This window comes from Vanellus vanellus, assembly GCF_965231255.1.
Source record: "Vanellus vanellus genome assembly, chromosome: 2".
Lineage (NCBI taxonomy): Eukaryota > Metazoa > Chordata > Aves > Charadriiformes > Charadriidae > Vanellus > Vanellus vanellus.
This window is the reverse complement of record NC_138906.1, coordinates 55,655,842-55,944,199: the sequence shown is the minus strand read 5'-3', so window position 1 is coordinate 55,944,199 and position 288,358 is coordinate 55,655,842. Positions and strand designations below refer to the sequence as shown.

Genomic DNA, 288,358 nt, shown 5'->3' with positions numbered 1-288,358 from the left:
AGTGCTTGTGGGTTTTGATTCAGTCTTCCCCTTGAGACCCACTGTGCAGAAGTACATTGAGTGGCACTGTATGGGTGGACATGTCTTCAGTAGTACCGTTCATACAGTAGTTCGCTGCCTGAGTAATCTCTGAGAGTGAGGGCCTTTCAATCTAGTTCAAACGTTCCTAAAATCCAGAGGGAGGCTGATTTCATGGGTCTAGTAGAGGTTTCTCACAAAAAATAGAGGCATTTTCAAGATATCCAGAACCACAAATCCAGCCCCCATTGAATTTCAGTTTCCCTTACAGGTCATTACTGTTTTCACCACTTTATGGCAGTACTGGCCAAAATCAATCTTTTACAACTCCACTTCCTACTCATACTAAAAGAAAAAGGTTGGGGCATTTAATTAGAGCTATTTATATTTTTAAAATGAGGAAGACATTCTGAAAAAGAAATTGTTTTTGCAGCCAATTCAGGGACCTTCTGTCTACAAAATCTGCTCTAGACACTTTCCCACCACAACTTTCTTTCCATTATTAGGAACTTACACCACGTTGTATTTAGCTTGGTATTTTGCCAAAAAATGTTCTTTAGGTCTCTATAGTACAAAATCTGACAGAAAGCATAACACAAGGAAAAAAAAAGGTATTTTTAAGTCCCTACTTTTTTCCATTTTCCCATCAGAAAAATTTTAAAAAAATATTAGTAATATAAATCCATCTCTGTTCCAGTTTTTACTCTGGTTATTTATACCCTTTAAATATGATCCATGTAGAGAAGTCCAAAGTTATTAAATCTGTTCAGATAGTCCTTCAATCTATTCAGAAGCTAAGTGTACCTGGCACAGGCATCAAGTATTTCCTTTTGGTTTCTGAGCTAGAAGTAAGACTTGAAGTAAATGATTTTCTGCTGTGATAATGATGATACTACCAGACGTCCTGAGTGGAAAAGGCCAGGGAGGTTCCGATCCTGACTCACGTTCTGATATTGTCTCTTTCTTTTTTACCCTAGGAAAACTCAGCTCAGATTCTGTCTGTGGTTTTCAGTAAGAGTAGTGCTTTTCCCTTCTTCCCGCACAATTTTCCAGCCAGATTGACTGAGCTACAGAAAGGTCAAATGACTGACTTGGAGGGTAAGCCATGAGTCAGTAGCACAGCTAGCATTGAATCAAATCCTTTCCTGTCTTCCAGTCCAACCACTAGACAACACACGATTGCTTTCATTGACCAGAGGGCTTTAATGAAGTCAGCATTAGCTGTGGTATATGCTAGCATGACGTTCTGAACAGTGTTAACATACATTAGTATGAGTCTATCAAAATCAGTCACCTTCTACCAGCAGTTCATTTGGTATGAGGTAGACAGCAGACCTTGGGTCCCTTTCTCTGCATGCCTTGTGTCCTCTCTGTGCATATCGCTATTTGCACGCTTAAGTCATGCAGCTGTGCTCCCATCTGCACTGGGAGATGGTGTGTACATTTCTATTCAGGGGCTGAACTACAGCCTTCATTCTGAGTCTTCGGGTCCTGGAACCTCCAACAGGATTTCAGCTGCCCTTCTTTTACAGTCAAGAGGGAAACGGCGCATTATTCTGTTCTGGAGTAATAGCAGATCATGGTTTGGAAAATGTTCAGAAATGCTGGACACGATAAACTCAACAATCTATTTTGACCTTAGACTCTACCGATGTTTGGATTTAGCTGACCTATATGCATCTGCACACAATTTGGCAGATAGAAGTCTGGAAATTTGCAGAGAGACTGGTGGAAGATACCGTAAAAAGCGGAAAATATGTCTGAAAAAGAGCTTGAGCAGGCACCTAATCTATCCTCATCTAAAGCAGGATGGGCTTTATCTACATAATTTCTAGCAGGCGACTCAATTTCTATCCTCTACCTCCTCAGGCAATCTGTGCTATCGCTTCACAACTCAAATTATTAGGTTAGACATTAAGGGAACCTTTATTGCCCTCCCTTGTTGAAATGAGTGTCGCTCATGTATATGATGTAAAACAATAAAAAATTAGAGCTCATGCAATATGGAATGGTATGTATTACAAAGTCATGGTACAGAAGTAAATGTGTCTTCAGCAAGAATTCCCTTTCTCATATAGTACCTTTTGCAGTACAAAGAGCCTTTCCCCCCCTCCCCCTTTTTACTGAATAATGCCTGGTTCTGGCTTTCTCCTAATAAGGCTGAATTTACAAAGATTTTCCAAATGTTATTCTACACAATTGCCTGTGTATGTGAAGAAAAGGTAATAGGAAAAAGAAATAGTTTTCAAATGACACTGAAGATTTGACTTTTCAACTTTTCAAAGCCAGGAAATTAATATTGAATCATCTGACTGAATTTGCTGTGCTGTGCTGTGATGTTTTAGCTCATACGGCACACAAGATAACCACTGTTCAGAGACCCTGCAGTAACTCAGCAAAATAGGACGCATGGAGGTTGATGTTTCTGCTATAAATCATCAGGTCTATTGTGTATATGAGCAAGAGACAGAACTTGGGGAGCAGGGAAATATGGGACTGTTACGGAATACCAAAAGGAACTTTTTAGCATGTTTCTTTTACTGATGACTGGTTGGCAGCTCAAAAAAAAAAAAACCCTCTAATTTAAAGTCACCGTATAAATTAGAAATGGAAAGAGCTACTATTAGATCATCTTTTCCATCCTCCTGTCACTGTGGAATTGTTCCCTACAGTGTGTTCTTGAGTGTTTTGTCCAGTCTTCTCTGAAATAACTTAAGCAACAGGGTTTCCATTGCTTCTCCTTGGAATCCTACCCCACACTGTAGTACATCTCATTAATAGGAAATGTTACTCTAAAGCATAAATTTTCCTGCTCTCAGTTTCATCTCATTAATTATCTCACTTATACTCCCTTCTCTGGTCCTAATCAATTCCTTTGCCTCTTAAGTGTTTATATCTTCCTAAGACTTATAGGGAATTATCGCAGCCCAATTAGATATCATTCAGCCAAGATATGTGCAAAGCCCATTCCCTTAATTTTCTTTCAGCCCACATCTAAGCCTTGGATCATTTTTTCCCGCTCTCTGAAGTCCCTTCAGTTTGTCATCGAGTCGCCCTCAATTTAAGTTGAAGAGAGTTCTAGTCCCTACACTGCAGCCGGAGACGTAGCGATCGGGTTTCCAGAACACTAGCAATCCCCAACTCACCACAAAGTCAGATGGAGAAGACTGGCCACAGAGACCACTCAGGAAGAAGAAGAAAATAAGGAGAGTGGCAGTTTGCAGGGAAAGAGCAAAGTAAAATGCCAGCAAAGCAGCATAAACAGTGGCCCCGGGGGGAAAAGAGCCACAGGGAAACCTTGCAGGCTTCCTGGGAGCTGTGCTGCCCCATGGCAGTGGAGTATGGCACCAATGTCTTACGCCCTGGCTGGCAGCCCCAAGTAGTGCCAGTAGGGTAGAAATGCCCCCAAATCACTCTGCGCCCACCCCACGCTCGCGCTAGGCGGGGCTGGCATCACTGCTTTGCCGGCATTGCTAACCATTTCGCAGCGTCCCACATCATGACCTCATGAGCAGCAGCAACCTGGGAGATCGTGTGTTTCACAGATGGACAAAGCCCACTCTGTGTACAGGTTTTTTCCTTGTGGCTGTAAAGTTAAGGAGTGGGAGAGAAACCTGGGCTGTATCATAGTCTCCTGGTGGTCCACCCCCTCCACCCAGCCCTGCAGCCTGTCCAAAACGTTGTCATTTTACCCCAGAAGGCAAGCAGGCCTGGGGTAGATCCAGAATGGATTACAACATAATCCAATTCACAGGGAGGGGTATTTTTGAAAGAGGATTATATATATATTTTTTTTTTTTTCTGGCTGGCTGCCAAAAATAAATAAATGCTGTAAGTATAATGTAATGTTTTTAGAGGGCATGGTGATGGAAAGAGAAGGCTTGTTTCCATATCCACGTTAGAGAGCAGGAGGGAGTAATTTGATTTTTGTAGCGGCGTGCAAAGCAGTCTGAGGGTATGTAAGGTATAAATGCTGGTATTTCACACTGAAATTTCAAACACAGTATTAGTCTGAAGAAAGCAGTACTTCGTTTCTAATCAGAGCAATGTACTATGGGTGTTTGGTCTGCATTTCAGCATCAAAAAGCCTCCGCCTGAACCTTTTGTGACCTTCAGAGAGTTTTGCATAATTAGCTTGATTAAAGACACAGCACAATTTTAGCACTAGGGACCAAAAACCACAAATTACTGAGGATCGCATGTTTTGCAAAATAATACCATTCATGTGATTATTTGTTTTGCTCTAATCATTTTTGAAATATTACTCCATTGCTTCGACTTAAATTGCTGGTTGTAACAGATAGCCAGTTCCCAAATAAAATGTAAGTCTCTACAAAAATGTTTCCATTGCATGAGAAACTGTTATTGGATTTCTCTAATGTCATAGGGCTGAGTTTGATGTTTGTGTTCGGGATATGACTGAAAAAGGCCCTCAGTACAAATACTTTTCCGCTACGTATGCTGTCATTTCATGGGCCTTCTTTAGACTTTGCTTTTAGCATTTTGATTTTAGTGTGTTAATCTCAATTTTTCAGTGTGGCAAACCCAGTAAAAACTAGACCCACAACATATGATAATATATAGCTAGGCTTTCACATCCAGGGAGCATCAGGTCTTACAGAGAGCAGTTTGGGGACTGCTTTCATCAAGGAAGCCACAAGATAAATGTGGGGACTTGTAACAGAGGGCAGTACTGCCCTAATGCTCCTTGGACCATGCAGGGTAGAAATTGAGTACACAGCGCATCCCCAAAGCGTTGCCAGAATGGAGATACCTGTCCATTGATACAAATGAAAGGCACCCCTTTGGCAAGGCGACCCACCTACCCCTGCATGGAAACTGCCTAGTTGTTTTCTCTCTGCTCACACAAGAGGTAGTAATTTCCCACTGCCTGAGGGTGGTGGAAAGAAAAATGCTCAGAATGTCCCAAGCGTCCCAGGCCCAGACGGAGAGCTCTTTTATAGGAACCTTATCCTCTGCCAAACACCATTTTTCTGCACTGCTTTGGTACAGAGTGGCTGTGGATCCCTGCCCATCCGCTTGCCTTTTCTAACAGGTTTCCTGACACACTCCCTGTCTCTCAAACAATGAAAAAAAGGAATCAGGCAAGTGCAGTTGGGTTCACACAATCTCAGTTCACGTGCCTACGTAGCTGTGTAAAGGCCAAGCTCACATCCTGCTCCTCTGTCCAATTTCTAGTAGCTTCCAAGCTGAAGAAAATGATCAGCTACATTACAGAGCTTGCAAGCTATTTAAAGTAACCTTGCCCTTGTCCACCCTGTACCTACAGCCCTCACGGTCCGCTGGCCTGCTGCACAGATTTATGCAACCCTCTGCTGTTAGCACACCCTCATTGCTGCAAAAGATCTCAGCTCAAGACCTTCATGTGTTAAAAGAAATTAAGGAAGTTGCAAAATCTGTTGGTACAATAATAACAGTGGGTGTTCTTACAGAAACCAGTATAAGCTGGTTGAGTGGCACATCTGGGATGGTTTTAAGAAGAAACTTGATTAATACCACAGATGACTGCTATTTAAAGCTACTCGTTTTGATGCGTAGTTTGGGGGAGGTTCAGTTTACCCCTAAGGAAAAAGCAGGAGTTAATACAGACAGTGAGTGTCCGTGCTCCACTGGATGGTATTAATTGCTGGCATTTTAGATTTCATATTTTATAAGTGGGGGACTTGATTGGAATAAATATGAGGAGATTCCAGTGGGGCAAAAAATGCAAGGAAAACAGCAGCAAATCTCTCTCCCTGTTAGATCAGAGATTTAACCTGAAGATCAGGTTAGACAATCTAATTTGGAAAGTAAAGTGAAGGAGAAATAGAAGGTCAGTTATGATGTATGGTTAAAGGGGAATCTGCTGCAGCTCACTCTACAAGATTAACAAACAAACAAAGAAACCACTTCACCCAAGGAAGGTGAGGTTTAAATGAGAAATGAACTGGGCCATGACAGTAGATAAAGGTGGGAGATGACATGAGGATAAGTCCACAATGATAAATGCTGCTTGTTGGATGCCATGTATGACAGTTGCAGGCCAGTGAAAGAGGATTTTGGAGCAGATAAATACATTTGTGTGTTGGTCCTTTGTTGTTCAAAGATTTGTGTTTCCACCGCTCCACTTGCAGGGATGTAAGGTATGATCAGAGTTCAGGACTCATGGGTTGGAGGATCTTGGAAGAAACTCATATTCGGTAAAGTAATGGGATAACAGACTGCGCATCCAAAGGAAGTGGTGTGAAATAATAGGTGGGCTACTGGGATTACTTTTCTAAGTGACTATTAGATATAGCTGTTATTAACCAGCAGTAGAAAGTCCACCCTTTGACTATTTGTAATAGAACAGAGGAAGAAGCCGGAAACCTTTTACTTCAAAGCTTCACATGCATCCTTGGGAAAGTGAGGAGTGAGACAGCAATAGAGTGAAGGACCATATTTGCAGTGTACAGTTTACAAAGTGCCAAGGCCACATAGGCTCTACTGAGGAAATTCAGCTCTGCTCTTTGCCAGAGAGCCTGATCTGAGTATCCGTGTTCAAAAGTAGATGAGGATGAGTGGTGAATCCTCCATAATGCACTGGCACTTATAAACAGCCCTGTGACAATGCCTGTGTCTTTGCAGGTCGGGGGGGGAGGTCATTCTCTTGGTGTAAGAGAGGCTAAGATCAATGCAGCTTTTGGAATGAACAGGTTTTAGGCAGCACTCAGTTCAGCATACGGAATAGTTGCAGCACCATATGGAATGTGATGATATTATAGCAATAGATGTAACGGATCTGATTGTGATCTGGCTTGCGCCAGTTCTAGGCAGATGCAACTCCTTCAGTTTTAATAGACTCACCACAGCTTCACACTAAATGAAGTGAAATGAGTTTTGAGTACAATATATCTACATTAAGCTATGAAAGACTTGTGATTTGTGTGATATCTTTTTTAATTTCTCTTTTTTTTTTTCTTTAACTAAAGTGCTAGCATGTTGTGTGGGGAGACATTTTTTATTCTTATTAACAGTTGCCATTCTGTTTGTTGTAAGCTGTGTGTGGGTTCCTGTGCAAGACAAAGGCATGGCACTGCTCTGGCTGGGGAGCTTTGTGCCAGCTCTTCACTGAGGAACTTCACAGCAGTTTTGGACGCGTTTTCCTTCATTGGGAGTGGAGGGAAGAAAACAGAGCATGTGTGCACAGCAAAGGCAAACTTTCCAAACCTGTTTAATCCCACCATACCCTTGCTGTGCAAACCCCGGCTGCTGTAAATGAAATGGAGCTGGGAGAAGCAAAAGCACAAGAAATAAAAGACAGGAAACAAAGGAGAGAAGCAATGGAGAAGATGGGGAGGTAACAAGCTATGGAGAGAGGGGCACCAAGCAGCAGGCAAACTGTGATACCAGCCCTGTTCTTAGAAAAGAAGCCAGAGGAAATATTTCTTTGCAGATAAAAAAGACCTAGAGATTTGGAGCTGTGCTGCCTTTCCTCTGCATGAAAATTTGCTTCCTGACAATCTATTTCTAGTCATCAGGTTTTTCTGAGAAAGGGAGTCAATGGGCAAAGTCTCTTCTAAAAGAAGAGCTCCCAGCTTGGTTTAACATGTATATGCAATTTCCCCACAGCTCCTGATCAGCACTCAGCTCTTCCCATAGCTGCATGAATTGATATTGAGCCGCAGGTCATTTGCCCCCGGTGAACAACCCTGCATATGGAAGGCTAGGGAGGAAAATGGGGAAAGGTGAACATGGTAGGGAAGATGGGAAGCAGCAGAGAAGGCCAGGGCTGAAGAAAACAGCAAGAAACTCATTCCACGGCCCTCCTCCTCTTCTAGCCTCCTGCTTGGCTGTGGCTGGAGCACATCTGATGTGTAGGCAGCACTCGGGGCCCAGGAATTTGCATGGCCTTGACACTCGCAGGAATATGCCATCTACAGCAGTTAGAGACGCTTTTGTCTTGTCAACATGGGAAACAGCCTGGTTAACTCCAGGCCTGGGAATCAGCCACAGATTAGGGAAATTGTCTTTGGAGTTGTCTGTATGGGCCAATGTAAATTTGAAAAGGACAGTATGCTATTGTTTTACTTTTTTTTCGCCACAGCTAAATACAGAAAATATGTTGCAAATATAAGAGATCTTTCAGCTACTTTCTGCTTTGCAGGCTTAAAAAGACCGATGAACTGGATAATAATCAAAGTTTGGGATTTCATTGTCCTATATGCTGCTTTGATGAAACATGAAGAAAAAATGCCTTTTAAATGTTGTCCTTTGTGCAGAAAGACATTGCTGATTTTTTCAGCTGATCTGCTGCCTTTGCAATTGCTAGCTGGCTGTCAAGTAGAAGTCAATAGAAGGCTGCGCTTCAACAGTGTGGTGGAGGGGCTGGAAAGGTAGCCCGCAGGATGACAGCATGTGATACTGGTCGACCTTAGGGACGTGGTGTAGTGGTGGGCTTGTCAGTGTTAGGTTAATGATTGGATTAGATGATCTCAGAGGTCTTCTCCAGTCTAGGAGGTTCTGTGATTCTGTGAACTCCACAACAACTCTCCATGCCACGGTAATGGTACAAAGCAAGTTTAACTCCACTGAACTGCACCAGTGTGAGACCAGGGCTTCAGCTGCACAAGTGAGAAGTTTGAGGAGAGACGTGAAATGACCACAGACAGCAGAGCAAGATGCACTGTGAGTGTGACTGCTCTGCTACTCTGACTCTTCCTCTTTGCACGCTCGGTCATTCTGCCCAAGTTCGCCGAGGCAGACTCAGGCCAACCAAAGGAAATGATCCTGCGTCATTTCTCTTTCATGTGTAGCTGTTGGACCACATGACCTGTGAGAAAAGGCAGAAAAAGAGAAGCTCATTGACAGGGCATAAAAAGGCAAAAATTATTGTTGAACCAGTGAAGTCCCCGTGGGACTTGGGGAACTGATGAGGTGGAATTGCAGTGCAAGGCACATCATGTGAGTGCATTAGCCATACTTGCAGTCATTTGGGTTGCCACAGGAGCTGTGCAATGCCAAGGGCCAGGGCACACACCTCTGCACAGTTGCAGAAGGGAAAATCCAGCATTGGTTCTGCTCTTAACTACAGTTCATGACAGTAGGGTCACAATGGACCCATGTGAAAGGAAAAGCTTTTTTGTTTTGGCTTTTGAATGTTTTAATCTGTTCCATAGTTCTATCACCAATAACCTGTCTTTGAATGTAGCAACAATCCGCATTACACTTACCCCAGAGCAATCCTTAATAACATGATTTTTTTCTAATATGTCAAATGTTGCTAGGAAGCTACTCCTCAGTGAGGACTAGCTGTGTGGAAGGTTTCAGCTCTTGGAGTTCAGCTGTTTTTAATTACCCACACAGATAAGTGTAGCCATTTATTTTCTTTGAACTGGAAAAGGTTGCTTTTCTATTTTTAACCCCTGAAGACGGCTGAGTAATTCAAATGAAAGTACTCAGTCCAGAAATAACCTTTTTTTTCTTTTCGCCCTATGAGGACCAAACCCAGTTTCTCATGAACCAAGCTTTAACCCATACCTACTCACTTCAGCTTGATTATATTCAGGTCAGGTTTTCATAGCTTGGTAATAACCATAGTATTTGAGACTCGTCCAGCGGGGCATTGAGCAACACGGCTTGCATTTTCTTTTAAGAGTGGTTCCTTCTGCAGCAATGCTCACACAGAGAGGCACTACTTAGTAGGATTTTTCACTAAGTAAAATGCTACTCAACATGTATAAGGGTGACAAGATCTGGTCCAAAACAAACATGTATGACCAATTTTCCGAAAGAGCTCAGCATGTTGCCATTAATGTCACAATGGGGAGAGACTGCGTGCTAAGCACTTAAAAAATCTGGCCCTTGTTTGGATGTGAATGGGGGCTTGAGCTATTTAGAAAATCTGGCTGCAATTGTGGGTGCTGAGTACTTAGGAAGCAGTGGTGGTCTTGAACCAGGGCTGCCATTACTCCCTGATTTACACCCTTGTCAGCCATTGATTTTCAGCAGAGTTACACCCTTCTGGAACTGGAGCAGCACAGTTGGGCTGCCATCATTTATAAATCAGAGCACATATAGATAATTTATTTTATTTTATTTTATTTTATTTTATTTTATTTTATTTTATTTTATTTTGTTGTATTTTATTTTGTTGTATTTTATTTTAATTTATTTTATTTTATTTTAATTTGTTTTTAAGAAAATGTTTTTGAAATATTACCCTGTTGCCTGAATCCAGGCTGCTTCTGACCGCCTGCCAGCTCCTAGATTAAATGTAAGTCATTATGGAATGTTTTCCTCACATGGGAAAGACTGGAGTGGCTCGGTGTTAGTTTTGCCCTCCAACATTAATTCTAATTACCTCAAAATGCAAACATGTTTGAGTTTCCAGCAGATGACATTATTTTCTCTTTGACATCAGACATCAAAGAAAGAAAAATAAACATGGGACAGTGACAGCATTAGGCCTCTAGTCATTTTTCAGAAGGTTTTTCATGTTCTGTTCCAGACTGGTTCTTCTTTAAGTCTTGTCTCGGGTATTAGGGAGGGGAAAGGTTTACAGACTCAGAGACTGATGGAGTCTTTTCCCTTCCAGTTCTCTTTAAATAAGAAGGGGGTTGGGGGAAGGAGAGAAACAGTCTGGTTTAGATCAAGGTTGGAGTCTTGGGTTTTAGAGATGCACACACACCCCAATACTTGGGTTATTTTCTTAAATTTATTTTTAGCATTTCTTCTGAATGTTCATGGATGTTGCTGCTGCATTTGAAAATTGCAATAACTCAAAGAGAACAGAAATTTGACAAATGTGGAATATTTTGCCTGTGCCTAGCAAACATAAGAGCAGAACCTCAGAACTTTGCAGATGTTGACATTTGAGACATCATTGTTTGGTCAGGTCTCACTGCTGCTGAAAGCTGATGTTGCCAAATGTTCTCTCTACAGAGCACTGACCTTTCAGTTGTTTTGAGTCCATAGGATTTGAAAATAGACCAACCAAAGGAGCTGCCTCTCCTTCTGCTTTCCAGGGTTTGCGGTGTGCTAGTTTTCACCCCCATGGCTTCTGCGAAGCTGTGGCACTGGCAGCTTCAGGTCAACCTTCATGCATCCTGACAGAGTGCCAGGATCCTCTCACCTGCACCCCTGCCTGCACCCACAGCCCATGTCTTCCTAGCTTTGTCCAGGCTCCTGGGGTGACCCTGGAGGTTGTGCCGGAGCCTCTCTCTGCATCTGAAAAATGGAAACAATACCACTGCTCAATCTGACAGACACCATGGAGAGAAGTAAAGTCTCAATGATTAGAGACCCTGACTTCTTTGGTGAGGCAGGCTACAGAAAAGTCTATACAAGAAATCAAATCATGGGAAAATTACAGAAGTCTCTTCCCAAGGACTGGGATAACAAGGTTATTGCAGGACATGGCTAAGATGCACTATGCTGGCAGAGCTGTGCAGGGAAGTTTGGACAACACATCCGTGCTACTTGGTCCTCATTTTCTTGAGCACTAAAACTGACTCACGAGTTTTAAAAAAGGTCAGCTTGTGATGGACACAGCCTGCAGGAGCGGGTGCAGTTGCTGTGCAGTGCCCCCATTCAGCCTACTCCTTTCTTCCCCTGGTGGAAAAATAGCTCCTTCCACTGCACAGGGCAAGGAGTAGTTTTTTGTAACACCCCCCCCCACACACACCCCATTTAAAAAGTGTAGAAACAGATTCATTTTCAGTTAATAAATAACAATAAATAAATAAATAAGCACTGCGCTCTGCAGTTGTTGCCTGCGGTGTGAGCTCTAGCGTTTTGAAGTGTTCTCATTGGGACGCCACAAATGTTTGTAATAAAGCTGACTGGCAAAATCTTGGGCCAGAGCCTCTGGGCTGCTCAGCCAGCTTCACACCCATCCTCCCAACTCATTTTCCCTTGCTGCACGCCTAGGGCAGGCAGCAGATCCCCAGGGGCCCTGCAAGGGCTGTAGGCTGGGGTGGCTGGGCCAGTGGGCATCAGCCAGCCCACCTCAGGCTCCCTGGAGCACGTTTATACTCATGCTGAGGCAGCTGAGGACGGTGGAAAGGCAACAGAGTGGCAAGATGCACTAAAATCGTTTTTGCATCTCTCCTCTGTTCTTGCAGTAGCCTAGAACCTGATGCTGTCAGACTGAATTTTTGCCAAGAAATTTTATTTAGTGACTCTGCGCAATACCTGGAAACTTCACTGCGACACTCTTTCTGCCAAGGAAGCCTTGTAAGAAGGACCACAGATCCCTTTGCAAGAGGTAGAGAGAAAATACTTGATTGAGGAATATACTGTACCTTTCCAAAATCAACTCCAGTGATGCTGGGAGAGGTCTAGCAGGAGACAACCTGAAGAGCTCTTTTGAAAAAGAGAGTACTGAAAACCTGCCCTACAAAAGTCAGTGTTTCCATTTGGGCACTCAGAAACGAATGTACTTAAAATCGAGCTTTGTACGGAAATTTGAACCAGCCTGAATACTAATATTGGCAACAGCTCTGCATGTTGGTAGAGCATACCAATCCTCTTCAGGCAGAATGTATCGTTCGGGGATATGTTTCCAAAATTAGATAACCAAAATGTTCTTGCAAATGGATTTGATTACTTTCTGTCTGTACAAGACCAGGTTTTTGTAAGGGAATGGACAACTGCCTGAGGAGAAATGGTGGTGGAGTACGTGAGTATCCTTTTTCGCACACATCAGTGCATATTTGGTACATGAGGTGGTGCTTACACAGTTTTCCTTTCACTGTTCAGGCAGCCAGTTTTTAAAATGTGCCCTGTAGTGTTTCTGTTTCTTTGATGTTTTCAAATGAGACCTAGTTATTTTAACATGTCCATTATATCTAATTCTCCGCTAAGGCCATCTCGAGGCATCAGAGGACATCTGGATCAGGTTTTATTTAGCCCAACCTATTTCACCCATCTCTAATTTAAAAGAAAAGGGAGCTGTATCCTCTGGTAAAATGACATTCACAACTTTGTGTTTATGATGTGAGAGATCCTCTTGCTTCAGAAATGCACAGTCTTTCCTTGCCAGTTAGCAGTGAGTTTGTTAGCTGCTAGAAACATCGGGCCGATGAAGAGTGGGTAAGTTGTTCTCATCTCTTCTGGATGCTGAGTGATGGATAATAGTCAGAGTTACATGCATACATTTAGGGTCAGCCTGGTGCTTCACCCAAGCTCATAAAATGAGACCAATGATACTGGAACGGGATTACATCTTCACTGAAGTCTGAATCAGACACTGCTGGGACTCTACCACGGGAACAAGCCTTACCCAAATCAGTTTGTGTTCAAGTCGTTGCTATAAATGAGCTGCGTGCTTTTCAGGCTGTAGGATGACTGTGTACAGCACAGGCTTGCTCATGAGAGGTACTGGGCACCCCCAGGACTTTGCTGGGCTCATTGCACATACAGAGATTTCTCAATCGTTCCTCAGGTCAAGTCCTCACTAAATCGTATCCCTAGCAACAACATAAATGTACAAAGCTGTGTACGTGTGTGATAAGTAGCAAAGTGTCCATTAATATTGCGTGACTTGGTGGAAGAGAGATTTTTCTAGTGCAACTTCAGAAGTGCTTAGGACAACAAGATATTCTCTGTGGGAGCCGTCTACTTTCCACGTGGAAAATGCGTGATGGGGTTTTGGGTAGGATTGGATATATTTTGCTGCTTTGAATTACTGTCTGGATGAGTCAAGCTATTTTTTGTCATGTCTCATCTCTGCGGTGCTGGCGAATGGTTATTTCTGCGTGGATGGTGCATTAAAGTTCCCGTTAACGGTCAGGTTCTCTTCAGCTGCAGATATTAATCTTTTTAAATGAAAATAAGTATTTTAAAACAATTCCTGTGTTATCAATACCTGTTTGGCAGTTTTACTCTTTGTGAAGCATATGTCTGGATAGGAGTCAGAGCTGGTTTTAGAAGAGATGGCCTATTGCCATACCCCCTTGCTGTTTCTTTAAAATCTGGCTGTAGTGCATCTTTAAGCTTTGTGGAGGTTGTTTTTTTTTTCTCTCTCTGTTTCATGCTTAGTAGTGGTGCTCTGTACCTTCACTAAGAATGTCTAGAAATAAGATAAGGAATTTGGGAAACTCTAATGTCCTTATCTCTGTTGCTAGTGTAGGTAGAATGATTACCTGGGAGAAAAATACTGTTTTGCATGAGGTAACAGCTGCCGTTGCTGTAGGTACTGAGTGAGGCTGTGCTGCAGTCATTAATCTTGTGCTCCTCCTGTAGCCTTTCACTAATGAGAAATAAAAGCAAAAACATCACTGTTTGGGGATTAGAAATGGAGACTGTTGCATTCAGGAGGGAAGACCCAAATTCGCTACAAATAGTAGCTGAACATCTTTTCAGATGCAGCTTGGTCTTCTGAGCTAACACAACTTAACTAGTAGTATCTCTTGCAGAGAAATAATGTCTAGGTGCTTTCCGTAGTTGCACAGGACGTGACTTCCACATGCATGTTCAGATTAATTGGGGGTGTGGGGGCATACAAAATAACCATCTCCTGCTGAACCTGCCAACAGCCAGAGCCTGATCACAACTGTATGAATGCCAACAGAGATCTCCCATCACAAGCTGGTTTATTATCCTGTCCGTTATCACTATGCAGTTAGTACACCAAGGAATGATTGCAACGAAAAAATCATTATGATTTAGATATTTATAAACATGATGGTTTATACTTGCTTGAAATTTTAAGATCTACTGGAAAGAAAAACATACCTTCCAAACCCAAAAATATATGAGAAACATGAACAATGTGCTCTGTGCTGCCCTGTAATACCAATGTTTGGATAGCAGTCACTTGATCCTATCTGCCAGAAATTAAGCTGGCAATATATGTACAGGGACACCTACAGAAGTTCTTCATAGCATGTTCAGTTCCAGATTAGCTCTTTGGGAAATACCAAATAAGAAGGACAACAGGCAGTCAGGATATTCTAGTGATTTACCATGTGCTCTGTAGGAGGAAAGTGAGTGCCCTGGATGCCAAGCAAGTCTATTGTGTGTGCGGTGGTGATACACCCTGCAAACTGGGTAGTGCTTTCACCATGAGGTCCTCAGGAGAAACTGGTTAAGGTAGGTTCTGGTTCCTAGCCATTGGACCGTGTAACATGTCATGTAACATGCATAGTTCTCCAGTTGTTCTATGTGGCCTCTTGACAGCCCCACTTCATAAGATAACTTTTGCACATGCCTTTCTCAGCACATCTGTGAACTCCTGAATGTGGAGACCTTCTATGATGGAGTGACTACATCAGTGGACAAGGGAAGTGCTACAGATGACATCTATCTGGACTTCTGTAAGCCCTTTGACATGGTCACCCACATCATGCTTCTTTCTAAATTGGAAAGATATGGATTTGATGGATGGACTCTTCTGTGGATAAGGGATTAGCTGGATGGTTGTATCCAGAAAGTAGTGGTCAATGGTTTAATGCCTGGATGGACATCAGTGTGAGATGAGGGGGTGTCCCTCAGCTGTCCATTTTGGGACCATTACTATTTAATATCTTCATCAATGACATAGACAGTGGGATCAAGTGCACCCTCAGAAAATTTACAAATGACACCAAGCTGAGGGGTGTGGTTGACATACCTGAGGGACAGGATGCCATTCAGAGAAACCTGGACAATCTCCAGAAGTGGGCCCATGTGAACCTCATCAGGTTCAACAAGGCCAAGTGCAAGGTCCTGCACCTGGGTCAGGGCAAGCCTCGGTTTCAATACAGACTGGAGGATGAAGGGATTGAGAGCAGCCCTGACGAGAAGGATTTGGTGGTGTTGGTGGTTGAAAAGGTGGACATGAGCCAGCAATGTAGGCTCGCAGCCCAGAAGGCCAACTGTATCCTGGGCTGCGTAAAAAGAAGAATGGCCAGCAGGTCGAGGGAGGTGATTCTGCTCTTCTACTCTGCTCTGGTGAGACCCCACTTGGAGTACTGCATCCAGCTCGGAAGTCCTCAGTACAGGAAACACGTGGACCTGTTGGAGTGGGTCCAGAGGAGGGCCACAAAAATAATCAAAGGGGTAGAGTACCTGTCCTATGAGGAAGGCTGAGAGAGTTGGGGTTGTTCAGCCTAGAGAAAAGAAGGCTCTGGGGGGACCTTATTGCGGACTTTCAATTCATAAAAGGGGCTTATGAGAAAGATGGGGACAGACTTTTTAGTAGGGCCTGTTGTGATAGGACAAGAGGTAATGGTTTTAAACTGAAAGAAAGTAGATTCAGAGGAGATATAAGGAAGAAATTTTTTACGCTGATGGTGAAACACTGGAACAGGTTACCCAGAGAGGTTGTAGATGCCCCATCCCTGGAAACATTCTAACATCTTGTGGGAAGAAGATCTTTGACAGCCCGTGCCCAACCAATCAAATCCTCCTGGATTGCTTGGCAGATGCTTAACTTATTTTACACCTTTAAATTGGTATTTGGAGTGTAAAGAAGGTGAGGCCAAGGTTTGCTAAATTGGATAAAATAAGGCTTCTAGAGCCATGCTGTTAGGGTTGTCTAATTCCTTTTGATTTGAAATGCTTGTGAAAATCAGAGCCTACTTTCATACTGTGGCACCAGAGAAGTTTGGTTTTCAAATGCGATGAACACTAAATAGCCCAGTCGAGACCTATCCATCCGGCTGTTTATATAAGATATCAACAAAACCTTCCTTGGTACAGGTAAGGTTTCTGTTTGTACGTAGTTTCAGTCCTTCCCGTAGCCTTTTCATGGCACACACATATTCTATGTGCATCTCAGTACAAAGTGTGTGCATGGGCTAATGTTTTTAACGGAGTCCAACACCCACAGCTTGAACCAGTCCTCATCTTTTAACATGTCATTTAGTAAGAAACCAAAAGAAAGACATATCATGCTCTCAATGTTATTGGGTTCAGCCATGAACCATGGGAAGAAACCCTTCTATATGTAAATATAGGGATTGGGGCTGAGCCTGAACAGATGGGATGGAAGAAAAAGAAGGACCTATGTGTATTTCTGGGATAATAAAATGGTACCAATGGGAAGCAGGATGTGCAGACTACCTGGTTGTTGGGAGAAAGGCAGCGTTTTGCGGCGGCAACGTGTTATAATAAGTTCAGGGAATCCACTGTGATTCAACAGCTGGTTCAATCAAACCAGCTGAAACTGCCTTCAATACCATCCTGGACCAGATTTTTCAGAAGAATTCAGCAGCTTGGTAGCTAAGCCCTTTTGCAAAACATCTTGCCACTTATTGTCACAATAGAAGCTGCTGGAAGCTGACCACTTCAGAGAAGCTGGACCAAATGCGAGATGCCAAGCACTTGAAATTCTGGCACTGAGCTCTGTGGAGAATTTGATCCATTATGTGCTGCTCCACTTCAAAGTGAGTAGCAGCTTGTGACAACCATACAGCATCACAGCAAATGTCACTTTTTGTGCAAACATTTAACCAACAGAAAGCGGCTTCTTAGTGTGGTAGTAAATTTCACCCAAATTTCAATTTGCTTTGATTTTTTTTAGAATTTTCACTGAATGGAAAAGAAATACTGGGTTTGGGCCTTTCTGATGAAAATATTTACAAAATTTTTCAGCATAGCTTGGGGTGCAGGAATGACAGAGGAAAGTAGTATTTCCTCACCAACTCTTGTTTACTGTTTTCTGATACAACAAAAAGAAGATTATTAGGTCAAGTTTAAAACAAGAAAGAGAGACGAAACCTGTATTTCAGTCATTTCCTGCACAGATTCATGTTTTAATTTGGGGAGCAGAGAAAGGACACACACCTCAAAGGAAAGAGGAATACAGTTTAGCACAGACTAAGAGCTGCAGTTCAATTCTGCAGTCTGGGTTCAGACCCATCTCCAGCTTTCAGTGTAATCTTTCTTTGGATATTCTTTTTTTTTAATCAAAACCAGGAATTATACAGCTGTTGAGATAAGAATAATTAAGAACAATGCATTTCCTTTTAAAGCTCCTCAAAGGATAACCTCTAACAAGATGAATTGAGCGTCTCATTCAGGCCACACACAAATGATGGCTCATATTTAGTAACAACATTTTTTGGGGCAAAGATAAGCTAATTTTGCTCAAGAGCAGAGGGTGGTCTTTAAGCCTTGCATTTGTCAAAGAAACAAGCACTTTTTTATCTATTGCTTATAATCTTCCACAGCTCAAGAGGAATAATGTAGGGGGAGGGAAATTCAGGCAATGTATTTATGTTGGAGCACAGGCCTGAGCATTTTGAACAGAGCATAAAGTTAAAGAGACAACGAGCTAGACTGTGGAAACCGCACTTACACTCCAAGAATTATATGTGCTGATGCCATTGCTTCTGTAGGTACTCAGCCTTGCAAATAAGTGCTGGATGATCTGTCATCTGGGTGCCACAGAGCTCATCTGGATTTATACAGAAACTGAAAATCAGTTTATTATAGCTATCATCTCTGTTGCTTTTCTTAATGCCCTTTTCTTGCTATGAAAAAGATTCACTGCCGACCTACACGGAGCTTCAACATCACCATCACAGTGGAAATGAGCCTGCAGGATGCCAAGGGGTCCTGTTGGCCCTCTGCCTCCCCAGACCTGCTGGGATCTGTGTCCTGCAGGTGCTTAACACCTGATGGTCCTGCTCTCACAGGATCCAGAAAGGCACAGTCAGGCAAGGAATTAGGACCCATGTCTGGTACATGGTCCCTCTTGTTTTGAACACCTGCTCAGTTTGCTCTCGTGCACATTACTGTGAATCCAGAGGAGCGCAGTGAGGATGCTCCTCAGTGGCCTTTGTGCAGGGTGTTGGAGAGCAGAGCACAATCTAGCGCCAGTTCTCCATGCTCATGGAACTATCCTCATTTGGAAAAGTTCATGGGGGAAAGCCTTAATATGGAGAAAAGGCAAGACATAGTGCAAAACATGCCACTGACAGGTTCTCCTCCTACCCTTGAGACATTTCACCTGAAAAAGAGAAGTACCAGCTGGAGTATAAATGATTCCAGCTCCTAATTGCCAAATGCTTCCCCTCTCCCCTTTGTATCTGTTACAGATGCATCATCCACATATGAATGTTTCCTGGAATTTGGTTCCAGAGATTTGAGCCTGTGAAGTTTTGGGGCCAGACTTACTCAAATGGAACTCCCAGGGAGACGAAATTGCTTCTCTGTTTAAATCAAGAGGCTTATCAGGGAATGTTAAATGATTTTTTTACAGCTAAAAGTCAAAAGATCTGACCAGTCTTCTCCTTGCTATTTGCTGCATAGCTTTCAAGTTAAAAAATTAAAAAAAAAAAACTAAAAAAAAAAAAACAACCAAACCCAAACCAACAAAAAACCCTTCTTTCCAGCCCCTTGGTCCTCCAGACAGCCAAGTCTGTTCCTGTCACCACCCTTCTAATTACTGGAAAGACCCCACTTGGCTGGAGAAATCAACACAGGATTGTTTTACACCAGCTCAGATATTTTGCCTGTTTAAGCAGAATCTAAAAGAGTAATAGAGAGATCCATTAGCCAATCAAAGAGCATTCAATCAAGCAGTGCTCTGCATTTATCCAGCATTTTTCACCAGCAGCGATTAAGCATTCATTGATCACTAGCATTAATTAGGTTTAATCACATGCCTGCAAATGAGGTGTTATGAAAACATGAAAATAAGTGCCGTGTTTTAAAATGGATTTTGGTGGTGAAGAAAGAGATCCCATGGGATTCTCAGGAGGCCCTCATGCACAAAATTCATAAAGACAAGGTATTCATCACCCCCCAAGAATCAGGCCCTGCTGGTCCATCCCAGGCAGGGCTGTCAAACATTAAAACCTCTGATTTTGATTTTTGCTGAACAACAACCACTATTCCATATTACCCCATTATAATGAAAGAGAGCGCAACAGGGGAGAAGAGGCAAGTGAGCCAGAGGCCTGGCAGTGCTGAGATCAGTGGCACAGCCGCCCTGGCCAAGGACCACACACTGAATGGGGAACTGCCAGGGTCAGGAGTAACTCAAACCAGTTGTAGAGTTTGTCAGACTCTGTAGGATTACCTGATGTGATTTTGCTGTCATTTTTAATCCAAGGCTTGGTTTTTTATTATTTTTTTTAAGGCAATTCAATTTACACAGATGCCTATATATATTTAACAGATTTTAGCTAAAGGCGAGCTCAACCAGTTTGTGCCTTAGGCTGAATAGTAGCTTACGAAAGCTCTGTTAGCAACTCTATACCTGTCTGTGCTTTCTGTACCTACTGGGTTGGTATTTGGTGCATACGTAGTGTGGCTATAAGACAACATCTAAATACATAAAAGGGCTTTTCTGTCCCAAGCCTGGTCCTGCTTTTCACAACCTCAACCTTCTTGTTTTTCACACTCCTCCATTCCACTCTAATTTCCATTGTTTTATCTCACCCAGCTCTTCTGTCCCTCCCCTCAGCAGGACACAAAAAAAACAACGGGCAAAGCCTTCATTTTGCAGTGTTGCAAAATTGGGTGGGTTCATCGGAAAATATCAAAAAAAAAAAAAAAAAAAGGAAACCCAATCCTTTCTCCCAGCGCCCATGGCTTGATTCCAGGGCCAAGAGAAGAAAAGGCTGCAAGGCTGCATTCCCAAAGGCTGGCATGGACACCTGGCTGCATGGCTGCAGGGCTGCCAAATTGCTCCCAGGGAACAGCATGAATCATGAGTGAAGCCTGGATCCTCCACACAGCGTTCACACACTTAGCTTTATGCGCTTGGACGGTGCCGTTCACGTCCCTACGCCCACTCTTCTGCTAAAAGCTAATCAAGGGTGAGGAGGTGGGGGGAGACCTGACGTGGTCGCATGAGTAAAATCAGTGGGCATGTAAATCCTGCAGTAGCACGATACAGATCGCATTCTCATCCCAGTCTAGCCTGCTCCACCCTTCCTCCGTGGATGGGGGCGGAAAGTAGATGCTCACACTGACACTTGCTCAAAGGCTGTTCTTGGTGTTCAACATGGTTTTGCACCCAGCACAATTTACGTGCCTAGCTTCTTTTGCGTGACGCAGCAATCCTTTAAGCACACACATGGGAAGGCTCACAGCCCTAATGACACCAGTCCCGGCATATTCCGAAAGGCCTACTTAAAAGAATGTTGCTTTGGCCTTGACTTTTCTCTTGCCAGCGTAAATGAGGAGGAAGGTCAGAAGGTGTATTGCCACTGTAAACCAGAACATACGGCCCAGTATGTGGTGGAAAGCCAATCCCTGAGCGGGGGCGATAATGATTACGATGGGGTATATTGCAATTAGGATACCGGAAATGGAGCCTTTCAGCAGAGAGGGTGCTGCATTAGCTCCAGCATTAAAGTGGTTGCACTATATGGCTGGAATTTAAGAGGGAAGGGAAATCTGGGCACCAAATGGTACGGCAAAGGACCTTTTAAAGCCTGTGAGCTCTGATGATGTGCAAATGGCAGAACGCAGATGCTGACATCCTGGTAACACTGCAGGGAAGCCCAAACCAGAATGGGTCAAGATAAACTGCTGACCTCTTACTCCTGGAGGTGGTTCCCCCTGGACTCATGGGTAAGGTGATGGGCAAAGCAGATCATGGAAGACCTTGCCTGTGCTGCTGCTATTGCTCAATGGATGAAGCGTTTGGGAAATGCATGCTGTTTCTTGGCATGGCAAGCAGGGTGGCAGCATCTGAGTCTCTGCTTTCTTCTGTCAGTGTTTAATGACTACACAGGTCTCAGTGGAGTTGCCTCCATGTAAAACTGGCACATCAGCAACCCAAATCAGGCCTCAACATCTGTAAGGCTGGATAGGTTCACAAGGATTTAATTCCCTCTTAAGTATGTACAAATCACATGGGATGACACTGCCTAATTCCCCACATTTCTACATAGCACGGTACTGTCACTATTCACTGGGAAAGAATTTCATATTTGCATTTTCCCAAATGCAGTAATACTGACATTGCTCATCTTCTCCTAACACTCAATAGCAATAATTTTTCTCTCTGTCTCTGGAGAAAAAAACACAGATTTTCCATATTGTATCGTACTGTCTATGAGGGTCCTCATCCTGGTTCTATCACCTCTGGGTAGTGAAGTGAGGAGTAAGCACATCTAACCGTATGCACTTAAAAATCAGAAATAAAAGCGAACACAGGTTTTTGCGTATGCCACTCATAAAGCTGCAGGACAACATGAAGTTCTGTCCACAGATGCCTATTGGTAAGTGCCACCAAGTAAAACAGGCATTGGAGAGCAGATCAACATCATGCAATGCATGCCGCAGTTACTGACTCCACCAGCTGCAAAGCTAGGAGTACTACAGAGCCATTGGGGACCAGGACTTCTTATTTCAGGCGCAGTACTAACAACCTGGTTTTTCTTTCAAGAGTCACAGCAGTCTCTCCACATGGATCCATGCTGAGCAGACAGACCAACTCAGTGGTCTGCACCGTGTGCCAATAAGGGCAGTAGGTCTTGCTCTGAGGGTGCAAGTAGGGTTTTCCCCTTGAAGAGATATACTAAATTTTTAGGTTTTGACTTAGAAGGGTTTGTGTCCAGGCAGACTCAGGAAAGAAGGGGATGTTCGGAAAGGGTGATAGACCATTCTCTTTACTGAGATGACAGTCTAGCTCAAATGCTAGAATCACATTTTAAATACCCTAGGGCATTCTCCTAAGTGCCAGTAGAGGGCATGTCCCAGCCCCAAGCTGATGTCTGAGGTCCTGCCACGTACCCGAGAAGTGCCACATGCCCACCCTAATGCAGCTAGGTCTACTTACATGGATTTCACACTGCAAAGGTATTGCTTAGGTGTTGAAGAAACAAATGGGTTACGTGCAGTACAGTCAGATCATTTCAGGGCAGGTACATCTGTGATTTAAGTACCTGACCCTGCACTATTGGTTTCTCTGCCAGTGCAAGAAAGAGTCTTAAAGGACAGCATCTGACATTTGACAATGAAGGGGCAACACTGCTACTCAGAAGAGACTTTCTGAAAGGGTTGTCTCACTAGAGGATGACCTGGAGCTGCACAGGTGTTACCCTTCCAGCCACGCTCAAGCTTGCCCCATCACTGAAAGAGGCTTCTCACACCCAGGAGGGACAGGCTCAGCATTTACCCTGAAGGAAATCTTAAAGTTTCTCCTCAGCATGGAGACCCCAACCTGTCAGTGCAGCCAGCGGCAGACTCATCTCCTCCTGTTTGGAAACCTGGTGAGGGGGCGTAGCGCCACGTGGAGGTAGAGGTGCATCACCAGGGGACTGCTATGTGATTCTATCAACCCAGCTTGTGTAAAGACTGTGTCGCACCTATGGCACAAAATTCTGTACAAACATGTTTGTGTAAGAAATCACACTGCCAGGCCTGTGTTTGCCACAGCATGCAGGGGCCGTGTGTCCTTTCACCCAGGAGTAAAAGGCCGTGCTGGTCTGCAGCAGGGTCATTCCCAACTGTCAAGAGCAGTAGGGGAGGGAAAGTTGGCTGTGTTTTTTGCTCTGGGTCCAGCTCCCAGAGGCTGTGCAGATCCTGTACCGTTAAATAAAGCTAAGCTCATAAGCTACACTTGCGTTGCTATTGTCTTTGCTTCTGTTTTTGTTGTTAATACCTTGGCTGCTGCTATTATGTCTGGTGTTTTTAGCGTGGGAGCCAAGAAAACAGCATTAACAGAACAACCTCAAGACAGCAGAGGTTGCCAGGTTGAGAAGCCCTCTGATGCTGGGAAGCAAAGCGAGCGTCTCTCCCCGCTTCAAGGCTGTGACCTGTGTTGGCTTTTGAGCATGGAAACCCACACAGCCCTGTGGCTGAGTGAGGACTGTGCTAAGTACAAGTGTTAATGGCGGGTGCTTGGGTTTGATCTTATTGTTCCACAAACCACACCTGCTGAAGGTGAGAGCACAGGCGTTGGACAGACAGGCTACTTGAAAACACATAACCACTAGAACAAGGGAAAAACAGTTGGTGTATTGGGGATTTTTTTAATTGCTCTGAATTATTCGCAGTATCAGTGGTTTCCTGTAACATCAAGCTTCTGAACGTTGCCTGATTGCCATAAACTGCGGTCCATCCAATTTTCCATTCCCAGCTACGCCCAAGCCACAGCTCATCTGAAAAGCTGCTTCTGCAGAAGACGTGTACCAGCTGGCAGCCAAATAACTGATAGATGGGGGGGTGATACAGAGACACCTGGTATAGGGCACTCAGCACTGTCATGGATGGATCCATGTGATTTCTTCCATTGAATTTTGAGAGAAATGATGGTAAAACAGCTAATGAGTCAAAGGGACGAAGTGAGAGCAGAGGCTAATGAAGAGTGTGTGAAAGAGAGAGCTCTGTGGACTGCTCTGCCTGTGCCAAGAGCTGGGGAGAGTTTCTGTCAGCTGGTTGGGAAAGTCGAGCAGCTGGAGACTAAACTACTGTCTTGCCTGCGTGTCTGTGTGTCTGCAAGCACCACTGCCCTCTTTTGGGTGGAATTAGACCTGTGCATCTGCTGCGTCCACCAGCACACACTCCTGTGTAGCCCAGTGGCAAGGAAGAGGTGCCACTCCTGTGGCGATGCTGACAGTGATCCTCCCATGGGGAGAGCTGAGAAGCAGGTTGCCCACGCGGGGAGGCTCTGCTCAGCAAGGGTGCCTGTTGACAGCACCGTGGCCACAGCACTACAGATGTGGCATATCAGTCTGCCAGCATGCTCTGAGCCAGCTGTGGCAGGTTCCTCAGACAGGCTCCAGCTCCTTGGGTAAGCTGTGCCACCGAAGCCACGGTTCCTTCAGGCAGTGCTTTTCCCCATCTCCGGTGCTGCTCTGTCCCATCAGCTGCCATGTAAGAGGAACAGAAGAATGGCTGAGCAGCTTTTGGCTCCAGCCTCACTGCAGACAGGTAATTATTTCAGGTGTCACACACCAGTGCCAAGTTCTGCTGAAAATGGTACGTCTGAGACCTTCACCATGGAGGTGTCAAAACTCGTTACGTCGAGGCAAGGCACACCTTGAGCAGAGGTCTCCTCCTTCATCCAAGTGCTTTGCTGGAGGCCTCCTCTGCAGCTGCAAGGGCTGTTGTTAGCAGAGGCATAGATTCAGGATACGAGTCGACCTACTGGTTCAACATATTTGGTGGCCTGTGTCCAGCAACAGTCTGGAGGAAATGTGTAGTTGTGCTATTTGTCTCAAACAAAAGAACACATCCCTTTGAGAGCCAGCTCGTGCCCCCAGAAGTATCTTACTACACTTAATTCAGCTTCCACAGCTACAAAATTTTATCATGCCCAGTCACAATCTGACAAAGTCCTTACAATGACCTAGCCATAAAATTTGACTTGATGAGTGACACTTTTTATAAGACCAACTGTTTCATTATGAAACTTTTGAGGTTGGAAAAAAAAAATCCCAAACAAATAAGAACATGCCACTATTAATAAGGCCGTCGTGCATTTTTACGTATCCTCCTTGTAGCAATTGTGGCTGCGTGTAAAAGGCAAGCATGCCTTGTGATCATGAGAGAGTGGCTAAAAAACATGAGTCACACAGTCAAACCTTGTGACTTGGTAGAACTAAGGAGGTCTCCTTAAAGGCAATTTGTGGAAGAATTGGAGAGAAACGCAATTTTTCAAGGTCAGCCAAAGGCTAATGAGCGCTCTTTCATAGTGCGATTGTATTGCCTGAATTTCTGTATTTCAAAGCCAGTCTAACTACTTTATTGCTGAAGCACTGTAACTGAAGAGGCTGTAATAATATTGACAAGTAATCCTGCCAGAATCTGAGATAGTATTCAGCATAATATGAAACATTTTCTCCTTGCCTGGATGAGTACGGAACAAAGAGTTAAACAAATGTGTGGTTCCCCTGAGTACCATTTATCTTTCTTCCCAAAGGGTATGTGTACAGATGCTTTGTAAGTTGGGTTGTCAACAGCTGAGGCTTGTGGCCAGATTCACATGTTCTCCACCTTTTTGCTTGTGAGCTGCAGGAGACTCATCTCCAGAGGGACAGTTTTTCATAACTTAATTAGATTGGCGCCATTTGCTCAGCTACAGTTTCAGGTTGGCTCAGCTTTACTTCTGCTCCAGCTCTCCAGTTCAGGGGATTACAGTAGCACTGAAATTGGTTCTGAACTAAACATTTGGCAACTATCTCGGGTCAAGGAGGCAATTCATGTTACTGCTGTTGCTAAATTAGAAATAAATAAATAATCAATGTGCAGCCCTTAATGAGAGACTAAGAATGAGAGACAAAATGTTTTTGCAGCTCTCCACTTCGAGCGTACACAGGAATACATCACATTTTTTTCCTATGAATGAGCAACTCCATTCTTGTAAACCATTTTAGTTGAAGGAGAGCAATCTCCAGTTGCATCCTCTTAGCGAGGATTTACACCATGCTTATTTCAGTGTAGCTTTAATTGGCTGGGAATCTGGATGGGCTAACCAAAAATAAGCCAAAGAAGAAGTGTTCCCACTGGAGTTTTCAGTGGTTTAACTGAACCAGTTTAGAAATGGATCAGAGTAAAATCACTGAGATTTTTCGCATGGAGACAAAGCCCTTAGCCTTGACTAGCTGGATGCTTCATACTACTAAACTGCAACTCAAGAAAAAGGAGATTTACAAGCAGTGAGTGCAGACTGGAGGAAAAGAAAGAGTGGGGCCACCTTTCCAAGCACTACATGTAAAATGGGCGCCTCCTGACTGTTATGTGCAGATGTTCATTGCAGAGAACAATCTACACGTATCTGGGCTCACTTCCACTCCCTGTGAGCCACAGAGACCCACAGCCCACCTCCCCCCACACACAAGCTCCTCAGCATGGCTCATACTGCACATGGGCCCACTGAGGTTTTCAGGTTTTACGTGGGCACCCGGTAGCTGGAAAGCTGCACACTTGTGAATTCTTCACCAGCTTCAGTGATGGATAGCAACCCATCCCTAGCAAGGAGTTTTGAAGAAGTCAGCTGGTAAATGGCACTTTAACAGAACCCAAATGGAATAAATTAAAAGGCAAACCCTCTGTAAAGGAAGGAATATAGGTGTTTGCAGGGATGGAGAAAAATGACCACTCCTGGAAGAGACCTAAAAAGAGCAAAAATAAAAAAAAAAAGTGTCTTTTCACAACACCTCTGAAAGAAAACCAAAGCACAGACAAATCCACGGTCCAGATTTTCTCACCTGGACATAAATAAATGCAATTAGACCTTGCTCTGTCCATCTCAGTGCTGTTTAACATCTTTGTCGGCAACATGGACGGTGGGATTGAGTGCACCCCCAGCAAGTTTACCAACAACACCAAGCTGTATGGCACAGTTGACACGCTGGAGGGAACATGTCCCATCCAGGGAGATCTGGATAGGCTTGAGAGGTGGGCCCGTGCAAACCTCATGAAGTTCAACAAGGCCAAGTGCAAAGTCCTGCATGTGGTCACAGCCATCCCAAGCACAAATACAGGCTGAGCAGAGAATGGACTGAGAACAGCACTAAGGAGAAGGACTTGGCGGTGTTGGTTGATGAGAACTTCAACATGAGCTGGCAATGTGCACTCACAGCCCAGAAAGCCAACCATATCCTGGGCTGCATCAAAAGAAGCGTGGCCAGCGAGTCAAGGGAGGTGATTCTGCCCCTCTACTCCTCTCTTGTGAGACCCCACCTGGAGTACTGCATTCAGTTCTGGAGCCCCCAGCATAAGAAGGACATGGACCTGTTGGAGAGGGTCCAGAGGAGGGCCATGAAGATAATCAGAGGGGTGGAGCACCTCTCCTGTGAAATTCAGGCTGAGACTGTCGGAGTTGTTCAGCCTGGAGAAGAGAAGGCTCTGGAGAGACCTTATACCGGCCTTCCAGTACTTAAAGGGGGACTACAGGAAAGATGGGGAGGGATTCTTTATCAGGGAGTGTAGTGATAGGACAAGGGCTAACAGTTTTAAACTGAAAGAGAGTAGATTTAGATTAGCTGGTAGGAAGAAATTCTTTACCGTCAGGGTGGTGAGACACTGGAACAGGTTGTCCAAAGAAGCTGTGGATGCCCCATCCCTGGAGGTGTTCAAGGCCAGGTTGGATGAGGCTTTGAGCAACCTGGTCTAGTGGGAGGTGTCCCTGCCCATGGCAGGGTGATTGGAACTAGATGATCTTTAAGGTCCCTTCCAACCCAAATCATTCTGTGATTTGATACTATGATTCTAAAACTCAAGATTTTTGGTGCAAAAGATTTTCCTGCCACAGTGGTTACGAGGCTGGGTTTACTTATTTACTGTGGGTACTGGGTGCTTTATGACTTTTCACTTTCTCTGTGATATGAGCCATTTGTGAGCTGGAAGCAAAATGTGAAAGTCCGTTAGTTGTCTGTCTGTAATACTGAACAAATACTTTCTAAATGGATTCAGGCCCGTCCTTTTTTGTGACCTGTTTGGACCAAGTGCTTTATTCAGGGTCTGAATTTTATAGGTCATTGCTGGATCTGTACATGCATCATTTGTACCTGACGTTAAGAGAGAGAGAGCCTGTTGCACTGATTTGTCCATAGAGGGTAGGTAGGACTTCCGTGCTACCCAATCGCTTACCTGGCACCCACCTGGTATCCCTGGGATCCCTCAGTAATCATGGCGGGGGGGGAGAGAGAGAGCGCGATGGGCCCCTCTGGAGGGCAATTCAAAACACACGCTTAATTTAGGTACACTGAATCATGCCCTGCAGGAGTTTTTATCTTTCTGCTTGGACTGGGGAGAGACTGGCTGAGTGACTCGGCTGACCACAGTTGGTGGTGTGAAATCCCTCCTTGCCGAAGCCAATGAAAACATCACAAAACAGAGCCATCCACGACCTCTCTATGTAATTTATTATAGCACTTGCTGCCAGCTCTCTCATTTGATCTGGTTTGAGTTCTCCTCCTTGAACTGTTGTGATGGCTTTCTCTGCTAGATGGAGAAAGATTTAGTAGGGATCGTTTCCGTCCTTCACACAGAAATTGAGGCGCCTCTGAATCTTCTTTGTGATGACAGGAATAAACTCCTCTCCGAAAGTCTCTCACTCAGATGCAGTTTTGCCATTTATTGTGTGGCTTTTTGGCAGGTTTTTAATGCTCCTTTGGCAGTCGTGGCTTGCAGATGCAGCCAGCGCTCCAGGGCCAGAGAGCGGAGCTGCAGTGCTCTGCTTCTCCTCCACCCCCCCTTCTCCTCCATCCCACCTCCCGCTCCCAGCCCAGGGCACACGGACATTGCCCCGGCAGTTTTCCACTTACCTACAGCCCAACTGTGTATTACAGACTGGTATTTCTGAAGCAGAGCTCTTTGCAGGATGCCTCTTGAGACCCCTTTGGCACAGCTCTCAGAAGAAGATGCTGCTGAATTGAAGAACTTATCCGCTTCCTGATGGACTGGAAGATAATTTGCCTTCTCATAAAATAAATTCCTTGCCACTCCTTTCTAATACAGAAGTAATAGGTAACTATTTCAGCCTTTTCTGTGCCAACATTACCAGTTTTGCAATTTCTGTCTATCATTGTTAGGATTATTTTTTGTTCTTAATGTATTTTTTAAAATCCCTGTTCTTCCTAAATATGGGGAACCTAAATATGTTCCCCATTGAAGGACTGTTTCCATCAAGACCCACAGCTTCCCTTGCTGCATTTCTACATTTCATAATGTCATCAATATTCTTTACTTTTTCCTTCTTCTTTGCTACCTATTTAGTTAGTAATTTCCAGCTGCTGCTGACTTTGGATAAGTTTTTAGCCTAAGCTCCAAGCTTGATAGTGGAGGGAGGGGCTGACTATTTGTCTTTTATTTTTATTATGCCTGCATAATTTTCATTCAGTTTTTATCTGTTTTTATTTTTATATCCTAACTAATTTGGCTTGTAGTTTTCAGAAACTTTGGGAAACCTCTTTGATACAACAGCTGGGTATATTAATCACTACTTGCAAATCTCTTCTCTTTGCCCATACAGAATGTAATCGTGCCACAATACAGAACCACGCTGGTTCCCTATGCAACCAGCCACTTCCAGCTCAGGAATCAATCAGCTATTACCTGCCTTAATGAGGTCCATAGTAAAGTCTTCTCCTTCTGCGTGCAATTGCTGTGTATTGCTAGTTTTAGAAACTCTAGACTGTTTCCCCACTGCATCAATGGGACCTCAAAAATATTTTTCTCAAACTCAAATCACCTGTAACAACCAACACACTTTTTTCTTTCCTGTGTGAAAGACAACTGCTGAAGGAATAAATCAGCCTTTGCTTTTCCTTGGCCAAGTGATCCTGAAAGCTCCCCATATTTCCTCTTGGGTTCTCTCTATGAGAGCAGTCACCCAAATTCAAGATTCTCTGCTCTCAGTGAGTCCCCAGAAGGCGATGGCACCCAGGACATGTTTGTCTTATTGCTTCTTCCATTCCTGATGAGGTTACAACATCCTGGTGTTGAAGGTTTTTCAGCCAGGCTAATGCCATTTTTTATCTCATTTCCCCTTGCCAGTTACCCCAACTCCCAGAATTAGTATGTAAGCATCTGAAAAATATCGTCCGTTCTTTGAGTTTGTTATCAGATCAGCTTGATTCATTTTTGTTATGCCGAATTTGCGATTACTCTCTACTTACCTTGAGTTGCTACTTTAAAATTATCCAGAAAATATAACTGGGAAGATCCAAGCTCCTTGGTCTGAGATGCGAGGCACCCCACGTGGTCATCTTGATGCCACGTGTGTTTGACAACACAAACACCATCAGCTTCACACCAGCCAACGCAACCCCACTATTTTCTGCCATCTTTAGTGTCATGCTCAAAGAATCAGAAATTGCTGTCACTATTGCTTGAGTACTTTTCTTCTTCATCCCCACTCTGGCATTCCTGCACGCTTCTATATGCAGAGGATACCTTTGACACAAGTAGTTACAATGCTTTGATGATACAGAAAAGTAAATATCATGGATGAAACTTTTTGAAGCTTTTCTCCTGTTATATTTTTACCTGCCTAAGGAACCTAAACAGCTTTGGTGTTGGCTGGCAACAGCTAAGTGGTTTAATAAAGTGTATTTCTGAATGAATAGCTTTGTACATCAAGCTTCTAAGCTCTTATGAAAGTCCCAGTGAGCACGATCTTCCAACATTTTAACAAAAAAAAAATAAAATCCAGCCCTACAGACTTGGGGTTTCAGACTAGGCTTCTTCCTGGCATTGGGATGCACACGCTGCTGCAATGCACATGATTAAACTAATCCCATTGAAGAATGAGATTTCGCCTTGCATTTATCTTTTAACAAATATGTCTAGCCAGATAAGACTATAACTTAATTGCATGAGCTTATAAATGAAAGAAAAAACACATACGTATTTTGTTGAAAATAGCATAGCCAAGTATTTTACCGATTTTTAGACCTATGTAGGCATTTCTATTGTTATGTGTTTACAATCACAACTGAAATTGTTGTTGATTTTTTCTTTTACTAGTTAGGAGCTCCCTACAGTTGTTTCCATGCAAACAATGCTCAGTGTGAATAGGAAACCCCAACTTTAAAACTGTCTAGAAAGGGGAACAAAAAACTGTATGTTTCTTGTGGAGTCTGATTCTGTGAAAGTTTCACCCACCATCTCTCAAAATTGTATGTTTTTAGTGTGGGCTGCCTTTTTTTGTGAGTAATGGGTTTTCGCGTCTCCATTTTGTGCACTCAGATTGGTGTGTTATAAAGAACATGACTCTCTAAAGGCATTAACCATCTAACTTCTTGCACTCGGGTTGCTTTAAAGTGTTTCAAGTGGAATCCCATAGAGCTGAAGCAATCAATAACTATTAGTCGTCCCATTGTTTGTTGATTTTTTTTTTGAATCAGGCAGCCATTAGAAGCATGTGAACGTTTTTGTTTTCCATTCTTGTTTGAAATGAAGCCAGATATCAAAATCTGGAAGTCCTTTGCAAGACAGGGCTTTCACTCTTCGTGCAGTTCTCTGATTGCTTTATCATCGCAAGTGCCCAAGATGAAGCCACGAAAAGAAGACAAAAGTACAAACGCTAGAAAATTAATTGTGCTTTTCATGGTTCTTGTGATGTTTTAACCATTGGCAGGTTACGCCTATAGATAGTGGATTTATAGCGATTTACCTTTAGCCTGGCTTTGGCCTCCTTTACCGTAGTACCTGGCGATTGCCTGAGCACCTGGGCTCACGAATGAATCATCCGCACTGGCTTCGGAAGCAAACCTTCTCAGCGAAATAGCAGCAATATCCGGACTGGCCATCGGTTTCTATTCCGTTCAGCCTCAGCTGATATATTTCATATGTTTTTGTAGCTGAAGCTGGGCCAGGACTTCTCTAGCTTTGACAGGAGGGCTAAATGAGAGCAGGGAATTTTATGTGCCTCTTCCCACAGCATTCCAGTAACCGTGCAGGAAGTCATTGATCAATGGGATTTAGGCAACGTGCACAAGAAAGGTACGTGTGTGTGGCCCAGTGGCCTTTGCAGCATGTGCTATGACGACACCACCCTCTGATTCAATAAACGGAGGGAGAAGAGACTAGGTGGTAAGCCACACACACCACGTTTATGATGCTTCTCTGTAACCGAGCAAATGCAGTGTGGTCTGTTTTTAAAGCCCGTTCTATAACGCTGCGTGTTTCTTACTAACCCTATGGTTTAGATGTGGTCATAGCAGAGTGATTTCTCCGGAAAATTGCTTAACGTGCTGTCACAAACAGAGGGTGAGTTCCCTGACCTGGTGGCTCATCTTACCCTGGGAACAGGAATGGGATCTGACCTTTGGCAGATCACTTAGGTTTGTTTTATTGTCCTGATTTGTACAGCTCCTCCGTGCCATAACCCAGGAGAAGACATGAAAAGCCATGTCCTCTCTTCAGCAGGCTGCAATGAATTCAGGCCATGCAGCATGGGGGGGGGGGGGGGGATAAAAGAGCTGCTGTGCCTGCACGCTTGAGCCAGAGTTGTTAGCAGTAATGGCTTTGCAGGGTTGCTCTGCCCCAAATGAAGTCACTCATTCCTAGGATAAGTTTACTGACCTTACTGGATCTGCATGAGAAGAGTATCCTGTTGTCATAGTGGACACAGAAAGCGGGCCAAAAATTAGAAGTATTTACCCAGTAAATGTACGTAATTTGTCTGTAATTGCTTTAGGGCATTAAAATTGCCATGGAGAGGTCTCCCAGGCCTCTACCTGCCTACCCTGTCTGTACCAGGAACTGTTATACTACAAAGGCAACTTCGCAGCAGTTCGTGTGTGCTAGCATGGAAGGTGACAGTTTTTGATTTTTCATCTTTCCTGTGCCTCAGTTTCCCCATTTGGCCACATTACGTGGCTCAGGGTAGGATGCAGCTGTGGCGGGGCGGACAGGGAAGGGGTTGATGTCAGTTCAGCAGCTCTGTCTTTGCATGACTCGGAGCATAAACTAATGAAGTAAATCTGTTTTCCTTCTCTCTCTCTTTTCTTATCTGTGATTTTCCACATACAGAGGAAATGGAGAGGGGGAGGCAGTGAGAGGTTGTTATCATGCAGACTGTGGAGAAAAAGATGCTACTCCTTCAGCGATCCCAAATGTGCTCCCAAATCTCAGAAGAGCTGAATATTTCAGCTGAAAGGGTCATCTATGAAATAATCTTTTCCCCGGACACCGGAATAGTTGTCATTATTGTACAGCATCAACAGTCCATTGAGCTGAATGGGGGCAGCCCGTGCAGAGCTAGTGTTTCAGCCTGTCCACCTGCAGCCCAGTAAATAATGGCGAGGATAGTTTACTGTTACAGAGGGATCGGAATTGCCTGGCTGAACGGTCACAATCCAAGAAAATGTGTTTTAATTTAGCTAAATGAAAAGTAATACATCTGGGAACAAAGAGTTCAGGCAGTACCTACAGGACAGGAGACTCTGCCTTGGAAAACAGGATTATGGGGTCATTGTGGTAACTACCTCCACAATAGCTGCTGGTTCAATGGGGCTAAGGGGGCTCAGCTGACTCTGGGAACCTAGAAGCAAATAATGGGATGTGGGGATGGCAGAAGCATCAGCAGGAGCATCCCTGCAGCACCAGGTGGTGGTCTCACCGGGTGTCCATATCTTAGTGAGATCATGGAAACACCAGGGAAGACCGCTGACATGGTGGCTGGGTAAATAAAAGCCTTTTTGTCATGTAAGGGTTAAAGTGTGCAACCCAGCCAGCTTTTCTGAGGCAAAGTTTGGTGTGTCTTTGTGACACTGGCTCACAGCATTGCAGTGAGGGGACACTGAAGTTACTGTAATTCAGCTGTGACGTGAGACCTTACTTCTCAACGGTGGGTCATGCTGATCAGGCAGGAGATGGTAAAATCACCTCAGGGCATTACCTTAATAGATATGCCCGAGTCCACTGCAGGAGAAAAACTCTCCAGCATGAGTATGTAAAGTTTGACTGGGATGATCATCTCTGAGTTCTCATTCCTTTCCCTTTCTGGCATGGTGGCGGGGAAAAAAAAATAGAAAAAAAGAATAATCTGTATTTCCCTCAATTTGCTCGTTGCTGCAGCTCTGCACTGAGACAGTGACAGTGCCCAGCTTTCAGCTTTAAGGTTTTGGGTCACAACAGGCCAGAGACTTTTCAGAATCACAGAATCACAGAATGGCAGGGGTTGGAAGGGTCGTTTGAAGATCATCTAGTCCAATCCCCCTGGCAGGTTCACCTAGAGCAGGTTGGACAGGAATGCATCCAGGCGGGTTTTGCTTAGCTCCAGAGAAGGAGACTCCACAACCTCTCTGGGCAGTCTGTTCCAGTGCTCTGTCACCCTCGAAGTAAAGAAATTTTTCCTCATGTTAAGATGGAATTTCCTGTGTTCCAGCTTGTGCCTGTTGCCCCTTGCTTGTTGCCAGGCACCACTGAACAGAGTCTGGCCCCGTTCTCTCGACACACCTTCTTCTCCGGTACAAAACAGGCAGTGTGTTGTAGGTTATCACTGGCTTTTCTTCACCTTCTTCTGAAGCACTGGGGATAGATGAGGTAAACGCTTTGGAAGGTGTGAGCTGGTGCGGTACATCTCTCTCCCCTTGGGACCTGCCTGTGGTCCTGCCTGTGATTGCCACCTCCCTGAGGACTTGCTGAGCTGAGGGGAGACCTGCATTGCCCTGCAGCGTGGCCTCTCGAATTACCTGCCAAAATCACTTGGGCACATCGCGTGAGCCACTTCCCTGCTTTGGTCACTTCTGGTCTTTACCTGTGGCATGGAGCAGTTTCACTTGCAGAGGACTGTGCTGCCTTGGTGTAGCTGAAGCCTTCAGGCTCAATACGGCACTGCTGACCGACAGCACAGGAGCTCCTATCAGTTGGTCCTAACAGGCTCGTCTTCAACCCTGGAAGTTAGGAGGTCAAAACATGACTTTGAAGAAAGCGCCTAGTCATATCAAACAACAGATCCCAAATGTGTTTTTCTGTGGAACTAGGACACGAGATCTTAAAATGCGCAGAGAGGGATTGAGGCCACCTAGGTAATATTCCTGGGACAGGAATTGTCCCAGGAATTCCTGGGACATTATTGTCAATAACTTTGATCTCTGTGTTGTCTCATTTACTGCTTCTGGAAGGCAAGGCAGCAGCTGGCTTTCCCAAACTTACTAAATTACTTTCTTTCCCATCAAGGAGTGCAGAAAGGTATTTCATGCTATGGCAGAATTTAAGTCTGCAAATTTCTTTGTCTGACCACAACTGCAGACTGGCCTCACCTACAGAGTTTGCACTGCAACTTATATTTGAACTTTTCCAGCTTTGGACCTTGGGTTTTGGATCCGCGCTTTAGCAAGAGGAAGGCCAGCTGAGATGAAGGGGTCTCCAGACCTTCCCAAACCGTGGGAGTGCTCCTCTTGTGCAGCTCTGATTCAGGCCCATCTCTAAATATAACCATAATGGAATAAAATAAAATAAAATAAATAAAAAAGAGAGAAACCAAGAAATAACTGCAACCTTCCATCCAACAGTGGTTGAGTTATTGCCACAGTTACATCACAGCTGAAACAGGTGCAAGGAAATAAGCCTCCCAAAAGTTTCTATTCAGGAGGGAAATGACTGAAGAAAGCAGAGGGAAAGGAGGAAGGCGGAGGTAAGGGTAGGAGCCATGGGACAGAGCGGAAGTTGTTTCTCTTGGGATGTGGCCAACTTAGTAGCTGTCCGAACCCAGGAGATGTCTTGGATGCTCCTTCTGTTACTGTCTTTGCTTTTTCCATTTGCAGGCTGCCTGCTAGCAGAGAGCATGATAACTCCAGTACTGTGCTGCCCTCTGAATGCCCTATTGCCTGGGACCTCCACAGCCCGCTGAACCACGTTTAGGCCTGATGCAAGCAGACACATCCTTCCAAGCAGATTTTGTGCAATTTTCAAGGAATCCTTCAAGGACTCATCAGCTCGAATAATTCTCTCTGCCCCAAAACTGTGGGGAAGGGAAGCGATTATGAGAAAGCTCATGTTCCTCCAGCAGCTGCAGTCACTTTGGGTGGGATTCATCTGACTAAACATAGATGTCTCCATCTGAGCTAGTCACGCTAGGCTCCCTTTATGGAGAAGAATACGGGGAAATATAGGCACAGCTATGAGTCATCCCCTCCCCAGGTCAGTGTCTAAAGCAGGTCAGGCGAATCTTGCCCATTTCTCTTCTTTGCCTGTAAAAGGAGCTGCAATGAAGAGGCCAAGTGTAGGTCCGTAAAGTTAGATGAAGCCCATCCTTTAGCTGGTGTCCAGACCAAATTATTTGATCTGTGACCGAAGGGCCAAGCTGTGATGAGGGCATTGCCAGCAAATGCCGGGTAACCACAGCAGAGTGGGGTAAATTGGCTCAGACAGAGCTTATTTCACTGTGGGACAGGAGGTGAGGAGTGCGGTGCTGGAGGGGAAATGGCCTAGGAAAAATGCCTGTAAAAGTCACCGTGGGATGTCACCCTAGTGCCAAGACTATGTTTGTTTTGAATCAGAGCAGGTACCTCTGCTTTTCTGTTTGCAGGCTGGAGTTACTGCCTTCCTGACAGCATTGCAACTCGCTGCGTTACCAGTTACTTCCCCACTCCCGGCCTCTCTTTCCTTCCCACCTCTCCTTTCCCTTTCCAGGCTGCAACACAGTGAGCCCATCTTCACATCCCCGCAGAGCACCGGGGTGCTGCCGAGTGCTCTCATGCCCAGGCAGGCCTGGAGCAAAGGACGTTCACCACCGATGGCAGAGCTGCAAGTTTAGGGCACTTCCGAGTGCCACGGACACTTGGGAGCCTTCCAGAGGAATGTTGGCTGTCTGGACCCTGAGCTGGAGCTCCTGATGGCTCAGCTCTGCCCGTGTCCTCTGCCCGGCCGCCTGGCCTAGCGCTGAGCCGTGTGTTGAAACAGAGGAGCATTTCCCATGCTACGTGTGCGTCCGGGACGTGTGGGGAAAGGAAGCACAGCAGTCGCCAGAAGCACCAACAAAGCTACTTTACGTTGTTATCTGATGAGAAAAGTAATGAAGCAAAAATGCTTTGAGCATGCCATGAGCCAGCTCCTCTGTCGAGGGATTATTGCTGAGGACTCTCAAGACCTTATGTGCACCCATGACTGTAACCCATGAGTAAGAGCATGAAGCATGCACACAAGGTAAATAAATGGTTAGAGGGAGCTGCTCCAAGTCAAATTCCTCCCTCCACTTTTTTCTTTTCCTCTCTCACCATTGAGAGACAAACAAAAGCTCAAGTGATGTCATGGGGCAACGCATTTGGCAAGTTTCTTGCCGCTGTCTCCCAGTACAAGACAAGTCCCTTTACTGACACTGTCTTTGCATTCACCAGAGGTGACACATGCCGAAACTACAGCAGAGCCCAGCAGTACAAAGCAGGGTGCACAGGGGAGATGAGGCTTTTCAGATCTACTGCAAGCGGTTCTGCTCAGTGCTAACCCGAAGCTAACACACGGGCCGAGTGCCAAATCTCCAACGCCCTGCTGTAGGTCGTCCACGGACAGAGAGGGGTTGGTGCCGTAGGGGCTTTTAGTTTCCCTCCCAGAAAAATCAGAAAAGTGAGTTAATTTGCTTAAAAACAGACAAAAACCCCAACCCTGCGTGTTTATATGTATGTGTTTGCACATGCACATGATATACTTTGAAAGACCTAATGAGTGGAAGTCCTCAGAAGCTGATGTGGGAATTTAGGACTTCCCCTGAACTCAGGACTTGGGTGCCTCAGCAGCACGCTGATGGACAATTTTGTGCTGGGACTTTTCAGTGATCGCCTTTGTCCAGCTGCTAGGCAGAACGGGGGTTCTGGTACCTTTAAACCTGCCAAAGGATTTGGTATCAAGGCAGCTCCTTGCTCTGTGCTTGGATATTTCTGGGAAAGCCGGCCGGGAGGTAAGGAGAGGTATGTTCATTAAGTGCCCTCACTTGGAGTTAAAGGGCCAAGCACGCTCCTGTTCCTTCACCCTGCTACAAGAAGCTCTCTAGGACGAATAAAATGGTTAAAAGTGCATGATGAGAAAATAACCTGGTAATTGCATTACCCCCAGGGTGGGGTGGCTGCCGGTCACCGGTATTGAGATACAGCCCTGGGTGAACGCGGGTTCTTGTTCCTTCCCTCCCGCCACAGTCCCCCTCCGGAAAATAACATCTTTGCTCCTCATTCATTAACACCCCGGCTGTGGGATTTGCGTGTTGGAGCCAAGCGGCACAATCTGACCTGCCCTGTACGATCGAAACAAGCTGTCCCAGATAATCACCTCCCTAGCTGGAGGTGCAAGCGCATGGGGTGGGATCCCCAGGGACCCCGTGCGCCTGTGCCCCATGACTGGATCGGTACCAATGCCTACTAATAGAAACAGAGGAAGGGATTAGGAGGGGAGAAAAATCACAGCTCTTTCCTGACAGCACCTAGCGCTGCTCGCGCGGAAAGCCTGCCCCGTGCTGCTGGCTCCCTGCAGCGCATCACCCCAGTCGTTGTCCACCTTTCTTTCTATCCATCACCTATACTAGGATATGGGGGTTTTTTTTGGCTGCAGAGAGCTGAGAGTCAACCCCACGCAGCTCAACCCTCTGTGGCACCCGAGCAGTGTGTTTGCCGCCCGCCAAGTTGACCAGCCGGTGCAGATTTGCTCCGAGGCGCAGCCTCTTGCCCCTTGCTCTCAGTAGTTTGGCTAAGAAGCTTGAAGCTTTCTTGAAGACGATGAGGGGCAACAGCTGAAACTGTGCATCTGCTTCCCTCACTGAGAAATATATCCAGACGTGTTTCACCATTTTGGTCCACTGGAAAAGAGAGCTGGACTGGACCCCAAGCAGCTCTGGGCTTGCAGCCCTGCGAGAGCCAAGCAGGCATGTAGGCACTCTCGCTTTAAGAATTGATTTCCTAAGTGAACTGTCAACTCCCGGTGGCTAGAAAAATCTGCAAACAATTTCTAGTCACTGAACAAAGCAAATCTTTGTACTGTGCTGTAATAGTTCATTATTAAATAAAGGCTCCTTTGTTAGGCCATAAGAAATGGTGTGTACTCTGCCGCTCCTCACAATGTGCCTTGGTGTGACTTTGCACTGCATATAAAATCGTATTTCATGTCCCGTGAAAAGATGACATAGTGGGTTATTTTAATTTCGGTAGGAAAAGCGCAGGGTGAAGCAAAGATCAGAGCACAGCTCTGATGATTGAACTTTATTGTTGATGCATTTGATTCACGATGGTATGAGGGGACCCGGAGACTGGACTTTCTCTCGTTTGCAACAGGGTAAATGAGGAACAACATGGGCCAAATTCCTAGTGAGGAGAGCGAAGGAAAACTTTAGCAGCTGCAATTCCAACAAGTTGTGTTACTTACTGGGCTGTCTTTTTGCAGTTCCAGGCTTAAATGAGTCAAAACAGGAATCAAAGGGCGTCGGTGTTTTCCCATCCAGAAAAGCAAATGTGTTTCCAGCTCCCTCCCTCCTTTCTTTTGCTCCGCGCCCAGCGAGCTCCCAGTAATCTGCCAGTTTTGGCCCTGCAGTTGCAGATCCCCATTACCCTGCTCAGCATCCGCTTGTGTCATGCGTTGGTGGCACGGGCACGGCAACCATGTATGAGAGGAGCTTTTGGGGGGTGTGAGGGGGTGGCCAGCTCTCACTTCACACATCCCTCGTCCACGTGGCCCAAAATGCTTCCACTGTCCCCAGCTTTGAGGCATGGGAACCCCCTCTCCCTGCCAGCACATGGGCCCTTAGGCTTCAACTCTGCTAAACTCAGTGTTTTCCTTTGTATTTCATGCAAACTGTGGCCTTTTAACCAAACCCATCAGAGCATCACGTAAGCTTTCATCCCCCATAGCTTTTTTCTCTCACGATGTTTTGCGTCGAGTTGGCAGTGCACGAAGAGGGCTATCGTTTTCCCGTCCCTTCCTTCCCCCTGTCACATCATCAGGGCCGTGTGAGACTCCCCAACGCCGGTGCTTCCCGCTCAGCTGGAAGAGGCGGCAGCCGGGACCACAGCGGGCGTTGGGCGGATGGTTTCTCCGAGCCCTCCTCACTGCCGGCTCTTGGCTGGGCTGTAAACGGGGCATTTCCCATAAGTGTCCAGCCCGGCTCAGGCTGAGGCTGCTAACTGCCGCCGTGTGGGTGATTCATATGCCAGCTAATAATAGCAGCTCCCGGCCATGCCAGGACAATAACTGACCATGGAAAACTACACGCTGCTTTGGGCTGCCGGCCCATCAGCGCTCCCAAGCTGAGCTGGCGGCAGCCGGTGGTTTGCCTTCGAGGGCAGCACTGCGCAGCTCAGCCGGAGGCTACAAACCGGGAATTGCTGGGAGCCGGGACGGTCCACCAGCCAGGAGCCCTCTGTCCCCGTGGCAATGCCACCACCGGGCTGGTGGAAAGTGGATTGTTCCTCCTGCTACTTTACGTACAGCAGTCACTATGAATTACCTCCTCTGCTCAGGTAGCTGCACTCAGCCAAACTACCACCACTAGCCCTTCCAGGGCAAAACCGTGTTTTCCCTTACTTGCCATCCCCAAATGCTGTTTAGAGCATCTGCAAGAAGCTGCTACATGGCTGCCAAATTCCTCTTGGTGGCAGAGCTGCTGCTGCCTCTGCCGCTGCGGGGCAGCGGGAGGTTTGCTGGGGATGCCTCATTCGCTTGTCCAGGTGCTCCCAGGGAGAAGGGGTGATGGCAGGACATAATACCACTCGTGTCCCCTGGCCAGACTCCTGCACCACCACCTCCCATGCTCCTGTGGGGTTTGCCCTGGCCAGTGTTTGACCATCTAAAAAGGAAGGCAGGACGGTGGTGGTGGAGGCTGGAGAGGTCTCACCCCTGGGGAACGTGTGGCTGAAGCCTTGCCAGGCGATGGGTCCGTGTCTTGGGTGTAGACCAGAAGTGGGGCTGGGGAGGGGGGTGAGAAGCACACCAGTACCCTGCATTACAGTTAATTAAGGCTCCACCTCACATGGGGACGGCAGTCCCGAGCCGAGCCCATGGGGCAGGAGCGGGATGTCCCAGCCAGTGGGGAGTCCGGTGGGCAGCCGGGCTGTGCAGCCAGGACGGCACCGCACAGTGAGCCGGGACTCCCACAGCGTGGCAGCACTGAACTGCTGCTGATACAGCCGCGGGACCTCGGTCCCAAACATGGCTCTTTCCCCGCAGCTTCAAACGCCCGAGCATCGCTGTGGCCCAGGGGGCACAACGCACATCTAGGGGAGACAGGGTCACCCCTGAGCCCTCGGAGGTGAGTGTCGAATACTGGAAGAGGTTTAATTAAAAGCCAGAAAGCCAAGGTGTGATGGACCTGAGGAGACGAGTGTGAAACTGAGCAAGATGTGGCAAGCACAAACCAGGCACCCGGCCCAGCTCCTGGGTGGAAAGATGGACAGAAAGCGAACCCCGTCCCTCCTGCCATCGAACCCTGTGGCTGCAAGCAGGGCTGCCCACACAAAACCTCCCACCCAGGTGCCCCAGCCCTTCCCCACTGATTTTAACTCATGGGGACGGTGGCCGGCCAGGCTGGCCGCTTTGTGCAGGATGTGTGCTCCTCGCTGTGCCCGCGGCTCCCCGTCTGCCCGGTGGGGCCCCGGCTTCCCGGCAGTCATGGGGGCATGGCCGTGTTGCCACACCGCCCACGCGATGGCTGGGGGATTTTCCTGGGAGGCAGCCGGCTCATCGTTTTGCTTTGGCCATTTGTTTGCCTTTCAGGAAGTTCTTCCTTTTGTTCCTGCCCTGACCTTAGCTGGAATTCCATCCCTGGGAGCAGGGTGGCATGGGGCAGCTCCCTGCCTCGGCTGTACTCCATGGGGAAGGACCCGAAAGCCAGAAGCTGAGGTCCCACCTCCTGAGGGTCTCAGACGTGCTCTTTGGAGCCCTCCTGTATTGCAAAAAGTATGAAATGGTCCCTGGGTGGAGGAGGAAGATCTGGCCCCGGAGGCCATCTGCCACAGCCCTGAGGATGTCATACATGTTTGCAGACTTCAAGGACGCCCCATTTTTGCTGAGTGCATGTGGTGGCTCTAAAAATGACTAAATGCTCTCTTTTTTGCTTTGTTTTGCTTCCTCTAAATCCGATGTTTTTGTTGCAGTGGACCAGCATTTACCAGCATAAAGACTTTGACCAAACACTCGTGCTCAGCAAACACACCGCAGTGGCACCAGCAAATGTAAGCAATGCCGCTATCTAGGCCACACTGGGAACAGCATTTGGGTTTTTGAGGCTCTCCATTTTTAAGTTTAGCGCAAGGCCGGTCAGACATGGGCTGGCTTTCACGTGGCCATATGTGTCTCTTCTAAAGCCAGGAAATTCGCATCCAAAACCGATGGAAACCCTAAAGTTTTCAGGACAATGTTGATATAAAACTCATCACCTGCTGCAGGAGCAGGGAGAAGAGAGCCCGTCGCTCTGCAGCCCGCTCTCCTGAAGGAAAATCCTTTGGTAGAGAACGTGCACAAAGAAAGGAGCATCAGCAGCGCTCATATTTAACTGGGTAAATCAAAGCCTTCACTATTTTTCTCCGGGACTGTTGATTTTTTTTTTTGGTGACCCACAGCTCCTCCACAATGAAAAGTCCAAGGAATTTTTGTAACTTCCCAAGCTTTCTGGCAAAACGGGGCCCTCTGCACCAGCGCTTCCGGGCGAAGCTGGGCAGAGCGGGCCGGCACACAAGCTGCTGAAGCTACGGGCGCTGCTAAAGGCAGAGCAGAGCCTGCGGCAGGAGCCCGCAGCTGTGCCTCAAACAGAAGGTGCAAAGACTGCGGTCGCAGATCCCAGTCAAAGCGGACATCTCGCATCTCAAAAGCGGCACTGGCTTCGGCGCCAGCAGAGAGATTGCTGGGCCTCCTCTCATGCTGGACTCTGGCATTTTGCTGGCTGATGCTTCAGCCCTCTCTTTCTCTGCTGACGCTCCAGATATAAACTGGAGCCGGGCACTTTCCGGCTGCCCGCGCCAAGCAGAGCTCAGGTGAAAAGCCGATTGAAACCCAAGCTGTTTCGGGGCACGAAGGTGAATAAGAAGTGCTATACCGGTTCAAGACTGCACTCCACAGAGCTAAGAAGGGCATTGCTGCCTCCCCTCCCTGCGCGGCCAGCCTTTGCACAGCCTCAAGCATTTTCTGTAATTGGGAGAAAACAGCAGCAATATCCAAGGGATCAGCCAAGGAGAGGAGGAAAAAATAGCATGCGATATTTTTGTTTTTCCCCTATGCCACAGCCCAGCCTGGAGAAGAGGAGGAAAGGGCAGGGAGAGGCATCCAAGACTGGAGAGGGGGCAGGTGTAGGAGCTGTGCCACCAGGGCTCGCTCACGCCGTGCCAGCCTGCCGTGTGGCCACGTGGTGGGCATGGGTGGGGGACACCGCACTGTGGACTTCAAAGTGACGCGAATTCCTTGAGTTTAGCAATAAAAGAAACCAGCGTGGCATAGTGCGTCCCCAGTAACGGTGCCCAAAGGACAGCGCTTCCCGGCGGGGTCAGCAGCGGGAGCTTGGCTGCTCCAAGGGTGATGTGAAGGGGAGAGAGCAGCCCTGGGGGACTCACCACACTGCTGCTCCCCACGTGGCTGTAAAGGAGAGCCCAACATTTACTGTTGCTGGGAGGTAACGAGCCCCGATCCCCGCACGTGCTGCAGCATGCCCTGCCATGTACTGCAGCCATGCAGAGCTCCGTCTTCTGCTGTCCCATCCCCTGGTCTCACCGTGGGCACTGGGACCTCCTCCCACTGATGCTGTGCCACTGGGTAGAGATGAATGTGAGGAACACAGGGCAGGTGAGAAGGCTTCCAGCTCAGGCAAGCAAGAGCCCGATGTACAGCCACGTCTCTTGGGGAGCTGCTGAGAGGTACCTATTTGCCACTGAGCTCCACAACTCTGATGGTCAATGTCAAATCACTGCTTTCACACAAGGTATGAGCTGTTTTTTTCTAGCGCTCTTTTACCTCTGTAACCCTCTGGTCAAAGCTTAAGTTCAGCTCCTGCAGCAGGATGATGGGGATGGGGTGGGGATGGGGATGGGGATGTGTCTGCCCATTTTTTCTCTTCTTTGAAGCTCCAGCCCAAAAGCAATATTCTGGCAATGCCAGGACTGTGGGTTTCCCACAGCCAAACTCGAAGGAGTTTACTGAAATCAATGGAGACCAGATTGGCTGGGGTCTGAAGTGGTCAGCAATGCCAGGAATTAGACACATCTGCCCTTTCCCAGCAACAGCCTTTTAGGCAGATAAAGATTTTGGCCAGTAAAAACATTGCCGTGACCCTTTGGCACTGTGGGATGTGCTGTGGGTCTTCAAAGCAAAACTGCCCCAAGGCAAGATAGGCAAATTGAGTTATTCCTATGACTTGGGAGGGCTGGACGCGCATGTCGTGGAAATGGGAAGTCTTCCAGCCACAAAGGTGCAGCGGGATCGATGCTCAGGAGGGGGGAGGCACACGTTTCCCACGGTCCTCCCTCAGGAGATGTGCACGGAGCCATGACCCTCTCTCTGCCCAGCCCTGTAGCTGCCTTTGCTTTGGGGTTTTCGCTAAGAGTAGCTATAGGAACTGAAGTGCTTCTGTGCATCCAGGTCTGAGCAGCTCCCTGCTCCAGCTCCCCATCGCAGAGCACCGGGGCTCCGAAGACAGTGGCGGATGCTCAGGTACAGCAGGAGTGGGGTTGTTCAGCTCGGCTAATTAGTGCTACTATTTCTGTCTCTGGCCTTTTCTCAGTTCGTATCCATCTGGGACTCTTTTCAGTCATTATAGAGCTTTCCACCCTCTTGTGTTTTTTTGTTGTTTTTTTTTTTTTCTCTCTCTCCTCCTCTGTCTTCCAGATTTTTGCCACTGTTTCATGTTGCTGTCCAAGTTATTTGTCTCTTCTGTCTTGCTCCGGTCGTGGGAACATTAGTAATGTTTTTCTGTAGAGCAGGGTGGCTTAGAGACCGCCTCGCAGACCTGACAGCCATCCTAGTGCTGCTGGCAAAGGCTGGAGCAGCTCAGCCAGCCCCTGGGAAACGATCCTGTTTACAGTTCATCTCCATCTGATCTACCCACCGCTTCTCGCTCCTGCCTGGGCCCAACTGTGCTGCCACCACGCTCGGCCGCCCCGAGCCGGGCGGGAAAACGCAGTCCAGCCCTCTTGGTCCCTGCTCTCCCGCCGCGGCCGCCCCGTGTGTGGCCACGGAGGGAAGCGTGACTCACACGGGCCTCCCACCCATGAGTAACTGCGTTGGTCTATCACGTCTCAGCCAGCCGGGGCAGCTCGCGGGGAGGGCGGCTGCTTCCCTGGCGAGGCATGAAATAGGGCACTCCGTCCCGGGGACATGGGTGAAACAGGGAACCGAGATCCCAAGACATGGCAGCTATGAGCAGCCTCGCGTCAGATGCAGGGTGGTACCCCACCGGGGGGCCAGGCAAGGACCTACGCGTGCGGGCAGGCACGGGATGCCGGGATTCCCGTTAAATGCCGATGTCGTTTCTTTCTTCTTGCCTGCCCAAACCCACTCCTTTTTGCCTGGGAAATGCACGGGGCCGGTCTGAAGGCAGCGAGGGAAGACGGGCGGAGATGGTGGGAACACGAGGGGTGGAAACACGAAGCGGTTATGTGCTTCTCGGGGTGGAAAGAGGCCCAGGTTATTAAATAGCGGGCAATTTGAGCATGAGTTATTAATATCAGTTGTTTGTACTGGGAAGTGGTGCCTAGGGGCTCCCATTGCTCTAATCATGTAACAAAGCTGTGTTCCTAACACAAATAGCTTGTGTTTCAGCCTGCAGAGAACAAGTCGTCTCCTTCCCATTACCTCCCCTTTGAAAAAACAGTATGAAGATTGCACAGTCGAGCCCACAAAAATTGGGACAGGAAAAAAAAAAATAAAATGACATTGGGCTGTCCTACAGTGCCACCGCTTACATCCAGCCAGCCCAGTAACTCCATCAGCACCTTGGGCCCACACCGCCTGCTTCTCCCCCGGCTCCCTGCTTCATCCCCGTCCCCGACACATCTGGCCTCGGCATTATTGGTGATTTTTGTGTTGCCCTTGTGTTTTGTATTTGGGTGTAGTAACGGCACATGACCTACTGAGGATAGTTTTGGGGGCTGTGGGGTGGGGTTTTTTCCTGCCTCACTGATCGGTGCTGTTTATCTCTGTTGTATTTTTTTCAGGCTTTGCAAACTGCAGTTCTCGCGGGTATGTGCCCTTTTGAAGTAAGAAACCAATTTAACGAATTCAATTAATTCATTTACAGCCTTGGCACTAAAGCACAGACTAAAGGTCAACAGCATCCGCTAATTTTGGATGGTACAAACCACGACTGCCCTGCTATTTTTTGTTTTCCTGAGGACTTGGCAGTATTTTGAGTTTTACCACATGGAAACACAGGTCCTCCTGCCCCCCCGGCTGCAGCTTTGCGCATGCAGCTCTTCATTGCCCCAATCTCAAGTCAGGCTGGAGGACCAGAAATATGCCCTTCAGCCCCAGCCCCTACCAGTGCTCACCTCTGCAAGTGTTGGCCCTGTGTCCAGTTTTGGGCTCCCTGGTTCAAGGACAGGGAACTGCTGGTGAGGGTCCAGCAAAGGGCTACAAAGATGATTAGGGGACCGAAGCATCTTTCTTATGAGGAAAGGCTGAGGGACTTGGGTCTTTGTAGTCTAGAGAAAAGAAGACTTAGAGGGGATCTTATCAATGCTTATAAATACTTAAAGGGAGGGTGCCAGGTGGATGGGAACAGTCTTTTTTCAGTGGTGCCCAGTGACAGGACAAGAGGTAACGGGCACAAACTTGAACATAGGAAGTTCCATCTTAACATGCAGAGGAACTTCTTCACTTTGAGGGTGGCAGGCCACTGGCACAGGCTGCCCAGAGAGGTTGTGGAGTCTCCCACTCTGGAGACATTCAAAACCTGACTGGATGCCGTACTGTGCAACCTGCTGTAGGTGATCCTGCTCTGGGAAGGGAGTTGGACTAGATGATGTCCAGAGGTCCCTTCCAACCCTGACCATTCTGCAATTCTTTGATTCTGTGACCTCAGACCACCTGGCAGCATCTTCATCTGCACCCTCCACACAGCAAACAACCATGGTGACGAACAGGGCAGGGGTCCCCATGGCATCTCCTGTCCTCTTGACGTTCAGCCTGAGGAATGATGCAGCTGTTGGAGGAGATGCAACTTAAAAAAAGAGCATGGACGGGGATGGTTAAAGGTGGTGGCATGACAGCATGGTGCAAGGAGCACGGAGAGGGGCTGGCAGTCCAGGTGTGTGGGCTCACTTACTGCAGCAGGTGTGTAACGCTACTGACACCTTTTTAGCACGATGCTCTGCACACGCACACGTGCACATGTCTGTACTGCCTTCAGCATTTGAGAGGTGGGAGCCCCTCATCTCCCACTACCCGCAGGTGGCTGGTAAGGCTCAGCAGTGCCGCGTTCACCCCCAAGCCCCTGACGGATGTGCTCTGTGGTCAGCACGGATCTTGCTACTGACACCCCCATCCCCACAGGCCTGCTCGTTTCCCCACTGCTCCGTCGTGTCTTATCCAAGGCTTGTCCCATCCCTGCTGCTGATCTCCTGTTGGAGGAAGCTGGGGGAAGCCACTGTCACTCTCCTCTCTCCCCCCCAAAGTGAGCTGCTGCTGGAGCACTGCCAGGCTCTGGGAAGATTTTTGGTTGCAACACATGAGGTAAGGCACCATGGCCACCATCAAGCTCCTGGTTCTGCCGCAGGGTCTCCTTCACCCCTACCAGCCCACTCCCAGGCCTCTCCTCCTGCCTCACTGGCTTCTCAGCCGGGCATGCTGCACCTCTGCCTTCGTCCCTCTCAAACCTTAAGCTCTGTGCTAAATGACAAAAGCTTAATAATGGCTAAAAAGTGAACAACAACAACAAAAAAAAAAAACCAAAACAAACAAACAAAAGAAGTTAAGATGAGCAAATAATGCAAGGTTACCTCCCTTGGCCACCTATTTTGGCCAAAGAAGGACTAAGGCAGAAGCTGAGCACTGAGCTCAGCAGTGCGGTCTGGGTCTTGCCAAGGTATGAGCAATGAAAATAAAAGGTTTTGAAATAAGAACAGTTCAGTCACCTTAAAACTAAGCAGCGCTACAAATTCTTCTATATTGTTTGCCACAGTCAACATGGCCCATGACTGCTATACTCAACAAGAACGCTCCCTAAATCCATCCTGCTTTGAAGAAGACTGCATCTAGTTCTTCTGCAGATCATGCAATAACCCACCAGAGTGGGCACCTACAGACTAACCCAGCCAGAGGAGCTTCTCTTCCTCCTTCCCGTGCGTCTTCACGGGTGGCCGAGCCTTTGCAAGAGCCCCTCGGCGAGCGAGGCAGGAAAACGCAGCCCCATCTATCAGCCCAGAGTCTATCGCAGCTTGGCTTTGACCTCTTGAAACGACTGCTCTCGCAGCAGAGTTAAGCAGGTCCATCCCTCTCCTCCTTTCAAACATTTTATCAGTGTGACACTGCGTTTTCGTTTCTTTCTCCGCCCGGCACCCCTCAGCCAGTTTTCTTTAGAGAGAGGGTAAACGCCCTGTTTTGCTTCCCCGTCAGTTTTTAAAATGTGAATGAAGTGAAGCAACGGGCTGGGAAGGAGAAACAGAAAAGCGGGCGACCACGAGTGGAAGGGATACACGCGCTGATTGCAACCAGGCTCTCCAGCCAGATGAAAAAAATAACTCCCTCCCCCAAGGAGATATTTTAAAAGCTGAAAGCTTAAGAACTTAAGTACAAAGGCTTTTGTGTTTTTATTGACATTGTAAGAAACATTTTTTTTTTCTTTGTTACAAAAGAGCTAAGTGGTTCTGAAAGCAGAAGTACAGTTTATATGTACACAGTGCTACAGACCCTTCAGATCAACCTAAGGCTCGAGAAACATCAGATCATAACTGCAGGTTTATCAAATGAAGACCACTAAGGCCCGTTAGAGCCGAACACTATTCCTACCGTACGTAAATGTATTTACACATTTTCTTTTTTTTAAAAAAAAAAGGATTACAAGCTTTATAAAAAAAAACTAAAAAAAAAAGAACTTGGAAAAAAAAAAAGAACACATTTTTATCTAACACATCTGCAGGACTGACAACAGTAACTGTTCCATAGGAGACATTCCACCAATCCAAGGACAATAACACGTGAATACCAGAGGTTCACAAGACGTTTCGGACACTATTAACAGTGGTATGTGCTATTAGCTGAATGGTGAGTACAGCCTCATCGGGAAAATTTGGCAACACATCTTGGTCCCTCTCTTTTACAGGATCAACACAAAATAAGGCACATACATTGTGAGAATATAAACACGGCCGTTCAGAAGGACGAGCCGTTGCGCAACAGGCGTGGGTGAGCCGGCCGGGGCCGTTTCATCAAGAGGTGGGGGGGGAGGCAATGACTGGAAGCGAGCGAGTCAAGCCAGCGTCTTAAAGCACGTACCATTTGGGGCTGTTCTCCAAGGCGAGAACAGCATCATCCGCCATGTGGATGTACGGGGCCATCGTACTCACCAGCGAAGCCCCTCTGGAAGCCCACTGACTTCTCTGCAAAAACCCCTTTCCTCCACCCGGGTGTACCTGACAGATGAACTCTCGGGGTGACTCTCACTTTGTGGAATGCAGAACTGCCTGGAGAAATACATGTGCTTCACACAGGCTGAGCGAGGCGGATTCCCCCAAGGTCAACAGTAACACATCTGGAAGATCCCACCCCCCCTAGAGCCATTAGAAGAAAAGGTGATTTAGACTCAGGCTGCAATGGTTTAAAAATAGGAAATTCACAATATGTTCTGCATTTTCTAGTACTCTAGGGTGAGCGGTGGGTTTCCAGCTGCTATGGCAATGCCAACTGATGCGCCAGATATTCAAAAGCAAGCTTTGGCTCCATAACTGGAAGAACAGGAGTAGAGGGGTACCAGTAAACCTGTAAGCAATGTTGGTGGGACCTTCCCCAGACTGCCACACATTGAGAAGGAGGTTGACAAGTGAAAGCTGGTGTCCAGCCTAACAGTGCCATGCTCAGAAAGCCCAGTCTACCTTACCAAAACAAAACCAAACCCCAAGGTAGCTGGGCTATGATGTATTGCTACCCTCACGGGTACCAAAACATGCTCTTTAGCATAAACCAGAAAAGCATGAGAAGATAATGAAAGCTGGAAAGTGACACATGAACATAAGCGGCACGTACGCTTCATGGTGAAAACGTTAAACCATTTGCACATGCTCCCTGGGGACACGGTGGAGTCTCTGGCTCTCCAACTTCGCAAAATCAAACTGAGATGTCTTTCTGGAGCATGTGGTTTCGACCAAGACACATTGTTGGCCCAAGACAGGGGTAAGTGAGTGACGAAGGTTTGTCAAATCCAGGAAGGCAAATTAGCTACTCAAACAGTCCCTTTTAGCCTTGAGCAATATGAATGGCTCCTTCTAAGCTCTGATGGATCACATCTGTTAATAGCTGCCCAGCTTCAATTCGACCAGCAAATACAATTATGAACTGGAAAATTGAGTTTAAAAAAATAGGTTTTGGTTGTTTTTTTTTTTAATGTATTGGCTCTATAACAATAAAAGGCTTCTCTCCCAAGCCACCTACTCCCAAGCTGGTCATAAGTCTCCCTGTTGAAATTGTTTATAAACATGTAATTGATGGCTTAATAAACAGCCAGCGATTGGTTACCGAGAACCATCTGAAACCTGTCCAGCACAGCCTTTCCTCCTGCATACGCCGCTGTTTCTCCGCAGGGGTGTGAGCTGTATTGTAGCGCTGCAACGTTCAGCGCGGCCACCAAAGCATCCCTCCTCCCCCGGTGACCTGCCCGGCCGCAGGCGTCCCTCCTCGCCCCAGCAGCAAGGCAGGGGCAAGGGCTGCCTACAGGCAGGGGGTCTCTACAGGGCTGCCTGTGGGCAAGGAGAGGGTGCAAGAGGGAGCAGCTTTGCCACACCGCAACAGCAAACCAACCATCTGCCATGGCGAGCTGCGCTCGATTCCCCGTGCAGCCCAGGGACCACTGCAGGAGGGCTGTGATAGCTGGTCACAGGCAGGGAGGTCGGGAGGGGAACTGGCAAAAGGGCAAAAAGAGCAGGATGGGGGAATATGCGCACATGAGACAGAGGAAGGAACAAATGCTTGCTAAAGATACGGAGAAAGACGGGAACTGGGTGATGATAAAAGCGGTAGGATATTTACAGGACGCCTTCCTGTGCAACCTCATCTAGGTGTTCCTGCTCCGACAGGTGGATTGGACTAGATGATCTTTTGAGGTCCCTTCCAATCCCTAGCATACTGTGATACTGTGATACTGTGATCTGTCTTGATTTCTGACATCCCAGCTCACGCAAATCGCTTGGTACATGCTGTGATAAGCCCAAATACGGCCCCAGCACTGGATTCCTATGATGTTTTCCTACTGATTTACAGCTTCTTCCTCTGATTTGAACAGCTGTTAATAGATCAATGTTACCCAACAGTTTTCACTGAGGTTGTATTTCTACACCTTCCTCAAATGCCATGCCCTGAATCAGCTGATATTTCACCTTTTTTTACAGTCAAAAAAATGTGTGCTATTGGCCTTCTAGCCTATAGAAATCACCTTCTGGTGGTGCTACTCCTAATTTTGACTGGGCTAAAGTTTATCTGTATTTCAAAACTGACCACACTTCCCCTTCTCATTGTATGTCTACTCTAACACCAGCTCCTTACAGACATCAAATCCCTAACTGTAAGTGCCCGCACCATCTACATCCCATAGCATCGTTTTACTACCAGGATTTAACAGAGAAGCCTGCAAGGGCTGGACTTGCATGCAGCTTCTAGGAGTGGGTGAACTTAAACCTTGGTCTTGTAACCGTTGTCCACCCCAACCTGTTCACCCAGGAGCACTGCGTGTTCAGGGGTGCAGCCATGGAGCACAGCGCAGCAAAAAACATGCTAGAAGAGCCAGCGCTTATGGAGCACATGCCATTCACCTCTACTGGTGAGTAGCTGCACGACCACAGTGCATTAGTTCCAATTTTTGCTGGTGTAACTGAGCCTGGGCATCAACCCACTGGTTTGCTTTGAAACGAAAAGCACGTTGGTGTCACCAAGAGAGAGAGGCTGGGTTGGTCCTTTTGAGTTTTGATTAGTTACCAGACATACTTGCTGTTCCGCGTGTTTCTTTGCCATTTTTAATGGCAGTTTAAATTTCTTGATTTTGTAAAGCCTGGATGCAGTGGAAAACCATATAAAATTATCAGATTGCTTGCAATCACTTTGATTTATTTGGCTAGTCTGAGAACTGGGCCATTCGTTTTCTGCTTGTTTTACATGCCGTGACGATGATGCTTTTGTAGCTGTAACTGTTTATTACGTCAATGGGTGTTTTACTTATTTTAAAACACATGATCCATCCACAAAGCTCTATGTGCTAAAAGGGATGTACAAGACAGTTCTCCTGGCAAAGGAATTGTTATTGTGAATAAGAAGCAGTGTCTCAGCAAATTACATCTCAACAATTTGCATTTAAAACAAAAAAAAAGGTCCCCAGTATGGAATACTGCAATTTTGTTATTTCATTGTATGAAATACTCCATAAGACCCTGACGGTCTCTCCACAAATGTAGTATGCAATGAAGGGATTATAGACTACCCAAATCACCAAACTTGCCCATCATTTTAATATGCAGTCATTTAAAAAAGACGGCTGAAAAACAGAACACCAAATACTGCAAAAGATGAGAGTTGGACTAAAAATAGCTTTCCGATCCTCTCCTTCCTCTGAGATGGATTAAACATGACACAATCTCACTCTCATAATGCAAGGCAGTGACAGTGATCTGTGCGTGTGTTTACAAAAACCTTAAATATTTGCTAGGGGTCAAAGGGCTGATGGTTTTACATTTCTTACTTGCTTGACCCTCCTAATTTCTTGTGCTCTATAACTCCGAAACTACAGCGTAGGGGTACCACGGCAGTGCATTTCTAGACTAGTTGTCCTCCTCAGTGCCATGTATCCAAAGCATCCAGAGAGGATTTCATCCCTCTGTGCTCACTTCACATTGTGCCTGGTTATTTTGTGCCTATATGTTTAGGGGGAAAAGCTGCAACAGCTTTACAAGGTCTAGTTTCTTCTGAGTAACAGAAAATTGCAAAGTCATTTCATCAGACCTTTTTTAAAAAAAAAAAAACAAAACAAAAGAAAACAAAAACATGCACTTCACACGTTTACATTGGTTTACAATTAAAAAAAAAAAAAAAAGGAAAGAAGCATACAGACATTCAAAAAGGGGAGAGAGAAAGAAAAGAGAGGGGGGGAATGGGTGTAGCAATACTGATTCAAAACTGAAATGGAAGACAGTTTCTCCCTAGAACACTTTAGGGTTTTCAGAGTCCTTATTCCATAAAAGGAATATACTTGAAACACATCCCATTTAGGTGAGATGAGATTGCTAAAATACATACACAACTAAAAAATATGAGTCTTTTTTTTTTTTCATCTGTTATCTCCTAAGGGTTTTTTGTTGTGGTTTGTTTTTTGTTTTTTTTTTATGTCTATTGCATAACAGCAAGAAACTTGCTTTCTTCTGCAAGTGAGGTCAACAAAGAGCTCATGTCCCCAATAGCCATGTTGGTTGTGCTTACGGGCATAGCTGGGAATGTAAGAGACGCTCGGGGAGTGGTGAGGCGTGAGGAATTGCGGGAGAGATTCTGAATGATACTCGGGCTCAGGGCTCCCGAAATTAAGCTGACGTGGTCCCCGTCATCTATGATAGCATCGAAATCAATCTGCACACCCTCTAGGCTGTTGCTGTCAATGCTGTCAACTGTGCTCGACACTTGGTTAGCCCCCGGGGAAAGAAGCTCAGATGAGTTTGCAGTCGCAGTCCCCTGCAGCAGGCAGTTAGCTTCTGAACCAAAGAAAGAACCTGTTTTCATAGCTTGGTGGCTAAAGCCCGTGGTTTGGTCATATAACTGACCAGAGTAATTCTGCACGTTAGAGCAGAACTGCTGTGATTGACCTTGCATCTCCATCTTAATGGTGTTTACCCTGTACGTCTGGTTGCCATCACTTATGTGTCCTTGCTGTTGTGCCAGGTTGTTTCTCAACATGTTTTGCCGTCTGTTGCCGTTGTAATTAGAGCACGGCTGGTAACTTTTGGCCACCAACAAACCTGAAGGCTGGCTACCAATGGTGTGAGACACTGGTGGACAACTCTGCGGCCCTTGATACAGGCTGCTTTGTGAGGTAGGACTAACTTGCCCTAGCATCATTTGACCAGATTGATTGACTCCCTGGTAATGAATGCCATCCCCGACTGGTTGGTTTTGCAAATATTCCTGTTCCATCACATTCCTGTTCTGCATCCCATTTGCCATAGTGGTGGCTTGATCGCTGGATGCCATGGGATGGCCGAAATTTTGCTGGTTCCCACTTACTGGCACGTTGCTGCTTCTCAGCTTTTGCCCTTGAACTGCCACGCCACAGGAATTGTCCATTGCCCCAGACATCATCGCTTGCCTGCTGATGCTTTCACTGTAAGGCTTATTGGGCTGCATGCTGAAAGAATTACCGGCTCCGCTGCCAAGAACTGTGTTTTGCTGTAAACTGTAGGAACCGTTGTTCTCCACCAGGTTCTGATAGCCGTTCTGCTGGGCCACGTTGCTTCTCTCCAGGTTCTGCTGCTGAACCATCATATTGTTATACAGTCCGAAGGCCCGAGTCTGCTGCACCGCAGAGCGCTGACCGCATTTCAGTTTCGAAGGAGATAAGTCAGAACTTCCTGAGCTTACTTCGTTCCACTGAATGGGCAAGTCGCTCTTGTTTGCCTCAGAACCTGCCTGCTGACTGCCCGGTGGAGGGGCTTGGTCAAAGTTGCTGGGGTTGTTGTTTCCTAACACTGAGCTGTGATGCATTTTGTTGCTGTCTAGGACATTGTTCAACAAGTGGTCGTAAATGCCCTGGTTCTGGGAATTCAGATACTGAACCACGTCATCTGGCAGGAGATCCTCATCATTCAGACTGCTACCCGCTTCCATCGTAGCAGCCTCGAGGGCGACGTTCTCGCTGATGCTCGGAGGACAGGGGGAGCTGAAGCCACGGAAGACACCACCCTCAGAACGGGTATAGTTCTGAAGAACAAGGTTGCGCTTTTCCACGGATGGAGGCAAAGCCGGAGGGTTAAAGCTATTAAGACTGTTGAAACGTTGGACTCTAGGGACAGAGAGGTTGTCAGAGGCTATTCTTACCGGATCACTGGCTCTCCTCGTCCCGTTTCCTAGAGCATCGTGAGACAGAAAATGCCTCCTGCTGTAACCATTTGCCCCACCATCACTACATCTTCGAGGGGCATTCACTGGAGGCAGTGGAGATACTCCGGACTCCCTGCAGTCACCCAAGAGTGCCATCCTTGTTTTGAGGCTCATCCTCTCCATGTTAGGCAGTGGAGTTGGTGGGGGTCCACCAGTAGCTGCTGCATATTTAGCTTTCAGCCTGTATTGCTGGGCTGGGGTGAGGCTGAGAAGGCTTGGCAGGTCATCACACTGGCTCGCTTCACTGGAGCGCCGGGAGGCATCCGTCGAGATGGGGTCATAGGAGTCTGCAACGCTCACGTTCTGCGGTCTCCCCTCCGCCTGGGAGGCGTCGCTGGACCTCCGGCTGGAGAAGCAAGGTGAGATTCCAGAGGACCTGCGGCTGCTCAGGTAGGCTGAACTGATCGTGCTAGTATTGCTGTCCCTCCTGTTCAGCATGTTCAACACAGTGATGTCCGTACTTGAAAGTTCGTTCCTGTTGGGCAGAATAGTCATGGATCCACCTACGCTGCAGCTGCTGTTCGACTGGGTACCTGGAGGTAAAATTCACAGTTAAACAAACGGGCATCACCCATCACACTGGTACAGAAAACACCCAGTAAAGAAGTAAGGGGAGTATGGAGAAAGAGTCTGCATCATCGCAGCAAATCATAGCAGTGCTCTTTCTTGAAAGAAGTATGGATAAAAACTGCGTCCTTAGGTTAAAAGCTAATTCAGACACTCAAGGGTAACATTTCAGTGTGAATCCCAGCACAAAATTTATAGGCCATAGCCACAAACTGTCATCAGCTGCTGTAGTGCTCCAGCCTGCAGTGCAGCTATGCTGACTGATGTGCCAGAAGGACACATTCGTTAAGGGAGCTTTTTAAAGGCAAAATATAATTGAAGAGGCATTTGCATGGAATAGCAAAATATACACGTTGGAGGCTATTCAAGGTCATTTCTAAGACTTCTTGAAATATTCTTGAAATAACTCCTAACAACTGCAAAACATCTTTGCTGGTTTCCTTGTTTTGGTTTGGTTTTGAGTAAACAGAATACATTTCTTAATTTTACATAGTTTCTTTTGATTGAACGGGTTTCAGAAAACCTGGGCTGTCACTGCTGGGTGGAGTACAGAAACCTACGGGCACGTTGTAGGCAGCAGGGACGTACATTTTGGCAATGAGCAGCTCCTTGTAGGAAAACAACTACGGATCTTCAGAGTTCAATCTCACCTTGCTCCCATTCACAGATATCTGCCCTTTGTAGCGGTAGTATCTATACATATGATTACTGATATGTGAGGAAACGGTTTATTTAAAGGGCAGCCCAACACCTCTATGCAAAGGGTGCTTTCCTAAGGCCTCATCTAAAAGGCTTCCATACAATAAACTGGCAGGTGTTTATTTCATCTGCCTTGCCTCAAAACAAGAGATTATGATGATCTTGACTCCAAACCTTTAACTGTAGGGAATATTTAAAACGCAATGCATGGCTCCCTTCCTGGCTCTCCTTCTGTAAAATATGGGACTATCAGACTTCTCTCGGGATGGGCAGTAGGACTTGTAATGAGGGGATAAACAGAAAGCGATCAATTTACGAACCATTCTCACAGCTGCTGAGTTTCATAAGCTGCACTACTCTTTTGCAAGGGTTGCAAGATTGAGCTAGCAAGCAACGAATTTAAGGACAAAAAGTGTTACCACTCCTGTTATGTGTATCTCACCATTTCCTATGAGAGGCGGCAAGGTTGGGGCTTTGGAAGGTGGAACGGGGTTCAGTCTTGGAAGCATTCCATTAACTTGTTTCAACCTTTCTAATTTCACTTGCTCCATCCATTTGGTCCCTGTCATATTCCTCCTGGCCTGTAAGCCAAGTGCTGTGGTGGCTGTGGAAATGGTAGAGTCCATGATTGGGGTTTCATCGATGACACTGAGGTCTCCTACACTACCGCCACCAGTCAGAGTAAGCTCGATCCCATTGTTGGAATAGTTGCTGATGGGGGACTGTTCGCTGCTGCATGTAGACTGACCACCAGGGCTTGGCTGAGATGTCTGTAGAAGTAAGAAACAAAAGAATGTGAGGATTAAGCAAACAATGTTGACAAAGAACTTGCAGCAAATGCGGGTCTAAATGGAGGCAAAGAAAACCAAATGTGAAGAAAAGTTTAGCGTTAAATGATGATGTTCGTTAAGAAGCTTTCTAGAAAATTGATTTTAACTGCAATGAATGCAATTGCAAAACTCATGATTAAAATCCGCTTTAGTATCTTGCTGATTGTATACATCATATCTACATGAGACATTTATTTCAGTTATTCCCGTAATTGCTTCTATCACTTCATCTCACTCATGAGCATATATGTATGGATACTCTATTTTGGGTATGCGCTGTTCCCAACTGAAACTTCAGGTCAATAAAGCAAATCAGAACTCAGCCACGTTACGAGGTCTAATTTATACTGCTAGGCTTGCAGCAAGCAAACAAACAAGACTCCAACACCACTGGAATTTGTTTTTTTTTTAATTAGACTTGTGGCTGAAGAATGTAAGTATTTTCCAAGCTTAAGGCTCATTGTTACGAGCAGCGGTTGGCCTGAAATGTTGGCGTGTAATAAAACAGGGACAAAGCATCAGTGCAAAAATGCTGTATCATATTATCAGCCTCCTGTGACCCTGGCAGCACGCTTTAACTTACAGCACCTCTGCCCTGGATCAAGGAGGCGATGATCTACTGAATGAAATCCTTTGTTTCATTAGAATTTAAGAATTTAAATTTAAGAATTTAAGTACACACTACAGCTTGCTAATCTACAGGGATATAAACCACTGCAATGGCTTCTTCTTTCTTAACAGACAGCATTCCCTGCTGCTCTAGCAGAATTCTTGCTGCGGGGAAACACGGCCTTGATTTATTTTTTATACTCATAAAGTTCTCGTAAAAGAATGGGAAAATTTCTCTGACAAACTGGAGCACTCAGACAGATAGACCGACAGACGAAACAGACAGCAAGACAGGCAGAAGTCTCTGGATGTAGTATCTTATTATAGGTTGTATGAGTGTGATCACAAATCCATGAGGCATGCAGTATCATTTTGCTCCCAAGAACAGTTTCATGTATTTCACTTTGGGGGTTTATGTTGGGGTTTTTTAATTATTTTTTGCCTGCCAGCCTGTGATTTTTTTGCACATTTTACTGACAAACGCTGGCTAGAATTTCTGAGGTAGCAGTGACGGCTCTCGCTCTTAACACGAGTGAATGAAGACACAGATGCGTGGCAATACTGTAGCTTCATACGCCCCCGAGGAGTCCATTAAGATGCAATAACTATTTTATTATTTCTAACTTGAACGATGATACTTAAAATTTACGAGGCCGCACTGAGCATGTTCATTTCCAAATCCTGGCCATGGCAGATTTGGTGACAAGAATAGAAACAAATGTTATTACACAGAAGAGAGTCCGTGCTTCCGGACAATAGCTCCATGCCATATAGAAGAAGAGTACTAATGGTCAGAAGCCTGTTCTTGTAGCCACGTGTCAAGACCACAGTGAGGTAGGTTACAGAAGTAAGAACTGTATTATGGGGAACACACATTTCTAGATGTGCAATACAGAAAAAAATGCACGTCTGATCTAGAGGGGAAGGTACAAAGACATTTCTGAAGACGTTTCACCAATATAAGCCAGATTTTTCACATGTCAAGTGTTGCAAAATGCTCACAGCACATTACACTTGGGAATAAGCTTGATGAATGAGCACATTACTAAATAAAGGAATGACTGGACAACAGGCAGAAGGCTAAAATAAAGACATAAATAATGTTGCAAAAACAAAAACAGCAGAAAAGTTAAAATGCCCTCACCTTATTACCCACTGTCCTTAGGAAGTTAGAACAAGACATTTAAGAGCATTAGACAGAAAAGACATTGGATTAGTTGAAAAACAGAAAATAATTCTTAATTCGTACAAGCAATGAAAAGCAGGAAATACAAAATTGCTTTTAGAAGATATTTTTCAGTGAGAAATATTCAATACTATGTAAGCAGTCAACATTCATACCCCACTCCTGCCTCCTGCAAATTTTATTCATGTTAAAACTGTCTATGCTCAACATGCCTCAATAATGCTACCGATTTACCTAGCTAAGCAGGAGGGGAATGGGTTCTGTTCTTTTGTAATCTAAGGTAGTCATCACCAAAGATAGCACAGGACCTCCTTGAGACTTCACTGGGAGTTAACTCTGCGCCCTTGGAAGCTTCCGAATTCAGGATTAATACTCCACAGATTGGGCATAAGCTTTAGGCACAACATAGCAGTAACTTGTATTTCAATGAGTAATCACTTTGAATTGCAGCATGATTAACAATATGAGTAGAATTTGGAGGACTCATATTTGTAGTCCCCAAGGGTTGGGTCCAGATGAATCGTACGCCCAGATGTGAAGAAGATGCAGTAACTGCCTTTGCTAGTTTTAACCCTTGTGAAGAAGATGGATGGCATATAAAATGCAGGCAAATGAAAGAACAACTTCTTAATTTAAGATAGCATGTCAAAAAATGGAATCGGGTCCTTTCAATATTCAAGGTTAGACTGGTTTAATTAAGGTAAAACAGTGAAAAAACCTGCAGAGACTCTTAATTCAGCTCAATTTAGTTAAATAGGAATTAGGTTAACTTGGTCAAGTTAAATTAAGTACCAGATTAACATAAGAGGTCACATCACAATAGAGATCAAGAAATTTTACACTATGAGGGTGGTGAGGCACTGGAACAGGTTGCCCAAGGAAGTTCTGGAAGCTCCATCCCTGAAGTGTTCAAGACCAGGCTGGGTGGAGCTTTGAGCAACCTGGTCTAGTGGGAGGTGTCCCTGCCCATGGCAGAGGGGGTGGAAGTAAATGATCTTCAAGCTCCCTTCCAACCTAAACCATTCTATGATCTCCTCCTGCTCTTTAAGAAAGTCAATTTAGCTCACTTCAGTTTGATCCATGACCTGGCAATCTCAGGCCTCTAAAATCTGATTGTTTCCCCAGGTTCTCCAAAAATTATCATCATCTATAACGTTGTTTTAGTCTTTTGGACCTGTTTCTTTTTCGCATTCTGGTTTTGAGCCTCCAGGACTCACATTCTCTAACTCTCTTCTGTAAACAGGAGAGTGGAAAAAATTGCCTTTTTAAAAATGAGAACTGTGATTTTCTCATAATATGCTGATTCCAAAAGATGGAGCTTTAACAGAAACAATTACTGTGAGAGTTGCCAACACTGCACTTACTGCATATCGCACAGACGAGATGTAATCTTTCTATTTGCTATTTCTTAGGCTTTAAAAACATTTTACAATGTAAACAAAAAAGAAAACCTCACAAAACCTAACCTTGTGAGCTAGAGTTTACAGGCCTGAGTATTGCATAAAGGCATTATTAACTGGTTGCAAGAAGAAGGACAAAGGGAGCAGCACGGTGTATTGCATACCATTGGTTTTTCTGACTTGACCGCTTTCACTTGGAGGCATTCTTCACGCTTTGAGGTAGTGTTGCTGAGGTCCTTCTGCTCACCAATTGCACCCTGAGTCTGATGGCCTGGTGACCGGGTCTGAGAGTGGCTGCCTGGGTCCCTCGGTGGTGGAGGCCTCGGGTGGATATCTCCCCGCTGCTTCTTGGTGACATGTGCCTCCGGGCCATGCACGGTCTTCACGTGTTTCCGGAGAGAACTGGGGTCTGTGTAGCGCTTTGTGCAGCCCGGTATCTTGCAAACATATGGTTTCTGCCAAGACAGGAAAAACACTTAAATTAGATTTAATTCCACGTGGGACTCCTGAAGAGCTCCTTGGAGCACAGCTGGTGTTACAGTTATACGCTTTCACAGTGAATTTGTTATCTAATTTATGGTCTCTACAGTGACCAGACCTAGTCAAACCTATTAATTCCCCTTGGTTTTGATGGTACCCATTAATGCTGCATAGTTTACAGAGGGCAGTCTCTCATGATATGAACTGGCACAGTTTTGACTTACCATTGCAGAAGAGTCAACAGAGCTATGGCAATTTATGATGACTGGCCTAATTTTCTGTCCTCTCTGTTGCCCTTAGCAGTTTGATACCCCGTTTGTAGTCTGCCCAGTACTTACTCCTTGACATGCAGAGGCAAACAACCCTCTTCAAAACAGGATTTTGTTCAGCCAGGATTAGCTGAGGAAGCATTTTTTCAAAATCAAAAAAACCCCCCTCAGTCAGCTGTTGGCGAGACTTGGTGAACTTCCTTCTACCTTGGTGACAATTCGCAAAATTTCTGCTGGGCTTCAGCGCTGTTGTTAGTTGGGCTGCTGAGGGCACACGCCGCAGGATGGGGCAAACTCAGAGGTGTGCAATGCTCTTTGCTTCCCTTGTGACTCAAGAGATGCTGCAGGGACCAGGGGACTGGAAGAAGATGAATGCTCCCAGGAGATTTTGCCAGCTCTAATGAATGCCTGCGACAGACCTGACACGCAGCTAGAGAAGGATACAAGCCTTGTGGAAATGGATATAGCTGCTATGCTTTCCACACAACACAGTCACCATACTGGTATGTCCTCCCTTTCCAGTACTTCCAGGTTTAGGCTAGAGGTAAAGGAGTATAGGGACAGGTCAAGGAGGAGAGACTGGGCTCCAAGACGTGAGGCTGGGATGATGTGACTCCCTGTGTAACCTGAAATGGGGCAATAGAAGAAGGGCAGGGCATGAAGATGGTGTGATTCCTGAAAGAGGGGGCAGCACTAACAGGAAACACAGAGTAATAAAGAGGTGATACACTGAGAGTCTGGGAGACGGCTGTGACTGCCACAGCCGGTTTGCTTGAGAGAGATCAAATTTCTTCCACGGCATCCCTACTCCGTGAGGTCTGTTCAGGATGGAAAGAGTGAAATAGCCCGGACAAGAAGGAAAAGGCATAACTCGGAACTTAAAGGGCAACCTAGACTTTCCAAACCATGGACACTTCTCTGTAGCTGTCTGCAGTAGCTGAGAAGGACGCTGGGCAGCCACCAGGTGTCCCCACCGGCCCAGGCGAGGGGACACACTCCGGGGGCTGCTCCAGCCCCTCCAGCTCTGGGGGTGGGAGAACAACCCCAGCACTTCAGCTTGGATCTGTCTCCGGTTAACTCATGTGTTTCCATTAGATCACTCCTCCTTTAAACCTCTCTTACACTTAATAAAATGACCCACTGCCTCTTTAGGTCCATATGACACTGGAGTGACTGTGCTCGTAAGACCCATCTAGAACTTATCCCTTTCAGGTTGCTGAGGGTTTCTGTGCCTGTCCTCTGTAATAAATCGCTATGATCACATTGTCAGTCTGTTTGACTCCAGATGTTATTATTTTTTTGAAGCTATGCTTGCTTACCTCATTGGAATGAGTCCTGTTTTGGTGCTTGGCCCTGTCGGATGCGTTGGAGAAAGCTTTGTTGCAGCCTTCGTGTTCACACACATATGGTTTCTCCCCAGTGTGAGATCTCAAGTGCGTTTTCAAGTTTTCTAGTCTGGAGTAGGCCTTTGTACAACCTTCAAACTGCAGACAAGAAGTAATTCTGGATTAATTTTAATCTTTGGATTTGCAGGAAACAGTAAAATCTGACCTATAAAAGTTTAGCAACATCCCAAGCCTTCATAACCTTGCCCACTGTAATTTTGTTTTGATTTTTTGTATTTTAATTTTGCCCAGGCAAACCACGTCACAGCTCCAGTTAAAATGCTTCCAGCACTACGTAAATCTTCTCTTACAGGCGAGCACAGTATTTGTGTACATTGTCTAAGACAGAAATCCATTGCAAAGTCATTAGGAGGCTGGTGGCCAGCAATAATACTCAGACGTCGCCCTGTAAGAGAAAGTGCTTTTAAATAATTAAGCAAACTGAGCCCTGTTTAATAATGCCTTTTGGGGCTTCTTTGCACTTTAAACTTGAGGAAGTGGGCCAAATTATCCAGTGCATCCCCTTTCCTAAAGCTCTTGTCATCTGGGCGAGCTGGATAACGAAGCAGACATAGCAGTCTCTTCTCCAACAAATGTCTGACAGACAAAGGATCAGAGAACGCAGCATCTGCACCACTCTGTTCCCTGCACAGCCCCAGCTCCCCCGTCTGAGCCTGGGGCTCAGCCCCCTTTACTCACAGTGCATTTGTGTGGCTTTTCCCCTGTGTGTCTCCTCATGTGGACCACCAGCATATACTGGGCTTTGAACGGTTTCTGCTCCCGGGAACAGTCCAGCCATCGGCACACAAACTCTTTCTTCTCACCGTGTATATGGTCATTGTTTATATGCTGTTCAGGTAGAAGAGAGATTACGGCTTAACAGAAATGTAACATCGTCATCAGCCCTACTGTAACTTCGCACTGGAGCGGCACCAGAGGCTCAGGTGTGAACCAGGATCCTGCGGTACTAAAAGAGTAAGAAGATTGTCTGTGCTCCAAAGCGATCATGGGGTTCAAATAATAGATCTCATTGGAAGTCCACTAAGGCCCATGAAGTTGTTTCCGCTGACGTCAACAGGCTTTGGATCAGGCCTTGGGGACACAGGCTGTTAAATGGATCCTGGATAATCTCATGCACGGCACCCCTTGCGTGATTCACAGGGAGTAATGCTTTGCCGGATCAGGGAAGCCTTACTTAAGTGCCACTTAACGCAAACAAGGTTTACAACATCAGGCCTTGAAAAACACGTTCTCCAACCTGAAAAATCAACAGAACTGCTAAACCATGTTTCCACACCAAAACTTTTAGCTCACCATATTGCATACACATTGCAGTAAGTAAAAACTCAGAGCACAGAAGCATCCATCAAGCCAGCTTATGCCATTGCTAAGTATGGCACTGCTTGAAAGTCTCTGGGAGTGACACCTGTCCCAGGCCTGTTGACACGCATGCACGTGTCTTGCTGTGGTCAGTGTCATCTGTGTGAGTGTCTCCGGAGACAGGCTGGGGCTGTGTACCGTTTACTTTTCCAGAAAAGTAGCTTTCTCTGCTCCTGTCACTAAGGTCCAGTTCAGCAGAGCATTTAAATACGGATTTAATTCTTACTGATTGTGTTGCTGAACAGAAGAGGGCAGATGAGTCACGGCCAGCCTCACGATTGGTTTATTTTTTCAAGGTTTAACTCTTTGAATTTTTTGCACAGCCTTAGAAAACAACAAAAGCACCCTACACCTGAACTTTCAAACGTGTATGAAGGCTGGAATTTCAGCAGGACCCGACTTATCCTCCCGGACTCTTGGAGAAACCCTGCCTCAGAGACTTCCCCATTGCTGTACTTTCCACCACAGCTTGCTAGCTGGGCCACTAGATGGCCACATTTCTCAGCGAATGCGATTATTTCCATTAACCTACTAGACAAAATCCTTCCAGACTTTATATTTGATAACAGCACAGGGATGAAATCTGTATCTGCTCCGCAAGTAGCTCACAGAAAAAGCCAGCCATACAGAAACTCAGTAGGTCATGCTGGAACACAAAGAAAATAATCCCAATCTTTTCTAAAGTCCTGAAAACAATCAGAAAACCAAATAAAATCACTTATGTTCACAATTATGCAGCATCGCCATGGCAAACAGATGTGCGTTGCCTATAAAAGATGACTGCTCTTTTTCTCTTTCGGAAACTTTATTGCCATTTCTTAAAAGTTGTGATGGGGCACAGAGCGCATGAACAGAGCAGATGTGCTGGACAATGTACAACATGTAATTTGCAGGAGTTTGTTTCAAGTGCAGATCTCTAGTCCAGTCATACTATACATGCCTGTACCAAAAGTGTACAGATGCCCTGCGCTGTGAAATGGCATCGGACGAGTACAACAAGGTTACTGTGCATTCTTCTTTCCTGAAAGAGAAAGAAGTAATGGGACAAAACTCAATGCATTGAAGTAATTCTTGGCCAAATGAAAATTGAGTGTGTGACACAGGCTTTCCATGTGATACAAAAACTTCAAGGCTGGTTCAATCGGTTCACAACAGCACCTCCCTTTATCTCCCACTGTGTGGACACTCAGGCACCATGGATGCTCTTTCAGAGAAATTCTCCATAGGATACTTTTTCTCTTTGTCCCTGCAAACAGGCTTGCTCCTTGCCCTCCAGACCTCTATCCTTTATGAACATCCTCGAAAACTGGCCTTTCTCATGGGTGTAGAACTCCCTTCATCACTCCCTCCCCAGCCCAGGCTCACTGCAGCCGCTGACAAAGCTTGCCCAGGATGGTGACTCGATCATTTGCCTCTCCCCGTCACTCCACTGGCTCACCTGTCAAGTATTGTGATCACCTGCAGGTCACTGCACAACTATGTCCCTCCATACCCATCCGCCCCGCTTTCTTACCATGTCACTCTTTTCCTACTCCCTCTGATCTTCCTACAATCAAACCCCTCATTGCTCTGATGCTCCAAGTGGCCTCTGAGAGCTCACCTGCAAAGTCATCTCATTCTGATTCAACCCCTCTGAGGATCCTCACCTTCAGGTAAAGCCTAGAAGAAATGAGTCCACAACATCATCTGCTAATCTGGGTAATTTCTTTAGCTCTCGGGTGAGCTGTTCGATTGCTTTTTTGCAGAGGGGTGATATTTTAGCAGACCCATAAACGTGCCGAAATACTGGAAGGCTGGCCTGGAAGAAGACACTTCCTAGACATGAAATCAGCACAAGAAGAGGCCAACAGCAGAAACCAACGGTGCCCTCAAGTAATTCACAGCATTTGTAATCCTGACCACGTAGGGCCACACTGAAACGCCCTCACTTGCTCAAGTTATGATTTGAAAACTGATCAGTCATCTACTATGGACACATAGGCAGAACCATATAAACACAAACCAGGAACTAAAGCTACACTGGGCTTTTTTATCATTATCATTTGGCAGAAACAATGTGCAATGTTTACAACATGTTTAAAGGAAGAGGGGGGGTCTCACTGTGCAATTAGAAAAGTTCAGAAGTTTGTGAACTCTGGCATTCAGGTTCTTTAACTCAGATAATTACCTTTGGATTTTGCACAGTGTTTTTGGCTCCCTGGTCTCTATTATGAGAGGGAATGAATAGTTTTGAGCTTGTAAAACAAAGAACAGTCAGGAATAAGAGTATTATGCAAAGCAGAAGCTTTGGTACAGTACAATAAGGATTTATAGGGTTTCAATTTATAATCTGTTTGTAACCTTATTACACCCATGAAATGTCACATTCCAGGGACTAGATCAGAAGGATTTTTTTTTTCTGGTGAAATTGAATTTTGATGCAGTTTCAGAGTGTGAAAAGGCTTTTCTTTTAATTTTGTAGGCCCAAACCTGCAAGTTTTACTTACGTTGGTAATCCTTATTACAGTAAATAGGCGCATGAAAGCCAATGATATTACTCCCTAGTGTCAGGTTTGCTAACATAGGGCTCTGAAGCACCAGCTCTGTATTATTAAGAATTTTTGACCTGAAAAAAAAGCCCCCGTTAAAAGCTGGAATTCTACTATCTCCCATTGCACACAGCTCCAAAAAGCTGCTAAACAGGGGTCATTTGCAGAATACCAGTCACTTTCATGCCACTTCAATGCTCATTACCAAACCTCAGTCTGTCCTGGCTCATTTTCTTTTCTTTAAAAAATGTTGCCTTTATCATCTGGCTCCAAAATACCCTAAAATGAACAGAGGGAGCTGACCTAAATACCAATTTTGGTCTCAGAACGCCCTGGCTTTCAAGGAGGAAGCTCTAAGATGAATTTCAATTCCAGAGCAAAAAGAGCCACCAAATTCACTGAAATCAAGGCTGAAGTTGGCCGATCATCTCTACTGGGAAAGCTCAAAAATCAGCGGTAACAGGAAGCACAATCTGCAGTGTCTGGAAGCATAAACACTTACATGGTAAGAAGTATTATTTAAAAAGGGCACACCTTAAAACAGACATGTTCTCATAGAATCAATGCACACCATACGTGCTAGTCCATATTGCAGCAGATGATGTGACAATGGACGTGGGATCTGCAATAATCTTAAGTGTTCCATTTCCCTCCTGTGTGTTTTTTAGAAGAAAGGAGTATCTAAGCGTATCCTAGCTGACTGCTTGGTACCCATTAGCTATTCAATACATAAACAAAGGCCAAAAGTGCTCTCACAGTAGTCAAACAGCAGGAAGAAAGCCCCTTCATACCAGTGGAACGAGTTAGGAACAACAGAAAAAGGATGATTGTCACCTGCAACTGAGATATCATCTGAAAGCAAAGTGTTATTTGGTAGATAAAGCAGAAAACACTGGGAAAATTGCCTGATTCTGCTTTCTAATCTAGACACACTACCCTAAAGTGTGCTAGGAGAAAACTGGGAAGAGACCATGCTATATTGGTATAATATGGTAAGTTAGTGGCACAGTGGAAGGCACATGACCATTGCCAAAAATTGGTTTAATTTCAATTATGCAATGAAAATTTTAGAGTTTTATCTTCTCACAGTTATTTCCCTGTATTTTAAAAATTAAAAAACAGAGGTGCTAAATAACTCCTTATTAAACCTCACTGCTGACATCAAGCAGAAGCAGCATTTAAGCCATCTTCTAGCACAAATCTCCCCTTGGGCTGTACGGCCACAGAAAGTCCCTCAAACCAGCAGAGCCACTGCATTTGCTGCGTAGAAGACAAAGCGCAAACGGCGAAGAGGCATCACGGTAGAACGGCTGCTAAACACAGCCCATGCCGCAGCTGCACAAGGGAGTCGTGGAGCCCACAGGCTGCAGAGAGGAAATGGGCAGAGATTGTGTCTGGCGGTAACAGATTGGATACCTCTGAGACTGGTTTGGAAAGGGACTAGTTGTCCCCGACCTGCAAGTCCTGCAAGGAGCACTCTTATTTAAGTGTTTTGCATAGGGGATGTAGATTTGTCTTCAAGCCCACATGCAGTTTGAAACAGGAGAAAGGATCCCTGTCCTTTCCCTGAGGAAAGGGTCCTCAGGCCCATCCCTTGCTGTAGCAAGCCCTGCTACACATAATCCTGGTCACAAACGGAGCAAGCTTCATCTTCTAAGTACGTCGGTGAACTGCTCCCTCTGCTCCCAGTGGAAAGCTCTTCTAGGAACTCACTCCTCTGCTGGTTAGCAACTAATTTCTAGCTTCGATTTATGCACAGCCAATTTATATTCATTTGTTCTTGTGCCAACACTATCCTTTAGCTTAAACAGCTCTGCTTCCCTGCACGGTGTTTATTTCTCTCCCTCCCCCATCCCAACTAACTGTCAGACAGCAGTATCCTCCCCAACTTCATTTGCTGGATTAAATAAACTGGTTCCTTATGGTCTTCTCTAGGATGACCAAATCCTTATTCCCCCTCTTACCCTGCTTTGGCTTGAGGTGTGAAGTCTCTGTGTCCTGCCTGTCATTTTGTTCCCAGGTTCCTCATTGCCACTTCCAGGACGGTGTTAGCCCATCCCTCCTCAGTGGTCCTCTCAGCCATCTTCTTCACCTGCTCTAGTACAACTTCAACCTTCCTTACCAGAAGAGCGTAAAGCACGCCCGAGCTCGCCAGACTTGGCATAACAAAATTCAAACTTCCCTGTCCTCACTCAGGTCTAAGTACAGATCTCTCCTTCGCGTTGGACTTGAGACCATTACCAAAGCATGTGAGTACCTCATAGCTGTGGAAGTACCCCACCTAACAAGAAACCTTGGGAAACATCATCTACTACTACAGCCACAATAGAGGCCAAGACTTAAAGTCCAGGAAAGCTAAAGCCCACATGCATAGAAGTTATTTATGTTGTCGCAAAAGTTTCTAAAGTACCTCGTTCAGGTCTCTGATTCCCACTAAAAGTAGTCACTTGTTCATGAGTGGTGCGCATACTTTTGAGGTTCTTGACCCACACAGCTTCCTGAGATATCCGAGTGATTGTAAAAGGAGTATCAGCATTCAGAAAAGTGACAGGGCAGCACTTAAGCATGTACCCACGCTTGCCTGCGCCCCAGGGATGCAATCCACGGCTCATCACTGCTCCTCACTACCATTTTAGGTAGTCAGGCAACTAAGAGATGACATCAGGCAAGCCTCCCTACCATCTCATTAACATCTCGATAAAGATTAACTCCATGATCCACAGCAAGATGGACAGACAAAAGCTTTGTAAAGAAGTCAGGATATAAAGGATGTCCTGGTGAGGCAGGAAATATCCTGCAACAATAGAAATCCCATTGTGACAAGGAAAAAAACCTGCATCTCCATGGAGTGAAATCCCCAGCAGACTTTTCGGACACATTCCAATCACCGCAATCGAGTCTCTCTCTAACCTCTGTGACTCTCTGTTAGAACAATGCATGCATTTTAATTTCCTCTTATCTGCAAGAAAATAGGTATGGATCCCGTCTGTCCTTTCCCTCCTAAAGATCATTTGCAGGCACAACAAGGCTAAACAGCCACAAGAGACGAATGTCTCCTCCCTGCTGCACAAGTCAAGAGTACGCTTTTGACCTCGTGTCCTTAGGGTGGCATAAGTCCTTAAGCCATTTTTAGTTCCTGAGACAGAAGCAGCATTTAAGCTCCTTTAAACCTTTATGGTGGCATAAATGCTTAAGCTGCTTGCAATTCCTAAAGCCAAGTCGGAGGTATAGCTATACATTTCTGCATAGGCACATGCCTGTGGAGAAGCTCAGATAACTATCTCCGCTCCTGCTTCCTTTCCTTTGGTTGCATTTATTGTTATTCTATTAGAGTTCTTGCCGCTGTCTTGCATACTTTATGGAAGATTTAAGAAATGCTGTTGTGACAGATCTCTGCTAACGCTGATTAGCAACATGACAATTTATACAATCCGCTGATCTAGCCCAAAGCAGGTCAGCGCCTCGACAGTCTTGACACCTTTGCTGAAACGGAATACCCACAGTTAAAATCAGCTGGATCTTAAAAGCACTGCACGGCAATTTCCTCTGCGTTAAATGAATGCACTAAATACTCTGTCTGCACCCTGCACTCCTCACCTCACAGTGTTTGATCTTGTCATTCAATCTCAATGCTTCATTTTCAAAGTTTTCCACGATTAACAAATGAAACCCCCCGCTCCCCCTAGATTTGGTCATGATAGTAAACCTAAAAGAGGACTACTGGCATACAACATTTCAGTAATCAGATATTTTGGGGTTACATGTGAGAGAGAGGAGTGTGACTTTTTAAAGAGTATAAAAAAATAGGTACTGCAAATGTTTATAACTCCAGTGTGACTAAAAAAGTTTTACTCATGAAGAAAAAACAAATCACTAAATAAAGTTTCAGTCAAAAAGATGGTTATTTCAAAAAGGACTGAAGTATGTGGAAAATGGGAAATATAACTTACTACACTACTTTGCAAACTTAACATATGAATTCTGTGTCCATGACTGTTAATACTTCATTATACGAAAAAAATTAGACCTCAGTCAGCACTCCAGCTGAATTCATGCTTGAAGCTCATTTATTACTGTGCCGTTCTGGATTCCCATCTGTGTCCCTTGAGAACCGGCAATAGCAGTCAATGAAGAAAGGGAGGGATCAAATTTAGAAGCCTGAGTCAACTGAAAGATAATCATGATTTATAACTTGAGACAGCCCACAGAAGTAAATGGACGAGGATGACAGGCACAGAAGAGCAGCATGGAAACCAACAGCTGGAAGAGAGGATGGAAACAGTAAGAAAGGAGGAAAGTGGGGGGGGGGGGGGGATCACATCATGCTCTGCCCACGTTGAGACACTGCATAGCTCTGCCCCGTAACAGCTCACCACCTTTTCTTAGCAAGATGTTGCTGTACTTCCAATATCACTGCCTCTGTAGCTCCTAAACTGCTTATTCACCTGCCTTGATCCAAAGGGCTTGGGTTAACCTGCCTGTTTTGACTCCGGTATGTGAGGGAGCATTCCCACATGAAGAGCAGACTGAGGGGAACCTCAAAGAAGTTGCAACAAACAGTTGGGGTCAACAGCTGTCTTGGGCCAGCACAGCTGCCACTGGGAGAAGACTGGGTTTATAGTCATATTTAAAAATGTATTAAAGATCTGGGGTCAGTGCAACACATGGAAAATGAGACTGTTCTTGTCTCACGAGGCATACAAGTTCAGAGGAGAGGAATGCACAAAGACCAAGGGCAGTCAAACTAATAACAATTAATGAACATTTACATTTTGTGGAGTTTACTATAAGCCTGAGCAGGAGTCATATTTTTGCCCCAAACGCTGTTTAACCAGACATGGCAAATCAAACAATTTTTATGTATGGGCTTGGAGAAGTCTTGTTCTCTAAATGTGAAACTGTATTACTAATAAACAATACGCTAATTCAAAGGATGCAACCCAGCAGGACTGTTTTCTTCTCACCTCCCCCTTTCAGCTGAAAATATAGGTCTGATTATTTTTTTTTCATCTCTCTGCACTAACAACAGCAATAAAAGTTCTCAATCCCCAAGTTAAAAAAAAAAAAAGATGTTTTCTTTCTGCTTCTCCTTTTGTTCTCTTGCAATAAATTCTGTAGTTGTCTACGTTGCCTATCAATAGGTTAAACATATCCAACTTGTATGTTTAAATGCTAAAGACAGAGAAGTCCCCAAGGATACGTCAATCGTTGGCTCTTGTACAAAGAAAATACTGTATTTTGCTCAGAAGAGCTTTCTGTGGCAATTTAAACACAGCGAGACAGACACAATATCCTGGAGAGAGGAAAACCTGCCTTATTACATTCCTGACCCAAGAGAAAGGATCTGCCCTTAGGACATAAAGAGAATCAGTGGGGGGAAAAAAAGAGAAAAGTTATCTAATCCTAAAAATAAAGACAGCGGTTCATAATACAGCATGACCTTCTTTTAATCTCTGATATAGTAGTTATACAGTATGGATGTGATATAATACCAACAGGGCAAACACAGCTTGCTCGTCCGGCTGGGAACTGACTCCCTCAGCCTGTATCTATGTTTCCAGGTTTTGGACAGCTTTTTGGTAGGCTTTGGGATATTCTGTGGAGGGAGTGGAACTTATGGGATATTGCAGGGATTCTTTCCCAATAAGATCACATCTTGTTCTTGTTTCATTTAATACACATATATTCACGTATACAGTACAGTTAAGTCTGTTAGCAGCAAAATGCAGCTCCATCAAGGGCAATGTTTTACAGCTCTCCCTTGATTTCCTGTGTAAGAGCATGCAGCTATAAAGCAATGGCAGAAACTGCATCTTTATTTGCTAAACCTGAAAATTTAATAAATGAGATTCTGCCAGAACTTCAACATAAATGTTGTGGACATTAATCATTCCACTTTTACAGCGGTAGGAAAGATGCTTTGATGACTCTCAGCTTTGTTTCTTCTCTGATGTCCTCTTCCATAACTCTGTCTAAAATCAAGTGCCATCTCTTTGTTGAAGGTTGCATTCTTGTATTACTAGCTGAAAGGTTAATAGGTGAAGCTGGTACGTTACAGGAATTCCAGCTTTCTTTACTTTTTTTTTTTTTCCAAATGTATGGAAATAATTTTTTAATGCATCCTGCTGTGATAACTGGGCTTTGCCAGTTCCTGCAGCACTGATGCTCTGTATCGCATTCACGTCAGCTCAAGCAAGGTATCACAGCTTCCATATAGAGTTGGTTCCAAAAAAAAACCAACCCCACTCTACCTCTCTCTTCAACTACCTGAATCTGTGACCTGCCTAAGGACAGGGCTAATTGCATTTGTGTGAAGGAGCTGCAGCAGAGAAGTGAAGGAACTGAAAGTGCAAACCGCAAACCAGATGCTGAAGTCAACTGTACTCAAACAGGGATGCTTTGGTCATGTCTCTGCCCTCCAAGGGTATGCCCTGCTCTCCTGAGAACTGCTGAAGCAGGGAAAGATGCAACAGGGTTACCAGAGTAGGAAGACCACGTTCTTGGGGCACTGGGAGCTCGCAGGGAAGAAGTGTTTCCCTCACTGCTCCTGAAAGAGTCCGAGGGGCCAACTGCAAGCTGACCGCTCCTGGCATTTCTCCCAACCACTCTCTCCTACCCATCTGCCGTCTGCATTATTTCCCTGCTCTGGTTGCCCTCCCGGCTGCCTCCGCCGCAGTGCACTCACTCCTGTGCACAGCTCCTGCAGTTTGTATTACGCTCTCCACTGTGTGGACGCTGGTGAACTTTCCTCCAGCTTCCACTCACTCCAGCATCTTTCTTGGTGCAAACTGTGCGTGTTCGGATGCACGGCTTGAGAGCTGCACTGACCATGTAACTGCCTCGCTAAACAGCAAGAAAGCCTTTTGCTGTAGGGTAGAATCATAGAATGGTTTAGGTTGGAAAGGATTTTGAAGATCATCGAGTTCCAACCCCCCTGCCATAGGCAAGGAATCCCTTTTGGAAAAGGCAACCTGATAGGTAAACCCCATTGCAACTTTCTCCTTCACCAAGACTTCAGCAACGTACAGAAATCACTTTAAGAAAAATAATCTTACGTATCTACTTATGGCTCACTTTTACTTTGTGGTTTTTATGCTCTTCGCATTTAGGTCCCCAAATTATACCCATATTTTACCTGTCTTCTGTGTAAAGGTTATATGAGAAAAATTTAGGGTAGTTTGGTGCCTGCCACATAAACCAAGAGACCCAAGACAGACCAGCAAGAAGAAAAGCAGAGAGAGAAAGAAGCCAGGCAAAGTGTGCACCAATGATGGAGAATTCAAACTTGGCTCAAAAGGCCAGGGCTGGAAGAAGAGACTGAACAAAGGCTGCTTGCTGAAGGGTTTAACACCCATTGGCTAAGTGATGAAACTGTGGTGTTGGCCTTTATGACGCAACAGCGACTGAAGGTGGTCTTCTCCCAAATCCTACACCCTAGCCCTGCGCTCATTTGCCCAGAGAGGTTGTGGAGTCCCCACTCTGGAGACATTCAAAACCCGCCTGGACGCCGTCCTGTGCAACTTGCTGTAGGTGACCCTGCTCTGGTGGGGGGGTTGGACTAGATGATCTCCAGAGGTCCCTTCCAACCCTGACCATTCTGTGATTCTGTGATCTTCAGCCTGTACTACCTTGCCTGCCTGCCTTCCTTCTCCATCACACATGCACATAAGCTCACCCCACAGGCTTTCTGAGAGCTGGCTACAGGCAGGAGTGCTACAGCTTGAGATGCAGGAAGGATTTCTGCCTTCAGGAAACAGCTCTACAGCACGACTGCAAGGAGGTGCAACACCTGTTCCTGCCATAAACTCAAAAGAGAGGAGATCCTCATTGCAAAGAGCTCCACAATCCTCGCAAATCTGTTACACGTTCCTCTCTCAATCTAGTCAAAACAGTAGTGCACAAACAAGGGCAGAGTTTTTCCTACAGTTGGACGGGGAAGAGGGTAAAGACTGGCCAGAAACCAAACATCTGCCCTTCACCAGGTCTGAGATTACCAGTGAATGATGCCTAGAAAACATACTGTCTCATACCTTCTAGGAGCGACTGGCTATGGAAGGAGAGAAAACCACCTGCGGCTCAACTTCAAAATTTTCTGCTTCGTGATCTTTGCATTTAGGGATAAAAATTGATTTTACGTGCAACTGCTACAGAATTGCCAGGAAAACCAAGTTAAAACCCATTAAAAATCCCTCACAGGCAGTACCCAACGTGGGCAATGGCTGAGTTCCTTCTTTACAAATCAGAACTCACATACAGCTGTGTACAATCTTTAACAAAAACATACGTGAAAAAAACAGGCCTTACCTTAAAAAAAACAAACAAACAAACAAAAAACCAAAAAACAAACACCTGAACAGCCTGGCACTTAGCACTACTACAGATGTTAGCATAACACACTTAAAAGGATATATTCTATTTCTGAATTTTTCTCACTGGCAAAAAAAGACCACAGGGGACTCCTGCCAGCACACTTAAGAAGGAAGTCATCACAACGAGGCATTACAATAAGCTATTTCATCTTACTTGCAAATAGTATGAAGAATGAAAATACCGTCCTGACTTTGTAAGAAGCACACCAGCACACACAAGGCAGAAGAACTAAATACTTTGGATGTTTTCCCACATTGCTGCAGAAGACAAAAGTCTATAGGCCTCCTTCTTGCCACCATAACTCATCCGACTTCAATGGAAATCAGACTTGCTGTGTATATTAAACCTGAAATTAACTATTCTCCCCCTATATTGTTTGGCTTTGATAAATTCCAGCCATTGCTCCTGGCTGACACGAGCAGATCTTCGTTCGGCGAGCTGCTCTGCTCACACGGGCTCTTATGGCAGCCCTGAGCCCATTAAATTCGATTGGGTCCGAATGCACTGAGCTCTCAGCAGGAGCGGGGCTTTAGCAGCTCTCATAGTTAGTTATTGAGCCGTGGGTTCAAACCACGCTCAAAGTAATAATATTTTCCTTTAAAACAGGGCACGTTCACAAGAAAATAAAATGGGAAAAGATTTCTAATCTTGACATTCCATAACACAGACCAGACTGGTGCAGCCAAGAAATAATTGCTCAACAGTAAAGAAGCCTACAGCAGAAAATAAATGGAAGTAAAAAAGTAGTCAGCAAAATATCCCAACAACTGCAGTGCACCACATGAACATATAAAGCCATTTATATATGTTTTATACAAATTGTATGGTTTTAATGACAAAAATCTGTTACAATTTACACTGTCTTTCAGTGCACGGGTTTGGAAATAGACTGCAAGCAGGTTAGCACCAACAGGCTCTCTCAGTTGAAATGTAACTACCTATTACAGCAGCTTTGTATCATTTTATATTAGCACAGACAAACCACATAATCCCATGAGCCAACTTATAAATCTATGAAAGGCTATAGAGCAAGGTAGAACAAGAAAAGCTAAAAAGTCCTCTTTGAATAAGATTTTGAAGTTTTCCAAACTCCCAGACTGGTACAATGGGTCATCTATCTATGTAGAAGGATTAGCAAACTATTTGATCCCTTACAAAAAAGTTACACCATTGCTGTCTTTTACTGAAAATCCTATGCTCCTAATGGGGCGAAATAGCAAGGTAAACTTCAGATAATTAAACAGGATCTGCTCTTCAGAGTGCATTAAACATATGGACAGTAACACTAAGCATGTAGACAGCACTTGCTGAACAACCTGTGCTTCGTTTAGTTTAGCTTTGGACCAGATTTTGTAAAACCACGCAACTTTCTTCTGCTCTTAGCACTTTTTCAATGATTACAGCACAGCTAACACTGATCCGCTTAAAATAAAAGATATTCCTCAGCAGGATCCTCCCGTGTAAATCAATCAGTAAGTCTTTTTAATTTTTTTAAAGAGAGTCCTATGCTTACCACATGGACACAGCCAAATTGCCTGTATGATAAAAACACCAATGCTTTGTCTGCAGAAAGAGACTGTTGAATAGCAGGATTTTTTCCAATAAATGCACTTAGTGTCTCCTTATACATAAACTACAAAAGCTGCAGTTCAGATTAGGAGATAACGCCTGATCCAGTTTTTGCAATGAAATGCATAAAACCCCCTAAGAAAGTCAGGAATGTAGCGTCACAGAACACTTTTCACAGAAAATACAAAGAAAAATGATGGCAATGATAAGCATTACCAAAATCTTTACTCGATGATGTATGTTTTAATGTTTGTTTCATCACAGAGGAGATCCTGGTAGAATTAACAGAACATTGCTGGGTGACAGAAGCAGCAGTGTGCTAAAGCCATGACATCACGACTGAACTGGAGAAGATATTTCGGGCACTTCCTTCCTAACATCTCTAAGAAACATTGCTTCATGTGCTAAAGCTTGTTAGAAGTTTATTGCTCCTCTGAGACCTCCCTCGGCTTTCTTCCACTGGGCACGCGTTTAGAATTTATCTTTCACATCTGCACTAGGCTTGGTTGTCCCAACCACATCCTAGGAAAGTCGGGGTTAGCAAAGTGTTATGGTTTGAAGAAGCCACAACAATTTATTGCCGTTTAGACAATTATTCTATCACCTGATGACCCCTCCCCACCTGGGAAGCAGAATCGGGGAAAAAACAAGGAAAGATGGGGGTTGAAATATAAACAGATTTATTAGAATACTAGTAAATAATTAACATTAATAATACTGAAGAACCAGTATCGATCCTAATACCAATATAAAATATAGAAGGATTATACTCAGCCTGTTCTATCAGTAGGAAGCTGTGCACTCCCAGCAGTGGATAGCAAATGTCGGACACTGGGAGCACTACGGCTTCAGGAGGAGGAGAAGGCCTCAGGGGTCCAGCACTGGGGCAAGAGGCTCTCAGGATGGCAGCCATCAAGGAAGAGGGATAATTCCTCAGCAAACTTTCTAATCTATATTGAATCTGATGTTCATGGTACGAAATAATCCTGTTGGCCAGCTTGGGTCAAGTGCTCAGGTCTCGCTCCTCCTCATCCCCACGCCTGCCTAGCTTGGAAACACTGAGACCTTGAAACCTACACACCATAGCTGTCTATAAAGTAAATATTTTCACAAATTCAGACACTAGTCTTCTTAAAATGCGGTTTTCCCTAACATCAGAAGAGACCTTACTGAAAAGTAAAATTACTGAAAAAGAAATGAATCCTGTGTGTCTCACACCAGGACACAACGGTCTGTCACATGTTAGAAGTTAGTCACCCTTAATGCCCCAGAGAGCGACAGCAGAGATACCTTCTTTCATCTCTCTCTTGCCAGGGGATAACATTTTCTATTCTCTCATATATGCCACAGAGAGTCTTGTGTTGTAGCTAGACTACAGACATACGTCTGAGCTGTTGGAATGAAAACTGTACAGGATCTCTGAGTAGAACATGGAGGTATCACCTAACGCACTTCAAAAAGAGCCAAGGCCAATTGTGTTTCTGCCCAGCATTCCATGCACAAACTTTAATTGACTTGCAGTGAACTTACAGGTGCTTCTGGTAACTAAAAATCAATCCTAAATAGTCTGGTTTATCTCAAAGATGCATCTCTTCTCCTACATACCATTGTGTCACCATCTGAATGGGACAGACTTGTGCTGGCAGTCAGCCCCAGAAGTCTGCAGGAGTAAACCAAAGGGCAGTCCTGTATCTCTGTAACTCTCCCTCATCCAAAAACTATCAGAGTCGGAGCCTGGCGCCTACAGTACGTGATATAAAACACACTTCTTTGTTCAGGCTTTTTTACTAACCACAAGTGTCGGAATCCCCTTGGCAATTAATTTCCTGGCTGGTAATCCCTTGGCTCTGATCCACGCAGAGAAAGTGGCTGTGCTGGAGGGAGGTGTGCAAGGCACATGCTCTGGCTTTGCAAAATGAAGTAGTCTCTTGATTTAAATGACAGTGGCCAAACCTGAAAACTTAATATTTGCCCTGCATAATGAAGTAAGCTAAGCTCACTGTTAAAGACTCTTTTAAGACGAGTGTAATGTGGTAAACGGTCAAATACTGCAGGTAGAGTTTTCTTGATCATCTGTGATAATGTTGGAAAAGCTTTACGCGCAAGAAAAAGGTGCAAAAACTACCCCAACAGTAGTGAGACACAGAAATATTATAATTAGCACTGATTACAGTTCAAAGGATAAAGCCTTAATTTTACTAAATTTAAGAAAAATCACAGTAACAAAAAACCAATCACATACCCACGGTGTATTAAGCTTCTACATTCTCAGCTTTCATACAGAGGTACAAAACTCTTTTAGTAGTCCTGCCCAGTGCTGGTAAGTGGCAAAACAATTTACAATGCACAGTCCAGAACTACAGGAATGCCTCTCCCTGGCAGCCAGGCCAGGTGGGGTTGATCAGTTTTGAAATATATATTGTTTAAGTCTTCAGAGACAAAGGGACAGAGAAGCTGTGTGGGCACAATTCCTGTAAGTGGCCAAACTCCGGAAAACATTTTGACTAAGTTTCCTTCAGTTTTCCACAAAGGCTCTCACACGAAGAAAAAGTTGGTACCGTGCTCACATGTGCTGTGAAGAGAACAGTGAGATACTATCTTTTTAATTAACTCAGCCTAAAGTGATGCAGTCTTAACTGAAGCACTTCAATCCTGGATTCCTCAAATTAGGAAGCATCAGAGCTAAATAAATACAGGAAAGCCACTTCACACTCCAGAATGCTAAAAATACCCCACAAAAACATACTGGATCTCCCTGGATGCATCCCCTTTCCCCATCGTCCTGACCTGGAGTGGCTAACTGTGGGTGTACCCTAAGCAATGATCATAAATAAAACCAGAGCAAAGGGAATAACGGAAGGAAAAAAGGACAGTAGTAATTTGAGGTACGAATACCCGTGGAGCAAGCTCTTGCTCTCACTGCAAACACTCTGAAAGAGGTCCCTGAATTCAAGGGGTGTTGCCCTCATCTGGCAGAAATCACTGCCGGGCTAAGCTGCTAACTAGAAGCAAAGCTACGTTGTGCTTCTCTCTGAAAATTTAGTGAGTTCCTACCTGCCGCTGTGCTGCTGCTGTTCTTTCTTTTAGTGCTTTCTTGACACATGTAGGAGAGGATAAAAGCCTAATGGGTGCGAGTGTCAGCACAATATAAATTACTGCAAGGAAAAACTTGATGCATGGCTTGGGATCTGAAAGAGGAATGTCCACCATTGTTTGTGATTATGGATCACATCACAATCTAATAGCAATTTTTATTTAATCAATAATTTCCATGCTGAACAGACAGCCCTGTTACAGAGAATCGACAAGCAGGTACTGATAGCGACAAGGCTTGTTATTAATCTTTACCCTGCCAAGATATCAACCAAACTACTGTAAAAAAGCACCACCAAGATGGATTTAGAAGTAGGTCTTGCTTTTTCTTTCCTTTCTGTCTCTCTTTTTTCTTTTTCTTTCTCCTTCCTTTCTTTTTCTCTCTCTCTTCCTTTCTCCCTTTCTTCCTTTGCCTTTCTTTTCTTTTTAGCTACACAGCCCCATTACCCTTTTCCCTTTCCAGGTATGTAATGTTTCTTACACTTTATATTCTAAGTTTATTTGAAAAACCTGGGGCTTGAATTACACAAAAAGGCAATTCATATTAAGCAATTTCACAAAACAGTGGGACCTAGCCCAGTGCTCAGTGTTAGCCATTATAGGCTAATAAATCATACTTTCTCTTTGAGATGTCAATCGCCAAAGTGCTTTGTAAAAATGTTGGCATCTGTAATTCAGCGAAGCCTTTTCATCTTGAAATAAGATGCTCCAGACTGATAACAAGAATAATCCTCTCTTGATCAAAAAAAAAATCTGCATTTTACCAATTAAAGCTGCTGCCAGAAGCCAAACGGAGCAGCACTGAGACTCCACTGTAGTTTATCTCTGCTAAACACAAGGAGGGATACAGTTAGAGCTTTGTTTCATTTTCAGCTTGACTACTTTATCTCACGGAGAACTGCAGCATCTCAGCCCTGCAATACACGTAAGAATGGTATATGCAGACCTCATACCTACACAGTGCAAGCCACAAGAGGACCCACTCCTGACACAACCACCACCCATTCATTTTATAGATTAGGCACCCGACACCTTGAAGAAAAGTCACGCTCACACAAAAGTTTAAGCACTGGAAAACACTAAATTTGTTTCACCACGATAAAAGGCTCATCTGCTTTTTTCTTTTCTTTCTATTAAGAGGTTACACAAACAAAAGAGACTGCAAAAAATGAAGCCATGCAGCCCAGCCCTCTCAAAAGGGAATACAGAAGCTGCACTTACACCTGTATTTAGCTCGCCTGTCCCTGCCTCTGTTCGTGCATGCTGATCTGCCACTTCTGTCTGAGAAAAAGCATTTCCACGTGCAATAGCTACGCCAGCACCTACAGGTTTCTATTCTTCCAGGCATCGTGTTTCTACGGGAAAACCTTTTGGGTAGAATATGGGCAGCTAAGAGGGAGAACATGGCATTTGTGACAAAGATACGAAGATGGGCTGCACTATGGATAAAATCCCGTTCACTGGGAGGCGACAAAAGCAGTGCAGAGACGCACACCACCAAACAGCGGACTCCAGAAGGTTCAAGAGAGATCTTCCACTGGTTCACTGTAATAACGCAGGCTACGTAACAGCAAATCACTCGGTCAGCAGTAGCAAGACAGCAAAAAGCTGCACAGAAACCACAGCTCTGTCCAGGCGAAATCTGCTTTGTCCTGGCCCGTTGGTCAGGACTGAAAGGTGCCTGGAGCCAATGCACAAGCCCGACCTTCCTTGCAGCTCGGAGGCAGCAAAAAAAAGCAGGCAGGGATTTCCCTTTTCTCTCTCTTCCATTATATGCCTACAAGAGTCAGGAGCCGAAGAGCCAACTGACTGTGCAGCTTTACTCTTGCCCATGCGTTTGTCACTCAGTCGGCACGGGCTCCTCTGGGACTTGGCTGGCAGCTTCTTATCCTGCACTTCTCCCCAAAACTGGAAGTCACCTATGAAACCCGGAAGAGTTCACTAGCTGAACTCTCAGGCAAAATAAACACTTCAAATAAATACTTATATCCACAAACCACCTAAATAGTGCTTTGTGATTAAAAGCACAGACAGAGGTCAAACCCTGCTCCCAGCCACGCACAGCCCTTTCCACTCAAGTGCCCACTTGTTCCGATTTCAATCTAAATGACTGGAGTAACTTCTCGCAGCGCAGGAGGAGCAAAGTTCATCCCTACCCACAACAGTGAAAAAGAAGCACTATTTAAATGACATGTCATAGTTTAGCAACCTCTTTCAGGGACACCAATTAAAGACAATGACTTCGGCAACTCATACAGACAGTAGCCATAGCAGCAGCAGTCTAACAACAAGTTTTCCTAATGCTGTGAAAGAAATGCTAATTACAGAGGAATTAAAATTAAAAAATGATTACATTTCTCTCTCTAAATCCCCTCTTAATACTTCACAGATTAGGGTGGATTTATTTTTTTGTAAACCTTTCTCTATCAAAAAAAGAAATCCCCGCTTTATTTTTTTTTTTCCCCCTTCTCCTCTGTGATTCATCAAAAGGCAGACTCCAGGTAGGGGAACTGCCGATGCACTTGTGTAGTGGAGCGCTTAAGAGGACCTGAGCCAAAGCACAGCTGGCCTTTGGGTCAAGCCCGGAGTGAATGAGATCTCTTCACAAGGCAGCAGTGTTGACTTTTAACACTGCTGGAAGGCAGAGGGCATCACGGTGGCTGGCGCTGAGCAGGGATGTGCTGGGAAGGCAAACAGGGGCCGTGTCAGACCCCAAGGGCTACTGAGGCTACAGAACAGCAGTGAGGTCCGTCTGCGGTTACTTAACCTTAAAACCCAACAGCATTTACACAGTTACCTTTGATGGGGGTTAAAGACTTGCTTCATTTAAGCAAGTCTGTGTTAGGCACCCATATGGAAACAAAGAGAAAATGAACATGCGCTTAGGGACACAGGTCTGCTTACTAGCTTTCCTATGCCGTATAATTAATTGCTGCCCTATAAATGATGCTACCATTCCGGCACAGTTTGAAACTGTGCGCCTATAATCCAGCACAATAAGGTGGTGTCATAACTCAGCCTTTAAACAGGCAGTGAGGAAGAGATTTCAAAATCTAAAAACTTCTGGACAGATGTTTCTCACGATTATTTGCTATAATCTCTCCTCCCTCTCTCTCCTCCCCCTTGTTCCGTCACAGCTACAAAGATCAAATAAACTGAGGGGATGCACAAACTGGGAAAAAACCTTTCCATGGCACTTGCTTGCCTCTAAAACAACTCCCTGCCTTCTCCGTGTTGTCCCAAGCCCTGAGCTTGTCTCACTTGAAGATGATTTCTTTTGTCCCCAGTGTTGCTTCTCTGAATATGGGTTAGAGTCCAGACACCACTGAGTAAAAAATAAAATAAGATGAAATAGAATAAAACCACCAACAACCCCCCCTTGCTGTCATACGTAAAACATTCTCCTTTTGTCGGGAAAAAAATGATTACTATAATGGATTTCATGTTCTTATCTATTCCTTACTCTTTTCAATTTAAAGGAAACATTTCTGTACTTTTCAGGGCAGTGGCTGTCACTGCCACGCACAATGAGCCTGCAAACAGGCGCAAGCTTCACCGTGTTACTGCACTACAGCCAAATAAAACTATAATGAAAATGCACTGAAAACTGCCTCTGCAAAGAAGAATTAAAAATTAAATAAATCTCTGCACATATTTGGAGACGCATGCAAACTGGGATGTGTAATTACATGCCTTTGGGATTGTGAAGGGACTTGCTTCACGTATCTGAGACTTCACCTGCATCACAAGCAGTCGCAAGGACACCCCCAGCACCGAGAGAAGAGAAATGGCTAATGTACAGTGGATAATCTGCCTTTTTGGGGGCATCTGTGTGTAATCGCCTCCTTTCAGGCATAGATGCCTACCCACACAGCTGCGAGTAGCATCCTGTCAGCTCAGGGATGGTTGCCCGTGGGGCAGTTTCTCCTCCTGCAAGCGGTGGGCAACGCGTGACTCTCAGGGTCATTTACAGCTCTGCCACCGCAGCTCAGGGGAACTGCTCTCATCTGGCTTATCCTCCTATTGCAGTTGGATCTTTCTTGAGAGAAGAGAGGTGAAGCTCTCTTTAGTCCTTACCTTCCACTCTCCCACAGGAGAGGGGCTGAGGAAGAAGCCACAGGCCAAAGGCAGCAATGGTAGCAGAAGGAGTGAGACTTTCAAGTCTATTCACTTTGAGTGTCCTTATTTCTGGGCATCCAAAATGACTCACTCCAAAGAGGTCTAGTCCTTCAGAGAGTGGTGTGCTCCTCACCTCCCAATCAGACACGTTCTTAAGCGTTTCGAGGTGCACATCATTGATCAAGGCGCCTCATATCACGACAGACGCTGCAAAACCTGAGCTGGGCCAGGGTGTGGCCTGGTGTAAAACCAGCCAGGTTTTACAGAGGTCTCCACGGGTGGCAGGCCAACATCTGCCGGTCAGAGCTGAACCTGCCCTATTCTGTAGGAGCAGAGGGCAAAAACATAAGGAAACTCAAGTCAGGGAACTTTGCATGATGGTTTTTCTGGGTATCCTCAGTGCACTGCGATTACCTGGGGAACATGTGGGTACCTGAGGAACACTAGAAACTTTCCTCTGGTGTGACAAGGGAGACTGGTGGAGCGTTACAGCAGCTGCCCCGGAGATTGCTGGGGGAGCGCTCCAGTCAAATAGGAGCTCCAGGCTTTACAAATAGGCAGGAGGACCTCAGCAACTGAAATCCTGAATGCAAGCCACTGCTGTCAGTTTGGGGCTTCTTGATCTCATCTAATCAAATGGAACAACAATGAGAGAATTTTATTGCTGTACAATTAAGGAGAAAACACTAACAAAAAAATAGCTCTACAGTTCTTCAAGCATGTTTTTGAATAAAAAATAATTATCATCAAGGCTACACAGCAAGGGGGATGAGAAATAGGCAGCACTGCGTTTTTCTGATTGCCATTGTATTAATATTTAACAATAACTTCAGTCATTTCCTTGAAGGATAATTTCCTTAAACAAACTTTTATCTTTAGCGTCTAACCCTTTTGCAGTATTTTATTCTTAAACTGATTTCTGGGGGAAAAAAAAAGACAAACTGCAACAAAAAAGCAGATTTACAAAAATATACAATATCTTATTAGCTTCTGGGCGCCCAAGTGCATTTATCACATATTTAAAACAAACTTGAGCTCAGCTAAGCCCAATTATAATATCTCGCTGGGCAGAGAAATTAATTAAACAGCTGAATGATAAAGACCCCAGCAGCAAACTGAAGCTTTAAAATAAATAAGATCCTTTTTTTTTTTTTAAGAAGAAGAAGAAGGGAAAGAAAAAAACCTATAATACACACGTTCAAACAGTACTGTAAGCAATCTTTTCAGGAGTGCAACACAATGTAAATAAGAATTCCTGGCAGGCGAACGCAGTGGTGGCTCTAACGCTGCTCTCCAACTTTGTGATTTGCTAACGTGCAACACATGCACCCCTTTTGCACCAACTTCAAATAACCCTGGGATGCCAGCACTGCAGCTCAGCGACTGAATCAGAACAAGGGCAGAACTTGTCAGGATTTAAGAGCTTTCAGCAAAACCCTTCAATTGCAGCCGGTACCCTATTCCATAGAAGGATATCAATTATAGATAGTGACTTGCTTTAGCAGGGCAGTCGGTACTGTCAGACGCTAGATAGACAACCATGAAGAATCATGAATCTTTCTATTAACTGTAAGGGGGGGAGGAGACGGGGGGGGAAGGATGGATAGGTGCTATAAATAAGGCAGAGCGTCTGAATGGTTTAACACCTTGCCTTTTGGTGTACGTATCATGAAAATTTAACCATGCTGAATTCTAAGTGGCACATATCGCTTGAAAATAAGAGCTCCTGCACCAAAATCATTGCGGTGTCAAACCCTTCTGGGTGGGTCAATAACGATTCTTTTATGTAGCTTTATAGTTATTTATTCACAGCAGCCCAGGTTCTGTTCATAAATTCAGTCAGAAAACAATGTCTCTTGGGGCCTAAGCACACTTTCACTAGTGCCCACCTTTTACACTAATAACAGAAGGACTTTCCTACAGAACGTAATGCAGAAAAACGTCATCAAATGCTGACTAGTGCGCCCAAAATTGCAATTTCTGCTCTAAAGCTATATCACATATTCAGACACTGCTATGTTTGTATTTACAGTTTTGTATATGCTATATCACCCATCACTTTGAAACGCAGGTATTGCTGGAATCTGATTCACTTACAGTTGATTTCAAAGTAAATCGGGTCCCATCATTCCCAAAAAGACAATAAAGCTATCTTCATGTGTCAGAAAGACCAGAATATACACAAATTCATATTTACCTCTTTCAAAACACATACATAAATGCTTGTGTATACACCCTATACACGATGGGAGTAATGACATCTATAGTGTGAACTGTGTGCATTGTGTATTGTGGGAAAGCTCTCCCAAGCTCTGCTCAACCTGGCACGACAAGAATTCACACCCTTTAGGACAGAAAACAAACAGCTAGAAACATAGTTCTATTTTGTTCCCTTAACACTGCGGTTCCGTAAAAATTCCAGGGCCTTGGGATGCAATGCTTGGATAACAGTCTATTCTGTGCCATCAGACATTTTGGGTATGGTATCTTACTATTAGGTATGGCTACAAACAGTAGCTTTATTCCCCTGAAAAAAAAAATCCCTACATTCATTAATTGACTTATTGCTACCCTGCGTAGATTCTGAAAATTTAGCTTTATCAGGAATGCTTTTTAGGTCCTTTTTTTCTGAAACTCTGCATTTTATAAATTTCCTCTTCCCAGCTGAACCTCCAAAGCCCAGGGAACTGAGAGTTGTACAGGTGACAGAATACTCTAAATACTTCCAAGTCAAATATACAAATGCATTTTCCTTTCTACTGAATACATGTTACGTACAACGTACTCAGTGAAGTGAGCGACAGGGCAGAGGTTTCTTGCAATCCTTTGTGAAGGTCTACGTAGCTCACTCTTAGGTTCACTATACAGTTCACTTGATTAGCCATAGTATGGGCAAGCAGTGGGCGTACACAATATGATGTTGTATCACGTATGTAGGGCTGTATAACACCCACCCAACTTCTGAATACATAACTGTAGCTCTCTGCTCATGCTAATCACCCCTTCTGAGTGCCAGGGAATATAGGGAAGCTGGCAGATGTTATCTGGATGAGTCTTGCTTGGGCAATCTATGCCTTTATTGCCTTTATCTATGCCAGTTGCCCCTGCCTTGATGATTACTACCCCACAGTAGAATCAACCAAACAGGACGGTTATCTATTCTTTTGATGTCCCAGGTGGCACTCCACCATCTTACTTCAAAACCCCCTTCAAGCTCAGCTGGAGCAACTGAGGCTCTGCTGAGTCTGCCAGCGGGTTGGGAATCACCTGCAGAGCGGCAGCGCCTATAGCCAGGAGAGGCAATGTGGCAGAGCTCTGCTGCAAGATTTGAAGGTTAATAGCATGATCCTAGCTCCAGTCCCACCTGCCCACAAGCTAGCTCAGATACCTCCAGACGGCAATGAACAGCCTGATGTACACGGCCCCAGAGCCGCAGGGTGAAGACCTCATGCCTGTATCAGGGCCATTCCTTCTCTTGCGTTTGAGCAGTATCTAGCACTACGGGACTCTGGGCTTGATGAGGCCTCCAGCTCCAGCAATGTAACTATTACTGAGTAAAGGAGGTACTCATGCCACGGAGTCTCATATGCCGTGTCTAGTTCAGCTGCGCACATGCACACGCCAAGTCAGGAACTCGCCCAGTGCAAAGACACTGCGGTAAGCGCAGTTACGGCAACGTGTATCTACTCGGATTTACCCATCAGTATTTGGGTAGGAGGCATACATGAACCACGTCAGTGGGGAGATTTTCAAGGACCGAACTGCTGCTCAGGGACTGAATGCTTTTTGCCAGAGTCACACACCTAAGCCAAACCAGGACTGTGCTCCCGTGAAGCCCTACGGAGACCTGGACTTCATTTCCCTAGTTGCCGCAGCTGTACATCAGATGGCTGTGGCAATCAAGGGCAGACAAAATATGGGAGAGACAGACCGGGGTGAAGGGCCAGCCTTTCAAACAGAGTTAGATGTCTAAAGCCCTTTGCAATTCTGGACAGAAATAACTCGCTCAAGTCCCCACAGCAGGGCTCTTGTCAGAGCAGCAAAAGAAATCACAACCAGGACTCCATCACTGAGTCACGCTGACTCTTACAGCGTGATTTGTGCTACTTGAATATGATGGTTGCGATGATGATGATGATGATGATGATTTTATTGTCTTCAGAGTATCAAGTCAGGACTTGCATCTTGTAATCTTAAATGCCATCATAACATAGCTGAATCCTGAGCCCGGCCAAAAAGAACTCCCTGTGTCATAGAAATATTTTTTATCTGCCTTCTTTATGTCTAGAGAAACCCATTTCAACTGTTGCCATCATGCAGAAACATAAGACATACACTTTTTTCAGAGGAGTCTTGCTATTGACCCTTACAGTACAGTCAGATTCACTACAAAAATCACACCAGAAACAAAAAATGCATTAAAAAAAAAAAAAAGAAACAAAACAAAACAAAACCAACGAAACTATCACACTGTCAATTTAATTCACCTGAAACTACAAAACATTAGCTATTAGCTAGCAGGCACAGTGGAATTCAATTAAATTTTATGTCTGAAACTTCAAAAAAAACGCTTCCTTTTTTTCATTACCAAGGCACTTTTCTTCTGAATTTCTCTTTTATTTCGTATATTTTGGTGTAAATTATTTATTATCATCACTAGGATCATTTCTGAATATTGAGAAAGGTTTGCCAGGCATCATAAAGCTTCAGCCTTACAATTATTAGCAAATATAAAGACTGTGCCTGTGCAGAGCCCCAGATGATGTCAATCGGTCTGTTTGCATGGAATCAATTGCAAGACCGACACTTGATCTTTTAAATACGTCCAACCTTTTGCAGCAGCCATTCATATGGCATTTTTTCCCAAAAAGATATTATGACACTGAAAGAGTCTCTCCTCACATTTCATCTTGGCCTATTAAAATGTTAAGGTATTTTTTGTGCAAAATGTGTCCAAAGGATTCTTTAAAAATGTCAAATTTTTGCCAGTATTTTTAGTTTGTGATCGTCTTTCATTTATTATTATTGCTATTGTTACTGTTACTACTACTAGTACCAACGAGATACTGAAAATACATCTTGACAAATAACTGCAATACCAAAAGGCTGTCACAATCCAGGAAGAAAAAGCTGGCATTGCTTTACTGAAGTCAGCTTTGCGGCATCAGTTTACCATCTTGCATAGTGCTTGGAAATATACGGTGGGGATTTTTTATTTATTTTGGGTGGAAATATATATTTTTAACAAGTTATTTCAGTAGTATTGGCCACATTATGCAATAGTTTTTTGCATGAACTCCAGGAAAGTATAAAGCAGTTTTCTACAATTAATATGATGTTGACACACTGATCGTTTGCTGAAGATGTTCCTCTCTAATCCATACGAGGAATGCCTTTTTTTTTCAGAGTATTTAGATATGTCCTATGATGCCAGCAATAAAGAGAGGTGCTGTTAGCTAAGGAGGTTGGAAATGCTGGTATGTGTGTGGGGGAATTGTACTTGCTGGGTTATATTCTAGATTTTGATCATTCATTTTCTAGCTTACAATACTAAAAAATAGTAAGAATCATTTATTTTGGAGAAATAGTAGAGGGGAAGAAAAAACAAGGCAGATATGACTAATATTTGGTGTAGCATAAATAAGACCATACAGTTTGCTTTCGCTAAAAAGACTGAAATAACTCGGTCTCTGTGTATTTAGCCAAATAATCCACTTCAGTTTACGAACAACAGTAAACTGATACCAAATTCCCCCTTAGGGAAGGGGAAGAATTCCCCCTACCCATTTCTACTGTTACAGTCCCTTTTGGGAGAAAAAAATCAAACTTGGCTAAAGGTTAATAATAATTCATGTCCAGCTTACTATTACTCAATAACTATCAAAGTTTCTAACTCAAAATAGCGTTTGCTGGCTTACAGGATCAGAGCCATTACAATCTCTATTGAAGACTTTATTGAATTTTACACTAAGCTTTAGCTGACTGAACAGGTCAAGCACTGTGGCTCCGAGTTTTCTTTATTCTCAGAAACTCATAAACCCCTCTCCAGTTTGCAGCGCTGTTAGCTAAGAAACTTGACTCAGCACAGGGTCAGAGAACCCGACCCCCATGAAAAAGGTCACGTAGTTTTAAAACCCAGTTCCTGAATACCATTAACTTACATGCACGAGCTGTTCCTGCGTGTCAAACTCCCGGGAACAGCCTTCCCAGTGGCAGTTTGTCTCGTAGACCACTTCAGGCTCCTGTTTGCTTTCATCTTTGTCCCCTTCCTCTTTTACCAGGGTCATTCCTTCTGGCTGTTCCTGGAGAGAGGAAAAAAACAGGGGTGAGGAGAGGAGAGAGGAAATTCTGAAACTGAGGAGGAAGAAAAGTGAATTATTTCAGCATTAAAAGAAATACAGAAGCCCAAAACGGGCCTGGTAAGCCAAAAGCCATGTGCAGACTACGTGTGTAAAAGGAATTTTTCCTCCCCAGAAGTACTCACTAGAGTGGATTTCTAAAAAAATTCCCTTTACATTTCAATTCAAAGCAAATAATAAAGGCTTGGCTTCCCTCTCCCCATAATTAACCAGGTCTATTTGTACACTTGCCCCTTATTATTCAGTGGCACCACTAGTAAAAAAAGGCACTATTCAATATAGTTGAATTAACTGGAATTTGACTTTAGTACTACGGTTAGACACAGACCAGATCACCGGTAATCCCAGCTGAGTTTTCATCGTTAATCCAGTGGCAGTTTTGCACACAAAACCTTTCCAAGAGCAGACTGGTAATTTTCAGGCTATTTATTAGTCTGTTCTTGCCTGTAATCTGTGCATGAATGAGGTGAGCAGGGGGGAGAGTATTTAATTTTGCATTTTGACTTTCCACAAGGTGCCTCATCCTCCCCAGCTTGTTATGTGCTCAGAGTAAGGGTCAGATGTTAACATAAACATTTGGTTCAGAGTATGCACTCATGCTATTTTTCCATCTCAAACGCACTGAAGGATTTAGACAGACCTCTGCTTTGGTTTCATGGATTCACTCACAAGATCGAGGCTCTGATTCTCAACTCCCCCAAATCACTGTAAATCAGGAGTCACTCTACTAAAACCAATGGCATTAACTGGCATAGAAAGCATAGTAAACAAAACTGGAGCCTGACGCCGAGGCCTCAATGCAGTACAGCGCTAAATCCGGCTAAAAGCCAACGTGGTGTAAATATTCCAGCTGAAGAGAAAACATGTCCTCAATAAAGACTTGAATGTCTCTGGTTCACTTTTCCACGGCGAGCAGAGGGTTGAGCGCTCTCTGTCTGACCAGAGGCACCTCTCCATCTCCATCAGCCTCTCTGCCCTCATCCTGCAACGCAGCCCCTCACTGCCCATGTTCGACCCTTGCTACCCTGAGCTGACGCCGCCCACGGGTGCACGAGATGAAGGGCCGTACAAGGGCAGGAAGCCTGAAAACACGTGCTACAGGCAAGGTGCATTTTCCCTCCGGCAGCGAGATGAGAAAGGCTTATGGCTGCAACTTGACCGCCATACCTGCACGCTTCCTGCTCCAGGGCTGGGAAGGTCCTCGTCGGGCTTTATCTTGGAGCGCTTGTTGTGCATTGGATCTCCAGTGCTGCTCACTGCAGATTCACTTGTGGGTTTATTCTGCTGCAGGCAGGGTTGTTTTGTTGTTTGTTTTTTTTTTTCCCCAAAAAAGAAGACAAAATTAGACTGTGATAAATATGTAGCTCCGAACGAAAATATGTGGCATCTGCTCAGCAACTTTATTTGGAGAAGCTACACTGTTAATTATATTGGATATGCAATTACATTGTGCTTCAATTATATAGCATTAACTTGTGGAAGAGCTGCATCACTCAACCTTGTAATGGAGCTGGGAGGGAACAGGAAGAAAGGCACTTGAAGTAATTCCTTGCTACAAACCAGTGCTGGTTTTGTCAGGCAAAGGATGGGTAGGAAGAACTTGATTTTCCACAAAATGACAACTTCAGAAAGGCAATTTGGAAAAGCAAAATCACTGTGCACTCATTCAAATAAACACAAGAGAAAGATTGCTTCTTTCACACTTAGAGGAAAGGTTTTGCACTTAACATCCACACACAAGATCTCGGCTCTTTTACTGTGTTTCACATTGTAATGGTGGATAGGAAGGAAAATTGAACACTAGCGTGAGACTCAGCCAAAAATTTCTAGACATAGTCCTGGACTCTCCCAAGTCAATAGCAAAACTACCGCTGACATAAACAGGCCAGAAACTTGTTTTTCTCCTGCTGTGCTAGACTGAACACCATTATCTACACCTGCAAATGGATCTTGTAGGAATCCAGAGATCTTTTAGAGATAACTGAACTTGCATGGACCCCACAAAAAATCAATATGCTTCCTACAACAGTATGTTCTGCTTCTACATTTCTAAAAGCTAGCCAGGAGATAAACAGCTCCCAGACTGATAAATAACCTATCCCAGGTCATCTGGAAACAAACAGCACTAGTTAATAACAGGCAAACCACGAACTGTGATAAACTCCACATTATGGTCCTGATTCACTGCTGCACGTCTCCAGCTTTTGAGAATACACTTTGGCTTATTGAAATGATTAATTCAAACTCAGCAAGTCCAATTTTGCACAAATCTGAGGAGAAAAACCTTCAAACCTCTGCACTATCTTCGAGTTCCTCTGTTGCTCACAGACTGAGTTACTCACACCCGTGTGAGGAGGCCAGAATACGACCCTGTGTATATTACAGTCAGCCTGATTTGGAGGTGTTTGCGTCTTGATGCGGTTTTCCCCCTTTTCTTACTCCCCACCTCTACTAAGTTCCTGTGTAAGATCCAGGAGAGTCAGTTTGGAATGAGAAGCCGCTGCAGCACACTGAAATATTTATAAGGACTAAAAAGCATGGTACCAATCAGGAACCATGCATGCACTCCTGTGATTTATAACAAAGGGACCGCAAATGCTATAGCTGCAAGAAAACTGTTATGGAAGGGTCTCGGTGACAGCGGTGATTAATTGCCATTGAGACTATATAATTTGTTTCATTTATTTCATTTTTAATTTAACAGGGTGCAAAGATTTCTTTTGTTGTCTCTCACCTGTGTGGACTCAGAAGGTCCAGAGCTGACCTGGACAGGGTTCAGGACACTGGGGATGCCGGGGATAGGTCTCTGGGTAGGAAAAGTTGGAGCAGGATGGATGAGTGGAGGACTGTGTCCAAAGGCTGAACCTAGGGTTTGCTGACGACTTATAATTTGCTGATGCATTTGCTGGAGGGATACCGGTGTAGGAGGATATGTGAAACTCAGAGCAGGGCTGAATTTGGGAGAAAAAAGAGGGAAGAGGGAGGAGAAAGATGAGGGTCATTACAGTATGGAACCGTACAGATTAAACCTTTAAAATATATTTGATATATTTACATTAACTGAAGTCAGGTCCCTCCCCCCTCCTCGTATCTTTCGTCATGCCCCAAAGGATGATAAATCCTGGTTTTAAAACCAGAGTTGGCCTGGATTTACTAGTGAGTGCAAAAATGATACCATAACAAAACATAACATTTTTTCCTAACGTTTACCAGGAAACCACAGAAAGCCAACCGAAATAAAATTCAGAAAAACTGAAATAAAAGGCGAGCAGTTCAATAACAGCTATTTATTGCAATAACAAACTTTATATAAAGAAAAAGAATGGGTGCCCACATGCTTTATAGAACTTTTATTGATAATACAGTTCCCTTATGTTCGCGTGTATGAAGCAGTTCCTTTAATCTTGGCTCATGCTACGCTCTTTCATATGTCTCTAGATCTTATTACAAGAGGAGAGAAAATCAATTGGTTAAATGTGTTCTGAACACCATGCTTGTCATATCACTCATTTGTTTGCAAAGATGGAAAGCTCAGTTCATCCAGAATGTCACCTAAAGAATTTCCATCAGTGCCGTTTGGTTACAGAAACTGATGGATTAACCTTTCCCCTTTGAAATTGGTGATCAATGAGTTTCAATGTAGAAATATTCCAATGGGAAAGCACTTCTCCTTCTTCCAGTTAAACAACATTAAATGTCTATTAAAGCCCATTATGCATGTTAATACCTGTCATCACTTCATTACTTCACCGTATTTCCCAGACTACAGTGACTTTGGAGGAAATTACATTGCCATCTAAGGACCTATTCTGTGGGTAGTGCCAAAGCATTCTTTCTGTCACACTTGAGAAATAAATGGTGTGGAACTAAATCTTCACACACAGGAATATGAGATTCTCCTGTAAACATTTGCCAATAATTTACAATCGGGGGGGAAGAAAAAGTGTATTCATTGATTTTTATTTTTTCTTTCTTAAAAAAGCCACCAAATAATCACAGTTCAAAAGAGCCATACAAATTTAAAACAGTAGGTCTTAAAAGAGAGGGGTGCAAGCATAATACCTTTTAAGAATAAAGGCTTCTTCTAATGTCAAAAGGGTAGATTTAATCCAGATTTACAGTCTGGAGACTTAATTGCTGTTGCTGTTAAGTGCATTAACTGAAAATACTGTGATACAAAAAAGAGCTAAAATAATTTCAACCATTTTAAGTAATAATTCCACAGAAATTCTGTGTTCATTAATCTGACTATACATTTTGTCTGTTTGACTACAATCCACGAAGAGACAGCTTCAATGTGATTACATTACTATTATTCCTGGTGAGAACTCTGCATTACAATAGTTTGCCCATTTAGGACACAATATCATTAAGAATACCCTGGGAGAATTTTACTGGTCTTTGAGGAACTCTCTTTTCATTTTGCATTGTATTCTTTTTAATAAAGGGAAGCAGAAACATAGTGAAAACAGTAATTGTTCACAGCAAGAGTTAGGGAGAAATCAGTAATAATATTCAGTTATTGCAGCTCTATAGTCCCTGCTAGTGTTCCTGTAAGCAACCATGAATGATTACAGCACGACTTAGCTAAGGTAGCCACTATGGATGATTGATAGGACATTAATCAAAAGATGCATATCAGGCTCAGAATTTGTTCACAAGCTTTCTTCTAATAGCTGATTTCATGTTCACTGAGCTCTATGCCAGTTTGTTCAATTTATTCTTCAGTGTACAAGCCATTCATCAAAGAACACAATGATTTAACACTCCTTTTCCTTTTTAGTGAACAAACATTACTAAGTGTAACTACTCTGGTCTGTTCATTAAAAAACATACAATTACAATGTCATACATGAGGCTGAAACAATGCCTCCTTACTATACAGCGGCATTTTTTGCTTCCATTTATGCACTGTGAGTTCATCTCATATACTTCCAACACTAGACAACACCAGCCTGAAGACGCTATCAAATTCACCAAGATCAACGAACATAACGCAGAACCAATATCTGAATGAAGTATTTTATTTCTCTGTGAGTGGTTAATGCCTAGGACATCTTCACTCCTCAGCTAAATCAGTTTAAAAGAAAAAAATAAGTGGACAAATTTCATTGGGAGCTCCAAGCAGATAGCACCCTTGGAAATACAGGTTGTGGTTTTTTCCTTTCTAGGTGTTTAAGCATGCACAACAATACCCATCTTTGCAAGTCCAGGTTCAAAACTTTGGAAACATTCTTCAGATCCTACGTGGTAAAAAGACAAACTCACAATTCAGCCACAAGACGTGACTGACTTAAGACCTCAGCTCAGAGGTGCAGATCCTGCCCAGTGCTGCTCTGTGACTACAGTTACATCAGCACCTGCATCTAACATTAATTTTTTAACCTATCCAAAGCAAGGGCACAGGAGATCCCTCCCAAACAGTTCAGGAGGGGCAGGAAAGAACTGCTGTGATCTAAATATATTTTTATCTCAGTAGGAGGCTGTGCAGGTGCTGCTGACTAGAGACCCGGGAACTTGGATACTGAAGAGGAACCTCTGGCCCCAAGTAGGAAACAGACTGTATGAGCCCCAAGATGTATACGCACAACTTGCACTTAATGCATCTCACTTATATTTACTGAGTATGGCAATATTCTCCACTCTAAAGATGGGAAAAGACTGCTGCGTCAATAGGGTATTTTTGATCAAGCATCGCTCCTTCGCATTCTCTACCCCACGCAGAGCAACGCAAAAAGTGATGATGCCTCCCCAGTGGAAAAATACCCTCCTACCTAAAGGACAAAAGCAGCCCTGCTTTAACAAATACAGATGCCAGTTTCACTGGCCCGCAGTGACACGCCTTACACCAAGTGCTTAAATGTTAAATAAGTGTATTTGCTATTCCCATCCCTATATAAATAAAAATGGCTGCCATCAAAAGGACGTATTTTACCTCCGAGAGATGTCCTCTTTATCTACATCTACTTCAACGGCATATGAGCCTCCAGAAGGAAGATGCTAAGCCAGGCATTGTCCAACTTGCAAGCAGGCAAATTTGTAGGGTACAGTAGAGGAGACAGACACCATCTGAGCAAGTGGATCTTATTGGAAAACAATGACACCAGCAGCAGATGCATTAAGACACAGCTGGACAGATGTGCTACAGAAAGGGGGAATCCGTATTTCTTTAGTATCTTTCTTTTGCCCTGCGCTCAGCAGCAAGGGTTGAGTCTGAGGTACTAGGATTTTCCTATGGAGCCTGGCAACCTGCACTTCGTACCCTCTACCTCCAAACTTCAAACATCTCAGACTGAAATGAAAAGAAGATCATGAGGGAGCAAAGGAATAGCCAGCACACCTAAGGGGAGCACTCAGAAATGGCGACAATGGTTCAGCCACCAGGGTGATTTCTTAAATAGCTAAGATAGCTGCCTTCAAATAATTCTCTCCAGCTGTTCCTGAAGAGCTCTTCATAAGGCAAGATGACCTGGCTGGGTTTAACGTCACTCGCATGCAAGATGCTGTCACAGGGTAGCCTGGATGATTTTTCTGATCTGAAAAGATCAGAAGGATCTGAAGGGAACAGAAGGTGGCAGGTCTTTCTCTGCCTCTTAGAAACCATTCAGGCTGCTCCACAATGAAGTTGATGTTGTGGGCCAAAAAGAAGAAAAAGAAATCAAAGCTCACAATGTTGCCGGCACAGAGCACTCTGTGGGGAAGGGGAGGCCTGGATTCCTGCCCTCCTTCATGAAGTTTTTAAGGCATTTTGTTAAATAACTTTTGAATACAGGATGTGTGAAGAATCCCCGAAGCCCAGAGCCCCCTCAGCTCCCACGGCATCCCTCTGCCTTGACCAGGAGCCGTATGCCCTCCTGCTGGCCCCACCAAGCTCCCGTTGCTTTCTAGCCAGGAGGCCAGCATCAGCAGGAAGGGTGGGCAGTGGCAACACCTGGCCTTGCCCAACCGATCCAAACATGTCTGCTCAGAAATGTGCACCAAGATGGCACCGGTGTCGTTCAGCAACTGTCTAAAATTCATGCCCAGAGGCAGTAAACGATACCTGAAAGTAATCATTTTAAGAGTCCAGAACTACTAAAACTAACAACCAGGAAAGCGATGAGTGGTTTCAAAGGCCTCCATTTGCGTCATGTTTATTTTAAGATACCTTAAAGGGGCTGCATTTCAGACATGGGGTGCTCAACACTTCCAAAATCCAGATGCCAGAAGAACGCAAGATGCCTGCCCCAATCATTCACATTTTCCAAAACACCAGTCACTTCCAAAAAATCTTGGATTCATAGAAGTGTAAGTGAATTATGTATCTTTTTCTTCCATCTACCTACTGAGAAATGAAAATCTACACCACTGGAGGGAATCTGATTTGTATTTCTGTTACAGACTTTTTTTAAAAAACAAAATAGAAATGGAAAAAAGAAAAAGATGACTGCACGTAAGACCACTAATAAACTACATGCAGGTTATCTTTGTAGTTGTTGAGTTTTATAGGGGATAAGGGTTAGAAAAAAATGTGTAATACTTCTGCTTAAGCATTCAATAACTCATATACACTGACAGAAAAGCCCATCAGTGATATCATTTATTTTTCCATACTGTGGGCTTCTGTGTCTGTCTGTCAGTCTGTCTCTCTCTTTCTCTTCTACTCCTCTGCGAAGTCTCAAACTCCCTTCACCGGAGGTAAAGCAGGGCAGTGAACTACATTGCAATTACATGAGCACATCAAATTTTAAGGAACAGACTTCAAGAAGAAGAAAAACAGACGTTATAATCAAAACCAAACTTTGTGGCTACTTTGTGGCTGTCCTACTAACAAGGTCATCCAGTTTCTGGTCACAGCTGCGGAATTTACCGCAAAACAGCTGTGAATTCAAGTCAGGAAAAATTCCTTCTTTCCTATACATTGCATAGGTGTGCCTAAGGAGACAGGCTGCCACAAAAATGCTGAGGAGATCCCAATTTTGTGAATAATGTGAGGATAACTTTGTCATATCACAACAGTTTTCTTTTCATCACAAAAACTGTGAAGATACCTTCCTCGTATCACATGCAGTTCTGTAAGATCTGATGCAAAAGTCTTGCAAAAGTAACCAAGTACTTTCCCCTTTCTGGTTCTGCTTCGCGAGGTTTTAGGAAAAGAGCTTTTCAAGTGTGTAAACTAGGGGGCATTCAAGGAAAGCCATAAGCGAACAACTTAAAAGATATGTCCAGATGGACTTCTGGAACAGCTGCCTGAGGAGGCAGACATAGTCAGCGGGTTCATATGGGACTAGACAAGTCCAAAGACAACAGGTCCATAAAGAAATACTAAAAGGAACAAACAAGAGCGTATGTTTTGGGATTGCTAATCTAATAATTATTGATGTTGCGAGAGCACAGAGAAAACAAAAGTCAGAAAGCAGGTGCGTTTGCGTGCTTCTTAAATAGCATCTGCTGTTTGCACCATCAGAGACAGACTGTGTGACTAGATAGTATCCAACACCTGTAGTTTGCCCCAGTGGGACATTTTATGTTTTAAAATCTCTTTTACTCTTTTTTAAATTTCAAAAGGATAGATTTGTTTCTTTGGGATATCTTTCTTTATTCATATAGAACCATGTTATGTTTACCGTATTGAAGTTTTCTTTCCTATCCTCTCTCGGTCTTTCCTGCAGCAATTCAAGACCAGCACTTTGTTATTCTACCCAGCATTCACCATGCACCCTGCCCTTCACAGTCTCTTCCTTTCTTTTCACTTTTACATACTTGAAATAATTACTATACTCTCTTCCTGTGCAGTCTTCTCATCTTTAATCTGGACAAAACAGGTCAAGTCTATTTTAACCCATTGGCATCGTTTTTCAGATCTCTGATCATTTTCCTTGCTCTTTTTTGTAGTCCCCCCAACTGTCTAACATCTTTCTTGAAATAAAGTGTACAGATTTGGTTGCAGTACAGGAACACGTGTTGTAGTGCAACACAGTGGCTCCATCTACACCATCATGCAGGAGAAGGCTTCAGGCCCTTTGGCCTGAAGGGTCTTTGATGTCCAGGTGGTGCACTCACAGCCCAAGCACTTACTCCATGAGGGAGGGTGCACCCTGCACTGCAAGGGGGGACATGGGCCCTTCCCGGCTTTTAGAAAAGCCATGGCATTCCCAGATCATCCTGCAGCCTCCATCGTTTGTTCTTGCCACCAGTGACTGACACTGGGCAGACCAAGTGATTCAAGTCCCTCCAAAAAGGACCTCAGCTCATGAAGGGAGAGATAATTTGTAGGTAGACTGGCTTCATGCTCAATAAAGCTGATCATGAGATATCAGGATAACGCCATGGCTTCTTCTAGCTCATGCTCAAGTAGGTGCAGATGTCACTACTTTGTCTTACTCTCCCTTAAAAGTTGCATGAAGCCCGTGGGCAAGTGAAATTGAGAAAGCAGGGTGCAGAAACCCACTAGTAAACATTGGACGAATATCTGGACTCACTGAATTCAACGGAGTTGTTATCCTTTCCTTATGCCAGGCCAGGATTTCACCTTCAGTTTTTGATTTGGATTTTCAAAGTCCTTATTTATTGTTTAGGAATGTTGTTAAGGGGCAAACAAGGACATTTCCTGTTTTACAAACGTACCCAGCTACTCTTCAGGAAAGCACCCCTAATAACTCTTAAATATTTCTGAAGAGGAACTGACTTCAGCATATTCTTAAGTGCTGTCCTAAAACCCGGGCCCTACAGACATTGCAATCTTTACTGAATTAAGTCATGATACAAGTCATAATTAAGTTAACAGTGATCAAATACTGCTTTTCACATGCTCAGATGCTCTTTTTTCATAAGGAGTTATGTGAGAAACAGCTTCATTCAACCCACAGTAAACTGACATGTGGGAGCCCCTGTCATGCATACAAATGCAGGACATTTGTAAGGGCGGCTGGGAGTTGAGCCATGGGTGCTGAGGGGGTTTGCAGAAGCTGACTTCATACACAGAAGTTTATGTACATATTTTGATGGAACTGTGTATAGATGTAATATGCCGGCAGGAACACTGCATAGTCAGATGTGGAAAGCTGTGGACACAGTCAGCAGGACAGACTCATAGTCTGACCCCAGCAAAGATGTAGAAGAGAGAAAGCCAACGGGTTCTCCCTGGACAGGACCTGAAAGAGAAGCAGCAGCCAGGAACATCACATAAGAAAACTGTCTCCTGTTGTTTGAGTTGGCAGAAATGGGAATTTGCATGTTCTTTGTAAACAAACAGAAGTGAATAAAAAGAAGGTTCCAACCGTGTCGTCTACTTCTCCTCCTGATGGAAACAACCTGCAAGAGTGACTGTTGACAAATTGGTCAGGTCACAACAGTGACAATGCACTCAGCAACCTCCCAGCCCTGAACAGATTTGTGAAATTCTTACTGCTTCAAGTATCTTAGATGCAAAATGAAAATCAAATGGCATTACAGAAAGGGAGACTTTAAAAATGCACTTCTGTTTGGAGCATTTTACCCACAATATATGTAACATTTTTAGTAATATGAAAGAAGAGTTTTGCTTTAAATCCTGTTCTTTTCCCTCTACTTTCTAACTGACAATGCTGAGCTTCGAGTAGACAATGCAGACAAGTCATCAGCTGCTTTGATGGCTTGTCATTTAAGTATAGGGGAAAACAGTATCAAACTGTGACTGTGAAACCAGACATGTAACGTGATCTTAAAGGCAGGTATGAGACTTGAAATCCTTTGAAATAATTTTTCAAAACTGACTAGGTTTCACGAATATCCCTCTGCATTTGTAATGTTGACACGTTTCATTAAAAATCACTAACTTAGAGACATGTCATCTAACAATTTGTAAAGAGACGGATCTGCATCTAATAAAGTATAGCATACATTATACTATTTTTTTTTTCAGTTTTCGTCAGATAATAGTCATGATTTTACAATTGTATTTAACCCACATGCATGACTGCCTCTTTTTTCACTTTTCCATTAGCAGTTTAAAATTAACAGAGCCTGTGGTTTGTACTTTCTCTTCAGCTTCCCGTATTATCTATTCCGTTTTATCTGCTAGGCTAGGTGAAATTTTTCTTCATGAATACATTGCCATATGCTGGAGTAAAACGGAATAGTTTCACTGAGAGCAACAGAGCCACACTGATTAACCTTACGTGCTCAGACAGCAGTGACAGCTTTGTCCTTCTCACTGGGATATTCCTGTTCAGGAACCCTTAGTATCCTAACTGGACTTGGTATTAATAGTACCTGGCGTAATTCATCTGTGCTCCCTCCATGCAAGCTCATGACACTTCTGGCAAACATAATTTTGAATTAAATTCAAGGCTAAGCATTTTTGGGTTTCTAAAACTGGTATCATTAACTACATGGAAAGTGCTAATTAAATACTTGCTTTTAGGGTCTGAAGATGAAGTAATGAAGTGTTAAACTCCAGCACACTTCTCTTAGCTCCAGAACTTTCCTGGAATTAATAATGCACTGGGTCCCATGACTTTAAACTCTTTGAGTAACACTGAACCACTCTGGAGCAAGTTGCTTCAAACTGACTTTTAATTACGAGATCTGTGACATACAGATTTACAGGCATACATACATAATCATACTTGTATATATGCATATATGTACATGTAAACGTGCATGCAACATGCGCCTGCATAGTCTATATTCTTTATGTTGCTTGACTTCTTAAGTTATACACCTTCCGAGGGCAGAAATCTTGCCATTCGTGTGCATTTGTGGTGAAAAACATCCACCACTTTCTATCGCAAGATGCAGGTGATCTCCAAAACAATCTCCAAATGTCACCACCCTATAATCTATATGAGCTTTCTATAGGAGGCTAGCCGCAGAATTACATTTCAACAGAGCCTGAATTATATGCAACTTTCTGTAATACTGACGATTTCATTTTTATTCACTTCGTAGCACTTCTCTACCATTCACACTTCCTGAAAGAGGGTATAAAATGAAGCTATTATGGCATGATGGAGCATTATATTCCCTTCTTTAGACTAACCATACACAGTACAAGACCACAGAGAATAAAGCCCTGTGCTGCACATACGTGACGCATCTAGTTGTAATAGGACCTGTGTCATTGGGGTTACACCTGGTCTGAATTTGACACAGTCTGAACTGCAATTAAGCCTTTGTTTACAACATATTACATACAATTAACAAGAGCCCTTTTAATGCAAGAAAAGCTTTCACTCAAAGTCAGCTTTGCATCTCACTAAGATCCCAATAAGAGCGATAATAAAACAGCAATACACCTGTAATGCTCACATAATTAACACACCTTTTATCCTGTACATCCTATCATAAGGAGCTTCTTGCAAAACATTGCTGAATATATTGTTCCACCTGTTCTAGTCTAAACATGTCCGGTTTAAGATTCATTTAATTAAACACCATTTTGTTGTGTCCTTTTACACAGATTTAACTACATAAATATACAAACTTAAAACTTACAGTCTAAAACAGAAATCAAAGGTAAGAATTAAGCAGTTGGTTTATAGTAAAATTTAGATACAATTTCTCAGATGGGGTCTTCTGTTTTTTTAGTGCAATTGTCAGCAATCTGGCCCTGGAGTCGAGCAACGAAAAAATGAAATCTGCATAAATAACAAAAGTATTTTGAGCAGCACGGTGAAGAGCTAAGAGGTTATCTTTAGAGCTAAATATGCCAGATGAATGAGTGATACTGATAGCAAGATGTGCATTGATACTGAAGGGGAGTTTGAAGCATTTGCCTGTCTCAATGCAGAATTTAATGGAGGACTGAAAATTTGATCAACGTGAAGCTATAACTAAAAAAAAGCATGTTAAGACACATGGAATGGGAAACAGAATGCAGAAAATCGTGGTGCATTTGAATTCCTGGTCCTCTTCTGAAATACCTCTGCATGTAGTGGAGAGAGACTATTTCAGACAGTATCAGCAGAAATGACAATGCAAGAACTCTCCTAAAGAGCGGACTGAAAACAACCGCTTGCCTCAGAAAGAAGACGGATAAGAGGAGACATAATAAGAATATATAAAATATTGAATAAAGAAGGAAGACCGAGAACATGAGGGCTCCTGTCTTATAACTATGAAACATTCTGTTAAATTCAAAAACTGGATAATTTAAACCTGATAAAAGGATACTCTTTGCTTTTTTTATACAGTGCGTAATTAGACTGTTGGGCTCTGCTGGAGATACTTTCACTTTTCTCTGTGATAACCTTAAACTTTCATTTGTACATCTTAACTCTATTTTTATTTTTCTCTTTTCTTTTCTCTGTTTGCCCAGGGAAACTGGAAAGATTAACACGTGCTTAGATGTCTCTAGATATAAAGCAATTCAGAGAGGAGGGCACTGACTAATTATACAAAAAACACTCTATACAAGGAGCTTATATGAGATGAGGAAATAATGGAGAATCCAATACCTGCTTGCAGAAACAGACTCTTGTCTTCCTCGCTGATATTAATCTACTGCTGCCTAAGCTCACCCTACAAACCTGGCTATCTTTTTCTAGCACTCTTTGTTAAAGTATCCTCACCACCATTCCCTGATGCTCAGCTTTAGATCAGCCCAGAGCAAACTGATGTGAGCCAGAACAACCAGGATCTGACTGTAATTAACCACACTATGTTAATTGCTCCTTCCTGTTCTGATGACATCAGGGAAGCAGGGGCAGAGCCTGGGGTAAAAAAAGTGCTGCTGTGCTTTCTCAGTTTCTTTCAAACCTTGGAGGAGATCCCAAAGGGCTGCCATGCTCCCATGAAACTGAATTTTAACACATTATGAGAGGGCTAAGGCATACTCGCAGTTACATCTGCCTAGATGCAAAGAAAGTCTCTTGTAGCAGGTGGAACTACTCCCCATTTAAACACCTTGTAGCTGACAGGGAATTTGGCTCATTTTCTGAAAAATGACTTTGTAAATTTGGTACTGTAGGGCTGGTAAGGGACAAGAAAAATGCAGAGGTTCTGAATTTCAGATCATATAGAACATGATGTCCCAACGTCCTGTGTTTATCAAAGACCAGCTAATCTTTTGCAAAGCTTTTGAATCGGTACTCTTAATATCATGGGAAGTGATTACACCTTCTACACTCACTCTAGGCTATGCCACCTCTCAAAAAGAAGTGCTAGTGAAGTGCAAAGTCTAATAATTGTCACAGGTAGCAGATATAACATTAAGTACATCCTGACAAAAGATTAATAGCAGGGGTGCTGCACTGCAGGACTGAGGCAGGTAACCAAATGAGTAAATGTCAAATGAAGGATTATCCTCATTTGATGCTATTTCATACGCCTCCTTTCTGCATAATCTCTCCCAGCTGAGACCTAAACCAGGTGTTTTCAAATGCACAAAGTAGCAGCTCTACCTGGTGTGCTAAAGATCCACTATTAGCTGTCAGCAGGAGCGACATCTTCTTTTCAAGTACTCAGCCAGTAGTCAGGATACAGCATTACGCTGCCAGCTGACAATGACAAAGCGCCAGCCAAGTCAAGCTCTATCTGGATTGTGCTAAACTATTATTATTTATTATTCAAAGTGCAGTAGTACCCATGTCAAGGACCAGAGCCCTTCTGTGCTCAGCTCTGTAAAAACACAGCCCAAAATGTGGCTCCTTTCATTTGATTTCGTCCTCGACATCCTACAGTGCCCCTATACAGAGTCCTATGCTGAAAAGCTGTGTGAAGCCCAGGATGTAATCTTTCAGCCAGAGGAGGTACTTTTTTTAGCCAATGTAAAGACAGTCAGGTCCTGGAGACACTTCCTCAACACAAGTAGCACCTCTGCAAAAATAGGTTAAGACAGCATTGAGCCTGCAAAATCAAACACGCTAGCATTAAACCTCCCATACCCTCGTGTGCTCCCTCGTCAGTCTTTAATTATATGATCACACACCTCTTTTCCCCCTGCAGGATTCATACCTCATTCAGTGCACAAGATGCACAATAGTCTTCAGTGAGAAACTCTGATATTTTTCTTCTCCTTGCCCATGGGCCTACCTTCCATTGTATTTAAACCTTCGACGAATACATAATTACTGATACCCTCCTGACACCCTCCTGAGCTTCTCTACTGTGCTCATCATTGTACACTCTAAGTGCTTCACAAAACATTAATGCTTTCAACCTCCCTCTGAGGTGAAGGGGAAGGACTCTTGTTTTGCACAGGCATGTGAATCAAAGAAAGACTAAGGTAAAAAGTGCCACTCGTTGTGGTTGCCCAATTTCAGACATAGAATCATAGAACGGGTAGAGTTGGAAGGGACCTCAAAGATCTTTCAGTTCCAGCCCCCCTGACCTGGGCAGGGACACCTCCCACTAGACCAGGTTGCTCAAAGCCCCATCCAACCTGGCCTTGAACACCTCCAGGGATGGGGCACCCACAACTTCCCTGGGAAACCTGTGCCAGTGTCTCACCACCCTGACAGTAAAGAATTTCTTCCTAATACCTAATCTAAATCTGCCCTCTTTCAGTTTAAAACCGTTACCCCTCGTCCTATCACTACACCCCTGATAAACAGTCCCTCCCCATCTTTCCTGTAGACCCCCTTCAGGCACAGGAAGGGGCTATAAGGTCCCTCCGGAGCCTTCTCTTCTGCAGTCTGCACAGCCCCAACTCCCTCTGATCTCCTCTGCTAGTTAACACAGCGCATGAAATGTTCAAAACAGCTGTTGGAAGCTTCAAGCCATGGCTGTGAGCAATTCCGCTCCTCTGCAGAATTAAGAGTGTTAGGCTGGGCCTCCAAAAGAGAAACTGTACGAGCCTGGTGGTCACTTCTGACTAGTTCTGTTTTCCCAGCATCAGGCTGGGATTTTGTTGCAAGAGCAGGGTCTGCCCTCCAGGCAGCAAACAACCAGGTAAGAAGCTCCTTCCTCTCTTACAGCTGCCTGGGAGACATGAGGTGGGGTCCTGTGGCTCTGACTGATCAAAGGGATGTTCAGCCTGTGCACTGAAGCAGGCAGGGGCCCTGTGAAACAACACTGAGCAACCCTGAAATTAAAGATGGTATCAAAGCGCAATCACAAGGGGGCAGTACCTTCATTCTCCTTAATGACCGGTTTCTGCATGCTTTATTTTGCAGCTTTTTCTCTCTTCTAGAGAAATCCTACAGAATCATAGATTCATTTAGGTTGGAAAAGACCTTTAAGATCATCAAGTCAAACCATAAGCCTAAGACTGACAAGTGCACCACTAAACCATGTCCCTAAGCACCACATCTACAGATCTTTTAAATACCTGCAGGGGTGGTGATTCAACCATTTCCCTGGGCAGTCTGATCCAATGCTTGGTAACACTTTCAGTGCAGAAGTTTTTCCTAATAACCAATTTAAACCTTCCCTGGTGCAACTTGAGGCCATTTCCTCTTGTCCTATCACTTGTTACTTGGGAAAAAGAGACTGACCCCCACCTCGCTACAACCTCCTTTCAGGTAGTTGTAGAAAGCGGTAAGGTCTCCTCTGAGCCTCCTTCTCTCCAGACTAAACAAGCCCGGTTCCCTCAGCCACTCCTCATAAGACTTCCTCTCTAGACACCTCACCAGCCACGTTGTGTTACATAAAAGCACGTTGACCCAGCTTGCTTAACCTGGACAGTTCCTGGTCTGACTCCTGTCTCCTCTGAAGACCGCTTTCTTTTTCATGTTCAGGGGTGGCTGTTACGGCTGGGCAGAGAGCTTAGTCTCCACAAGCTTCCTAAGGATGTAGCAGAATAACCAGAGCTGCAGCTTCAGGGGAAGGTCCTCCTTCCTTTCTATGGGGCCTGGACTGGAGCATGCTGAATTACTTAGTCTATTTAACACATGCTAATAGAAACCTCTTAAGGGCTTACCACTTGGTTGAATGGGACAATTTCTCCAGAATAGCAAAAATCTTGTCTATAGCATCTAGGCAACATCCCTGTCAAATTTTAAGTTCTCAGTGAAAAGGTAGGAAGAGGTCTTTTAGTTTGTACAGAAAAGTCTCTTCTTCCCTAACTTCATTCTCATAAATTAATAACTTTGCTAACGCTTTATGGAAATAGGCAGCACTAGATAGGTATCTGCCATGAAAAATCCTGCCAAGTGTGAACTATTTGGGCTAAGTTAAAAGTGATTGGAAACAAGATCTAGAAGTAGAAGGATTGTATAATGTTAAGTATAGTTAATGCTACTGATGCTGCCTAAAATACAAATCCTTCCTGTCTCACAATTCCATCTAGTGGCCTGCTGAACTGTACCATTTTTCTTGCAGCAACTCCTACGATATTTACCTGCAAATTTCCGGAACCTGGGATTTTACACTAGGCAAAGTGTTTTCTTCACTTTGATCACTGTTGCAGTCAGGATATTAAATGGGATGAACCTACGGTTTGATTCAGTACAGCAGTTCTGGTGCTGGATACATTATTTACAAGACAGCGAATTGCAATAAATTAAGTTTCACAGATAGTCTTATTGCTATTCCATCTTGGAATTTTTTAAAGCGATGAAGTGTGGCTTGGGTTTAATACCTTACGTCACTGTTTATTTTGGTGTAACCTTTATAGACAGGTGCACATGGGAGAAGTTAAAAAGCATCAACAGAGGTAAGCTGCAAAGCTGAAAAAAGAGCTAGCTCTCTTCCTTTCCACCAGAAAGAATGGTGACGTAAGTTTCCAACTTTTCATGTTGAGCTGGCATACTCTTACAAAAAATAAAATTATTTCAAAATGGTATGAAATTTTGGTTTATGCATTCCTGGAAAGTATAACCAGGAAGCGCTGACAGCTTCGGTCAACCATAGGCTCAGTCCCACAAGCCTATGATTGGGTCTTCAGTGACACCAGTTCACAAGATTCACTGTTCTACTCCTTAGCATCCTTACTCAGTGTCTGCCCATAACTCACTCCAGTTCCATAACTGTCTCCAACTAAACTATTCACCTGTCTCCGGCTTTGCAGGGATGGCCCTTACATTTGTGATTCTATGTGTCAAAAACATATACCAACCATTTCCAGCTGTGGAGGAAAAGTAAAAGGAGGCAAGACTTAATCCACTGCAGAGACTATGCCAGCTTTCATGCGCTATTTGCTCTACCAAAGTTACAAGCAATGGAAAAGGAGGTTAGTAATTGAAGTGCCATCCCATCTTAGCAACAGTGGGGACAGTACGCCTCCACATAGTGTATGTATTTAACAGATGTGGTCCAAAACTGCTGCCCACCTATTGACACAAATCATATTCCACGTTATGGAGCTTCATAATTGGGACCGTGGTTACATAGATTGCAAAGTTCTGTTGCAGAACTCTGATACCATACCTGTGAAATACTGTACAGCTATTGAAGTACATCAGAGCTACGAAGCACGACTATTTAAAAGAAGTGCTTAAAAAAACCCAACAGCACTCAAACTAATACCAAATATTTACAGTCCTTTCACTTTCAAAGTTTGGCAGCTTCACGGTTTCCAACACACCAGTTGCATGCCCCATTTTCTCCAAAAGTACAAATCCCCACAGCCAGTTTTTGGAGTTGTGTGACATTTTTGCTGGAGAGGGATGTTTGAACCTTGCCAAGAATGGGTCTTTTAGATCTCAAGAAATTGCTGTGGGGACTTGCTCCTTTGCCTCATTGCAAATCGAAGGTGCAGGCTGCTTTTAAGCCAGGGACCAGCAGCACTCCTTGTTTGAGTGCCATAAACGCAAACCCAATATTTTCTGAGACTTTGCAGAGGTGGGGGATTTTTTTTTGGAATACCAAAGGAGCTTTTCTCAGTTAACATATAGCAATGTCACAAATATAATGTTCTGCAGTTGCATCTCCATTTTTTTTTTTCTGCTTTTCTTCATGTTCTTCCACTCCCTTTTTTTGACATTCTTGGTTTCGTTCCCTCTCCCTGTGCCCTGTTTGCTTTACTTTCCTGTACAACTTTTGCCCACCCTCTGCTCTTCTGTCTCCAGAACAACTGTTTTGGGCTGTTTTCTTGTGCACGCAAGTGAAGCAGCCAAGTGAAAATCACAGCATTTCTGATGATACTGGATGATAACAGTACTTCCTTGGTACAAAAAAAAAAGATAGTTTAGTCACAGAAAGTCTAACCTTTCCATATACGAGCTAAAATATGGAGATGAATACCAAGAAGTTCTAGCCAAACATTTTAATTTAACAGTACCACATGTCTGTGCTTTACTCTCTGATGATTATAATGTAGGAACATTTCACTGTCCATTATATCTACGGCCAAAAGAACCTAAGTGACTTAAGTCACAAACCTATCCTAGAGTTTCGTCTCTGAAAATAGATTCCTGAGCACAGATACACACACCGTAACTGCAGGTCAGATAGAGTATTACCTGCACAGGACAATAATATGCCAAAAAGTCCCTTGCGGTTACTTTTCTGGGAATGATAAAGAAGTATTTTGTACTTTAAATTAAGCTCCAGTGAACATAAATTATAGAAACTGCAAAATACACATATTCACAAAACAAAACAGTTACTTAAAGATGTGAGTATAGATTCACATTTGTGTGTGTGTATGACACATAAATGAGAATATACAATATAGGTAGAAAATGCTATGCTTACCTTATTGCACTTGCAGATAAGTGGCCATAAGAACCACTGGCTGAGGAACTGCTACGAGAATTATTGAGAATTGTGACCAAGGAATTTGGAGATGTCCGTATCATGGTCTGAAGGTCAAAGCTGTGATCAGATAGGGGGGATATGGACAACGTACGCTTTCGGCTTGGTCGAGCTGACAATCTCGGACTCGGAAACCTGGCGCCTGTTATGTAAACACAAATAATTATCCACCAGGGTACTTAATCACATTTATTTGTTATCAGTGATGGGTAGAGGGAGTTGCAAGACACCAACACGCTGTGACAAGCCCACTCTCTCCACTTGTGATCTACTGGCTATGATTGAGGAAAATTAGGAAGAAAAATCTATCTTTCTGTGGCTTACCTCAGGGGAGCTCTGTTTATTAATGTGCAAGCAAAATGATAAATTGCTAAACAAAAGGAAAAGACTTTTATGAGTTATCCCTCTCATTTCTGGTGATTTATGAATCTGATGGCTTCTTAGACATTCGCATCATTAATTCAACCATGAGCAATGAGACAGTGGTTCAGATCTGGGCTACCAGCAAACCCAAACCCACATCACTTTAACACATACAGCCATAGCTAAACTTGTAAAATACAGTGTAGAAATGAAAAGGCAGCTTTTCCTTTGTTAAGCATAATTCTGCCTGGTTGATACTTGATGCAAAACTGAAAATCAGGACTGAAAAAACACTATAAAGACCAGCTCTATTAGCAGTAGTCAAATTGAAATTCACAGTATTAGACTGAGAAACAGCCAGCTTTATTTGAATTTGTCCAGGATCCCATGATATTCTTGTGTTGGGGTGTACAGGGGTCTACGATTGCCAAATTTCTTTAAAACTAGAGATTAAGCTTTTCAAAGCAGGAAAGAGAAGGCAACCATATGGATACCATTTAAATAAATGCACGTTACATTTCTGAATTTTCTGTGTTACTCTGAAAACCTCTACCTCTTCTGGTCTATTTTACCACGTCATCCCAACTCTCTGCAGTCCTGACGGAAGACGTATCACCTTAAATTTCTTCCCTTTATTTAATTATTTTCGATCTTGGTTGAGACCAAGAAGGAAAGAATTAGCTTCCCCACTGCGTACTGAACTATTTCCTTTAATACTACTGCTGCTTCTACCTTTTTAATCCCTTTAACCTGTAGTAAAGGACTGAGTCCTAACGATCTTGACAGCCAGGGTCATGCAGGTCTTGGGTTTGATGCCTACTTTACAGCTACTTCTCCCAGAGTCCCTGACATTGTCTGTAACTTGCCAGTAATTCACAGTTGGCCACAAGCCTCCGTTATACGTCTGCCTTTCCTAATTCTTCTTCATGTCTTGGTGCCCAGGACCTTTTTTTCAGCAAGGTATTTAAGCCTACATGCCTAACGTTAACCAGGAGAAGAACCCATCAGACTCCAATTAGACTCACCTCAAGGACAGTGCTGGATGAGAATCTACCATTACATTTTCCTTACACACCTGAGTGGGTTTGCCCTTCTTTCTGTGTGTGCTATCCAAGATTTTAATCTGGTATTAAAAGCTGCTATGACTGCGTGATCAGACCCTCGTCTGTAGTCCTACTAATCTGTGCTTAGATTCACCTTAACTAGCCAACACGGGTGTCAATCCTCTTTGGCATCTGGCTAATACAGAGTTTTTTCCTCTGTCTCCACAATAGGCCTTAGCCCGTACTGCTTCAGTCTTTCAATGAATATTCATGCTCTTGATTCATCATTTAAAACTTAGACATAGCCATTTACTCCTAAAAGCTACTATGTGTTATTTTATGTAATCTGTTTTATCTCCTTTTTATGAACTTGCTATTGTACTGTGTCTGCTTGATATTTTATTAGTGCTGTGCTTCGTGTCTTTCAAAGGCAGAGATTTTTTTTTCTTTTTCGATAAAATAGAACCCAACAATGATCAGCAGCTATAAGAAGCTGCAACATATTTAATACGGAAATACAAGAGACATGTAATGGTAAAACAAAAATAGTAATATTTTGCACTTTCATCCACAACTCTCCTCTGCTGACTGTTCATCCAGCATGACTGAGAACAATGTCTCTGAAGTCAGTAGTGGTGACGTTAATTTGCCCCAGCTGACAATTCAATTCAAGTGCTTTATAGGTGAATAAACTCTGTTATCGTGGTTTTACAAGGGGATAGCTAAGTACAGGTGTTCCTGGTTAAACAGCAAGTGAAGAGGACAAGGAAGACCTGCTAGACATTGGCTGACCAGCAAAATGAGATGCTACTCAAGCACTGCTACCACAGTATCGTATATTCCTACCAGCCATCCTAATGGTGTGCTGTATATGACAGCAACATTTTGCAATCACGTGAACATAATTATGAACCCTCTGTTTTCCTCAAACTAATGGGCACAGACCTCATTGTGCCAGCAAGAAGGCATCACAGATGCGCAGAGTGGTCAAGCACAGCTCCCTCTCTTTTGATAAGCATGACTTAGTTAAATTTCTGTATTTACAACTAAGATTCGCCATGTGCTACTGATGGCCATGTATGAACAGTTTCAAATGTGATTTCCAGGAGAAAAGATTTCAAAAAATTACTTCTTATGCATCTGAAGTCCAGTTTTGAATCCATACAACTACAAAGGGATTGCCACTTTTTTGAGAAATTCATTACAAGCCTGCAAAATATGGACTGATGGCTACTGAGGAGGCTACTAGAGAGGGGGTGCATAGGTTTGATCAAAACCATGGAGCAGTTGTTAAGAATACTAACACCTGAGCATCTCTCCTCTGAAGCTAGACTGGGCAATAAAAGCAGGAGACCACAGTTGTGTTTTGCTGTTTCTGCGATCAGACACCATTTATTTTCCATGCCACAACTGCTGAAGCAGACTCGTTGATATTCCAGCCCACACCTCAGAGAGGACTGAACAAGCATTACTGACAACTGTTCAAAGCTCTTATGATCTTGGAGAGAAGCACGGTCACCCTCGACAGATCACACAGGAGGGCAATTTATACTCCCTGGGGTGCTGTCCAAATTCTCAAAAACTGCAACGAATTCCCGCCTCCTCTTTGCCCTTTCTGGACTGAGCTCGTCTCCTTTACCCCTTGCCTAAGTCATGCTACGGACCTTGTAAGAGGTCCCTCTCCACTCATCGGTCATTAAAGCTTCCCCTTGCCTGCCAGCTGCTGCCAGGGCATCCCTGTCCCCGGTCTGTGGGGGATGCACCAGATCTGTGGCAAGCGATAGAGAAAGACTCTCCTTCCAGCTGCAAGGGGCAGAGCCCAGGCTTCAACCACACCATGCAGCTGTCTCGGGCTTCCTCTTCTCCTCCACCTTGATCTGTGAATTCAGCAGTCCCCTCCACCTGCCTGGGACGGGAAGAACCTCCTAAGGGCCAACAGTCTTCTGCAAAAAGGGAGTATTTCTGCTTCACAGCAGGAGGCAACAGCTGAGGCCAGGCAAGAGCTCTACAGAGTCTGACCACGGGAGAGGGGGATTCGTGGGCCTTCAAGGGAGGCCACGACTTTCAAAATTGAAAATACAATTAAATGGAATTACTGTTTTTTCAGATCTTCATGGTTTAATTAGGTTTCACATGCCTAAAAAGTCTTAAGCATGAGCTGACCACTCGTTACACTGCAGGACTTTTGCTATACCATTCATTTAGCATAACATCAGTCTTAGTACATTACTATAAAAAGGAATAGGTCACAATTCATCAGTGCCTCTGAATACTAAGCCAAACTTTTCAGCCTTGCCCAGGCATTGATTTTAAAAACAAACACTTCAATATTTACTTAGTAATTTGAGATGTTCATCTGTTCACAGTATTCTCCCACCAAAGCATTACATTCCCTACTTAATAATACTTTAAAACCAAAAAATGCAGGAGCACTGAGTCATTAAAAATCCATTTACCTCTGTGCAAGTGCTGGAAAAAAAAAAAAAAATCAGCTTTGGCAAAGCATGTAAACGGAAGATGACAGTGAAGATTTGGAGTAGACATTACAGTAATAAAAAGTCAGCAGTTGATAGTAAAGACTTGAGTGTGCCGACAAAAAATCCAGCAAGTGTCAGAAGAAAGGATCTTATTCCTGGGATGGAGATCAATTCTAAAATAACAGATATCTATCTCCATCATAAATTTCAAAAATGGAATATGCCATCCAGCAAATTTGCCCATGAATTTGATTTCTGAGTTGAAGTTTTTAGCATTGCTTAATCATTTATAAGGCAATCTTCAGACATGTATCATTTATTCCATCCCTTTAAATCAAACTTCATCAAACCCTTTTTATTCCATTCCTTTAAATCAAACTTCTTTGAATCTGTCTCAGGCACTAGTTTTTGTTGGAGGCTGAGAACACGGGAAGTTTATTATTTCTTTTTTACATTGAAGCTTTTTTGTTTCTTTCTTTTCCTTCTGATTTCTGCTCACAGATGTGTATACTCTGTTTTAACTTCATGAACGTTTGTCATAAATTTCGTCTTAGTTCTCAAAATGGTAAATCTGTCATCAGTACGAGAGGAAAAGGAATGGCTTTGCTACTCCACCCTCATTCTCCAAATGTGCCTGAAAATCAGCGATCAAACCCAGTCCAAAGCTTCTCTCATTGGCTTAACTCTTCAGGCTGGCTGAATTCTTCACATCAATTGGGTTGCTTTCAGTGTCTCTAATGCCAAAAGAGGTAGGTCAATGCTGAACACCTTTGAAAAAGAAAAACCTCCCATTCTGAGTAAGAATAGGCAAAAGTTAATCAGAGTGAGGATATTAATACTCTCAGGGTGGATCTAGAAACCTCAAGGAACATGCTTGCCTTCCACTGGACACCATTTAAAAGCAGTGTAAAAGATATTCCGCAGGTGAAAAATGCAGGTATCAAACCCAAAAGGCTGTGATTTTTGAAACTATTTAAGTACATAAAAGATAGTTTTGGCATACAGTATCCTTACAGCCACAACAAGGAGTTTCAGTTGTTGCTACCGTGGTACTGTAAATAGCTTCCCCATCTCTACTCCCTTCCTCATTACTTTCATGTTATACTTAAAGTTAGCACATCTGACCTTTTGAGATCAAGCAAGAAGACAGGAACATTTGGCCAGGGATCTGGCCAAAATTGTAGAAAAGCTTTAAAGCAGCAAAGAAAATTCTGGTCCACTTTTCATGCCACACAGGACAGGATGAGAACAGATAACAACCAAGCATACACAATCTTGGTCTTATTCTTTCACGGTATATTAGATATAGTTCATGGACAGTGAAGTTCAGAGCTTCAAGAGGTGTACTGCTCTTTAGACAAGATTTAACTTTCTGATTAATGCTTCTCCCACTTGTATCATCCCCATTTTGAAATCAGTTTTCCAGGACCACAGAGAAAAACAAAAGGCCCAAAACTGCAAAAAAACATATGTAACATGCTTTTGTGCCCAGCGCATGCTGGTGTTGGAATTATTATTTGTACTACAGGAGAGGGTAGAGATGCCAAGTTACTGTGCTAGATGCTGTACACACACACAACTGGGAGACAGACTTGCCTCACAACAGAAGAACAATGTCTTGCTTGTATCTATTTGGTTGTTGCGTGGAATAAATGAGCAGCAGCCTTTGAGTGAGTTGAGTCAACTTGCTCAGAATTTGATAGCAGATAATGAGGGAAACTACCAATCTCTCTTCTGTTTCCTTTGACAAGACTGGGCAAAGGCGAAAGAGTACTTTTAAGATCACCATACAAATCCTTAAGAAGAAGGATCCAAACAAATGGCATTGCTTTGCATTGATCATTGTACTTGGTTATTAAATGCAAACATGGGCATTCTTATTGTTTTTTTAAAAAAAGTCTTAATATCAGCTTCCTGCTAATTGTTTTGTTCTCGTTTCTAATCTAAAATTCTGACAAAGAAGAAAGGGGTTTTCTTTAGCATGATGAATGATAGGACATTCAGATTCCTACTTAATGACAATTAATTTACTGTATACCCATGCAAGTTAAGATAGTTTTAATTAGTTTTTACAAAGTAAAAGGGTAACTTCATACTCTATTTAGATAAAAGCAGCTATTGCCTGACTAAACACATTCTCATCAAATACAGAAGGTGAGCTGAGTGACCTCACTACGATTCACTCTTATTTTAATTCTCTATTTACTGTTTAAAAATAACCCATTTGCATAATAGCACTACACAATTTTTGTCTTTAACTCTGAAATAATCCCTAATTGAAAAGTTGCTGCTATAATGAATCTCAAATGTGTGATCTTAATTTTTAAAAACAAACACAAAACAAATTAAAGAGCGCATTTCAAATATACCGTAGCTAAAGCTGGTGACAGCAAATATCCTTATTAGAGATAGTGTTTAGGCATCTTTTGTGAATGGGCTGAAATTATGGCCAAAGGTCAAAACATTTTCACTTAAGTAAGGAGTCATAACATTCTTGGGATGCAAAAGCTGTAATTCTGTGCAGATTACAGCACACACAATCTCTACCAACACATGAAAGTCCTTTGTGCAAATGCCATTACTTTTAGGAGTGCTGCAATGTCTTCTGTTTTTCTTAAGTATTCTGGCATACCTATGGGTATCTATCTTCCCATAGACTGAACAGATGCATTCAATCAACTCTGCAGCCAAATATGTGGTTTGGTACTGCTACCTACGTGCATTCAGAAACTCTCTCTCAATAGGAACCAACAACATTGAAAGCATAAAATATCCCTGCTCATGGCAGGGGGGTTGGACCAGGTGACTTTTAAAGGTCTCTTCCAATCCAAACTACTCCATGGTTCTATGATCCCTTTAACTTCAACGAAGTCACGTCCATTCATACAAGCTGGGAATTTGTCCTCGCAACTGGAACATAGCAGTGGATTTACATTACCTGAACCACACGTAACAGAGTTTCCATTCTGCAAGATATTATTAATATGCAGTATATGCATTAGCAGTATACCTCATCTCTCCCTATTCCTCCCAAAATCAAAATCAGGAAGTATCATATTCTTAAGCTTTCAAGCACTGAAGCCTGCACGTTAATTTCTGGTTTAAGTCCAGGCTACTTGTGTGGGTTTATTATGTTTCTGAAGTGGGTTCAAGGTATGTTACATTACTGTGAAATCACTACGCAGGCTACCAATGCAGTGAGACTGATAACAGGAATTGAATTAAAAAATCCTTCACTATCAAGGCAACAGAATGAAAACAGCTTCCCTGCCCAGTTCCACAACTGTCTTGCGACAGTTGTGTTCCACAACTGATTCTTTTAAAAACTGTTGGTCAGTCAACTAATTCACGCTCTCAGGCATGTGTTCTGCAGGAGTAGCTATCTATATTCCCAAGCGTTCCAAAAGTGAACCTCCCAACCCCCACACTCCTTGCGATCAGCAGCTATGGCATGCAGCCAATGGCAGGGAAGAAGAAACTGCATGCTAACAAAGACTTTAAAAAGCTGCAAGACAACAAGGTGGTCTAATGCTATTGTATTGCTTTGTACTACCAAGCAAGAGTCAACAGTCACTGCCTTTTCTTGTCACCACCTTTTATTTCCCTTGTTGGAAGGAACCGAGTACATCCCAAATAACATGTACGCATCTTATGACTAGAGGGGAGTACTCTGCATAATCCCTTCTGGCTGATCAAAAGCGGCAGTAGCAAGCAGTTTGGAACGGGGTGCTCTCTTTTCCTCCTTCACCAGAGAAAGGGAGACAGAATACAGGTCAGAAAGATGATGAAGTAGGTAAAGAAAGCTCTTAATATTAAGGAAAACTAAGTCAGGATCCTTGAGAATTCAGCAAACTGCTTCACCTTGGAAGTGGTCTCAAAGTATATCAATCTATGATACACAACTCATAAGCATGGCGACCACTCTCTAAAAACGAGGGGCGCATGCTCTCCTAGTGGAAAAACAGATGTAAACCTTTTATTAAGAGAGCTCATCAGGGAAATACTCACCCAAACGATGAAAGTGAGTTACTGATTGTGAATAGAAAAGAACGTTTTCAAAAGCACTCAAGCCCTGCTGGAAATAAAATTTATAACCTGCTTTCAGGAGCAGTCCTGTTCCTCTCCCTACTTACTTTCAAAGTTTACTTTCGGACTTGACGTAACCCTTGTACATTTGGCAATCAATACTTTGGCCCTCCAGCCTCATGAGGAGGCTTACATTGACTCCCACTTCTCTACCTGTGTGAAGGCCTTCTGGGTCAGACCAGGAACAACCCACGTGGTTCCCTTTAGAGGACTCTCTATATGTCTAGAAAACATTACTTACTATCCATGGCGTGAAGATACTCCATATGAAGAGCACCGGCTCCTGCAGTGGCAGCTGAAGGAATGATGTCTGCGTACGGGCTGCGCTGGCCTGCCAACAGAGCCATCTGATGATAATATTCAGCTGGACTGACGCCAGCATGTGGGGCTAAAAAACACAACATAAAAAGCACCGTTAATGACGTAAGATAAATGAGAAGGAAAGTTTTATCACATTGCTGGTTTCTCTGGCTATTAAAACAGCTTGTTTATTTTTTAATGTAATGCAATGTCTGCAGTATGCCACCGCCAGTCAATATATTTCAACCAATGATACTGCAAAGACACCATTCAAAAAACAGCAAGGCATAAAATATTAATGAGCTCGGTGATCTCATATTTTTATATTTATTATTAAGTGACTCAAAAAGTGACAGGCTGACAGCAATGGAAACTAGTATGATTTATTCAGTGACATAAAAAAGCAGGAAAACCTTCCTAGAGTTTTATTCCCATTTACCTCATTCCTGGCCCAAAGGACTGTGTCTCTAAGGTAACAACGTGGCTGAACTTCCATAAGCATTCAAGTTTCTGGAGTGTCTGCTTAGAGGACCAGAGGATTTTCATTCACGGTGGCAGTTTGTGTATAAGTTTAGGAGTAAACAAGGACAAAGCGTATTTTTTTTTAGGACAAATACTAGCTGTCCATGAACAACATAGGGGCAGTTTTGGGGGAAGACAGACTGAAGTCAATGAATGTGGCCATCCCATCCTTCGAAGTTCATCTATAAGTGTGCTTCACACGAGACTGTTTGCAGAGTCAAAACCACAGACCGAGTAGGCTCTATGTTCTACAGTGAGATTATAAGTGATGCAGTCCTCTGATAATGACTTTCTCTCCTGTAAAAATAATATACAAGCTTTCTGTTCCCCTACAGTTTTCAAGCATGCCACCAACTAATGGGCAACTCTGGCCAAACACAAAAATACACATAATTTGAATATCATCTCACCTCAGCAGGCTTCAGATGCCACAATAAATTGAGGGTCATTTCATGGGCTTGTGGGAGAATTACTCAAAAGTAAGGTGGGCTCCATCTCCTTGATCCTGACTCTGACTTGCTATGTGATCTGAGCAGCCTTCCTCTCCGCTCTCTACTTGTCCCCCTCGTAAAACAGTTAAAATTTCCTTACACTCTGCTCACCAGAAGATGGTACGTAAATTTGCCTAAAACACTTTAAGTTCCTTAATGGGTTACACCCCAACAGATTATTTTTATATTCTTTCATATTATTTAATGAGATTTTTCTTTGATCCCAGCAACTCAATCTTGAATGGAGACAAAATTTTAAGGTGAAATTCTTTGAATTACCAACTTAACCTGAATATTGTTACTTACACAGTATTACGAAAAGGATAATTTACGTTTACATTACAGAATCGGATCCTAAATGCAAACCTTAGAAGCAAAGAATCAACATTTACACTAAAAGGAGGTAAACATGGCAATTGGAGTCTGGAGAAAAGTTTATTCAGCAACAGATTTCTAAAGTGTATTTTTTCTAAAGTTTATTTTTACCAAATAAAATGGAAGAATGTGCTTTTGATGTTATAATGTTAAACATAACCAATTTCAAGAAAGGTTCAGAAAAATAAAAGTACATCAAACAAGAACAGGAATTGCATAAAAACTGAGCGGAGATGAATTAAAGGTTGTTGGTATTTTTTCCAAATTACAAATTGGTTTCTCAATTCACTATAAACTCCTTCAGCCACCACCACTTTCTGTGAAATGGCAAGAAAAATATTCAGACCAAATTTTAAGAGGAGTAACTCACACTGAATCACCGATTTTAGAAGTTTTACAGTAGTAGGCAACCATCATATCTTTCCAGACACACTTAAAATACTTCCTGAGCTTTCTGACATAAGTGTCTGGGTTAACTAACAATAACATTGGCTGCAAACTTTAAAATGAACTGCTGCAGAAAACATAGTGAGCACATAATTGCATTACTAAATGTTCCATATGCTGAGAAATGCTCTGGTGCTCTTTAAAGATCATTCCTTACTACCTTCTTCAAACATAAAAAATTAGCCTACTACATGATGTATTGCATGAAGGGTAGATGAAGGGTAAGTGGGAAGGCCCGTGGCCCTGAATTTTCTCCTGTTTATTCCCGAGTAGCTTCAGCTTTGCCCCTACTTTTTTTTTTTTTTTTTACAAGGCTTCTGCATTGTGGGCACTGCTGAGCTCCGCTCAAGTGCTCTGCTCTACACATACCGACAACTCAGTCCTTACCCCTGTCCCGAACCCTCTGTGTTACTCAGGGGAGTCCTCAGCCACCCCTGGCCCACCCATTCTGCCGGGTAAGGTGAAGTGATAAGACAGAAGACGCTCTACCATTACTGCCGCTGTGGCTGTCATTAATTACAGCTGGCAAGACTTGTAGCAAACATGAAACTGCTCTTCGTTATGTTCCAGATTGTTTTGGCTCCCGGCCATCCCCAGATCTGTGAGTCGACAGAGTGAGCCCAATAGTACACTGACCTAATTATCTAACTGGCCTAAAGCAATTAGGGTAGCAAGAGAAATCTCGCTATGACTTTCAGAAGAACAATAACAACTTCCAAGTTTTCATAGTTCAAATGCTATACCACTTAAGCCATGGTGTCCATTATGTTATTAGTCCATTGTGTGCATGTATCCCTTTAATGTTTTTTTTTTGGTTTGTTTTTTTTTTTTTTTTTTTTTTTTTTTTTAATTTGCATCCTACTAGTGCCCAAGTCATGACTTGGACTATCTGATTCGGGAACCTAAACCTGAAAAAAGCATTTCATTGTATACCTGACTGATCACACAAGCAGCTATGGATTCCAGAGAACAAATTTAACAGCTTTTCAATAAGCACGTTGTTTTACTAAAATATTGCCAATGCCTCAATCAAGTTACTGTATTTTCATGAGGTGCTGCACAACACCTGGGCTGTGGTAACGGATCAAAGATGAGCTGTGAGCCTGGAAGAAATGTGAAGCAGCATGCATTTGTTTAAAACCCAAAGAAAGAAGCTTCAGCTAGTAAGTTTAGCTTGTATTTATGAAAGGCTAAGGTTGGGTATACAGTCAGCAATCAAAGCTCAGGGGATGAGCGGTAAGACAGAACGTATCCAACTGTATTGTCCATACCTGAGTGTCCCGTGCCAACTGAAAGCCCGTAGGTATCCAAGGCACCTACATGAGGCTACATGTTTTTCTCCATAGAGGAGAAAACTGCCTTTCTGAGGTGGGAGCTGGAGTTGAGGGGCAAAGTATTTCACAGACCTGAATTGACACCAAACACCTACATCGTAGACAGATAAATCTTAGCACTTTCATAGTTATGATGGAGCTCCAGACTCAGCTGGTAACATGCAAGTGTCTGTATTCGGGTGAACTGAATAGTTCTCTGAGGCTCCACTGACTGCACTACCTAGAACTCCCTGGACTATAATGGCAAAAGAGCACACCAAGATCACAGACAGATTTCTATACTGTACAGATCTACATTTAGGTGCCAGAATCTAGAACCAAATTATACCCTGAGTCGTCCTAGATTTTCAGAGAGATCACCACTGAACTGGTGAACGTGGCAAAGCACCTCCAGGAGATCCCTGCCTTTCTGCAGTGTCAGTTGTGTGCCGGGTCAGATACCCCAGTGTATCCCACATAGCACTACATACCTACATCTATGCAAATGTATTCAGCGTTGTGTACCTGAGACCAAGAGACCTGAGACCATACGGTTGTGTGATAGATGCTTTCCTTCCCTCCTTTCTTTGTATGTGCAACAGGAGCACAACTTAAGCATAAAAGAAATTCTGCAAGAACGTGATCTGAAGATTATTGAAGGAAAGAGAGTAGTGTTCTGCATATAAGCTTTTGTGAAAGCCCAAATATACATTGCAAGAGTCTTCCCAATTTATGCCATCACATTACAGCTCTATCATGTTTATGCTATATCAAAAGCTCCAAAGCTCCCTGCGTCAAAACATGTATTTCTGAGCATTCAAATTGTTCCTTCAAAATATTTTTTTTTAATACTTTGGCTAACGTAAAAAGGGTAGAATTAGCAAGGATTCATACAACATCCAAAGTGCTGCTAAGAAAGCCCTATGTGCATGCCATATACCTTGACTGACAGTAGGTCATTAAAATTTATTCTCATAAGAATATGTGCCCATAACTAATGGATTAACTGTAAAGGTATATGTTCTTATAAGCGAGGATTAATTAGTTATCCGTTTGGATAGGGTGCACCGCTCATTTTTCAAATTCAGCTAAAGGCAGCTTAACTCTGTTTGGTAAGTTTCTGCATACACTAAGACCTTTCCCATAGTTAATATAATAGTTTAATTATCTTCACTACATATTTGTTTCCAAATATGTTATATTTTAGCTCTCTTCAGCAAATGCTACGATTTTGAAACATTAAACTACTTACTCTATTATTGAAAAACCTACTGCTAGCAAGACTGAGCCTTTTTGCAACTCTATTCATTGCTCACTTCAGCAAAATTCCCATTGAAATGAATAGGAAATGTACCAGACTAATGACATGAGTGATCATAGGAGTTCACTTCAACCCAAATAACCTGGGAAGTAATAGCCATGGTCACACCAGGACCTAAAGCATTGATTCTTCAAGTATACTGCCCACCATTTAAACTAAAGAGGCTAGTCCTGATCATCAGCTACTCCTTCTTCATCAGCCTGGTTGCATTTGGCCGTATCCTTGGCTAGGGTAAACTGAAATAATTCTACGTAACTTTAACAGAACTACTGACTAAATATAACAAGTCAGTGCATACTATACATGATTGAAAACTACTATTTTAATCAACAAGCCTTTTGCACCTGAAGAACTCCATGGTTATAAACTGATCTACACTCACAAAGAATCTGGTTCTATTCAGTGCAGATACAATGGATTTCTTGGGAGATCAGAATCACACCCCAGGTCAGTTCCACAAACAAAAGATGTCACAAGACATACACCACCCTTCCAGCTTAAATTTTGAATGAGGCAGGGCTTTTTTTTTTATTCTCCCCGAAGTTTCAACATTTGTGAGATGTACAAATGAGCCATGATCGGCTGATGAAGTATTGAAACATTTATGACATAATGAATATGTCTGACAAACCTGCTGAAGCTGCTTTGAACAAGGGGGAAAAAATGTTGACAAGATTAATATAACTTAAGTTGCTACAATGACAGAAAACAGGAAGCCTGTTTTAACCCACCGTCTGTTGGGCTGAGTCCGCGGGCTGCCGAGATCATGGAGAGGGACGGGCTGCTGTGCAAGGACCTGATGTAGTCCATGTAGGGGTTAATGTACGGGTGAGGGGTGCTGAAGGGAGACTCCGATGTTGCAGCAGGATTTCGGTGTGGGGAAATTCTAAGGAACGGAAGCTCTGAGTATGTTGGGCTACTAGATAAGGCAGAAGGCCTGGAAGAAAAAAGAAAGAAAAACAAACAAAAACCAGCCAGGTTATCCATACAATAAGGAAAAATACTGTAAAGGTAACACATTTCATTTCTTGAAGAATAACAACTGGGTTGCAGATGTAATGACTTCCACTAAAGTCAACTGCCTGGAAAGAAAAAGGATAGGAAATGAGTTCTTCTCTGTACTCATTAGCAACATTTCTCTGACCAATTTTAACCTGAGTTTACATTTGGTTTAGTCTTTACATCCCTCAATACCCTCTCCCCATGGAGTTCAGCAGAAAATCACTTTAATTAGTGTGAAATATGCACCCTGTATATCACATATTAATTCTTGCTGCAATATGGAAGATATACTGAGATACTGAGATGCTGAATCATTTAAATCTTCAAAACCAATGTGGCTATTGGAAAAAGAGTTTTGAGAGCTACACTGCACCCACTCCCTTCATCTGTTAGCTTACTTTTCCAAGACTGCAAGATTACACAGAAGTCATTTCAGAAGACCCAAACTTTGTAAGCCATTAAGACAGCTGGGTCCTTTAGAGCATTTTTTTTTTTTTTTGTTGATGTCCCTTCCCATGAAAGATGCAGAAAACTTGGTGGCAAAGGAAGAAAGATTGCTGAATATGTTTGCTTTTAGCATGGCACCAGAGACCGATGCCTTTAACAAGATCACATTAATTAACAACCTCATTCTTGCTGTGGTGCCTTCTCAGGCTATGTGTATAAAGCTGTGATGAACCATGGCTGAAAGCTGAGTTCACAGCTGAAAAAAAGATAAATAACCTGCCGTAACCCAACCCATCATCCCACCCTGTCAATATGACAGCGTCCGGGTTCTGTGTGGAGACCCTTCTCTCACAGCATCCCGCCTCCAAAGGCACTGGAAAAAGTCCAAATTTCATCAGAAGGGGTTGGAGTGCCTGCCCTTGCCAACCTCCTCTTTGGCAAAAGACAATGATTAAGCCTGTCATGCATTTGCTGTAGTCCAACTGGTTGACCCGAACTAAATGCCTTTTTGTCCCTGTTTTTCCAATTAATTTAGCATATATACAGCACAGACACAGGCAGCAGCTGTGAGAGCAGTGAGGGCAGCCTGTTCCTTTGATGCTGCTGGCTTACAAAGAATAATAAAACAAGAAATGTATTTTTTTTCCTTTAACATACGCATACCGTGATCAATGGAGATAGTTGTCATCACCTAAAAGGCCAACAGAACGTAATTTTACATAGGAACCAATCCTGCCCTGCCATCAGCTTGGAAATGCTAGCGTATGAGTGGGACAAGGATCAAAGTTATGCATTCCTAACACGACGCCGGCTTCCCTGCCACGAAATCCGTGAGGGTTCATAAAATCTGAGGAATAAAGATTTTTCCTGTTGTGCTTTTCTCCCTTTCCCTTTCTTTCCCTTTCCCTTTCCCTTCCCTGTTTGGCTTTTATGTGTTTTTTGCCCTCCTATGGCTTTTTGCAAGCTAAGCCTGTTTAGCCTTCCCATATGAAATTACCTCCTTGCCCCAAAGTTTGTTAGAGAGCTGCATTTGTTGTGTGCTAGCAGCAGGTACTGGCAGCACAATCGCTCCTTTGGCACCCAAGCAAGTGACCCCCACAAAGCTCAGCCACTCACTGTTATACCTTCACTCTATTTAAAACGCACTGAGAACGTGAAACCAGAAGCCCTTTTCCACCACAGTGCAAACCAGGCATCTCCTTTCCTCGGAGTGCTTTTTCTCTGCATGGTTTTGAAGCACCTTTGTTTTACGGTGGAAACGCCGCTTTACTCTTGCTGGTACTGTGAAACCCGACCAGCCGTGAAGCATTTGCTGTCTCGTGGTTCCCTGTCAGGCTGAGCGTGGAAGGCAGGAGCCTTAAAACCCATGGTGATGTAGGAAGCAAAAATACCACAGCTGAATATCACATTACAGAGTGAATTCCCCATCCTGGCAGTGAGGAAAATATAGTAGTACAGCATATTTTACACAAGAGTAACAAAGAAACTAAGTTTGGATGTCATTTTCTCTAATGTGATCTCAACTCAGAAAGAGTTAGAAATCCGAAGAGTATGCAGGCAAGCAGCAGCCCTGGCCTTATCTGGTGCATATCGAACAGAAAACTGTTTAAAAGCTTTTGCAAAAAGGCTGAAAGTCTGTATCAGCCTCAGTGATTCATTCTCCAGCTGGCCAACAGCCAGACGCTGCCGCAGGAGCAAGATTAAGAGCCAGGCTGTCAGCTTCTCCCTCCAGATCCAATGGGAGCCATTCAAGGACACTGGGACTCAACCGCTTCTCCTCCTCCTCGGCCCTGCCTCTTCCTCTCTCCACTCCTCAGAGCTCCTTAGTTTTCCAAGGATGCTAGGGAAAGGACACCAACCTGGGTAACATCAATCGACAGCAGGCACATAAGCTGTATTAGCAGAGGCAAAAATAAGTCATCAGATTCCACACAAAATTCCCAGCTCTGGACTTGAACGTTTACTCATCTCTCTCCAATATCTAATTTTAACGTGTTGCTAACTTCTCCACTCACTTCCAGCTCGTACTTTTCTCACTCCTCTGTGCTTCCAGACCCTCCTTTCCCTACAGTCCCATTTTCCCTCCTGCCTCCATCTGCTCTCAGCTCCCACTAAGTCCTCCTGATTTATTCCAATAAACATCACCTATTCTTCCCTTCCTTTCCCTCTGTGATTAAACTTCATTATTAACATCTTTCCAAAGTATTGTTTAACTGCCTTCTTCAAACTAAAATGTGACTTTTACAAAGGGTGCAACCAGACACACTTACAATTAGCTGTTGCTTGCAACCTCTCTTTGCATACCAATAAAGAATGACTTTTGTCCTGTAAACAACAAACAGTACAGCCCAGGAGTGGCTCTGCAGACACTTATTCAGTGACAAACACATCAAATCTCCAGATGCGGGTGGTAGTCCACCCCTATCATTTTTATTTCACATATACTTTGTCCCCAGCCGGGGCAAATGGCGTTCTGCCTCGGGTCTGAGGCTACTTCGTGGGATGCAATGAGGCTTCAACATGAGAAAAGGTGGGGACATTCTCAGTGATACCACTTGAAACTTTATGCCTCACCTGTAAACCGTGGGAAGGCAGAAATTGCTCTGCATCCTCTCCTGCATAGGGGTTTTCCTGTTCAATGACATACTCGGAGCACTAAGGCTTCCTTCAGAGAGACGGAGCGAAGCAGATGCACACTCTTTTCTGAATCAGGCCCTTTGTGTCTACTCACAGAGATCCTGCAGACTCAACTCAAATTTAATACAAAGCCTATCACACTTTCAATACTAATTTGAAGTTGGAGGTCTTCAGGTTTGGGAGTAAAAGAGATCCCATAGCTGTGTTTTATCACTGCAATTTTTATCCTGGCACATTAGGCTGATTTTATTATTTTCTCTGTGACTTTTACTACATCTACACCCCTGACGTAAAAGAGAAGCAGCAGAGAATGGGGCTGGCTCTGAAGGGTGACTCCTCCTTTCTGTCCAGACTGCTTTCCTGTTCACCGTCAAGGTGCCAAAATACCATGTCTGCCACACAGCTTCCATACCCAACACAGGTCTTCCCACTCATCTCCAGCCTGCCAACTTCTCCCTGTCCTGATTCCAATGCTCTGGAAAGTCTCAACTACTCAGCAGGAGAATGGCGCGCGCGTGCTGAGGCAGTGAGATCAGTGTAAGGGCAAACAGGTGTATTTTTTCCTATTCGTCACAACACTTTTTTCGACAAATGTTGCAGAGGTGTCTGCACAGTTCTTAAAAACTTACGTGGTCACACCAGTTCAGCAGCTGCGAGCAGCATCAGATGTATGGCAAATCACAGAACGCGCGAAGCCACTTTTTTTTCTTAATGCTTTTTTCTGACCACTGCTGAACCACAGGTGAGCTGCATGTGAGATTTCAGTTATTACTCATGAAAACGGTGTGTCATTTTGTTTTGTTGCTTACAGCTGCAACAGATGAACTCCGCACAAGACAACTGACCAGCAGCAGGTTTGGATTTTAGCCGCCACAAAAACCGAACAAAGTGCAATTACCTTTTCAGCCCTTTTTTTAACTGGGGAAGGAAGATTATGGGAATCTGAGAGTTGATGCAGTAAGCATGAGTGAGTTATATGTATTTCAAAATGATCTGCACGCATTGATCATTACCTAGTATTATCCTGAAAGGAACACACATTTTTTCCATCAGCAGAGAGAATAGGGGTAGGGGCGCTCGTACCACATACTTTAGGTTGGTTTTCATACCTATGCATTAATCAGTTTTTCAATGAAGAAGATTAGATGCTCCAAATCCAAGTGGAAATCCTATACCTTTCTTTGGTAGCAACAGAGTGGCTAACTACTGCAGGTGAAATACTGCTGTCTGGCTATGACTAGAGGTAAAAATCCCCAGGTAGGTAAGCAAGCCCAGAGCTTGTTGAATACATGGCCCATCAGCCACCCTCTCTTCTCGCTGCCATACTGACAGGATTTAAGAGCATAATTTCCAGTCTCTGCCCATGTCCCTGGAGCGGTAGGGTGAGGTCGGACAGATGCCGGATTAGCTCCAGCTATTAGGCTAGAGAAGGCACAGAGTTATTTCCCAGCTTACCTCATTCTTCCCTTCTAACTTGCACCTTTCCTCCCACCTACCTTCCTGAACCTCTCCTGTGGCACGAGGCAGAAGGAAACAACAGCTGGGAAGACACAACTTCCTTGATTTCTGTACATTCAAACAACTAAAATATTTGGTGATTTTGAGCTTCTAAATAATGAAGACTGACAAAAGTATTATGGTGTTTTATCTTCCAAGCTAATAGACTTGTAACTGTTCAGAAATTTTGTGACAAAACAGGAACACCGAACTCCAATTTCCCATTCTCCTTTTTTCCACACCATTCCCAACTAAGTCACAGTTTTATCATTCACGTAGACCTAGTGAAGAGCCAGGGAGAGGACCAGCCCAAAGTACTGTGAAACCATCTTATGTGGATTTACACTTGTAACTGGGTAAGGGTGGCTAACCCAGGAATTGAAGGAGGGGAGGGGATGGGAAGAAACAAGATCCAGTTCAGGCTGGTGGGGAACACCAAAGGCCAGCTGCTCTCTAAGGGAAGGCAAGTCAGGAGCCAAGGTCAACCCCAGCACAGACAACACACTCCATGCCACCACATCCAAGCTGAGTGACCAGAGCCAGGTGCTGGTAACAGAGTCCACCAGTCTCAGAAAAGGCAAAGCAAGAAACCGGGTCTAGAGTGGGGGGGAAGGCAGCCAAGTGCAGAAGGAGATAGGGCAAAAAGCAGCACAGGAGATAAGCTACACCATATCCCTGAGGGCTCCATCCAGAGGAACAACTACCTACAGAGCAGGTCCAGCGCTCAGCCAGGAGCAGCACCACCAGAGATGAACACCACCGACATAGCTCAGGCAGGGACTGAAAGCCCCAGGTTGAGCTTAAAAGGGGCTCCTGGGTTGCATGGGGTGTGGGTCTGGGACCCAGCTGAGGCTGCTCAAGGCAATTATGGCCTATTAGTGGCCTCAGTGTCCTCACACTGGGTTTCTTTGCTTTGGAGTCCTTGAACTGCTCTAAGACATGCTAGAATATCAAATACAACACACATTGTCCCTGTTCTTGCGTCTCTTGCAACTGCGAGAAGTACAGTGGGCCCTGGAGCATGCTGTGACCCCCACGCTTCTCAGAGAGCACTCTTCAATAGCAATGTTTTCTGGAAGCAGACATAAAGCCACTCAGGACACAAAGGTCTGTGTCACTGGAGAATCTGGATAAAAATTTTGAGGTTTGTTTGGTGTTAGACATGTCATCTATCATAAATGGTTTCCAAATAGCTTTAAGCTGTGCTTGGGCAAAAGACTCTTCTGAGCACAACCTATCTTAAAAAAAAAAATCATGGTGATTTAAGCATTTCCTGATTTTAAAGGAAACTATAACTCCAGGACTGGAAATTTCAATGCCAAGTTTTGTCCTGATAAATTTTTAAATGGCTCTTTTATGAATCTGTTGAAAAATACATTTATATTGAAAACAGCAAGTGATCCTTAACTATAACATTGTAAATATGACACTGAGCTGAGGTTACAGATGGAACAATAATCTATCTCACAGAACAAAGCTTGTCAACGAAGTGTGATGAAATATTGTAACATAACCTAATTTATTATTGCCTTTTCATCCATCTTGTTATATTATGGAAGTGTCAAAGTTCAAACCTCGATATTTAATCATTTAACAGTACGTTATTCAATGCTGGAGCAAGCATTGATGGCATAACTCTCATACCAATGATATCCACGCTGTTTTTCTGATACCTGTTCAATTCAGCCCTGCCTGAAGAATTGAAAAATGTTAAACTCCTTAAACTGCCTATGATCCTTTTTTCTTTTTTTTTTTTTCTGCAATAATCTTCTGATGGCTGCCCCCAAAACATTAACACTTTTATTTCTAGTAGATCCTGGAAGATAAACCAATAAGGACTTTCTTGTTATGCAGTTACTCCTACTTTAAAGCATATGGCTTAATTCCTTTGGTAATATCTCCCATGTTAAATAAGTACTGTTTGCTTAATGCCATAATTGCTTGTACAGACTGACCATTTGGCACCAGCAGTCAACGACCGGCTAATAAAAGGTTATTATATTAAGCAAGCTGAGCTCTAAGAAAGTAAGGCCTGATCCTGAAAATACAAATGAGAACAATTCTAACAACTGTGAATAGCCCAAATGATCAAGTTACTCCTCATTTTTAAAGGCACGTACAGAGGTGTAGATGGTCGATAAATCAGGCTCAGGCAGCTAACTATACACCTAAATGATACAGAAAAATTAAGAGTCAAATAATCATCTTGATACTCCAAATCTTTAGTTGCTATTTTAGTGTTCAACCCTATGTAAACTGCAATCGATGGGAAACTGTCTGCTGATTTAATTGATAAAATCCTTAAGTGATCATGGATATGATCTTTGTAAGTACAAAGTGCTGACCCAATTCTACTCTCCCCAAGAGCCACCAGTAAAGTTTCTACTGATTTCAATGCAAGGAGAGTGAGGCCAGTACTGAGTATTTTTAAAATGCAATTCCGCGGTCCCTTTTCTCTTTGCACTTCTAATAGAATTTGTAAAAAAACCCCATAAATATATAGTATGGGAAATCAATAATATAATCTTTTAATACTTCACTCCCACCTCCCCCGAATTTGTGTCTTAAAATAGGCAGTCCCTTCCCCTAAAATCACTCACTACCTCAAAGCTGCTGTATTACAATCTTGGACTCAGGAAAAATAAGCAAACTATTTTAAACATTTAAAGAATTAGAGTTAATTAAATACATGGAAATGTCAGAGCTCACTTCATGTAAAAGAGCTCAAGTGCTACAAAAAGGTAAGCACTGTTAACTGTATTTTCTTAGTGGTGCAAATGAAGAAGAGAGAAAACAAGAACATGCTGAAGTCCTAACATGAGAAAGAACCTTGATCTCCTATACTCCTTTCCATGCTCCAACACCTAGTCAATATTTTGCTCACCTTTCCTCCAAAATTCACATTAGAACTGTAGTCAGTACAGGGAAGTAAGTCACAGAATCGGATTTGGTAGCAACCTTCCATTCAGTAGATATACGTACAAATAAATCATGAATGGGTCAGTGCCTATGTAGTTTACACATAAGAGGAGCTAGATCAGGGTTTAAGGTACACAGGCTCTGATTTAGTTTCTATCACTTATCTGCTGTGCCACCTTGGACAAGCTTGTTGACTTCCTCATCTGTTGCTTTCCCATCTGTAAAACTGTGGTAAAGCCCTCAGAAAGTGTTCGGCATCTACAGTGGAAAGGTCAGACCAAGAGATACTATGTTATTAATATTTTCTCATTGAGGCAAGGACAGTGCCTTACAAAATGTGCGCAGTTCTGGAATGTAAGTTCCTAAAATATACAAATAACCTCACTTTGGGTTAGAACAAAAGGTTTCTCCCTCATAAAGTTAAAAGGTACCATTGAAGAAGAAAAAAGACACAAGTGACTGGGCAAGAGATGTTCATGGTGCTGGAAATGACACACGACAATTAGCCAATGGCCCAGAGCAAAAGAATATTACTCTGGTTCCCTTTTCCTTCTTTGAGAAGTGTTAACATTATGTAGTTACAGTTAAAAATTGGCCACATTAATCAAGGCACTAAATCCTTAGTCAGTGACTGTATTCCTATTTTTCAACTGACGGGCTGCCTGAATGCAGATCCAGGTTTTTTTTACGTACACCCTCTGCTACTTGTAGTACTTCATAAATAACCCAACCATCAGCTTGTGGATTCCCTCAAGGAGAGTCGCTGCTCTAAAAAGCAATGAATATTCATTCCATTATTTAACATTTTGTTTACCTAAGATCAGCTGTGACACTGGTGACCTTCAGCCCACAGTAACATCTGTATTGACCATAGCGAGCAACTGCTGTTTCAGATGCTGCTGAGTCAAAGTATATTCATTTCATTACACAAGTCTTGACTCAGAGTCTTGACATGCATTCCTTAAATGGGTATGAAGATACAGTTTTGACTGATTTCTTTTTTTTTTTTTCAAAATGCAAATAAACCCATCTACTGTCTCCCAGTATCTCTCCAAGTCAAGCCCAGGCTTCTTGTTCTCCTCCTCACACACTGGTAGTCTCCCCACAACAACGTGGCTCTCCTTTTCCTCTTCCTTCCATCCTGCCACCAACCGCTGCCACTGCCTCCCGACACTCCTCTGAAACGCTGTCCACTTGGCCTTTACATACTGAGCGTCCCGGCTTGCCTCTCCTTCCTCCAAATCCTTCTCAGGACTGCTGCAAAGAAATCGGTGACTAGGGGGAGGATTACATGGATTTACTTGGCAATTTCTTCGCTTGTAGAAACAAAGGGTGCAAACACATAAAAACGTGACCGACTATAACTACTCCCTCCAAACGCCACTTGCCTTTTTTTAGGCTTCTAGCGGATGTCCTCTGGCAAATTTTGAGGCAGCTGTGTAAGCTTTTGCTGTCCCCACCTACCAGCTGGTTCCCCCTCCCAGCAATTACTGCTGCCCGCCCCCCCCCAGCACAGGCAGCACATCTCTGCCTCTGACCGCTTCAGTGCCCCGTTTCAGTGAGCCAGAGCAAAAATTGCCAGACTGTAAATGGGGCGGAGGGACACCGTCTGACCCTGCTGAGGGACAAGGGATAATCTTCAGGGCGAGGAAAACAGGTGGGGCTGGTAACCCCTGAGGCCACCAGAGCCAACTCACCAGAGTTCGTTTGCCAAAGCGGTCTGGCCGGGAGCTCTTCCTGGCAGAGCTCCTCGTATTTGCACAACGCCCAGCACAGCTCTGATCCTGCAGGGAGCTGTTGGATGTTGCAGCAATGTAAACAGTAAATAAAAGTAATGCTAACAAGATACTCTGTGATTTCCATCGCTTGCTTCTCATAGGGCTTTACCAAGGCACAGCCTTACTTGCTCAGTTCACACTGACTTCTAGGAACTGTAGGCAAGGTAAGACCTTGTAGCTGTGTAGCACAGCCCAATCTCAGCACTAGTAAATTTTTCATCCTCTGTCTTCAGCCGGTTCCAAGTCTATTGACTCGTGGTCATTAATATATCAAGGATAATGTATCAATGCTGCATTTGATGCAGAACTCATCATCACGAACATAAAACAGATGCACACGACGAGCAAATGTTATTCAAATAAGCCTTGGAAAAGTGTTGCTACACATCAGAGGAGAGACTGCCATGGACCTCCACATACCATTCCCTCTCCAAACTACGTTGTAGCACAAAGTGCAGCAGGAAAATCTAAAAGGTCGACAGCGTACTGATTATCTGTTGTTATTAATAACAGACTGGACGGTGAAATTACCAACTGCATTCCTACAGCAAACTTCCTCGCTCTGCAATTCTCTTTTGATGCTCTAGAGGTGGTCTCATTTGCTATTCAAATTTTAGCCTCCTCTCAGTTACAGGCAGGGCCTGCCATCCCTTGAAGTGTTTAACCGCAGCGGCACCATCATATGAATATGTGGGCATATATAAACCCTGATGGCATTCATGCACCCCTTTCTTCCTTCCCCTTCCTCTTCCTCTCCTCCCGCAAAAGAGTGGGTCAAAGGAGTGTCAGAAGCTTTCTCACACTTAATGCTGTTAAGTCAGCTAATTGAATAAACATTTGTTTAACATTTGCTCCTATTTCGCTAATGCACTGTGAGAATGAGAAGAATTTTATTCCCCTTCTCCCCTGTCCTCCCCCTTCCTCAGGAGTGCCACTAGCTGTTATCGCAGTGACTAATGTGCTGTATGTGGCCATTATAGTCTTCAACTCTGAAATTACACCCAGGATGAACGATAGGCTCTGCCTGTATGCTGATTGGAGTTGGATGATGATTGATTAGAAGAAAGTCAGACTACGTAGCCATGCAAAAAGAACTGCACTAAGCCACAAGCTTAAACACTAAAGAGCATTTCACCAGTGGCTTCAGAGCTATTAGATGTTTTCATATGAACAACATTTCTCACATCCGGGATTGCACGTTTTATCTTTATTCTTTCAAATCCTGAAATTGCTTGGATAAGAGGGTTTTATATATATATATTTATACACATTTCTAAGAGGAGCCTGAACTTTTAGGGGAAATTGAAGAGGCTTTGTGTCAAGTACAGCTAAATCCAGCCTTTCTATATCAAACTCCTGCTAGAAAATTACTGTGCAGATGATAAGGCTGAAAGATATAATAAAAAGTGACTCTACTCAATTTACACTGCAATATTGGTATGACTGAATATTTTTCATTCAGGTGACTGATAAAATCACTAAACTGTATTGCAGATAAATAAAGGAGGCTTCTGTCAAGAATAAACACCATTAATCATGAAGTCTCACCCTCTGAGTGGCTGTGCTATGCAACTGCACAAATGCACCATCTCAAGTGGCATGTGACCCAGTGCCTCCTTTCTTCCCCCGGGCTCCCTGGTGACACCGTCTTCTTAGGAAACTTTTATATTTTTTTACTGCCTTTACAACATTTGGAAGTCCTTTAATATCTTTTCCATTCGAGTTTACGCGCGATTGCAACTGAAATCTAACTTTCAGTGACGCTACGTTCAGCTAAAAATTGATCCCATGAGACAAATGAACCAGTGCAGACTGTGGCCGCGTTGCTGTAAATCCAGCGTTACAGCGAGAAGTCTGTATTTAAACTGGTGAGGATGAGATCTTTGTAATTGTAAAGCTGAAACAAGAAGGAACATTTTGTCAGCTCCCCCAAGCCCTCTTCCCCTTTCCCCCCAAAACCGCTTTTTCTTACTGGTTTCATTACTTAGACTCGTTATTTCCAAATAGGTACCAAGTCCCTTTTTGAACATACAAATACGAAATTTCTCAGCATCGCAAACCTACCTGAGCTGAATTGATGGGTTTCCTTTCAAAAAGCAACTTTCATGCTAAAACTGGACATGTGCTGAAAGAAACTGTTATCCAGCAAAAGCACAGTCATACAAAAAGAAACCCAGACAACTTAGGTAACCTTTTTGTAACCTGTTTTAGAGCAAGTGATGATTCAATAGTGGCCATGTTATTAAGCTGGAATGAAGCAGTGCCCTACACACTAATGAGGTTAAAAAATGTAGTTAGGTCTTCATGTTAAAGGCACTTAGCAAGCAGTTTGCTTGGCAAAGACCAACTGTGTGTTGGAGCAGAGGACTAATCACACAGGCAGGAATCAAATCGACTGGAAGAATTAGGAGACTTGCGGCCCCGAGGAATGTAATTCATGCAGAAAAGCAGTTGTCAGAGCGAGGCCAGGGAACTGTGTGGGAAGAAAGCAAAATAAACAGCTCAACAAAGAAAACAAAGACGCTCAAATAGTGGCTTTTCTAATGCTTGAGTACACTGAAACTTCAGTGGGTGCATATGACAAAAACCTCATCAAAGATGACCTCTATACAAGCAATACACAGGTGAATCGTGCACTGGGTCAAAAAAAGCTCAGAAGATGCAGAAAGTCTTTAAAAAAGAACCGTGAAGTTGTTAACGTACAACAGAGAAAGTGCACATACATATGTGTGCACACACGTATGCGTTGACTGAGAGAAGAAGAAAAACATCCAAATGGTCCAAAGCTAAGAAGAGAGTTGAAATGGTTTCTACTATTACTCCTGATTTCTCTCGCTATCATTCACAGATCAGAAGAGGATGCAGCCGGCATGCAAAGAGCACTCCCGCCTATGTGCAGCAATACTCTCAGTGGAAAAACAGCATTGCTAATTGGGATCCACTCCCGCAGTGTGAGGACCAGATTACTGCATCCACCAGGGGGATTACCTGACCAAAGAGAAGGGCTTGAGGCTGGTCCTCAATCTCCACAAAACTCATGCGGTATTCACGGAAAGTTTTTCTTGTGATGGGTTTGACCCACGACAGTAAAATCAAACTTTTAAACCAACTGATAAACGAATTTCACAAATAGCCAGTTCTCTCAAAAAGCAGTATTTTCAACTAATGGGTTATTACTCCCATAAATTAATGTTTTGAAATTTTTAGAGAATGAAGCTTTTATGGTACTTAAGTACCTCTCTCCTCGTTTCACTCTGTCACTGATGATTTTTCTAAGCCCTCCCTACCCCACACTGGAGAATGCCATGCTCCCTTTTGTCTCAGCAAATTTCAGCCTCTCTTCTTCCCTTAACTCCTTCCTCCCTCTGAGGCAGTGGTAAGGCAGGCATTCCTTCTCCAGGCAAAGTACCTGAAAAGCCTCACATATTACCTGAAATGAACACCCTCCTCAATGTCTGTTCTGTTCAAAACCAAAGCAAAACAAACCCCTCAGCTTTCTGTAAGTCACATCCACAATATTACAAAACTGCAAATTGGGAAAAGGGAGAAAGCTTTTCTTCAATTCTAATTTTATATGCTAAAAATAACTCTTTAAAACAAAAGCAAGTTGGCAATAACAAAAGACAAATTCAGTGACTGAACGTCTCTCCTACTGCACTTGCTACCAAAATTTGGTAGTGAAGGGAACATTTCACTAAAATTCTAACTTTAAAGGACTACAGTCCTGACAGAAACAGTGATGTGAAGGTTCAGTATTAATCATTTCTGTTGAGGTATGGCTGGATTTGCTTCACATCTCTGTACTAACATTAGCAGACAGCCCAAAATTGATATTCACAAGGATTAGTGACTACTACTGAACAGAGAGTCTCAGCTAGAATTTTTCACCCAGCACTACCACTTGCAGCAGGAAAAAAAAATTATGAAGATGAACAGAAATTCCTGTATAAATTTTTCTGTATATACATTTCTGTATAAAATACACAGATTATTTTCTGAAATGCCTCCTTCCCCCCACCCCAAGGCAAATCCATGATTTGGGGAAGAAAAGCCATTTTGAGAGTGCACCTCAGTGACAGGTCCAGGTGTACAGTATATGTGTATGCTGTACCCAGCACTGCAAGTCAAGGAGTGACTCTATGAAAACACAACTGCTTCCGAACTTCTCCCATCCTCCAAGCACCACCACAAATAGCAGGTAAGCCACGGATACACACCAATATCCATGCAGGCAGCAGGATTCACAGGTATATGAAGTATGACATATCAAAAGCGAATGCTGCTAAGTTAGGAGGGGGGAAGAAAGATATTCTGCTAACAGTCACTTCTCTTATTTTTTCTGCCAGTATTGAAGGTCCAGGTGTGGGATCTGGCTGGGGTGGAATCAAATCAGAGTGGGAAAACACTCAGTTCTCAAATTGGGCTAGGAAGTTTTGTCTCAGCCAGGCCAGCTTCTTTATTTGATCCTGCAGGCACTGAAAGCCACTGTGGTGCTACGTAATCTGCACTACAAGTCAGTTCTCATAAATGGTAACTATATAATGGCTGGAACACCACAGCCATCAGAAGAAACAAGAGATGAAGGCTTCACACTGCTGTTCTTGCTCTATTTGTGGGCAAAACTGGAGTTAAAAAAGCATTTCTTGGGCAAACCTGTAACTTCGAACAACCTCAAGAACCAGAAATGGGTTAGGAAACCACTTCTAATCTAACTGTAGGGGGAAATACGTGAAAAACAAGCACTAAGTGTAAAGCAAATGAATGTTCTGGCTGGAGATTTCTTAGAGAAGTAGTAAATTCGATTTTGAAGCTCTTGAAGTAAATGCACTATCTAAATGCTGAAAGCATTATTAGTTCCCTAAACAGAATAGGTAGCTAGGTGTGAAGATGAAAACCACAAAAGGGAACAAACCAGCTAACTTGGGACACACCTGCACCACCAGGACAACCTGCGCATTTGCTACCTCAGCACCTTTGCAATTCAATCTAATCACAGCATTAGAAACACAGTTCCCACAAAAGATGTCAGGATGGAAGCCTGACGTCCGAGGAACGAATACAGCAAACTAAGACAGAGGCAGCTACACAAGCTTTCTTGGTACTGTCTTGATGATGTACGCTGATAGTGATCTTCCAGGGTGAAGCAGGGAACACCTGATTGCCTCTGGTCATTCCGCTCCTGCCCTCCCCACCAAATCTGTCTACAATGTTGTTAAATGGGGCTATTTGCGTTGGTGGCCTCTATAAACTGGTCTAGACTATCAATCTTTCCTTCCACAGGCCAGCAGAAAAGGCATGATAAATCTAGGCTGAATTTCAACAGGAGATACAGGACTGAAAGATGTGTATCTTTAAAGAGATAGCCCCTTAAATCTGATATGTTTAGAAATTCTCCCTCATGCGAAATACTCCCTAATTTTCTGTTGATCCTTAACACCAATGGTCACAGCACCTCATAAATAATGCTTTCAGGAAGAAGAGAGGCCCTTTGGAAGCTTTGTATTCCCAGCTCATGGCCTTCAGGATGTTTTCCCCCTGTGTCTAACCTCTGTGGGGTCTCCAGAAAATTACCAACACCCCTATACAGGTAACTATAAATGCAAACATAATCTACTGTAGGATCAGACCTGTGCAGATTCAGTGCTGGAAGGGACCAAGCAATACATTCCTGCCTGGTCTTTAATAGCAACTTCATAGAGCCCAACCACAATATAAAGCTGCTTCTAAAATAATGTCCAAAGTCCTTCGTTGGTCACATACAGCACCCTAAAAGCAAAAATCAAACGGCATACCATTTTTCTTTAAATCATTTCCTCTATTAATCAATAACATCAGTCACAAATGCTGGCCTAGCCTACCCTGAGGCACACAGATAAAACACCCATTGAGCACATTCCTTTGGGCGGTATTAGGGTCTTGTCTTTTTTTTTTTTTTTTTCTGTCATGTAATAGAGAATATGCAAGGTGCAGCTCCTTAGTCTCCTGCATCTCAGAAGCACAGCTGACACCAGCTCAAGAGCCTGCTTTCTGGTACAAATATGGAAACAAATACAGACATATACATACACACGCACACACATACATATATAAATACATATAGCGGGTTGAGTAAGGGGTGACAAAAAGGGAAACAAGGTGTTATTTAACTCCTGCTTTTCCTTCCTTTGGGAAAAAAAAGTCTGTACTAAGTTCAATCCATGCTCCAAGATTATAGGATATGATGCCTTTGTTGGGGGAGGAGAAAGGTTGTGTGAGAGTATGATGAAGATGCTCTGTGCTCCTACACTGCAGAAGTACCCATTGCTCTCATTTCATCCAGTTTATACCTACTCTCACTTTAGGGACTTCCAATTCACAACACAGAAATCTCACCAGTACGCTTTAAAAAAAAAAAGAAAGCAAAAAAAGAGAAAGAAAGAAAGAAAGAAGGCTAAGACTGTAACATTTCAGTTCTCTTTGAAGCAAGATTTAACATGAGTGGAAGAATTGTACTGAAAAAAAAGGAGTCTGTCACAGTCCAGTACCTCACAGGCCACTGCAACAAGTTTGACAGCAGCCTCTATAGAGTTGGCTTGCTTCTGGTTCACTGCACGTGAATACCACAGTCAATATCTGCTCACTCGACTAATACTGCTGACTACAGCACAAAGAACACAGGAATTTTGTCCAAGAAACCACAGGCTCAGAGCCTCTGAATGTGCACTATATTTAGAGCTTGCATTCTTTGCAGCTGATAACAGAATGAGATAATAGAAATCTCAAGAAGCAGAACTCTAGCATTCCATGTATTTTTTGTTAAATGTTAAATTAAGGTAACGATCCACATGCTCTCAATGTTTTTGCTCATGAATATTTTTCCTACTTGTTTTGTTCATGTTTTGCCTCTAATTTTCCATCTTTCTCAGACTCTGTGTAGCTCCTTCTATTAGTTTTAACTGTAAAGATCTAGAATTACTCAGTCAATGATAAATGCAAGCAAAGATATTCACCATGTTATATAAAGAGGATGCATGCACGCGCACACACACACACAAATATGCACACTTGTACACACACCCACACACAGGGAGCGCCCCAAAAGCTTGAAGTCATGCCTAGTTATTCCTCAGTCTACAGAACAATGTTACATACAACACGGTGTCCCGAGGCATGACTTTGCTGGCCATTCATTTCGCTCCCATCATCTCTTAATTCATGCTGGTTTGAAAGCCCGCCTTTGGGAATCACTTCTCACTGGCAGCGGAGAATTTGTCTAAGCACCGTTAACTGCCCAGATGGGGTAAATCAGCTAAGTGGCAGCGCCGTCCAGCGCCGACACCTTACTGCTGATAAACCTAGAAACTGTTTCTCTGCAACAACATAAGCCAAACCTCTTTGAGAATCCCTTGAAGGGGCCTGGCCCCACCAGATGGACTTGTGCCACCCTGCCTCTCAGGTAGGGCTCAGGCAACCAATTCCCTTTAGACCAGCAGAGGAGTGTTCCTGAGGACCACCGAGGGCTTTCCCCTCTTTTTCCTCCCTCTGTGTCACCCTGGGATGTTGCGCTACGGGTTGTTGCTGCTACTGAGTGACCGTATCACGAGAGGTGGTCAGCCAGCAGCCCACCGGTGAAAGCGTGCCTTTCTCCTTAAGGCTGGGGGCTGCTGCCTTTCCAGCGCTTTTCTCAACATAAAAAAAAAAAATGAATGGAAAATTTGGGGGAAGTTCCTACCAAAGGATTTTTAACAAAACAAACCATTGCTTTTTCCTAGCTTTTCCTTCTACATTAAAAACCTCACCAAAATTTTCCTCTCATTTCAATTGCTGTAACTCCTCCAACCATCCCAAAATCAAGCTGGCTGTACGAGAAGAACAAAGAGCCTCTGTTAACGCAATATTTATCTGCTGCTATTGTTTCTCCTTTATAAATCTGTAGTTCCTTGGCATTACAATTAGCTACTCCAGAGAAAATGATTATGTCACAAAGTATTATCCGCCACAGAAACAGATGAATGATGTGAACCAAATGTAATCTGGTGCGCTTAGAGGCAATTCTGTTGACTTTCATGTAAATGTGCTGGCTAAAAACGGGAATGATTTTTAGCAGTGAATCCTTATTTGATCTAGAATTTATTTGCCAGCAGAAATGAACTTTTAAATAAGATACACTTCCTAGTAGGAAGAGAAAAAATCTGTAAGAAATATGAGTTGAATTGAGTGTGCAGAAACTTTTGGCTACAGCTTACCTAAACAAATCCACGTAACTAAACTTAAATAAAAAAGCTACATTCAAAATATTTACCTATTTTTGACCTACATTTTTACCTACTTTTTTTTTCCTTTCGAGTGTTTCAGAATCAAAAATGTAAGAGGATCAAATATCCCCTTTTTCTGCAATTTGATATATGCCACCAATAATATGCTTTCTAAACTCTTCTCAGTTTCAGACAGTTTTTAAAAACATGGTCTATTTCTGAAGCTATTCTGCAAGCACGTTTGCAAAGGAGAATTTACGATCTGCAAGTCTTAAGGTAAATATTACTAAACAAGTACCAACAGCTAAACAAAACACTGATTCACTATTTCAAATGATGCAAGACTATATACTGAGTGAGAAATCGCAGTTCTGGTCTAGACTCAGGCTTCCTCTTCCCCACTTTGTAAAAGGCCTGGCACTGAACGAAAACTATCTGCTGAAGCTTAGGTGCCCGCATCTGGCCCTGCTATTTCACTTCTGTGAATTACCATCGCTGTGCTGCTCTGTCACTAAGAAAAGAGGCACACGTGTTCCTTGCAGAACCTGCAACACACACATCCATGGCATATAACAAACTTTGAATAACCTTAACCAGTCACCAGACCATGCTGCTTCCTTCTCAGAGACTTGCTGTAAAAATCCTCCAGGCTATTAGCAGCTGCATATTCTCGATGCTTCGCTTCCCTTCCAAGGACAGGTTTCTTGGGCTGTTTCCCATTTAATGCAAGATTTCTCCCTGCTAACAGAAAATACTTTCATGGATGATTTTGGAAAGCTGTAACTACAGTCATCTCTTCACGTCCCAAGAGCTTCCCAGTCTTTCTTCTTCGATGGCTCCTGGCTAAACCCTAAAACCCGTTCCAAGTCTTAAAGTAATTAAAACCAATTCGAGGAGTGATGTTTTTCACACTGGGTGGGGCTCTCCTTCCCACTGTGAAAGGATCAACGAATGCTCTGACAAGCTGACAGACTCCTTGCCAAGTCTCCAGCTTAGAGGTACACTGAGGTAAAGCAGCAGGTAAAAGATGTAAGAGGTTTAAACACTAGGATTTTTAGACGAAATAGGAATGAAAATGCAAAGGAAAAATCAAAATGTCAGTGATGGGGCTGGGAAAACCTGAACATCCTATCAAACGTATGGCAAGCAGTTTCTCTCATATAATCAAGAATATTTTGCAGAGCCAGCACTTTAATCTTCTCGCACTTGGACATCCTCCATTGTACTGCGTGGTCCAAAATCAGAGGCTGATGAAAGCTGAGCATCTGGGCCTGACTTTCCTTTCCTTTTCACCCTTGTGTAACTGATGTCTGTATAAATTAGATATGAAATAACATATCTAAGAATCGGACTCTCTTTTTATCAACGTAAAGCTGACTGCAAGCAAAACACATGCTTTGCTTTAGTACTGATGCATTCACACAGTTCAAAATATCTGTTCAAGGCATTCGTGTTAGGCACATGCTCAATTATCTGCACGTGCATCATTTCAGGGCGTAAGAGTGCCAAACTCGGATGCCGCTAGCCTCAATCAGCAGTTAGAAAAAAAAAGGAGCTCAGAGGACCATTGATCCTAGGAAGCTACACGACAGCATCTTTACCTTGCAGCTTCCTCCTTGCGAGGGCAGCCTCCCCTGGCAGTAAGCGTATGGGTGACATCAGTGCACCTTGCCTCAGATTTAGCCGCTCACGCTCCCTTACTCACAGCTCCAGGGCTAAGATAAAATGGGATGGCAACAGAAAGAGAGAAGGAGACTACGTGGATGAATGTTTTGAAACATGCATGGTGTATCTTGCAGTACAACCAGCCCTGAAATTTTAACTTCCTACTAGCCTCCTACGACGTGTCCATTAACTGCTCTGAGACATACACAGGTCAGCACCCTGGAGCCTTCCTGATATTGCCACTTGGCAGTTGTCCCCTGTCCCACTTCTGCAGATGCATGCTACCTTGACAACCATGATAACGCTGCCTAGAAATACCAGGTGAGGTCACCTTCAAAGGCCGTCCAACCCAATTTTGAAATGAACCATATTGGGAGCAACTTATTAACGCAACTTGGTAAAGGTGTGGGAATGAATGAATGAATGACCAAGAATGGTAACTTCCTAAATCGCTGCGATTAAATCTGTCAGTAGAAGTTTGCCTCTGCCTTAGGAGCTATATTTTTTAATAAGTAAATAAAAACTCTCATCTCATAAATACAAAATCTCATCCTGGCTAGGTCAGATTTCAAAAGTAGTGGGACTATATTTACACTTGCACCATCGTAAAAATAGCCAAGACGCCCTTATTCTTTCTCTGCACAATGCTAACAACTCTGGTTCCAACAAAGCCAACATCAACAAAGACATCAGGTGACTGGAAGAGTTAGCTGACAGTAAACATTTATGATTTGATTCTTGAGGAATAAAAAAAAATAGCATGCTCAAAGTATTAATTTATGTCCAAATAAATACCCTCAGCAGCAGCATGATTTTGAACGACCGCACACAAACCAGAGAAGGCATCACACTATTGAATGGCCTAGAAAATGTCAAGGACCAAAACATTGTTTAGCTTCAGTTTCTCCTTTAGTACCTTACTTTAGAAATCAATTTTGAAAATTAAGAGCTAGACAAATACAGCAACAAAATAAAACAAAGCAAGAAGAGGGATTACTAAAGCCATGCTTCTTTTGATATGTTTTAATCATATGTTTAAAAGTAATTTAACTTGCTACTTCAATGGAAAGTAGCGAAACCAAATTACAGTTTACTGGAATACTTTTTAAAACTAAGATTCATGCCTTGAATTTGAAAAAAAAAAAAAAAGGAAAACAAAAGCTCCAGTTCCAATTACGCTGTTCATATATTGCTGCTAATGAACAACTTAAGTTTCATACATCTTCCCTGAAGTATAAACCGAAGACGTACTGTAGAAATTCCAGGATAACTACATAGTCCTAACAAACAGGTTTTGGTAACACAAAGTGACACATTTCAGTACATATTCATAAGGGTTGGGGGTTATTATTGGGCTGTAATTGCAGTTGTTCTAACACCTAATAAGCCATGGCTGGAAAAACAAAGGCAGGTTAATTTGTGATTTCCTCTACTCATTCAGAGGCAAATTAAGTGTCAAACAGCTAATACAGAACATATTTCATTTTATGAGATTTTAATTTAATTCTGCCCCATATCGTTGATGCCTTAATGTAGGGTGGTTTATCTAAGAAGAAGAGCAATTTATAAACCTCTTTCAATTGAAATCTTTAATGATAGGATACGATAGCATAATTACAGCAATGCCTGCTAGTCCTACTATACATAAGCATCTGTCAGCAATTCCGTCATAAACATAAACCATTATTTTAAGGGTTTATAACTCAGTTAAAAAAATTGACTACAGGCTGAAATTTGGGATACAACAGTTCTGCCCATCAGCAATTAAGCTACAAGAATTATACATATAAATACGTATACATCTTCAATGCTGCAAGTATGTAAGACCCCGGTGACACCTTAAAAAGTCCTCCTTTTTTCTTTTTCACTTGGGAATTGTTCAAATTTATGTGCACACACTGTAGGTATCACGCGCACAAGGCTCTCTCCACATTTCTTCACTTGCATTATACCTACACTAATTCCACTAAGGCTTGACAGGTTCTGGAATGCATTTCTATGAACTTGAATAACTGAAATGATGCCAATTTTCTGCCTTATAATTTATATTACACACACACACACACATCTGAGAGTATTACGAAGCTGAGGAGAAAACCACTCATACAATCAAGTCACTGATGAAGCTGTGGGTAAACATTTGTATCCTGACCGGTGTTCTTGCCATTTTCTCTCAGAATTCTCAAATAACTTCTCAGACCCAGTTCTTTTTTCTTCTTTTTTTTTTTTTTAAATGGATGTCAGGAAAGCTGTTCAAGTGATGTGTCCAAACAATCTCAAATCTAACATTCCTAAGTGAAACTCACACCAGGCTTTGTGAAACTTGCAAGAAAACTGCTGCATGTCTATCTCATACATACATTAAAACGTATTCCTGAAAACTGCAAAACCTTAACATCTAAAAAGAAGCTGTTGGGAGTCCGACAGATTATTATTTTTTAAGTTGCTTAATTGCGTATTTACATTTAATTTCACCAACCACAACGACTAAAAGGGTCCACTATAGCTCATCATTCCAATGGCGACACAAACCATATGAGCAGAAGAATCAATAGGAGCCAATGGAAAAAATAAATGGCTGGTATCAAGGAAATTTTGAGTTTAAAGCTTGGGCTGGTATCAGAGTGTATTTCCAAAGCAGCTGCCTGCAGTCATATCGCACCACGCGAAGATGTCCTCATGTCTAACAAGGCTCTGCAAGGGCCCAGCCGAATCACCGCTGCAGCGCGGGGTACGGCGGGGAGCAGGGGGGCAAAGCACATTTCCATAGAAGGGGTATTGATTTCAGCATCAGAGGGGACTACCGGCTGAACGGCAAATGAGGCACGAAGCAGGCATTTTCAACGTCTTTTGAGGCTCTTACAGAACTCCTGGCACTTTTAGCAGTGTAGTCTGCCAGTCCTGATTTCCCACTGTCAACCGAAGCTGGAAATGGCGGTCTGCCCACCCAAAAGCCCTGCCCGCGGGCATAGGGTGCCATGGTATAGGCTGGGTTCATGGAGCTCAGGCTCTGGAGAGGGCTCAGCGCAGCCAGGCAGGGTCCCACGTGGCAGGGGATCCAAAAGTCACCGCAAAGGCTCACAGGCGGTACCCAAGTTTTGGATGACTGCCCTCTGCTGATGCAGTTTAAAACACTTCCTGGGGCTCCCTAACTCATTTGCCTCGCACCGAAGACAAAGGCAAATTCCCCACTAGCTCCAGAAGGAGCAGGATCGTCAGTCCAGCTACCAAAAACATCCAGGCAGAGTATTCACTGCACTGCAAAGTCTAGGATGACCGTGTAATGACTCTGTCTGAGCCTGCCACCTTCAGCTTACAACAGTTTTTAGCAGCAAATTTAGGCGTGTATTTGAGTATATTTTATGATGTGGTTGCCTGTGGTGTAAATAGTGATGCATCGGAGGAACTCTGAAGAATAAATCATAAGTTTCTGTACTCTCTCCATCTATAAATACCCACTTTTCCTCTAATGCCCAAGAAGACTGCAACACAGATTTATTACTTACCTCCAGGCAAATTTGCTCTGAAATTACAATTCAGTAATAGAAGACTGACCCAAAAAAACTGTTAGTAAAATATTGTGTGTGTACTTGGGCATGTAGTTAGGATTGTTAATATCAATTAATTCTGCTCACAGAGGAGGACTTGTTTTAAAACAACTTCATTTTTCTTCTGCATATATGTAATTACACAGCTGTAACTAATAGCCATCGCAAAGCAATCTGCCATCTAAACAACCAGCATTATTCTTCAAAGTATTGCTTGTGCTTTTCTGCTTTTATTTTCTCAGTATGAGAGGGGATTAGTAGATATGATTAAATGTATATATCAAGCCTTTTAGTGAAGTACCAAGCCCTGCTTTTTGGCTTCATCTTTAATGGTATATAGCAGTTTGCTGGACACAACAACCGTTTTATTCTGCAATGCTGATATCCGTCTCCCCATATAGAATAAGATAATATTTATTTCTACAGGATTTCACCACTACCACCCTTTTCTAATGCATGTTATCAGTGGTATTCATTTCTTTTATCTTTGTGTAAACCATGTGCTCTATCACATTTGCCATTTTGTTTGGGTGACATTCCCATCAATCAACCGATTGCCTGTGCGTGCACACAACAGAAACTATGAAAATTTACCAAAAATTTCATTATGCTTCATAGCACTCACTGGGGGAAAAAAAAAAAAGCTTTGGCAGGAGAGGAAATTTTAGCTATGAAGAATCCCAAGCCTAATACAGACAAAATACTTGTTTTGTCTGGCTGTATTTCACAGGGTTCAGCACTTTTTAATTTAGTATTTATAGAACGACAGCACGCAGAATAAATGTCAGCAAAACACATAGGTAACACCTGCCAGCCACCTATTATAGCAGGAATTCCTCAGGCACCAGCCTGGGTTTTGCTTCACAAACAGATAACCTCGACGCTTTCCAAAAGCAAATCTCGCTCTCCGGCAAGACTGGCAAAGCGCTCCAGGTGCTCGGCTTTAAGCACTGCAAAGGTTCGTATACTTGCCCCTTCTTCCAGGCAGCTGAAGCGACGGGAAACACTGAATACTCACACATGCAGAGGAGGAATGGGAGATGGTTCGTAATGGTAGCGTCCCTCATGATGTCTCGCATCAATTGGTACAGGAGGGTGGAATGCTGGGAAGAGGTGAGGCGGATCTGAAAAAACAAGCGAGGTTCCTGGATCTGAGTATCTGCAACGACTCTTTAAAAACAACATTCATAAAGATGGAACAGATATTGAAAAGCACGTGTAACCAGTGCTATGACTTACAGGACGCATTCTCCTTCCCTGCTGTAGTCAGTCAGGTCTGCCTGAGAGGAGAGTTTGGCCCACAGTGTTTGCATGAATATGTATTTACTAATTTTAATATTCTCTTTTTATAGCTTAAATGGAAAGGGACGTAAAGAAGTCTTTAATAAATAATTATGTGCCCATATGTGAAGTGTCAGATCAAAAGGACCATCAAGCCTTTCATAAGCATTCCTGATTTATTTATTTTTTATTAAAACAAGAAAAAAAAAATCATCCCAGGACGAAAAGCCTAAGTAGAGAATACAATACAATAAAAAAAGTATATCCTCAGAGATGTACATATGATCCTGCAACGGAAAGCTAAGCAGCATGCTGAGAAATTACTATCTGGAGTAAATCAGACAACGGAGTTGAAAGAGAAATGCAATAGGGAAAGGCCATACTGGAGATGCTTAACTGCATCATACCGATGGCCAAATCCAGAGGAATACCGATGGCCAAATCCAGAGGAATGTGCCTGAGGACAGCGGGACTCATTTCACATACTGCTCTTAAAAAGGAAGGGTGCTTTCTTTGTCCCCACGGCTGGAGACCCAGGGATGCATGGCTGCAGTACGCTCCCCTGCCCCGTCTCCTCCAAGGCTTTTGCAGGACAGGGGGGTTTGCAGCTGCCAGGGCTCCTGTTCCCCGCTGTTTCCAGAGAGCCTCGGCGACGAGGCTGACAAAAGGGGGAATGCGCCCCCGCCGCCCCCACGGGCTCTGCACCGAGGGGCCAAGCGCAAGTGCCCCCCACAGCTCCTCACCGCTTCTGCAGCAGGATTGCCTCCCAGCTTTGGAGGACACAATGCACACAGACCACAGCTCTCCGCACCAGCACGCCGGTGCGATTTGTGTGCCTAAAGGAGGTTACTGCCGACCATGCTGCTCACTGTGCCTCCCAAACGCTCAAAATTCAGACGAGATGCTGAGCAACTCCAGCAGCCTGAAACAAACCGATCCTGCCCAATTAGTACCCGATTGCCACTTTAGATTAAGTCATGTGTTTATCCGACACCAAAAGCTGAGAAGTACAGACATTAGGTTATGTCACGGATTTACCAAAATGCTTCTAGAAAGAAAGAAAACTGTACATTATGCACTAGCAGTAAAACTAAGCCTATTTCGGTTTTGCCTGATGACTCTTGAAGGTATCTTCTCTTTGTATTTCCTGCCTTTCCTATTCAGCAAAATGTAATCCTCCTCTTATGTTATCTGTGAACAGTTCCCTCATGCCAACTAGAGATGGTTTATAAAAAAAAAGGATTTTTCCACTTGGTGTTTGTCAAAAGTTGGGTTGGTTAATTATTATGTTTTGAAGTGGAAGAAAGAACTAGAGGAACAAACCTCATGGCCCTGAGGGAGTAAACAGAGGGGACGAAGGGGAATTAGCGTAAATTCTGAGGAAATATTCCCAGTACTTCAGGAAAATTTGGAAACATCTGACATGGCCTGTCCAGTTTCATGGCTTGTTTTTGTGAAACATCACCAGCATGTGATCAGCCACAGCACATTTCTGCCATTTACTCACTCAGGCTTAGCCACTACTCGTGGTAGCTTTAATTGCAGTTCCGCTGCATCAACTGGATCTTGGCATGCAATCTGTTACAAGCTTCACTCCCCACGCTGAGCACTCCTGGGCTTCAGCAGGAGTAAAGGTGGGTCACAGATCACCAGGTACCCCCGTGAGCACACTGTCATCCTCTGAGTGGAGGATGCTTGCTGCCACCTCCTGAAACACATTCCTCACGAGCCACCAAGATGGAGAAGGGGAAAAGGGGCATCAGAATTGTGTTTTAGTGCATCTGCCTGCCTGCCCTGTTCCCTGCTTCACCAGTATTCACTACAGCAGCGTAAGCCGACGGGAGGAGTATGTCTGGCAGATGTCTGGCATTTTACCATAAAAACTCCGCCACCATTTTTTCAATGAAGAAGGAAGTCACTCATGCCCTCGCAGATGCGCAGGCAAGTTCTTCTCTGCCCTAAGCGTCTCTGAAAAGTGAGTCCGGAGAGCACCGGTGAGACCACAGAGATTTTGTCACCCTTACTTATGTCTGACAGGATGGGCTCCACCTGGCCAAGGCAAGTAATGCAACTCAGGACACTGACCCTCCCCACTGTCCCACCCTCACCCAGCCTGAGCACCTACCCATTAAAAGCAGTCCCCATATTTATGCAGAGGAACACCATTTAACCCTCCTAAATGCAATCATCTATCTTCCCCTATCCGGGAAATGGAAGATGAGTATTAAACGACACAAAAAGGGTATTCCCCTTTGTGGGGCCTATGTAGCGCAGAGCACCAACAAGTTGTATTTAACACATGCGATATAAATCTCCAAGAACACCTTTTATGAGTCCTCTCGCATTAAGCTCCTTTGTATATCCTGGTTGCATCTTGTTTGCAGTTTCCATCTGGGAAACAGCCGCACTCCATCACGGCACAGGGAGCTGTCTCCATCAGCCCTGCGCCGACCGGAGCAAAGCTGCATATCAAAACCCAACATAATTATCCATCTCACAGTTTATTATTTACACATGAGCAATACAGCTGGTGAACATCATAACTCAAATGTATGTGTAATAAGTTACTACACTGTAGCCATCTCCTGTTGCAACCCTTAAGAAAAACCACATGATGACTTTTCCAAAGTCAGGCTAAAACTGCTGAAGCAGAATAAAGTGCCACTAAACCTGGCTACCTACTATTTATCATATAATTTCCTGACTGATGGTTCCACAAACCAGCTGCTAAGTGCTGTGTACTCTACTGTCAGCAGACTAACATGCTAAATGGGAGACAGGGAGAATAATGTGCAGAACTAGTGGAGTCGATTTTACAGAGGGAATTCAAATTCTGCCTTGTTCGGGTCAGCCCTCAGTGTAGAGGTAGGCATTAAATTCTACGTGCTTGGGGGTCCAAAACCACTCCACTTTGAAGAGCACTGCATATTTGTATGGAAAGACTCCTAGATCAAGCAGAGACCTGCCAAAGCACCCATCATCCAGGGCTTCACTTGGAATTCACTTGAAACTCCATAAAAATGTGATCGGTTGACATGTATTTATATGGAAATACGTAGTAAGAAGTTTGCAAAGCAGTAACTCGGGCTCTAGCCAGTTTCACATTGCTTTTTTCACACGCCACACGGTAACTATTTCATTAAAGGCACCATCAGAATATTACAGGCACATTCTGCCACTGTTATTTATGCTGTAGCTGAGTAAAGAACGAGTGAGACTACTCACAGGCTAGACTTGAATCTGGACCTACCTGACTCATGGCTATTTGTTAGAGATGCTCTACCTATCTAGAAAACCAGGGGACAACTTATTGCAAAAGACAGGATACCTGCTCTGACTGTAATGACATTTTCACGTTTCCTGTTTCACATTTAAAGTGTGAGGAACAAAATTCTTACCCTTAGCAAAGAGGAGCTCCTCTCACCAAAACAAATCAACAAAATCTAACTTCCTATTCTGCTAGGGAAGTTATTTATTACCATTTGCTACTTCTTAAAAATTCTGGCTGAGATGCAAACTCTTACAGCGTATGCCAGGCAGTTTTCTTATCGACATCCAAAGGCAACCGTGAAATCCTGGACCGATCCTTCAATTACATCCTTGCAGAGACTCCCCGGCATAAGTGTACAGTACAGACAAGATGTGTCAAGACAGACAGATGCTGCCTGTGTATTTGGAGCCCTCAGCTCCAATTCAGCAGAAGTATCCGATTCTGTGCTTTAATGTCACTATTTTCAAGAACTTGTAAGGACATGCCAAGGCACTGGAAAGACACTTACATTCCTCACGCATTGCTGAATCTGGTAGCTGTTGCTTTTTCCTCAGTTCTCTGCTGCCTACTACTGTAAGCCTCCTTCTGACGCTCTCCTGTCTCCTGCATAGCTAACAGGGTCTCCTCAAAACAAAATGGGAGATACAACTGCCTGAAATGCTACAAACTTGTCAATTTTAGCACTGCGAGATTTTCTGGTAAATATGTCAATTTATGCTGACTTTTTCTTGTGTAAAACATGCATTTTTATTTCTTCTTCAAGAATCTTTCTTGCCTTCTTCAAGAAAGTGAATAGGATCATCTCTCTCAAATTACAATCACTCCCATACGGGAAAAAAGAAGAGACCTACACTTGTTCTCTGAAAGTCGGCAACCTAGGGCTCCGCTGGAGCATCAAGGCAAAGAAACGGGGAGAAAGGACAGCTATGGTCCTTGCTGCTGAACACCAAACCTGAACTGAAGGCTGATGAGACGTAGCAGGCAGCAGCAATTCACTGCAAGACTTGGTGGAAAGGTAGATGGTGCCAGCTGGCTCAAAGGTGCCACGCAACACCTTGAGACAACGGCAAAGAGGTCACGCTGCTCCAAAGCTCACTGAAGTGAAGGATAACTTTTCTGTAGACTCTGTAGTCTCTCAAATAAGCCTTACGCAGTTTGGGGATCACTGCGCTTGGAAAATTGGGCTGCGGTGGTAAGGCTAGTGAAACACTCTGCCCTCAGCTAACCGTTTTACTCAAGTACCTTGTGATTCCTGCCAAACCCTTGAGGAAGACGGCTGCTGAAATGACAGGCTGCATTTTTCAGCACGTCAAGAAAACATTTGCTACTGCAGAAAATGCCTGCATCGGCCTGAATGCACGCAGTGTGGCCCCGATGCCTGCACCTGTGTCGTGAGATCAGGGCCAAGTGAACACAGGACTCAAGCCCAACACAGGAAACCCTCATGATGTTTTAGCAGATTTGTCCACAAGGACGATCAACTCACCAAATTAAATGGCAGAACGGAGCCATTTGAAAAACTCTGTCTCAGATATAACCTCATCTGAGGTGAAATCTCCTTCCCGCTTAAATTCATTATGGTCTTGATGCTGAACTCAGTGGTACCAAGCTTTCACACCAGATGTAACAGAAACAGTTTCAGGCAAAATATAGCCTCCTCGCTAATGCCTTTTCAATACGCGGAACAGTTTTGAAGAGTTTGCCAGCAAATTTCTACACTTCCTTTGGTTCATAAGCTGATCACCAGATGGGAATTTTCTAATATTCAGGTTTGCAGAGTCCCTAAGGGCACCACTGTTTCTTCATATACATTTGCTTCAACTGATCTGAACTTAATGGTATTGGCAGGTTTTATGGCAAGAATTAGGTTCTTTTTTTGCCAAGCAAAGATCTTAAGTTGGATTTCTGTTTAATTACAGCTTGCGTTAGGGCTCAATAAGAGCACATGTTGTCTTTGGGGGTTTTTATAGTTCTGTTTCAAAAAGGGGTGAGTTACGTTCTCTACGTATGCTTATACAGAGGCTTTAATCAGGAAGAAAAATGACTGAGCCACAGCCACACGTTAATGCATGCACTTAACTTTGTGCACTTTGAAGAGTCTCCCCACAGTGACTGGGGTTGCTGCTTCAGCGTGGCTGGTTGCCATCTGAAGCACTCCTTATTTGCAGGCTGATCCACAGATGTGCTACAGCCAGTTATGTCAGGAGGCTTTTTTGTGTGTGAGTGTGTGTGTGTGTGTGTGTCGGTGTGTCACTGTCTTTGTGCATGCAAGTGCACGCTTCCAGTGTGGCAACCATCGTGTTGACATGGACACAACTACTCCCTGTCCAACTTCACAGCAAAGGAGACAAATAAATGGATAAAGCCAAGTAATGGACAGAGGGAGAGTGAGAAAAAGAATTTTTAATTGGTAAGTCCTCTCCATTGCAGTAACACGAAATGTTAATTGCGATAACATACAGTAGATACAACACTTTCAGAGAAAAACACAATTTTCAATCAGATCACATCCCTTCCATGTCTCTGTGTGTATTAATGATGACCACACTTCCCCTCCCCACCCTCTGCTTGTGCTTGCACAGCCTATATACTGATCTTAAAAATAAACCACAGCTCCAGCTCTGTGTCTCTTGTTATGGCTTAAAAATAATTTCTACCTTTGCAAAACTGAAAATGAAGACTTCTGGGCATCTTAGATCTCCACCATCCATTTTACCACTTTTTAGTTTGTAAACTTAAATACCTTGTGGGAACACGTTTTATTGTTTTTAGCAGTTCCACAACAACCATCATGCCAAACACATGAAGGAGGAGCAGTTATCGGTGTGCTGGAAGAAAAGTGGCTGGAAATGATTTCATCAGCTGGCACTGAGAGGTCTTTAATATGCCAAATTTGCTGCAGGTATTGGCTAAATAACTGCTGGATTGATTTCAGTTTGAACGCTTTATTATTCCTCCCTGTCACTGCAACTCTGCTGTCTGAGGAGCAGGACTGCCTTCTGGAATACTAACTAAACTTCCTCAAGTCCATTCAACTGACTCCAGAACTCTCTGCCGTTTGCCCATCCAAAAAAAAGGAAAAGAAAAAAGAAAAGTAGTAAGAGATAGACTTGCAGGGTAGTAAAGATATTGCATGTACAAAACACCTTGGACTGAAGACTCTCAAATTCTTTAAGAACAGAATTTGTGATTCATCACAGCCCAGTGACTTAGAAATTACTGTTTCCACTGGGATGGACTCACCGGTAAGCGAAGGAAGGAATCCTTGTGCTGCCCTGATCATGCAGTCGTGAACTTGCCTAGTGAGTGGGGTGGGCACAGCACTGCTGCCTGGGACACACATTTTCTGAGGAGGAAAGCCGAAGCACTCCACCAGCACAGTTTGCCCAAGAACAAACAGCAAATTGGTGAAAATGCAGCAGGAATATCCCACCTCAGTAGCTTCTTCCACCCAAAAAACACTGGCTGCTTCATCTTATAAGCAACCTTAGAAAACCTTCAGGAACATGAGCAACAGTTGCATACAGCCAGCATCTGTACATTGGCCCATGATTTCAGGAAAAGACGATGACGACGAGACATCTCAGCCTCATCACCATGTTACCTGGAGGGAAATTGTTTCATCTAACACAGCTGCCTCTTGGTACACCACAGCTCATGTTTTTCATAACCTCTGGATCCCACGCAGCATTTCTTAACAAACTCAATAATGTGGTCTCTGCAAGAAAATGACAAATTGTCCTCTGCCAGGAAGCTGACAAAAGAAATCCCTCCCTCCGCTACTTCCAATGGACTCTGCAGCAAAAAAATAATTCAGCTTCTGCCTTGCTGTTTTGCTGTTGCTCCCCCTGTCTTCTTGTGCCACCATGCATCACTGCATCCTCCACCACTTAAAAATTCCACACACACCCCCAGGAATTATGGAAGGCAAAAGAAGAATCCATGTTTAACTCTCAACAACCCCAGAGAAGTGGCTTCACCCAGCTGCTCTGGAATGCTTCTCACCTTTGACTACAGATGGGTATGAATGATCACATCCTAGGTGTTTCCTCCTCTACAAGCAGCAAATACCTGGATGCATAACCACAATATATACACAAATAATTTATACCTAAGTATGTGTGCGTACCCATTTCTGTAACACACAGCAAATTCCAGTGGTTGAAGGTGAGATAAGAAGTGGAAACTAAGGAAATGAAAAGGTTATAAAAGACAGAAATCCTGATCCACACTGGAGAGAACTAAAGGAGAAATTTCACAGCAAGACTCTCAGCTCCAAACTACTCCCAAGCAGAGGTTTAACATGGGCTCCCTGACCAGTGGGAACAAGGAGCTGCCACACAACAGCTTGGTTATTCCCTGTGGCTCAACACAGCTCAAGGAAAGCATTTGAATGCCCTGCTATCAGCTGCAGGCATTAACTCATCAATGACAAATATCTGTAAGATGCAAAGGTGAATGTGGCTAAGGAGAGGTAACAGGAAACTAAAAACTAGGAAAAAAAAAATCTGGAAACGTCCTTGTATTGCTGCTGATTTACGTGGGAACAAATAAAGACAAGTTGGGTAATTCAGCAAGCTTTGGTGACATTCTTAGAAGTTTATAAAGCAGCAGCATGAGTCAGTCTGCAAACGTTATTTGTTTAAATGACACCTTGAAGACTTGTGTGCTCTTCTGTGTACCAGAATCAAGTTTAAAAGCTTTTTGAAAGGCCAAACCTCGAACAGTTGGGTATCAATATAGCACGATGAAAATCACTGTAGCTAAACAGATTTCCAGCTGCTGAAGGTCTGGACCACAGGGTGAAAGACTTGGAAACAGGTTATACTTAGCAGCTTTGATGAGTAATTTATGGCATGATAGGAATTAGAGAGGGAAAAGTATAATTAGATCAATTATGTCTATTTTTAGATATTAAAACAGTTCACATTCTATGGGATGCACAATCAGATGAACACTCGGAGAGATTTCTTTTTCCCTGCTGTTCAACCTGATTTTTTTAAAATTTCATCCAAATATTCATAATTATTCAGTTTCTCTCTGTACCATCCTTAGCAATTACTCTCCTTCTGTGGTGTTTACACTCTTCAAGCTCTTGCAGATGAGCAGATAGTTATCACATGTGCTGTCAGGCTACTCGATAATATACATTTATTGCATCCTTTAATCTCTATGTCCATATTCGAAATTAATCACAGTCACTTGGTTTTGCTCCCTGGTTCCTTCCAGCTTGGGAGAGATATATAGCTATCACCCTTGCACTCTTGGGTATCGGGTCTTCATGTGGGCTGACAGGACACTGCTTAGGGGGAGACAGCCTTAGAAATTTATAATACAAAAATAACCTTTTTCTGCAATTTTCTCTTTCCAGTAAGGGTATGTGTTTCTTATACACAGTCTCAAATACCATTGCCTTTCATTTTCTGACTACGAGACAGTGCCTTTATCATGTGGCAGTGGCCTACCCTACCACTTCTACGGGACTTCGGGTGAAATGGGCATTGCTCAAGTCAGCTAGAGGCCACACAAACTTGACTCTAAGCTGTTTTCTTTCTCCTTGTTCCCTCATCCTCTCTCAGCTTCTTAGAGAGTTTCTGCCCTATATTTCATTTTTTTGCTGGGTACTTTTTGTTTCAGATCATTACTGAAGATGGAAAGCACAGCAAGTTCCCTTAATTTGCCATATTGACATTTACCCTAAGTGCTCATTCAGCCTATTTTTGAGAATGTCATATTGTCGATATTCCAGTCAATCTGAGCTAATTTTTTCAAGCCAAGCTTTGAGACAAACATTTTTAATGAAAAGGGCCACAACCAAATTGCATCACTTCACTTCCCTCTGCCTCGGTCTGGTCACTGTTAACACAAAGATATCCTTTCTGAGACACTCTGACACTCTGCAGTGAGAAGTCCCAATGAAGAGCTAGAATAACAGTATTTTATCTGCTACCCATTATTTCTTTAATTCCTTAGAAAGAGTGGTTCAATTGCCCAAAACTGCTTGTTCTTCACAAATCTCTCAAGTTTTGCTCATGATCTTTTCTTAAGTTGTTTTTTTTTTTTCCTATTATTCAGACAGAGGGTGAGACTATCGGCTTTAGATATAACCACACTTTTTGTTGGGTTTTTAGGATTGCCCCATTTTCCCTTCACCACCAAAGGACTTCTACTCTCTGCAGCGTATGGAAAGTTCCTCACAAAGTCATATCAACACCTCACCTTCATCCCCTCTCTTGTTCTCTGCAGACACAGTGGCAGGATCTGGCCTACGCTTCTCTTGCTTTGGAAACTAAGTGCTGCTTACCAAAAGAACCCAAGCCACTTACAGCTCACACCACCGCTGAGAAATGGGATGACAGGCATGTATGTCTGAGCGTACTTGTTTAAAAACACAAATAAAAAAAATCAGAATCAACAACCTCAGCTCAGTTAATGCTCATGGTCCTGAGACCCCGTGAGGACAGCCCCGAGTTAGCAGCATGATGTGTCAAAAACAGACACTGCCCCTGGTTGCATGAGAGCTGTGGAGCAGGGGCACACGACTGCAGAGGGCACGGGGCTGCAGAACCAGCTCCAGCATCTCCTGAGCTCTCCTGCCCATGCCGTGTCCTACTCGCACAAGCCTCACTGCTAGAACTTGAGTGTCACGGACTGTGTGGGTAGGTCCAGCCTCACCAGGGAGGAAGAACACTCCCGTTAATGACAGGAAAGGAAAAATGGAAGAACAGAGACATGAGCAGGCAGAAGCATACAAACGCAGTAGCAGGCAAAGCAGCCCGTGGCATTAGCGAAGACTTTTCTGCATGGCCACAGCATAAAAGCAAACTCTTCAGGGCAGCTTCCATCTTTACATCACCTGTCTACAGTGCTTACCACAATAGGGCCCCAGTCTCTGACTGAGTTTTTTGGCACTACCATAAATGATGACAACAGCATCACTTTCTCCAGCCTCCAGCCCAGGCGGACCAGAGAAAAAGTTACATTACCTGCCTATGCACAGCCATGTTCTTCAGCTTGGTGATTAAGGGACAAGGTGGGAGAAAACGTAGAATTAAGTGGAACACAAACCCACAAATATGAGAGAAGTGGGAAAGGACTGTTATTCTACACCCCCGTGTGGGTAAGGGGGCACTAAAAAGGAGGTCTCTGGTTTTCATTCCTCTCTTTACATCCTAAAAGACAAGCCAAGGGTGTTATGAGGAGACAACAGGAGCCAGAAGAGGGGAAAGATGGCCAAATGAGGATGAGGCGTACAGACCACCATTCCCTGCCACAGGAGGTTATGGACACTGAAAGTTCAAATGGCCTCAAGGAGAAAGTCACGGAAGAGAAATGCAGTAAGTGTCCAAATGTGTAGAAACCACTTACGGACTAGGAAATTCCCAAACTGCAAATTTTGGGAAGTTGGGAGAGTAATGTGCTCTAGGCAATCCTGCTTTAGCAGGGGAGTTGGACTAGATGATCTCTAGAGGTCCCTTCCAACTCTGAAAATTCCACGATTCGTGATTCCGTGATACTTGGGGGGGGGGGGGGGGGGGGGAGAAGAGGAGAATCACCTGCTGTGTTCTTGCATTAACTCAAGGGCATATGCCTTTGGTCATTGCTTGGAAAGGATACGAGGCTAGATGGACCTGTGGTGTGGGCCAGTACGGCCCCTCATGCTGTCCGCACTCCCTGGATGTTCCCCAAGGCCAAGATGGCTGCAAACCCCTTTCCCTGCCTCTCAGCGAGCACATCACCAAGGGCAGTGCCTGAGCTCTGGGACTTCAGCCCATACAGCTCTGCGGCACGAGCATGAAGACTTCCTGAGCCTGTAAAAGCCCAGTTGTATGTTTGCACAACACGCTGCACAAAAGAGGGCTTTGGTCTACGGCTAACGTCAAGCACATGGTGGTAATAAAAATAACTTAAGATGTCGGTCCCCTGCCCACCAAGACGCATTCCTCCCTTCTGTGTTTCTGTGCAGAGTTCAGACGCAATCAGGCTCTAGGGAAACAGGGAACTTCGTGGGGGACTTCATTTACCATCCGGCAGAAGAAGAGGGGACAGCTCTCCTCAGTCCCACCCTCTGGCAATCTTCGAGCTTTTCCAATGCATTAAGCAACAGTTTCCCGCCAGTTAAGTGTTTGATGCTCTACTAAATGCAGCAGCACTCGGAGAGGTATAGTAACTCTCCATATGGAAAAGCCATTTGACACAAAGGTTGAAGGTCAAAAGTTTAAATGTTCATGACAGAGACGACAGCAGTCCGTTTCTGGTCAATAACATCAAAGGATTTGCCAGCTCCTAATGCTACTATTGTCGCTTGTTTGGATCCTATTGAAATTCTAGCATATTTATTGCACTCCAGGAGCATAAGGACTTTTTGTTTGTTTTAATCTCTATGCTGAACCGAAGGAGTCTGAAAGTGTTGTGACTCCCCTTGCTCCCGAGGAGAATGCACAGGGAACAATGCCAGAGGATGCGGCATTGTAGTCCCAACTAACTTGGCGCTTTCTTCCCCACCAAAAAAATATAAATGATGGATGGAAACATATGGTCTCTATTGGACAGGGCTGGAAATCTCTGCTCCTGAACTCCCCACATGACCGTTTTTAATTGTTTTGTGCTATGGCAGGGGGTGAAAAGCGCTCCCCACCATCAAGATCTCCGTTTTGCCAGTCATTGTTGAGAAAAGTTGCGGCGCAGCCGACTAACACTCCCATTAGGCACAACTGTGGTGGAGCCGGGAACAGCAGTGAGGTTCTCCAAGACAAATTGTAATGCCATAACCACAAAGAGTATCACTTCTCCCAGCCCTCCTTTGCTCTCTGAACTTCTGCTTGTGGTTAGGCAGAAACTTATTACCAGAGCTCTGCAGTGCATGTTCCAAGCATTGTATCAGCCATCGATACCTCGTGCCTTGCCAGGAGCAGGATCCAAGTTCATTTGTTACTACCTTCCTCAGATTCCTGTTCCCCTCTCCACAATGAGGATTAGCAGTTTAAGTTATGTTGCTGACCTCCATCTGGCTAGGCAGAAACAGATGTCTGCGCACTCGGGCACGATCTTATTTCAAAGTGGGGACTCTGGGTTACTAATGACGTTATAAAGGCAATAGCATATGTTGGCTCTCAACAGTCCATTGTCTAATTGGGATGGTTTTAATCAAATATGAATGTACCCAAGTTTTCGCAGCTAATGAATAAATCCCCTTTTTAAATAACGACAGTAATTTTGAGCTCTCCATCGATGCAGCATCCCGAGGAATGCCTACATGAGCAGCAGGCATCACCGAAAGCCCGTAAGAGGCTGCAGCAACATCCGCCGCAGCCCAGTTCATTATTTAAACAGCTCCTAACAGCCCTTCCCAGAGGTAAGCTGCAGCCAAATTGTTTTCCTTCACTTCACAAACCAGATATGCGTGGCTTATTTGAACAGCCCGAAAGTTTACTTTAGTCTCTGTTTAAATACCTTCTACCACATATTTCAAACAAACAGTTCACTTCATTAGAAAGGCAAACAGCATAGCCGCAGAATACGAACACTTGAGGAGAACCACGCCGGGCAGAGAAATCCTCTGCCCCTGTGTAAACACAGCCTGCTCTGCAGCTCCGGCCAGCATCCGCCTGCCACGCCACTTCAAAAGCCTTTTCACAAATACTTCACACGTCTGTTTGTAAGTAAATGATAACCCCGAAGAGATTATCTGCAGGGCTGAGAGCCCCGATGACTATCACTACTGCTGCACAGGCAAAGAAAGAAAAACCAAAATGTTCGGTGCCAGCCCTGGGTGAGTTATGAAACCATACTAAACTCGGTGGCAATCCAGTAACATCAGCTAAACCTGTTAAACTGGAAAAGCAGAGCTGCTCTGGTAGCCTGCTTTGGCACAGTTGGCTCCACAAAGGGAAGCAAGTTTTACCCTTAGCAATGGAAAGGTTACTGCAGCTCCATCGTTATTTAACTGAGTCGTTAAATTGGCACACAGCAGAGTGTTGTACAAAAGAGTGAGAAAGCTGCATAGCCAACAAATCACCAGATAAAGCACTAAGCTATTTCTTTCTGGACAAAACACACATGGCAATTCGAATGCCTCAGGAGCGCACGACATACTCGTTGCTGGGATTTGAGAGTACGAAAGGAGGAGGAAGAAAAAGAAAACTGGACAGGGAGAGGAGAGGCGGTGGAAGGCAGCCGGTGCTAGGAGGCTCCCATCCCCTGCCTCCCCCCCGGCATGCCCATGTGGCTCCTGGGGACACTGCTGAGCGGGGAATACACCCTCAAGAGGCCAAAGAAGCTCAGAAACAGAGTTTCTCCTGTTTTAAAAACTCTCTGCTGTTTTCACTGCTTTGTGCCAACTGAAAAGTTTTAATCAAAATACTGGATTTGCATGTTTGAAGGAAAGGACATGGGGCAGCTCGTTACAAGTAAGGGTACTCTCACCATGTCCATCACTACTATCATCATCACAGCAATCACAGAAAACTACCAGGACAGCATCTCTTTGCATCAGTCATAAAGCACAGGCCCATGGTATGCCCAGAACTTTAGCATAACCTTAAAAAATAAATTATCAACTACCCATATGCTCCTAAATCCATTCTCAGGCAAAAAGAAACAACCAAAAATCAGAAAGTTTATAAGTGGGAAGTGACTGCTCCTGGCTGTAGGATGAGGGTTCACAAGCTTTGAGAGTGCTGAAGTTATTCCAACTATCATATAAAGAGGAGAGGAACTGATAACATTTTTATTAGGAGGAATCAAGTATTGTCAAGTATGGACATGAAGGTTAGGACACCTCAGCAGCCATAACTTTAACCATTCAGTGACTCAAAACATAATTTTCAGTTATTTTCATTCTCAGGGTGAAACTAAGTCCCAGTAAGTCAGACTATTTTATCATTAATTTCAGTGGAGTTAGTGTAGTCAGCTCTTGTGATTTTGTCATTAGTCTTATTTTTCTTTTCAGTTGTTTTTATTTTTTTTTAAAGCTCCAGTCTTTTCAGTCATGTCACTAAGTAAGAATCTCAGCTTTCATTAAAAAAAAAAACACAAACACCAAACCAAAACCCCCCACACGTATGTTTCCAGCTGTTACAGTTGCAGAGAAAAGCTGGAAAATGAGAAACCCCCAGGTTATATATAACCTGTGAGCAAATAAAAAAAAATCCAACAAACCCACACATGAGCAAGTATACAGGTACAGGATCTTTCAACACGTGCTCACATACACAGTTATGATTTTGAACACCTGGGGATGGCAAGACAGTACATATGTGTGACAAATGGTACCTGTTGGCATTAAAGTCTATGTGGTTTAACTGTGCCATCTTTAAAGTTGTTTACATAGGTTTTGGGCCATACGAGCATTGCACATTACATATCAATGATTTTTTATTTGACTACATAGATGCTTCCTGTACAAAGGGTATTTTTTGTCCTCTCTATTAAGAGTTGAGAATTCTTCTACGTTCTGCTTTAAGACTATAATCTGTGTTTATGAGGATTGTTTACTAAAAGACATGAGTTAGAAAGATCCTTTCTGAGTATTTTAGTGGAAAGCTTAATTTAGGTTTAAAGTGGAAATAAAACCCCCTAAGTTTCGGCATGAACTAGAGAAAATAACAGTCTTATCCAGCTCTTTGAGGGGCTATGATAATACAAGCAATAAATTTACTATTATTATTACAACTGATAACACAAGCTGAGCTAATGGAACTAAAATATCTTCCAAACCAGTTCTTGGAGAGCTGATAATATTAACCTTTAGGTGCCAGGAGTTGGGGATTTCCCAGAGTACCAAGCTAGTTGACTTACTGACACTAAAAATAGGATTCTAAACCCTGCTGCTCTTGTGGGTTATGTACAAACAATATGATTTTTTTCAAGCCAGTCTGATCCATTCAGAAGAGTAAAAAAAAAAACCAATCCATTTCTTTCAAGATGTTTATGGCCTGAAGCTTTTCTAATACAAAAAAGGGGAAAAGAATTAATTTTTTTATTATGCCATTCCCCAATCTTCAACTTGAAACAGACCACTTCTGTAGAAGTTTTTTACAACATTCCAGTGAGTCCTCTGTTGCAGTTTTTTGTTCCCTAGCATATTCAGCTACTAGCTGGAATTTGCCTGGCCATTCTCCTTAAAACATCTTTGGTAGGAATAACTGTAAGAAGTACAAGACTTAGCAGACAACAACATTGTCTGTTCCTTTATTGCATGCATTTATTTCATATATTATTAATAGCAAAATAAGAACACTTTGCGTGTACAAGTCCTAGTTCTAATTTCCGTTTGATCACCCAAATCAAGGAGGAGATGCACGAGCCTGCCCTGTTATTTAAAAGACACCTAAATTTTATTTCTCGGAGTGATCTCGCTCAGCTTCTATAAGAAGTTATGCCTACCCAAACAGCCCATGGTTTTGTGGGGTTGGTGGTTCAAGGTGCCAGAGCTAAGCCAAGGTCCGTCTCAGGCACTAGCCAACAGACTACAGCCTTCCTTCCAAATCCAGTACACCCTCTTGCCACAAACGTACAAGCTCCGTGGAAGAGTCACTTCAGAGATAAGGCAATTACCCATCCTCTGACCCACAAACACAGAGAAGAGTCCTAGGAACACAGGAAAAGCATCATCCCATCTTTCTCTGGAAGTGTTATTTCTGCTCCTTTCTTTACTTGAGCAGTCTGCAATTAGTTTCATTTCATCTACCCATAGTGCAGCAATAAAAACCTCAAACCAAGAGAACAATTCATGTAAGCATCTTATGAATGTACTTTAAAGAGTGAAATACATAACAAGCATTCACTGAAGAAATCCAGGTCTCTGTTTTAGCTCCACAAGAGATCACCATGGCTTGTCTTTTCCAAGTATTTAACTTGGGGTGACATCTCTTTGGAAAAAGTGACCTCTCACTTGATGCCCAAGCCCAGGGTCATCCTCAAGAGACTCTCAATCACGCTTGAGTTCAGCAGCCTTCTTGATAGAGGAATGTGAACAAGGGGCATCAACAATAGCCTGTGCTCCTAGATTCCTCTCGGTGACATATTCTCATTAGTCAAAACGGGATGGCAACACTTCACTGATGTTTACAATAATGGTGGCACAAGCTGCCTTTCAGTGCAGATGAAGAGCAAATAAGAGGGGCTTGTTTCTTTCTCGTGTGCAAACACAATCAAGGCTATAAAGCAGCAACCAGTATATTTAAGATATTCTTCATTTCACCAAAATGGATCTCCAGAACTTGCTGAACAGTCCCAAATGGTTAAAGCCAGATAGGAGCTGGAAAGGTATTTTTCAGAGGCCTGCAGGTTCATTAGTACATCATGGGTAGAACTTGGGGGGAACCAATGACAGATACAATTGCCAACAACAAACCTTAAACTGGGACACAGTGAACAATCCTATGATGAGGTACAGTAGAAGCTGAGACCAATAGAAAATGTTTCAAAAGGACTAGCAAGTACCACCTTCTCCTTCACACACAAGGCTGGTCTGTTCCAGCAGAAATCTAAGGAGCTACTTCCTAAAGCACTCAGGCTGTAAGCTCCATTCCAGGCAGAGGTGGCATGTAAATCCTCAGGACAAGAGGTACATGCCTTTCCTCCCCTCTCACCTGAAACATTTGACCAAAAGGTCAAAGTGAGGCAGCAACAACCAGGACTCAATGAAGTTGAGAGTCAACACTTGAGCACCAGGCAGGCCCTCATGGGGGACTCGGGGAAGGCTGACCCATCATGCCAGGCACATGCGGGGACTTCTTGGCCAGGTGGGAAAGTGGCTTTCAAGATGAAAAGCTCCCTTTGGCTGCCTTTGCTTCTGGAATTCATTCCTATTTGTATCTGATTACAGATTTGGCGTAGAATTTGCTTTTTGGAAAAAAAATAAAAAAAAAAAAAATCAAGGGAGAGTCTCCTTTTCAGACACAGGCTTAGAGAGAAAACAAGAGCCCCACACTCCCTCCTCTCCCCCCTCCTGAGCGGCACATACATAACGGGGTGAGGGTCAGGGGGGCAACAAACCCTCTGTAAGTAATCCCCAATTACATTCGTTCTTGACTGAAGCACTTGGCTGATGGGCGGATGGTGTTTCTCCTGCGCATGTGAGCTCAGCAGAGAGAAATCCCTGGCTCGAAGCTGTGTGCATGGAGCAGAGGGAAACTCCTTGTTCCCTGGTGCTGAGCTGGCAGGCGAGGCAGAGCATGAAGACCACGCTGAAGTGAGAGCGACATTAAGGGGATGCGCGTAACTCCTGTTTTGCACCGATGGCCAGCTGTATGCATGGTAAGATTGAAATAAGTCTGATTAAAAACCTGGTTCACCCACCTCGCTGACACAAACAAATCCAGCAAAACACACAGCAGACTCCAAACATAACGACATTTTAGGAGCCTGATGGAGGCCTGGCAGAAGAAGGAACTTAACCAACCCAAAGCAGCCTTGTCAAGTGCTGCACTGTGTATTCAGTTCAAGGAAAACATTTCTACCAGGACCAGGGACATTTGGTACACACACAGAGCAGCTCTCCTGAGGACTGGGAGCTGTGTCTCCCATGCATGAGCTACACCATGATCTGGTACGCTCCCACAGCCCAGAAATGGCAAGGACAGCTAAGCTGTCTCAGGGGCTACTCCCTGCAGCCACAGAAAGAGGCCACAGCCTCTCTCCTCTGTCCTGGCAACCTTCCTCTCCCACTCCCTCACCACAGCCCCTTGGTAGTACAGCAGGGACAGTGGAGCGGGACGAGAAGCCTGGAGGACCCCCGTGAGCGAAGCCATGCTTGCACCATACCCACCCAGTCTGCTTCACAAGGTCCCAGCAAGAGTGGAGCTGCGGCAATATAAACCCTGTCCTGTCCTGTTTATTCAGGCAGTCAGCCCGGAGCCAGGGTAGCCTGCACGGCGCCCACCACACTCAGGGTCAGCACCTGAGCTGGTGGGACACCAGTGGGCACCACCACCAGCCACACCTCTGACCGCGATGGACTCGCAAGGTCCGTGCTAAGCCCCTGGTCTAAGGGTAAGTGGGAACAAGCCCTGCTGCGGCCAGCAGGATGCTGAACTAATGCTCTAATTATGCTCCCAGGGCAGCGGTGAGTGGAGCCAGCACCTCGAGCAGGGCACGGCTGTACTAGGCACTCTTCGACATATACGGACACATTCACCCTCCTATAGAAGCTCATACCTCACCAGCCCTTAGCAGACTGAAGGCTAAAGCAGGCGAGGGAGTTTCCAGACCATCAAATAAAATATAGAGGTGTCTGCTGGGAAGAGCTTTTCCAGCCAACGTTCTCTATTTAATGTCCCAGCACCTCTTCATCTGGTGTTAACCCCACTATGGAAAAGAGAGAAAAAAAGAAAGAAAACAAAACAAAACAAAACAAAAAAAAAATCAGTCTTTGGACAGGATCCAAAACCCACATTCCCAAAGCAGCTGAGAATCACTATGGGGACAATTCAGTACACATTGTTTTTCATTTGACAGTTTCAGACTCAAACCCCCGGGCACTGCCATGTTGTGCTCTGCGTTTAAATCCTGCCACACTGCTCCAGCCACGGCATCTGGAGCGGTCGCAGCAGCCGCTGCCACCATAACAGGTATTACTTTTGCTGCCAAAACAGCTGGGGAAGAGGTATTGGCAAAGATCTGGCGTACGGATGTGCACAAGGGCTTTTGAACTTCCCTCCCCCCACCCCTACTTGCTGGCAGCAGCCTATACCAGTACAGACGCTTTGAAAGGACAGACAAGAACACAGAGAAAGTTGAAGGAGAATCAGGAAATAAAGTAACAGCTAAATAGAAAAAAAAAAAATCCCCCAACAAGCCAGAGTCCAGCATAAATGCACGTTTTAGGAAGCCCGGGGAGAGGGATCTGTGTGGATAATGAGCAATACTAGGGGAACCTCTGTGAGAAGGCCTCATAGAGCTCATTTATTGCTGAAATAGGTACAAATCTGGCAGGCAGCAACCACAAAGAGGAGTAAGAAAGAAGAAGGGGAAAAGAGACCGGAGCTTGGCTCAGGGATGAAGAGAGAGAGGGAAGCTGGCCTCCCGCCAGGATTTTTGTGAATGGGTGGGTGTGTAGTATCCATTTCCTCCCAGTTCCAGGGGGGAAAAAACAACAAGAGGGTAGGGAAATGCTTCAAGTGATATGTTATTTGGTCATGCTTCAAAAATGTGCAACTACTGTCACATAATTTGATATTTTCCTAGTATTATGGGTATTTTCTAGCAGCCTGACCTCTTTCTTAACAAAGGGTTTTTTTTCATCGTGTGCTGAATGTATTCGACTTTTACACACTAAGTGTCTATTCATAAAATTGCAAGCCCTTTAAGTGAAAAATTCTGAATTTATGAGTATAAAAGACTTTAATGTACCTTAGCTGTCTTAAATCCTCATGGTGATTTCTGCCGAGCTAACATTTTCTTCTTCCAGCATAAAGGGACAGCAAGGGGTGTTGCAAGAGGTCTAAGAGGCAAGTTCACAGGTGTTGCAAAAATTACAGTTTCTCCAAAGTATGTTTGAAGCCTAAATATTGCACTGCATTGCTGGCAAGACGAAGATGGAAAGAAGAACATCTGATGACAAAAAAAAAAAAAAGAACTAAACACATTAAAAAAAATTAGAGCTCTCATATGGTGAGGTTTGGGGTCTTGCTGTTTTTTCCCTAGCTGTATGATCAAGTCTTGTCCTTGTCTTTCATTGCTTGGATCTAGTTTTTCCATGACAAAAGTTTCTTAATTATAAAGCATGTGAATTGCGTGGTGGAGATATTCTAAGCTGAAATAATCGTGTAACACTGAACAGATTACAGCAATTTGAAAGTTAGCTGCTAAACAAAGCAAGCAAAACTGTTCAGAATACGTCACAAACTCAAAGGAGGGACTGAATTGAAGAGAAAGGAGTATACAGTAATTAGAGCCAAGACTGAAAGAGAAGGGCCTAAAATTAGGCTCCTCAGCAGTGATTAAAGTACAGAAGTTACAGATTTCTTAAAGTTATAAATTCTATAAAGTCAACATGCTTAAAGGGGGGGGGGGTCTGACTTCAAGACAGGTGAATTTCCACCTCTGACTTTCAGATACATTTATTACTCAGACACGAATAAAACCCAAACTTCACTATTATTGACAGTTAATTTTCCAAACTTTCTAATACAGGTTTTTAGAAAGCATGCTCTTTTCAGTGCTCGGTAAGAACTACAAAGCTCCCAATAAGAGATCAGAATAAGAGAATGGCATTTATGCAGCGTGAACACCAATAATGAAATATAACTTAGCGCTTGCCCCCAGAAATAAAGGAATTTTAGGTTTCCCCTAACCAGCAGGAAAGTTGCAGCATTGCCCTGTGGGGACCCCACGAGCCGTTTATTTAATTTGTACGCCAACAGCTTCATAAAAGAGCTTATAAACGAACAGCCCTCAGTAACCACAGATAAACGGGGACTTCTGCCCACCAGCCACGAGCCCCACAGTAAGCCAACCTATTTGAGACCGTTTCTGTGCCATGAAGAGCAAGCAGGGACCGGGGAAAGCAGAAACTCCATTTGCAACTTCTCCCCAGCCCAGCTCCACTGCAGGATTTAGGTAAGACCCCGAGGCCCGCCTGTAAAAAAGAGCAGCCTCCAGCCTTGCAAACTAGTGCATGCTTCAAAACTGTTTTGAGGATGTAAAGGAGAGGCTGTCACTGAATAGAACATAAGCATTAAATAACGGTAACCATTTAACATTCCTGCAGAGCCTTTTGAGTCAGCAACTTGTCACCTTGGCCTTGGCTGACAAAAGCGTAGAAGAGCCACGCTGAGCATGTTTGCATCTCTTCAATCTCTCTCTCAGGATTTGAATTTCTTACAAACAATTTATTTTTCTTCCAGTATCTTACCTTCAGAACAGCTTATGTATTTTGGTGCTGCCCTGCCACCTCACTTGAATTCAATTTTTATTCAAGTCCAGACAGAGAAAGGAAAAGAGAAGAAATTCCTTTTAGCAAGATTATTTAAAAAGAAATATATATTCATCCCCTGGTGGCTACTGATGTTTCCGGCACAGCTTGTTTGGTTTGGGGGTTTTTGTTTGTTTGTTTGCTTTTTTAATATATACATTATCATTATTACAGATGGATCTGGTAAGCTATGTACACTTAACTAGGGTATAGCGTAGATGTTGTCCATCATTCACCAATAAAAAGATTCTTATTTTCAGTTCAGCACAAGTTCGTTCAACCAGCTGGATGTGATTTTCCATGCTGGACAGATGTATCACAGTATATTCTAAAAGGTGACATCAGTTAGTCTGAGATGACTCCATGCTGCTAAAGTTAAATGGATATTTTATTGAGAAAAACATCTCTAAGGTAGCTGGGACTACAGATACACCTATCACTTCAGACATGTCCCTATAGACTGATATCTCAGTGTGTCCACCAAGCTGTTCCTTACCAAACCAAAACCTCTGCCCCCATCTTCAAGCTTAGTGATGGTTTAACAGCTTTTTGGTTTTTTTTTTTTAGTAAATCAATTCCTTATTCCTGTATCTTTTCCACAAAATTCGTTGACCTATTGGGACTGGCACGCAATACGCCTTTTACCACATTCCTATCACATCCTCTTAGTCATTCCACCTCTTTGTCTGTGTTAATACCTTTTAGTTGATGTTACCACTCTGTGGCTATTTTCACTACTTCAGGAGAATTCACATTATTCATGTGTGTTGCTGATATATCTAATTTCTTCTAATCTTCCTACAACAGCAGGGCCAATTGCTGAGCCTTCTGCTTAGACCTCTTTCTCCTTTGCATCACAATGTGGCCCAGCCTTCTACAAAACCAATTTCCTCCTTGCTCATTCATTATTTTGAACCTATAGCTTCTTTATACGAATTGTGTCTTGCTACTGCTTACGTCAGGCCATTCCTTTTCATATTGCCTTTTGTTGATTATTTGTCTGCTGGACATAGACAAACATCTAGTGACATCAAGAAGTCCTCGGGATCCTCAATGTAGGGAACTGGTTTTAACCTTTTTTTTTTTTTTTCACACCCACTTCTTCATTCTGTCTATCACTTCTCCCAACACTGTAGTACTGCAATCCTTGCTGGAAACAAAGGCCAGATTCTCCAGACTAACCATGGACCAACGATCCTCTCTGCTGTCTAGAGTTTACTGGGCAGGCATCACTTCTGTGATGCCAGGTGGGCTTTTTTTTTTTTTTTCCCAAACACCCTTCCTGACAATTCCTGTTGCTTCAAAGGCATCCTGGAGAATATGCATTGTGTTCAAATTCCCAAATGGAAACACATTTTACCTGTATTTTGCAACATGACAATGGCTCATTTCCTAAGCAATGACTAGCAGGCATACTACAGGCACCAAGACATATCTTTATGACTGAAGTTCACTATTGCTGGTCAGAAGAATTGGGTTTGTTTCACAGTTGAAAGTTGCATGAAGACGTGCAAGTACACAACTGCCCCACAGAAACATAAAGACCATTGAAACAGACTTCTGAGAGATACCATTTGTTATAAAAGCCTCCTAAGGGGAAAAGCTTTACATTAATTTCTTACTCTTTTGAGACAGATGAGTTAAACATGCAGGTTTGGAGGGCCTGTGGAATGTTTAATTTGAGATCAGATTACAGCAGGGATCAGAAGCTCCAAAAACACCCTATGATTAATACTTACAAAAACCAGTGAGAATTTACCATTCTCTCTGCAGACTAGACCAGGCCAGATTTGAATTCAAGTTCTAGAGGGAAAACAAAACAACCACAAAGTACCAAAGGTAACAAGCCTCAGATCTGTTGGGGCGAGCAGAAGCAATCCTCCAAGGAGGAGCCTGCAAAATGCCAACAGCGTGACCTTGCAAGAGGCAGCAGGAATCACGGTTGCGTGTACAGGGGACACAAATGCAGCCATATGAAGTGTCTGGCCTGTGGACAGAAATAACGAGGTTTTTTTAAAATTTTTAGTAAAAGCTACAGAAAAAGGACTAAAAAGAGGATGTTTCCAAAATAATGCAAATTGCTTTGTAAGAAGAGTTTAAAGGATACTTAGTGAAATAAAGCCCTTAACACAGATGGATCCCTTTTTACTTATTGGTAAACTGGAAACAAAGAATTACACAAGAAAACTTTGTCACGTAAAACGTGAACCACAGAGCAGAAGAACAGCTTATATATACATATAGTGGACATCAGAGAGTTTGGTGACAAGATTGCCATCTGGAGTGTTGACACGTTTTCATCCCTAGGATGGGTATTCTGTTTCTTGAATGCTGTTTACATCCACTTTACACGTCTTAGATTAGCCATCTGAATGAGTGCGTAGACTGACAGCTAAGTTGACCTGTCCAAAAGTTCAGTGCTCAGTCTAAGCTGTTTTTTCTACACTGAAAGAAAAGTCAAAGACCCAAGTGCCTGCAGGACTAATTCACTCCATCTTAACAAAGGTGTCTACATGCCACAGGCTGCTCTGAACGTTTCCAACTCTCACCACTGACTAATGGAAAACCCAAACCTTACGCCAGTCACCAACCTTTATCTCCCCTCATTACATTCATCTTAATTCTTAGCCTTCATCTTTCAACCACTCCTTTCTCAATAAGGACAAACCAAAGGAAAAAAAGGAAGAACCAGAGCACAGGCTATATAATGAAAGTTCTGCAATACAAGACATACATACATGTACAGAGCAACAGAAACACAGGCAGCAGAGGTATTCCCACACCAGGAAGCTGGTTCTGACTTCCATGTGGAAATCACTAACCACAGGCAGAGCCACTGAAAACGTATGGGGCAGCTTCAGCTTCTTTCACAAAAAAGAGGAGGGAGATACATATGGATTCTGGAGCACGGACAGTAAAGATGAAACAAAGCAACACATTAAATAGGACCTGTGGAGCACTACAGAGACCGAAGCTGAAAGCATCTGACAACAAATGCACATATATAGCTGGAACACAAGAGGTTCCACTTAAATTTGAGAAGAAACTTCTTCTCAGTGAGGGTGACAGAGCACTGGAACAGGCTGCCCAGGGAGGTTGTGGAGTCTCCTTCTCTGGAGACATTCAAAACTCGCCTGGACGCCTTCCTGTGCAACCTCATCTAGGTGTTCCTGCTCCGACAGGGGGATTGGACTAGATGATCTTTTGAGGTCCCTTCCAATCCCTAGCATACTGTGATACTGTGATATTAAGTTTTCCCCTATATGGTGTGGTCTGAATATAAGAGATTGCTGTTTAAACTTGATCACCAGAATGAGGTTCGCGAGCTCTTTACCCTAACGTTTGCTGGTTTATCCACTGTTAAACGAAAGACTCACTGTAGCCAGGTGTTCTGAGTCAGGGTTCCCATTAATCACTCTCTAAGCATGCTGCAGAGACACTATGAAAAGAGAAGGAAAAAGGTCTAACAGAAATAAAGTCCAAAGTGAGCAGAAGCCAAGAAAAAACAAATAAGGACAGAAGCAATCCAGGTCGGGAATAGTTGGAAACTGGAATGAACATTCCTGACTTCTGCTATCAGAAAAACCTTTTCAGTTCTGCTGAGAGGCTTTGTATCCTCTTCCCCTGCTTCTAGTTGGTCTGTAACGCAACTCAATTAGGCAACATGGCGTAACTGGTGGGAATCCCCAGCTTGCTATAAATCCCAGGTCACATCAGCATGGTATATTTTCTGGGTTTTTTCTTGATTACTTAAGAATTTATACACATACACAGGTATTTAATGAATTACTATTATTAAGACAAATTCTTTCCTCTGACTTCTTGGGCACCTGATCCTGCTTCCAAAAACACGGATCTGGAAAGCTCATCAAAATAGCCCCAGAAGACACAGTGAGGTCAATCCATAGAGATACACTGAAGGCCACTGACAGAACTACTGATGGCTTGCAGACCAACCAACACTGACTTCTGTGAAAGACTTCAGTGAGTCATCAGCCCATACGTTGAATCAGGCCATATTTTTTAAGGGGAAGACATTTATACTAGAACAGATTTTCTATCCCTAGAATTCCTTCAGTTTGCTAATACTTAACGCTTTCTTCAGCAGTAGAAAAAACAACAGAACTCATGAAGGATCTACATTTGCATATATTAACAGATATTAAAATAAATATATACATATATATCTAGGAGAAAAAAAAAAAAAAGAGATGGGTAAGGATGTAGCAAAGACTTCCTGGTTATTTTTAGCTGACATAATAGGTTAATTCAGTGCAATAAAACCTATCAACTAGTGAATGACTACAAAAATAACTTGCTTACTGAAGGTGAAAGATCTGTACTGAATGCATTCCAGTAATTTTTTTCTATGCAGACACGACTGCTACAATGACTTTTTTTATCTTGAAGTTGAATGACATTAGATTTATTAGATTTAACTATAAGAACTGTAAGAAAAGAAACTTGCTTGAAAATATGCAAGTACAGAGCTTTTTAATCTCTCTTACTTACTAGTGGTGCCTACACAATTAAGCAGAGCAGTTAGGCACAGGATAAACTTAAAATTTATCCGCCCTCTTTAGCAGAAACCTTAAGACTGTATGAATTAAGTGACCCAAGCTGCAGTGAAGCCACCCGTTCTCCCTCCATCTTACCCGACTGAGCTGTGGTCTCAAGTCAGGGATCTGAGCTGAGACAGATCAGACATCACAGCTCACACAAGCGGCAAACCACATGGAAATGCTGCTTTACTTTCCCCTAGATACACAGGCTCCATAAATGGGTTTCTCCTATAGCTTTCTTTTTTCCCTCTCACTGCTATAGGTTAAGATGGCCACAACTGGGTTACACTGGTTTCCCCTTACAAAGAAACACAGCATGTCAAGTTTCATCCTCCCCATTCCACCCCAAAACTGACCAACAGTCACCTCATTTCCTGTTGACAACATATGGTTGTAGCCAAGTCGTTCACCAGCCCAGCCTCAGTGGTGCTTCTGTGATAAATAACATGTACTTTTCCATGAGGTCAACAGAATGCTTAATTCAAGCAGAACTTTAATGTTTATGAGCTTACTTTGGCACCTGGTTTTCATGTCAGCATTAGATGAGTATCAATAGGGATGCAAAAGACTACAACAGCATCATCCAGGCGACAGGCAACTGTACATGTAACAGCATTCATGAACATCAAGCAGCTAATGTACCAGTTTTGAGAAGAAAGCTTCCTTACTGACAACAAGTCACTCATGCTAATTGAAGTCCCACACTTGGTTACGGTAAATGACAAACATCTCAGGATCTTACACAAGAAAGCTTTCCTTTGATACATCTGCAGGCTTGTCGTGCTTTTTTGACTTACTGTAAAATAAAGACACGGGACTGGAGGCTTTTGAGACTCCAAAAACATGAAGAAAAATAATGGAACTCATTACTGAGCACAGTTTTGACTTGTTTGAGGTCTGCTTTTGCTAGTGAATGGAACAAATGATGTTACAGGGCGAAAGCTGCCAAGTTTCATTAGAGTACTTCTGTGAAAGTGTATGATCTCAGAGGCTATACACGTTAATTTACAGTAGAGTTTAGATTAAAGTGATGAATGTGTATCTAGTGTACATTTAAATGCAATTTTAAAAGAAAACCAAGCTGGGGCCTTCCTGTTCAACATGCCACTGCAGATTCTCTAGTATAAAAGCAGAGTACCTCAAGCAGTTGTTACAATCTCTATTGGCCGAACGACACTGTATTTAATTAAATGTCCACTACAACTGTAAAGTTCATTTCCTAACCCTGGGTTCAGCTATCAGAATATAAGTAGTTTGAACAGTGTTTCATATCTGCTTCATGGGTAAAAGCTGTCAGAAGGTCCTGTCAAACATGAAACAGAGTAAAAGATAAGATGAATTTCCCAGTAAATTCAGTTGCGTCTTTTTTCTCTTTAGCTCAAGATGCCATTACTATTTCGCTGTTTCCCGTCGCACTGAGCAGCCTCAGCGCTCGTCCCTCCTGAAACCATTCCAGTATTTTTCTACTCTTTCTACGCACTGACCCAAGTTCATGAAGTAAACTAGAAGAACATGGGTGCTAGACACTTACATAGAAGTGTGGCAAATCCATTCTTCAGTGAGGATGTACTTACATATTTTTGTTTCTCCCCCCATTTATGACATGCACCCAAACCACAGCTAAACTTACACAACTAGAAATTCCAATTCTGTCATGAATTTAATGGCGTACAGGAGCAGGCTTTATGCTTACGTCTCATGTATTTCCTGTGAAAGGGATAGGTGGTGTCAGGCCAGGTGATCCTGCATGAGGAACGATGTGTTACCCTCAAAGCACAAAACGCTGCAGAGAGCCTCCAAGTAAAACGTCCCCCGATTGATAACTCACCATCAGTGCAGAGCAGCGGACAGATGATGTTCTGGGGGAGAACACCAAGCACGGAGCAGGTCCCCAGGCTGCACTGACAGAGCTCAGAGCTGGTCCAGGCAGCAGCTGGCTGTGCACTACGCGAGCTGGGCTGGTTTAGAAAGCCATGCAACATCACAGCAAGTAGCTACATGCATTTTAAGGAAGGTTCACTTTTTTTTTTTAAAATCGAGTCTGTTTAAACTGAAATGGAACATTGTGCTTGTAGAAACAGGACCTACCAGCATCTGCCGACAGCTGTGCTGATACAAGCACAGCTCCTCTTCAGTGCGTGACATAGGAAACTGAGGAACGGATTCTGCTTTCTGTTACGTGACCGCAGGTCTGCTGACTTCAGCTCTGGTATCTGGACGTAGCAGACCGAGAACCAGAGCCAGAGATGCAGGCAGGAACCAACCAGCCTAACGAGCAGGAACACTGCTTCACGGAAAGGATGGTCTGAAAAATCTCTACCGTTCTCCACAAACTGTAGTAATAACCTTGCACATTTAGGTGAGAGCAGGACTTCGAACCATCTAATTAGCTGAAGAATGAGGTAATCGGCAGCGAGTTAATGTATAGAAAATAGGTACGTATTTTGAAGCGTCGGGGGAGATCTCTGAGGATAAGAGCATGGGTTGTAGATAAGCAGTAAGGCATCAGAATGATACTCAAGTGGTCTTTTCTTTTACACTGAAGCCCTCAAGTTAAAAACAAAGGCCAGTAAAATAAGAAGTTGTGTTTACTGGGTCCCTAGACTTGCCATCTAATACAGCTATTCATCAAAATACTGCATGCTTTTTGCATGACACACGTGTCTTGTTCAATCAATGGAAAGCTGCTAAAAATCTCCTAAATATCCTATTCTAAACAACGCTTAGCAGCTACAACCAGAGCCTGATTTTGATTTATTGAATAATTTGACCGGAGAACACCTTAAGTCACAACAACATTAAGTGCAATAACTTTTCATTCCTTTGCTGAACACCATATGAAATTAAGCAAAATAAAAATTGACAGCACCAAGTTATCCTGAATCTATTCCAGATGGATTAAGTTCACTGTATGTATTAAATGGAGATTTTAGCTTGGGTTTGACATTGCATTTCACTGACTCCCCAAAACAAATCAAAAATAACCCAGGATGTGTTACCAATTCCATTTGAAATCTAAATATTTCTGATACTAATTATGGAGCAAAGGGAAAATGTTGAAGACATTTCAACTTTAACAGCCCTGCCATTCTGATTAAAAAATATCAGCTTTACATCTGCAAGAAATTTATAAAGTGGACTCTTTACAAATTGTTATGGAGCAATTTGTGCACAGTTAGTTCTTTGTTTAATCGAGAAATCTGCCCAAACCCTGATTGTGTGCTTATTTCCCTAAGGCTGGGAGTGAAGGTTATTTCATTATGCCTTTTGGGAGCAGCAATCTATCTAATACGTTTCTGAATTATTCCAGACTGAGCTGAAGCTGAACATGAGAACAAAGCCCTGCTTCCACAGCAGAAAGACCAGCCTAACTCCCAGCTGGGAAGATTTAGGCAGAGATTTATAAGTACAAACACTGAAGAAATTTGCAAGTAATTGCATGTATTTGCTCTCTGTTGTGGTATGCAGTAAACTAATATTTATTAAAATGTATCAGCACAGTACTGCTCATTATACCCTTCCCAGTCTCTTCTTGCAAGGTTGTAATGAAGGTTTTTTTTGTTTTGTTTTTTTTTTCCTTTATTCTTTCAGAGCAAGAGTGCTAATGAAAGAAGGCAAGAAAATCGGGATCATTGATTGATGCCTGCTGTTTGTGGAGGTTATAATGTACACAAACCCCATCTATGTAATTAAATATAATATTGTAACCGCTTCCAATGAGCAGACAGGAAATACAGTACTCCCACCTGCTCTATTTATCAAGAGCAAAAATCTCCTGCAGGGTATGCATCTTCACTGACCATCACCTTTGGAAAGTGAGATACTCAACCCTACCATTACCTACCTTTTGTGTTTCTTGCTACATACAGAACTACCCATGTGTTTCATTAGTGCCTGCACACTCTGCAGGTACACGTTTTGCAACACCATGCAGTTTAATTACTGCTGTGGTTTGAAGCGTTGGTTTAGCCAGCACCAGTAAAACCTTAGTGGCCTGCAGCACCAGTTACTTTGGAGATCACTTCATTCCGTGTGCAGGAATGTGGCACTGAAGATCAACACATTTAATGGTCATGGTGAGACTCCCATTTAACTGCAACACCAGTGGGTTTTCTGGAAGAGCGGGATCTTGCTTCACAGTATTTACTTTTCCAAAAGTTTTGTCAAGCTCAAGTTTGAGCTGAACTTATGTCACCTTGGAAGCCATTCACTTTCCAAAGGTTTCCTAACAAAGGAGACACCTGGAGAAGTCATAGCAATATCTGATTTTAGAGAATACCAGGGACACACAGTTTTATTCCATCCAATGATGGTCCAAAACTGCCTATTCCAAATACAATTTGTTTCAAAAGCCTTTTTAATATTGCTAGGTGACAGAAGCATACCTAGCTAACACATCACTTCCAAAGCCCCAGCAATTAAAAAGCAATGACAGGAGTGGCTGTGGACATAAATTTGACTCTGTCCTTGTATCCTCATCAGGTAAGGGTACATTCCTTAACCTACAACATTACGGCCTAAACAGATGAGATTTTACAGTTGTATTATATCCCATTATCAAACTGTTTTTTTGTACAAGTTCTCTGTTCCATAAGTTTATTTGAAAGCAAATATTCCTGTTTAGGACTTACGATGTCCAAAAAAGATTTTCCTGTACAATCCTGCACAGAGAGTTCAAAAGGAAAGGTTTATAACACAGACTTTTGGTAAACATTTAATGTATAGCTAGTGACCTGTACTTGGGGTTTTAAGGAATATAACATCAATAAATACTTAGCAGAGTACACTGGTTTTATTTCTCTTTCATAGAGTATTTTTTGTGTAGTCCTTAGTATTTTGACATTACAGCTACAGGAGCAGCGATTGGGGTTTTCAAACCAATAGTCAGAACTTAGCCTGTCTCCTTTGACTCCAAAATGAAAATTTCAGCTAGTAATTACTTGAGGTTGAGTTAATGTAGTCTAAAGTTGATAAGAATAATGTGCTTATTTACTATGTGGGTAGCATAAGATTTATGACAGCCTTAACTAGTAATTTTCACATTTATAAGTGCTGGGATTGTATAAACTATGAGACAGGTTAACTCCACTGTTGTCACTTAGCAACTGTAACTGGCTATTAAAATGAGCTTTTTCTTTTGGGAGTTTCCCCATGAGGTCCCTGCGCTACCTTCTCCGTCCAAGTTGCTTTTTTCTTCTGTGGGGGTACCCAAAGTTTCAGCCTCGTTGCATGAAAGCACTTTAAGGACAGCAGTCAAGCAGATGCTCAACTTCAAGAGGCTTTTTGTAACAATCTGCAGTTTGTGGAATACATGGAAATGAGTAAACACTGTGATATGACAATACGCTTAGAGTATTTGGGGTTTTGTGGTGTTTTTTTTTTTTTTTAAATAAAAAACAAACAAAAAAAAAAACCCCAAAAAACCTCTTTCAGTAAGTGGGGAAAAAAATCATGTAAAAGTCTAGGTGTGAGTTGAGCTGGCCAGGCTGATGACTGCTCCTCTGAGACGTGCCACATTCACTGCACACCTGACAACACCTGCATTTTCATTATGAGACAAAATTAACCACATGCATTACAGCACAGCCTATTTTCACCTTGGTTACTTGCAAAACACACAAAAAGAAAACATCCAAATTCCAAACTAGAAGTTAGGGCCAGGATTTCAGAAATCAGAACTCTAAGTTAGGTTTTAAGAGTGGGATCTTCAGAAATATTCAGAGTGCAAATCCTATTACTCTGATTAAGTTAGAGAAAACACTCTTCATTTTCAAATTACCAAGTACCCAAGAGCTTCCAAAAAAAACTTCAATGCTCAGCACTTCTGAAAATCCAGATATTTATTTACATTGCTGCATCAAGCTGTAGTTTGACTCGGCTTGGTTCTTGAAGCAATGTTTACATCCTAAACAGTAATTAACTATCAAATTACTGACCCAACCTCAGTTCTTAAGCAGCTTCATGAGAAACACTTGTGGCCAATTTTAAAAGAGCATCTACAAAATGAAGGGTTAAAAAAATTACCCAAATTGAAAACCAGGCTAGAAACAGAGATTTGAATCCACTTTGAAAGTCTTTCTAGTTAATTAGCAAGGCATGGGCTTAGCATATTAGACAAAGATTTTTATTTGTGGCTTTGCCACAAACTTCCTTGGAGATCTCCAACAAATCTCAATCTCTGTGCTTGTCAGTTCCTACAAATGGGAAATGGGTCTGTGCATACTGCTTTGAGAGAAAAATAGCACTCCATACAGAACACATGACATGGGGCCTCTCTTAATCAACCCCTGGAGTTTTGTTTCATTTTTTGAAAAAATAACGTGGGTCAATGATGAAAACAGTCTCCACTACTAGCTGCTCTATATTGACTTTATTTATGAGGAATCATGTTTAACAAGTCCTGTAGTATCTTAGAAAACTGCTTTCTTGAGCAGATGGAAAGATTTACTTTCATTTTTCCCCCAAAATATTACACCTTGTAAAAAATAGGGCATGTTCCAAGAAACAACAAAACAGACAACAGACCAAAATCTCAAAAAGGAATCACTTCGATCTATTTTAGAAGTACTTTATCCGTGTTCTTGTTGTTAGAATATTCTAAGATCTAATCCTGAACATGCTTGCAAGCTTTCAGCTGTTTTGGGTTGCGTGGGGAAGGGTTTCATCCCTAAAAAGTCCAAAATCAGTTTTGTGTACTTTACAGGATGAGATCCCTCAACTCTGCTGCATGAGCTTTAACTACCTGTAGAGCCAAGGCCAGACCCCACCGTTTCACACTGTACCACCCAAACTGAAGAAAACCCCTCTTTGCCACCTTATATCCAAGACCCGTATGTTCTCCTAAAGCTGCAGCCAGTGCTCACGCAGATACTGGGGAATTGAGCTGACACCTATTGAGTGCCCGAACCCTGTCAGAGCTGCCTGAATAACATTTTGATTCTGCTCTGCCACCCAATATTCAGCTCTTTGCTATATCTTACAGGCTACACTCACCTTACTTTCCCATGATGGAAAGCTTTGCAGCATATGCAAGCTCCCAGGACAGGATCTAACAGGACAGAGACCGCAGAAATAACCTAAGTTTTGAAGATTTCCTCTTCTTACAGCATGAATGGAAGACAGACAAGTAAATCCCATGTGGTTCTAGCTTTGGGAGACAGGGGCCAGGAAGAAAGTATACAGAGAGGTTAGGAAAATGGATGGTCCTGTGGATATTCAAGCATAGATGAAACTAAGTCTGGAAGGTAAAGGGAGCGTGTGCAAGATTTCACAGAAAATATGGAGAAAAATTTGGATAACCTTGATGGAAGGAGAAGACTAGAGAAAGTCGTGCACAAGGAGACCCTAAAAGGCTCTGAAATAAGACGATTTGGAAACCCATCCGGCTTGGTTTTTTTCCTAATCAAACTCTTTGTTAATTTGATTTGAATCTATACTAAGTGTTTAACACAACAGTTGGCAACTAAAATTCACTGAAACAATTTAACTAAGGTAAGTTCCTACAGTTCTCACAGATCGCGTTGCATTTAATAGACTTTTTGAGTATACATTTCTTCTTGCAGGGCTGGCACTTACAATTGCTCTGGCCACTTCTAAAAGAAATTTATATGTGCTAACAACAGCATTCAGCAGCTGTATGGCATGCATATATGTAAATACTTAACACACACACACACACACACACACACACTCTCTTCTGTTGTATTGTTGGTTTTAGATTGGCAAGTATTTTCTAAATGCAAATAAAGACAATCTGGTGTAACCATCAGATTTTGAACAAAGTCCATTCCACCCTTGTTAGTCTGAGATGAGTTTCAATTACAATTTTGTTCCTTCCTAATAACAAAAGGTAAGATTCTACTGCTTCTAATACAAAATACTGAGCTTATGACCATTGAAAAAATTTAGACTAATGAGAGGTATAAAGCCCCAAAGCTGCAAATAAATTTTTAATATCTGTAATACAAATATACATACACGCAAATCTGTATATTTATGCACATATACACCTGCTCTAGTAGATTTATACAAGGACTTACAAGACCCTATTTTTAGCCAATTTTAATTTTCTGGAAACTTCTTTTTCAGGAGTTATGTTTTCCATGCTTGTTCTCCTATTGAGCAAAATCAAGTACCGTATTTTTGGTTTATGTCACAGAAAAAAAAAAAACAAACAACAAACCAACCAAACACAAACTGAAAAAACCCACAGCACTCAGGTTTTCATTTTCATACATTGTTTTCCTCTCACAATGAAAGAATAGCTGAACTTTACGGTTTGAACTCCCAGGATGGCTGACCCCCGCTGATTATTAGGTACTTTTGTTATTCAGAAAACATGAATATTAGTTACCATGGTATATGTACAAACAATGCAAAGAGCTGGCCATTTTACTTCCCTGTCTCCAAGAGACATTATTTCTTAGAGCCCGGGTGAAGACAAGCGCAGGAGTCAGCCCCAGGGCCGAGAAGGCAACTCTACCCGTTTCTTGCCTCACTGCAGACTGCACAGCTGAATCCTTGGACCGCAGCATCACACCCCCATCAAGCTGTCTGAAACCAGCACCTCCCCTTTGTCCCATCCAGCCCACTTGTTTTAGGATGAAAAAGAAAAGGAGCCAGGGCTGTTTACAGAATAGGTCACAGTTCCGCTTGGTGCGCCGAGCACATTTTTCCACCTGAAACACACTTAACGATGTGCTGTATTATGAACCATTCTTAAAGTCTGGTGTTGACTTTTGGTTTGGAAAGATGCTTTAGAATGGCACCTCACATTGAATTTACACAAACAGCCATTAAATTCAATTAAATACTTAGCACTGGCAATTTTCATGCATTTGTCATCACATAAAAAAAAAAAAATCTCACATTACCTATATTTTATGAAGTCAGAAACATAACAGCAACCTTCAGAATAGTTCTGTAGAGGTCTCTGAATTGCTGACAACTAGCTCTAATGTGAAATTAAAGGGGACATAAATTTAACATCATGTATTCAATGTATTTGTATCTTAAAAACAGTAACTACAGATTATTCTATTTATATACATATTCAATATATGCATCAAGACTATGGGTAGAACACTTGATTGCATGTGTATATATAAATCAGACAGGTGTGTCTGTTTGTATAAAGTTAAGCTGCCAAGAACTTGCCTGTATTTCTTTAGAAGACAGGTCTTCTTGAAGGGATCTACAGCACCTCACATCATGACATATTTTATTACCTTTATTTTAGTTAATCGTTTTTTCCTTAGTTTCTGCTTCTCCCATCCTCCCACCCTCTCAGAATTAGCTGTTTGGGAAAAATTCACATGGGCAGAATTTAACGTTCTTCGCAAATACAGTAAAAATTAAATATGTGCATTACTCTTAAATTATGTGCAGTTTGGAAACGTAAGAATGTATGAAGGTCACAGGCATATTTATGGCAACAATGGCTCCACACAGTTTTATATAACCAGCATTAGCTACAGGGTTTCCTATAATACTTTTATATGTAAAGAAAACTAATCTGCTATACATACATTACGAGCACTTTTAAACGTATCACATAACTTCCAAACAGAACACTTGAAAAACAACCCAGAAGGCTTGTGAAGGCGCTCTTTCGCTTGCTTTTTCTTTATGAAGTGAAATCACTACGTAACTAATGACCGGGTATTCTGTAGGCAACAATGAACAACTCATTATTTTACCCCGAAAGAATTCAACTCATTGCTGAGTTTTCTAGGTAGAAATACCATTTAAAAAAAAAAAAAACAAATCCAAAAAACAACAACACACTATCACCTTTCATAGTAGTTTGAATTAGGGTCATCAAGCTTCTTAATATGGGTACAGAAGAGCTAAACTTAAGGACGTCTGCTGCTAGACAGATATGAGTCCCTTAAGCTGTTTGTTACCCTCAGAGCAATAAGTTTACTTTTGCCTGTCAGGGTCACTGATACTCTTTTTCCACTTATCCAGCATAAACTTTTGTCTTGCTTTTACCTCAACCACCATCTTAAAGTTATAGTATCAAAATGACTTTGTAACGCTTTGTTTGATTAGGGAAATAATGACACTGAAGAAAAAAAAACAGTTCAGAGTAATGTTCCTTTCTTTGGAATCAAAGCTGAATGTCTTTTTTTCCATCTCCAAGATGTAGTTCTATAATAGAGTTACACAGAAACAGTACCAATAACAGCATATATCAAGAAGCTGGAAGGTACTTGTTTCCCATTGCACCACCAAACTCAGGGTATGATTCCCACATGTGTCGTTGCTGGGCTTTGCCTGCTGCTATTTCACTGAGAGGAGGCTTTGCTCCTTGAAGGAAATGGTAAGTGTTTTCATTATCAAACCCTTATAAGTGCAGATGCACCTTTTTCATAAATTCATGCTAATAATTTACAACATTCCCATATCCTGAACCCTCCTCCCCGAGCAGAATGGAGCGTATGCAAAATCCACTAGCACAGGCACAGGAATAAACGGGCAATGGGGTGATTTCTGATTCTGAAGCCAAACGTCATCACTCCCCTGCTTTAAAAAGGAGAAAGGGGGGTAGGCACAAGAGAAGAAAAGAAAAAGAAGGACTGCCAAAACCAGCAGGCTAAGGAGAGTAACCGGAAGCGTACAATTTACTGCTAATGGTTCAGTGTCTGCAAAGGACTGCTCAAGCTGTGCTCAACAAAAACTCAGTAATAGCCAAAGAGGGGAGCAAAAAAAGGCGAGATGTTTGGTTTTACTTTCTGTCAAATACTGTTAAATATGAGCCACTTAAAAAAATAGAATGAAAGAATGCAATAATGCTTTGTACAGGTGGTACCGAGGTCCCTGGCTGGGCCTTCAGACAAAACCATTCCCATGTAAACCTTAAAGAGGATTAATCCTCAAGGACCACTGTAATGAGACCTTAAAAGGCTGAACAACAGCAGCCTATCACGGAGGGAAGCAGTAGCCTGCTCCCAGAAGTCTTCTCTAGCAGAGTTACATCAAAGCAAACTGGGACCAGATAGCAGGATTCTGCAAGAATCCCTTATCTCGGTGCTAGCGGATGCTTCTCCTCTGATTGTCTTGAACTGCCACCTGTCCCAGGCATCTTTGAAGGCAACGCTAAGCCTGTGATGGATCTGACCTCCTTGAGCTGAGATTCTTTTATGTCTTTCTTCATTTTCTGCTCTGTTACGTTCTTTCCCTGCAACGCACACTACATGAAACAAAGGGAGTTCTCACTCCTTGACTTACTGTCCCCAGCTATTTGAAAGCAAAAAAACAATGTTAAGGATTACACTCCACCCGCAATATGGAGCTGTTCTCAGGAGACAAGCCTCTTATTTTTGAGAGTTATAACTAGATGGCTTTTACACGAAGGGACTTTACAATGAGGTTCAACATTGCTGGGAGCCAAGATATGAAAGCTGCATATCAGAGATAGCTTAAAAAACAAAAAGGTTCATAATACAGAAGTATATGAAAAATCACATTACAAAAATAAGCAGGAAAATAACCAGGAAACAACAAGCCTCAGAGAAAACACCAAATTACTGTAGTGTATGCACGCATCCCATACTGCACATAAATATCCTATAATACCAGTGTCCAGCATACTGTAACAGTGCCGAATTCATCCTAGATTAAAAGGAAGAGTTGCCCAGTTCAAATAAAATAGCCGCTCTGCTACCTGAGACACGTGCATACGCTGACATAAAGTACCCACCCAGGTCACACACAGGGATATGGCTTTTCCATGAATGTCACGTGTCAGGGTTGCCGTATGTAAGCAGCTATACACTGGCAACCATGCTCCCACCACCTTGGTGACATGTACTTCCAGTAGGTATCAGCCAGAGTTACAGAGAGCTGAAGATGGGTTCAAGGGGTTGTCATCAGATTTTATTCTGATAGCCACAGCCACAATATTCAAGACATTACTGTCCTAATCAAGCGATTACTGTCCTAAAAAGGCTGGGCTGAGGAGGAATGCTGCTGTAGCTCCCACCTCTGGTTTCCCACTCATGCACTCAATCAATTCTGGACCAGTTTTTAAGTCCTTTTCTTATAAGTGCGTGGCACTGTCAGAAGAACAAGCAGCAAAGTATAGCTCAGCACCTCTCAAGTTCCCTGCACTGACAAAATAAAAGGGTGTCATTAGTTGCAGTTAGGTAGGTCTCGTGGAAGTATTACGCAGCAGGATGGAAGCAGGAAAGAGAAAGCACCTTCTGCTTTTGAAGCTTCCTGGGAAATCATGGCTCAGAGAATTCAACCGACCATGTAAATAGCGAGATTCTGCATAAAACAGCTGAGCTGGACACTCGATCTCCCATCATTACACACAGATAAGCAAAGACTACAGCAAACAAGGAGCAGATATATAGGGTCTGAATGTTAATTTTAAAAGGCATTGCATGGAAAACACTGAGCAGACCACAGCATTTTCTGGAGCCAAGACCTATTGGCATGTGTTGTCAAATTAACCTGGCCCAGAGGCATGCCCAGAAGGAATTTAAAGTTGAAGATGACTCCTTCCCATCCATGACAATTCCCACAACAGGGTATTGCGCTTCAGGACCACAGAGCAATGTCAGACTAGCACCAGCCTCCCATAAGAAAATACAACAGTCACTTCTCAACAGCCAGCAGAGCACACCATTTCAGATGACTGTCTTCCTTGGAGAGCTGCATCAATACTTTGTGTAGCCTTAGCAAGCAGTATCCATGTCTACATCATTTGTTAAAGGCATCCCAGAGGCCACCCCCTTAAGCTGAGGCATGTCAGCCTTGTGCTTTACCAGTCTTCAAGAATGGCCTCAGCAACCACTGGCCTACAGCCCTCTGGTCCAGCAGGCCCCTGCATGTCCAGGCAAGCCTCACCTGTCAGCACAACACAGGCAACACTCCTACAGGGCTCTCTACCAAAAAATCCCAGAGGGGAGGCTGGCCAGGATGCAGAGGCACAGCATGCTTTATCCTCCCTCTACAGACCACCTTTTCAGAGCGATATACACACAAAACTAACAGCTATTGGCAGAACCACTACCGCAGCCCACGTCCCTAAACCTTGCTGGTTTACAATGCACAGAGGATGGAAGGCATTACTAACCGTAGGATGTGTGTTACAATCTGTGATGCACACAGAAAATAACTACCGTCTTTGAAGAGATGCGCCATTTCCCCACAAGGGCCTAGAAACACTTCACAGGCCAGCATTTTGGTTTTTCATTCAGGTTTTGTAACTTTTCCACAGGAGCAGACAAAGCCAGATCGGGCCTTTGGTCTTTATTTATAAGGGGTTTCTTCCAGTTGGCTTTATGTGCCTATAAGCTTGTTAAAATTTTCTGTACTCAAGTTGACGAATCAAGAAAAACTGAAAACCTGTAAGAGTGAAAATAAGCATAAACCATGGTCACTGCCAGTGTCAGGCAAAGTAGGGACGTATACGAGCAGGCCATACATCAGACTTTCCAAATAAAACATCCCAAGTACTGGGTAGCCCAATGATTAGCCAGTGATATATGACTAGTGCTCCTCTTCTCCCTTCTAGTTAAAAGTAGAAAAAAAAATTCCACTCCTATCATAGCAGCAATTAATGTTTTTGGTGTCTGGCACCAAATTTTATTGTCAAAAGCACTGTAGATCACTGGTGTTGATGCCAACTCAAATATCGTCCAGCATGAAACACAGCTTTGGTGCCAACAGCTTCCTATCACCGTACCATGCTGGTCCATCCCGGTAAAGTGAGCAACCACTGTTTATACATAACACAGGCCTTGATCCAACAAACCTTATTCACCCAAGTAACCCAATCTCATTTCAACAACATCTAACAGAAGTCAAGGCCAAAGCTGGAGGCTTTCAACAGTTGTATCTGTAGGCAGGTTGGTGAAAAAACATACAAATCAAACGCAGTACCTTTTTACGCGAAGGAGTGTGACATGCTGGAATGAAATTTATTTCAACACATTCTACCTCATTAGTTATTTGCTTCAACACTTGGTATGGTATTACACTCAGCTGTTACCATAATCAGCCATTTATTTCAAAGTATGTCATATGCCATTACTTTTGGCTTGTTACCATAAGCTACCTCAACAGGGGACTGTAGATAGAGGAATAACAATGTTCAGCTCTTCATTTGTGAAATGGTAACATGGATCCTTGGGAATTATGATTTCAAATTACAACTAGCACAAGGAGCAGGTAAGATGAAAGGGTAGAATATAAGGCAACTGGGGATTATTACAAAGTTCATTGAAGCCAGCAGCTGTTGATTCATTGAATTCATTGGGTTCTGGATCAGTGCCGTTCCGCTGTTTGGGAAAAATGATGGCTCGGGGCAGCAGTGAAATGTAAAAGGGAAACCAGAATGAACAATGGGAGACCCTCTCTGCTACCTTATTCAGTGTGAAGCAGGAAACAAGCATAATTTAGATTAGAAAGCAATTCCGTTATCTGGGGAGCTATCTGTGCTGAACTCCAAAAACTCAGCAAGACAAATCCCGAAAGACAATACAAATCGTTCTTTTGCTCCTTTTTTGAAGTGATTATTCTTACTTTTAAAGAGGAGTAGGAACATGGTGCACAAACCTTTACATACAAACACTCCCATGCCCAGACTGCCTTTTCTGCTGCTGTCTAGACACCACCACCACACATGCCAGTGACCACACAGCAATACAGCAGCCACACTCTTTAAAACACAGCTACCAATACCGAATACAGTACTGGTTCCCTGCACTGGTGGTTGCTGCACACTGTAAGTTATAGGTAAGTTATATGTTCACAAATGAAAAAAGATAGCCAGTGTAACTGTGACTGAAAGGGGAAGCGTTCCTGAAATGATCTCCAGACTAAGATGGGAACCACTGAACAGGCTCAAGAGCCCCAGTTGTAAGTAGTGTTTTAACAAAAGGTTAAGAGAGTACTGCCTAAACTACCCAAGAGCCAGGCTAAGAGGAAGCTAATTGGGTTGCTAGGTGTGAATAAAAGGCAGCAGAGGCTGCGGCTAAGAGGCTCTCCTCCTAAGTACTGAGCTCAATCAATAGGAATAAAGCTGTATCCACTAGTGATCATGAAAATGGTTCAGCAACCAAAGCATTTAAACTGTCTTAAAAGTAAAAGCCTGTTCAACTCTGGACTCCAACAGGAGGCCAAAGCTGGTGCTGAGAGACTTCCATGGGACAATCTTGAAATCGCACCTTGTCGACAGGAACCATGCTGCCTTTCAGAACCTCCCTGAATGAGAGCGGGTTTATGGTGCCCCCACACTGCCATTAGCCCCACTGCCTGGTGTGAGGCATCCTCTGGGACATAACAGCCTCCTTCAGTGCCCACACATTTGGGCCTCCCCCTGGCCCCAAGGGCAGCAGTAAGGAACTATACTACAGGTCCAGACCTCAGTGACAAGCACCCAGGACACAAAATTCACACAAGGGAACCATGAAAGAGGAGCATCCTATAGACATCAGCTTCCCCGCAATCCAATTACTGCTACAGATTTCTTCACAAGAGGTGGATGATGGGAGTGGATACGGGGATAAAAAAGAACTAAACTTAAATGTTTATTTTCTACATTTGGACACACTGATTTAAACACCCTGTTACAACACTGATGAGGGTTCAGCAGCCTAAACACAGATATATAGTGCCATCTTAGACCCCTGAGGCATCCGAGACATTCATACAGAATTACCAGGTATGACACAAGATGTACTGAAGACCAGTCTTTCCAGGGTGGCAGACACAGACCAACTAGGATCCTCCCAGGCATGAAACCTCCCCTCAGGCAAGTGAATTCTCTCTATCACACTGACCAGATGGTAGACCACCAATTCAAGAGAACCATCTCCCTGGCAGTGTAAAGCACTGCGCAGTGGTTAAGTACATGGCTTGTACTCACCAGATCAGGAGAATCTGCTTCAGTTCTTGATGAAAATCATGATCACTGAACCAGCACCTGGTTCACATCTTCTCCATGCTTTGCCACAAAGACTCAAGTTGTTGCAGCCACAAAGCTCCGTACAGATACAGCTAACGCATCTGACACCAAAAGCTGCATGAGGCTGAGTTCTGGCTAACCTTTTTTAAAGCTGTAAGCAGCTCAGTCAAAGAAGCTGCTTTTGAAATCAGGTCCCCTTGGTTAAGAAATGCTTGCAGGGCAAAGCACTCAAAAAGCTGACTGACAGCAACCTCAGGCATTACAGGATGCATCAAAATTTGCAACAAACGATGCTTATCTTCCTTTGGCCACTAGTTCTCTACATACCTATCATACTTGGCAAACCCCTTGAACCACACAGCCTTAACAACTGCACAAAGATCACTCTGGTAACTGATAAAAGAAGGAAAAATACTGATCTTGCCTGTTGAAATGGCAGTAATGAGCAGAACAGCTATGTGTCAGGCTGTGGGTTTTTTTGGGGGGTTTTAGTAGTTGGTTGTTTTCAGAGAACACAGCAATGGGAAGTACCGTATCTCCTGCATGCTAGCGGATCTCTAGGAGTGAAGAGGAAACTTTACCAAGACTTTTCAACTCAGATTTTTATGGCTTCTAAATTTTTTTCCCCACCTTCCAGCTGCTGATGCTATAAAAGTTACCACGTAGGGACACAAGACCAGTCTAAACCCACTACGGATCTTGTCACAAAGCTCTTAAGACAGAAATGTCCAGGTATCAAGGGACACAGCAACTTTGAAGAAGCTTTTTATTCTCTCCTGATTTAGGGACAGCTGATCTGCCTTGAGGCTAAAGAGATGGATTACATTATTTCTTGACATTTTTTCCCTGAGTTCTTAACTATGATTCTATGGCTCTGAGCAATGTATTCTGTCTCCTTCCATGAAGGCAGTATACAACAAGTACATACTGTAAAGAATCTAAAAAAGCTTTAGCTGACAAACCAAATCAAATCTGTGAGAGAGGCAAGTATTTTTGCATTTGTCTTCTGTCTTTATCTTCCCTATTCCTTCGAAAAAAAACAAAAACAACCACTTCACATCTTCCATGCACTTGAACAACCCAAAAAAGGAGAGATTAATAGAACCCATCTGCTTCTCAGAAGGCTCCATACCTGGTAGTGCCTGGCAGGTAAATTCTCTTAGGTGCCAGAGGGATTTTTTTTTTTTTTTTAAATGTGATCCTCAGGACATTTTTAAAATTTTGAAGTCCAACAGAATTACAGGGCCATAAGAGATCTCATAAATATCCCATTCTACCCTCCACACAAACAGGATCACTTGTTTCCATATCATTGCCTACAGTTTCCAGCTGAAATTAATACTACTGATGACAAGTCAATATTTGAAGACTTAAAAACAAAACACCCCTGTGAGATCACTTTTCTGCTTCTCAAGGGCTTGCAGGTATTAGAAAGTTCTACAGTCCGTCTCATGCTGAGGAGAGAGAAAATCTGGTAGAAGGACATCTCCTATGTGCTACTTCTAGCTGTAAATCTATGGGTGCAATTGTTACTTCCAAATGAGAGGACCACACAGGGCCAGCAACCCCAGGGCTCTCGAGACCCTGCTTATTCTGCATAAGGACTCCAGAGAAATGGGCAGGACTTTCTGTAGAGAGCAGAACTTGCCAAACACAACCAGGAATGTCTGGGAGGCATCCTGGAGAAGGTATTTTCATTTATAAGCTGCTGTTAAACTTACAAAGTCTGCAGCACCTTCCAAAATTTCTAACTGAAGCTGCCTCTGACCCTAAGTTTGATTTCAAGAGCACTAACCTGTTTTGTTGGAGGATATTGAAAGATACTATTACATTTTGGATTTTTATTCCCCCCCAAAAAACCAAATGTTTTTGCAAACGTGCTAATTTTCTTAAAGACCAACATTTCAGTTGCTCAGCTACCACCAGTAATCTGACGTTCACTTTTATACTAGGGGCCTTTTTTCCTGTGGGTTTTATTAAAAGCTTTAGATTTTACTTTTTTCAGCTACCCCTCCTTGACAACACTGGGAGACCACCCCATAAATCACTGTCAGTGGAGAGATTTTCAGAGGTATTTAAGCGGCTAAACTCACTTTGAAATTGAAAAGCCCCTAAATGTCTTTAAAGACCCCAGCCCTAAATGTCTGGGCTCCTGCCACACAGTGACTCTGGAAAGCTAGAGGTGAGCTAAAAGTGGCTGCTTTGAGACTATCAAAAAGCATCTTGGTTGTCCTTCCAGAGTCCCAAAATGTGCCAGGGAGAAGACAAGGGAGGCCACCGGCTCCCCCTCTCTATAAAGCAAATGGAGACCCCCTTCCATGAGCTCATCTGCTAGTGGTGACCTGGACTGCTCTCACTGCCCAATGCACCGCACGTAGCTGGCCATCATGGTTCAACCCATGTTACCAAGAAAAGTCATCACTTTCTAATTATTGCATTTTAAGGCAGTGTTTCCAGTTACCAGTTTGCATTTGCAGAAACAAAATCTAATTTCCTGGGTTGGTTTGTTGGTTTTTTTTTTCCTCTTGTTTTTCCCTTTCTATGGGGAGATGAAGGAAGGGGAATTTTTGTCAATAGAAATTAAAACACAGTAAACGAACAAGTGCACCTAGTGAACCAGCACAGTATTTTCCTTGCTGTGGTCTTTTGTTCACATTGCAAATTGATTTCGAGATGACACTAACACTGGGTAATCTAACCGGGGCAGTTATGAGGGGTCCGATCCTTACAAAGCACAAGTCCAGGCACAGTTAGTGGGAACTGAGGGCAATCAATATCTTCGGAGGGTTAATCCTATGAAATGTGCAATAAGCAGTTCCCACTTCCCCAGATAGATACAGAAGCTTCAAACGCAGCGGAATAAATCCCAACTAAGAAAAAAAAAAAAAAAAGAGCGAGTTCCTGCTTTCAGCTACATTCAGTGCACTTCTTTGAGATGAAGGGATGTACCAGAAAGAGAATCCTTCCAGGGCCATTCCTGTATATACAAACTTTTAGATCGGAGCCAACTGAACTGTCACTGCTTTTTACTTAAAAATTCTTCAGGCTTTACTAATTAGGAACTAACAATTCTTTCAGATGAGCTGTGAAACCCAGGGAAGAATACCAGCAGTATGTTTTAAATCAAAGTGTTTACATCAGGAATGATTCATTTTTTCCATGAGGAATGACTTGTGAGACAAGCAGTCTTAGCACTGCCATAAATCTGCGTGGGAATTAAAATTGGGGAAGAGAATAACAAAGGGAAGTTGCTATCCCCACCTCCCCTGCCTCAGCCCCACCTCTAGAGACAGAATTTACATTAACAGGGGGCTCCAGCTACAAATGCAATCAGCGTTTTAGAAACACGGGGGTTTAAATCCATTTAAGAAACGCTGCGACTAAGCTCAGTAACCCTCCTCTCCTCAATAAAGAAAAGGTGCAACACATGATAGGAAGCTCCAACAGTTTTGTCCTCTGCCCTAAAGCTTTCAAAAATAAAAGTTTTTTAAAAGTTAAAAAACAAAACAAAACCCCTAGACTTTGTGACCATTGTTTAAGTGGTGCTTAAGAGATCTGTATCAAAAAAAAAAAAAAGACAGAAAACAAAAATTTCTGGTTTAGGCCTGTGTGTTTTCCCTTTTATCTCTTGGAGGACAGAGGGCTGTGGGCTGAACACGAGGCCACTCTCTCATTTTCAGTTGCTAAATGGTTGAGGGGCTCTGGCAGTGCAGAAGGGCCGCTAGCTCCAGAGCATGTTTCATCCCAGCTGTTTGAAAAGCTGGTCCACTTGAAACACAACCATTATCCCCACCCACACTCTGCAGGAGAGCAAACTTCCCCTCAATGAGGTATTTATTCCACATACATGGTAACTATTATTCCCAACATTTACGACATCAGTCATTTTAATTAGGAAAAAAAATAGAACAAAAAAAAAATCTGCAGTGCACATAGAGAGACACGCATATTTATATGTAGAAATGCAAAGCATTCAAGTTGTTTCTAATAACTGCAGCTCCTGGAGGGGACATGCGCTCCCCAAACAATTGACTTAAATGCTCTTTTTCTTTTCTTGCCACAAAGATACACAGATGTCCTCCTTCAAAAAAATTATTTTCCCTTTTCCTGTGTTACAGGAAGCCTGCCCACACTTTTAAATACAAAGTGGGTATAAATAGAAGCACAAATTAGGCATCTTGAAAAGTCTATATTTTCCAACCACAGGGAAACTAAGGAATTACTGTGAGTGTTTACATACCCAACTTTGTTGAATTAAAACAGTATTTTCTATCCATATGCCCAGCAAAAATGGCAAGAAACTAAGGAAGGGAACGATAGCCTTGCTGGTTCTTCACCTGTTGCTACAGTGGGACTGGGGTATGTTTACATTATTCAGCATTCTTCATATGGACCACTATAAGTGTCAGCCTGAATACAGTCACCACTTTGATGAAAGCATGTCTTTTATATATGCGATACAACTACTATGAAAATTTCAGTAAGCCTGTCTGCTTTCCTATAAATCTAACTAGACATTTGTGTCTTTAGTTGTCCTTCTGTATCACATCTATTAAAGGTAAATAAAAGCGTGATGGCTCTTTATATGACATTAATAGCTTGAGGGATTTTATAAATCAGTGAGTACAAATGTACAACTCGCTACAGCAGCAGTGAAGCAGGTCTGCCCATCTGATGTCTTCCGACTTAGTCTTCTGCTTTACGATGATGTTGCTCATTTAAAATTAACTCATCTCCTGTTTCTCTACTGTTACATGCTGGATAACTTCTGCTGTTCTCTCAACTTCTGACATCAATGTTTTTCTAGTAGCCCACACATACAAACTAGCTAGCGTTATTGGTCACAATACACAGAGTACCTTCATTAAATCTTGAGAACTCTCATCAAAAGGCAAATTCAATACAATAAAACTAAATAAACTAAGTGCAAACCACTCAGACTCATTCTGACCGGGCGGCCCTTTTTCTTCAGTCTGAATCTTCAGTTGTATCAATAACACTTTGAACTAGATTTAAGGGGTAAGCTGGCAGCTGGTCAGATGGTCAAAATGGTAATCATCACCACTAAATTCAGCATAAAGCTTGTTGCTTGTTTGGGGGGTTCTTTTGTCACACATTTTATCTCTCCCCAGCTGTACTGCCTACAGAGAAGCTATTTTGCTTCCCCAATAAGGTTTTTTTTTAAATGAGATTTGGGGGTTGCATTAATGAACCGTAAGCTACAAATGTTGCCTCTAACCCGCAAGCTAGTATTTCTACACACAGCTTCTTGTGAGCGGTCGTCTGCTCTGCACATTCCCGCTTCTCTGGCAGGGAAGTCTGCTGCTGGTGTGCCACAGCACATCCTCCTCAGCAGAAAGATGAATAACTCCCCCAGAGGGTTTGCGCAGGGCTGTGCGAAAGAGGAGGAGGAGGGTGTACAGAAACCCGACTGCCTACACTGGATGAGAGCTCGAAAGCTTAACTGCAAACTTTTCCCCTGAAGAGTGATCTAAACTATAAAGACAACAAGTGTTCATTTTCTGATAATACCTCCATCCTTATTAACAATCAGGCTTTTTTTTTTTTTTTAAAAAAAGGAGGTTGGTGAGACTTAAGGTTGTGCAAGACATACTTTGATCTGCACCCTGATGAGTGAACATTCCCCTTTGCTGCTAGCCCAACTAATGAAGGGATAAAATTAGCTTTTATCCCTGGCACTTTCTTTAGCAAAAAAACATGCACTAATCAGCTGTCCTCACTAATCAGTCGTCTGGCTAATGACCTTTTGCCTTAAAACACTAAAATTTCTGAATGATGTGGAAAAAAAACCAACCCCAATGCAGACTGGCCCCTCTTTGTGGGTCTTAAGCCTATCATCTGGAACTGGAGACTGGAAGGTTAAATGGCAAATCTGTATCCTGACTGGGTGATAAATCTCTAATCAAAAGGCACAAGCCTTGACACCTCAAGATGTACTTCATTACTACACAACTAAATGATCTTTTTTCCTCTTTCTTTTTTTGTAAACTAGAAGCAGATGAAAAAAATTGCTTAACTCCCTCATATTTTGCCTGTGGAGAAATCCATTCCACATCTGTGTTCAAGTGTCAGTTAATTTCTTACTTTTTTATTAATGCCTGAGCAGGAATTCAGAAGTTGAAACCATTTGCCTCCTTCCCTTCCCCCCCCCCCCCCCCCCCCCCCCGACTTCAGGGAACTGTAGCTGGGGAAGAAAATTGCAAAACCACTCCATCAGCCCGAATACTCAAACACGCACATGAATCCCTAAAAAAATATTCAAAACCAAAACAAAACCCACCACAGCAATAATAAACCTTCTGATCCCCCTCCTCCAAATTCTCATTGTACAAGGCATGGTCCTTCCTCCTCTTAGTACCATACTTTTAACGTTGTTTTAAAAGAGGGATTTTAAGGCCTGTTTCATTTTCCCTCTGTGCTTTCTTTAATGAGGCTTTTTTTCTTCGTGTATTAAGGAGATGGAGCAAATGCAACCCTGGATGGCTGAGGAGGATTAGCAACAGATGAGATGTCCTGTGGAAGTTGCTTTGCAGAGGCCTGGGATAATTTCAAGCTGCAATGCAACTGCACTCTGGTTTTTAACTTCAGAAAAAAGACTGTATTTACCTCAAACCCCCTTGGATCCCCCCCAGACAAAGCAGTTCTCCCTGGGGATGATGAAAGGCAACAAATAAAATGACATTAAATTTGACAGCCTTGACAGCCTTCCAACTTTGCGCCCCCAAACGAACCAGCAATCAATACTCACGGTAATGAGGGTCCATGTAACCGTTTCGGGGGTCCATGGTAAAGAGCGTCCCACGGTAAGGTACAGAAGGTTCGGGAAGGTGCGATATAGATCCATGGATCTCCTTCTTGATTAATGAGGCCCTTTCCTCGCTCGACGTGGAAGGCTCTTCACTGATCTTGCCGAGGCCTTGCCCACCCTGCGGCTGCATTGTGATCGCGTTCCTTCTCTCTCTGTGATAGGTCTGCCCAGGACTTTCATCCTCTGCAAAAAAAACGAGGGAGAAGAAAGAGAGAAGGGAAGGAGAAAGAGAGAGAGACACACTTTTAGCCCATTTATAGCAAACACAATAAAGAAAAAGTTCCCCCCCCCCCGCCTTCCTCCTCCTCACTGCCCCCTCCTCATGCTGTAAGTTTGTGACAGGAGGTGCACGTGTGGCGATGAGAGATGGTCCGGGGAAGCCCGCCCGAGCAGAGCGGGCAGCCGCCGAGCGGTAGATCATCGTCACCCGTGCGCCGATTCTCCTCTACCGGCGGGTCTATCAATCCTGCGAGAAGAGACGCAGGCTTGCTGTTTTCTTGCCTCTGGGACAAGGAGACTGGGAGTTTGGGCTGCCTGACAGGGAGGCAAAAAAACAACCTGTCACCGAGAGGAGAAGATGAACCCCGCTGGCTGGGCCTAAATCAAACCTAGCCACCCACCGCTGCTCCGCAGCCCGGCCCCCGGCCCTGGAGGTTCGCTTGTGGGAGAGGCTGGAGCCTTGCAGGAAAGGTGCTTAGCAATCAGAAGTAAGGTGGGCAACAATAAAAAGGGTAAAATTGCTCAGGATACAGCACCAGCAGCAACAGGCAGGCACAAATGAAGCCACCCACTCTAACAGTGTCCCTACATGGATGCAGGGTGGTGGAGCATGCTCCCCCTCCCTCTTTTTCCCATACCCACACAGACAAATTCTTAATGAACACTGAGAAAAGAAAAGGGTTGTGGGTGTGGGTGTGTAAAAATCAGGAGGATTAAACCCAAGCCCTAGTCCGGAGTAAGCCTCCAGGCCTGTGGTACCACTCATACCACTTGAAAAGGGCCTCCTGACGATGGCTCCACCACCAGCCTCCCTTGCAGGCAGCCCCAGGACCAGGTGCTGAACCAACCTTCTGCTCCCACGTGAATTTTAACCCCTGGGGTCCACGTGCACCCTTCAAAAGCCAGACCAAATGGTTCTGTTCCTCAAAAGCCAGACGCACGCTCCCAGGTACATTTCATACGTGCCATGTGGTGGAGGGGTTTTGTTAGCTACACAACTGTAAATGCTCTCCTTAAGTTGCATTATTGCTTTTAAAATACAGAGACATTCCTCTGAACAAGAACGATTGCTGGCTGTAATCCTTGGCCAATACTCATTCTCCAGGTACAGCCTTGTTCAAATCAGCCACACCGCACATGTGGGTGTACATCATTATATCTTGAAGAAGTACTGATAAATACGCTTAGCTTCAGAAGTTGCTCAGCAGTTCCAGAAGTATGTGAGGAACCTCAGATTATTAAACAGCGGGCACAAAAAAGGTAACTCGAAAGGAAATGAAAGCACCCTTAGGAAATAAAACTAAGATATGCTTACTCTACAACCCACATGCAAGGAAGGATCATTGACAACAGTGCCAAGATTGCACTTCAGTTGTCATAGATCTGATGTCAGGGCTAAATTTTTACTTATACCTTGCCCTGGTGTACTCGTTCACACAGCAAAAGCGTCAGCCAGCACTTCACCAGGAGACTACTTTCACCAAGCCTGACGCCAGCGTAACTCAACCTATTTGCCTTCATATGAATTAGATTAGAAACAGGCTCTGTACGTATAGATACCTGCAGCTGAATTTTGGCCATTACATGCATAAACCAGCCAGACCACTGCTTTGAACGTGGTGCTCGCTAGGCTTCTCCCTGCCCCCTCTCCTCCCAAGTAGCAACAACAGGAAAACCCAGCAGCGTAGCCTATTGAGCACTTAATTATTTTTCTATCTCCACGTATTACAGCAACTGGGGTCTGCTGACTTATCAGCATCTTCCAGGGACTGAATTCTTTTTACAGCCAGCAGTAATTCTCCATACAGAGCATTTCCAGGGTTGGGTCTGAGGAGAAAGAGTTAATGGAAACAGACAACAACACTGCAGAGTTTAAACCCTTTGCCCTTTTCTACTTTTTATTAATATGCACAGGCACCGGTCGCTGCTCTGGATTAGCAGGGTTTAAGGTTTCAACTTTTTACACCAAAGCTGGTTTTAGTTAGAGAACTGCAAAAGGGAGCCTAAAACTTTAAAACTTATATGAGGTTTTTAGAAAACTGCTTGTATAACTAAAAAATAAAAAATAAATCACCCCAAAGTCATATTTTCCATCACGTTTCTCTCTAGCCGGAGTCTTTTATGTTAAATTTCAACCTACAGTGAACTTTCACTGATGAGATGTAAACTCTTGTAAAAATAGGGGATTACACTCCATTTGAAATCCTGACAGACCCTTAAGCAGAGCAAGCTAACCTGTGCTACCACGGTACAGAAAGAAGCAAGCTGGAGTGATTTGTGGGGCTGTATAATCAATCTGAGGATCAGATAGGATTTCAGTTCTTTTACTCTTCCATATAAAGATAATATTTGTTAAAACTGCCATCCTGGGATACAACAAGAAGCTGACGTCTGTCTGCAGGCTCCACTTTTATTCTTTCCTTCTCAAAACATGCATGTGTCATGAATCAAGGTACTAGTGACTGCTATGGAACAAGCTGACTTTCCAAACTGCTGAATGAAATTCAAAACCTACTTTCAGTAACTTTGAAACTAAAGGAAAAATGTGTTTTAATAAGCTTGCCTTTTTTTTTGGTTCCTCAATAAAAAAAACGAAAACAAAAAAAGCAGTACTTTTCCTTCTGTATCAACCATCTCTCTCATTATGAAATTACTGCCATGTGCTATTAGAAGTCAAACATTTCTGTACACTGCCACGCAAAAACTCCCCTGAAGGATTTTATTTTTATTTTTTTTAGGTAAACATAATGGCATTTTTACAATAATAAGGCACATTCAACAGCCAACCATCACGCTAAGCGTTTACTTCACGCTCCGCACCACTGAGCGGCTTTTGATAGGGGGCAGATGAGAAACTTGACAGCACCCGTGCTCCAGGACACAAACAGGCGAGCAGTTTTGCAGGAGCTCCCTGGGCGCCGAGCTGGAAACTCCTCTTGCAGTCATGCTTCCGACTCTCACAACGGCAGGCGAGCCACTCCAGTGCGCCAAAAGGCAAAAGCCACCTAATCTTGTTCTGTTGGAGCTGAATCATTCAATAAAGTTTTAAGAGTAAGTGGGGGCAAGTCACACCAGGCCAAATTATTGACAGAAACATACTGTCCACCATGGCAACAAGTGGGAGTCTATAGCAAAATGTAAGTAAACAGCCCACTTCTCTGGCAGCATCTGCCAAAGGGGTTTACAGCCAAATACACGACAACTGTTACTGCTCTGCTCACGTTTTAGAAGTCGCCAGCTTTAGGATCAAAAGAAACATCCGATTTACTAAAAATCTTGCAGAGAGATGAATGCCAAAGATAAAGGGACTGATCCTCCCTCATCTCCACCTGCTTCCTGCTGGTGGGACCCCACTGACTCCAGCATAGTTCAGCCCATCTTTTGTGGGTGTAAGCGAGGGGTTAAATAAGAAAAGAAAAAAAAGTAATCGGGCCCCAAGAGCAATCTGCATAAGCTTCTCTTTCTGCGTGTATACTCTACTCTGTCTTAACAAGCCAGTAGCCAAAGACACGTGTTACAAGTGCCCAGCCTGGAACGATCACAGTAATCCAAGATTCTCCCATACACTGAGAAATACCCGATTTAGTCCTGCTACTCTGATCAGAAGCACTTTTTATTAGAAGTGCTAAGCGCCAAGAAGCACCTCATTTAATCAACAAGCTTTTTCAAAAAACTCACACTGGACAGCATGCCTGAATAAACACACTTTTAATTGCTCAGCTAATTTACCCAGAAAATTAAAAATCAGGACAAACAAAAACCTAACGCAAAAGCCCATTAAACTTTCTTTTCCTGTTGAACTTTTTTGCTTTTTTTTTTTATTGTAGACCATGAAAATGTAGAAGCTTTTTTATTTTAAACCTCTTAAAGTCAGCTACTAAAAACAAAAGTTGAAATCTATTGATACACCACACTAAAAATCAGTCTCAACGCACTTCAGAGAGACCCCTGCTTAAACAAAACAACTCCAGCCCAGTTAAATATGTTTATGTATTAAGTTTCATTGCCGCATTTCTGCATGCAACTTGCAGAGAGCATTACTGTCTCACGAATGATATGCCGACACACTTCGGCTGGGTAAGAGAAGAGACAAGGTACTTACAACTCAGTCCAAGAGACCCTGGCTGATGCTCCCTCCCAGCTCTTCTCTTGACCAAAATTCTGTGGCTACCGGGACGTGGGCATTCCTCCCTCTCTTTTCCTCTCACTCCCTCTTCCCCCCTTCTCCCCGTCTCCCTCCCTCTCTCTCAGAGGCAGTGCTTCTCCCATTAGAGGAATTAAAAGTGGTTGGTGCCATGCTAAATTTAACAAGCTCATTAGTATTCTTCCTGTGTGCTTCCTAGTGAACTCTCCCTATTCAAGCAGCTCTCTCTAGCTGAGGGGTCAGGCGGCTAATCATTAAATCAAACTAATGTCACCCTATCACAATCGGCCTAAGAGAAGGAGGGTTTATTATTTCAGTTTATGCTAAATAAATGGTTTTACAAATGGTCTCCAAGCAAGGTCAACAGCAGCTTCAATTACAAGACAAACTTAACAAGAGTCGCTATAAACCAAGTGCTCCATATTGACCTAAGCACAAGCTTGGCTCCGCATATTGCCACTAGCAGGATTGTACAGGAATGCATATTGTAAAATAAAGGAAAGGGTAATCTTTTCTTTGCCAGAATTTGTGACTGCACAGAGACTGCTCATTCACCTCTCCCCAACCAGCTTGCTGCTCAGCTCAATTCACCCCACACAAAGGCTGAAGACCAGACCTCAATGGACCGAGTGAAACATGTTCAAAACTAGGCTCTCTATTGTGACTGAATTTCTTAACATCTTTTCAAAAAGCGGAGAATGCCTTGAGGCTAAAGGAAGAAACAGGCTAATGGTGAATTGGGAATACTGAGCAAATTTCAGAGCCCTTTCCTCCTAGCTTTTGAGGTTGAAAGCAAGCTCTTTCCTTTCAAGTTTCAAAGTCCTTTTTCCTCCCGCAGTGTCACAGAAGGATTTGAAAAGAAGGTAATTGTGCTCACAGTCCCCCTGATCAGAGCTTACGTCCTATTTCTGGTATTTCGGAATACTTCTTGCAATAATGGTGCATATAGCTCAATCCCTTAACCGTCCTGCACTCTGCAATTGCTCATTAAATGAACAATTGCTGGTATAAAATGCCTTTTATGTTCAAGGTCTGGATATAAGATAAGCATTCTAGTACTCTAAATTTGGTTTACTAAGGAAACTCTCCATCATTAAATTACAAAACTGAAGTCAGAATATCAGTCTTTCCCAGAAAAGTAGCATTTCAGGTTCCTGTGAGGCAGAAAGAAGGGGGTAGAGGGATGGAATGTAAAAAAGATTGACCACGTAGATTCTTAATGCAATAGATACCTAAGTAAGCAAGCCGTTTCCCTCATGTTTAAGAAGGTCTTGTTTTTTGAGACTTAGTATTTTCTTCATTGAAATGATGCAATAGAGCAATTGCCAGGCTCATTAGGACATGCATATCTGCGCTTTCCTGCACGCACACACTGATCACTACTCTCTGGCCACCTTAAGAGCAAAGCAGGAGGAAATACATCTGTAGGACTGTGCCTGCCTTTAAAAGCAGTGCGGTGTTGTAACCAAAGTTTTGTTTTGGGCGGGTACAGTGTTTAAACTGGGCACTCTTGGTCGCAAGTTTGTTGTTTTCCTGCATTTGGAGCAACTGCTCATGAAGTACACGCGCTGGAAACACTAACACAGATAGGAAGCACAATGCTCATAATTGGTTTTAAAAATAGACTACAACCATAAGAGAGGCTACAAAAATCTGCTAGATAACAAGTACAGTACTCACTTTATTTGCAATGCTTAAGCATACCTTATACAAGACTTCTGTGCTTATAAATAGCATACACTATCTGAACTCACCACTGAAAACGTATAGATTTATATTCTCCATTTGTAATGGATTTTCAGCTTAGTTATTTTCCCATTACCATATGTATAGTATTTCCCAGGAACTGATTTGTGACCTTTGGAATATGAATACACAGCTCTTTCCTCTGTGTTTTTTTGTTTGTTTTGAGAAACCTGTTATATTCTTTCGTTTGTCATCTTTAACTTTCACTGGAAGAAAGGAGGCAAAAAGCGGACCCAATCCCGATAATACCTACAAAATACTACACCCCTCATTATTTTCCACAAATGAGACATGCGCTTATTTTTGCTGCACCTACAGCACAACTCAATTCAGTCCTTTTTGTTCCCCTCAGAGAGGAAGCCAGAACACAGTGCACCAATACAGTTTCTATGACTTTCAAAACAGAGCCTGATCCTGCGCCCCTACTGATCCTGCACAGAGCTCCCACCGATGTGGAGGAGACAAGACTGGGCCTGTGCAGAGCTCATACTGCTCTAACACGAAGTCTGCAATGCATTGCTATCAGCAGAACACAGCTCGCAGCCTTTTTCAGCTGCACACATAACTCTTCCCTAAGTGTTGGGGAAAATGCTAATGGTATGAGCAGCTTAAAATCCAGGTAAACTTTTTCAGACACGTAGATCGAAGAGTGCCTTGTTAGTAGCGATGTCTTTACCACCATTTGTTGATTATCCAGATTAAGTTACACTGCTTGGTGCCTCCGCAACTGCTCCCAACTAAAACCAAGCGGCTGAAGTTAAAAACAGAAATATATGAAATCATGTAAAATAAAACCACCTTTAGAGTTTCGTACAAGCAAACGTTTATCAGATTTAACGGGGAGCCTGCCTCTACAAATCCCAGCATCAGACCTATACAGAAATGCTAAAAATCTCATTTAAGTTAAAATAATCCTGCTTAGAGAACACAAGAGGTAGCTGCAGACGCAGCTGCCTACACACAAAGGCACAGGGTGCTGTGGAAACCTCCTCGTCAGTCCCGGGACTCTCACCTTCAGAGGGCAGACAAGGAGGGTAGGAGGTAGGGTTGAGCTGCCTTGCACCCGATCCTACGGGACATGGGGAAGAAAAAAAAAAAAAAAAAAAAAAAAAAGAGTAACATTTGGGTATATGCCTGAAGTTACTGACCTGACACTCGAGCCGTCCCACTGACTTCAATAACTTTCAATCAAGTGGTGGAAGTTGCTTGCTGCAAAGCAGGTTCCCGCCGTGTCCTGTTGGCCAAGTTTGCCTAGAGCTGCCCAGCTGAAGGGCCAACACACTGATACGTGGAACCTGAGCTCCCGCAATGCCCAGCCCCAGCCCGCGGCGGGGCTGTGAATCTCAGGGAAGCTAATGGAGGCACTAATTCTTAGCAACTCGCAAGGTCAGACTCCAAAGAAGTGGGAGCCTCACTTTTGAACAAGCCCTCTCCCAGCCCGTTTCCAGACAGGCTTTAAAATAACAAAAACAAACAATTTAAATCAAAACAGCTGAAAACCATTTTCTCCCTTCCAAAGTTCAGGGCTACGTGTTTCTCCCATGGCAGTGGACTATTGCAGCGATACTTAACACCGCTCGCGAGCACAGCCCCCACCATTATGGTTTAGGTGTTAGTGACGACATTGACTGCTGCAGGAATAACACTAAACCCTGCACCCAGGTACCGAGCAGTTTTTAAGTTTACCTTCATGGTAAACTACAAGACCTACAAGGCCCAAGTCCTGCTTGCTTTACTCACACCGTAATTCCAGGGACTTGGTAAAACTACTCATGCAAGTAGAACAAGCGGGATTCATATCCAGCATCAGAAACGCTCCAACTGTTGGGCGTGAATGGTCTGTGCCTGGAAAATGTACTGGAAATGTTTGTTAGCATGTGGAAATGCTGTATCATTAGCTTGATGAGAAAGGGACTCTTAGTAGTAAAAGTGCTTTGTAGTTCCAGTGGACAAGAAAAAAAAAGCAAGCCTTAATGCAACAGTAGAAGACATTTGAAGGTAGAATTAATTGGGAAAATTAACATGTACTGTGTGATTTCTCCTTTTAAATTTGCAGAACGAAAAGGCAGGCAAAAACATTTCCCTTTCTCAGTATAGTAAATTTTATGTTTTGATTTTGCTATTTGAGGACTGGGAAACTCGCACAAGAAAAAAAAAAAAAACTCTTGCAAAAACCATCTTACTTGTTCGTTTCCCCTTTTCTAAGGTGGAACACTTTTTAAAATTTAACAAAGACTGCAAGTTACTGCGTGACAGCCCCAGCAAACTAGAACATCTGCGCTAAGTCTGCTGATGGGGGCTAAAACTCAAGCTTTGCATTTTGAGAGTATCTCCAGGATTATTGCTCTTCTCCAACGTCTACCCTCTTCAAAGAGCCGGGAGACTCAAATAAAACTTAGAGAAAGACAGCTACAGACATCAGGATCTGGCTATTGGCAACCGTTTCTCAGAAGGGAAAAGCTCCTCAGCCTCTTGCAAAACACTCGAAAGGATCCTGATTTGAAAACATTATGAAGTTCCTTCCATTAGCCAGTTATTAGACTGTTAGTCACTGCTTACTTTGAGCGGGCTAATTAGTTACATCAAAGGCGCTACAATAAATTCCCAGGAGGGTTTTAGGGGGGAAAAATGTATTTCTCAACCATCTAATAGCGCATTTATGCCTATCTGAGGGTAACTGCCTCATTTCACTCAGACACTGGGGGACATATTCTGTGGTGCTGTCACTTTGTACCAAGCCAGCAGCAACACCGGGCCTTAAAGCTGTTTTACAAAGCTGTTTGTAGCCTGATATAAATTTGATTAGCCATGCTTAGAAGCCACAAAAGAGTGAAAGAGGAGTTACAAAGAGAGATGGCGCACCAAAGGGTTTATAACATCTACAGCCCAGACACCTTGGCCTTGACAGAATTAAAAAAAAAAAAGTTACTTTAATTAGTGTTGCATACAGAGTTGATATTTCTTCCCTTTTTCCTTCGGTGGGTCCAAACTGCTAAATACAATCGTTAGCCAATCATTACGTGGTTTGCGACAACCCAGAGCCATGGCAACCCTTCAGTTTAGATGGCAGATATCACCAATTTCATTGCAAAATTTATTCATTGCTGCATCCTTTAGCACAGTTGCAGTAAGAGTCAGCGTTTCCATTACATCCTTGTACTTCTGGCCTCTGAAGCATACCAGTTATTTAAAAATATGTTATGGGTTACTCCGCCCTGATTCACAGTGGCTGCAATCTCAGTTGCGAACAACGATTTCACTAAGGTCTCTGGGCAAAATTTGAATGCCATATAAATTTTTGTGCGTGTGTGCAGATGCATATGTATTTCTACTTACACATATCTTTACACACATGTGGTCACATGCACTCACAAATTCAGCTCCACCTTACATTCCATAAGCAATTGCAAATGAGGCTCTGCACGACACATGGATGTCCATGCATAAGTGTCCACACAGGCACACTGGATACCTGAACACAGAAATGAGACTTTTCACATTCTTCATTGGAAGTCTAATTAATTCAGAAGAATGCTGCCAAACAAATGCAAAACTTACAGCAAAGGATGTTTTCAAGCAAAGAAAAAGCCTCTCCAGAAAATTCGAGTCCTGTACACCAAATGATTTGATTTTTTGAATGATCTTCTGGACATAAGTGCATTATTTAAAAACTGCAGAGCTACTAATCCAGATATCATCAAATATTCCTTTTATCAACACTGCTTCTCCACCAAGAATTAGGTATTCTGAGAACCCCAAACCTGACACTGCATCAACTTGATAAGTATGGTAAGTATTAAAAGTTCAGAGGCTGGCAACAGCATCCTGGCCTTTATCAGGAATAGTGTGGCCAGCAGGACTAGAGAAGTGATTGTCCGCCTGTACTCAGCACTGGTGAGGCCGCACCTCAAATACTGTGTTCAGTTTTGGGCACCTCATTACAAGAAGGACATTGAGGTGCTGGAGCATGTCCAGAGAAGAGCAGCAAAGCTGATAAGGGGTCTGGAGAACAAGTCTGATGAGGGAACTGGGGTTGTTTAGCCTGCAGAAAAGGAGGCTGAGGGGAGACCTTATCACTCTCTACAACTACCTGAAAGGAGGTTGCAGCAAGGTGGGGGTCAGTCTCTTCTCCCAAATAAGAAGTGATGGGACAAGAGGAAATGGCCTCAAGTTGCGCCAGAGGCGGTTTAAATTGGATATTAGGAAAAACTTCTTCACTGAAAGGCTTATCAAGCATTGGAACAGGCTGCCCAGGGAAGCAGTTGAATCACCATCCATGGAGGTGTTTAACAGATGCACAGCTGTGGTGCTAAGGTACATGGTTTAGTGGTGGTTTTGGCAGTGTTAGATTAATGGTTGGACTCAATGATCTTAAAGGTCCCCTTCCAACCTATGATTCTATCATTCCCTTCCTGGAGACACCTCTTTACAAAGGAGAAAAAAAAAAAAAAATCTCTCCTTCGGCCTTAAAAGGCACTTGACCTTCCTAAAGGCCAACCAGTTTCCTCCCCACCCCCTGCTCACTCTCTTAGTTTTCTCCAGTAAGGACCATGCACTAGCTCTGGCAGAGATGTACGCTGCCATACTACCTCACACAGTTACTATCTTCACATTCAAGTCATCAAGAATAGTGCTGCCAGCCACAAGCAAGCATCAGACTGGGTCTAAGGACATGAGTGCGTGTGAGTAGGCAAAGAGGGATGGAGCGTGGAGAGTCTGGAAGAAAAGGAAGGAGCAAATTCTTCATACCGTGATCTCCACTCCCCTCACCTACGGGAAGGAATACTCTTAAAAACTTTGGAGACAAGGCTTGTGACACATGGAGTTGCGGAATTCAGATAACTGAATACAGCTCACTAGCCTCTGGTGTCCCCTTCCCAGGACAGTGGGTTCCTCCTTGCCAGTGGCTCTCTCCTCCCTTCTTAATTTCCACTGCACATTTGTGGCCAGACTTTCCAGCCTCTGACTGGGTCCTCCAGCTTTGCCTAGTACATTTGCGAAGAAGGAAGAAAGCCTGACACACACCAGCTTTTTCCAGCTTCAACACAACCCCACAGCAGGAGGAACTGCACACCAACCAGATCATTTTATGGATTAAAACAAGTAATGGTTTATGTTTCCTGTAGAGTTCTAGAGATGAGCAAAATCAGTTGAGACTTCACTTTGGCGACTTCTGCATTTGTCTTTCTAACCTTAATGCTGTATAACAGGTTTTGAAAGACACTGGAACACTGCCGCAAGCTTTAAAAATCCAACCACATGCAGGTACTTAAATGCTTATAACTGTCTTAAGCAATAGTATATATTTCCATTTATCATTATGCAATGGACACCTGAGATCAGCAAGATAGCCAAGTTAGAAAAACACTCATATGTTCAGAAAGAAAGTGTCGGACAATTTTATTAAAACAGCACCCTCTCTTCCTACTACACTAGCCATGGAAGCTGGAAAAAAGCATTCTTAACTTGTTAATCATGTTTTGGTGGCTTCATCCATGCACAAGCTGGCAAAAGAAGATTTCAATGTTTCCTTATTATTTTTTCCTTATTATTTTTGGCTACCTAGATTTTCAGGCAACATTCATTTCAGAGAAAAATAAACTAAGTTTTATCCCTCCAAAAAGTTAAATAAGCATGATTTGTATGGGAAAGAGGTTGGGGAAGGAAAAGGGAACCACCTGAAAAGTTCACTTGGCTATAGACAAACAAGTAAAATAAAAAATAAATCCATGCACACTGCCCAGGAGTATAATCACTTCTGTGTGCTGAGAAAGAATGCAAAACTGCAGCCAGTAAAGAAGGATCCATTCCAATCCAGAAAATATTCCAACAACAAAAGAAAATTACCAAATTTTACTGAAAGGAGCCTATTTTTAAAAAACAAAGTAGGAGTGCCTCTTAAATACACCACTAAGAATTCTAACTATTTCTAAGCATGCCACAGACTTTCTTATCATGGCAGAATCAAAACTAAAAAACATTTTCTTCCATTTCTGTTAATAAGTTTTTGTGATAAAAAGGTGCAGCACTATTGTACTGAATAAAAGTGAGCCAAAAAGAAACAAATCTAATGTCAAAAAGGGTGCTTCCTCTTGAAAAACTGAAAAAAAGAGCCAGAACACTTTTTTAAGGGAAAACACAACCTCCACAAACATTTCACACGCAACTGTCACAAGGGACTGAACTTAGAAGTTCTTGCACAAGTAAAATTGTTATGGGAGAATTCATAGCGGACTCTGGACTTGATGATCCTTCTGCTCCTCAAATCTCACCCTGGTCTTCCATAAGCCACTTCTCACAACTTTGTCTTCTTCACGCACCAAACTGGTAAAATACTGATAACTGATGTCATAAGAGAAAGTGTATTTTCGTATAGCAAATAAGCACAGTAATGATGAAAGGATTCAGGGTCCACTTGATTTATATATAGATACATCTGGTTAGATCTGAAGGCAGAACATGTCGAATAGTCAGCCCAAAGCTGCCCTACAAATCACCCTGTATGTTAAGTGTTCCAATTCTGCAAAACACAGTGTGCCTCCCATTTCTATTACAGAAAATGGTTTTCCACAATTTGTCCACAAATACACAAATATTGACTAATAACTGTTTACCATGTCCCTCTGCGGGGAAGGAAAAAAAGAAAAAAAGTACAATCAGAATAAAACAAGCAAATCAACCTTTACAATGTTACTGCCCTGAATTCATACTGCCTACCCCATCTAATCCGCCTGCCTATTATATCATTAGCAGAGAAATCTCACCTAAAACACACTGCTTCCCCCTCTTTGTATCTAAACTACCTCAAGTTCTAAACAATGGCTTTTAATAAGCTTCCTGAAAAAAAGATGAGTAATAGCAGTGGACTTGATTTACCAGTGTCCTCTACAGAATGTTAAATATTTGCAGAAGCTTTTTCCCAAAGAGCGACCATGTTCTTTCTTCCCCAGTACAGGACAGGAGGTCCACATTGGCAGCACCAATGAGAATTTGGGTTTTTTCCTTTATAGAGAAACCATAGTCTTTTGGAACTACAATACAGGTATCTCTCACATCATACCGCCAGATCTTTCAGATCAAGAATAATAATTTTATGCTAATCTCATTGTTTGGACCAGCTTTACCAAAAGTCTTCTAAACATGAAAAATAGCAGATGATAACCTGTAGCCTAAACACCTTAAGGTACCTCTAGTTATTCACGACAATGTTATCAACTGTGCCACAACTATTTGTTGTATTAACATATCCACCTTGCAGAGGATATGAGATTTAACACATTTGTCCCATAAAATTCAATTAGCCTTTTTAGATGCACCAAAATCATAACATCAAAACTGGCTAGCTGTAAAGAAGAAATTCCCATTAGAAAATGCTGTTTTTTCATGGTAAAAAGACTGACAACCCCCAGCCTTCTCACAGCAGAATACATATTGGGCTTGCTTGTTGCAACTCCCTTCTGAAGACTAGAAAAAAAATCTTTTCCAGAGCACTAAGGTTACCACTGTCAGCAGCACTGAACTACATACTTCCCTCTCTTTCGGGTCTTATCTTCAAAAATCACGGAAACAAAGATGTAAACTTGGACATTAAAGAGTGTTAACATCAAAGAACATGCACTACTTTTGATATTAACCAAAGCCTTGAACGAGCAATCTAACTGGCACAAATCAGGGGTGTCTATGTAATTTCAGAAACAGCTGAACTGAGCTCTCTGCTGTGGCCTGCATTCGCTCACCAACTTTTCAAAGCACAGTATCACTGTGTGTTTTTACAACTAGCTGTCAATCAAGCAAGCAGCAGGAATCCAAATTCACTTCTTGGAATCTTCACAATTCATCTGTCCACACACTCAAGCTAGCACGACTCCTGCAGAAAAGGCAATGCAAAACATGCAGGTAGATGGCTGGACACTTCAATTTTTAAGCTTCCCTTATGCTTTAACTTACCAGCTTAGTTCATACTGAAGTCTACACAAGAAGATGTTACCTCATAAAATGACATACAGCTTTAGCCAGGACAACACATTAGGGCTTCAACTAGTGTAGTTTATGCACCTCAAGTTACAAGTATAAACTTCAGGGTAAATGGGAAGAAGAAAAAAAGACACTCAAGTCTGAATTCCTAGCATTTTTGGTACCCTATTACTGTTTTATATTAATAGGACAAAACCCAGGATGCATACGGTGATGCAGTAGTAAAACTCTGAACACCACACTGTAGTACATACCTGTACTCAGAGGAACTGCTCTCCTCCCATACCACATCCTTCTTTTGCCTCATTTTGAAAGGGAACGAGGCTAAACAGTAACTATCAAGCAGTCTGGTATCTACTTTCCACAGCTTTCAAACCCACTGATCAGATTAAGCCACTTTTGTCTGAGGCAGGAGTTTCTTTACTAGATCTCCATCAAAAAAAAGAGCAGGCACATGGAGGAAGTGCTCTATTGCCAGCCCCTCTAACACCAAGGTTGCACAATGATTTCTCTTTATCATACAAAAAAGTATTTAAGAAGCTAGGTGCAATAAGCATCCCACCAGAAGAAAAATCTTTGTCAAAACCAGCATCTTTATTAGACACCAGAGAATCAAGACCGAAAGCCATGCCCTGGAGAAAAATCCCAGAAGGTCCATTCCTACTCCAAGCAGCTTTGTGTTTCAGAGCTGCTGATTAGGGATGTGACTCGGAGCAAGTTTCCAGGATAAATCTTACAACTTACAGCACCAGAATGCAACAGATTCACATGTGGTTCTGTGCACTACAGCAGTATCTGGATGATTAAGATGTCCACAGTGTCTGCAAGTTATTGAGTGTTCTTCTGAGGATCAGACTGTTGTCTTCCACAGTCCCCCTCAACCACTGAGGAAGAGAATACACAGGACTGCTTTCATATACCCAATGGGCTTGGGCTTGTAAACCACACAAAACCATATGCAAACATGAAGATGGAGACTGACTATAGAGTCTATTTTGCCAGGCTGACCATAAAATCTGTCACAAACTGGAAATTAGGAAAACTATACATGCACAATGTTAATGAAGGTTAGCAATCAAAAGCGTGGCCCAGGAGTGATCATAGTCATCCTCACAGAATAAGAGCATGGTTGCAGAAATGTCAGACTTGTATATCAGAAGCTGGGTTTACCGGCCTTCTCCTCAAGTCCTCCACAAGACAAGACCGCTATTCACTTCAGTGGAAGTTACAAGCAGGAAACAATGGCAGGAGCGGGCCCAAAGGAAGCTGGGAACAAATCACACCTTAAACCAATAAAATACCCACAGCCCAGCAAGTTGTCTCATTACTGAGAACGAGTCAGTAACTAAAATTTTAACAGAATGCAAACAGGTTTCTACATCATTAGGAAATAGAACACAGAGTGCCAACAATATGGCTGAAGAGGGGGATAGAGAAAAATCAACCAGCACCGCTTAATCACTTAGGACTCTGTCCTGCAGCTACTCATCTGAGGACCAGCAGCCAAGAAAGTCCACTGCATGATTGCAACTACCTGCTCTGTAGCAGTAGGTCATTAATTTATCCTCCCTTTTCCCAAATTATAATGTTTTACTTGTAAGGACTTAAGAATAGGTATACATTTTTGCCACAAGTTTGTAGAACGAAACTATTGTATGCTGTTTATGAAGCATTACACATTTATGCACACACAGAGCTATTAGAACATAAACAATACAACAAGAAAGAGGATAATTTTAATGTAACATCAAGCCAGCAAAAGAAAGACATGGCAAAATTAAGGTTGCCTGCGCACCATCAGTTATGACCTCACATGTGTAACTGCCACCTGCTTCAAGCTGCACACGTGCCATTTTTGTTCTGCAGGACCCCAGCTTCTTCCAGTGCACAGGGAGGACAGTGTGTGTTTAATGAGCAGCTTGTCATTACCTGGTTCTCCTCTCGGAGTTCAGTGTGTGGCCCCTCTGCTCCATGTGCTGAGATTCATAGAAGCCCAGCTCTCCAGACAGAATTATTAATTTCCTCCTGGGCTTTCTCTGGCACTCATCACAATAATATCCAAGTGCTTCATGAATATTAACAAAATGTATTTTGCAACAGTTCTGTGAGGTGAAGAGATGGTATTATCCACTACCTGCAGCGACTACCCATTTAGTGCCCCTAGTTGTAGGTGCGCAGCCCAAAGACCTTAGAACCCAAGTTTTCAGAGTATTGAGCATCTTATCGACTTTATACAGTTCGCATTTTCAAGAATTATCTATGAATGCATTTGTTAGCATGCACAAGTGCTCACCTTTTTGAAAATCAGCTGCAATTCACATACCAAGAAAACAAGAAACACACCATATATTGGTGGTCTTGACTTGCCCCAACTAATCAGTTCTATGTGTGCTGTAACTAATGACAACACAAAAGTTTCTACACTTTTGTGATTAATGTGTTAAAAAAATTCCTACACTTTTGCAGTTCATGTGTTTAAAAAGGCAAGAGTTGTAACTGAAGATTTCCTTGCTTCTGGGGCATTTATAAGAAGTCTTTTTCCTTAGCAGATATTTTATTATCTAAAAGCTGATTTCAGTCTGTAACGTCTCCTTCTATGGTAGCAGATAGATACTCTGTCTTCTACTAAATAATATATTTTAATGAAAATACAGGAATTTATATCATTGAGACCTCCACCTCACTGTCAATGCAGCAAAAGTTGGCCAAGGGAATGACAGAGGAGAAAGGGTGAGAGAAAGAAATATTACAGTCACATGTCGTGTTTCTTCAGGCCACCACACTAGGAAGGGATGTATGCATGTCACTGTATAATTAAAGACTGCATTATAATGCAGAGGCACAGAGAAAGCCACATTGGCACTCCTGATTTTGTGATATAAATAATATTCCTTGAATTTAATGACTTGCATGTAGCTTCATGTAGTATAAAAAAAAAAAAAAAAAAACAACAAAAAAAGCAGAATGGAAAGCTGAATATGGCAGCCATAAGAAATAGGTGCTTTTGATTTAACCCAATGATCCCCTTGAAACCTCAAGCAAACAAAACACCTTGGAACCTTAGTAAGTTATCATCCCCCAAGACATCCACGGCAGAAGACAATGGGCAGCTTGTCAAGGATTCAGACACTTGCTGATAACAGCACATTTTGCATATTGGATCCCACCCTAGGCCTTGAAGAGGGAGGTTCCTCTAGTGAGAGCAAACTTGCTGCTTCTTCCACTGAAATGTATTTCTGCTGTTCCATTTTTCACCTTGTTATTGTTTAAATACTGCATCTTTCCCACTACTATCTCCTCCTCCCACTCCTATTTGCTATACCAACCCTGCTCTCCACCAAACACCTCATCTAACACCCATTCTCTTCAGTCAATATACATTAGCCATGAAATCTAAGTTCTTCATGCTATTCTTTCTGGGAAGAATCTCCTTGCTCAGCTGTTCCCATCTTCCCTCTCAATCTGTCTTTTTCTTAATCTTCAGTCATGCATGACAGTCAGTGTACCCCATTCCTGATGATTCCCCACCTCTCCCTCCATGTTCCCCATCCGATCTCAGCACACTGAGCTTGGGCTCCTTTCTTCAGCTTCTTTTTATAGGATCTTTTCTCTCTTGCCCGTTTCTCCCTTCTGACAGGACTCCCACTCTCCAACCCACATTCAATTAAACAGAAACTTTCCCCCATCGTTCTCAGCATCCTGAACTAGCATAGGAAAACAGATGTGGGGGTGTCTTTCACATGATATGCAGAACAGTGGGGATCCTGTAGAATCTTCTTCAGCTTCCTCCCGATTTTTCTTTTCATTGTTAACATTACTTTTTCTTTGATGCAGCTGGCTCATAAAAGTGACCGATAAAAACACAGACCTAAGGTCCACTTAAACACTTTGCAGGAGGAAGGAAGATAATACCTGAGGAGTAATTATGCCTGCAACTTTCACAGTTGCAGTTAAATCTATGGAAGCTGAGAAATACCAGTTCATACAAACAGAGCAATAAAGCGGGATCTATCTCACCTAACTCTAATGGGATCCAGTTGTCTAGGCTCCTTCTATCATTAGTTGATAAAAGACAACTCCAGATGGTGATTCACCCCTTCTTAAAATGGAAGGACTCATCCTTTGGATGTACATTGTTGACTATAGATCACCTGGATAATTAACGCCAGTTAGACATCTACCTTTCAGAAAGATAAAGGTAGGTACGGTGAACCCACTTCCAAACTTTTAGAAATACGGGGAACACAAAGTGTTTTTTCATAGTTTTCTGTAGAAGGTACTGTTTTGCCATCCCATAATAACAATACATGCATCCAATCTTCAATTTACTTCTGCAACTGTTTGGCCTGATTTTGTCATTCAATAACATAAGCAGCCAAAGTGAAACTAAATTCCATTCTCTATTGTCATTACAGCAACCAAATACTACAGGAGAATTTGAAGAGCAGGGAATAATTATCACTTTTAGATGAATCATTTGATCTTTACTGGGAAAACTTAAGTCCTGGCGACACACACAGTTGCTTGGGACAGACCAGATCACCTTCTCACTGGTTAGGTAAGGAAGCCCAGCCAAAGAGTACCAAAACTGGAACAGCAACACTGAAACAGCAACCAAATAATATCACTTTAAGTGAATAATATGGCTCCTCACCTTGATTGTAGTAAGTTACTATCTGCTACAATCACGAAGGTAAGATAACACAGCCAAATCAATACAGCCATATTTTTCTAAAGTCTAAGGAGAACACCTAACACTTTCAGCCTTATAGCCAGTAAGACTATGATAGGCATTTTATAAGATTGGTATACGGCCTGTTCCCAAAAACATTCTCTGGGTCAGATGTGTCACTTCAGAGACACCTCACTATAGACACCTGGGTGCCTGAGATGCAAAACTACTGAATGCTGACAAGACCATTTATATCAGGAACTTTCAGTCTCCTCAAGTTGGGTATCTGAAAGTCAAGGCCTAAACCAATATAGACTGTAGCACCACTAAGTAGCTGCAGTTGTGATTTACTGATCTACACTGTCTTTGGCAACTGAATTTCCAAACCCTGTGTGTCCTGATAAAAAACTGGTATTAGTCGGTGCCTGCACAGAAAACTGGAGATGCAAGAGACCAAGATCTCCATGAGCATTGTACAGCCAGTTACTTCTCTCTTTCTCCATCTGTCTGCCTGTATCCGTTTTGACCATTTGGACTATAAACTCTCCACAGCAGGAGCTGTCTGTTATCAAGATATATATCCACAACTGAGCAAAGTTAGGCCTCTCAGAATGGGTCTTTCAAGGGCACCACAAAAACATTTTTCAGGCTGTACAATTTGAGTCTCAGAGGTCTACTGGAGAGCCTATATTTAAGCATCAGATACCCAATGTGCATACAGTTACCTTTGCAAAAAATGGCATGCTGCCCATTAAGTGTAAACATGGTGAGGCCTCAGTCACGGTTGAATCTCACAAACGAAGTGCAAGAAATTTTCCCTTTTTTGTCACATTTAACTGGCATCATTAATGTTTTAACAAAGTAATCTCCTGAATGCGATACTCTGAATATTCACCCTTCCCTTCTGATTTGCATGTGCCTTCCCTCAGTGCTGCAGAGGTAGTCTGCCTGGACAGCAAATTGTTGTAAACTTTTAAGTATTTTCTTCTACCTCTATCACTGTTACCTCCAATAATGATTGCTCCAATAATGACTGGGCAACATCACTTGAGTTCAGGGCTGTCTGGCACCACTGGTCTACTGATCACATGGAGAAGGAAAAGCACATGTACCCTATCTCGCTGAGAACACCTTTTTTTTTTTTTTTTTAAAATCCAGGATCCAGTGAAGATTGATGAACTGTACAGTACAATTAATTGTCACTGTTCCCAGATGAGTTATTAAAGCTGTGGAGTAATTAAATCACATCTCGTCTTCCCTCTTACATAGTCAGGACAATCTCCATGTTAGAGAAACACGGGTAGAAACAAGCACCAGGAAAAATCCTCTAGATTTCTTTACTTGCAGAGCTTGAGTTTAAGACAGCTTTGAAACAGCCCATTGCTGGGAGACAAAATCGTGGAAGAAGTGTTGTGAGTGAGTAAGTGTGGGCGTTTGTAAATAAGGCAAAGGGCAACCTTAGTAATTCATGAAAAATTCTCAAGCATTTGTATGTAGCTGGTATACATTTAGATTTCATCTTTTGAATTTTAACTCACATTGCCAAAATGTTTCATTTCAAACTTGGAGGAGGCTGTATTTACCATTGAGGGATAATAAGTTTTAAAACACTGTTACCATCTCTTAACAGCTAACAAATCTGGAGAGAAAATCAACCACAGAACAAAATTGGGACACAGGAATTGTTAACAAAAAAAATACTTCTCTCCTAGCTCTACAAAGAGATCACAGAACAGTTCTTTACTCAAACCAGATTTTAGATGCTTCCTTCCGTGCGCAGTACATATGGCTTGCATCTATTTTTTCTTTAAAACAGAGTTATTTCTGCCTGTTAGTAAACATACCAAGGCTTCTATGAGAACTAAACAACAACAAAACTTTCCTGCTTCTAATGTAGATTAAACATGGGTATTTTAAATAGGAAATAATTTCTCTGACCATATGCATAAACAGAATGGCTTCATAAGAGCTAACAGGTAAAAATACAGCCTTACATAAACTTGCGAAAATGTGGTCGTTTTTACATAACCAGCACTTGAGAAACTCGCTGTCTAGCAGAAAAGTACTTTGACAAAGACTGAATTTAACTTGACAAGAATACCTGTGTTACCTTTTCCCCTCCAAGCTTACTTTCCCACCTTTCTCCCTATTCCACTTTTTTCTTTTATTCACCATCCCTTTCTTACTTGCCTTTTTTCCTTATCACAAAGTCACTGCTGAGTGAAATATAAAACGCTAGCATGCGAGCAAATAATTCCTTCCCACTGCCCTATCATCCCCTTCCCCTGCCATCCTGAAGGTAATACAGTCACTCAGAAAGAAAAGTTGGTAGTGATTTTAAGCTAAGCTAACAAATCAAATATTGCAGGTTTTCATGCTTCGCGCTTCCGAAGTAACACGGCATTGTCAACCCACTCCGACAACTGGCTCTGAAGGATTTCATTTCCTTCCCAACCTCCTCAGCTCGGTTTCAAATACAATAGCCAATTTGGCTGCACAGGTAAGCGGCTATGCAAAAGTCCAGATTACTAATAATGCTTTTTGTCCATTTTGCACACAGGGGGGGAAGGCAAGAACTCGGTATAGAAAAGTGTGTAAAAACTGATTCAGCAGTTACATCTTGCTAATATTAAGGATAAACCCAGCTGGCAGAAACCCAACAGTGAATGAGAGCATAACAGAGAGATAGAGAGATAACAGGGGGCATCTTATGCAAATACAGGCAAAAAAATGCTCTCTGCCGTATGAAAACAGCATGCTGGGGGTGGGGTGACACACAGCAAAGAGGAAATCCTAGCTAATCACATGGGCTACCCAGGTCTGTAAGTGACACTGGCCTTCACCAGCAGCGCAAGCCTGAAATGGAAGACAAGAAGGGTGCTGGGGAAGACAAGTCTATAAAGGACCGGGTGTTGAAATGCTCTACAAATAAAATCCAAAAACTATGCACGCAAGAGAAAAATATGCCACAGTGATGGCATGCAGCATTATCTCGGTGGCAACTGCATACAGCTCAACAAGCTTGGAAACAACCAAAACAACAAGCCAGCAATTTTGAACAAAAAGGTCTGATGTGTCCACCCAACTCTGACAGACTAGTTATTTGATACTAATTGGGCTCTGCTAACAGCATGGCAAGAAGAGGCTGTACTGTGGGGCAACGGACAGCAGTCATTCATCTAATCTTAACGTAGACCTTCGTTATTGCAGCTTGGCATCAATATTGTACTGTCCTCTGAAAGCCTCCCGCTCTTGTATTTCCACAGTTGCTGCTATACCAATGACAATGACTTTCTCTGAAGCATCCAATTTTCCCAGCAAAAGGCACGTACTAAATAATGACAAGCCTGAAGCTCTCTCATTAACAACCTTTTTCATCTGTCCATCCATCCATCCATCCATCCAAAATAAGCGCATGCGGCACATTGTTCCAACCTTTGCCCATACCTCCTCTTCCCATGGCCAAGCTGCCCAGACATCACTGCACATGAAAGCATCACAACAGCATCCTTGTTTTCATGGGTACCATACACCTCTTGGCAGAACTACAAACCAGACGATGTTTCTTCCCTCTCAGAGTAGATACAAATAAACAGGGTCGCTGCCTTTCCAGGTTTGCACACAACTGTATACCACAGATGTTATCATCATTGATATTTTACTTCCAGTCTTTAAGTCAGAGGTCTTGTCCATATACTAAGTATATTTCTTTCAAAACAGATGACCACCAACATACCCGTGATGGTAACAAAAGCAACTGAGCTGTGTCCTCACACCATTTGGAAGGGCCCAGGCTAAACCACTTGTGCTTTTCTTGAACTCATTTCTGGAAATATCTGGCCAGCTACCCCTGAGGTCTTTAGCAGAAGGCAGAGTGCAAGCAGACCACTGACAACATGCACTGGAATGTCTCACTGCAAGCAACTGGGTGAGAGAACTGCCCAAACCAGACACAGAAGGATGGTTACAGCAGCCCATCAAAATAAAGGCACGACCATCCAGTAACAGAAAACAGATCTGTGCAGTTCCTAGGCTGCTGGCCTTCATTAGCTCTCAGGATCCAAACCACATCATTGCTTATAAACTCTTCTTAGAAGTTGTAACTTAGATGGCAAGAGAGGAGGGAGGCAGGGTTCAATAGAGGACTTCTTTAAAGCCCCTGAAAGCTATCCCTCATTAGCAGAGATGAACATTTCTCAGAATCAAAAAGACAAAATCTGAGGCTAAAGGAAGAGCAAGTTTGGTGTCACAGTATCCATAAGGACATCGCTTTGAAGTGTTGCTTCTTTGAAGTATGAGTAGTAACTGCAGAAATGTGAGATTCTTGTGAATGAAATTGAGCAAACAAGGAAAAAAGTCAAAATACTCCTAGCATTCCTGAAACATGCCAATAAGCAAGAAACCACAGCTAGGCTAGAATAAGTATACTCCCACTCATGATACTCCAGTACCTGGACCAACATGAAAACAAGACTTAGAGAAGAAGAGTTTTAACTGGTACTACCCCATAGACTCCCCCATTTTACCTCCCCTTCTTTCTCCTTTATGTCTATTCAGTTCCCAGCATGAAAAGAAGGAAAGCAAAATAGCAACTAGAGAATATGATTTTCATTCATCTGCCAGGACCAGCTTTCCAGGACAATAAGTCACGTGGTTATGGATACAGGAAGTTCACATATTATTAAAACTCACTTTAATGGTGAGGGATAAAGATCCATCTTTTCTACAGCAAAGTCTCAGCGCTGAGGACTCAATGAACAGCACCACATTCTGCAAGACCTCTAGGTTTTCCCAGTAAGACAGTGACAGTCAGCTCCAGCAGTGCCTCTGAAGGACATTAGCAGCATCAGCCAGTCCCCAGAGCCCAGGGTTTGGGGTAGCACACACCAAGGCAGAGAGGTTACGCTATCAGTGGCAGAGCTGGAATCACACCCCAGCAGCTGCAGTTTGTCAGAACTCCACTCAAAACCATGTTCAAACTACTGGAGCCCATGCGGTCAAAAAAGTCTTCCTCTCTGTTTCAGTAGTAAAAATTGTATCAAACTAAGTCCCACACCTTTTGGCAAGCTAAAAAGCAAAATAAACCATGGTCCAAATGCAATGCTTTTAAGATCAGTGTTTACTCTGTGTGACCTTGTGTGTTTCTGACACACTAACTTGATATACTGGGTCAATATTAGTTCAGAGCAGTCTACATTTTACGCCAACTGCTCTTGCATCAATTTTTATCAAGTCAGATGGAGGAGCTGTATCCAAAATCCAAATGTTTTGTTTTATACCTTTCCTGTACAAATTCTTAAAGGCTTTTCACTGTTAAGCATCTGGCAAAAGTTGATTATGCACCATTAAATCTCTTCTTGCACAGGAGCATAAGTGGGTTCAGGGCAGCTATTAACATATGCCAAGGTAAAACAGCATCATCCAGTGATATCTCCATTTGAAAGAACATCTTAAACATTGAAAAACAAAAAGAAAACACATATCTTTATTCGTTCAATATTATACCTCTTCATTTAACATCTGTGCTGTTATTCTTCCACTTACAGAACTTTCCCACCTTCTTGGGTGAAGACAAAATGTGCAGCCTGATCCTTTAAAAGAGGAAGTTTTCAGCGAGTCTTGTGCTTGACACAGTAAACATCATCTAGGCGACATCCAAAAAACGTATATTTGATTTATACAGGCCAAAGAGTTGCCTCAAAAGAGAAACCACAAAAGTACTCACATCCCCAGAAATCATTCATGTCAAAAGGAAAATACAGCAGAGTGCCTCAAACAACTCATGAGGTTGCTCGGAACTTAGTCATTAGATTGGCTTAGAATCTAACATTCTTAATATTTACATAAACTATCATGACAGCAACTACAAAAATTAGCTGTCCAGAAAGAATAACTACATGCATCTTCTAGCTGTGCCTGATGCATTTCAGCAGCCTCAAGCAAGCAAGGAGCCATCATTATGTGACCAGTCAGCAGAGCAGCAGCGAGGACACAGCTGGTCAGCAGTGGTACACCCATTTTTCCTGGAAATAATCTGGTATGGGTTAACAAAATATTTATATACAAATATATACAAAATATTTAAATACAGATGACTAGCCACACTCAAGTTGCCACATACACACAGGTCACCGCTTTCTCCATACATTTAGAGGTTCGTAGAGGACAGTGTATAGTCCCACATCTTCTACAGACTTCAGCACGGAGAAACCACTAGCATCTGTGTTATAATGTTATAAGTACAGATAAGCAGCACATGCAATGCAAGCTATAAATATGATTCTGTCTACGCAAGTTAATGAAATGTTATGAAATACTAAGTTAAAGGATTTCGGCGGATTCCACAGAAGTCGTGTCTTCAGCTTCCTTGCCTCCCAAAGGCATGCTAACCAGCACAAGTAGCCAAACACCAAATCTTCACTAGTAACTCATGGTGTTACACACATGTCGTTACTCCCCTTTTTGCAATGAAAACCAAATACTGTTCTTCCCCACACTCACCTCATCCAGGCTGCAGCAGGTAGCTGTGGGAAGAACTTGAAATTTAAAAATAAAGGGAACCGGTTTCTCCTCTGTTTCTTGAATTTATGATCAGTCTCAGCAAGCTGAAAGAGGAAGAACTGTTTTGTCTCTGAAACTACTCCAAACACTGCAGCATGACCTCTCCAAAAACACTCCAATTTCAGGTTGGAGACACTGTCTCCATGTTTTGTTTTGTATGACAGAGTAAGAGCTGACCTTTTACTGCAGAGTTGTATCATTCCTAGAAATGTGAGAACACAGAAAGCATGAAGGACTTTCTCTTGCAGCTTTATACCACAGAATAAAGCCCATTTAGACTCATGTACATTTTAGTTAATTATATTGTGTTCATCATCATGTTCAAGGAATCTGGTGGTAGCAGTTTATGATCCATGACACATTTGTTCTATATCATTTCTGTTTATAAACCACATGGACCCCATAATTGCTACCGGTCCTACACAGAAGGCGCTCAGCACCACCAGCCCTGTCCAGTAGTGTACAGTTCAATCATTTTGGCCTTCACGTAGCTCTTTGCTGTGCCCCTCACCATTGCGGTACCTGCAGCCAATGTCTGCCGTACAGACATGTCAGTAAGAACTGTTCAACAGGTCATATTGCTATCTGATATCCTCAGAGCTAACAGCTTCCCTGCTGACTTAGCCCAAATCAGCCTCCAGGATGGCAGCAGAACAAGAGAGAAAAGCTGTTCCACACCTGGATGTGATCTTAAAGGAAACACTTATTTCAATTTGGGAATATTTCTGCTTGCTTTTCCCAACTCTTACGGGCTGGACACTCTGGGGAAAGGAATTAACAGCCTCCCTGTCAGCTTCTCCTGGAAAATAGCAACCAATTAGCACATCAGAATAAATGACAATGAGAACAGAGCTGCAAGCAGAGTATAGGAGAGGGAAATGACAATCACAAAATCATCTTTCATTGCACCTTTAAACATATTCTGCGCATATCCCAAACTTTGCAGCATCTTTACCACACCTCAGAGCGCAGCCCCTTCAGCCATGAGAGCAATACCTCAGTATTGCTAACCAGTATTCACAGGAGTAATCAAAGTCTAACAAGCCTTGGCAGAACTTCATTTAAGAAATCCACTTATCTTAATATCAACATTTGGCATTGAAGTAAATGTTTATAAAATGAGACACAGTTTTATTTGGGCACACACACTATCACCAAATGAACATAAAACACCAACACATACTGTTTGCTTACTGCAAACCTTGCAACAATAAAATCTATATCACATTCAATTCTAAACCAAGTTTGAAGTCGCACAATGCCTACAGCTTGTAAACATCACCATCGTGTGTCTATGAAGAACTGCAGTGCCAGTATCTGCAACCATTTACGCGATGTGATTCACAGATTTTTCTGTGTTTTGTGTACGTTGGCATATCTTGAGGGCATGCTGAGTCTAGTGTAGGGCCTGTTTTTCATTAAATGGGAAGACTTTTAAAAAAAATAAATATAGCTTTTCATCAGAGCCCTGAGGCATCCATTCATCACCTTATCTTGTCCCAACCAATTTTTGAACAGAGACGTATAATAAAGGAGTTCTCATTTTGCCAATTGCATAAAGGATTGAGGGATGGTGAATGAAGAGAAGGAAAATCTGATATGCATACTTCCACTTTTTTTTTTTTTTAATGTATTAGCAATGTCGCCCATTTCATTTGCTCCACCCTGCACAGTGACTGGAGTCCCTTCATTAATTCAGTGCTCAAGATTCTTACTGGCAACTAAAATATCATTATATAGGTAGGAGAAAAAGGGAAGCTTTGATAGATCTCTAACCCACCTGAAGAAAACTAGAATTGCCATTTCCATAAATAAGACAGGCCAGAAGAACAGCTCTAGAAAGCTCTAGGAACATAGAAGGTAGTAAATTCTGCTCCAATTATATCAAGCAGTAAATAAAGCATCAGAGACGGGTACTGCTGAAACAAAGTCGTGCTGCCAAAGCAGCGACCCAAGATAACCAACCAGGCTGAGATGTAAGGAAAATTGTGCAGAACGACTCCTCAAGAAAGAACAGTGGGGAGGACTGTAGTGAAGATGGGAAGGAGGCAAAGCAGACGCTGGCCTCAGAAGTGCAGGGTAGTCTTAAACAGGGTAAACTGAAGAAATGGAAAGGGAAATGAAAGGGAATGGAAAAATTGCAATGAGCATCTGAGAACACAAAAAAAAAAAAAAAAAAAAAAGAGAGAGCAAACGAGGTGGAAACAATAGGAACCTGGCAAAGAGAAGTACTTAGCTCAGAGATCAGAAAAAGGGTAACTTGAGAAAACTGAGCAAGGAAGGGAAGAAAACTAAAGAGGAGGTAAAGGCAGGAGAAGAAATAGAAAAGGCCAGTCTTGCCACAGCATACACAAACAGAAATGGCTAGTGAGAAGAACCAGAAGTACCAGACTTGAAGTGCAAGGTGAAAAAGAAATCTAAAGAACTACACTCATAAAAGCAGGAAGAGCAGCACATTGTCTTCAGCACCATGTCCACATGATGCTCCTTGGTAAGTCAGGTTTCCAAATTCTGGCAAATTCAGCAACTGCTCGTGTTGTTTTTTCCCCTTCTCTCCCACTTATGCAGCCTTATCTCCTCTCCCTGCAGCAGGGCATCGTCCTGCTCTAGTAACAGCTCCTGTCATCCTCTGCTAGGCAACTCCACTGGGAACTCTGCCACCAAAAAGCCAATGCCAGTTGATTTATGCTGTTTTTGTAAATCCTGCTGTACTTCCATGTTTACCACTACACACTACACCACTCACCACTTGTAGACTTAGGATAATGAGAACCCTAGTGACTCTCAAAATACTTGCAAACTGAGGTTTCCTGTCGTGAGAGTCATCGGTTGGGGCCTGCCTGAAGACTGCCATAAAAAAAAAAAATGTGGGAGAAGTTATTTTTGTTTCAGGTTTGTTTGGCTTCTTTAAGGGAAGAAAAAAAAATTCTACAGGCCACTTCTTATGCATGAGGTTGCTTCAGCAGAATGTCTGTGTTTCAGCTCAAGCTGTGATCTCACCATCTCCTCCAACTTAAAAACACTCTTACAGACTATTTTTGTAACTCTCACCATCCTAACCAAAACACGTGACATCACTCCTTCTATAGGTGTAAAAATGCCGCCTATTTTCCACACACAGTATTGAATTACTTCATTAATCAGACAGAAAGAAACCGAGTTTGAGAAGCAGCAGAAGTAGGGCTAAAAACTGTATTTTAGTATGTTAAACCAACAGTATGTTGGTTTGTCATTAAATTGTCTTCTTTTTTCTTCAGACACAGAGCTCTCTCCTGTATGTTTTACCTACTTGAGGATTTTCAGTTTGTTTATCTCTAACCTCAGTTCTGTTACTCTATTCTCTTTTCTGTTTTGCTTGTGATTCACCACAGATGTTCTTTCCCAAAAAAATGCTCACATGCTCATCTTTCTTTCCCTTGTAAGTTTATGACTCTTTTCCTCCCATTTGCTCTCTTTCTCCTAGAGATCTCATCTATCACTTACTTTTAGCTTTCTTTTGGCTGTTTTACCTTCTACCTATCACAATTTTAAAAAGATATTTCTCCTCTTTTCTTTTTTTTTATCCAAATGTCATTTCCCCCCTACAGGGAAGTCTCCTTCTTTCTTCATCTGCCATCTTCCACCACTCCCCATTTCATTTTCCAATAACCCACAGCCGAGACCCCCCAGCCATGCCTCCAGCAGGGACTGCAAAGCACAGGCGGGGGAAGATGAACCAAAGTTGGCAGCAAACACAGCCTCGATGCAAACCCCCCAGGTCAGAACTGGACTGGTGCCACCACCAGCTGGTGGGAGTCCATTCCCTTTTCTGAAATAGGGGAGCAGCTGCCTGGTTGCAAAGGCACTCAAGCTTGGGAGCCCTCACTACCTTTGGTGTCCTAGGAGAGCACAGGATTTACCTCCTGCACCACTCTTACCACACAGCAGATCCCGCCTCATTTCTCTTCCCTTGCCCTAGCAGAAGGAATCTCTACAGCCTTAGCGCTGCTCTGAGCAAGGCCAGTTTGATCTACACGGCCGCCTCTGCCAACACCTCCAGCTGTAATACCTGCTGCCTGTTACCGCAGAGACAACACACCATGGAGGCCAAAGGCCTGGGAGGGGAGAGCAGCAGGAGCTCAGAGTGGTCTTTCATGGGGACGCAGCCTGAGCACCACCCTGTGCTTCCCACTCCTCCGCTTCCAGGCAGGGGGGAGCGAGAGCCAAAGAGATCCTCCCTCCTGTAGGGAGCTACTGGAAACAGCTGCAAATTGTTTTATTGTCCCGGCTCCTCTCCTCGTCCTTTGGCAAGGGTGGGTAAGGAAAGGAAAAAAATCTCTTTTTTTGTCGGAGAAGTGAAGCAGTGTGATACCTGGCTTCAGAGTAAAAGCAAAGTCCTCCAGGAAGCAGGACAACGGGCCACAGACCCATCGAGGTACCACCTTAAACATGCATGTCAAACAACCCTCTGTACGGCAAACTCTTCCTAAACAGAAGATTAAGCGCTAGAAATATAATCCTCCCTTTACAGAGGAAAATAACATGCCCTGAAAGAATAAAGACCCGAGTCACACAGCAACTTGATCAGACTCAGATCGCAACTGGTTTGGTCCCCAGCTCTTGCTCCCTACAAAATAAGGCTGTCTCATTTAGACCATAAGAGACAGCTTAATATTTAACAGTGATTTTTTAAGAAGATCTGGCTAGTGTAAGAGTTCCTTTTATTGCTCAGAAGCAATTAAGGAACAGCATTTACAGGCTTTGTAAAGCTGTGCTCAGTGACTGAAAGGCCGGGTGGAGCCGATTACAACCAGAGCAAACCACAACTGCTTTTAAAAAACGTTAAGGATCCCTCCTCGTGCTCCAGGAGTCTGGGGGAAGGTCTCAGAAAGCACTTCCAAAGGGCACAACACGCAAAGCGCTATCAGCTGAACGTTGAAAACTTGTTTCCACTCTCACTCAAAGCCAGCGTAAACCAAGAGGAGCCACTCACTAGAAGCAACACCGAGATAAAACTGATCCAAGCGTCTGAAGGAGCGCAGTCCTGGGAGGGGAGTTTGCCCCCTCGCCTGGGCTGGCTCACGATCAATGAGTGTCATTGTTCTGGCTGCTGACTTGTGACTTCAGTGACTCTTATCTCATGAAGTTTCATGAACAAAAATTACTCGCTGTATAATAAAGCCTTCCTAGGGCACGCTGTCACTTATTTAGATGCTAAGCCAATCTTAGCTAGTCTGCTAATACCAGTAGCTCCCTGTTGGGATCCAAGCTGACCTTTCCTGTGTTCCAGCACAATGGCTCCTACCGTACCTTGCTACAGCACTGCCTGCTTAATTTTGACTCTCACAGGTTACTGCTCACTGTTTCGTTTTGAGGTCTGGAGACCGAGACTCCTTGTTATAAAACTAAGAAAATAGCATTAAAAATGCTTTGTCACTGACAAATGGAGCTGTAGCTGCACTGTAATAAACCAGATGGAAGAAGCTCAGTCTACGCTTCCGAGTAAAATTCTGAGTGAAACAGAGCAAGAAATACCGCCTGCTTCTCAGAGAGCTGTGGAGCGTGGATTCTTCCCAAATCTAAGGACTCATCAGGACAAAATAAAATCTGAAGCCTACAGCCATGCTGTTCAGCCCGTTCATTCCATACAAAAGTGATTCTTCTGGGGGACAAATAGTCCACATATACAACAGCCAGGGACTTGTTTTTCCTGGTGTTCTGGTGATTCCTGGAGAACCAGGAGAGACTGGCAAAAAAAAAAAAATAAATAAAAAATCAGAAAATATTTATACTAGCTTCCTGCTAAATACAAAAATGAAACACCTGGCATTATTTTGTTTTTAACTTGCCAGTGAGATCTTACCATGAGATAGACTGAACATGGCTGGGACGGTTTTCCAAAATGGAACACTTTAATACCACCATCCCCACAGGAGGCATCCTTGAGCATTTTGGGGTGTGTTACACAAAGTACAATGATGCAATCTGCCTTTTCATTTCAGACATTCAGCTTGATTTGCATTTGCACAGTACCATTCACCTGCAGCCAGTAGTTTGGGGCAGTGGAAGACAGCATTGTGTTCAGGATAAGAGCCTAAGTTTGAGAAGGCTAAGTTTGAGCCTAAGAGTTTCAGAAGGTGTCAAGTGTTCATTATTGAGTTCCCTTGGGTTCTGGTGGGTTTTTTCCTGGGTTAAAACGGAGATTAAAAATAAACACATGATGAGTGCAGTGGCTATTGCCAAGTTTGAAGAGAAGGATCATCAAGCTGCGTGCACTGACGTAGCTCTGTTTGTGCTGCAGAAAACTCTCACTGATTTCTGTGGAAGCAGAGTTTAGACAGTGCAATGTATAATCCCACACTAAATGCTTGTCAATGCATGAATACTGGACAATCTCCCTTGCTTCTCTCATCCTCACAGTCCAAATCTGTGCTCTGGACTTCACTGAAAGCAGACGCTACGCCCTTAATCCCACATTGCCATTCTGTGACAGACTGCCTCCTGACCTCTTTTATTACCATGTTGCTTTAAAAAATGAAAATGATACACAAGAGACACAGCCGAAGTAAAGCCTTATGTCGAGGAAGATCATTCCTGTATTGTGAAGTCTAAGTTTTTGTGGAAATCTCAGTTTAGCTGAGTCTATCATCATGGCTTTTATCAAGCCATGCAAAATCAAAGTAGTAAAAAAAATAATCCAGAAAGATCAAGAAAGCAACAAGAAAAATCTGACAAAAATTAACAATCATACTTTAAATGAAACATGACTTCTGTGAAACAAGTATTAATCTTGGACCAACCTTTGACCCATTAGACCAGAGGAAATCAGCTTAGGCTCATTGTTAGGGGACATTAGTAAGAACAAAATTTACTTTCTATGCTTCTTTTTGTTCAAAAGATACAAACTTTGAAAAAAGAGATTTAGTAAGTAACTAAACTGTTTAAGCCCTCAACCTGTAAACGGTCTGTGCATACACGGAGATTTACACACTTAAACAACCCAACTCCTAGTAGCAGGTGTGTGTGTTTCAGGACACACACGTTACCTTGAATGTTACGGTATTTTGGTTATAGAATAGCATTACAAACCAAAACCCAAGGAATCTATGTGACTATGATGCAGCTGTACCTACTGGTTGATAATTACTGTAATCAATGGAAACAGAAGCCCAGATCTCAAACAACATCTCAAAGTTGCTCAGCAAGGAAGCTTACATAGAGATAGCTAAAATTGCTCGTTTCTGCTCAGAAGCACAGGACAAATGGGGAAGGGATCAATTCTGGATATTAACTATATACAGTCACCCAAGTACACCACTTCTCTACTAGGAGTCTGCTAGAAACGTAACCAAGTCAGGTTATCAGTAATGGAAAGCACAGATTGGCTCTTCAAATATTAACTAAAATGTGTCCTTACAACTTGGGGGGGGAGGGGGGGGCTGAGTGTGTATGTAAAGAATGTGGGCTCAATATACAACAGCACTAAATATTTTATCTTCCAACCAAGTTGCTACAAAAGAATCCTGATTAACATTTCATTGCAAAAGATGCACCACTATACTAAAGGCCTTAAAAATCTACATTTAAATGGAATATAAAAAAAAAAAAAAGTTATACAAAAGCATCCTCTAGGCATTCCTTTTCAAAAGCAGTAGGTTAAAGGTTTGATTTATATAGACTTTAAAGAGGTTATACATTGCCTTTGTCACATCACAGTTTAACTGTATAGTTTCACCTCAGCTTCACATTTATGAACTGGATGAAGACAGTATTTCTGAAGTGCAAATCCAGACTTTTGTTATTTTTTATTTTTTGTCTGTTAAAAATTCTCTTTGGTACATATAAATGCACCTAGCCTTTGAGGTGGGTTTGGTTTTGTTTTTTTTTTTTTTACATACTTCCCTGAAAAACTAACATATGCTACAGGTTTTAACTTTATTTTACAGTAAACAGCACAGGAAAGTGCTTGCCGGAATATTTATTAGATTCATATGTTAGCTTTTTGTTACATGATCTGCAAAGAAGAAAAAAATATACTCATGGTTATGCAAAAGAGCATGGTTGGTACACCATGGCTGCAATATGGACTGGTTGATCTTTACTGGACCTGATGCTACAAACGAAAAATCCTTGGCTTTACTACATCTCAGGGTGTTAAGCATTTGCACAAGCAATGTCGGTTGAATTATCTAAATTCTCTGTTGTGCATCACCTATAGACTAATAATTCTCACTCCATGCAAAATCCAACTAAGCTAAATGCAAGCACTAAAGATAAAAAGATAAAACTTTCAAATCAGTTGTTCCATAGCAAAACACAGCACAGAAGGGGCTTGCACGGCAGCCAGCCTCCATGGGATGCCAAAGCATTCAAACTGGGGGACCACCTTCTCATCTAACCCCCAGTGTTTACACAAGAAACTGGTGAGAGATACTAAGCAAAGACAGGAAGCCACAGGAGAGCATCCAACACTTAATAAATGCAAAACACACCACAACCTAAATATGTTAGCCTAAATGTTGAATGACTCCTAATTATTTATAATCAGCAGTCATTAAGAGTCATGCTTTTCCCCACTGAGTCCTTCAGCGGAGAGGAGGCAAGCGTGAAAAATGGGTTAGCATCCTTTCTGTGGGCCAATTGCTCCTGTTCTCACAGGGACTCAGCCAAAGCCCATTAGGAAGGTACTGACCTCAATACATTGTGGATCAGGCCCTAAACGCCACAAAAGTCTCCCGCTTCCAAGTAGGTTATGCTCCACCTGGCTTTATGGGCAGAGGGAGAAGACAAGAGCATACTCAAACTACGGCCTCTTTCCCAGAAGATTTTTAAGCTTCCCACGAAACACAGTCGGAGGTTAAATACTGCATAACCCCCAGCTTACCTCCCACAGACTTGCAAAGCGGTGGCTGCCTTCTGTAGAAAGCAAGTGAGGGAGGAGTAATGCGTTTATGCATAAACTCAAACGCATGGCAGTTGTGCCTAGCAGTGATATGCCACTGCAGCACACCTTAGCACCTGCAGGTTGCCTGCTCCCACCCTTGACAGAGAACCTGTCTGCGTAAATGCTGCACAGGTGAGTCCCCAGGGAAGGTAATGGTGATACGATACCAAAATAAAAAAAAAAGAACATTTTAAAAGCATTCTTCAGCATTCAGACAAAACCGTATTGCAGCCACCTTACACACCCTACCTCCTCTCAGACCTTTGTTATCTTCAGTGAAGCCCACTGCTTTTCTGCTGGGAGGGAGCCCTACCCAGATCGAACGTAGTCTGTATGTAAAGGCTACTCATTAAAATGGCTCCAGAAGTCATCAGCTGAATTCTCTCCCCCATCATCCTCCCCCAACAAAATAAAACTTCTAACCAAAAGTTCGGTGATGCCAACTGGCATATACCTTCCTTGATGACGTCCAAGATCCTAAAGGAGAAACACTTAGCAATCTGTTTGTGAAACATGAGAGAGCCACTGTGCAACATTTTGTAAACACATGATCTGGAAGGTTGTACAGCGTTGCTGAAAAACACCTTTTGTGTTTCCAGCTACTTACCACAAGCTCATAATCACAATACCTCTAAAACTCCGGGAATCTACACTGTAGGATGCTTGATGACATAGCGAATAACTCTTTCACTGACGCAGCAGTAGTACCTCTCAGACACAACTCTGGCATTTACTCCCTGAGAAGTAAATATTGACTTAACAGCAACTCCCAGAGCATATGCAAAAGCCATACGAATGATCGCTCCCGCCAGTGCAGATTCACACGTTCAGAATGACACCTGCCACTTTATTCTAACTCATTCAACCATGTAAATCATGAGAGAGAAATCTCGCTTAAATCTGCGATGAAAAGAAGCCAAGAGATTCTTCTCTAATTTCATCCACTCTGTTCTTAAAGGGGCATTTTACATACAACATCCCTGTCCCACCAACACACATACACATAAATGATTCCAGGCAGCAGCCTGTGTAAGTAACACCCATCAGCATCCAAAGACCATTTCACATTGTGTGGATCTGAGATTTTTAGGTCAGGTCCTTACCTTCAAGCAATCACCATTTCAAGTTAATTTTACAGTAACAGGTTGGCTTAGTGACAGTTTGGAAAGCCCTACAGAATGAAATATATTCCATTGAGCTCAGTGGGTTTCAGGCCAAGGAACAAAAGGGACTTCTCAAGGAAAAGGAATAGACCCCACCAGTTAGGGAGACAGCAAGGAATTAAGCTAACATAAGTGATTGCAATACAACCCCACGAGGTGACCTGTGTCACCTCAGCTCAGCAACCACTGTCGTTATCCAAACCGCTTCCCAGCCTCCTCTTCACACTGCCCTCAACAGATCTGCTCCACTGTAGGTCTCACTCATTCTATCAGGAGAGCATTTCTCTGCTCTGCCTGAGAGGACCTTCATGCTAACTGCCTCTATGGATCATAAATACCCTAACAGGGTTTTTTTTTTGCACTCTAAAATGTACCATAGGATGCATTGTCCTTGTCACTCCAAGCCTCAGAGGAGTCCTCAGGGCATTCCAACCCTCAACAAGCGCTGTAAAATGCAAACAACTAGCCTCATCAGACTTAGTACCCAATTGCAAGGGTTTATTTCCAAGTTAGGGCAATTCTTGACATAAAATTAGGCCAGTAGTTAATGAAGTTAGATTGCTACCTACTGGTAAAGACTTTTGAGAGCATGACTTCATGGTTCTCCATTAAGTAACCCAAGCAGAAGGATGCAGTGGTAAATTGGAGCATGTGGAGGTGCACCCAACATGTGCTTGTTTACAGGTTCCAGTAAGGAGTTTGGACGTGCGTTCATAAGAGAAAGGGTCTGCCTCCACAGACAGATGTCTCCCAGTGCTACCACCGTGACAAAGACAAGAAGGTCCAATGTGCAGTGCTTACAGATTCCCAGCCATCTCATCTGCCCCAGTGGTGAATTTACAGTACTGGTCGCAAAAGTGTGAAACTCTCAGGAATTTCCTTTTGACATGAGCAAGTACCCAACGGAGTTAAGGACAAGACCTCAAATCCCATCTTAACTGTAGCACAGCCAAGAGGTGAACATACATCTGCAGAAATAAAATACCAGCATATAAACAACTGTGATGGCTTGTTTCTTGAAACCAACAAGAAGGCAGTCTAATAAGGGACTCACATACACATCCTCAATTATGCTGGCTCCAGAACAAGTTGAACTATCATTTAGACAATTCCAAAAACATGGCAATTGCAAAATAATTTATAACTCAACCATAACTGCTTATTGTCAGTAAAGTGCATTGCATGTTATTTTCACACGATAGTAAAGCAGTGAGGGGTAGCACCCTCATTTGGCAAAGGTCCCTAATGACTGTCTTTCATTAACCCCAGAAAGGAGAGAGAGAGAGAGAGAGAGAGAGAGAGAGAGAGAGAGACAGCCGTCATCATCACCACCACCACCACCACTCCTCTACTTCTGGCAACCCCACAGCTAAAGGGAACATAGGGATACTCATCCTGATATAACATGTTACAAAATAGTATTCCCCAGAGGATACAGGCACGCTTATATAAGCGTCAGTGAAACTGGGCAACTTTCCAGCGAATTTATCCAACTGCCTGCAGTCTCCCATTTCAAGGTAGCTGAAATGCTGAGCGCTGAATAAAGTCATTTGATCCACATCCCATGCATTTTAATAAAGAATGGGAAAGAACAGACACCTATTAGTGTTTGCTAATTTTTATTTCCTACAACCCTGAAATGTAAAACATCCTCCTCCTTTCCCCTGCCTACACGGTCCCTTTTAGTTTTAAGTCACTCACAGGCATCCCCAGAACTGAAACAAAAAGAAATCACGTGTTTATGAATAGAAGTCTTCTGAGTGGTTTTAAGAAACAAAAATGTTGTACCAGATACCAATTGAAAAAAAAAAAAAGTCCAACGAAAGCACTGTAAACTCTAAGTGGAATCTCCTTTTCCCTTTCCAGCTCCTTCCATCTGTCCCTTTCAATTCCACTCCTTGAAATAAACCAGGATCGCTGCGATCCCATGGTAGTAGTCACATGAGCCTACTTCACACTCTTTGCTGAGCCCTTAAGAGAAAGTTTAGACTGGATGGACCTGTCTAGGAGAAGGGAACAGATGAAGCAGCAATGTTACCGTGTTGTTTGCAACATCTGCACATTTTTATTTTTACATCTCACTTTTCAGGTTGGAAACTGATTCTGCCTGATTACCAGAATGAGCAAAAGAAAAGTCTACAACCTGAAAGTACAGAAAGCTGGGAAACAGCTTTTCAGTGAGATCATTTCATGCCTCTTCATGGCTTGTGTTTACTTTAGTTAACATCCACCTAACTTCAAGGACTCTTTACATTTCGAAGAAGAATTAACTGTTGCTAAGTCCTGAACACTCTCCCTTTCAATTACAGCTTGATAGCCTGAGATATACACACTGCTGTCCTCCGCAACTCCTCCAGCAGAACCAAGGAAAAGCAATTTCACTGCTCTCTTTACTGCTAAAACAAAATATAAACCCAACAAAATAAAGGATTTTCCTTAGATTCCTCTAAATTTCTCATTATTTAGGTACGTTCCACGTTAAAAGAAGTTTAATCCTGCAAGACAGGGAATCCTCACAACCAGACCGCCAAGGATTTCGTTTCCACGGCAGCCAAGACTCCTGGAAATCCAGAAGCATCTGTGCAAGGCAATACTGCATACAGCCAGACCACGCCTGAGACCTGCAGCTCCGAGGGATGCTCGTCACATCCCTGCTGAGCACGTGCTCAGCGCAACCCCGCTTACACAGAGGCCTGGCCAGTAATTCTGACTTATCTGGGACTGGAAAAAATCCAGCACTCAACATTGTGCCCGCATCCTGCTCTTTTCTTGCGTTGGGCTGAGGTTCTGCCTTCACTTCCCAAAAAGCCTACTCATCTCAGAGGATAAGTGATGTAAACGCAACACAGTACGCCTGGCCAAATGCAAACACAAAAGCACCAGCCTAAATTATGTTCAGACATTCAAGCAAAAAAAACTCCTGTTGCTCTCCCTTGGTCTCTAACCTTTATGTCTAAAGGTAACATTTCACCCCAATATTAAGGAGCCTGAAATACAATGTTTTCCTGTTATTCACCCATTATGAAAATTCACGCCAAGTTATTCTGTATTCTGCAGTACTCTGCACCTACATACAAGCTCTTACACCTCTACAGTTAAAGTACTTGTACCATGAACAACAATTTCTGTCTAACAATGCTAAAATACTAATTTTTGACAGGGTCTCAGTCCAGCTATGACAACCAAAACATTCACCTGAAATCTGTTTAAATGAGAGCACCATAGAGGAGCACAGAGCTTGCTCCTTCCTTCCTTCCTTTTCCTTTAGGTCCTGCCTTTATTCGTTTCTTTCAATCTTTCTCAATACCTGGTGGAATTTTTGATATCTTTGCTCAAGGTCCTTACTAATTTATAGATATAATTATTACTTTTTTAAGAGTAGGCTTATTTTTAGCATCTGTTTTGAGCCTTGAAGATAAGTGTAGCAATAAATCACAGTCCCTTGAAATATTTTTATTATTTGAGATGTTTTGGTATCCTTCACAGTGAGGTTATTTCTCAGAGAAAAATATAAATGATTTTGTGGTGCCAAACGAAATGTACACAAGGCTTTAATTCTGATTTAAGTTAGATGGCTGAAGAAAGAAGTCTTTGGAAATTTCAACAACAGCAAAACCAACCTACCTCCCCCTTTCCTCTGAACAACCAAAGGAAAGTGTTCAAAGCCGAGAACAGGACTTTTAAATTGTTTCCACTCTTACACACGCAACATTAACCTCTATCATGTCAGCAAACAAAATGGTGTCTCGGAGCAAGTATTTTAAGCTTAGGGAGACTGTCAGAAGAAGATGCTGATGCACATCACACTGAAAATATTAAATAAGACCTACCAAAAATATTTTTCTTTGACCAATACTTAAAAAACATGGCACTGACTTAGATTGGGATGAATGTTGGGAACGAAGTTGGGAGAAACCCCCTGAGGGATTCCGGATCCATGCTTTTTTGGCAGAGGCATTGTGATCCTGTAGCCATCCTGGTGTTTGAAAGATGTCAATGTCCATTCACTCTAACTCTTCAGCCAAAAGTCTCTGAAGGTAAGAAATAATTCATCATACACACATTCAGAAAAGGAGGTTTAAAATAATGTTCAGATAACAGCTCAGAAGTCTGGCATTTCTCTCAGCAAAATGGTGCTGTTTCCAGTTTTGCTTTCCAGTGAGAGGTGTGATCTGTCATGAAGGCACTGAAAACACCCGTGAAAACAGAAGAGTTTCATAACAGTTTGTGAATGAATATTTAAATATCAATTAAAATAAAAAGATTCACATGCTGTTCCCATCGAAGTCAATGGCAGTTGTGCAACTGGCTTCACGATAGAAGCAAAGTTCGTATCTTACCAAATCCCCGAAACCTGGAGTAGTTCAAACTACAAGGAGTCACTCTAATTATGACAACTGCATGGGAACTAAGTCATAATTATTTTTTTCTTTTTTTCTGATCATACAGAATAGGGCATTTGCAAAAGAAAGCACATTTCTAGGATGAGGTCCTGAGATAGCTTCGTGAGACGTTATCTCAAGTTTCACAGGTGAAAGTTATAAATCAGTGATCAAGGGTGTCGGGAGCCCAGGTGTCCCACTGAAGGGAACCAACTAAAAGACAATGGCTCGAGTAAGGAGACTGGAAAGCAACAACTAAGATTAAATACTTAAAGCCTGGAGTAGTTAAAGTTGCTAAAAATCCTTTCAGTATTTCAGTGAGCTGTGGACCGGGGCCTTAAATGAAATAAAGCTCAGTCTTACCACTGAAGAACAATATGAAATTATGACTACGAACGCATACCACGCACCTTTTACGGAGTTAATTTTGTCTCATCCCTGTCTCACAGTGGATCCTGCGCATCATGCTCCCTGTTTTGTGCCCTAACCCCAGGAAGGGGTGGCTGTCCCCCTGACCCGCAGGGAGCGGGCAGCTCTGCCTCCTCGGGGCAGCCCCACAAAGGCTGAGGGGTAGGGAACGCTCGCGCTTATTGCGTGGGGACGCTGCCCGTAACCCGCAGCAGCAGCAGGCTGAACCACAGTTGCCACGGGCAAGCCAAGCCTCCCCTCTCCCGTCTGGCAGCCACCATCCCCGCCGAGGTCTCCTCCTGGCTGTCAGAAGCTGTGGCTTCCCGGGCACTTCCAGTGGGAAAATCCGTGGAGCTGAGAGGGATGCGTGCCAGGCAGCGCAGCCGCCTCCTGAGCCCGCTCCGCACGGCTACATCTTGCGGTCAGCACCGCAATCAGCCCAGGGTTAAGGGCTTAATCACCACAGGTGCTGAGCACCCCCGGGAGACTCGAACGACTCACGGGGTCCGGCCTCCGCCCTCCTCCTCTCCAGCAGAAATACAAATTCGAAAATAAAACCAGGAAGACAGCTTACGAGGAGCGTTTTATCTGAGGTGAAGTTGGAGCGGGCTGGAAACTCCCACAGGACATCTAGGTTTACACACTTCAGATGAAACTGTAAATTGAATATTAAACACACATTTTTATCAAATCATATTTCTCCCAGAGAAGGCTGAGGGCTGCCTGTTTATTTTTTTAATCTGATTCCCTATGTTTACAAGTAGTAGGAAAGCTGGTTATATCAGCCGCTCCATCTTTTTAGTTCTATTCGAGTGACTTTGATTTTGTTTTTCTAACACCGCTAAGAAAACTATAATGCAAAAAAAAAAATCTATAATCTGTGAATAGGCACTCTGAAATCCATCAACCAAGTTGTATCCATAATTGCTTCCCTGGCTTATCAAAAAAAGGCTCATTTGCATTATCTGTTATCTTTAGATACCCATCCTGGTCTATAAACAGAGTTATCAATCCCGTTCAGAGGCCAGTCCACAAATTGAAGTTTTCTATAGAGGGAATTAGCTATAAACAAGCCCGAGGCAATTTTCTTTGACAGCCAATGGTAAACCATAGGAAGTAACTTTAATAGTGATTTACAGTTCTTCTCTGGTTTCCATCCAACTTTTCCTTCTTGTGCTTCTGTTCCATCCAAAAAGGAATTTTTCAGATGTTCTAATTTCCCATTCAAGATGCAATCAATCCCAACTCTAGGTGTGTCTAATCCAATTTTTACGGTATGTTCATGGGCCAGCACCAGAGAAAAAGAACTCTCTTTTTATTTTCTTTCAATTGCCTCTGCTGCAATCACAAGACTTGTCATCTCCTGGTGTGAAATGCACAACAGTAGAAGAGAGAGCGAAGGAGATTTGAGAGAGAGAGAGAGAGAGAGAAATGAGCCAACCTACCAAAAAGAAAGGGGAAAACAGATACATGAAAATAACATTAACATTTTTGAATTATCCTACATACTTAAAGCTTCCATTTACCAGAATAATTAATTAACTCAAGATTTTTAAAGCCTCTGCAGAGTTTTTAAGTTCCTCATTTAAATCACAATACACCGTTTAGAAGTGGGATATTTAGGAATGGACTCCAGCTTCACACCACCCATCTTCCTCATCTATACCACAATGAAGTCAGATTCAAGTCCTGTACCGCTTGCTCACACACACCACCCTTACGTACATGAGTAAACCCCACTGCCCGACCTCCCACACCACCGAGAGTCAGAGGACTGCTCCTGCTTTACGAATGAAAGATCTTTTATCTTAACAGCTTAACATACATTCTGGCTAACTCTGAACTTCCAAGAGACATACATTTAAAATATTTATTTTTCGTTCTCTAATTAAAAAATATCTCTAAGCCACTGACACACACAGTGGATCTGAACGTGCATCACAGGCACAGCAAAAAAATACGAAACGGGCATGGTTCCTCTCTGGCTAAACTACAGCAAATGAAGGTAAAGTAGCCCAAAACCCACTGCTAACAGAGCCCTACGTGGATTTTAATCTGTGAGAGCAGCTGCAGAAGAACAGAGGAGAATTACACCCAAGAGTTTTGCAATTAATAAATATCCCCTGTATCAACACAGACCAATAAAAAATGTTTCCTTTTACATTAAAGCAAAATACATTTGTAACTGAGACCACGGAGCCTGTACACTCTCCTATTCCTTTTCTCTCTATACGCATACACATGGGGGGCATATATATATGTGTGTGTGTGTGGATTATTTTCCCCCTGATTGAAAGCTACCCTAATGGGTAGGCACTAATGGATTTGAAGTGATAAGGAAAAGGCGGACATGCAAAACGCTCCAGAACTTCTGTTCCTAATCAATCACCAGAGATCAGTGACATCATCCAAGCCTTTGATCAGAGCTCCCCTTTCAAGCTGAAAAAGGGGGAGAGATTGACCCACACCAGCGGAGGGACTGAAGAAACACCTAGGATACAATTCACAGTGAAATATGAGAAGTCACCGGCATCCCTCTTCAGAAAAACTATCCCTCCCCACCTTCCTCAAGGAATACAGCGCGCATTCCAGAGCAACCAAGCACAAACAACAGATTTATCTCTTTCCCCAATAATTAGAAAACAGCCAGGGAAACAACACATCACAAAATCCTTTCAGGTCTTATTTTCGAAGGCTGCACACGCATTTTATCCCGAGCAGGTTTATTACGTTTGCTTGCGTTTAAAAATCTTCTCAAGTCCATTAGTACAAAAAAAAAAAAAAAAAAAAGAAGGAACTTCTTTTTCCAAAATCCCTGAGCAGCTTTAACAACTAAAGGCTGAAGCCTGTTTTTAAAGAAGAAATAATTTTCAGGAGAACCCGCATCACGGCAAGTGTTCGCTACACTTAGCACCGGCCTTTGTCCACGTCCGGGCATTCAGAGAGTTCGGATCACTAATCCCACTTCAGCTAAAATTGAGCTCCATTGTTTCTCAGTTCATCTGAGTTTCCATGGCACTTACTAGGACTTAAGTGTTATTTACTTAGTGTGGTTTGTTAAAAACAAAAAACAATAGCTAAGTCTTAACATGAGCATCGGGTTTGCTTTTTTTTTTCCTTTTTACTTTCAATAAGCTCAACATGCAGTCAGCATTTTACAGTCTCAGAGACTTCTTCTGTCTAAAAATCTTCGAGAAAAGCGAAGTTGAAAATAGACCTGAAAACGTTCGCTTCATTGTTTTGGCTCGGTTTTCCCCCCCATCTGTATTTTTAAAAAATCTAATTGAGCCTCCCGAACAGCAGCAAAAATGTAGTTTATTATCTCCCTCATCAGGTGATCAATGATTTCATTAATAAGACAGATAACAAAACTGTCATATCATCGACACAGTTATGAAAGATGATCCTGGCTTCTTGCTCCATTTTCCAAGGTCTGGGATTCTCTGTGGCAGCTCTGAGTCCATTCAATATTTTCCACAGACAGAGAAAAGTGAAAATCCATTTTGAAACCAATTTCAATTAGGATCCAGAAGCTGTTATCACAGGTGTCGCAGAATGGGCCCGTAAGTGGAAATGTCGCCTATCCATTCTGAAATGAAACCTTATCAGGGGCTACGAAGATGGCTGAGGACAGCCTATCTGTAAATTACTTTTCGTCCTGTGTTAACTCAACCCTAGTTCTGTCATATGGAATTCTTTCCAGCCCCTCGTAATAATCTAATGACTAACTAGGCGCTGCACCAAAACGGCTTTTATTCTGCTCGGGCTTCCCCCGCCGAACGGGGCTGCAAATGCAAATAACCGGAGGCGGCCAGGCAAGCCGGCGTATTTAGTAATATCATTTAAAGCTCTCATAGTTTATTACGGGGAAGTAACGGGCTTGCATTCTGAAGCCTGTCTCCACCCATTGCATTCCTGGTGATTTTTCAATTGCAAACTCCAAGGCCCAGTTATTTCATTAATTCAGCACCCAAGTAGTGAGGCTTTTCTCTCACATCTTTCAGTCTCCTTTTAGCAAATTATCCCATGACGGAGGATTTATTCAGTCAAAGACCTCGGACTTTGAGAGGCAACAAAAGAATCAAGAGACTTTCTGGTCCACCTGCCTGGCGAATGATGAGGCAGGGTAAAGCCTCCCCTAGAGAAACCAATCAAACCATTGTGTGGCACAGTCAGACCTTTTCAACTGTCAAGCCAGGAGAGCAGGAAAAGAGATGAAAGAACTCAGGATGAAGCTACCATTTACAGAACCATGTGGGAATGGTCTCCGAAGATTTAATAATTGGGATGGAACCCAACTTTCTGAAAACTAAAAGAAAGAACAAAAAAAAAAAAGGGGGAAGAAAAGCAAAGAAAGGAAAAGGAAAAGAAAAAGAGAGAAGAGAAAGGAGAGAAAGAAGGACAGAAAAGGAGAGACCAGGAGGAGGGGAAAACACTACCACTCAGGCCCACAAGGAACTTTCCTACAAAATCCTGTTGTTATGTATGAACCCCTGCGCTGGAAAAGAAGAGAAAAGCAAGCACACGACAGGGACAGAAAGGGAGCAAGAGAGAGAGCGCACAGCTTGTAATACTAACTTAAGTTTCAGAGATTTATCATCCCATCTTACGAAAAACTCCATCAGTGCAAATCTGCTCTGTTAAGCAGAACAGAAAAATCCACTCAGTTTGGGATATCTGAGTGCATTTTCAAGCTATTGCACGGGTGGGACTTAAGTTTTCGTATTTCCACTTGGCTGCGTGTGGAACATGCATGCAAAGTTGTACTAAATGAATGGAAACCAGCGTATTTCAAGCGGTTGGCATGTGCAAAGAATGTGCACACACAGCCTGTGTGTAGCAAGACTCCAGCGGATTGCAGGCACACAATTAGGAACTGCTTTTTGATAATCTGAGCCATAAAGCCTTACAAGCCGTATTTTAAAATCATCTGAACAAAGCCCAGTACTTCCTATGTACTTCTCTTTCCCAAAGCGCCTCTGCTCACTTGAAATACACATTCATCAGTAGGTCCGGATCGCATTTACAAGTAAATCAACATTTTTCTGAATTGCCAGCCTTACAACCAAAAATAGAATCTGCAAATTAAATTGTGACCGCTTGCAGTATACATCAAAGGCAAAGACTTTTAATGGGAAATAAGATAATAACACAGCAATAAAAACCATCTCATTCCCTCTTAGTTGGGATGGCAAAAGAATGCATCTCCCTCTCCTCCCACCCTCATCCCAAAATAATGAGATATGGCTTGGAAAGAATACAGAGAATGTCGTTTTAATACAGTACCTTCTTTACATAATCACATACCATACCCTAAGCACACTTCACCCACTTATTGGCATATGTATTTAGTAATAATTTCTATGTAAGCAGAAGCTGAGGTTTTATATCTTCCAGAAAAGAAAAAGAAAAAAAAAAAAGGGGGGGGGGGGGGGGGGGTGTAAATAGAAACATACAGAGCAGGGATATAATCAAATGCAACACTGATGCCTGATTATTTCCTTTTAACTGGAGACAAATATGAAACAGAAAACATCTAGAAAAGAAAAGAGGAATGCCATTTGAAAACCTGTTAAGTAATTTAATTACTTCAACTGCCTTAATTTACACGGCTCAGATCGTAAAGCCAAATACTGTGCCTGCCAGAGGGGTTGCCTGGTTTTAAGTCAATTAGAAGCATTTTTAAAAATTCTCTTTATTTACTTTATGAAGAAGATCCACTCCATGTAGCTCCTTCACTTGCAGGTTCCCAAGTCTGGTCTCTTTTCAGGACGCAGGAAAACTCGCAGGATGTGAGACTTTTCTGCCTTCATTTTTTAAGTGCCCTTCCAAACCTCCACAGCCGCCTGGCACCCATGTGTTTGTTGACACCCGTTTCCAGCGGCTGGGAGGAAGGTGCCATCCCTTGGAGCAGCAGTGCTGCTGCGGAGCCTTGCCACGCTGCCCAGGCAGCCTCCCCACTTTGGTGGCACGGGCTAGCACAGCAGTGCAAGGTCATTAGGAGGCACTTTCTCTTTTAGGGTATCTTCCCCAGAGACCGGCATATAATGGCAGCGAGCAAGCCCCTTTCCGGAAGGCTAACAATAATATTACTGAAGCTTCAGCTGCCAGCAGCCTTTTTCCTACTAAATATCAAACCTCTTGGTTGCATCCCCCTCCCCAGTACTGTGGGTTGTAATGGCTGAATTTTTTGAGGTCTGATTGATACTGGACTCCTGCGAAGTGCAAGCTCCAGAGCATGGTACCGTTGCCATACTCAGAGACCCGTTTTAAACCTTTTTATTATTATCACTTCTTATGCTATTTCAAAACCCAGGTGTAATTGTAATAGGGTTGCTTGGGTGACTGAGGGTTTTTTTTTGTTGTTTTTCAGGAAAAAAAAAAATCCCCGGTGTATAATTCCCTAAATTTAACCTCCACCTTGTCCAGGTGGCAAGCTTCTGCTGCTAACTAATGTTTTCTCCGGATTCCACCTCGTGTTATCCAGCAGGATGTTAAGTCATTACTTACTGATTACAGTGATTGCAGGGATAAGCCACTCAATCATCTCTTTCTGGAACTTGCAAAGGGATACAGGAGGATTGACATTTAATATCCCTTATGCTATTAACCACTGCAGGGAGGGGAAAAAAAGGAGGGAAATCTCGGCAGAATTAATGAAGCAATACTGTATTGCACTTGCAGATCATTGGCTTTAGAGCAGGGTAAGGGTAGGGCTGGCTCACTGAGGAACAACACTAGAAAATAGTATCAGGCAGAATGAGTTATTACAGTCTTCGATAAACTCTAACTTGATGACTGAAATTTTATTAGTAAGCATAAAGGACCACGGGTGCATTACTCTGAATGAGCATGTATTTAATCAGCTACTCACATCAGATTACAATATACCAAGACATGCAGTCCCCACTTAATTACAACCTCCAATACTTTTCTTCCAACACTTCCAAGCATCGGGAGAGCTCATCCTCCCCAAGGATAGGTACCTTTGTTCGGTTTATTCTCTTAGGACCTGGCCACAATTATTAGAACAGAAGGGTACAAAAAATCTTGCGAGTTCAGGTCTTTGCCCTTACTTTTCCACACCACCACATGTGACCATTCTACCCTTACTTTTCATGCTGCTGTATGCCACCACTACAGATAGGAATTACTTGTAATATTTGTCTTGCTGAAAAACAAAACCTTCTGAAAAACCTACACATTGCAGATCATCACTTCCAATATCTAATACTACAGGACATTGTTTCCTCCTTGACCTGAAAATGAGAAGTGAAGAGGGCCCTTCCATCCCCTCTGATTTCAGGAGAGGAGGGCATCTCCTGATCACTTTGCAGAATCAGGTCCCATATAATCAATTTGGGACTCAATTTGCAAGCCACTAAAATGGTACAGGCATAGTTTCTTAGTACCTAACAACCTCTTTTGAACCCTGACCTCTCAATGGGACCCTGAGCACATCAGTCCAACGAGGGGGCCAAGAATGGGTATTATGATTAACACCTATTTCATGGTGAGCTTGAAAGCAAGCAGCAGGAAAGTAACCAAATGAAAGTTTAAACAGGAAATGTGATTCCTATGGGCTTGCAGACTGCTGAATACTTCCCTCGTTCAATCCTGAAAGAACTACTAGGAAGACAAAAAAAAAATAGACAGGAGACGTAGATGAAGCTGGCTGTTCTTCTGAAAGAATCAAAGAGGGCGAATGAACTTCCTCTCATTTATTCATCTATCAAGCTTGGTTTTAAGTTACATCATCATTAAGATAATAATTTCTGCTTTCTATCACTTTAAAGTATGTTCTCAATAACTATCTGATTCTGATAAAGGTAGTCAAGTCCACAACCTACATACGTTTATAATTAGCTTTTTTTTTAAGGCAGAGTAATAGGTTAATAAGAAATATCAAATTACACTGGAACCAGCTCATGGGTCAAAAACTAGACAAAACACATCAAACTGAAAATCAGTGCTTGCCTGTCAGACACTGAAGGACTCTCTATACAATAACGGCATTGTTTTAATACAACATTAAAAACATCAGTTTAGAGCCAAAATGTGCAAAAGAGGAAAGCATTTTAGTCCCCAACAAAACTCACAAGCCAAACAGTAAATAAATCAGGGTTGAACAAAGTATTATAATCTCATAATGTTGTCCAAGCAATGCTGCAAAGTGCAGGTTTAGCCTTGTAAAAGTATTAATTCATCCTACACTGAAATTCCCTGTACTTTTTAGAAAATAAAGAGATAAAATAATTACATCCATGCTACAGACTTAGTGAAAAAAAAACTGCATATAGCTGAGAGCTGTGCTAGGTTAGCATGGGGGGTTTGGTCAATGCTTCTTAGGAAGTACTCTAACAATAAATCTGATTCACCCGTAAAGCAGAGCGTAGAGTCAAAGCGGCCAGCCTGGCAAAGAATTAAAGCCACTGCCTAATTGTAAGCATGCAAATACCCGTATTTGAGCCAACTGAGCTATTCCTCTGCCTAAAGCAAGGCGTTTGCTTGAGTACTTGCTGGACTGGAGCTCAAGGCTTTACTGCGACGCTGGGACTCAGGAGGGCTGCTGACGATGCCCCGTGCCGGGGTGCAGGAGGGTGCTGCACCAGCGCGGGCGGCACAGCTGCGCAGGCAGGAGAGCAAGCCCCGTGTTTTCTGCTCCGGCACTGCAGTGCTCAGCCTGACATATTGACTTAGCGTGCTGCTGATCTCAGCTCGTGTTCCAGGCTGCGAAGAACTGGCATACCGCTCGCCCTGCCAGCCCTGGTGCTCGCCGGCAGAGCAGCATGGAGGAGCAGCCGAGAACAAGCCTCGGTGTTGGTGTTCATCACGCTTCAGCAAGGCGGGTCCACCATGCAAAATCCTGCCAAGTTTACAGCATTCACCTGAAGATTTCTTTTTAACCCTGGGATTACATGAAATTACAGGAGGTAGCATATTATCCAGCGGAGGTCAAGGAGGGCAGGTTCCATGACCTGCAATACCAGGCAAAGGCTCTTCAGGGGGAATACAGGACTAATTTTAATGAGTTTATCAAGGACACCTCTCTTCAGAAAGCCATTCCTTGCACAACTTGATAGAAACATATGCGCGCATGCAGCAGCTTTCAGGTTGATGACCTAAATACATGCACAGATGTGGCAGGGAACAGGGTCTTACTGCTTTGCATCCAGAAAAGTAGCAGGGATGCCCATCTGAGAAGACAAGGCTTGACAACATAGCACTGTGGTAGCAAGGTGGTCCGGGACACCGGGCTCATTACTCCAATGTAATACCAGTGATATGGTCACTGCATTTATTTGTTGTTGTTATTACTTTGCCAAAGCAGATCAGTTTGAGGCTATCAAATCACACGATACACACAAGTAAGCTTACTTTATACCCTAGCACAAACTTTTTATTCATACAGCCTTTTGTGAATGAGCATCTTTGTCAGCAGTTTTCTTTAGCAGTTTTCCCCCCCTTGAATATTAGCCTAGCAGTAAATATAGCAGTCAAACAAAGAAGGAGTTAAAGGAACAATTTGCAAAGAAATGTATCCTAGTAAACTGCGTGTAGTTTGGTTGAGATACACAAAACGAAACACAAAGGAGAAAAGATCAAAAGCTTGCAAAAATGAATTCAAAACAAAGCAAGAGTGGTCCCAAATTACAATGTCCCACTGGGGATCAAAGTGCACCAAAGATTTTTGTTAGTTATTACAAATTATGATTTTTTTTTTTTACTTTTTCGATCACATGTATTTTGAAAGAAGTTTTAATTTGCTCCAGCACTAAGACCTTCCCCACATGTTTCAGCCTGGAGCACGTTTTAATGGCTTAGTTATAAATCCCTGAAATTAGGGGTTTATAATGGAAACATTGGCAAGCCCTTACCTAACACAGCGCAAGCACCTTAGCAATATAGTTAGAGTTTGTAGTTAGGTGAGTGCAGCAGAAAACTTTTTTGTATCAAGTAATGACAGGACCTCAGCCGAAGTGGCTAACGTAAACTACAGCCCATGCTTGCTTATTGTTTGAGTCTACAGTGCAGCTGGTATCTTCCAAGGGGCACCCACAAGTCTGGGCCTCTTAACTTGCATTCCGTAGTTAGGGCTAACACAGGAGCTACCCTGCCACACCACCTTCCCCATTTTCTTTCCCTTGCACTTAGGTTTACACCAGGCTCTTGAATAAACAGTTTGCACAACATATGATTTAAAATTTTCCACACTCAGTATTCATTTTAACATAGATTCTGCTACTGGGTAAAACTGGTAACTAACAGCTTTCAATCTATTTATGATCCCAGTTCTGACTGACTCCTTCAGAAGACAACAGAGCTACTGAGAAAATACTAGTTTCTTCATCACACCTCAGACAGCTGTCACTCAAATACATGTTAACCTGCAAACTTTGCTAATTAATGTACTGTCCAGAAGGAGAGAAGCACTGACATTAGACATGCTTATGAGATGACATGGGTATGATAGGCAGATGTTGCTCTGCAACGACAGCAGAGTCTTGTGACAAAACCAGCAAGGATCGTTCTGTCTTTTTGTTATTTTTAAGGGTACCTTACCTTGTTTAACAGAGCATTCAAATGCAAATCACAACCATTTAACATTACCACAGCCCCTTGCAAAAAGAAGGCACTGAATCAACAAAAGCTGCATGCTTTGTAGGAGTGGTGTCTTATATCAACTGATGATGTTCCTGTAATAATACTCATTCCAGCATTAAAGAACAAAAGATGCAAATGCAATGCAAGCTCCAGCTTTCATGCAAATTGGTCCTTGTAACCAAAATTCATTATCATGACAATCACATCTGCAAGAAGCAAAGCTATAAAACACTGCAACAGAAAACTCATGTTTAAGTTCCTCAAGTTTTGGTGTTAGTATTTGTTTTGGTACATGCTCCATGGAGTTGCTACACTAAGAGGAAATTTTTCATATCCAGGAAGGAATGGAATTTTTTATCCCTTTGAAGCCCAACCCTGTATCTCTGGAAAGTCGTTTGTTTGGTTATATATGAAAGTAGATTAGAAAGCCAAACCTTGGAGATCCCGGTGACTTCCCTAAATAAAAAGACTAACAAGACCAATCCTTACCCACTGAAAACAAAGGTAACTGTCATTACCTTAACTAAACGAAGCCTCAGGCCCCAGGATGTGTACTACATTAGCATCTTGTTCCATTAATAGGAGACAATCCCAGTGACAAAAATTTCTAGTCATTCATTAGACTTAGAATCATTCCAGCCCTTGGGATTTGACGTCCCTGATATGCAGTAATACACCACTTAAATGAAGCAGGTAGTAAAGAACTAATATTACCCTTAAAGCTGATAGGTAGAATAGAGAGAGGAAATCATTTGACCACAGGGTAAACCAGCATCAGAATTAGGCGAAAACATCTTGAAGGCTTTATTTTTAGCCCTCTAAATCTAAATGTTTAACGATAACGTGAAAGCTAGCCCAAACAGTCAGAGGTATGTGCCAATACCAAGATTGAGTACAAACCCCTGACACATCAAACAATATGCATATGTGTTTAAGTGAGAGAGAGAGAGAAAATTATTTGACCACAGGATAAATCAGTGTCAGAATTAGGCAAAAACATCTTGAAGGCTTTATTTTTAGCCCTCTCAATCTAAATGTTTAACGGTAACGTTAAAGCTAGCCCAAACAGTCAGAGGTATGTGCCAATATCAAGACTAAACCCTTGACACATCAAACAATACGCATATGTGTTTAAGTGTGCATCTGTTTGAAAAGTTGGGCCAATGTGGAAAATCCTATTATCGAAAAAAAAATACAATGGGGAGCTCTTCAGCTAATGTGAACCACTGTAATTCTATTGACAGCAACGGATCTGTGCTGACTTACACCAGCTGAGGATCTAATTTCATATGCCTTAGAAAACTGAGGCAACTTTTTCCATAGCTGCTCAAGAGTTTCTATACTCTCGTGGGGATCAACTCCAACTAGTAGGTCAGCAGGTGCTGAGTTTGCTTTGAATCTGAAGTCCCGTCACACAGAAGGATACTGGGACGTGTGCCATCTAATTTTTACTGACCCACAGAGATTCCCCTCTAGTATGGCTGCAGGATTCACGTATTTTCTGCTTTAGTCTAGTGGGACATGCTTCTTTGAGAAAGCAGAAACCTCTCTTCAAGATATCAAAGTGAGAACCTGACCTGGACCACAAGCCCAGATGAGCGAGCATGATGGAAGCAGAGAGGATGAGCAGGAAACGTTTTGCCAGGAAAACACCAGACCTCCAAAATATGCAGAAAGACGTCTTCCGTTTTTACCCATTATTAGACTGATTTGTAAAAACCAACGGTTAACCTGCAGCTATCCAAAATCCACAGGTCTAAAATCTGCCCACACCTTTTCAAGCAGTTTTCTTTCTTAATGCAAAGAGAGTTTTGCATTAGTAGGGACCAATACACCCCACCCCCTTACACTGAACAATCCCAGGGCTGGGATTACACACACTCTGGAGAAACAGAGAATATGTAAAATTGTCAAGTGAGGTAGTTTCTGGGGAGAATTAAGCAAACTACTCCAGTTTTGCAAATCTACAAGCCATACATTCACAACTTTGAAATGCATTCACAGGAGGATACGCTCTTAGCTTGATGTTTTGTCCCTGGTCATTAAAGAACTTTGGGGAGGGTGGGGGCAGCCCTTTGTGAGAAGCAAGTTTATTTGTAAAAGAAGAGAAGAAAAAAACCTTTGCCATTAATTTTGACAGAGCTACTTCTGTCTCTTTTGTAATAACTAATTATCTAACTAGTCTAAGAGATTTCTATGGCCAAATGCAAAGCACTCACAAGCCCTGCCAGGCTAATCAAGACAATTTCCAAAACGCCAAAAACAGGAACTTCCTATAATAAATAACTTAGCACATTTACATCTCAAATTAGAACATCTGGAAGAAAAAGACTACGCCTGATGCCAAAACAGGCCTTATTGTATCCTACCACTTTCCACCACCATCACCCACCCCCCCTTGTTCGTTTTCTTTAGCGTTTCCTTAGAACAAACACTGATCCAGGTGCAAATGCTCAATTCACAAGGAATGCAGTGAACATAAAATTACTGTAGGTTTGGCTGCTAGTAAATCCCTGCTGTTACTCACCATTGGAAGTTGTGCTGGAGGCAACAGCTTTCTCACTGACATCTGTTCGACTGGAGCACTTCACGATGGAATTCTCCACTTTTTTCTTCTCCGTCGTGGTAGAGCTATGGGACTGCGCCTCCATGATGACTTCTCATTACTTCAGCTCTCCTTGTACTAATACCTGAATGAAACAAGAGAGCCAGAAACTTTAAATAATTACACGAAAGCTTAGCCCAAAACCTCACACACCTCTCACCTGACGAAGAGCCTGCAGCACAACTGAACTAGCAGCCCACAGGCCATTTCTGGATGCCCATCAAATCATGTTCGCATGCATGAATTCCTAAGGAATTTAAGGAAACACTAACACCAAAATAAGTACGTCTGCCATTAAAGAGAATCAGCATCACAAACCAGTATGCTGCTTGATGGCTAGGTCCATTTTTTTGAAGTCTGTAGGCTTTTAATGGACCTGGGGAAAAAAGCCAGTATTTTTCTCCTGTGTCCAGAGTACTTTGGAACAACACAAAAGAAATCAAGACAGACCTTTGTGTTGACTGTAGAAGCCAAATATTTAAATTTCAACATTCACACTATCTGAACACACTGCAGCAAGAATTATCCTCTCTATCTCTACACCTTGTCCTACTCGTGTAAACATCTCTCACTTTGTTTGTTCAGAAATCTAACTCAAACAAAAGTGCATTGGAGCAACACCCTGAAAACCACAGGGAAAGGCAAATATTATTGCTAGTGGAAGATAATGAGATCTCTTTCTTTTGCATGAAAATGCTGAAAATGAAAAACTCTGCAGAGGTGTGTGTCTGGTTATTCTGCCTTTTCTGGCTGTTCTCAGTGTCATCTCCAGTGATACATTCATTTTATGCCCTGCATAACGCTTCCCCTTATTCTCAGAGCTTTGACGTTCCTGACATAAACCCAAGAAGCCCACAAGCTTCCAAAAGGGTAACACTGCTTGTGCAGCAGTGTATCCATATCGGGCCCTAAAACTGCAGGGCTGTGATGAACACAAGCATTTCCAAGTGCGTGTCTGCAGCTTGATTTGACGCATGTCAGTCTGTCCAAGTAAGCTTTACACAAACCATGCTTAGAACCGAAGTACCCGGGTACTTTGGTAGTTTCAACATGATCCTATGCAACAACACAAAAAAAAAAAAAAAAAAAAAAAATTAAGAGAGTGTTTTCAGCTCTGAGCAGCACTGCAGTCATTAGCTAAAGGGGTCTGAAACGGAAGGAAGTCGCACTGTTCTAGAACAACATTTAAATGAATTAAAAAACCAAAGGCTTCAAAACAAGCCACAAAGTAAACTATAATGAAGTGTAATTACATTAGCAATCTGTTTCCCCAATTCTGACAGTCCAAAACAAAAACAACAAAAAAAAACAACCAAAAAAACAACCCCCAAAAAGGCTACAAAGCCAATTCATCACAAACACAGCTGTCTAGTAAACCTTCCCCTTCCCACCTCCCTAGTAGGAGTTCTTTTTAATAGCACAATAAACCACTCCAAAGCCTCATTGTTATAGAGTAGGGATCAAAGAAGAGCCCAATCACTAAATGAATCATTATTTAGCTAGGCAGCACAGCCAAGGAATTGGACTAGATAGCAGAGACTCTCTGCCACTGACTTACTGGTCTAACCTTCGGCAAGGCATTTTTCTTCCCTTGAGATCCTTTCTTGCTAAAATCTGGAATAACAAAACTCTGTCTGCCTAAGAGTACTTTCAAGATCTACCTGTGAAAGTGCCATAAATAGTATTGTGATCTGTGAAATAACTTCCAACCAGAACATGAAGGGAAATGTCAAGCGTCTTCAAATAGGAAGCAGGAGAGATCTAACGATACTCAACTTGGAACAGCACTCACCTGTACCCAGCAATGCACAAGTCTCCCGGTGGAGAGATCTCATATGAGCTTGGTAAGCAGTGCTTTTCCAAATTCCTCACATGCTTCCCCCCCTTTACCCCTGCAGACCTCATGCAAGAGCATCCACGGCTTTGCTAGGTTTTATATATATATATATATATATATATATATATATGTCAGGCTTTTCAGTCCCTTGCATTGGCAGAAATTGGGGGATGCTGGCACTGCTGCCAAGCTGTTCACCCCACACTGATCAGAACATGCTTCTTTTCTCTGTACAGCCCTGGCCACATAAATACCAAAATCTGACTCTACCCAGCCTCCAGCCACTGCGTGAGCAAGTCCTTCAATGTACCCTCTTGTGTTCGGACTACCCTCTGCCAAGTTATTTAATATTCTCTAAAAAGAATAACTTTCTATGCTGTCTTTGAAGGGATTTAAAAAGCTATACATTTTCAGTTGTGGTTATTTTTTCTTCTGTTTTGCCTTTTAAGAGCCAAGTCTGCTATTCAGGCGGCATCTTCATTTACATCAAAGAGTCTGACTGAGCTTGGAGGGGGAAGCTCCAGAATCTGTCCCCCATTTTCTTCTGTCCTCAGTTTGCAAGCCTGTTTCTTTTGGCTAAAAGTCATGAAAGGAAACAATTATGCTCCCTACTCAACTAGAAAGGTAGAAGCCACATACTATGCCCCCATTTCACAAGGCCAGCAGAGTGGCATGAAACATTTGGGCAAAAGTCACGAAAATGATGACAGGGATCTACAAGTGGTTCCACTGCCTCCTGCCATGCAGATGTCTGTGCAGATATGAGCAAGGAGCCCTCACTTATCTCCACCTCCTTCCCCCCTCCACCATGGCAGGACAGTACTTTCATTACAATCTGATCCTGCTCAGAAAAGGAAAGAGACAAAGGTACTGTAAGGAGTTAACAGAGCTTTAATCTCCTAAAAAAAAAAAAAAAAAAAAAAAAAAAAGCATCTTTGGATCATCTGCAATTCAAGAGCAACACGTGGCTGCTCAAACTGGCATCCATCCATTCCTTGGCTGTTTTTTTCTTTCCCCAACAGCCTACCAATGAGATTTTTCTGGTGTTTTGGGGTGGTTTCTTTTTAATGGAGGGAAGACTAGGAGACAATTCCACATTTCCCACCACTTTCCATCACTTCCCTGTTTTATGCTACCTAGTGTGGACAATGGTACAGAACAGAGGCCTGAAGCAGCAGCTTAAAGTGAATTTTTGGTCAGAAAATTGCAGAATTGGCCATGAGCTAATATAAACATCTGCTCTTGGTACCTGTTCTGGTTCATGTCTGCTTAGTTTACACACAGAAGGCTGCTTTTATTCATGTCAGCATGGAAGAGGGAACACCGCAAGAGTAAACTTTCTTACTTGGCTCTATACCCTGAGCCACGAGCCGATGGCCCCGGCACTGCAGACGTTTCCTCCCGTGCTTTCCTTCCTCCGCTCCCAACCCACGTATGTGTGGCAAGGGCGTCTGCAAGAATTCCAGCAGCTCCAGTTACACTCCAGTGCCCTATCAGCTACATAGTGATACACATGGCTGGGAGAGTAAGGAAAGTCAGGAGAGATGGCAAGACTAATAATTAGAGGTATGTCTTTTTGGTGTGTTTTCCAAGCATGCCCGATAGGGAAGCAGTCATCTGGAAATCAGTATGGTGCCCCAAAAATCTTTTTTTTTTTTTTTTTCACGAAGACCAACTTAAGCCCAAGTTGAAAATGCAAACCAGACACACATTTTTTCTAGAATCATTCTCCTTAATTTTGGCTGCGATTTGTATTTTCTCTCAGAAATTGTACTGCAACATGAGAATTGCAGTCTACCAAAAAAAAAAAAAAAAAATGCCCAGGACGATGTGAAGATTTCTTTCCACTGGCTGCTAATCCCTATCAAAAAGCATTCTGAAAACCAGCCAGCCTGGCGTTGTCTTCGCATTAAAACATGAAGTGGTTTATACGATGGTGTACATGGCTCTCCCGAACGTGCGGGTCAGTGACTTCTCTGTTCCTGCCCCCAGGCCTGAGACAATATATATCTATTCTGCAGCAAGGAGCTCTGCTTTCAAAAAACCAGAAAGCTAGTTTTGATCAGCTATCCAGCATCTCCCATGCATATGAATGGCAAGAAAATGCTATAACAGTATATGGGCAAAAGCCTGAACTTTCATAGGTAAATAGAGGGATAAACATTCCTTCCTGAAAGCAAACATTCATGGCTTTTTCCCATTCAACCATGCTTGAACCCTTTGTAATTTCCCTAAAGCCTGAACCCGCTGCACAATTAATTCCAGATCCCTATTTTAAACCTAATCCCTCTCAAAACAGCAACCTGCCTGCAGGTGTGTCTCTTCTTTCTACATCGTAAATGGAAACTTTCACCAATTGCATATTAAATTGGAGGAATTTTAAGAACAAGCTACTGGAATGAACTAGTTAAATTAGTAAAACTGTGTCTTTTAAATGGAGTGTCAACAAATGGCAGTATGTTGGAAATGTATTCCAAACAAAAAATTCTTTCAAGCAATTTGAAATGATATAATTTCCGGTCCCTATGTATGCTGGTCATAAAACTGCACCACACAGTAGTAAAAATAATCGTATTAATATACCGGGGAGGAAAAAAAAAATCTTTTTGTTCATTTACTCACAGTACCAACTAAATGAAACCACTGGAGCAGCCCTCTGCATGGAAGAGCAGGAAGCATGACCCTTTCTGAAAAGACACTTTGATTTTCCAAGAAATCTTCAGCTCTGTGCTCCTTTTCCTCTCTGAGTTACTTTTTAAATCATTGCGTTTATATTGAGCAAGTTCGTTTTAAAGACCAGATCATGCAAATCTTTATACATGCAAATACAATTTACTGACTTCAACAATACTACTTGCTTCAATATAAGTGCTTGAGCAGGAATCAGAATCTAAAACTCTCAATTTGCTTGTTAGACTGGTTTATGTTTCTTGCAAACTTAAACCTTCTTCTGCCTTTGTCTGTTACATTTTTTGATGGGGTATCTTTTAATGTGTTGGGTTTTTAAAAAAAAAAATAATCCTTTCCCTGCTTTATTCGCTGCTGCTGTAGTTGTATTCAATTCATTAACAAGTGGTTTGCATCCGCTGAGAAGAGCTGTCTGAAATAGCAGTGTCACAGCATTCATCATCATTACATCAGCAGTAGGGAAGTTCATACTGATTGCTATCAGCAACCAGAGTGCCCCAATCAGCGTGCAAGCAAACATAGCATGTTTAATTTTTCAGAAATGACTCTGGGTAGTTAGGGTGTTCATAGGTACTACTTTGATCCACGCTACTGGAAGCAGTCTTTGGGGATACAATACATCTTGAACAGCACAACTGTATGAAAGTGAAAAACACAAGGGGAGGCACGAAGAACAATCAGGAAATTACAGTCTCTCTCAACCATAAAGTACCCTTTATCAATTTTATCAAAACCGGTTACACCGTTCCTTGGGATTATTTAAGGATAAAAAAAAATAAAAAAATCTGTCTTGTTCAGATACATTCAAATGCAAAATTTATATGAGACAATCTTATGCTATTATATGGGAGCTATTTCACACTGATTTATACAGGCTTGATTCAGGTACATTTAACTTCCAAAACCCACCTAGATTTCAGCATTGCTTTCCATCAAACCTGCTGGCAAAGCTGCACTGACAAAGTTACCTCTGGCAGTACTTGCTGAAAAATACACAAGTGCTCAGATATTTTATGGAATATCTTCCAGTTGCAACATTAACTTCCTGGTACACCTCACTGTTTTTTATAATAGCTATAGGAACTAATCTAAATACTATACATTTTTTAAATAGTTTTATCTTTTCTCAGTTCTTTGTAAGCTAAAGCAGAATTCTGCAACCCCCATTAACTACTCTTGGGCAAATTTTGTTCAGAATCTTCCCTGTTGAGCCAACTGGTCACAATAAGACTGATATAAACAGAGGAAAAAAATAGTCTTATATCCACTATGTATGTATATAAATACACAACAAAACACTAGTAAGTTGGGAAAAAATGGTATCTTATACTTTGCAATACTTATCTCCATTTAAATGACATGCATAATCTGTCATTGTGCTAGTTCCAAACTGCATACTTCTAAACCTGTTTTGAAATGCGAAGTAAAATTAGAAAGAAAGAGAACTGATAGAATCAGATAGGCGGATTTGTTGCTTGAAATTAAAGAATACCCCAAGTTATAGGGCACCACATGTATTAATACAATCTCTCCAAATTCATTATTATCTGCTGTCTTTTCCTGTCTTACATTCCTTTGATTTCTTCCCCCCATAAAGACTGAAAAACAACTAGACCTAAAGCCTGGTTAATGATGATCTGATCTGTTCCTGATAGGTTAAATAGCTTGTGGCAACAATAATGCAGGATCACAAACACAAAGGCAATCAGCTAGGCAAAGCAGTGCTATTAGCATTCTCGTGATTAAGATCCTAAGTGAGAAACTATTCTATGGCATATACTGAACTACTGATCAAGTGTAGTAATTGCTCGACTCCAGAGGAATTACATTTGCTTACATCTTTCTGCTACAGATAAAAGTGGATTACCAAAAGTTCTGAAAATATTTAAAACACACACAAACAGTAGGATCTGTAAGAAGCACTTTCTACTAAGGCAGCACCTCAGTTGCTTTTAGTACACAGCACCCACATACTCGTACAAGTAGATTATCTCTACTTTTGTTACAGGATTTAGAAAGCTGTTAAGTATAACCCCAATTAGATGTTTTTACTATCACTTCAACAGATTAAACTCTGTATCTAAATAAAACAGCTTTCCACCAGGAAAGAAGTGATTCCTAGTTTCTTACCCAGTAAACAGAATTTAATGGATAAAAACACTGAAGCATTCGGGTCAAACTGTCCATATCCAACCAGTCCATCCCTCACAGTTGTTTGGGGACATACAACACAAAGCTGAGGGATACAGAGACAGAACTTACAACACATCTTAGTGGCTTTAAATTTCAGATATGCTGTATCCTCTGAGGATAATCCATTCATTATCCAAGAGTCTTTAGAGTAAGTAACTGAACTTTAAAATGAAAAAAAAAAAACAAAAAACACCAACACAAAACCAAAAGAAAACCCAACCCCACAACCAAAACTAACCAAACAAACCAGGTCATTAACTCTGCATCTAAGCATTTGTTATTTTAATCACATGGTCTTGGGTTTCTTTATTCCTCGTTTTGACTCTCATACAAACTATCTAAATACAGACAATGGAAAGAGCAAATGTTATTTCTTAAAAAACAGAAAGTGCCACATATTTTTTAAGCCTCCAAATCTGTAAATATATTTGGGGAAGGAGATGGGTTTAAAAATGTAATGCACTTACCCTTAAGAAATCAGAACTCCTGCCAATTAAACTTCCTAGTATTGCTAGGAAATTCAGAGTAAGCTGTGTTACTGCTTGTTCTGCAATCCTACATGTCCTTGTGCTTCAAACTCTGCAGCAGGAAAAACTCTAATAATTATGTCAAAGTAAGATTAGCTGTAAAAGAATTAGCACGGGGGGGGGAAGAAATCTCCTGTGGACTTTACTGTTTGTAGCAATAGGTTAAAGTGAACGGTAACACTTCAAGCTTTCCTACCAAGCCTACATTCAGAGTTTGCCCCTATCTTTCTTCAGGAATTCAGCAGCACTAAATCCAAAACAAGCTTAAATAAGAGCACAGTGACTTCCTTCTGTAAAACACTTGTTTTATGAAACCTGAATTAGAGCATTCATATGCTTAAGATTTGAAAGGACAGGAATATGCAGAGGGGAAGACAACCAGCAAGACTGATAACATACCCTATGACTTCCTCTGCCGATACTGTTATTGGCACTAGGAACACTTCTGGTGATGATACACGATGTTTTCTTCTTTCCCTTCTTGCCACTTTGTCAACAAACAGCTTGGTAAAGCAAATTACAAACATCTGTAATGGGTGTGCTTTGCATCATGATTTATTTAGTTCATCAAATAAGAAGTCACTACAACTGCCACAGAAAAATACAGAAATATTCTATTTTAGAGCACCAGAGCTATAAACATGAATTCCAATGGCATGACCGCTTTCTTCACACTTTTTGCTTTATCTCATCAATCCCAACAGATGAAAGTTTCCTTAGAATCAAAACTAGATCTATATATCAATGTCAATCTATACAGGAACTGAGCTCAAGGAAGAATATATTTAATATACATCTACGTTGAAGATGTGCCTTCTGTTTCCAACTTATGATATGCAAATGAAAGAAGAAAATACTGTATTCCCCATTTTACAATTAGCATTTTAAAATAAGATTAAAGGAATCCAGTAGAAAGTTTTTGTAAGTGCCATGTTTTGATCACCAGTCCCGTTCCTGGAAGCCTGTTTATCTCCTCAGAGTTAAGGTTAAAGGATGCCTTCATCCAGAATTTCATGTTCTAACCCAACACAGATGTTTTAACACATAAAAGAGCTACGAAAGCTCCATATATCCAGGAAAAACTTCAAGTATGAAAGGTACTTTATAAAACTTTATCTTCAGCTTTTACAGTTTACTTTAGGTTTTACACCTGTCTCATAGTAGCAGTAAAACTGCATCGTGATTCCTTCACATTTTTGTAACTTGACAAAATACAACAGGACAACTCTGAACTGCTGCAGTATAAATTACTTCACAATCCACTATCCCTGTTCAAATCGTTTAATCATAGAATTATACAGCTGTCTTATCTTCCCAGAGAAAACATCCATAGTGAACCCAAGAGCCAAGCAAAACCACACCAAACCACATGTCCCGTTAGTTAAGAATTGGTAGTGCTAGGATTTCCTTTTAATATACGCTGTTCAGAACAGCAGACACTGTACTGAAGTGACACTAACTTGATCTGTGTTTCTGACTATTCAGTTTCAGGTATTCATACATCTTATTTAATGAAGGCTTCATTCTCTTGGCAGCTGGATGAAGTATTCTTTACATGTAGTTGATTTTCTTGACATTAACAGATTTGTATGTAAAGAAAACAAGAGCATCATATGAAGCAGCAGACACATTTGGGGGAGGTTCAGCTCTAAACCACCAAAAGATTAGTTGGATCATTTAGCCCTTACCTCAATATCAGATACGAAAAAAATAAGACAGTAATTTGAGCATTATTTTAAAAAATGATTAATTGTCTTGGCAATCAGTGCAAAAAAAAAAAAAAAAAACCTGACATCAGAGTGGAAACTTCAGCTAAGAAAATTATTCAATCAGATCTCTTGGTAGTGGATTCTGATATTATCAGTTCTGACACCCAGCAACTATTTAGAGACTAACAGGTTCTATCCCAATTACTTCACCCCTTGTTGTAATCTAAATAATCTTACAGGCATTTTTAAGATCAGTGTATTGTCTTGTTTCTTGTTTTGTTCTTAAAAAGAGAGAGAAACCAACTCTTCAGATCAGAAGCCAATTTAATACACTTTCAAGGTAATGCAGGTAGCATTTATATGTACAGCGCATACCACAACAAAACCACAGTATGATGCCAGCACAATCTTTAAGAAAGTTTTCCCCTAAATCTCTGCAGAAAGCGGCCTTAAAAGAAAGCAGGGATTAGAGTGAGCTGGAAGGTAGGGAGGGGACTTACCTCAAACCCAGCCAAGCGGAAATCAGAGCAGTAATTCTACAAGTCGGCAGAGTACACTTTTAGAGCTATAATGGTGTGAAGAAGTGCTGGGCAGCATTGCCTGAAGGCAGCACTAATACACTGATGACTAATGACTGGGCCATGCAGACAATGAATTTGGGGGTTGAAAACCAACAGAAACCGTGCAGTACCTTGACAAATGGGCTTTCAAAATTTCATTCATTGAATAACCTTTAAGCACAAAATTGGCTCAAGTTCTCTGGGGAATAACATGACACATGTTGTTGGACAATAAGTATTTTCCTTTTTAATTAAAACTATTACATCAAATACATAAACACGATTACAGTGAATAAAACATAAGAGTTAACTATTTAGGAGCTAGAAAAGAAGACCGGACCCGGAATTTGAGGTGCGACACCATTCGTTCAGAAGGGTCAACAAATCCCAGGGTTAACTACCTGATTCACTGAAATTCACCCTTGGCAGAATACATTTTCCCTTCTTTGACACTTAAAGGAGAATGAGAACTTCAAAGGTATGTTTAATGAGCTGCTACAAATACAATTGGTTAAAAGAGGCTCAGAAATTATGTACTAAAAGCTGCATTGTGCCTAGAATTACAACTGAAAAAGTCTGGTTTTAAAGAGCCCAGTCAAAGTCAAGCCCCCATAAAACAAATCAAGCCTCGTGTAAACTTTGTAACCTTGTGTACTCACAAACACATTAAAACAACAGAATCCCTCTTTTAAAGGGGCTCTTTTTTCAGTGCAACTCGACTTCCAATTTGAAAATAGCAATTTTGGCTATTTTTACAGACAGAATGAAATATCTAAAGTGTCTCTAAATTAACAAGTACCACTTGCCACAGACAGCATCGCCTTTAGCAGCTCCTAAAAACTTCAGAAAAGGATCTTAAAACAGGAAGCTTAGTGAGCTCATAAAACTGTTGTTGGAGCCAGGAACACATAGCATATTTAATCTGCAAACTGTGAGAGTCTACAATGATTTCAGCAAGATCTGAGGCATGCCCTCAAGGTTTGCTGGGATCTGGGATTAGGGAGTTGATAAGAACCCTCTACTGCCCATGGACATGTTTTTCTTCTGCAGTTAAACACAAATGCATAGAGACGTTTGACTGCTGCTTGGCGTTACTGCTCAAGTTATATAAAAGCTTTGCAGCTCCTTTTGCTGTCAATATATCAAAGTTAAAAAAAAATCATCAAAGTGTGAAATTTCATTTAAAGTCTTTGCCAGTCTACAGCTCTATTTCACAGACCTATCAAATAAAAGTAAAGATGAAAAATGCACTGAAAGAACTTGAAAAGTTTGCAGCAGCACCCATGCCCTATTTTTGTTTATTCTGTCTCATTTTATTTGATTTTAAAGTATAACAAATCAATTCCCTTATAAAAATGACAAAGTCTAAAGGGAGGACGTCTATAAAACCTACGGTTAAAAGACAACTTGAAATCATTATTACAGTTGAACCTTTTGCTGAATAAAAAGATTCCTCTGTAGCCATTTTAGCATTTTAATTGCCTAACTGCAAGTTGGCAGAAAATTTCTTGAATCTTCCAAAACAATCAGAATGACTACAGAATATGAGTGCCAGAAAAACTAAAGCCTTCTTCAAAGTATTCCTTAGCTAGGGATTTACAACTATTGCATAAAGAAGAAAAGTCTGACTTTTACGATAATCTACTATAGTCTAAAAGCATTAACATTCCATTACTAAGGTTTTCCTGAGGATTTCATGACTCATTGATTCACTTTTCCTTCAAGTCTGCTTTTTCTTTGTACATTACTGTCTCCATATAGTTGAGTGCATGCAACACTGATCATTAAACTGCTTCCTTCCATAACTCCAAATAAATCCTGCTTTAATAACCATCAGATTCCTTATTTATCAGGCAAAGATGACTAACTTTTCACTAACACTCTGCAACACAAAAATACACCATTCCTTCCCTGAATGCACAGGATGAAATTCAAACACACTGCAAGAGTGCAGGTAATGGAATAGTTTTCCCAAAAAAGAGGCAGGAAGTGTAACTGAAACTTTTAAGAACTAGTAGTAAATGTACACATTTATCTCGTTAAAAAAAAAAAAAGAAGTAATCTGCAAAATGAACAAATTATAATCATATCTCAAAACCTGAGTATTTCGATTTCTCTAACACCGATTCCAAAATAAAGAGAAATGATTAATAACCATTGATACTTTAATTTCTTAGCTACGAAATGTTTTTGTGTTTGAAAATGCACAACGCATCTTTCGCAACTGAAGATTACTTATAGCAGTAAATGCTGGCTTGGCCACAGCACGCCTTCTCAAGGCAAAAACATTACTCCACTTCAGCAGGAAAACACAGGTGATGTCTTTGTTTTGTAGTACTTCTGCAGAAATGCTTTGGAAAACAGCACGTCCTATTGAAAACCATGTGCAATTATCGGAATGCAAGAGTGTGTTTATTTAGACACCTTAGACCATAGTTTTACTTCCACTTCTGCTTAAAAGAACATATATACACACTGAGGGAGTCCTTTTCTTACTCATTCTTCTTACTCATTCACAATCACATAATCCTGCTTTTAAAGAAATAATCCTCCTCCTTAAAATAGCCTTCTCTCATAGTTACTACTATTTATGTTTTTAGAATTGGGCTATACACCAAACTGTAAGTATTTACATACTAGCTAAACCCAAACCTTCATCATATAAACAAACTCTCAGGAGGCTGCCTACAGTTTACATTGTTAAACTCATTCACCATTACTTTTAATATATATTTCCTCAACTGTAATACATGGTGTGGACATGGCAATTTTTACATTTTAAGATTACTTTACTTTTAAAACACTGCATTTGTCTTCCTTCAAAATAATCATGACATATGTAATTAAGAAACTGTCAGATCATTATTAATTTTTAATAAAGGACCTAAATGAAATAATTATAGGAATCAATCAGCGAGGCACCTTTCCAAATTACGATGCAATTGCACAAATATTCAAACTTAAGGCCAGTTCTTGCAGATTTCAATCCATAATCTCTCTAAACACCACATCAAAAACAATTTTGTAACACAGAGAAACTTAGTGATTTCTCAGTATTCCACCGACTTAAATTGTTTCACACCAAATACCTACACCACACGCAGAAAGAGGGGCAGCCGTACCATCTTAAAAATGTTTGTTGATTTAATCAGACACGTATCTCAAGGCCTCTAAAAAATTTCACTTCCAAGTTTTTCTGTAGCACACACAAAAGAAATGAAGTCTGCACGCTGAAGCTTAAAAAAAAAAAAATCACGTTTATTGAGCCTTGAAAATCAAGCGGGAAGCAGCAGGGGCGAGACGGCGATGAGGCTGCGATGGCTGTGGGTTGCTACCTAATACTCCTTTAGTGAAGTAGCCTCTAAAACGTGACACTGTATATCAAGCGGACAGCTATCCGTACCTTTGACTAAAAGGCTCTTTGAGATCCGTACAGTCCATCATTTCAAACCGAAGTGGCAGCTGGAAAATGTGGAACAGCTGGCAAGGAGCTGGGAGAAAATGTTTTACATAAATATATCTACATACAAACTGGCAGAAGGCCACGGACACCGTACCCACAGGACCGGCACAAAACTACGCACCAGAGGGTTAAAAAGAAAATTTGGGGGGCGAGGTGGGGAGCCGGGGGGTGGGAATGGATTTCGTTTTACCTTTTCTCTTCACGTGGTGCGTGGATTTGGGAGCGGGCACTAGCGGCTGAGCGCCGGCGAGCCCGTCCGCAGCCGCAGGAGTTGTGTCAACACCCCGACTTTACGGGCTAATTAAAACCGCGGAGGATCCGCTTTCCTCGGACCCTCCAAAGTTGCGCGACGCGGGGACGGGCTGCGGGGACGGCCCGGGGCGGCTCCGAGGAGCTCCCCCGGGGGCGCGCCCCCCTCCTTCCCCCCACCCACCCACACGCACCCCCCGCTGCCGGCCGCGGGCAGCCGCCCCGCTCCTCCCCGCCTCGGCCCGGCCCAGCTCCCCAACTTGACCCGCTGCCAACGGCGGCGGCAGCAGCGAGGAGCGGCGCCCCACGCCGCGCCGCACACGCCCCCCACCCCCCCCTCCACTCCACACACACACACACACACACACACAAAAAGGCGCACGAACCCCCTGCAACTTTCTCCCCCTTCCCCTCAGGGAGCCGCCGGCGGGGAACAACGGCTGCCCCAACGGCCGGCAGGGCCGTTGGGGCGGCCGTTGTTCCCCGCCGGGCGCCCCTCCGCCCTGCCAGATGTGACAGCGCCTTCCCCCCTGCAAAGTTTGCCGCCGGCCTCCCGCTTCACGGGCGTAAAAATGCCCGGGAGTTGCTCGGTGAGGATGGCGAGGGGGGTGGGGGGGACGAGGAGAAAGAAGTGGGGATAGAAATAAAAAAGCAGCTGCCGCTCGCAAATCGGCGGCTCCACCGCGGGACGTGACCGGCCGAGCGCGGGCGGTGCGGCCCGGCCCCGGCCCGGAGCGGGGAATACCCCCTGCCTCACCCCGCGCCCTCAACTCCCGCGCTCTGTGACAGCCATTTTGGGGGGTTAGACCCCCTCGCTCCCCCCCCCCCTCCCCCCCGCCTCCAACTTAGGGAAGGCGGGAAGGGGGCCGGGAGCGGGGAAGGAGCGCTGGGAGACGAGAAGAAAGTAGCCCGGAGCAGAGCCCGGGGAAACAAAGAACTTCTCGCCCAAGTGGGTACGTACCTGCCGCCGCCGCCGCTGCCGCCGAGCCCCCGCGCTGCCCATGGGCGAGGGCTGGGGCCGCCGCGGCTCGCCCCCGCGCCGCTCCCCCGCCGCCGCCGCGGCTAGCGGGGCCGGCCCCCGCCACGGCCGGCGGGCATTCTCCCGGGGGGGAGGGTCTGTGTGGGGGTGTGGGGAGGGACAGACGGGACGGACACGGGACAGGGGTGGCAGAGGAGGGCCGGCGGGTGTTGTTGGTGGTTGTTTTATCCCTGCCCGCCTCCCGCGGGGAGCAGCCCGCGCCTCTGCCTCTGTGTGTGTGTGCGCGGATCCGACATCAGTTTCAGTGATCTTGTAATCTGATCCCTTCTGACTCACTCGCACTGACTGACATTTCTGATTTGGTTCAACAAAAAGAGCCGGGGGGGGGGAGGAAAAGAAGAAGAGGGTAGAGAAAAACAAAACAAAACAAAAAAAAAAAAACAAAACAAAAAAAAAACCCAAAAACAAAAAACCCCAACCAAATCCACTGCCTGGTATCAAACGGTTTTCGGAGGGAAACGGGAGGACCCCTCCGTCCCGTCCCGTCCCGTCCTGTCCGTGCCCCCCAGCCCCGTCGCCGCCGCCGCCCGGCATTGTTTTGGCCCGGCGCAGCCACCGAAGGAGGGGAATAAACACATCGCGCCGAGATACTCACGTGTTGGAAAAGTTGTCCCTTCTGCTTTCCTCCCTCTCGCACACTCCTCTCCGCCGCCTGCTCCAAGTTTTACAGATGTTGCCGGGCTCCTCGCCGCCGCCCCCTCTTCCCAGCGCTGCCCTCTGGATCAGAGCAGGGGAAAGGCTCTTTAGGGATAAGTCCTAATTCAAACACCCTCCGCTAAACTTCTCCCCCCCACACCCCTTCCTTCTGAGCGGCGGAGGGGGTTCCGCTCTCCTTCCCCCCTTCCCTCGGCCCGTTTGGGACGCGGCTGGCTGCTGCCCCGGGCGCGGATGTCCCGGGCCCGGCGGGAAGCGTGGCCGCCTGCCTGGGGGAGCGGCGGAGGGCTGCGCCCCAGGGTGCGGGTCGGGCCGCGGCCTGGCGGGCTGCGACGCGCGCTCTCGGCATGACACCCCCGCTCCCCCCTTCCTCCTCCTCCTCCTCCTCCCCCGCCATCCCCCCGGCCCGGCCCGGCCCGCCCCAGCGGCGGCCCGAAGGCGGCGACACCCCGCCCACAGCCGGGAGGCAGCGCGGGGCAACGGCGGCCCCCACACTCCCCCCAGGAGCGGCCCCCCTCCGCCTCGGGTCGCGCTTTCTCCCTCTCCTCCTCCTCCTCTCCCGCTCCATCCTTCGGCTCATTCTGCAGCTGCAGCCGCGTTCCCCCGCGCCCCGGCGCGTTGGACCCCCCTTTCACCCGCCTTGAGGGGTCGGGGCCTTCCCCTCCCCAAAAAAATCAGGGCTTTTGGGGAGAAAACGTGTCCTCCGGGTGGGTTTTCTGTGTGTGCTGCTGCTTCAGTGTTCACGTTTGCCCGGGCGCCGCAGGCGGATTTGACTGACGGACTTCAAGGAAAGTTTCGCCTGAGCCATGTGACATTGAAAAACAGCTCTTTTCGGGGAAAAATTGCAAGCACTTGGGCGAGGGGAAGGGTGATGATGGTGCCTTCGCCTGCTTCTCCTGTCCCAGCCCGCCTGCCTGCCTCCCCAGCGCCCTGCCGGCCTCCTCTGGCCTTCACCCTGCAAAACAGGGCTCCTCGCTGCAAAACAGGGCTCTTCGCTGCCTCCATCCCTGCCCCTCATCCCCGTCCTCCCACCGGGCTCCCTATGAGCAGGTCTCCCACAGCAATGCACACTGCAGTTCAGAAATAGCAGGAACTAAGATGCCAAAACTTATTTGTTCCAATACGTCCATCGTTCGGGAAATGATACATCCTGACAAGACACCTTGATTTCTTTCTACTCCCGCAGATTGCTCCCCTGATATTAAAAAAGTCTGAGAAACCATAAATGAACATTATCACAAGCATTTTCCATCAAGTCCAAAGGTGGGGCTGGCTCTTGGGAAAAGTATATGTATTTAAGTTGTTGCCATCACAATGTCAAATACTTCATATGCACCTTTGTTCATAACCTGGCTTGCAACTGAGCCAAGTACAGATTTGTTACCGATGTAGATGATTTAGCAAGGTACCTAAGCTCGGGCTTCCCTAAGCATTTGAGAAGTCCCACAAAAATCAACGGTTCTTGAAGAAAAGCATGTTTGCTGGTGGAAATGAAAAACTGGGCTTTGATGCTGTGCATTTCATAAAGCCTCCCTTAGTCTCGCCATTGAAAATGTTCATTTTATTACAAAACAAAGCTGTGGGCATTTGTGGTTTGAGGCGACTTGGTTTCATGAGGTTTTTTAGAAACAAAGAGAAGGCAAGCTTATCTGACCCGCAGCCCACTTCAATCCAAATTTCCTCAGACTCACTGTTTTGGTTTGGTTTGGTTTTTGTTTTTTTTTTTTTTTCACCTGGAAATCTTCTCTGTGTGCAAAGAGGCAGCTTTGGAGAGATGCCTATAATTTATGGATGTCCCAGGCATGGTCAGACCAATCACACTGGCAATCCCAGGCACGCTCATTTGTGGGCACGTTTTCCAGCACCGGCCCAGTACACCCTGACCTTCAGGACAGACACAGTAGTCAGATGCTTTCACGGTGAGTGAGAGGTGGACATCATCCAACCTGCCACCTGGCAACCCCAGGGCCAGCGGATTCCCGATGCCCGACTCCAGTGTACTGCGGGGAGTTAAAGGCAAGCACTGGGACACAGTGGAAAGGACAGCAGTCTGTGAGCCCTGTGCCACAACTCCCTGGCCGGTGATTTCACCACAGACCAAACGGGCAAATCTGCCCTTGCTCAGAATGAGCAGCCCTTGGTTGCCCAACCGATACTGCTGGCAGGCGTAGCGCTACACGAGGAGGAGGCATGTGCAACAGCAGGATCTGAATACAGATATCAAGAGCTGATATTTTTCCACCTTTTTTCATCTTATATGACTTCCTCTTCTAGCCCCATTTTCCTGGGAAAATGTTAGCTGTTTCGTGATTTTACAGTAATAGTTAGATGGTACTGCGGCTGTTTTGTTTTAGAGAGATATATGTACATATACCAAGGGGGGTGGTGTATAGAACCTCTGGTCCCTTTAGAGATCCGTTTAAGAGCTATATGATTCCTATCAGCCCATAGTTCCCTTCTCTCTTTTTCTACTTATTGCTTATTTCTTTGTATTTTTGCAATCAATCTTTTTCTTAAACTTTTTTTTTCCTCTTTGCATAATGAAAGCCCTTAAAAGTAGCAGGGGAAATTAACCAATGTGCAAAATGTTACTTTATAGAAGAAACAAATTAATGGGGAAAATCCTGTTTGTCTAATAATTTATAATTCAGTGTCGGTGATCTTAAGATAGTACTTTTAGCAATAGGTGGAAAAGATGTTCAGACAGGGGCGTGATTTTAAGTTGAGGGCGCCCCTTCAAATCAGTATTCCGCTTAGACTTATGAAAAAAGAAATTCGTGTTTTCGGAGAGTTTGGACGTCTTGTCACATCATAAAACTATTATTTCATCTTTTTTTTTTTTTTTTAGTTCTTATTCACACCAGCTCTGTTCAAGGCACACGTTTCTGATTTAAGATAAAAAAACCTAAAAATTTTGCTACACTCAACTCGCATCAAAATTAAGACAGACAAGAAATTTTAAAAACTAAAAAGCAGATAGAATGCTTTGAGCTCTGCTTGTGAAAAATAAAAAAAAAAAAGACTCCTGACGCATTTCTGAGCAGTGAAAGTCTTGAGAGAAGGTAAACACAGAAACGACAACCAAGGTTTCTGCCTGTGCCTGTCTGAATGGTCAGGCCAAGCAGAAAATAAAAACTGATGGGGAGTGGGTGACATTTGCCATTTGAAACGTATTGTAAATGTTTCAACACCTTGACAATGAAGCACATAACAGAAGCTTAGAGCATCCAAGACCCTTCAGCTAAACAAAATGAAAATGGGCAGCTCTGTTTAGGGAGGTGCCTTTCTTAACATCTTTCACGTCTGCTTCAGAGGAATCATACTTGAAAGACACAATAGGAAGGCAAAAACTATATATTAATAAAATGTAATGATTTTTCCACACATCTGGATTGCCCTTCCAAGAGAAACTGACCTCTGAGACTTGTCTATGATGTTTCCCTGCAAATAGGAGTTGGCTCTTGCAGAAGACCTGTTGGCCAGTGCCAAAACCCATTTCTCTGACAGAAGATACCACAACCACAGGACATTTCTGCCACAAGTTATATCACACGCAATACTCCTGTATTTCTTCAGCCTGCCTTATGTCCCCACTTCTTCTCAGCCTATGCCTTGAAAATTACAGACCTTCAGGCTGTGTGCTTATATTGCCTTTTTGCTGCACCCGTTGTTCCAGGAAAGCACAATCGGAAGGAGCAGGCACTCAGCTGACATAAACTGCAGTGCGCAAGAGCTGATATTAAGTCACATCAAGAGCCGGTCTTCTCACCACTCCCAGTTGAACCGCCTTCCACTTTCTCTCCAGTCCCAGTGAATACTTAGCCTCTTGGACATTGCGGTCTCCAGCTTTTCTGGTACCCGCTACCCTTTGGGCTTCCCACACCCTCATACGCACACAATCTGGAGCATCGGCATCCACACACACCCCCCAGCAGCCAGACACCCACCTAGCTGTTGCTGGTTATGGTGTCACCCCCAGCAGACAAAGCTATCAAGGTAATAATGTTTTTGCCAACGGGTAAATACCTTGTTAGAGTAAGTTCTATGAAATGGGCATATCTGCTGTGCTTTCCCAGGGGCAACCTCAGGGAGCAAAGGTGGAGCACCGGAATAGGGAGCAATCACACTGATTTCTGGTCATTTAGGCAATATCCATCACAAGAGAACTTGGTCAGTGCACCTTGCTCCCAACCCTCTTGTTGCATGGTTGTCTAGTACAAGCAGAGAGGTCTCAAGAGGTAGCTGGTGGAAGAAAAAGAGGGATATGAGGTGGTACCATGCCAAAATCCTCAGAGTCTTCCGAAGGAGCCGCTGGGGGTACAGGGAAAGGTGCATGGCCTAAGGTGGGATGCAGAACTGGGGTGCAGAGGTGATCAAACTTGGGAGGGATATAACAGTCAGGGCAAAAACCTTAACTGCAGTACTAATAGGGAATTGATGTAGGGAAGGTAAATAGGTAAATGGGGCCTGAGTAGGGAAAGAACTAATTAGTTGGAATCTCTTAGTTTTGAAAGAAATTATAAACTGATATACCACTGCACACTAGTCTAATTTAGGTCTTTCGTGGAAGCCACATTATTTTTACTTTTTTGTCAGAAAGGCAGTATAGTACCTGCTATATTCCTGGAGGAAGACTGGAAGATGGACTGCTGAACTTTAATAAAAAATTTGGAGCCAATATCATGATTTTTCTTGCAGTGCTTGCAATTTTTTACTCTTCTAGATTAATGGCAATATAACGTATCATTGTCATGTTGTGGAACATACTTAAACTTACATAAAGATTGCAGACCTGAACTATTAGTCAGGGAAGTTTGTTATTTACCTACTCATAATTCTTTGCATTTCATTTGTCTTATAAGGTTAAATTGGTCTTACGAATTTCACTATCAATTTCCCTTTCAGAATTTCTTTCACTGATGCATTTCAGTTTCCAGCCTCACAGAGAATTTTTGTTTTGCTTCAGATTCTTTCATTATTTGGATTTTTGATTGTTATTAGTGCCATTGAAAAAAATGGAAAATTGTCGGCAACTATCCAGATTTTTCAAAATAACAACCTTCATTCAAGAGTCTGAATTTTCTAAGGATGCTCGCTGTGGCCTTTCACAGACTTTGACACCCATCGTTCCTTCTGGTGGTCCTTAGCAAGGAACCTCTGTGTCTTTCTACTTCTACTAACATTGGGGATCTTGCTAGATTTCAGTGGAAGAAGGACTGATCCCTAGTGATCAGGATTATCTTTCTACTCTAGCAGATCATCTCTTATCCACTGTCCTCTTTCTCTGAGAGTCTAATCTAACTAATCTAGCTAGCTATTTATACCATATTCATCAGTAGTATTTTTGAATGCTCCACAATAAAATTGAATGGGTCAAGGCCCAGTGATTTTTATCTTTTTATCCTCTTCCATCTTAAATATATAAGGTGCTTGTTTTTTTTTTTTTAAACTCTGCTGTGATTGCTGAAAAAAAACTAAGGCAAAGAGCTCGGTTTTACACATGGACAAAGAAAGCATAAGTTTCTGCAGAAATTTATGTACTTTTGGTCTGGTTACATAGAAAGCCTCAGCTCTCCTGCTCTTAAATAAATATAAACTTTTGTTCAAGACACTTTTACCCTCTCTGAATTCAGTTGTATGGTTGCATTAAAACACCTCATTGTTATGAACATCATTTTCATAAGAAGTATGTTTTCTTTTTCCAAGAAATTTAAACTGCTGCTGTTTTGTGTGAGATATTTTGGTACATGATCATAAACATACCAAACAAACAAGCAGAGTGACTTTCCTTTGTTTGCTATTTAAAAGTACCCCATACATGTTAATTATCAGGCAGGGAGCATACGGGGAAAAGCACAGTCTCTCTAACAGGCTACATCCAATAAAGACAACAAAATCATAACATTCCACACAGAAGCACCATAAATAATCTGTTTATCTCCTTTTTGCCATGCTATAATAAGAAATGAAATTGCTAACGGTGCTGATATTTAGGTTGTTATAACTAGATAGATCTTCATTAACATCCCCTTTAAATGATCTGGGATACTTTCAACTTCTCTCTAGGGAATTGCTTCAGCTTCTTTCCCGACTGAGACGTTGGACTACATGTGAAAGGATTTAGCAGTATTATGCAGGGTGAAGTCACAAGCCCTACTACAGGAGATGGAGTCTATATAGACTCCTCTGGCAGAATTTAAACCAGTTCCTTGAATGAAATAATCTTTATCAGAAAAAAAGACAGCTTTTCCTAGCATATCCAATCCTACTTTAACATTGCCTAGTATAGTTGTGTCAGTCATGGGTGGGAAATATCACATACATAAAGGATCCGTCAAAATGTCTTTTTTTTTTTTCAGTTGTTGACGCAGTGAATTAGAAATACACATTCTGAAGTGAAACATGGCATTCAGACACTCCCCTAGGAAATGACTCGTTTTTTCCTAAGCCTTAAATCTACTAGCCAAGATTTTAAAGTTAAAGCATCCTCAAATACCATGGAAAGCTTGCAGTCTTCAGGCTTCTCATCAGCCTGTTCAATAATTATTTCAATAGCTGGTGGATGCCCGTTGTCATAGTTCAAATGCATATACAAGGGATTTGTTTGCCTTTTTTTAATGGCAACAGGAAAAACAGGTAAACAGCATCTAAGTAATCTCATCTTGGCCTTATGTATCTATAATGAGAGTGCTTAGTGAGCGTTTGCAAATATCTTTTTCATAAAGTTTTGATGCTGTAGTGCTAAACTACTAGAAAAGCATCCCCAGTTAAAAGTTGCCCTGGGTAAAGTGTAACAATAACGTTTGTAAATCAGGTAGTGTTCCATGAGCATTAAGGAGCTCCTGAGAACTGCTAGTTTATCCTCTCGGCCACATCTCCAATCTAGTCAGGAATCTGGCCACTTTACTGGCATTAATCTGTCCTTGGTGGACATTTGTCCTTACAGAAAGACACAGCACAACACATTTGATGATATCTAGACAGGAGACATCTAGGATTAGTGAATCTAAAGCATTAATTTCTCATCCACCAAGACCTCATGTTATATATCTGTATCTACCTCTCTCAATCTCTCAGTCTCAGATCTATCTGTCTATACCAGTTGCTGGCTTAGTCCCATTGTGAATGGGACATTGAGCTGTGTGCTCACCAAACAGATGAAATAAAATGCATATACTTCACCAGATAAAACTTTGGAAGGACTGTTGGTGACTTTGTTCCCACCCTTACCCTGGCATCATGCTCCATGTCAGGCTATGGTTCAGAAACACAGTAAATCTAGCTATACATCTTCTAGTATTGGATCAAAAATGCTACACCACTTCAATATAAAGCTATTCTGTTGGTAGAAAGTAAGCACACCAAAAATTACTAACAAGCTTAAACAATCAGGATTTATACCAGATGAGAGATTTTCTGTTCCCCTGCAGCCAACATAAAATCAGCACAGGCTCTGTATCTGGTTAAAAGGTGGTCAGGTACTCATGGCAGATCCAGTTACTGCTCATGTGTGACCCAGCAGCATGCACAGCTCTCATTAATGACAGAGGACAAGAGTCCTATGTACACATACACACACACACACACACACAAAAAAAAATGCCTTTGTAGCCTTTCATTTTCCCTATAGTTGCATGTAATTTATGTCAAACTATTTGAGCCCTCTCTTTTCCTCCTGGGTAATGAAGAAGATTCACAAGAGGCTGGGAGGAACTGATTAGCAGGAGACTTGCACTGTTTCACAAGGGAGTAACCTGAATTACAGTCTCCCCAGATTGGAGGTTTGGGTAACACCTCATTGGGAGACAAGAAGAAATCTGCAGCTTAAGTTCATGCAGTGACGTTCAAAGGGAAGCAAAGACCTGGTACTTCAGAAACAAAAAAATATATACACCAATGTTCCCTGTGTCCTTTTACCAGAGCTTACTGCTATACCCTTGCCTATGTACTGTTAGCAAAACAAGCCAACCAAACATGGGATTCCAGGATCACAACCGATGCCGCAACATGCCCTACTTTTTTGAAAATATCCTCATACTAAGTTATTTGTTACTACGTTTTAAATTTCTCAGTTGTAGAACTGAGAAAGATAAAATACAGTAAAGCTGAGCTCCCTCCATCCGGATTTGAGGTCCTGGACTGAAATACTAAGCAGATAGTTCTCAAAATTACACCTAGTTAGTTATACAAAGTGGAAGTTTGGAGAGAAGTCTGGTGCAAAACCAGCCATCCCCAGCACTGGTCTGGCTGTAATCCCCACCGCTAGCAGTCTGAAGTCAAACACAATTCCAGGTGGTAGCTAACAGTAACTGAACTTTCTGGCTCTTTTCAATGTCCTTCAGCAAGCAGGGGCATCCAGGGATCTGCAAGTCCTAAGTGAAAGCAGATGTCACATTTTGACTCGGCAATTATTTTTACCATTTGTGTCAAATACGAATCATGCCTCCCAATTCAATATCAAGGCTCCTGGGTTTCACTGTCGGTGGAATTTTTGCCATAGGCTTTGATGGGCATAAAGGATGTAATTTCAACAGTAAATTCTGTTTTCATCCTAAGGAAGCTATTTGGAAAATAAGGTATAGAAGAGCATTTTCCTTATGAAATTATGATACTTTGTCAACATGTCTCAAATTTGTCAACAGTTGGCAGGAATACCTAAAAAACACTTAACAAATTGGAAGAGCTGTATGTTATTTTGCTTGAACCTAAAAGGTTTCAGTCCTGCAGTGCTCAACCAAACAAAAAGTCTGTGAAATTTTACTTGAATAAACATTACAGGCTGGTGCTAACTTGTTTTTGGTACTGACGCAGCCCAGCAATTGGCCAACCAAGAAAACACCAGACAAGGAAAACAATGTGAGAGGTGCTATAATATATAGTCCTTCCTTTCGAGCCAATAAGACAAAACCAAACACAAGTTTTGGAAAAAAATCACAAGAGTTTTTAGGCAGGAAATACCACTTCACGATCTGTACGTTTACCCAGCACAGTACGACCAATGCTTCATCAAAGGCATTAGAACATTTTACAATGGAGACCAACCATGGTTTTATGATTATCGACATCAGTTCAAGTAACCAGCACAAATAGCTACAGAGAAAAAGCAAGCTTGCAGAATATCTCAAAGTGAAAAAATAAGCTATTAAAAATAAGACAAATAAACTAGAAAAAATTCCAAGTCACAAAGAATCGTGCCAGGTATTCATTTTACGTGCATTTAAGGTGAAGCACCATCCAAAGGAAGAATGCCATAAATGTGCATCTGTCCTGCATTCAGTGTAAGCTTTCAACTTTTCCCTTTCCAAAAGCACAGCCGTGGTGAAGATGGATGAGTCCTTTCTCTTTTCCTTGATTTATTATTTTATCCACTCATTTTATTCTGCCCTTATTTTTTTGTTGTTTAGTTTGTTGAACTGTTAAACTAGATTTGGAAATCAGATTCTCCCTAACTTTCAAAACGTTAGTTAATAGAAGCAGAAATGGGATCCAAACCACTTTCATTTTTATATAGCTTTCTGAATTTCTTGTGTGAATGATGCACATGGTACCACACAGTACATAATCACAATAGACACATCAAAGTGTTCAAAATTAGTGAATTTGGCTCTCATATGTCATGAGATGTGCTTAAAAAAGATTAAAATACAACTGAAATACTACTGAGATCTCCTAAGTTCCTTCTGGTTATTCAATTAGTGAAAAGTATGCTATAAAAATTGAAACTCTACTAGACTTGCAACTTTTGCTTTGCAACTGCGAAGGCAGGGAAGACACAGTTAAAGCAGAACAATAGATGATGCTCGCATGATTCTGGGATCTGGAGTTTGAAGAGAGAGAAATAAGTTCTCACAAAACCCCTTATAATATAGCGGGATACCTGAGCTAAGAATTGGAAATCTGAGGACATTGCACAAAGAAATTTCACGAGGCTGACAGGAATTGAGGGAAGGTACTTTTCATTTCCCTAAGCAGACAAAACAGAGGAAATTCATAAGCAGAAGACAGTAACACAATCAAAAGATGACAGAAAGCTCTACTCATCCTTCACCATGTACAACTTCATGACTACTCATACCATGGCCCAGACTTAGATAAGATCAGGTAATGGATGGAAAACAGGAAAGTAAAGAAAGAAGACAGAAACGATGCTGGTGAGCAGATGAGAGCTTTATGGAGAACCTGCAGCCATGATACTGTCTCTTTCACCTAAATGTATATAAAAACATTTGGTCACTGCAGTCCACTGTTCACAAGAGCTTCTTCCTCACTCACATTTGTGGGCAGACATCATGTAAACTCCACTTTAATGGGCTAAATCTCATCCTCCAGTTTGAACTTCTCATCTGGACATCGTTGACAGTCCTTGTGTTGCGATTCACCCCTCCCAAAACAGGTGACTAAGACAGGGTAGATGAATCAGTCTCTGGAAATCCAGGGCTGATTAATCTTGCCGACTGCAAGGAAGTTATGGGAGGAGGTTAGGCACAGGCATCCGGCTGCCCCAGTGCTGCCTGGTGAGACAAATCCCACCTGGGCTCTGACCTTCCAGCTCCCTGAACATGCTTTCTTCCATCTGTGGTTCCTTCCTGGCAGCCAGTGACCTCTCCTCCAACTTCTGTGTTTGCCCTCTTCACCTTTGCCTGATAAAAGTGCCCCATACAATACTTCTACTATAATAACATAAAAAAAAAAACAAACCTTGCTCATGAGGCCTCCTTAACAGCATAGACTACTGCAAGCAAATCAAGCCTGTCTTTTGCCCTCTATACTGGCTTCCCAAAGAAGATGAGATTCCTCATTTTACCATAGCTAAAAAACATGCCTAATGCTGCGAGGTGATAACCACAATAATAACATCATTCCTCAGACACACCGGAGCCTACCAGAGGCCTTGCAAGTCTTGTTTGTATAGGAAACTGGGGTAAGGCAACACTGAGAAACAATCTTTACTGTCTTCTGTTCCAACCACAAAGCTGCGAGCTTCTACCTGCCATCTCCATACAGGGAGGAGAAGCACAAACATCTAAAAACAAACAGAAAACCTCCAACCATCAAGGTAGACCTCCAAAGTCTGTGTGCAGTGAGACAACGAACAGGGTTTACTCAGCTCTGCAGAGCTTGGAAAAGGTATGACTCATGAGCAATATGGAGGACAAATTGTTCTGAGGTGGAGTAGAGGAAAGCTTAATTTATACTTATGCCCCCAAATCCCATTTAGCGGACCAAAGTGTGATTAATTTGTTCAACCACGTTGGGTTGTGTAAGAGGATCTGCTGAGCCCTAATATATCAGCAGTCTAATATCACTCACTATATCAAAACATTAAAAGCTTCTTCCAGAGCCCAACCTACTCAAGGAGGTTACAGACAGCCAGCAATCTACCTTTGGTGTACGATCTTAGATGAAATTGTATCACTCCTTATATCTATTCATAAAGAACAGAAGCAATGGCCAGAGAACACACACTTTATTAAAAAATTCTTGGATCATACATAAATTCTTTTGGTATTGATATTCTTTATATACACCACACAAAGAGCAGCACATCTTTATACGCTGGCAATTTCCATGGAGCAGGGAGAAAATGTGTAGGCTTCAGAGTCACAGATGCATTATACATTTATACACACTATTCCGGTAAGCTTTTTATAAGCCCAGGTATCAAACTGTGATTGATTGGTGTGCTCTGCTCCTTCTGCCTGGGCTAAGGTCAGTGGGCCATATTCTGCAGTCCTTATCCAGTTGCCTCCCGTTTTTTTACTGCCTGAGTCTGGGAGACATCAGTGAGAAACCTGCCTTCAGAAAGAAAAGCTGAATAAAAACTTCAAAAACTGGTCCTGTATTTGGTCTGTTATCTTTTGAAAAATCTGTTGAGACTTGTGGTAACAAAATGAGGCTGTAGCTTCTCCAGACCCTGAGTTCTGAACAGCGCAGACTGAAACACGGAGCCAAATCAGCGGCAACTCTTTCCACGCCCCAGATAGCAAAAGAACAAAACAGGAGCCCATTCTGCAGAGAAGGACAAGGACTTCTTGCCTCTTCCCAAGCGTGTAAAGAGGTGAACTTTACGATGTGGCCTGCAAGCAGCAAACGTCAGCACCTCAGGGCTGGAAGGAGCTCAGGGACTTACTGAAGTGCTTTCCTCCCAAGGGCTCTGCCGGAGGCTCCCTCCCCTACAGGGAGGGAGTTTCATCAGGAATGCTGCTCCTGATGCTGAGCAGCCACTTGGCAGAGGATAAGAGCCGTCCTTGCAGGTAGGCCAGCCTCAGGACATTGTAGGGCTTTACAAATGAAAGCCATTGCACTCAGAACAGGGCAGCCCAGCTGTGAGCATTTCAAGCCAGCTTCCAAATATGCCCGAGATGGGGATTTGGTGGGGGTGAGTGAGGCAGTGTGAGTCTGCAGGCGATAAAGGCATGAATCACAAGAATGAGGTCTGCTTTGGAGAAAAGGTAACCAGAGATAAATGTGAGGAAAAATGTCCTTCTCGATTAGTCTTGGATTCCAGTTACCTAGCAAGAAATGGAGAGCTAACCACAGCAGGGAACATGAGTAATAAGTGGCGGGTACACTCCCTCCCAAAGGGGCAGATATTATCCCTACCTTAACTCCTGATTGTTTTCCCCACATTATTAACAGCGACGTGCTCTTATCTGGATGGCACCACAGCCAACTGGCCCTCTTCCATGCCCGGGGAGACAATCAGCCCTTCTAACCAAATTAGTAAAAACAAAAACACAGAGCTGTGTTTTATCTGCAAAACCAAAGAAGCAAAGCAACTCACGCATCCTCACTACCTACACGTAAAACAACCCATGCCCTAAAGTGGACCGGGGAGCTCCAAAAGCGAAGGAGAAACCCTCTTGTGTTTAGGGGCAGACAGATAAAGGACCTCAAGGTCCTCCCCACAGAGAAGCTTTTGGTGAGCTGAAGGGCACATGTGTGGACTGGTCTGCCTTCAGCAGGTTCCCTTGCACTTATTCCCAGGTAAGTCGTGAAGCCGCTTCTACTCAGACTCCATTCCTTTCTATAGGGGATAATGCCTCCTCTTTTTTTTTTTTTCCCCTGCTTTTTTCTTTTTTCGTAGAACATCAAAGGTGCTTGAACATGTTCTGGCTTGTACAACAGACCCATAGTGATTTTCATCATCCTGAATAAAATACATTAAATAGCCATGTTTTCCTGATTAAGGATGCACAATTATGGAATTCATACAAGGAAATCTCAATCTTTGTTACTTCTGGAGTTCTTTCTTTAGTGCACAACTGAGACCAGAGTATCATTCTGCTAGACACAATACTCATGAAGCTGAAGCTTACACCATTTAGTCTATTTCAATGCCAATCTTACTTTGCCTCACCTTTCAAAAAGCTGAATGTTTCACAATTTGTTTCTCTTAACTAAAAGAAAAAAACAATTCCACCAAGGCAACCCTGATGACAACCAATGGGCTGCCAAGAAAAATAAAATAAATATGGGTTTCTCTGAAACAACACTGTCCTTCCCCACAATACTGACCTCTGAGACAAGGATTGCTTTGAAAGCACCATCCTCCTCATGCTATTTAAAGATGGGGGTAGGGAAACGCTTTTCAAACAGTGTCAGGCTGGACATGGTCCACCTTTCATCGTATTTCAAATGGATTGCCTTTGAAATGCAGGTAGAGTAAACCACCTGACTGACACCCACCTTCTCACATCATTTGCTAAGGTTTTTCTTATCGTATAGAAATGTTACATCTGTTATTGAAGATTCAAACATAGAACGGTACACAGACTCACCTTTGCGCACACACAGATACGCAGTATTTCTAATCTAATACTAGAAAGAATCCAGATATATTTGTGGCTAGGTCAGAGTCCAAATTTGGGGGGTGGGGGAGAGGAGGGAATTCTTCAAAAGTTAAAATTTTCAGAGATAATAGTATTTAGACAAACAAATCTTTTTAATTTTAGTGCAAGGTGAATATCTAAATACCCAAGCTGGGTTTGAGAATGTCAGCCTTAATCTCTTTGTGAATGCGTTTCTAGATTTCCTTTTTCATCTGACTGAAAAAGCCTAAACTCTCCTTTGTAGTGCTCAGAACTTTTCCTTGCCGTAATTGTGTTACTGCATACAAACCAGGAGAACCTCTGTATAAATAGGCTGCTCTCATTTTGCTTTCTAACGTGAGTGACATAAAAAAAAGGAGAACAAATATTTTTTAATTCTTTAAAGTATTGGCGTTGGGAAGGGATTCTTTAAAAACAAGTACGTTTGGTTTTCATCATACTAGAGCACATTCAGAGCAACTCTGCTGAACTCATTGAAATTATCTCTGTGTAAATCTGGTTTCAGTGAGACAGACTTGAACTAAAACAAAGAGATATTTTTGACCAGCCGCTGTCAAGTGAATGTTTTTCATGAGCAAACTCAGAGGGCCAGACTCGCAACCAATTTCAGTGTCATTGCATCTGCTTACATTAGAGGTACATTTGGCTCAGAATCTTTTCAAGTGGTGTATTAGCCAGACAGTAGATCAATAAACAACACAGATAAACAAGTATCTTCTTTAGAAGTGTGTGAGCATGTCTACAGAGGAAGGAATATGACCATTAGGATGTTCTTCAAACTGTAAACACATCATTATCCAGATGTTTAATTCCCCTCTTAGACTGCACAATAATAAATACAAATAAACACTTTAAAAAAAATCTCGTTAACATTCTTCAGAGCAACTTACCAAACTACCATTTTTTCAAGGCAAGGAAATTCTATTTGCATTCTCACTTCTTCATTACCATGCACTTTGTGCTTTTGGTCAAACGATTCTCAAAGCTGAGTATCCTCAAGTCTCACAGGAGACAGGGAGGGCTGATGACCAAGCTGGCCACTTATTTAGCATCCTCAGCTCTTTGCAGATTCAGCCAACATTTATGCAGTTAACCTGTCCAAGGGATGGGTTGTACACAATTAGACACCATATAGTGACACAAATTGCCCAAGTCACTCTTTTTACATCTTTAAAAGATGTCTTTTGAAAATATTTTTGCTTATTTATGAATATTTTAACAGGTATAATGCAATTCTGCCTAAAATATCCACACAGGACACTCAGTAGGAATCTGTCCAGTGTTTATGGGAAACCCACGTCCATTAAGCAACTGATCTTTGTCAGTCCCATGAGTGCTCCCCATAAAGAAGTTCGCTGTGTCTGTTCATGCTGCCTCTCTCTCTCCTCCTGCAATCTGCAGCACCACTGAAATACCTGGAGCTTCTGAATCCATTTATTTTCCATCCTCTGGCTACTTACGGCCCTGGCAGGCTTTGCCCCATCACTTACAGTGGGAAAAACTTTTAAAACTTTGTGGGGAATAACAGGACTGCTGGGGCCAGGCAAGGAAATTCAGCTCTAAGCACAGAGACAGGGAAGTGACTGGCGATGGGAGAGATTCTTTAGGCAGTGATGGAAAGTGTTAGGGGTGGAAGGAGAAGAGAAGGCATAGGAGTGGAAGGGAATCAGATACCTGACTGGAAAACTCAGGAAATGTTAAAGCAAAAAAAAAAAAAAAAAAAAAAGGGAGGTTAGAAATTTGTTAGTCCATGACTGGCACACTTTCATGAGTTAGTTACAGCAGCATGAATTTAGGATGAAGGAGCTGGCTAATACATGAAGAACAGGAAGACTTCGATATTTAAAAAAAAAAAAAAAAAAGGAAATGCAGTGGGAAAGAGATACATATTCTTTTGCTTTGACTCATTTCTTTTGCCTTTGGTTTGGTGGTTTTTTGTTTGTTTTTTTTTTTTTTTCCAGTAAGACCTGGCAGGGATTTGCTCTGCCAGGGGCACTTCACTGCTACTCCTCTCTGGTTGCACTGGTCGCGTTTCCAGCTACTACCTGACTTGGGGGCATTGCTGAACCAACGGGAAGAGCTTTGCTGGAGGTATGGTCAGGACTGCAGACAGTGATGACCCAGGCAATTAAAATGCATGGAAGAAGCACGTATTTTCTACAAGGAAGAACCACTTTTCTGAGTGTTCTGCCACAAAACAACTTTGCCACATGAAGAGGCTGCTGCGGCATCCAGTTGCTACAAACACTTCGAAGGAATCCATTTGTTTAGACGCGTAAGAGTTTAAACTTCATTTTCCTAACTTCTCAGGTTCTAGTTACAGCTTTTTGGGAGAAAAACATACTGACTTTTGCATTTCTGTAAATGCTACAATTTCAAATTTCAGGAAGTCTCACTTCTAATATTTTTCTTCCTTTGGCTATTTTATATTCCATTTTTTTCCCCTACATGTTTGGAGATTGTCCAAAGAAATTAATTAAACTTGAAGGACATGATATTTGTTTCTTGTTTCAACCTCTTTCCCAGATTCCTGCTGCTGGGCGTTGCCCTTAATTAACAGCATTTTTGTTTGAAATCACATACTTAATGATCCCTATGTTCTCACTCTTTTGTTTGGTTTAGTTTTTTCCTATTTCCTTCTTCTGTTTCTTTTTTTTTATTTGTTTTGTTGTTGTTAAAAAATGTATGTTTATTTATTTGCAAAGACTATATTGTTTATCCAAGTGAATAGTATCTTTAAGCAGAAAAAGAAAAGCCAGGCCAATTTCACTGCTTCTTTACCGTCTCAGCTTAATAGCTCTGTGGTTTCTATTTTTTTTTCTTTTTGTGTGTGTTTCTAATTCCAGCTGTGCAACACACATCAAACCAGTCTGTGGTTATACTTCTTGGTAAACTATGCTACTTAACATTTCATTTAAAAAACAATTAGTCTTTCTTTCCCCCAAGAAAACAAAATGAAAGTGCAATAATATTCTTTCAGTTATATCCACAGATACTGGTTAATTGATTTCCACTGTACATTAAAAAAGCACTTTTCTGTTTTGTTGGCAACACCAGATCTTTTTAATTTAATTAATGTTTCAAAAGGTAAACTGATTCAATTAGGATAACTTTTCAATGGAAATAGTGAGATGCAGAAGAAAGCATTTTTCAAAGTTTGTTGAAAGACCTCGTGTGACTTCCCTGTCAGAGGAACGCAGCCCACTTTAAATCAGCTGAGTTCCATCAATAAAAGGAGAATGGGGCCTACTGGAATCCCTCTGGAGCTGAGTTTCTTGGAAGAATATTTTATTTCCCATGGTGATTTAAAAAAACTATTTTTTTTTGTTTAATATAAAGTCACTTCCCCTGCTCCCGCCCCCCCATAGGCAGCCCCATTTTGTCAAAACCAGCAAAAAAAACATTTTTCTAAAAAGTATCTGATGAGCTCTTTAGGGGTGCAAAACCACGAGGATTTTTTGCAATAAAAAAGGGATGTGACTGGAGTATAAAATGTTTAGGGCTGCATTATGGCTTAAACCAAAAATAATGTTACACCACTGTCCTAGGATGTTTTGTTCCTCAGAGCCTCCTTTGTTGTAGGTGGACAATAACATGCTGCTGACCCGCCCAGTAACCATTTGAGACAGCACCTAAGCGAGATGACCTACTGAGGCCAGTAACTGGGCAGAAAAGCCAACACTCCTTTCACATCCCTCCTCACACCCCTGCTCTGCAGATGCAGCAGGAAAAGGTCTGCTCTTTTTCAGTCTGTGTGAGGATGGACAGTGACATCCCATAAGGACGAGCATGAGGAGAACCATTGAGCTCAGGCAGCGCAAGCTGAGGACTCTGAGGTCTCAAAGAGCCCAGGACTAACGCCTACCAGCTTTAAAGCCCCTACTCACTTTAGTTGTTTACAAAAGCAGCAAAGCTGTTTTGTGGGACCCCAAAATCATCATCTCTTTCTCATTAGGAGTGAGATAATGTTACTCTGAAACCAGTGAGAAACAGTAATTCTACTTGCCATGTTCAAAACCAGTTTTTAAGTACAAGCTTATAGGGTCCCTATCAAAGCCCCAAAACCCAGAAAAACTGTTCTTCGTTAAGGCTTTGAGTCATATGCCATTCATCTGCGTGCATGGGACCCCACTGATACTACCTTGTGGGACTGACATGCAGAACAAAACCAGTGTGTAGCCCCTTTCAAGCTGCATTTCTCCAGTGGACATATTTCAACCTGAAGCTGTAAATGGCTTAAAATGCAGGCCCTGCCTGTCTCATGATTCATGCCCAAACCTCCCACTGATGCCACTGAGAAGGGCCCTGTGGGAAACGCAGGATGTGTTGCCTGTTCTCATGAATGGAGGTTATAGCATCTCCTTAAAAAAAAACTTTTTCTTAATCACCAGGAATGACATCTGCTTTTGGTGAAGACAACTTAAGTCAGCTAAAAGATGATGGGGAAACGACCTCCTGCTTTCACCTCTGAAGTGACTAGGTAATCATTTTTTTTTTTTTTTTAAAGCAGGAACCATATTCCTTTTACATTTAGATAAGGGAAATGGAACGCATCCAGCAAAAAACACCAGCCGTCCTCCAGCAGACCACAGAAGTCAGATGGATGCCAGCACTAAAGGAGGCTCACTTAGGTAGACTTGGGAAAAACTACTGAAAAGAGCTTTTCCAGAATTCAACGCCCCAAGTTGTGCAATGGACAATTGCAAAGTCTCTGAGAACATGAGGTAGGAGAGGGTGCACAGCACTCAGAAGTGCCTACGTAGCGAAACCTAAAGGACTGGGTTTTACAGAGTGGTCAGCCAAAGAGGCTTTTTGTTAATGATGTAATATTTGTAACTTGATAATCTGCTTGAGAAATGTGATGAAGAAGAAGTTCCTGGAACTATTTTAAACTGCCTTGGAGTCTGCATGTGTATTTGCAGCTGAGCAGTTAAAATAAATCCATGTTAGAAAAACACCAGTGTCTTCATTAGTTGAGCTTAATGCATAACACAAAGCCTGTCTCTCTTTTCAAGCTCAGCAGTTTGGCTAACAGGCCAGACAGCATTGTTGACAATACAAATTACTGACTAATTCCTTTTACACACCTTGATAAGGAGATAAGATAAAACCAGACACGCTACAGGTGTTTACACTGGTGTGACACCTTGGTATCCCTGGTCGTACCATGTCCTACTCTCTGCTCATCTGCCAAGGACTACCAATACATTTGTATTTAGAAGTCATAGAGTGAAGATACAAGCAGCACTGGGAACAGGAGGGCAGGATGACCACTCCTCACACGCGGTAACATTGCTCAGACTAATAAACAGTGAAAGGTAGATCACTCTTCTCTTCTGGTGAGGCTGAGCCATGGTGGTGAAGGAATATGAGTTGGCCAGGGAGAGGAACAAAGCAAAACAAAAGGCTTTCCTCCCTGAGTCAGGAAAATGGGGACTCTTCCTGCTCCCAGCCCTGTCTAGACACATCATTCAATGATCCAAATGGAAAACAATTAATTCATCCTTGGGGCAGGAAGCAGGATTCACTCCTCCTGTGTTGAGGCAAGTCCACTCCAACCAACCCCTTTGCTATCTCAATCCTGCAAACGGTTAATCAGACTCAAGGGTATCAACCATAAGAGCAGTTTACAACTTGGTATTGCAAAAAAATTTACTCTTATCAGCACCTTAACAAATTAGGCAAATACACAGTCACCCTTCTTTCCCTTCCAGAATTTCTACTAGGAACAAACGGCTCCCCATTCCACCATCACCATTCCTGTTATCGCATCTAGCTTTTATGTGATATTTGTGGAGTGAGGATAGTTACAGTTCTGGTAAGAAGATCATGTATTCAATATGCCTCATGATGTCCCACATAAAGCTGTACCAGCATGTTTTCAGAAGGTAGAAGGAAGGTGCAAATACAATAGAAATAATCATCAAGCAACCTTAAGCAGTGGGGGAAGGAAATGAGCTAATTTCCAAATGCTCAGTGCCCAGTCATGGAGACCGAGGGCAGGTAAACAGGAAAAGAGAGGAAGGAGGAGGTCATTACACCTTTGGCTAGAGAAGCTTCTCCGGGCAGTTGTTTGGAGCGGCTACTGCACTTATCTTTAAGAGGTGAGGAAAGATGTAAGCTGAAGGACTGTCTGAGTCAGGCTAGTCCTTGAATGGGTTATAGAGTCCATATAGCCAGCCATGTAAGTCAGCTGAAATATTGTGATGACTTGGACATTATTGTTAGATGTTTATTAAGACACTTCGTAGTCCTGCTAAATGCATTTTTGTTCTTTTAAATTTCTGTAATTTTACATTATTATAAATCTACATTTGAAATTCTTACTTGGGATTACAAGTTAAAATGCATCTTGGCTAGTGATAAAGTTGATTCTTACTAATCTGACTCATAGTACACTAATCGGGAGAAGATGAAATCTCCCCAAATCTGTGCTCCCTCGTGCCTCATTCCATTCATTTTCCTTTGAATAGTGGGGGTTGAAGGCTGGAAGAATACCGGGTCAGGTTTGTTGAAAGGGCTAGACTCACTCTGGGTTCACAGTGACTTGCAAGAGCAGAAGCCCACAGGCTGATAACTCACCAGAAGAGAGTGCTGCCATGTCAAGGCACAAAGATAAGGCTTTTCTCCATATTGAAGGCATCAGGAGCTGCCAGGGGCATATTCCATAAAGAGATTTGGGGGTTTGGTGCTCAGCCATGCAATAGGCAAGTCAGGCAGCCTGCTGAGAGGCTTTATGGGTCATAATCCAGGGCAAAGTTGTCATGTTTCCATGCAAAATGTGTCCTAGGGGTGAAAGCGGAGTATGCTTAGAACACCACAACCTCTACGTAGATTAGCACAGGCCCAGCAACACTTAGGCATCTGAAAAGCCCTTAAGTCTCTTAATGGATCTTCTCTTAAGCTTTAAAAAGGTAGGGAGGTAAGGCCAGGGAATCTGAGGAATTTGTTTATTATGTGACTTCCATCAGTGGGAATGTCGAAGGATCCTGGACTCATCTGTCCCAGTGGGAATTGTGGCAATAGGGCACCGATGATAATATGGGTTGTCTTCCCTCACCGTTCAAGAAGGATGCTGGCACAACAAAGTGTAATTTAAATTTCCCTGCTCCCGTTTCATGGAATTCACGTCTATATCTTTGAATTTTCATTTAATTCTCCCTTTTCCTTTGCTGCTTGTATTATTCTCTCCTTATCCCAATAATCCCAAAGTGTTATTTTCTCTCTAATTTGTTCCCACAGATGGCAGGGTAGGGAAATCGAAAACAGAAGTCAGAGACCTTGGGAGTATAATGAAAATGAAATCATGTGCCTCCAGATTAAAAAGAGGAAACGCATTAAACCTTTAAAAATACAGATTAATCAATTATGTATGCAAAAGAGGACACAAGAATTACAGTCATGAAAAGCGGAAGGAAATTCAGAAGTACAGTATATGCCTCTGGGATCCTCCAGACTCAAATCCAGCAAAGGGATGTATTTTCCCTCCATGCATGTCCATAAATCCCATGAATGTCAAAGGGACACTGATCATTTAGAATAGCCCCAAAATTTAGGTTCAGAGAAAAGAAAAAGAAAAGAGGTTTCATAAAACATTATCATAACAGCAACAGCTTTAAAAAATTTAAGCACATTTCAGTGACCACTAAAGGGGGGAGAAAAAGAGGGAACAGAACAACTTCTCTCACATTGTTACAATTCCCACACCAGAGACTATACTTTACAGACACTGCTATATTTGCTTACATTATCATATTAGTGGAAGAGGCCTGTGGCAGTCCAAAATGGATGCACCAGGGAGCAATATGGAGAAGCGCCTTGGAAAGGATGCCTCGTGCTCTTTAGGATAATCTGATGACCCGACCGGCCAGCAATGCCGTAGGAAAGAGAGGGATCAAAATGCCGCCAGCTAAGTTTACTGTTTACTGTTCTGCCCTTGCAATCCTTGGGAGATACTCAGGGTGTCTTCCGTGTAAGATCATAAAAAAATAAAATTAAGTGTCCATTTATATATTTATCTTACCAAATTGTCTGGAACAGTAAACTAATTCTTAAAACTAACATAGAAGTAACTCCTCACAGTGTTGATGGTGTTTTCCTAGTACTTCTGTTATTCTGACTAGGTTTCCAGGACCATGCCTTTTACCATGAGAAGTGAACACCTCACTGTTGTGTTGACAGGTTACATAAATGTAAAATTTATATCCTTTTATGTAGAAACACAGACTGACAGAGATCTCCTGGTGATGTAAGTCCAAATCCTTATTGTCTCAACTAACCAGCGATATGTTAAGAACTTTTTAATTAGTGTCAAAAAATACCCAATGGAATATTTCCCTTCGGCTCTCTTTCCAAAATTCTCAGAACTTACCCCGAATTTACTGTAAAACTAACTGGGTTACTTGCCTTCAAAAACTCTTGCAGGACAGCTATTCTAGATCTTCACTGCTCTGGTGGTTCAAAAGCTTCTAGTTTTAAATACAGATATATTTGTGGCAAGTGGTATTCCTTTGGTTTTGTATCAACATTGACCTGAATAACACTGAAACACTGCTTTCCCTACCTGCTCGTTATCCTCCCTACCTCCATAGAATTACACACTTCTCCTCCCAGATTTTGCTTTGCTAAACCATCCTGCTTTCATCTCATCCATCGAACTTGCCACTCCCAGATCATCCTACCAGTTCTTTTTTGTACCTATTCTAGATTCAGTTAATGTTTCCTAATATGTGAGGACAGAACTACACACACTGTAATTCTAGCTGGCTCTTATTCATACATGACACAACGCTATTACAAGTTCCCTATCTCTACTGGAAATGCCTCACCAGTGCAATTGGCATGGCGTGTTACTGCTGTGACCATGTATCCATCAGCCTTTTCCCACAGCTGTCAGCATGTCAAGAGCTCCTGGCATAGGGCAGAAATGCTAGTTATTAGACCCCAAATGAACGTTTTCTACTGTTAACTATCATCCCATTACTACTACCTCACTTCTCAAAATCCTTCGTGCAATTCTTTCTCTAGGGTATTCTGATCCTCCCACTTATCAGCAATGCCTTCCAGTTTGGAAGATCTAGAAAACTTTATTTAATATTTTTCTTAATGAATGCCATACTTAGATTTGTATTAACAAGGTCCCACATTGACTGCTGATGAACTCTGCTAGCTACAGCTTAGAAATCACTAAAAGTTTTTTCATAGTTAAATAATACTATTTCTGTTGAAGAGAGAACCACATTTGTCACAGTCAGTCTTAGAAGTAAAAGGTGAAGATTAACAAACAGAAGAAATGCTTATACTGATGTCAAAGGAGATTTTAGTTCTGGGCTTTTTCCTGTCTTCAAGGAATCTTTAGGTCTGCATAAACTGTGAAAGACAAATATCTTATCAAGGTATCTTTCTTTCCACAGTGTCAGAACCGTCCATACTAAATACTTCACATTTTACCCCATACAGAAAGCAGCTTAATACTGTTGACTTTATGGAAGGTTTTGTGTAAAGCGAAAAATGTGCACATAAAATGTAATAAATAGTTATGACTATCCTATTCAGGTGTTATTGCAGGTGTCATGGAATCTCACCAAGATCTCTGTAGAGTCTGCATACTTGCAACAGATTGGCACTTGGTCTTTTGCTATAGGTTACATTACAGCTTGCAACAACTACAAAATGTAAATATGCCATTTTATCTTTGCCCATACACTGTTTGAAGCATCCACCAGTTTTAATGCTTAGCAGCAACTTCTTAGAAATAAAAATAAGTTTAACTCATACTAAAGAGGCAACATTTCTTTGAATCCCTGGGAATAGTTAGGTAGCACAATCTATTACACAATTTTGCCCAGTAAATTTAATTTTCATTTAATTTATGTATGATTTACTTTTCCTCTAATATTATATACAGGTTTAGTATTCCTACCATTTTT

The 288,358-nt window shown here is 42.8% G+C and overlaps 1 protein-coding gene across 2 annotated transcripts; it reads right to left on the bottom strand.

The window, feature by feature from the left end:
* Positions 1-53,810: 53,810 nt before the first annotated feature.
* GLI3 (GLI family zinc finger 3) lies at positions 53,811-249,724 on the bottom strand (the record flags this gene model as incomplete). Of its 2 annotated transcripts, none has more annotated exons than XM_082479513.1 (14): positions 53,811-56,117; positions 57,293-57,620; positions 61,040-61,330; positions 62,944-63,108; positions 63,709-63,858; positions 90,230-90,370; positions 91,595-91,711; positions 93,162-93,378; positions 109,967-110,168; positions 118,237-118,383; positions 123,496-123,701; positions 147,510-147,615; positions 196,217-196,459; positions 249,601-249,724. In XM_082479513.1, 14 exons carry the CDS (start codon positions 249,722-249,724, stop codon positions 53,827-53,829), a joined length of 4,728 nt encoding a protein of 1,575 aa, XP_082335639.1. In that variant the 3' UTR covers positions 53,811-53,826. The 2 variants fall into 2 exon arrangements, with proteins under 2 accessions (XP_082335639.1, XP_082335640.1); XM_082479514.1 differs by having other exon boundaries at positions 91,595-91,708.
* Between the last annotated feature and the right edge of the window lie 38,634 nt (positions 249,725-288,358).